The sequence below is a fragment of the Microtus oregoni genome, unplaced genomic scaffold (genome assembly GCF_018167655.1).
Source record: "Microtus oregoni isolate MIOR12 unplaced genomic scaffold, Mior012 000016F_ref0000370, whole genome shotgun sequence".
Classification (NCBI taxonomy): domain Eukaryota; kingdom Metazoa; phylum Chordata; class Mammalia; order Rodentia; family Cricetidae; genus Microtus; species Microtus oregoni.
The window spans coordinates 15,524,354-15,812,711 of NW_024543075.1; the positions used below are offsets into that span (position 1 = coordinate 15,524,354).

Sequence of the window (288,358 nt, forward strand, 5' to 3'; positions counted from 1 at the left end):
CAGCAGCAAAGGCAATTATAGAACACCAAAGCTGATGCAAAGATAAACTGATTGCAGGGTGCCCAGCCTACATCCATGAAACCTCAACAATGCGACTGTCTAAGCAAGCTTGCAAATGAAAGAATAAACAGACAAGCTAACAGGGAAGGGAGAAATTTCCTGGGTTCCCACCCCTAGACAAAGGATCATAGGTAACTAATGACTGCCGAGAGAGGGAGAATTAGTCTTCCCTTGGGATGAGCCCCTAATTGGTTAGCTAATACAAAGTGGTCAGCTCTGAAATCATATACATATAAGCAACACTATAGACTCAGCAAGTTCTGTTTGTGTGTGTGTGTGTGTGTGTGTAAAACAATAATAAAGAAAAAGAAGCTGTCAATGTGAGCAGGAGTGAGCATAGAAGGGTTCGAAAAGAGAAAAGAGGGGGGAAAGTGCTTTCTTTCAAATTTTTAAAAACTGAAAAAAAGAACTAGAGATTGAACAACAGGACTTAATTAAAAGTTCTAATGACCTAAACTTAAAGCATCACTGAAAGTAGAATAAATCTTTTTTTTTTTTTTAGGTTAACCTTGCTTACTGAAATAAAACAAAGCTAAAGTCAACCCCGAAGTGTTAATGAAAATAGTAATTGTAAAATACGGAGGAGCTGTCTCTCAAAGGCAACTGAAATTCACCAACAAAGAAAGTGTACCATTCATCAATTGGGAATGCCCTCACAGGGCCTCCAGCACAATGAAGGAGGAGGGGGAGCTTTCTTGGTAATACTGTGTTTTCTGTCAAATTTGTGTTTATGCAGCTTGAGAGATCTTAGCCACCTGACAAGTAAGACATCTGAAGACAGAAGTATGTTTGTCTAAATTTGTGTTGATATTTCCTGATGGAAATACTAACTTTAAAATATACAACATCAGAGCTGAATAAATTCGTGCACCAGCATTTCCAACAGGTACATTGCTGGTAGCTTTCCCTTTCAAAACATCTGTACTCCAACCATAGAAGGTACTCTGCCTTCCAAGGTGAAACAATCTAATCAAGAAAGTTCCTCACAGACATGCCAGAGATGTATCTCCTAGGTGACTCTAGATCCTGCCTGCATTTTTCTGTGTCCTGACAATATTAACCGTCGTGTTACATATTTTTGCTGACCTATATGTAGCAATCTTAAAAGAAACAGAGATGAATCCAATTCAGTTTTTCTTTTGGAAAGTCCATAGTTCCCATTACAAAGATGGGACCACATCTAATACAAATCCTTTCATGGTAGGGGACCAAGATACCAGCCCTCAATTTAGGAACATTTAGGATTTCCTCCTTCAGGTCTCTACCTGCTCACACCTGACTATCACAGATAATCATTCCTCTTTATAAAAGCTCTCTGCTCTCCTGACCCCAGAAAGCCCTTCACTTCAAGGTCTGTTCCTCTTTCAGTATCCTATAGGAATTTCTACCAGTAGTTTTTGTAGCGAGGACTAAGGGAAGGGTTTTGTCTCTGAGAGAGAGAGAGAGAGAGAGAGAGAGAGAGAGAGAGAGAGACAAAGAAATTCTCTTCAAGAAAAACTTGGCCCATGCTCATTGATCAGATTAATCGAGGATCTCTCACTGGGGCAGTTTCTGACCGACAGCATCCAGCCCATGCCCCAGGAACTAAGCAGAAACCGGTGACACCATCAGCAGTCAAAGGGCAATGGGTTATAGCAGCCTCATTCCACCTACTGTGAGAACAACATGAACACCCACTTCCCAAGCACACCCATGGCTGAACATCAATGGTCAGCAATTGCTGAACAGGAATTTTGCTGCCTGGTGACACACTTTTAAAATGAATTCCAGCTTTTAGAGCTGGTAGTTCTCGGGGTCTTTATTATTTTAAGCTATCAAAATCTAAGCGCTCATTGAACTGGAAATGTACAAAGGGGCAGATGCAGAGGGAGGAGGATATGAGTATAGGGGGAAAGAAAGTAAGTAGTTGACACCGTTTCCTCACTGAGAGTCTAACACACTTGGAGCTGGGACAGCACATGCCCAGATCTGCTGTTTTTACCTAAGTTGTACTATTTATCAATAGACTCGGGAGTCAGATGTTGGGGTGTAAACCTGCTAGATTAGAGAAGCTGAGAAGCAACCAGCTGACCCTCTTTTTGGCCAGAGACCCAGCAAGAGAGTGTCTTTCCACCTGTCCTGAATGGCCCTTAAATCTCTAAGTTCCTCCCTACTCCTTCCTGTGTGTCTCTCTGTCCATCTTCCTGGATCCTTCATACTCTCTATGGCTAATTCTTGTCAACTAGTTGCTGGCTCTATCCCGTGAACCCAAGGTTAATTTTAGTAACACAGTCTTGGAGTATCATAGTATGATCAAATATCCCACAACACAAATTCCTCCTCTGGACAGAGAGAAGGTGTACACATCAGACAGGTCCCTTTAGTTATTTCGGAGTGCTTGGGGGAGAGGGGGACAATACAATGGCTTTCAGTTCAGATCTTTCTCAACGACTCCACCAAGAGCTATGCCATCAGAAGACATCATCGAGGGCTCTTACGGTGCTGTCCCTGTCCCGCATGCTGAGACTTGCCTGATTACAATTTTCTTTAAAAGAAAAAAATAAAAAAGGAAGAAGCCAAAGATTCACAGCACATTGGTATCCCAGAGAGAAAATGAGCATATTAGGGACTGTTAAAAAGACCAGTAACAAAAAAAAATCTTTCAACTTTATTAGACTGCTTTTCTAACTTATTTGAACACAAGATATGTGTATAAAGAAGCATCCATTAACACCCCACTTCCAGAAGACATATGGGGAGAGCAAGCAGGATCTGCAGTCTGCAGGGCTCACTGGTTATGCTACCCAGGCAGAGGCCTGACTCCCTGGGAGCTGTCTGTGGTCCTGAAAGGCAAGACTTTTGCTATTTATTGGTGGCCGAGGTGCTCACATATCTAGCCCCGAGTCACACTAAGCATCTAAGCATGCCCTACCTGACATGGCAGTCAATGTTGAACTCTAGTACCTAAGCCCTTCTTAATCAAATGCACATATGTTGTGCACCCTGGCATTTCTCCTCCAAAGTCAGCTCTACTTCCCATCACCTTCCTCCATCCAGATTCTCAACCAACAGAACTACCTTTATTCCCATCCCTCACATTTGGGACCTAGGAGCTCTCTGAGAGAGCTCACATTTATCCCTATGTCCCTGCACTAAAAATAAGACTGTTGTTCATTGTGTGATGCTCACTGACCGGGTCTTCACAATCATGCAGCTTTTAGACGGACTGAGGGCACAGGCTGCTCCCACCCATTGGCTCTGCATCATCAACCCACTACTGTGTCCTGCTGCTTCCCCCTTGCAGGACACTCATCACTACACAGGGTCACACACACTCCTCAAAGGTAGAGGGAATTCTAACTGGTAATTCTGGTCTCAGTTTCTCATGTTTCTAGGCTATCCCGCACACTTTTACAAGAAAAGAAAAAACAAAACAAAACAATTCCTGAATCTCTTGCATTGCATTTTTACCTACTTCTCCCTAACTAGATTCTCCTCCGTAGCCTAGAGAGTCTTCTCTTCACCCCTTGGCCCTCTGGCTCCGTCTCACATTTTGCTAACTGTGGCTCTTGCTTATGCCTTCCCTTCTTATCTGCATGGTAAAAATACGACAAGCCTCAGCTCTAACCTGCTTCTGAGAGGCAGGCCTCCTCAGAACTTGTGGATCTCCTATTTCAAAGGACTTCCCTCCACATGGGTCCATAAGCTTATAGAATGTGGTTTTGCATTGCTTTTTGCTGGCTTCTTATCAGCATCCCCTATGAAGATGTATCTTTCTCATTAACCTTGGACTTCACACTAGGCATATTTAACTAGATTACCCATGGCACACTCTTGGCATTGTGTGGTTTAAATATAGCTTCCCAGATGATTCTGGGCCATTGCCAGGACTAAGAAACACTATCATTGTGGCCATGAATGCACTTCAAGAAGAATTTGAATCCTGCCCCTGAGATACATGTTAAATTTTTTACTATATTTTTGGTGTAGATAACTGTAAATTCTTTATAGGATTTGAAGATGGGTGATCACTGAGCATTATTCACTCCAACTAGTAGCTTGTCTGACTACACAGTGAATTTACAGATATCCTTACTAAGCTAAGCAAATGGAATTCTATTGTAATCTCTCTCAGAAAACGTTTGATTAATCCCAATGAACTACATGCTACAACCAATTTTTTTCTTTGTTCCAACACTTTGACACCAGAAGAATCCCATAAACCTTTGGGGGTCTTCTGAAGAATCTGAAAGTGGAAAAAGGAAATTTCTCACCAGTAGCAAAAGTCAGTTCTGAGTTCTAACCCCTTAATCTCCCTGAGCTCTGGTCTCAGAAAGAATTAGTTAGGATCGTCATGTGTTGAATGATGGACCTACCAAAGATGGTGTGTAAAGGAGGGGGGGCTGTGTTTTAAGTGTTCTCTATATTTCTTTTCTTAACATATGAACACTGTCTACATTGTTTAATTTCATGCTATAGTATGCATTACAGAGGTGGATTAACAGATTAATTCATGCAAATAGAGCCAGGACCCAGTTCAAGCTTTGCCACTTAAATGATATCAATCTTAGAATTTTCCCACTTACTTCATAGGCTGCCATCTTCCTTCTTGGATATTGGATAAATCAGATGAAATTATATCTTGAAATCCCTAGCACAGTGCCATGGGCATACTAGTGTTCAATAATGGTATTTTTAGAAATCTCTGGTGAAGGAATGATGCTGTCTTCTAACCTGTCCAGTATTTGTTGGTAAAGCTATCCCAGTGCCTTCCATATCCTCCCCAGCAGCAAACACGATGGTGCACTCCTGTAATCCTAGCACTTGGGAGGCGAGGGCAGGCAGATCTCTGTGAGTTCAAGACCAGCGTGGTCCATGTAGAAAGTTCAGACAAGCCCCGGCTACACAGTGAAACCTTGAAATTCAAGTGGAAGTCACAGTGCTTACAAAAGTCTTACAGAGAAGAAGGGACGTCGCTGTTATAAGAAATAGGATTCCGACCCCAGTTTGGTGTGCTGCCTTGCTCCCACACAATGGTGATTAACTGCAATTTGTTCCTCACTGTTCATGTTCTATTTAAGTTGTAGAGAGAATTCACTGGGCAACCACAGGTTATATGAGTTTGGCCTCCTGACAATTTCGATGTTTTTGCTACAGGGCAGGGTAGAACTATTTCTGGTGCCCCTGTCTCACCTTGCAAGGAAGAAGCAGCTGAGACAAAAGAGGGAATGTAAATGTTCCCTTATTCCTTGAGTATCTGGTCCAAAGGGTGGGAAGGAGATTTCCAGCCGTGGCTTTACAGCTTCTTGTAAGCTATGTGACCTTCAGCAAGGCCCCTTCTCTGCTGGCTATCCTGAGAGTAGCTTTAATGCCTTCTTTGACATTTTGTGGAGCCATGTTTGATACATTTGTGTGTTCATTCACATAACCATTTAGTCTATACGTATTTTAAGCACACACCAGGCTTTGAACCAAGTAATAGAGGTATAAAGATGAGTAAAAGTAGGTGGGTCTGTCACATTCTGTCATCTATCAGGAAGATGGCCGTGCTATCAAGGACGTACGCTGGAGAAGCATCCAGCCTATGCCCATCTCGGAAGCATGAGCGAGAGCCCTGAGTCTGAGACATGGGGATAACCAAGGAGAGAGGGCGTTGATCAGTGAAACAATGTGGCGTGGGAAAATAAAAGGGGGAAGGAGAGAGCATAGTGCAAAACCCAAGCAGTGCAAGTTCAGCCAGGCTGGAGAGGGAGGGGGAGTCTTGCAGGGACTCACGATGCAGCGGGACCAGGACAGGAAGGGCACAAGAGCTAAGTGTCAGATGACCACCTAGTAGCGAGAAGAAAGCAAATGGACGGGGAGGAGACAGCAAGACTGAAGCCCTTAATTGAAGAGGCATGCTTGACTCCGGGAAGAGAGGAGTAGCTACGGGGTAGAGATGGAAATGAGGAAGTGGGCAGCATGCTTCGGAGAGCAGATCAGAGCATGTGCGGGCTAGCATTTGGGTAGCCAGAGCAATCATACAGCTGGGTTGTTGTCTCAGCGTGAGAAAGATTCCAACATACGCCTGTCCCTACATGAGAATGTTCATAGATTACAGGAGCATAATGAATGACCTGGTAGGTGTTTAAGAGACAAAAATCAGCAAATGTAATTATATCTAGCTTTAATTCATTTTAACTTTAGGTGCAGCTTGCTGCTACGTCAAGAGCGAAGGTTTGCACTGAGGGGTGAAATGTTACCTTAAGTGCGGACTCTGTTATGTGTGAAATCTGAGTGGATGGAATTTAATTTCCTGTGCTCAGTCTTCCCCAAAGTCCCAGAGGAGAAAAGGCAGCTAGATATGCCCACATCGGAGCCTAGTTGGGGAATCCCAGACTGTGGGCAGAGGGTAGCCTGTCCTTGGCATGGAAGAGCTAGAGTTTGTGTCGTGATCACAGGCCAGAGGTAAATCTATCTCTGCGATTACAGGCCCTCCTACAAACCTTTGCTTATACTGAGCGTTCCACATAGAAGCCTCCAGGCATGCATCAAGTATACTTCGGGATCTTCTGCTGGCTTTTGTCCTTCTCACAGACAGCAGATTGACTGGCCCCAGCTGCCTCTGGGGGTGACAGTCCTTTTATAACCTGCCTCAGTGCTGAGTTAAGCAGCTTGTTTGTGCAGAATGCAAAGGTGTCAAACTGAAGCCGAAGCCTGTGTGGAGGACAGCCTGCCTGAGGCCATCTTTGATAAGCAGAACAATAAATAGCCCAGGAGACAGAGCAGGATAGACACCTGGCTTGGACTTCTGTGAGCTGTGGCAAGGGGCAGTTGCCAGCAGTGAGAAGTAGAGGAAGAGATGAAAGAAGGGCTTCCACTGCCTCCACTCTTGGAGTGGTCACAGACAAGCTTGCCTCCAATGTGCACAGCATGCAAAGAACCTCTCCTTGTTCTTTTTAAAATTTAAGTCATTGATGGATTTACAGGCATGCATTCAAAATGAAGACCTGCTGAACTGACTTTCACAGGCCCTCATTCCTTCAGCAGAGAATTATCACATGTGGACTACAGTGTGCCGGGCAGGGTTCTGTGTGCTGGATGTCAAACGGATGGACAAGACAGATTTCTCCCTTCTCGATGGAGATTTAAAATGAAGTCCACACTGGCTAATCTTCATCATTAGCATCGCTGGATTTAGGATTGCTTGGAAGATGCACCACTGGGTGTATCTGTGAAGGCATTCCCAGAGAGGTGGAAGATCTGCTTTGCATGTAGGTAGCATGGGGCTCTGGACTGAATAAGAAGGAAGAGATGAGAAAGGGAGTCAATTGTAAATTACACCAGCAGTCGTCTCTCTTTCTCTCCCCCTCTCTCTCAACAGGATTTCTCTGTAGCTTAGGAGCCTGTTCTGGAACTAGCTCTTGTAGACCAGGCTGACCTCGAACTCACAGAGATCCACCTGCCTCTGCCTCCCGAGTGCTGGGATTAAAGGCGTGGGCCACTACTGCCCAGCTCTTTCTGCTTCTTGACTCAGATACGGTGCACCCAGCTGCCTCATGCTCCTTCCCCACTAGGATGCATTCTACCCTCACCCAGTGAACTCAAATACACCCTGCCTTCAGTGAATGCTTTCAGGTATTTTCTCACGACAGTGAGGAAATTAATGAGTATGAAGGCTTAACTTTTCTCAAAATTCAGCCAGTGTGAGTCAGAACTAGAAATACAGTTGTCATGACAGGATGAGCGGATCACAGCGCAATAGTCACGTAAAAGCAGCTCTGTTTCTGACTGCGGCCGTCTAAGGTGCGGCAACAGCCTAGTGACTGAAAAAGGAAGAGGATGTTTGGAATGGGAAACAGTAGTTGTCATCAAGTCCGTTTTCCTCCTGTGATTGTCAAATCACTCACAAACCAACCTCCACTGATTGATGTCATATCCCTTAAGATGAAATTCACAGCAGCATGGTTTGAACCCCCAACACTAGCCTTGTGCTGTGATTTGAATCTGAATGCCTCCCACCCACCAAGTCCCTGTGTTGAAGGCCAATCCCCTCCCATGCCACCACCGAAGGCCCCAGAAGCTTGAAGCAGTGGAAGCAGGTCTTCAGGTGATTAAGGCCATGCTCTTGGAGCAAATCATGGTTGCTCTTGACTATGCAGTAACCAGTTTTGCTCCACTACAATGGGCAGGTCCAAAACAATGGGGTTAAATGACCACAGGCTGAAGCTTGAAGAAACAGGAGCCCAAACGGACCTTCTCTCATTATAAGCTGGATTAGCTCAGGAGTTTGTCACAGTGATGGAAGGCTTGCTGGCACAGCCCTACGGCAGCGTCAGTCTCTGCGATGGCCTTCTTGCCCTTGGGCGCCCCTGCACTGTTCTTGACATGACAGCCAGACTGAGTGGTGCTGTCCCAGAGTGCAGCAGTGCCATTAATTACATGGTGGGACTCCGGCAGTGGTTCAAACGGGAGAAGCCAGGCTTCTCCATGCAAGTAGGTAGAGGAGGACACAAAGAAATGCATGTGATAGGAAGTGGTACTAAGTGCTTTGTAAAAAAAAAAAAAAATACGCTCAGGAGCTCACGGAGAAGTACAACTTGATGTAAGATAATATCATTTTATGTGGGGTAATAAAACTTGATGGATCCCCATGTTCTCCAGAAGAGAAACCAAAGTCTTTGGATGTTGCTTGTAAGACCCTCTGTGATTAGACCCTAATGGCGTCTCTGATCTCATACCCACCCCCATCCCTGCTGAGATCCAGTCACCTCCTTCCACATAAACCCACCTTAGGCCTGGCCAGGTTGCTCTCTCTCCTAGGAAGCCACTCCTCTCTGTTATGGTTTGAATGTGAGATGACTCTCACAGGCTCCTCTGCTGAATGTTTGGTTCTCAACCCGTGACAATTTTGAGAGGTTTTAGAGACACAGAAAGTGACTCCTAGTTGTACAATGTAGGTCATCTCAGGGCACAACTTGAAGATGGTACCCAGTCTACACTATCTTGTTCACCTTTTTCTTCCTGTCCACTCTGAGATGAAAAGTTTCCTATGCCTCATACAACCATCACCAGGATGGGGTCCAGCTCATGGGGTCAAACAACCAAGAACCGAACTCGCCAAAACTGAGTTAAGACTGAAGTTGTTTGTGTTGGGTATAGTGTAACAGCTGTGCAGAAGTAACTAATTCAGGACACTAAGAAAAACACCTTGAGGGCATCTCAGGATCCGAGGTGCAGAGGTTTAACTCATTTGAAACCTCTGAAAAGAGTCTTCTAGAGTTGTGTGTGCACAGGGTGTCCAAGAAAGCATTCTCCCGGGTTCAGTTGCGCAGAAAGACCACTGCAGCAATGGTCCAGGAGAGCTCAAGCTGGTAGCAGACCACGGCATCATCCATGCGATGCTGGTTTTTGTTTTTGTTTTGATTTGATTTTGCTTTTCAGGCATGTGGAGTAAATTTATAGGGCTTCCACTCAGATTTCAAAGGAAGGAGAGAGTGGGAGACCAAACTGCGCAGCAGGGATGCTGTTGCTGTTGGCGGCCTCTGAGAAGATGATGGGTTAACCTGTGAGGATAAGTTACAATGGAGCTTGGGGATGCCAGGAGCTTGGAATGTACGCTACAAAAGAGACACAGTGAATTGCCAGTCATGTGGGATTCAAATGGCAAGGCCACAGAGAGAGATACCCAAGCCCTTTGGAAGTCCTGTCACGGCATCATGGGCTTAGATTCTGGTGTGTGACCACAGGTTTGAGTTTTTACTGTGCTACCCTTTTGTCTTGCTTTGGTCTCAGCCAACCATTACATTCCTTCCTCTTTGAAATTCTCGCTCTGTGCCGTTCCATTTGGGGGCATGGAGCATGCTTTGACTTCACAGCAAAGCACAGCTAGCGTGTTCCCCGAGTCTTAGAAGACCTCTAATTTGGACTTAGGGGACACATTGAACTATGAAGATTTGGGGGAACTCTCAGAAATTCAGTTTGCATTATGAGATGTTCGTGAGCCTTTGAAGAAGGAACAGGGACAGGATGTTATACCTTGAATATGAAATGTCTCCTACATGCTCATGTGCTGAAGGCTTGGCCTAGAGCCGGGAAGGGTCTGCAAACTTTAGAAGACAGAGTCAAGTAACTGGTGTTGTTCCTTGAGGGTTATGTCTGGATATGACCCCTTCCTCATGGCCAAGAGGTCCACAGCCTCTTCTGTCACATGTTCCCAACTACCATGGTGCTTTACTTAAGCACTTGGGCTCAAGAAGTCATAGCCTGAACCCTCAAAACTACCAGACAAGATAAGTCTGCCCTCCTTCAAGTAGTGTACATGGGAGTTGTTAATCACAGCTACAGAAGAGTAAGGTATACACCTGGATGTCAGTGTCCTGTGTGGACTTTATTGGTGAGACGCTAACTGCCTCCTTTATGTAAAACACCAGCCTTTTTCACTCCTCTTTCTTGGTTTAATTTTTCTGCAGGCCATTTTAACCCCTCCAATCCTAGCTACTATTTATTTATTTATTTATTTATTTATTTATCTTTTCTCTTTTGGACCTTATGAATAATGGCTTTGCCTGGTTCATCCATTGCTATATTCCTAATGCCTTAATCACAGTAGATGCTCATTAAGTTTGTATCGAACACACTTATGTGTAGCTCCTGCATGTGTGCAGACTGTAAATGAACGGCGGAGACAGAGTCTGTGAAATTTTAACTTCAATAGCCACTCATAGGGGAACACCCCTGCAATCCCTGCACTTGGAAGACTGAGCAAGGAGGATTGTGATTTTGAGGGCAGCCTGGGCTATATGTTGTAGGTCAGCCTTGGTTAAACAGTAAAGCCCTGTATCCCATAATAGAAGAAAAATTTAAACTTTATTTGTGATTTTCAAATTGTTTGTATTAATTTTAAAATTACCAGCCCTGTGCTGAATCCCATATTTTTTATTAGACTTTCCTTATTTCCACCATTTATAGTAACTTTGTTTTTACTTATGTAGGAAAGATGAAACATATACATATATATATATATGTATATATATATATATTAACATCAAGAAATACTGGGAGAAAATGCAGCCACAGTACTTAAACTCAGTGTGTAACATTCACATGAAAGTAAGGAGTTTCTTGGAAAGAAAGGAATTCATCAGAAGAAGGGGAGGGAGAAGACAGGGTAACGGGGTGAAAAGGACTAAACGTCAAGATTTATGTGTATGAATTGTTTGCTCCAGCCCAGACTCTAGTCAGCAGCATCGTTACCTCTCTGTGGCCGCCTTGCACAATCAGCCCTTGGAAATATGAACTCATGTCCAGAATGCTAGGATCCCGGTGGCCTCTTACAGGTATATGCATCTAATAAATAGCAATACCCCACTGAGAGAGAGAACAGGAGTTTGAAGTCTTTGGGGCCTGGCTCTGTCACTCCGTGCTTATTTGCTGTGAAAACCATGCAGGGATCAAAATGACCAGCAACTGAAAAATGACTAACAACGATGCCTTCTACAATGGATTCTGCTCAGTGAGCAAATTGGGACTTCGGGTGGATGCGCTTGCATGCACGCAACTGTTCTCGCTGCACCTCACTTCCCTCGTTTGAAATTGCCATTGCCCAAATAACAGAGTCCTCATATTCTCTATTGGCTCAGGCCACAGTAAGATCCTGCAATGCATTACAAACCTTACTTCTCAGAAGTGATGGATGAGGAGAAGAATGTTCATGACACAGTGACAACCGAGAAAAATACCAGCCTAGAAAACAGAAAATGCAGTGCGTCCAGCTTGGCTTTAAAACCATGGCCTGCACACTTTAAAGGTGGGATAGCGAACAGAACGGCACACTGAAGGTTTAACACACATTTAATACAAATGTTCCGTTTCCTTATCTGTAGTGTCCAAATATCTTCTATAAGAACAACTTGTCAACCCTCGTGTTCAAATATTGCGGGGAAAAGAGGTCCAAGAATTAATTTTGAGATATATGTCATCTGGGCCATCCCTAAGAGAGACATAGACAGATCTCAGTTTGCCTGCTGTGGCCCTTGATAGCCTCACTCTGCATTGTCCCCAGAGAGATGCCATCCATGAGGACTGAAGGCTCGTGATGGTTGGATCTGTTGATGCCGTTGCTTGTCAGGGTCAGCCCCACTCTGTGTCACCCCTGGTGCTACCTTAGCCCAGCATGGTACAGGATGTGCTGTGTGTGAATGTCCCAATGAGCTGTTTTTTATTTATTTGTTTGTTTGTTTGTTTATTTGTTTATTTATTTATTTATTTATTTATTTAAGATTTCTGCCTCTTCCCCGCCACCGCCTCCCATTTCCCTCCGCCTCCTTCGAACAAGTCCCCCTCCCTCATCAGCTCAAAGAGCTGACCTGACCTGTGGGAAGTCCAAGGACCACCCACCTCCATCCAGGCCTAGTAAGGTGAACATCCAAACTGCCTAGGCTCCCCCAAAGCCAGTACGTGCAGTAAGATCAAAAACCCATTGCCATTGTTCTTGAGTTCTCAGTAGTCCTCATTGTCCGCTATGTTCAGAGAGTCCGGTTTTATCCCATGCTTTTCCAGACCCAGGCCAGCTGGCCTTAGTGGGTTCCCGATAAAACATCCCCCTTGTCTCAGTGTGTGGGTGCACCCCTCGTGGTCCTGAGTTCCTTGCTCTTGCTCTCTCTCCTTCTGCTCCTGATTTGGACCTTGAGATTTCAGTCCGGTGCTCCAATGTGGGTCTCTGTCTCTGTTTCCTTTCATTGCCTGATGAAGGTTAATATTCAGGAGGATGCCTATGTGTTTGTTTTTGGATTCACCTTCCTATTTAGCTTCTCTAGGATCACGAATTATAGGCTCAATGTCCTTTATTTATGGCTAGAAACCAAATATGAGTGAGTACATCCCATGCTCCTCTTTTTGGGTCTGGCTTACCTCACTCAGGATAGTGTTTCCTATTTCCATCCATTTGTATGCAAAATTCAAGAAGTCCTTGTTTTTTACTGCTGAGTAATACTCTAATATGTATATATTTCATACTTTCTTCATCCATTCTTCCATTGAAGGGCATCTAGGTTGTTTCCAGGTTCTGGCTATTACAAACAATGCCGCTATGAACATAGTTGAGCATATCCTTTTGTTGTATGATAGGTCCTCTCTTGGGTATATTCCCAAGAATGGTATTGCTGGGTCCAGGGGTAGGTTGATCCCGAATTTCCTGAGAAACCGCCACACTGCTTTCCAGAGTGGTTGCACAAGTTTGCATTCCCACCAGCAATGGGTGAGTGTACCCCTTTCTCCACAACCTCTCCAGCAAAGGTTATCATTGGCGTTTTTTTATTTTAGCCATTCTGACAGGTGTAAGATGGTATCTTAAAGTTGTCTTGATTTGCATTTCCCTGATCGCTAAGGAAGTTGAGCATGACCTTAAGTGTCTTTTGGCCATTTGAACTTCTGTTGAGAATTCTCTGTTCAGTTCAGTGCCCCATTTTATAATTGGGTTGATTAGCCTTTTACGGTCTAGTTTCTTGAGTTCTTTATATATTTTGGAGATCAGACCTTTGTCAGATGCGGGGTTGGTGAAGATCTTCTCCCAGTAAGTGGGTTGCCTTTCTGTCTTAGTGACAGTGTCCTTTGCTTTACAGAAGCCTCTCAATCTCACGAAGTCCCATTTATTCAATGAGGCCCTTAATGTCTGTGCTGCTGGGGTTATACGTAGGAAGTGGTCTCCTGTGCCCATGTGTTGTAGAGTACTTCCCACTTTCTCTTCTATCAGGTTCAGTGTGTTCGGACTGATAGATATTGAGGTCTTTAATCCATTTGGACTTGAGTTTTGTTCATGGTGATAGATATGGATCTATTTTCATTCTTCTACAGATTGACATCCAGTTTTGCCAGCACAATTTGTTGAAGATGCTCTCTTTTTTCCATTGTATACTTTTAGCTCCTTTATCGAAAATCAGGTGTTCATAGGTTTGTGGGTTACCCAATGAGCTGTTTTAGAGGAATGTTTCCTTGATTTCCCACCTCACTGTTGCTCCTTCCATCTCACTGTTGCTCCTCCCACTGGCCATCCCACCTCACAGTTGCTCCTCCCACTGGACCACCCACCTCACTGTTGCTTCTCCCACTGGATCTTCCACCTCACTGTTGCTCCTCCCAGTGTCATAAAAGCTTGGCTGCAGAGACTTGATTATGCGTTCTCTAGCATACAGCCTCTTAGATGCTCAAATCCCACCATATCCACATTTGGGAGAAAGATGGAGGAGGAGGAGGAGGAGGAGGAGGAGGAGGAGGAGGAGGAGGAGATAGGTCTTGTGGTATTTTCTGGTTGTTCGCTGTGATCTGGGAAAATTATGAGGTAAATAACCTCAAATTGATGCCATTTTCTTTCCTGATTATTGTTCACATTATTTTCCCTTCCCAGGATGATATTTGGGTTTTGTTTGCTGGACATTGGGTCTGACAGCTCGCCCCTCTTTTCAGAAGCCATCAATCTGCATCTATGATAGAGACATCACACGACTTGTTCTGGGAACAAATGGGGTCTAGCCACTTGGGAGTCTCCCCATCTGAAAAGGGGGCAAAGCAAGGCGATGGTCGTTTATAAGAACTGACCGGTCAGTTGTAACCGGCGCATGGCACCCAGTCTGGCCATCCTTGATAGCCCTGCACACTCACCTGCCTACCTTGGAGCCCCTTGGGTTTTTCCTATTGACTGCTGTCCTTGGCTGCAGAACTCCTGGGCCTGATTTACAGAGATGGATTCATCTGACCCACACAGGGATCCCTGCAGGGTCATCATTATCTTCACAACAAAACCAAGGAAGCAGAAGAGCTCAATGGGTTTTGAAACTTGGTCACAGCTACAAGAAAGTGGGTGACAAAATTTACCCCCAAAGTCTTCCATACCCCATTCATCATCATCTCAGCAGGGTGCAAACACCTACAGTTTGAATGTACTTATGAGCAGCCACCAAGACCCTAGAATGAATACTCTCTCCAGAGACTGATCCATATTTTCAAGGCCCCAAAGTGCAAGGTGGCTCTGGGGATATGGCAAACAGTACTTGTTGGAACCTGGGCTAAAAGAAAGGGGATTCTAGCTTGGGAATATCTGAATCTAAATTTAGAGTGCTTTCAAGGGGGCCATTTGTCAAAATCAAACATAACTTGAGACATAATGGGTAGGCGTTATCTACAAAATTATGTAAGTCATAAGCATAGGACGCCACTATGAATCAAAACTCAAACCGAATAAGAAACCAAAATGCATATGATTTTTCTTTTTCCTAAAATGAGACTTTGAAATTCAGAAAACAAATTAGGTGGGCAGCATACCCCATGGGCAGCTGACAGTGAAGGGATGGATGGTGGTAGGATTTCTCTTTGAGGTGTTTCTTAAGTAATGTTACTATGCTTGTATACTTTCCACCAATCCTGACTGACGCATGAACAGAGAAATAGTACATCTGCAGTCTCTGTGAGTTAGCATTCGGCTACACATTAGCAGTAAATACACAGAGGAACTCAGCAGAACTTAATTTTATGCGGCGTCATGTTTGTTCAAGCTTATTAAACATCAAACAAATCAGAGCTAACGGCTATGGCTACGTTAACATCCAGGCACATGAGCGTACTTACACAGAACGCCACCTCCTGTGGAACACTACCTGCTTGATTAGGGATGCCTGCAGGATAATGTCCTCACACCTCACCTGGCTGCCCTGACGAGAGCATCCTGGGAAGCAGACACAGAGCACTACCAAGTTGCCAATCCCAGACACACCCTTCGTCCCTTCTATCTTCCTCAGCAGGATGAGGGAAACCATGGCTGTCCTGCAGACATCATGTTTGTGCGGGGCAGGCTCTCGGGCATCAGAGACTGCAGCTGTGTGCTCACCAAGCGCATGCTCAGGGTAGCATAGTATTCCATAAACGTTTGTCAATCATCACAGGTGAGGATGTTTACAAAGCACTTACTCAACGACAAAGTGTGATTTGGATCTTTAGCCTGACAATGATCGCTACCACTTGTAGGAATATGACTGGGATCACTCGACAAGATCCTTCTGGGCTGGGAAGGTGGCTGACACTGTGCAAGGATCATGGATGGCCAAGTGACAGAGCTGACATCTGAGGATAGAAGTTTGCGACCCCTTTGTACCATCCCTTCAGCTGCTCTTGGCTTATTAGAGGATTTTCTACAGGTTTATCTACCAGGTGTGCCAGAAGAACTGATGGTGATTCATCCACTGGCTTTTATTAATTCAACCATCTGATTGTGAGAGAAGGTGCTAGATACTATGAGAAATCAAAGACTCATAGCCACAGTTCTTATCCCCAAGGTATACATTCAAGGTGGAGAAGAACAAAGCCACACAGAGACTAAGAGTTAACTGACAATTCAGTGGTTAATAAGATTTTACCAAGGCAGGTGCTTTGACCCCATCATAATGGCCTCTTCTAGTACATTCAGGGCTCTGTTGTAACATTCGGAGACAATGTAGTCATGCAGTCTGGGTCATCCAGAGGTTCCAGGAAGGGATGTGCACCCAAACTCATTTTTGCTCTTTAACCAAGGTATAACCTATAACCTTGATTTTGAAGATTTGCGTCTAAAGGGCACACTTTTACTAGAAATGTGAGTAGCGCTTCCCCTTCTTCCTTTGTAGATTGGGGACAATATGGCTGCTTCTCTGCCAACTGGCTATGGAGAGTCAGGGAGGCACTTAACAGGCCAGCAGATGAGGCTGGCCAGCTGCACTCACAAATCAGTGAATTCTGGGATGCCACTTCCTGGTGCCTCTGCTGGCCTGGTGACAGAGAAAGGGCACCTTTGTGCTGGGGTAAGTTCTCAACTGGAAGAACTTAAAAGATTTTGAGGAAAAAAAAAAAGGTGTGGGGAAGGGGTGGTAATCCCCCAAGGCTTCCCACTTTCTTGCTAAGAAAGAAGTAGCATTCATTAAGCCTTGAGAGGAAACAGGCAAGTTCAGCTCTCAAGTGCTGACTTCACTTCTTTTCAAGGCTAACAGGAAACTTTAAGTAGCCTTTTATATATATTATTTAAATATCATTTGTTAGAGAAAACACACGGGTCATATTTTAAAACCAAAGCCTTGCACTTGGCACGGTGTTTTCTATTAGCATTTTGACTTAGCAACTGAAAGGGCTTACTAAAATAAAATAGAAAAAAGAGACTTTCGTGAGCAAGAAAGTGGTAGGTTTTAAGGAGACAAGTTGGTGACAAATTAGGGTATATTCAGCCCTGGGATGTATGAATATATGAGAAATAGCTTACGAATCCAAGCATCTGGAGTTAAGAACAGAACATTGACTGCAAGCCCCATAATTCTCCGGCTGCACTCCTGCCAAACTGGCAGGAGGGAGAGAAAGGAGGTTGGTTCTGCACAGTCCCAAAGAGAAATTAGACCAATTTCAGTTTTAAGAAAGGAACTTGGATTTTAATGGTTGGAAAAAAACCAACAACAACAAGAAAAGGAAGAACAGCAGATGCGGGGGGGATTTCTCTTAAGATCATAAAAGTTCTAGACTAACTACCCATCCCAGGGTGGAGAAAGAGATGCCCCAGCAGGGCCTGAATAAGGAGCCTACTGACAAGAGTACTGCCTCAGCCTGGCGGTGGTGGTGCACACCTTAAGCCTAGCACTCAGGAGGCGGATCTCTGTGAGGTCCAGGTCAGTCTGGTCTACAGAGTGAGTTTCAGGACAGGCTCCAAAGCTACAGAGAAACCCTGTCTCGAAAAACCAAACCAAACCAAAACGAGTACAGCTTCTCTCTGTTCCTGGATCCCTCCCTGTGCTACCAAACTCTTTCCTAGCTTTGCTACTGGACCCCTCCCCTCTGCTCTACATGTCTAGTCTCGGTACAACAGCCAGACAGGTTACCAGACATGGAAAACAGGCAACAGCCATGCCTCAAAACAGTTTCATCCTGGGCTCTCAGATTTTCCCATAGGAGAGTCACCCCATCATTGACTTTTTAAAATCTGAACAACCAGACTACAGCCCAGAGCAGTTATAGTCAGCCGAGAACTGAGACTTCACATTTTAAAGCTGGCCAGGTAGCAGCAATGTGTACATAAGTTGAGACTGAAGACAGATCTTGTCATGGTGGTAATAGTTCCCATCCATCTCCCCATCATCAGGTCCCTCCTTTGCTTTACCTGCCTTCTGTTCACATTCGACTGCATTGTCTCAGCTGTAATTGCTTCCATCACAGCATGCACACATGTGCCATTCCATCACAGCACACACACACGTGCCATTCCATCACAGCACGCACACACGTGACATTCCATCACAGCACGCACACACGTGACATTCCATCACAGTACACACACACGTGCCATTCCATCACAGCAGGCACACACGTGACATTCCATCACAGCACGCACACGTGACATTCCATCACGGCATGCACACACACGTGCCATTCCATCACAGCACACACATGTGCCATTCCATCACAGCACGCACACACGTGCCATTCCATCACAGCACACACGTGCCATTCCATCACGGCACACACGTGCCATTCCATCACGGCATGCACACATGTGCCATTCCATCACAGCACACACGTGACATTCCATCACAGCATGCACACACGTGACATTCCATCACAGCACACACGACATTCCATCACAGCATGCACACACGTGCCATTCCATCACAGCACACACTTGACATTCCATCACAGCACACACGTGACATTCCATCACAGCATGCACACACGTGACATTCCATCACAGCACACACGTGCCATTCCATCACAGCACACACGTGACATTCCATCACAGCACACACGTGACATTCCATCACAGCACACACACACGTGACATTCCATCACAGCACACACACACGTGACATTCCATCACAGCACACACACACGTGCCATTCCATCACAGCACACACATGTGCCATTCCATCACAGCACACACATGTGCCATTCCATCACAGCACACACGTGACATTCCATCACAGCATGCACACACGTGCCATTCCATCACAGCACACACACGTGCCATTCCATCACAGCACGCACACACGTGACATTCCATCACGGCATGCGCACACGTGACATTCCATCACGGCACACACACACGTGACATTCCAACACAGCACACACACACGTGACATTCCAACACAGCACACACACACGTGACATTCCATCACAGCACGCACACACGTGACATTCCATCACAGCACGCACACACGTGACATTCCATCACAGCACGCACACACGTGACATTCCAACACAGCACGCACACACGTGCCATTCCATCACAGCACACACATGTGCCATTCCATCACAGCATACACACGTGCCATTCCATCACAGCACACACACATGTGCCATTCCATCACAGCACGCACACACGTGACATTCCATCACAGCACGCACACACGTGACATTCCATCACAGCACGCACACACGTGACATTCCATCACAGCACACACACACGTGACATTCCATCACAGCACGCACACATGTGCCATTCCATCACAGCACACACATGTGCCATTCCATCACAGCACGCACACACGTGACATTCCATCACGGCATGCGCACACGTGACATTCCATCACAGCACGCACACACATGTGCCATTCCATCACAGCATGCACACACATGTGCCATTCCATCACAGCACACACACACGTGACATTCCATCACAGCACGCACACACGTGACATTCCATCACGGCATGCACACACATGTGCCATTCCATCACAGCACACACATGTGCCATTCCATCACAGCACACACATGTGCCATTCCATCACAGCACGCACACATGTGACATTCCATCACAGCACGCACACATGTGCCATTCCATCACAGCACGCACACACATGTGCCATTCCATCACAGCATGCACACACATGTGCCATTCCATCACAGCACGCACACACGTGCCATTCCATCCCAGCACACACATGCCATTCCATCACAGCACGCACACACGTGACATTCCATCACAGCACGCACACACGTGCCATTTATTCATAGAACACACACATGTGCCATTCCATCACAGCACACACGTGTCATTTCACCTCCAGGGAACACTCTTTCACCTCCTCTCCAACCCCTCAGATCAAAGCCAAGTTCCCTGAGGAATCCTTGGTTCCACTGCAGGGGACTTGCATGTTTCTTCTGAGCATGTACATGTAATTGCTTTCTCTGTTGTCCTTGTCTGGCATCTGTCTACCTTTGACTGCCCAGTGCCAGCATTTGGGGACCATCTCATCTGCCTTTGCAGCCATCTGTGAATTCTACTCTCATCACAGGTGTCTCCTCACACTGGGGTCTCTGAGGCAAATACCTTAAAAAAAAATACTAGTGTAGGAGATTTTCAAGAAGGTAGTTTTCCTCCTGACAAGTGATCCTGACCAGAATGGATATCCTAGGACCAACCATTTAGAACCACAAAGTCACAGGCACCCAGTGGAGTGTAAAACCTTCGGCATAGGTTTGCCCTGAATCTTCCTCGGGTTGGGGCAGAACTGCAACCCAGGAGAATTCCTGCTATGTGGTGGAGGAAAGCAAACCTCCCTGCAGCCTGGAGAAGCAGCGCAAAGTATGTGCCATCCTGGTGTGCGGTCAGCAGACTGTATCTAATTCGTGATACTGAATTGCTACAGACGGTCAAGGCCAACCCAGAGGGAACAATTATATTCTTCTATTGACATCACATTTAATATGCGTGCCCCACTCCTACCCTGCAAATAGCGAAATAAAATAAAACTTCCCAGTTTTAGAGCTGAGTCTTCCAACAGGAAAGCCGTTTCCTGACTTTTCCACTTAACACACTGCCTAGAAAACCCATCTCAGCATTTGCAAACAAAATAATGGCTTTCTTGGCTGAGCTACTAAACTTGAAGGGGTGTACCTCCACCATTTTCATCTTGACTGTGCTCCCAGAACTCAAATGAGCACAAATTCATGTTTTCTCTTGTTGCTGTAACTGAGTGTTTGGAACAGCTGATTTTCACACATTAAATCTACACGCACATCTCTGCGATGTGGCCGTTAAGATTCATTAAGGTTCGTTATGGAACTGGCTTCAAGTCGAAGCCGTGACTGCTCTGAAGTAATCATCATCATCATCTCCACGCAGCATCTATGGAGGGACCCAAACACAGTGCCATGGTATGCAAAAGAGAACAAATGCATTTTCACATCACAGTGGTACTTTCCATTCCAGGACGTTTGGTCAGGGCTCCTCTATGCAGCTGAATGCAATCTAAGATGACGGCCAGCCCCTCCTAACTCTTCTGAGGCCTTCATTCTGAGACCCCTGGTTGGGGCTGGGGCCTGGGACAAGAGAAAGAAGCCTCTATTAGACACAGGCCAGTAGTCTTCGGCCACAGGTGAAGCTTATTAAAATGCTGATGACTGTTGAGTTTCTGAGTCAGCTAGGGAAGGGGGCAGGTTTTGGATTTTGCACTTTTAGTATATTCTCAAGTGCAAGGCGTCTTGTGTCATTGTCTCAGGTTAATCCTGAAGCTGGTAGCCTGACCCTGGAGAACAACTCCATAACCATGGTTGTGTGTTAGACTCTCCTGTGAATCTTGGGGACACAGTAACCCTGGGGTTTTCCCTCAAGCTGTGGTCTAAGTGAAAATAGGCAAGCAGGAAGTTCTGGCTGACATCAGCTAATCTTGCCTCTTGGGACTATGCTCTGCCAACAGTTTTCTAAAGCATTAAGCATACAAAACAATGTATAGCTCAACGAATTGCTACAAGAATCCTATAATTGCTGCAGAGATCACACCTCCCAGAAGCCGGAGAACCCACCTTTGATATGCTGGCAGGCCCATCAAACCGATCCAGCACCTACTGCTTTGGAGAGGTACTGAGCCCACGTCTGCAGTTACAGGCTGCATTTACAGACTGGAGAGCACCATTTTGATCTTTTCTGTTACTGGAGGGTGAGGGATTAGAACCAAGACCCACCTGCAACCATTTACAGATGCCGGGGGTTAAAATAGTTACTTTGTAAGAATCTCTTTCTTAAGTACTGAGGGAAGGTCAGGCAGTGAAAAGGCAAATTTACAGAAGCAAAGCAACCATATTACTCAGGGCTACAAGTTCAGCCAGGCATGTCACCTCGTTTAATCCCTGTCATCAGAACAGAAGCCAGGCTTTTGGAAACAGAGAGTCTGGCCCCTTCCTCATTAGGGCTGCTTCCTTCCTGAGTTTTATGGTCTCTGGGTCCCTATAAATACCAGCTTCATCTTGCCAAGTTTAAAATACTTGATACATTTTAAAAGCTTCTTTTAACACCCAGAACTCCTCCTCCTCCTCCTCCTCCTCCTCCTCCTTCTTCTTCTTCTTCTTCTTCTTCTTCTCTCTCTCTCTCTCTCTCTCTCTTTCTCTCCCCCCCCCCAAATGTTTCCTGTAAAATGCAGCTGGATCTAGTCTTGGCCACTGTCACATTTGAGCCAATGGGCCAGACTAGAGAGTGTGTTTTCTTTTATCAGAAGGCCTGCTAAGCCTAATTGTCTCTTTTTGTGTTTCAACTGCTGTTGATCCATGATGCCGGATGAGCTGAAACTTCAGAATGGTGATTCAGTAATCAGTAATTCTCTCTCTCTCTCTCTCTCTCTCTCAACTCAAATGTTTTATAGAGAGATGCCTCCTGTTTTATTTACTCAATAATACAGTTCTCTCTATTATCAGTTTACAAGACACCCAAAGCTTAACAAATTGACCATTTTTAAAACTATCACCTTAACTACTATCCTTATGAAGCAAAAAGTGTGCTCTCTCCGTGAAGGGAGAGGCTAGGAAAGTAGGCTGATGGCTGATGACTCTGCCCAACACAGCCCAGAGCTCCCTGATCATCTTGGTGCCCTCTGGGGTGACATGGGACTCCAGACTTATTGTTCTCCTTTCTGCTCCTGAGCTGGGATCAGTTCTAATTTCTTTTGGAGAAAACTATGTTTTAAGGACAAAAGTGGGGAAATCATTGTCTTCTACTCCTTTCTTTCTTTTCTTAATTTCTTTTTTTTTCTTTTTAAAATCACCTAGGATTGTATTTCTGATAGCTCCACCTCCATTTTAAAATAGTTTATTTTTACTAAGTCTGGTGTTTTTCTAATTCTAACTGATGTATACTTTTATGTCTTGGATCATTTCCCAAATAGGTTTTGTCTCATCTTGAAATAGTGAACAACAGTTTTCTGAGCTTGCTTCTGATATGCTGTCATTGTCTCTATGGAAATTCTTTTTTCTCATCAATATTTTCATATTTTTCCCTCCTAATTCTGAATGAACACCTGGAATCCTCGCTCACTTTTCTATGGACTAATTTTATATGGTTCCTTAACTCGGAGGTGACTTTTGATTGGTTTAATAAAAACCTAAATGGCCATTAGCTAGGCAGGAGGGATAGGCAGGAGAGCCGGCAGAGAGAACTCAGGGAAGAAGAAAGGGGAGTCACCAGCCAGATAGAGAGGAAGCAGCATGGTCAGTGCAGAATAAAGGTAATAAAGCCATGAGATAAAACATAGATTAACAGAAATGGGTTAATTGAAGTTATAAGAGTCAGATAAAAATAAGCCTAAGCTATTGGCCAAAGTTTTATAATTCATAAGAAGTCTCCATTATCATGACCTAGGGAACTGGTGGGAGGGACAGAAAAATCTGCCTTCCCTGTTCTCCCAGATGCACACTCTGTCTGTGCAAAGTGCATCTCGCTCCCAGCCGCTGTTCTGAGTTTCTGGAAAAACAGCCTGGCTGTCGTCTCTCCCACACAGGGACTGTTCCATTCCTTTCCCAGACCTGCTGATAGTCTCTGCCCCTCCTGCTCTCCCAGAGTTGTCCACTGTTCATAAATCTACACAATCTGTTTCCAAGCCGCCGTCTTCTGGGTAGGTGGGAGTTTCCTCACCCGTGGTTTTCAAGGGGTCTTCCTGTTTCTCCTACTTCTTTTCACATAGATGGGTGTTGTGGCTGTTGCAGGTTGCCCACTCTCCCGTGCCCCTTTTAGGATGGACTTTGTGGATAGCACTTCATCACACAGTGGTTTTTATGACCAGTGACTGTCCTATGATGTTACTGGCCCCAATGCAATCCCAGCACCTTCTTTTTCATGCATCAAGTTTCTGATTCTGAGGGATGGTGAGATTGTGGATGTCACATCGTCCGGGTGAATTCGGTTCCATCCAAGGAAACATTGAGTTCATAAAAACCTGCCTCTTTGCTGTCCATTGAGTATTTGAGTGTGGCTAAAGCAGAAGAAAGGAAAAGGGGGTTTTTAGATTGCCTATAATTAACTTAAATCTAAATGTAAGTAGGCACCGACTGATGGCTACCATACTGAAAGGTGCAGTCCAAAGGAAATCGTTCACTCATGAGTCTTACTCCATTGGGTTGATCTGTGTAGAGGAATACAGACCAAATATGATGTTCTGCTTTCAGGTAGCGTGCACTGTTTTATAGGAATGAACTGTAAAATCCGTGGATTTCACAGACTAAGAAATAGCTACCGTTTCTGCTGCCTGGAGCCTCCAATACTTCAAGCCACCTACCTCCGAGTTGCTGGTGACACCAGAGAAGACTGTGGAACACTGCTTACGCTCCAACTCCTCGGGAGGATTGCCTGAGACATCGATAAATACAGGAGATCTTTGCACATACACTTGAATATCTCATTTTCAGTTTTTCCCAAGTGATTTCCATTAGGTCCAAAGAAAATTCCAGTTCCTAAAGCTCCAAAAGAGCAAAAAGTCCAAAAATCCAGAAGTGGCTCACCCTGGACCGATAGAGGGTTTCTGACAGTTAGATAAAAGCCATCATTCCTCAGGGAACTTATGAAACTGGTCCCCCTCTACCAAAGGAGTCATTTCCCCAACCTCGGGAAGAAGGGACAAATCTGTGGTACCTATACAGGTACCAAAGCCCATGCTCGCCTCCAGGGTCCCTCCGTATCACAAGTACCTTTTGAAGCCCCAGGGTAGCATCCTAGCCCTTCTCACCTCCTCCCCTACCCTAAACTCCCTCCAGCTCACTGGCTTCCATTCCAGCTACTTGTTTTCCTTATAATCTGCTATTTTTTATATGCTCTCCCCCCTCTCTCTCTGTCTCCCTGTCTCTCCCAAACCCTCTCTATCTCTCCACTCTGCTCTGTTCCAGCTTCTCCGGGGCCCAGGTCCAATCTGCTGCCCGTGTTCATTCTACTTCTTTCTCTCTCTGCTCTGGACTCCAGTTACCTTGACTGGTCTCTCGAATCTACAATAAAAACCTCCCTCTTACCTATACCGTGGAGCACTCACACCATCGGTTTGTACACTTTCTCTTCTACAAGCAAAACAAGTGTGGGAGTGTAACTGTTTTCTCACCGTACCAAATAGTTTGCTCAAAATATTTCTTGATTCACTGAATTAGAACATGAGTCAACAAACTCTGACGTGTGGATTGAATCTGGCCTGTTAGCTGATTTTTCATAAGAACCATAAGAAAAGAATAGTGGTTACATTTTTAAGCAGTTGGAGAGAAGAAAAGCAAAACAGTAATATAATTCTTGAATAGAAAGATTCAAGACTCAATGCATATAAACCAAGTGATATTGGAACATAGCTATCCTTACTCCGTGCTGTCTGTGACTATTTTTGTACTACACAGATGCCACGTAGTTTGAAAGGTCTTAAAAAGTTACCATCTGACCCTTTGTTGGAAAGTCTGCAGAGGCTGGAGCCCATCAATAAATGCCCATTATTTTCACAGGAGAGACTTGATTGAATTTCATATTTCAGAAGAAAATGAATACTTTGAGAAACTTCTTCCTAGTCATAGCCAGAGAAAAGTACATTCCACACCCAAATGTACACAGCTGGGGACCAGGAAGGGAAGCAAGCAAGAGTCTAAATGAAGTTATTAAAGTTGCAGCCTAAGAAATAAAATTCTCCATAGAAATTCTCTTAAGCTCATGCAACTCAAGGGAAACAAAGAATTTAAGACCCTGTTTATTATCCAGTTTCACAGAAACGCCTGGCATGAAAGCAATTACCCATCCGAAAGTGCCCCTGCAGAGAAAATATTCACTTACTCCTCCTACATTTGGGATGGAGGAAGGAGGACATTAGTTGGTAGTATCATAAATCTCTGAAAAGTCCTTCAGGACAAACATGCCCTGAATGTTTTAGGACTTGAGAAGAGCTGAACATCAGCCCCGAAGAAATGAATTGGGAGCAGCTAATTTTTGTGAATCTTTCTTGCTGGGGGAGATGAACATCATCTTAACATGATCTGAATTGCACGCTTGACCCTACACAGTTTTCCCTAGAAGCAAAATTAAATGTATCCCATTTGAATATTGATATCCTACTCATGATTATTCCTCATAATCTGAAAGAAGGAGGATAGCCGCACACATTCCAGATAATTGCCGTAGCTCTTCTGAAGGGGAACAAACCATATCAGATCAAATACCAAGATGGGCTCCTAAAATGGCACTAACGTTTTGAAGGCTCTAAAGATGATGGTAAGTAATTGAGTCATTTATGGCATGAACTAACATAATAGTGGGAGCTTGGCGACTGATTTTTCTTGCAAAGATGATAGCACAAAAGCTATACTTTAATACTCCAGGCTGGCTCTGTACCACAAGTGACCAGAAACAACTGGAGATGGGTTTGAGTTATCTCGAGATAGGGAATTTAGAACGTTCCACGGCATTTCCTTTCTGTTTCCCTGGGCCCTTAGAAAAGAACTAGCCTGTGATGTACAACATCTTTCAAGAAGCAAATATTGCTCAAGGCAAAGGAGCAAGATCAGAGAGGGAGGCCACTGTGTCCAAAGCTCCCCTGTGTGAGGACTGTTGGGGGAGTAAGGGTTAGACGGACCCTCTGCTGGACAGCCAGGCGGAGAGAGGGGCCATGGCTGCCTAATACAGGGACTGAGCTTCCAAATTGGCCAGCTTCTTTCTCTTCTGCTTGATCTGAGACAAAGGCCTGGAAGCTTAAAACAAAGGCCTTGTAGGCTTTTACTTCATCCATTAGGTCCTCTGCGGGTAGACTGGCTCAACAAATTCCAGGCCTGATCAGGACACAGCTGTAGGCCAATCAACCAGCCCCTTGTCTCTCTTCAAACTGATCAATCCAAAATTAGTGAGGAAAATTCTTCAGAGACTTTTAAAAATAGAGCCCTCAAGAACAAAATGGTTTTTTCGGCTTCCCACATCTTCCCTCTGCTTTGGGGGAGGGTCTTTTTCTCTGTGTGTCTGCTGCAGGAGTGTGTCACCAGCCCTAATAAATGCCTTCCTTCAACTGCAGGCTCTGTTGGCTCCTGTTGGCAGCATGCAGGATTTTTCTACTGTTAACCTTTTAATTCTTTAACTGGCAGGAAAAATGAACCCGTTCAAGACCCCTATGCTGTATCACTGTCACAGCGGGATAAAGAGAGATGATTGCTTATAAGGATGTGCCAGGAAGGAGAGAGAGCACGAGCAAGGAACTCAGGACCACGAGGAGTGCACCCACATACTGAGACAATGGGGATGTTCTTTCAGGAACTCACCAAGGCCAGCTGGACTGGGTCTGAAAAAGCATGGGATAAAACCGGACTCACTGAACATAGCAGACAATGAGGACTGCTGAGAAGTTAAGAACAATGGCACTGGGTTTTGATCCTACTGCTTGTACTGGCTTTGTGGGAGCCTAGGCAGTTTGGATGCTCACCTTACTAGACCTGGAAGGAGGTGGGAGGTCCTTGGACTTCCCACAGGTTAGGGAACCCTGACTGCTCTTCAGGCTGATGAGAGAGGGGGAGTTGATTGAGGGAGGGGGAGGGATATGGGAGGCAGTGGCGGGGAAGAGACAGAAATCTTTAATAAATAAATAAATAATAATAATAATAAAAAGAATGTGCCAGATATTTAAAGGGATTATCGGAAAACTATGAGCCATGTCACAGTGCAACATATGGGCTTGGGTTTGACTTTTCTTCTGCCTCTTCTCAGTTGTGAGACCTTGGGTAAGCAACTTGCAGTCATTTGAAAGAAAATGGCCCCCAAAGGGAATGGTACTATTAGGAGATGTGGCTTTGCCAGGGTGGGTGTGGCCTTGTTGGAGGAAGTATGCCCCTGTGGTAGTGGACTTTGAGGTCTCATTTATGCTCAAGTTGCAACCAGTGTCTTGCCTGCCTGCCTGCCTGCCACCATGATGTTAATAGACTGAACCTCTGAACTGTAAGCTGCCACCTCAATTAAATGTTTTCCTTTATATGCTGTGGTCATGATATCTCTTCACAGCAATAGAAACCCTAACTAAGACACAACACAACTTTGTATCCAGTGTTTAGAGTTGCTCCCAAACTGGAGAAAATAAAACCATGCTCAGAATCCCTAGCATGGGGCCTGCCACTCAGCAAGCATTCACAGCCAGGATGGTGCCACTAGGACCAACTGCCACCTTGGACTAATGTTGGATGCCATTCTGTGGTTGAACTTGTGTTGTTGAGAAAGTATCCAAAATACTGAGAACAAAGCCTGGGGGAACATTTGGGGTAGAGATTGTCTTGTGTATAAAAGGCTGATTTTCCTATATGGGCAAGGAAAGGAAGGAGGCCTGATTCATCAGCCTCCTGGGAGTTTCTCTATGTATGCATAAACCATCTTCCCCTTCCTTTCTTTAAGGACATACAAAAGGGACCTGTGCTGTCACGTGTGTGTCACTCCCCCAGTTCTTCCCACCCTAGGCAATGAAACTAGAGGTAGACCTGTAGTAATATGGGCGGCGGGGCTGCATCCCCAACACCCCGGCCGCCTGCACAGCTAGCTTTACCCAAAATAACAACACACAAACTGTATTCATTTAAATACTGCTTGGCCCTTTAGCTCTAGCCCTTACAGGCTAATTCTCACATCCCGATGAACCCATCTCTAATAATCTGTGAGCACCGGTCTTACCGGGAAAGGTTCAGCATGTCTAACCTGGCGGCTTGCTTCATCGCTTGCGAGTCTGCCCGGGAGAGCGGAGCATGGCATCTCTCTGAGGAGTCTGCTCCCAAGAGGAGAGCTGTGGAGTCTGAGCTCACTTCCTCTTCCTCCCAGCGTTCTCTTCTGTTTACTCCTCCCACCTATCTTCTAACCAATGAGGGCCAAGCAGTTTCTTTTTATTTAACCAATGACCTTCCTCCATCAAGCCTAAACTATGGCAACATGACCCTTTTTGCAGGAGAACATGGCTTTTGTTATCTCAAGCAATTTTGCAAGCTTCCTCACAACTGAGGAGCAAAATTAGTTGAGATGTATAGATTTAACAGGGAGTACTTGTGGTGGAGTCTTCTTAGACATAAAAAATGGGACATGACTTTAAATTGTTAATTACGGATACTTAGCTAGATATATTCTATCTCATCTTTGGCATTCCAGAGGGCAAGAGAGAAGATAACTTAGCTGGAGGAACAGAAAACATCATGAAATGTCATGGCAAGCCTGGAACCCAGGGAAGGTGATGGATGGATACTTTATGGAGATTGCCTCAACTTGTGGTACTGTTGATCCTTCCTCCTTTTCACAAGTTATCTGGAAAAGGCTCCTAGAAATAGGCAATGCCCTCACTTTTGCTGCAGACATCTCCAAAGGGCATTCAGGTACGTTGTTCTTATTTTCTTTCTTTCAAAAACACTTCATTGAACTATAAATATATTATTATTTTGGATAGTTGCAGAAATGAGAAATAAACATTTCATTTTGGCCAAGAAATAACAAACTGGTGAAAATAAACAGAAGGTATAAAAATAAATGGAAATTAGAAGGATGAGGAGGAAAAGGTGAAAAGGGATGGCATAAAGTTGGGAGATAAATGGGGAATGGGCTTACAGGAGTTCAGGGAAAGAATGGGGCTTGATATGACCTAAATACATTGTATTTGTATATGAGCTTACCAAAGAAAAACAGTGAAGGAACACAGCTCTGCTACCGCCTTTGCCTCACCAGCCTTTCTTTCTTCTAGGAAGCTACAGAAGCTACAGAAGGGAGACAGGGAAGACTTGGGAAGGAAGTATGATGGTTCCTGTCTCCCAGAGCCGGCCCTAGGTGCCTTAGCCCTCTTCTAAGGAAGGAAAGCCACGTCCTTCCCACTGTGGGACCAGATCATCTTATAAACAGGTCAGGGCCTGAAGGCAGCTGACAGGATAAGCAAACTCTTGTCCCTCCTTTTTCCTCAAGTGACTCTGCTTGTGTAACACTACACACACACACACACACACACACACACACACACAGAGAGAGAGTCAGTGGACCAATGAGCATGCTGTACAATCAACAGCGGCACGCAAAGGCTTGGCTTTGTTCCGGTTCTGTGTCAGCAGAAGTTCCAGGATGACTCGCTGAGGAAGTGCAATCTTTAACAAAGACCAGCACAGACAGAATGTGAGGGGGGAACTGGCGGGCGAGAGCTTAGCCAATGATTCCACTCCCACACGTTCAGTGGGCTGAAAACAGCCTTGTTCCAAGCAATATTGAGACATATCCATCTCCAAATGAAGAGTGCTAGGCCATATTTTTAAAAATGGAAGCATGAAACATCAAATTATTCCCAGCTGACTGGCAAATGTATCCGAAGACCAAATCCTCTCTGCAAGATAAGTGTGGGCTTTGGAAACTGTGTGGTCAAGGCAGCAAAATAGCTGAGAGTCAATCCTCGAGTGTAGGAAGTTATATCAGTCTCCATCAAGACTTTTACAATCACTGTTGAATAATTATTCTGTTCACATAGTCATCAGGGCAATGCAGATTTAAATCATGTTACAAATGGCTGAAGTAAACCGAATGGTTATACCAAGTGTTGGCAAGGATACAGAAGGAACAGACGCCTCATGCATCACTCTTGAGGTGTAAAACAGTATGCCTACTTTGTACTTTAAAAGTTAAATTTAATAATATCATGTAAATAGAGCCATTCTTTTCTCAAACTTCTACAGCTATACAAAGACTTCCGCATGAATAATCACAGCAGCTGTACACTGGAAAACAACCCAAGCATTCATCAAAGTGAAAGAATAAACAAATACCACTGTATGCATATAATGTAATCCTAAGTAATAGGAAGAAATGAATTATTGATATATTCATCCACATGAGCAGAGCTCAAAATAACTATCCTGAATGAAAGAAGCCAAGAGATACACAGTGTCTGGCTCTACTTATAAAAGAAGCTAAGACCTGTAAACTGATTTGTGATGAAAGAATCCAGTAATATGATTATTTATGGATGGGGACATGGATAGGAGTGGCCAGAAAGAATTATAAAGGGACCAAATGAATTCTTTGGAGGTGGCAGGTATGTTTCTACTTCACCGTGGTGACAGTGACACCGTGGCAGGCATATGTCAAACCTTATCAAATTGAACAATTGATGCATGTCAATATCTCAGCAGAGCAATTTAAGTCTACTGATGACTTCTGTCCAGTGTATGTTTTTTTGCAAGACGTAAGTTCTTTGTGGGAGTCACTAATACGTAATTGTGGTCACACATTCTCCTAGATTGGCAGCATCTCATACATTGGATACACAATAACTATTAGCTGATTAAATGAATACAGAAATTGGCCCCTGCTCAGCCAAAAACTTCTGCTGTCAAGTCAAAGTTGACAGTCATAGTGATTTCCCAAGAACTTTGTTTCTTATGCAGGGCATGGTGGTACACACCTTTTAACCCAGGACTTAGGAGGAGGCAGAGGCAGATATATTTCTAAGCATTCCAGACCAGCTGGGACAACATAGTGTGACTCTGTCTCAAAAACCCCAAAATAGTTTCTTGCTTTCATTAAAAGACAGGCAAATTTAATCACCCAAAATCAACATCCTGTGGGTTTGAAGTAAGGCTTCTCAATATGAAATTATATTTCTTTTTCTGGTTGTAGCATGCTTCACACAGAGAATGAGAATACGGCACAGTAGAGTGTCAGGTTTTGAGATGATAGATCTTTGCTTATTTTCCTGAAGATATCTTCTCTATAACAAACAGGAAAATCTGACTTTACTAGTCTAAAAAGTTGTCTTTGGCCAGGCAGTGGTGGAGCTTGCTTTTAATTCCAGCACTCAGGAGGCAGAAGCAGGCAGATCTCTGTGGGTTCAAGGCCAGCCTGGTCTACAGAGTGAGTTCCAGGACAGCTAGAGCTACACATAGAGAAACCCTGTCTCTAAAAACCAAACAAAAACAAAACAAACAAAAAAGCTCACAAAGCAACAACAACAAATTTAGCTTTGCCTCCACATATGTCTGGTTCTTGGCATCCCTTTCTCAGCAGGGACCATGCTCACCAGACACCCTTGTCATGGGGTAGTCAACCCTGTCTTGTGTAGACTAGGAAGAGCCGATGTCAGAAGACTCCAAAAAGGAGAGAAACCACCTTGGTTCTTCTTCTTTTACCGGTTCTAACCTTTCACAGAACTAATGATTCCTTCATGGAAGGTCACCATCTCAGGAGGTCTGTAATGATTCTGTCTAGGACTCCATGAGTATCCACTCCCCAATGATGTATTTCATGCTGTAAAGCCAGGAAGAGCTGGCCAGAGAACACAACCAGCTAGTGTATTCCAGGAAACCAAAGCCGGGCTTCCCAGAGCTTGGCAACCACCGTCTTTGGCAAGTCAATGGGTCACCCCACCATGTGCAGAATATGCATAATTTCAGTTTTCCTGCCATCTCAGTTCAACAGTTCTTTATAGAATGCTTCCATCTTCCAGACCCTCGGGTAGAAACTGTGGAGAATGTGCAGGGTAAGCAGAACATTCATTTGCACACAAGGAGCTCTTAAACGAAAGAAACACAAAATGAGCAGAAGGTACAATTTGCTACAATATAATAGCAGAGCATCTAACTTTTGGCGCCTTGACTTATTCTAATCTAATAGACTCCATAGAGGTTCTTGACTAGAAGATTTCAGAACTACTTGACTCTCTTAAAAATATTCGGATGCCCAGGCCCTGTCTAAATTTACCAGATCCAAAAACTTCAGTAAAAGTCACTAATGGACTCAGAGGAAAAATAAAGAAAGAAGTGTCTTGCTTCCTTGTTATGTTGCTACAAACCCTTGACAAATCAACTTAAGTGGGGGAAGGGTTCATTTTGTCTCAGTGTTCCAAGGGACAGCCCACGAGGGTGGGGGAAGTTTGCAACATCAGGAGCTTGAGGCAGCTGGTCACATTACACTCCCAGTCAGGAAGCAGAGATGAATGCTGGGGCTCTGGTCCTTTTCTTCCTTATATGCAGTGTGGGACCCCAGGCCATGTGTCTTAGTTAGGGTTTCTGTTGTGAAGAGATGCCATGGACACAGCAACTCTTACAAAGGAAGACATTTAACTGAGGTGGCAACTCACAATTCAGAGGTTTAGTCCATTATCTTCACGGTAGGGAGCATGGTGGCATTAGGCAGACATGGTGCTGGCTACATCTTGATCAAAAGGCAACAGAAAACGGACTGTGGCACTGGGTGGTAACTTAAGCATAGAAACCACAAAGCCTAACCCCACAGTGACACACTTCCTCCAACAAGGCCATTCCTACTCCAACAAAGCCACACCTCCTAATAGTCCCACTCCCTGTGAGCTTATGAGGCCAATTACATTCAAATTACCACACCATTCCATGGTGCCACCCACACTCAAGGTAGCTCTTCCCACTTCCAGGAATCAAATACAGAAACTCCCTTGCAAGCACACCCAGGGTTTGCTTCAGTGCTGGTTCCAAATTCCATGAAGCTGACAATTAAGATTAACCATTGCAAGAGGTAAATCAGACATGGTGGGGTACCATAGCCCTCAGAAGGCTAAGGCAGGAGAATCATAAATTTGAAACAGCTTTAACTACACAGAGAGACTCAGTGAAAGTTGTAAGATTAAATAAACCAAAGACAAATCCAATAAATAGTCCTAGAAACTTTGTCCTGTAGTGGCATTTCATTTGTATTTTAATAAATAAAGCTTGTCTGAAGATCAGAGAGCAAAACAGCACCATTGGTCAGCCTTACAGACCAGGCAGTGGTAACATACCTTTAATCCCAGTAGACTCACTTGTTGCCATAGAAACTGGGCAGTGCATGCCTTTAATCCCTGTGGTGCATGCCTTTAATCCTAGCCCTAGAGAAGAATATAAAACAGGAGGAGACAGCTCACAGGCACAGCCTCAATTCTGAGATTCTTGGAGGCAGGAATGCCATTTCGGACTGAGATCGATGTAAGATTCAGTGACTGACTGTTTTGCTTTTTTGACCTTAAGGTTGAACCCCAGTTTCTCTCTCTGACGTTTTATTAATTGTGCTTCATTGTCCCATAATTGAAAATATTTTAGCTGTGCTAAACTACATGTAACAAAAAATCTACCATCCTAAACCATTGAAGATGCCTACATCAGTGGTATTAAGCCAATGTGTATCAGTGGCTATGGATACAAAGTCATGTTGTTGTGCATCCATAGCCTTCATCCAGTCTCAGAACTCTTCACTGTACTCATTAATCAAGATCCTTCCCCTTGGCAACTCCATTTACTTTCTGTCCCTGGGAATTTGGCTGCTTTACAGACCTTGTATAAGTTGGAATATTTCATTTTCAATGCAACATTGATTATGAGCACACTGAAGGTTTGATTACAAAGCAGGGTAATGCACGACTCCTTTAAAGAGACCACAGGCACACAGCTATGGAATAGCTGAAGATATCAAGTGTTTAAATGGTAAGTCACAGAGATCCTGGGGCTAAGGAACGTTCAGTGTGGGCTTTAGTTCAGGGAACAAGACAGGTGCAAAGGTAATGGAGTCTAGAAATTACAGCCAAGAGCTCAAGGGGTTTTGGAGACAACCTTTCTTAGACAATGAATGTGATGAATTTGAATACAGATATATAGCTTTTAAAATGAGTTCTGATCTCTAGGTAATAATATTCTCTGAACTGGAATAGAGTAACTAAAAGCATATTTAATGTTTCAATTTACATTTAACTGTAAATTGTCTGAAGTTGATATGGAATTCCCCTCTGTATGCTGTGGCTATGTTTTATTACCATTGGTTAATAAAGAAGCTGCTTTGGCCTATGACCATGCAGAATATAACAAGTTGGGGAAGCTAAACTGAATGCAGGGAGAAAGAAGGCAGGTCAGGGAGATGCCATGTAGCTGCCGAAGGAAAAAGACACCAGAACCTTATCAGTAAGCCACAGCCTCATGGTAATACATGGATGAATAAAAATGGGTTAATTTAAGATATAGGAGCTAGCTAGAAATATGCCTGAGTTGTTGGCCAAACAGTGTTGTAATTAATATAGTGTCTATATGATTATTGGGGGTCTGGGTGGCCAGGAAACAAAAGCCCAGTCTCCACAGAAGATGAGAACCTATAGATTCCTGCAAGGCTTCTGTGATTTGATGGAACAAAACCCTCCAAAAGGTCTCCATGAATCTTAAAAATACTTTGCCCAACAAACAGAAGGAAGTAGTTTAGAGAAAACTATGCCAAAACTCCCAAAAATGGTTGCTTACAAATGTTTATTTTCATTTTAAAAGGGTTGGTTATAAATGATTAATGGTCAAAGTCAATTTCTAAAAAAAAAAATAATGGGGATATAATATAGAAATGAATACTTTACATTGGTATGGACTTTAGTTTATTGATATAAATTTAAGGTTGATTTTGTTACAATATTCAGACTTTTAGTCACATAGTTAAGTTTTCTAGATATACACAGATATATTTCAGATGGATAGGTATTCTTCAAAACTTTCAATGACCTACAGAATATGGAATTTAAAAGATTTTTAAGAACTTAGATTTTTTTCAATAGTAAGATACATCCGCTCCTGGCAGCACCAACTACTTCAAGAAGATCAGGCTCCCTATGGAGTTTGCTAACCATTTAGGCAAGAAACTACTCTTGTCTGGACTGCTTGATGGTATGTTGTATGAACTGAACATGCAGGACCCAAAAAAATGACTGCTGAACTTGCATAAAAAAGGTCAGATAGTCCTTCAGGGTTCCTGCTTCATGAAAGAATCTGTTAGGCATTCTGAAGGACACAGAAGAAAGTGGCTGACAAACTGCCAATATAGGTGAAACAGTCTTTCAAATTTTCTGCTTCATGGAAAAGTCTGTCAGATACTATGAGCCTGTAGGCTGAAGATACATGCCCAAATGTTACAGAAGAACTTTGGGTGACTTTCCAGGCAGCCAGATATTTCTGTCAATTCTAGATCTTTGAAAGCTGCTTATAATGCACTTCTTGTTTACTTAGGTAATATTGTATCCTTCTGGGATCTTTGATGGAGCTGAAGACAGATAGTTATAGTTACAGTTTCCCTTAGTTATGAAAAAGATAAATTAGATATGAAGCTTTAGACTCACAAAGAAATATTATAACTATAATTCTTGCTTGATACCTGTTTTGTTATATGTAATTTTACTATGTTAAAGTTAAAACTTTCCTTGTTTAGACAGAAAAAGAGAGATGATGTGGGATTCCTCTCTGTATGCTATGAATATGTTTTATTATCATTGGTTAATAAAAAAGCTGCTTTGGCATATGGCAGGCCAGAATACAAATAAGGCAGGAAATCCAAGCAGAGATAGAGGAAGAAAGAAGGCTAAGTCAGAGAGACGTCATGTAGTTGCCAAAGGAGAAAGATGCTGGAACCTTACCAGTAAGTCACAGCCCCAAGACAATACACAAATTAATAGAAATGGGTTAATTAAGATGTAAGGACTAGTTAGAAATACATTTGAGCCATTGTCCAAACAGTGTTGTAATTAATATAGTTTCTGTGTGATTATTTGGGTCTGGGAGGCTGGGAGGAAGGGGAAGCTCATTCTCTGCTAACAAGAGGGTAGAGGTGCACTTTTACCTTTTTTAATTATAGGAATTATTTGACTATTCTCTCAGACTTACTAACAAAGTTAGTGGTTTTCCTAATGCTAGGACATCAAGGTAAGCAAACAAGGATGATATTTATGCTGAAGAAAAATAAATCAAGGCAACAATAAGGAATGAAACCTAGCAAACCTCTTTTTATCTGTGGTGGGTTGGATGAAAATGACCCCCATGGGCTCATAGGAAGTGGCACTATTAGAAGGTGTGACCTTGTTGGAGGAAGTTTGTTACTGAGGGGGGTGCTTTGAGGTTCAGATGCTGAAGACAGGTGTAGAAGTCTCAGCTACCTCTCCAGCACCACGTCTGCCTGTGTGGTTACTGCCATGCTTCCTGCCATGATGATAATGGATTAAAGCTCTGAAATGTGTGTCAGTGCCAACTAAATGTTTTCTTTTATAAGGGTTGTTGTGGTCGTGGTGTCTCTTCACAGCAAGAACAACCCTAAGACATCATCCAAGAACAATTCTAAACCAGAAAATAAGAAAGAATAGTAAATACAAATTAAGAGAGGGAAAAAAGAATGAAAAAGGGGAATTACGGGACTGCGAACTTGGCATATATGCCTGACTTGTCTGCCTGGCCCTGCTTCCTAGATAAAATTACTGAGATCAGTAAACCTTAGAGGACTCAGAGTGAGCTTGGAACCTGGGGAAATGAAGAAGGCAGGAATTTCCCAGGCTCCTTTTTACATAAGAAGCACTGAGGTCCCCCAGAGATACCATGTGGGGCTGTATCTTCTAGGAAGACCAAATTCCCTTTTAGCATGCCACAATTTCTGGAGACAGTAAATTAAGTTAAAATAAGTAAAGAAATGATCTTCTAATGGGGTTTTAAAAAAACACCAGAAAAATGGGGCCCATACACACAGCGACCTCAGCAGGACATTTTCAAAGAAGCTGGTCTGTGACCTAACCTCAGACGGAGAGCTGCTGGCCATGTGAGTGTGTTGAACTGTTGGTGTGAATGAGTGTGTCAGACAGAGAGCTGCTGGTGGTGTGAGTGTGTTGAACTGTTGGCGATGTGAATGAGTGTGTCAGACAAAGTGCTGCTGGTAGTGTGAATGGGTGTGTTTTCTCCAGAGGCTTCCACAGCTCTGACCAGTTCTGGCATAGTATAGCCTCGATGTCAGGGAAATGCATTTCATAGATTCTAGACAGGTAAGAATTTTGTAAGGAAAAAGACTGTAATATTTTTTAAACTTTCTGGAAAAAAAAGTATAATTACAAAGTTTAATTCAAATACGAAAGAGGAAACATATCAAGTTTCAATTCTTACAAAATGTGACACATTCTATAATCTAAATATCTGAAAAATAGCACAATTTTAACTGCCTGATTTGTACAAGGTTTTCCTAACTTTTTGTCTCCTCATGTAACAATGATTATATAAGCTTTTGATTACAGTTATTTGTCCTATGTGTGTGTATGCATGTCCCTGGACACATGTGGCAATCAGAAGACAACTGATAGGAGTCTCTTCTTCCACCATGGGGGTCTTGGTGAGAGACTTTATCAAGCTTGGCAGCAAGTGCCTTTACCTGCTGAGACATATCAGTGACCCCAGTTCTGAAACATTTTTGAGGAAGTAAAATAGAAAGTCAATTGAGCTCCCTTTCTCACTCACCCAGAGGGGACTCCCACATCACTGCTTACATTTGTGCCTTCAAATGCACAGTCAGCCATTTCCTGGGAGTGTGTGGGCAGAGTTTGAGCTCTCTTAGCATAGTCTGCCCTTGAGTCCCACAGAAACCATCTCCAATCTTGGGAGGGCCCAAGGAGAGCAGTACAAAGGCCTCTCTAGGGGATGTGGGATGTTTGGATCTTTGTTTGTCTGAATCGATGTGTTTGGGGCCCCATCTGAGTTGAGGCGATTGACTGACATCTGACAGATAATGTCCAGGGCTCTAAGGTAAAGCTGAACCTCCCAGCTGGCCCTTGTCGATCAGAACTTTCTTCCAGAGACTGAGTTATCTTTCTATGCTGTGTAGCCATGCAGAAGACAGGGAAAGGGGAGGAGTCACACGAGAAATAAAGGAAACCAGAGCTGCTAGACAGGTAAGGGACAAGTCCTTGTCTGACTAGGGAGATTGCTTCCAGAACGAAGACACTGGCTGGCGCTCCAATCAGGACCCTTCTGGTGTGCCCCACAGTTCTTAGGCACATGGACTGTATTTCCTTTCTCCCTCTGCACCCACACGAACTCATGTTGAACCTCAGTTCCTGGGCATGCCTGATACATTCTAACCCGGTCTTTCCTTTGTCCGTTGCTTGAAGACCCAGACACTGCAGGCACCTGTCCTTCAGGCTGTGTGATGCGCCAGGTGTCACAGGGGCCCCAAGGAGCCCGCACACATCTCTGTGAAATGCTCAAGGAGATGCTGACCCGGGTGGCTCTCTGCCTAGTGCCTTGCTGGCCAGTTTAAAACACCACACATGTGTACAAATGTCTTGCAGCGCTCCAAAAATAGAAAATACATTTCTGAATTTTCAGAAAGACGTGGCTGACGAGCACTTCATTCCACACTGTGGCGGGGGAAGGAATTTGCGAAACCAGCCCCCGGAACAGGGTTTTTGGCTGCCCTGCTCTAACGAGTAACCCAGGCCTAAGTTGACAGTGCCCTCCTACTCCAGTCCCTCTCTTCTCGAGCCAGCTCCTGGGGACCTCTGGCTCCTTAGCACTATTTGTTCACAAAATGTCACCCGAGGTAATAAAAGATCACAGGGTCCTACAGCTTTTCCTTGCAGGTAGACTGCTCAAGTGTGAATTCAGAATTCGGGATTCTGAATTCTTTGCCCCGTGGCCTAGAACAAATCACTTAACCTTTCAGGAATTCAATTTCCTTGTGGTAATAAGGGAGTGGATTATCTCCCAAATCCCTTACCTTCTGCCCAAACTGTGACCTTAAGTAGGAGACTTGAGAAATGTTTTCAAATAATACTAAAGGAATCACTGAAAAATCTATTAAGGTATCGAGTGAGCTATTCAGGATGGAGGGTCACGAAGGAGGAAGCATTTCCTCACGAAGGCACCCCTCAAGCTGTGTGGAGAAGAGAAAAAGATGGGTGAACCTAGAGGGTAAATCTCTGCTGCTCTTCTCCCCCAGGACAGCTAAGTCCACTTTGGACCTTCCAAAGTTGTCTTAGCTATGGTTAATATTACTGTGAAGAGACACCATGACCATGACAACTCTTATAAAGGAAACATTTAATTGTGGTGGCTCATGATACATTTCAGAGGTTCAGTCCATCACGGCTGGGAGCATGGCGGCATGCAGACAAGCATGGTGCTGGAGAAATAGCCGAGTGTCTTGGGTCTTGCAGGCAACAGAAGTTGACTGGCTGTCACACTGAGGGAAGCTTGAGAAAGAAACTTCAAAGCCCACCCCTACAGTGCCACATTTCCTCCGACAAAGCCACACCTACTCTAACAAGGCCATACCTTCTAATAGTGACACTTCCTTTGGGGGGGGGGGCATTTTCTTTCAAATCACCACAAAAGGTAAGTTGGATTCTGATAAGGAAAAAGGAGGTAGGTACAATATCCCTTTCTCCTGAAAGGGGGTTCGCAACTGTCATCATTTATGGAGGTAGGATAAAAGTTCTGCTCCTAAGATACTACACCATTGCCTCGTTTCCTGATGTAGGTATGCTAGCAAAGCTCATTAGTTCAGACCCATTTCTCTAGGGCTGTGTCATGCTCGGTTGTCCCCTTTCCTCTCCTTAGTTGCTTTTCAAAGAGATTGAGACGAGGCTGTGGTACCTGCAGGCTCATGAAGAAGGATGACTCTAACCCACCTGCCCATGGACCGTGAGAGCATCAAGACACCAGCTGTTCTCATTGATAAATGGAGGTGGCAAGAATTTCAATCAAGTTTATATGATGGTTGGGGGATATATTTGACAAAAAAGTATCAGGATAGATGGTAAAGAACTTCACATTCAGAAAAGTGGCATTGGAGTGTTTATCATTGTTTATATAAAGTAGGCTTTTTATAGAGAAAGAAAATGAAGTTCCTGTCAGGGGGCCAATATGCCTGAAGTCACCAGTGGGGAGCAAGACTGAGGTCAGGAGGTGGTCAATCCCCATCACCTTGCCAGGTTGTGTGCAAATTGCACAGAACCTGGGGCAGGGGACAAATTATCTTTCCAGCAGCTTCTACATTTTCACCAAGAAGAAGCTTATTCTGACCCCAACCATAGATTAGAAGCTACAATGAAACTCTCAGAATTAAAGTTTAAAAAGTGAAGTCTGGGTTGGCCAGAACTCATCTGGAATTGGTCCAAATGAAATTATTAGAGATTTTAATCTTAAGATTGAATTACCATTTTGAAGTATCTCTTTCATCCTAGGAACTAATCAAACATTTTCCATGCACTTCCTAAACATAATATCCATACAGCCTATCTGGGTGACCAGAATGCCTGTCTTACATGGAGGCAGAACTCAGTATCCACGGTCCCCGGGGAATCGATGAATACATAGGTTTCACACCAGATTTCCTGGACTGTCACCTCTTCTCTGCATCATTTCATTATTCCTTCTCATCTCCATTGAGAAACAGCTCTTGTTGGGGAAGGAATTCTGCCAACCTCATATTCTCTTCTCAGGCTCAAAGGAAGGACATGTGATATGATCCAAGCCATCATCTCTCAGCTCAACCCTGGAAAAAAATCTGACAAGGATGAAGCCAACTCTGCCAAGTCATTCTGAAGACCCCCAGGACATATGCCCTGAATCCCTGACTCCAGACTCCTGGAACTGTGCTGAGTTCCATCCCTCCAAGGCTAACCCACTGTCCTTCAATATCTCCTTTCCACTGACCATATGAACTCCTCTACTCCTGTTAGTGCTAAATTATCTCATAGCACTCTTTCCTGCTAATGTTCATTTCATGTCCTAACTCAGAGACTCATTCTCTAATACTTACCTGTCAGAAGAGTCTCCCAACTGGCTGTTGTCCTTGGTTTCCTAGCTCATGGGAGATCCTTCCCCCAGATGAACATACCCAGAGCTCTGTGTCCACCTGTCACTTCTCTAACCCAATCAAATCTCATCCCCATTCCCTACTGCCACTCTTTCCATCTTAGTATCCAGGGTCCTTCATGGTCTCTCTCTCTCTCTCAACATCTGTCCAGTCTCACCTTCTGTGATTGTGAAGGAAGGACATGGTTCAGTCTGTACATTCTCCTGCATGGGTGTGGTCTCAAATCCTCTGTTGTCCCCTGAATCAGGAGTCTCTCTGCTTACATATGTCCAGTGAAATTTTCCCAGCCTCTGAGACCATTATAGCTCTTATCTCCTCCAGAAAGTCCCACTAAGTCTGCAGTTTATGCCTTACATCTGGATTCCTGGAACTACATAAGACATACCACTTGCTGGATCTTAGCACCCAGTACTTTGAAACCTTTGTCATTTTCTATGCACTTCAGTCTTATCTCCACAGCCAGGTTTTGAGAGGAGTGCTTAGCTTGTACTTTCATAAATCCCCCCAGAAAGTTGGTTCCCTACTCCCCAAATCCAGGCTCCCCATAGAGCAGGATTGTAGTGATATTTTGTTTGTGTTTTAATAAATAAAACTGGTCTGAAGATCAGAGTGCAGAGCTAAGCCACTAGAGGCCAGGTGGTGGTGGTTCACACCTTTAATCCTAGTACTTGAGATCCCATACTTTTAATCCCAGCACTAGGAAGGTGGAGCCAGGAAGGGATATGGCTTGGCAGAGGGAGGAATATAAGGAGAGAGGAGACAAGAACTCACTGCAGTCTGAGGTTTGGTGAAGACAGATGCAGTCTGGAGATGCATTCTGAGGACAGGATCGCCCCTTTGGTCTGAGCGTTGGTAGAGGTAAAAGAACTCTCTAGTGACTGGTTTCTCTGCTTCTCTGATCTCAGCATTAACTCCTACATCTGACTTTGGGTTTTTATTATTAATACCAATTAGGATTTGTGCTATATCTAACACCCAACTTTTGGGGTATGAAGACATGAAAAAGCCATTTGCTTGTGACTTTACAGACACTGGAATAAGGCTGGGTATACACGTGGCTGGAGTCACTGTCCTGCCAGCTAGATTTCCCTTTCTTCTCTCCTGGTGGCCTGTCCCTGGACCCCCTTCTCAGGCTGCTGCCAAACTAGGTAGCTGCCTTGAAATCTGGTCAGGCTTAAACTGTTCTATGCAGCAGCAGTAAGTCTCACATCTTCAGCAGCAGCAGTCGATTTGGTAAGACAAGTTAAAAGAGAGAGATTTTTTCCCCACATGAAAAAATGGGAAACACAATTACGATAGAGAAAATTAGGTCTCTGTATGATTATGTAATGCATGATTTAAAAAATGGGACAATTAAATGAAGGGATAATCAACTTAACCAGGATTGATATACTATTAATTATTATTTTGACAATTATTGTTACCATTTTGATAATTATAGATTTATCTCTTAAAAAGTTGTTTGGTATGAGTGCCAAGATATAGGCTTTAGAAAAACTTAATAAAACTAATAAGACAAATCACAGAGATATACAAATCCAGACAGGAATTTAAAGGAGAACCAATTTCAGCATTGCACCAAAAGGTTAGAGAAGAACAGTCCAAGGATTTTAAACAACCAACCATAATATATCCAGGAACCTTACAGGGACTGAGAGATGATAGAGGCTCTGTAAGAAGAGCTGATTGGACTCCTGTGGCAATGTCGGAGTTATGGAGAGTAAAGGAAGTGATAGTTTCATACGGCATGCATTCACCTTTTGTGAAGCAAATGTTGAATTCAAGGTCAACTTGCAATAGAATTATTCCTAGAGACAGAATAGACTTAGTTACAGCAGTCTTAGACACTGGTCCACAATTACAATGAGGACCTGGTTCAAAGAAGAGGCTAAGACCATTGAACAATGGGGTAAAACTAGAAGTATGGAAATCTCCCAAGAATAACGTCTTGGAGAAGGAGATTTTGATAATTAAAAAAAGGCAAGCCTTATATGATGATCACATCCTGGCTTTATGATGTGCAGCAGCTTTGAAGGCTTGGGACAGAATAGAAGAAATAGGAAAGAAGATTGAGTCATTTATTGAAGTCATACAGGGCCCAAATGAAATCTTCACTGATTTCCTGACAACATCAGCAATAAATAGAATGATATCAAATTCAGAAGCTAGACAAATAATAACTGAATCTTTGGCTTTTGAAAATGCTAATTCTCAATGCAGGAGGATATAGATATAATAAGATAAGATGGTAGATTATTGAATATACTTTTAAAAAGTAACTACTACTTTTAAATATTTACACTGGATTGGACTTTTATATATTGTATACAAATTTTGCATATTGATACAAATTTGTGATTAATTTGTTAAAACATACGGTGCATACATTTCTTTCTTGTTCAAAGTATTATACCTATACAGTTCATTTAACAATGTTATGCAAATTTTAGCCATTGAAAGTTATTATTACCAACTATTTAGGATAATAAGGAAATTCAGATTAGTAGTTAGTCACCTATTACAGTTAAACTTGTAATCATATTAGGTATGTTTTCAAGGTCAAATATAGATATGTTTTAAATAGACAGGTCATCTTCAAACTCTTCAGAGATCTACAGAATATGGCATTTAAGATGTTTTAATAACATAGGTTCTTTTTTTTTTTTTTGACAATGAGACAGGTCTGCTCCTGGCAGCATCAATCTACTTCAGAGAAGATAATGGACATCAAAGAAACTTTACATGGAGTTTACTTTTCTTGTGGCAAAAGTAAATCACTGGGTAAGAGAGTGTTCTTGCCTCGATTGCTGATGGTATGTAGTCCAAATTGGACAGGCAGGACACAACAGAGAGTGACTACCAAACATTGTCAAGACAAGGTAGGACAGGCAGACGCACAGAGGCGGCGCGGAGGCCAGACGCGGTGGCGCAACACCGCATTCAGGAAGAGGCTTTGGGGGACCGGCGCGGCGGCAGACCCAAGCAGCGGGGACAGGCGTGCAATAAGGAGAGCAGATCGCCCTACTACAATTGAATCAAAGAGGTAGGCCTTTGGTTGGCCAGGTCACTGGCACAAGGGGAGCCTGGTCCTGTCCTGAAGACCCTTCGGAGGGGTGAGAGGGTTCTTGGCCTGCAGCAGGAACCAGGAAACAGAGCGAGGGCATTTTGTAAGCGGAGCCCTGGGCCAGCAGGGAAACCTGATCCGGTTTTTAAAAGACCCATTAGATAGGATCAATAGGAGGAGATGGGCAGGCGCCAAGGCAAGAATTCACCCAATAATCTGAAAAACAACATGAAAACACCAGAACCCAATGATCTTACAACAGAAGTATTGGACAAGGTAGGACAGTCCTTCAAAAATCTTGTTTCATAGAAAAGTCTGTAGAATATTCTAGACCTGTACGTTGAATATGGATGCCTCAACATTGCAAAGGAACTTTGGATGCCTCCCCAAGGAGCCAGCTGTTTTTGTTATTTTTCACATTTTTTTGGAAGTCACTTGCTTGCCCTTTCTTCTTACTCAGCTAATATAAAATCCTTCTCAGTTCTCTGAGATAGTTGAAGACTTGATAGCTACAGTTAGATTTCCTTGTTTACCAAATACAGAAAAGAAATTTACTAAAGAAGTGTAAAGTATATAAAGTTGAGAGATATCAAAATATTTTTGGATGGTAATGCAAATTATGATAGAAAGAAAATTAGGTATAAGACTTTGGACTCACCAAGGTAGTAGAGATAATGAAGTATTTTTTTTCTGAATTTGTCAAATGCAAATGAACTAGACATTATTGATGTACTTATTGCCTGTATATATTATATACAGTTATTGTACTTATTGTATATAGTTTTTTATATTAGTTATAGCCTTCTTTTTATTTTAAACAAAAAAAGAAATGTAGTGATATTTTGGTTGTGTTTTAACAAATAAAACTTGCCTGAAGATCAGAGTGCATAACTAAACCACTAGAACTCAGGTGGTGGTGGCACACACTTTTAATCCCAGTACTTGGGATCCTGTGCCTTTAATCCCAGCATTAGGGAGGTGGAGACAAAAGTGATACGGCTGGGTGGAGAGAAGAATATAAGGAAGGAGGAGACAAGAACTCAATGCAGCCTGAGGTTTGCTTGAGACTGATGTAGTGTGGAGATGCAGACTGAGCATTGGTAGAAGTAAAAGACTGGCTTTGGGGGAGCCTAGGCAGTTTGGATGCTCACCTTACTAGACCTGGATGGAGGTGGGTGGTCCTTGGACTTCCCACAGGTCAGGGAACCCTGATTGGTCTTTGAGCTGATGAGGGAGTGGGACTTGATCGGGGGAGAGGGAGGGAAATGGGAGGCAGTGGCAGGGAGGAGGCAGAAATCCTTAATAAATAAATAATTTTTTTAAAAAAAAAAGAAGTAAAAGAACTCTCTAGTGGCTGTCCTCTCTGCTTCTCTGATCTTCAGCATTAACTTCTACATCTGACTCTAGGATTTTATTATTAATACCAATTAGAATTCGTGCTACACAGGATCCCAGTGGATATGGGTTGATTTGAAATGAGATAAGATTAAATTATATATCAGGGTAGGAATCAAACTGCATATTTCAGGAAAGGTGCTCTCTTCAGTTATTTCACATGTTCAGCAAGCACAAAGGAACACTGGGTGCCCCAGAGCCTGATACTGTGTGCTTGGGGTACAGAGCTCAGTTAGCTCCTGGATCTCTAGGATAAAGGAGCTTGGGGTTTACCTAGGCAGACTAACCAGGCTGATACATTCAGTAGCCCTGACACAGAAATCACAGCAGAGCAACAGGCATGACTACTGTTGTCCCTGCATTAGGAAGTTTTAGAGTCCCCAAGTGTCCAGTCTTTGGTCCATGGGTTGTAAGACCATACATACACTTATTTTATATGACATTGTAACCCAACACTGTCATTTACAAAGTTCATGTTCAAGAATAATGTAATCAATGTACAAAAATATTAGTAACTGCAAGAAATTTCATAGTGTTCAAGGAAGGTTTAAGTGTTTTTTGTTTGTTTGTTTTGGGTCAGGCCATATTCAGAGACATCCTGTATGTGGCCTGTGGGCTGTGAGTTGGACATCCCAACTTAGACAATTATTCCTATCTACCATTTCTGGGTTAACTACATCTACCCAACCCCCAACACACACATGTTGAATATTTCCATTTTCAACTTTATGTCTTTTACATATTATGTTTGAATTTCTGCCTTCATTTTTCAGTGATAGGCAGTTTCTACTACTTTTACACTAGAAAAAAAAGGCTTTATTTCCCAAGCCCATGAGGATTTTTTCTACCTCTCCCTCCAGAGAATTTGCTGGGGTTTCATTAACACTTGCTGTTTCTAGTATTATTATTTTACAACATAGCTATCTTGACTTTCTCTGGAGTTGTTAATTATCATTTTCTCTGTTTACACAATATACTATGTTCTTATTACTAATTTAAAATCAAGTACATAAACAACTGTCTGAGTATCCTCTCAAGAGGTCCAATGTAATCAATACTTTGAAGTCTATCTTCCTGAGGAAGCTCTCAGGGTCTTCAGAGATGTTACAGCCTGAATTGGTGCCCCTGGGGACCCAAAAACCAGCTGCTTCCCAGAATCTTGCTGTCTTCTCTTGCATATCAGATGATGCTTCCTCTATCCACGTCTGCCTCTTCAATTTGTGGTCCCATCTTATAGAGCATATTCTCTGGTACGTTCCTCTAAAAATAAATAAATAAATAACCAGAAGGAATTTGATTGTGAGACATTGTATGTCAGAAGATGTCTTTGATCTAACGTGACACTTGATTGCTTAACTGTCATTTTCATTGGAGTTTCTCCAAAAAGTGGGTCCTGAGACAAGGAAGTGAGGATGATGAGTTTAACTGGGAGGGGATCCAGGAAGCATCAATAGCGGGGTAAGACAGGTGCAAGCAGACAAGCTGCAGAACAGTGTTAATGGACAAGTTTCCTCACACTGGGCAAGGGACTCAGTCTCTTCTGGGAACCCACAGAAGCCACAAGAGGACACTCCAGAGAGCCACACCCAAAGGACAAGGAAGTTAAAGACTTCCCTTGGGAGTAACTACATTCAAGTGCCCCTAGACTCTTCAGCTAGAGGCATGGGTACTCGTTCTGGAAGTCATCACGTCACTGTGCACAGATCCAGACACTGGGACAGTAAGAAAGGCTGGAGACAGAGTCATACTTACACCTACTGATGAATCTGCAACTGAGACATCCTGATTTCTAAAGATGCTGAATCTTTTAGATTGTCTGGGCTTTGTTAGAGCAAAGATATGTTTATTTTGCATGGCACTGGAATATAACAAGCCATCCTTGGCTACATGATGCCCACAGGCCATGAGAGAATGAAGCTAGAGAAAGCTGCTAGAGAGAACGGAGCCACCCTAGTCCTGAACCTTCATATTGAGTAGGCATTAGTCTTTGAAGATTATAAGCTCTTTGGGTTCCTCTAGATCCAAAACATCTATATGAGGGTTGATTTTCATCCCTGCTAATCAGCACTCTGTGGGCCCTTTGCAATGCCCAAAATTTTCTTGACTGATTTCACAAAATGATAATCGTTTCTGCTTCCTTCTTCAGCACTTACTAGATATCTGTTATTCAGATACTGTAAGTGTAGCCCAATGATCTGAGCTCCTAGCTTCTCTTTGATGGAGGAAGGTCATTGGCTAATAAAAAAACTGCCTTGGCCCATTTTATTGGTTAGAACATAGGTGGGTGGAGTAAACAGAACAGAATGCTGGGAGGAAGAGGAAGTGAGCTCAGACTCGACAGCTCTGCTCTCTGGAGCAGAGGCCATGCTCCCCTCTCCCGGGCAGACACACGCGATGAAGCAAGCCGCCAGGTCAGACATGCTGAATCTTTCCCAGTAAGACTGGTGCTACACAGTTTATTAGAGATGGGTGATCGGGATATCAGAATTAGCCAGTAAGGGCTAGAGCTAATGGGCCAAGCAGTGTTTAAAAGAATACAGTTTGTGTGTTGTTATTTCTGGTGTAAAGCTAGCTGTGCAGGAGCCGAGCGGGATGAAAAGCAGGCCCGCAGCTCTGTACAACATCTCTTTCCTGTTTGCACTGGGTGTTTTATACTCTGCATTCTGAATTATTTATCTTCCAAATAGTATGGCATATTTTCATCTTGTCTTATATTTTAATCTCTGTAATGTTTTTTTTGTTGTTGTTGTCGACAGAATGTTCCTCCTAATGACATCATTATCTTGTTACATTTTTAAGAGACTTTCTTTTACAATTCTAAGGATATTGAATGTGGAACTTATGACCTTTTCCTTTCTCCAAGTACAGTTTCTTCTTTCAAGTCGCTTTTGTTTGTGACCTTGTCTGCCATGACGAAGACTCTCCTCATGCCTGGGATGCCTTCTTAACTCTAAAGTTTGAGAAGTAGGCTCTTAGAAGCTATGCCCACATGCTAGCGCAGGTTGGTTACAAACTTCACTAAAGTCACGAGCTAACAGGACTCTTGGAGAGTCTGATGAAGAGCTGCTTAGGTCTGTCTTCCTCTTCTGCTGTGTGGACGTAGCAGGCAGAGTTCCTAACCATCAGAAGTGTCAAACATGGCCAGAGGCCTCTGACATTCAGTATTCAGTACTTACTTTTTTTTACTTTTACTTTTTATGTGTTTGTTTATCAGTATATGCCATGTATGGAAAGAAGAGGATGCCAGAATCCCTGGAGCTGAAGTTGCAGATGGTTGTGAGCAATCCCAGGTTGCTGAGACCTGAATTCTTGTCCACTGCAAGAACTCTTACCACTTTTAATCACTGAGACATCTCTCCAGTTCCTATTTTTCTGTACTTTTAGTATGATAGTCTTGAGTTTACCAAAGTGTGAATCCTTTATTTTATCCTCTCTAAGGGGAAGGAAAATCATCTTCTCACAGATGGAGGAGGAGGCACTTGGGGATCAACTGCTACTTAGACCACTTGTCTCTCATCCTTGTTTCAGTATGTTTCCCTTCAGCTTCACAGGCCAAGACATCTGGTGTGGCAATTCCAGAGCATCAGTGGGATTCTTTGATGGAATCTGGTTTGATCCTTCCCATTGCAGTTTCAGAATTCAAACTAGGTTTTTATCTTGTGTCTATGTTTTCAAGTTTCTACATTCTAGGATTACTTCTGTTCTCTCTGGTCATGGGTTTATACTCTTAAAACAAATCCTTTTTCCTGTTGTCTTAGTGTGGTTTCATGAGGGGATGCAGGTAAATGAATATTAAAACCCCATCTAATTTGCTAAGAAGCACACTGGAGGGTTACCCCATATTCACTTTGTACCAATGTCCTCTGTTAGCTGCTCAATGATGCCTCTTAAATAATGCAAATGAGTGAGCAATCAGTCAATGTGTCCAAGCCCTGAGTGATTGCTAAAGAATAAGGGTTTACTCAGCTCACAGTTATAGGAGCCAGGAAGTCCAAGGTCTAAAGGCCACATCCAGCCAAAGTCCTCTTGCTAGGAATCTCTGCAGAGTTCCCAGAAAGCAGATGTCAAGATGGAGACAGTCTTGCTAATTTGAATCCATCTCATCTCCGAATAAAGCCACTAATGCAACAAGGGAGCCGCAACCTTGGGATCTTACCTAATCCAAATTCTCTCTCAAACGTCCCACCTACAAACACCATGGAACGACAGCACCAGGATTGAGGTTCTGTGTGAGATTTGGAGGCGTGAAAACCCAGGCCATAGCAGGTGGCTCATTGTTGCAGGGTTATCTCATGCTGTCTCGTGTGGCTGACCTTGGGCTCCCCTAAAGGCCCTTCTACCATGCTCAGGAGAGCTCTGGATAGCAGAGTCTGTGCTAGTACCATTTTGCATTTGTTCCCATTACCCTGCTAGGCAGCAGGTTGCTTCGTCATTACTTTTTGAAGGATCTTTCACTGGTTCCAGTGTTCTAGAGCACTCAGGTAAGTGGGTTGTTCTATAACATGAAGAGCAAGTGTTTTTTAACACAAACAACTCTCTCTTTCCTGCCATCTGGGCAAGGACCAGGCAAGTTCACAGGGATGGCCAATAAATGATTGTCAGGACTGTCAAAGTGGCTTTCCCTCCCCACGTTTACTCCCTGGTTTGTCACAGTATCTCAGTGTCACTCATGAAAATGACTTGTGGATCATTCCACCTCCAAAAGCTCCCTGTGATCCATATTCAGAGAGGCTTTCTTCTCTTGGATGACCCTTTAAGAACCTAGCTTCTCCCAACACAGTAATTCGATCTATGCTGTACTAGGGGCCTCCACACCCATGGATGCATCAGACAAGTTTTCTCAAAAGTGGTTTCTGGACCAGCAACATCAGCATCAACTTGACACTTATTCAAAAAGCAAATTACCAGCCCCTACTCTGTCTCCGTTGAGTCAGAACCCCCAGCATTGTGTGTTCAAACTCATTCAGCGATGGGTTCTGATGCTGGCGTAGGCATGAGAACCCTGACCGGAGCACTTGTCCTTGCTAAGTTGTCACATTTTAAGTTTTGTGTCTGTCTTAGCTAGGGTTTCTATTGCTATGATGAAACACTATGACTGAAAGTAAGTTGGGAAGGAAAGGGTTTGTTCGACTTACAGTTCCACATCACAGTCCATCACTGAAGGACATCAGGACAGGAATTTAAGCAGGGCAAGAACCTGGAGGCAAGAGCTAATGCAGAGTCTTAGAGGGGTTCTGCTTACTGCCTCTCTCAAATGGCTTGCTTAGGCTGCTTTCTTATAGAACCCAGAAACTCCAGTCCTGGATAGATCCACCCACGATGGGCTGGGCCCTCCTCCATCAACTGCTAATTAAGAAAATGCCTTACAGGTTTGCTTGTAGTCCACTCTCACGGAGGCATTTTCTCAACGGAGGCTCCCTCCTCTCAGATGACCCTAGTTTATGCCAAAATGACATAAAACTAGCCAACACAGTGTCCTTCTGCGTGACAGCACTGTAGGTATGCACGTGTCCACATGATTACACTGTATGGGTGAGTTTAACATTCAGTACTCATCAGACAGAATCTTAAGAGAGTATACAGAAGACGAACGGAAGTGTTGACAGACGAAAGCTGAGAACGCCTCTCAGTTGCAGGATACAGAGACACACAAAGGTGACTCGGAGAGATTTCACCTAAGATGCGCCGGAGCACCTGTGTGCTCTCACCTGCCCTTGTTAATAAAGCATGACGCAGATGGAAAAAGATTAACTAACTACTCGGCACATTGCCCGTGGTCCCCCTGCTATTAGGAACAGAGGAAGCGTGCTCATTTGTGCTGTAATGACTATCTAAAGGCAAGGTAGCTGGCATTGATCTGGACTCCCCCAACAACTGTTGCCTGTGAATTCGCCCATTTCTCACTAGGTTCTAGGTGGATTATGGTGGCCTCTGGACCCAACCTTTTATATAGTCTACAACCGTATGAAGCATTTTGATCCATCACCACCTGCCTTCAATGCCCTTCAGCTGTCTACAAGGCCACTTGCCATTGAGGGGCAGTAAATACATTGAGTCAGAGAGAAGCCAGTGAATAACATTCGTGAAAGGGACAAGAGCTGCAGAGGGAAGACCAGGAGTGATTATTGCATACTCCATTGCAGCTACAGCAATCAGTGGGAATAACTCAGCTCCTTCAAGGAGCGCATCAGTTCCCACTCAGCAGACCCATTTGAAAACTAGCAACGTACCTATGGCTCTGCCACTGTCTGTAAAGAGAACTCTTGGTGCTGCAAGATAGGACTTGCAGGTCAAAGCTTGTAACAAGGATAATTGTAATAATAGCTAAAATCTAATAGGTACTGTAATAATCTGAATGTAATTGGAACCCATAATCTCACAGGAAGTGGCACTATTAGGAGGTGTGACTCTGTTGCAGTAGGCATGGCCTTATTGGAGGATGTACGTCACTGCTGGGGCAGGCTTTGAGGTTTCCTACGCTCAGGATACTACCCAGAGTCTTGGCTTTCTTCCTGTTGCCTAGGAGATGTAGGACTCCCAGCTGTTCCTCCAGCACCACATTTACCTGCATGCCACCATGCTCCCTGCCATGATGATAATGGACTGAACCTCTGAAACTGTAAACCAGCCCCAATTAAATTTTTTTCTTTATAAGAGTCACCGTAGTTGCGGTGTCTTCATGGCAATAAATATCCTGACTAAGACAGATGCCTAGTAAGTGCTAGCTCACAGGCCCTTCAGCATTCTGCTTTGGCTATATCACAAGATTGTTCTCTGCTTCAAACCTTTGTCAAGGTCACTGTGTAAAAAGCAGAAAACTTCCATGGAATTTGGTAGAATCACAGCAATTATATCCTGGGAAAAAGATAGGGGTATGAAGACCCTGGGCTCTAGAGTTTGGACACTCGACCATGGGCTCAAATTCTGGTTCTGCCTTTCCAGGACTTAGTTTTTTGTGGATAAACTAGGAACCTTAGTGTGGTGGTATTTCGTTTATGCTGTCACAGATAAAGCTTGCCTGAATATCAGAATGCAGAGATGGCCACACGAGTTAGCCATAGAGGCCAGGCTTTAATCCCAACAGCAGCAGACAGACCTCTGTGAGTTCAAGGCCTCCCTGAGAGCTACACTAGACTGATCCAGTCACAAAGAGAAACAGGGCAGGCAGTGGTGACTCACACCTTTAATCTCAGTCCTTGGGATCCACACACCCTTAATCCCAACACTAGGGAGGTGGAGACAGGAAGGGATATGGTTGGGAGGAGAGGAGAATATAAAGCGGGAGGAGACAGGAGCACAAGTCTGAGGATTCATGGAGACAGGATCTTGCCCTTTTCAGTCAGAGATTGCATAGAGGGAAGAACTAGTGATTGACTGCTCTGCTTCTCTGATCTTTCATTTTTTACCCCCCGATAGCTTATTATTTTTTTTATTATTAAGACCAATTAAAATTTGTGCTACACCGTAGCCTGGTGTGGAAAATGTTAACTGAGTGATAAACACCAAGCATTGAGAGAGCCCTCCACATGTAGCAGCTATTGTGGGGCATCCTGAGACCTTCCACCTATTTGCTTTTTCTCCTGTGTGAGTAGGTAAAATATACCTATTTTCCTTACGGTTTTGCTAGTGAGCAAGGCTAAATACCTCACCAAGACCACACAGGTTGGAGGAGTTAAGTGCCTTCTGTGCATGCTAACCTTTGGTTCCCCCTAACCCATGTTCCTAATAATGTCCTGCCTCCGCATTGCCTTGCTCACTTCCCATGGAAAGAACCTCACACACAATCAACCAAATGTAAACAAAACTACCTCCAGAAACCACTGCCGTGATTTCTCTGATCTTCTGGGAAGATGGGATTCCAGGAATGTCAGATTTGATGGGGAAACTGGGAGGGCGTTAGCGGAGGGTCGACAAGGCCACCAATAACTGCATCAGTCTGTGTCCCTGTGGAGGAATAAAAGAAAGAAAGCAGGTTGGCTGAGTCTGAGACCACGGAGAATCTCTGAGATTTTGGCAAACCTGAGGAGTTGACCTTGAACCCAAAGTCTCCTTTGAGAGCTCCACATCCTGCTGTAAAAGGGTTTCCCTTAAAATTCCTAGCAGGTCTGAGGTGGTGGCGCACATGCCTTTAATCCTAGCGCTCAGGAGGTAGAGGCAGGCAGATCTCTAAGTTCAAGTCCAGCCTGGTCTACAGAGCCAAGTTCCAGGCAGCCAGGGCTACACAGAGAAACCCTGTCTTAAAACAAAACAAAACAAAAAAAAAAACATTATTCCTAGCAAGGCCCAAGCAGTGAGCATGCTGCATGAGAAACATGATGCAGGAGAGTGACCTTCAGCTAGGACCATCCCCTGTGCTGTGACTTATAGCTAGACATCTGAGAGCAACATTATCCATGACTGACATGAATGCTTTCTGAAACACACGATAGGAAGGCCCTCAGCTCTTCTGTGTAGCTGAAGAGGGTTGGGGAGCCCTATGATTTATAAATTGAGATGTCAGTGCCCTCATTAAGGGAAATGTCTAATTAGCCCCACTTCCTCCAGGCTGCCTTCCCAGGAAGCCCAGACCAAGGACGGTGCCCCTAAAGATGTCCCACACCTGCCCTGCCTCTGGCTCTGCCCTGCCAAGGTCCACTCCTGGCTGAGCCAACCTCATCTTCAATTTTAATAAGTCCTGTGTTCTCTCTTCTCTGAATTCCTTTGAACTTTATAGCTATTCCAGATTTGGTTTATACACCTAAAAAAAAAATATGCCCAGTTTTCTAAGGTAGCCTGAAAAACCACAGGAGTCAGCTGGATTCCTCGAGGGAATTCACCAGGGAAATGAAACAGCAGGCGCTTTGTGAAGTTACTGAATACTTCATTTTCCAGTGTGCATGAGCTATGGTGCTGCTAAATCTGTTTCTTCTGTGAGTTCTCCTGCCAAAGCACACCTTCCCCTTCGCCCTCCAGCAGCGCAGTTGTTCCAAGGTGCAAACGAGGAGGGAAGAGAAAGCACCCAAGGATTCCTGCGGGGAGAGACGCTCCCTGTTTGTCCTTTCCTAAGTGGTTCAAGGAAAATATAAAGCAGAGGCATAGATGATGCTACAGCACAACAAAGAGCGCTTACTTTTTACTTAGAAATTGCGAATCTGTAGCCCTTAACCCAGGTCATGACTAAAACAGTATAAATCCCACTTACTGCCACTTCTAATTCAAACTTTTCTTTTGGATTCAATTCTTTATATCTTTGTCCTGTAGGTTTTGATGATTTCATAGAAGATACAAGTCCTGTGCCCAGTCACTTATTGGACCCATATACCGACCTTCTCGTTTGCTGTCCTCTAGACATGGCAATGAGCTTCCTCGTCTACCCCAGAGACCACTCAGGATCACATTTGTCATATGGTGTGGTTTTTGTTTTGTTTTATGTTTTTACATGTATGGGTGTTTTGCCTACATGTGTGTCTATGCATGGCTTGCATGCCCGGCAGCCCACAGAAGTCAGTAGAGGACACTGGATCTATAGACCTAGCATTACAGATAATTGTGAGCTATCATGTGGTTGCTAGGAACTAAATCCAGGTCCCCTGGAAGAGTAGCCAGTACTCTTAACCACTGAGCCATCTCTCCAGCCTAAGTAGGTGTTTTGATGACTATTGGTTGTTGAAGTAAAATGGTATACCCCTTCCAGGTACCGAAACCCACAGTGTCCAGTGAGTCACAGGCTCTGCCACCTAGAGGTTGTAGTTGTCAACTTGTAGTCAACTGTCAACTTGACTGGACTTAGAATCACCATGGAAACAGAACTCTGGGTGTGCCTCTGGGTGTTTCCAGAAAGGTCTAAGGAAGCAAAGAATACTCAGTGTGAATGTAGGCAGCACCAACCCATGGTCAGGATCCTAGACTGAATTTAGAAGTGGCATTCTCTCTCTCTCTGCCTCCTGACAGCAGATACCATGTGACCAGCTGCCTCCTGCTCCTGGTGCCATGGCGTCCCTGCTATGATGCACTGAACTGACCAATGAGGAGCCAAAATATCCCCGTCCTCCCTTACATTGTTTCTTGCCGGGTATTCTGTCACAGTATGAGAGAAACATCTAATACAGAGGCCAACCAGTCATGGGACCGAAAGAGGCCTGTCATCCCACAGATCAGTTAGGACAGTGAGTACAATTAGAGAAGTACCTGGAAAGTGCTAAGGGCTTGCAGAGGCGCTGGGGGACTTCCAAGGGACTTCTCAGGAGGTGACAACAGGTATTGAGCACCAGCAACAGGCCAAAGGGTTGTCTTCCTCCTGTCTGGCCTATGGCAATGCGTCTTCTTTGTTGCTCACCATGCCCAGCAATGAAATTAAGGAGCGGACAGAGCAATGATCGGCAGGCTTGGGCTCTCAAGGGAAATACATCTAAAAAGTGGTTCATCCCAGTTTCACAGTTACAAAGTCTTAAGACAACCCAGGTGTCCTTTAATAAGGAACTCTTTTTAAAGATTGGAAGGTCTATTCATTAATTGTTACAGTTAACTTGTTATTTCTCCAGTACACACTTATTGAGTATCTGTTTTGGGTCAGGCAGTGTCCTAAGTAATAAGAGTATAACACTGAAAAGAACAGAAGTTCCTACCTGTAGGATCTTACGTATTAGCACGTGAGGAAGATACAATGAAATAAGTTTCTAATAGGACACCAGTGAACTGGAGAAAATATGCCAAGGTCAAACAGTCATGGGGCTGTTATCTTTCACAGAATGGTCAGAAAAGGCCTTTCTATGACAGCAAACTATGAAGAGAGTCTTGAAGAAAGACGGAAGAAGCCATTGCGCCCTCCCTAAATGCCTATTCCAGGAGAGCAGAGGGTGCAAAGACCCTGGAGTAGGACGCTGTTCGGAGAGGGGAACAGAAAAAGGCCTTCCCCAGTGGATGTCAGGGGGCAAAACAGAGGAGATGTGATCCCTTTCTACCGACAGACAACAGACTACGGAACGACTTCTCTGTCAACACAGAACAGTGGCCATGCTTACAAAGCCAAGTGTTTTGACATTATATAGTCTCCTTCCTTGGGGGATCAAAATAGCTGCTGAGCTGTTTTCGGTTTTATGTGCTTGAAAGTTATGGCTGTCCTTTGAAGATCATAAGCCCAAGTGAAGATTATAAATGAAGGCTTGCAGAAAGCAAAACAACAAACAAAAATAGCAAGAGAAGGAAAAGTAAAGGCCAGAGGACACTTGCATCCTAACAAACATACAAAACACAGCAAAGAAACACAAAACTACGAGAGAGCCCTCTGACACTGCCAAACATAGCACCTTCAGTAACAGAAGCCAAGTTCACGAGATAGCTGAAATTCCAGAGAAAGATGACAGAGTCCTACTTGTTAAAATGTTCTCCAATGGCCTAGAGAGATGATTCAACCATTAGGAGCACTTGCTGTTCCCAAGACCCACACAGCCTCACAAGCATCTGTAACTCCAGTTCCAGGGGTTTGCTCGCCCTCTTCTGGCCTCTATAGGCACTGCATGTACACGGTAAGAAGAAATACATGCAGGTAAAACACCCATCCATAGTAAGTAAAAATAAATCTTAAATGAAAAGTTCAATGACTACAAGCACAAGGAGGACTCAAACGGACAGGTGATGATGTAATGAAGTCAATTCATGACCCAGATAAGAAACAAAGTGGATGAAGTCAGACTTAATAAACAAATAAACGAAAACAATAAATCAAAAACATGGAGAAGAAAATCAGCCTGGAAACTGAGCTATGACTTCTGTCCGATTCTTTTCTATTGTTATGATAAAATACCTGACTGGACAAACTAAGGGAGAAATAAAAGCTGTGTTTCAGTTCATAGTTCAAAGCACATTAGTCAAGAGGGGAAGCCTAAGAAGCAGGAGATGGAGGCAGCTGGCCTCATTCCTTCCACTACACAAAGCAGAGGCATGAATTAATTTTCCCTTTTGCTTCCCAGGACACCAAGACAAAAGGAGGTGGAGACAGGAAATGATATGGCTGGGCAGAGAGAGGACTATAAGCTAGGAGGAGACAGGAGCTCAGATGCCATCTGCCTGTAGCCAGGCAGGAAGTATAGATGGGACAATAAGACAGGAAGTAGAGGCAGGTCAATGAGAACAGGAGAATTCTGAAAAGAGGAAAGCTTTGTCAGCTGTCCTGTCCCAGCCACAGAAGAAGCAAGATGTGACTGCCTCGCTGAATAAGGAACTGAGCCACGTAGCTAGCATAGACAAGAATAATGGACTAATATAAGTTATAAGAGTTAATAAGAAGCCTGAGCTAATGGGCCAATTAGTTTACAACTAAATAGATCTCTGTGTGATTTCTTTGGGACATAACATTTGTGAGAACTGGGCAGGACAGAAAACTCAGTCAACACCCTCCCTCCCCTTTTGATTGGGGTGTATAAGGACTATGAGCAATAAAGTTGAGGTTGTTGCAGTATTCATTGGAAGCCCTGCTGAATCTTTCTTCTGTCTTGTGTCTATTTCTTTCCTCAATCCCCACTTTCCTTTTCAGGAATGTATGAACAAGTCATCTGGTCTCAACAAATGGTACTCATATACGGAGCCTGAAAACAGGGTAAATGTGAAGGACACTGTGGATGACAGTGAGCATTCTGTAACAATGAAGCAAAAGTGTGGCGAGTATCTCAGAAGCAAAACTGTAAATAAAAATTTTAAATATGGGACAGGGTAATAGCAGTCAGCTGTTTGTACATTTGCTTAAAGATATTTTAAAAGCCAGAGGAGCTGAAGTAGAGCAGAAGGAAGTATAGACATTTTTAGAGTGTGTAGCTCTTTTAAACCTCTCTCCCCTACCCAACACTGGTGGCATTGCAGCCACAGCCAGGCTGTGCTGGAACTCAAAGCGAAGGCAGTGTGGCCCCACCTATGCTCCCCGCTGACCTGGCCTGTGAGCGCCATGGTCTTGGAGCCGCTGCCCCAAGCAAAGATGGCCAGCCATGCACCCACGCTGCATCTGGGCACCCCCTAAGTTTACGAGCCACCACTGCCTTCATCAGTTCCCAGCAGGACCACCAAACCCAGTGGGCAACTGCAGGCCACAGCCTCTAGGAGCTGCCACCCTGCCCCACTTAGCCCTGGTCACGTACCTACGGGGGAAAAACGGTTAAGGGAGTTCTCCTCCAACAAAGAACTTTTGACCAGAAGGGATCAAGGAATATTTGTCATAAAAAAGAGTGAGAAACTTGTATGGGTGGATCAGTGGCCTCTAATTTCTAAGAGACAAGCTGCCCAACAGTTAGTATCAGAACATCTGGATGGTGATTGTGCCCTCCAATTATCCCTGGAATTCTTTTTTCCTGATTAAAAAGAAATCTGGGAAATGGAGATAGATACAGGATTTAAGAAAAGTTAATGAGACCCTGCAGCTAATGGGAGCTTTGCAGCCTGGATTGCCTTCTCCTGTAGCCATACCAAAGAATACCTGTGAAATTATTTTAGATTTAAAGGATTGTTTTATACCATCCTTTTGGCTCCCCAAGATTGTCAAAGATTTGTATTTACTGTTTCATCAGTTAATGTCAAAGAGCTCATAAGGAGATATCCTTGGAACACCTTGTCTGAGGGTATGGTAAACAGTGCTATGTTATGTCAGAGCTTTGTGACTCAAGCTATACAAAATTTTAGAGATCAATTTCCACAAGTTTGTATTATCCATTATATGGATGATATCTTGCTTGCCCATAAAAATGAAGGCCCTTTTCTTGCAACATATAGAAAGCTTCAGCCAGAGCCTTGCCATGCAGGGTTAATAACTACCCCAGAAAAAGTGCAGAGATGGAAAGATATTTGGGATAAATGTTATATCCTAAAGAAATTAAACCTCAGAAATCGAAAACTAGGAACGAGAGCTTATAAACTTTGACTCATTTTTCAGAAATTATTGGGGGATAGTCAACAGTTGTGGCCTTATTTGAAATTGTCTACAGGAGATCTTGAGCCCCCCAGTAAGGTTCTTGAGGGGAGTCGTAATCCTTGTTCCTCTAAGCATCTTACAGATGCTTTTAAACAAGTGTTGGCTCAGGTGGAGCATGCCATTCAATATCAGCAAGTGTGCTATGCTGACTATGGGAAACCTATATGCTTCCTATACCACATACTACAACAGCTGTGTTATGGCAGGAGGGGCCATTAGAATGATTGCATCTACTTGTTTCCCCAGACAAAGTGTTAGACCCTTATTATGAAGCAGTAGCCTCTCTAGTACAGAAAAGCCAGACAGAATCTAGGTGATATTTTGGTGGAGAACCAAGTGTGATCAATGTTTCTTATACTAAATAACAAGTTGATTGGTTATTTCAAAATAATAATTCTTGAGTGATTACTTTTGCTCAGTTTTTGGGCCAAATTGATAAGCATTTTTTTCCAGCTGATCAACTGTTACAATTTGCCCAAATGTATTCCTTTATATTTCCTAAAGTAGTGATTAAAGATCCTATGAAAAGTGCTATGCTGTTTTTACTGAGGGTTCCTCCAATGGAAGAGCTGCCTATGTTATGAATGGTAGAGTTTGTGTAGTGTAAACAGCTCTAGCTTCAGTTCAGATAGTAGAATTACAAGCTGCAGCAATGGTTTTCCAGCTTTTTGTAAACAGTTCATTTAACTTATATACTGATAGTTGTTATATTTTTGGAGTTCTTCAAGTTATAGAGACTGTTCCCTGTATTGGAACTAATAATGGTCAGGTTAGGATGCTATTTCAGCAAATTCAAGATGCCATTCAACGAAGAAAGTTGCCATGCTTTTTTGTGGATCGTATTGTAGCTCAATCTAGTCTTCCTGGCCCTCTAATGGATAGTAATGCATCAGCCGATAAATAAACAAGTCCAAGATAGAACTGGCTCAACAGTCATCTGCCCATCATCATCAGAATAGCAGAATTTAAGAAAACAATTTGATCTTACCAGGGAAATTGCTCATCAGATTGTTCAGCAATGTGATGTATACCCATAGTATTTGCCTGTGCCTCTCTTAGAGGTAAATTCTCAAGGCTGCCTTCCTCATCGTTTATGGCAAATGGTTGTGACTCATGTTGCAGAATTTGGCAAATTAAGATATGTGCATGTGACGGTTGATGCCTATTCAGGGCTCTTGATGGCCACTGCATAAACGAGGAAGCCACCAAGCATGTGCTTAAATTGTTTCTTCATATATGGGAATTCCTAAAATTATAAAAATGGGTAATGGATCCAGATATATTAGTAAAACATTTTAGCAATTTTGTTTCCAATGTAAAGTTGAGCATAAAACAGGCGTTCCTTATAAACCTCAAGGACAAGGAATTATGGAGTATGCCTATGGTGCCTTAACAACTTCAAAGAATAAAAAAGGGGAAGTTATACCATCAGTCACCACACAATGTATTAAATCGTGCCCTCTTTATTTTAAATTTTTTTAATGTAAATGCCTGTGAGAATCTCTTCAGAGATTCATGCAATCTCTTTACTGTAATCCTCTATAAAATCAAAATTAAAAAAAAAGATCACATACTTCCAACATATAATAGCAAAGGATATAGATTACCATTCCAAAATATAGGGAAGGGAACATAGTGAGGAAATACTGGACCAATGTAAGGCCAAAAAGCAGCCAGGCAACTCCAAACTCTGCACCTTCATGTTTGATGTCAAAACACTCTTCAGATCTCCAACTCTATTAAGCTGTCTCGGGCTGGTACCACTCCCTGTTAGCAGCTCTCCTCAGCAGGTAACCAATGATCCTAGCATCTCTAACATTTTGAGTTTTCCAAGACAATCCAGTTTTATTGCCCGGGGGGGCCAGCCTCTAGCAGTGCAGGACTCAAAGGGAATCCGAGGAGTTAGTGTACTAAGGCTTTTTTTTTTTTAATCTGAGGGGTAAGGGGAAAGATGCTCACATACTCTCTTGATGATTTCCTTCAAACTTTTTCTTTATTCTTATTTTTTATTGTGATTCTGTAGCCTATATTCTTTTTTATCTCTATAGAAATGTCCCTTCTATCTCTCTTGATATTTCCCTTCTAACTCTATCTTTATTCTTGACGTTTTTCATCTAATTCTATCTCTATTCTTCCTTATTCACTCATTCTCGATGTTTTCTTTCTCCTTTCTTTATTCTTTCTCCTACAGCTTACATACACCAGCAAAATCTCTCAAGAAGTATAAAAATTGCACTATGGTTGCAGTCTATTTTTCAAGTGAATGATTACAGTAAATACAAGTAAAAAACAGCATATTTTCCATATCTCTTACATGATTAAACATTTTACATATTACAAGTGAAAAACAAATTATCCCAAAAACCTACATACTTTGACAACCGAGAAACCTGTTATAGATTAACAGTATACACAAACGAGCTATTCTTTTACTGGTAAACTGTCTTTTGTGGTTATAATGAAAGAACCAATCACTTTATTACTTATCTTGAAAGGCAGTCTTATAAGGAATCGTAAAGGAATTACAAACTTGAACTTTTATACATGAAAAACATCAGTCAGGTCTACTTTAAATCTTTAGGGTGCACACCCACTTACCAATAGTATTTTAAATAAAAAGATTTAGGGCAAAAATGTGTACAAGGAATTAATCACTGCCTCTGAGTGTCAACCAATCCTAGCAAGAAAGGTACGTCAGTAATGCAGATTGGGCTGTATTGTTCTTGTTCCCTGACCTTAAAGAGTTCCTCACTCAACCATGTGCCTTTCTAAAACTTTATAGATTGTCTTCTTGGGATTTTCACCTCAAAACTACTTAACAGAAACATCTTAGTCTAACTTCAAGTTATTTTCAAAGCTTTGTTTCTGCTATGACGTGCTCTGAAACCTGTGAACACATCTCCCAACATTAAGCTAGCTGGGCTACTGGGACTCAGTTGTTTAATCATTGACATAAGTCTTACCATTAACTTAAGCCACAGTCTATGTGGCTCCTCAAAATAATCTCATAAGTTCTAGCTATGTGACACTTCCTTCTTTTACTTTTATCATCAAATCTCCATTTAAAGTAATATTATTAGTATCAATTAGACAGTACAGCTTAAGAAGAAATCATCTTCATAATAATTCACAATCAAAATTGCCCAATAAAACAGGATGCTTCCATGATATAAACACACTATAATACAGGCAGTGGGGATCTCCTTACATCCATTCACACCATGTCAGATACCAGAGAAAGATGGCAGCAGCAAACACGTAAAGACTCAGCAGAAGCAAAAGACACTCTGGAGTTAGTGGTCAGAACTTAGCTTCAATCTACTTTCTAGTGCTTATCTTTCTCCTCAAATATTTTTCTTTGCTCAGTTTGCTTCTTTCCATTATATATCTTCATTAGAGTTAACACTAGTAACCACAAAATAGAGTCTATACTAGGCTGTTTTGATATTTCTTCTGCCAATAGATTTAATACAAAACTCTTTACTTTAGCCTTAGGCAGTCTCTTTGGACAAGGGCAAAAGGCAGTTACTTTCTTCACCAAAATATCACAAATATGATCTTTAGCAAACATACTCAAATTCTTCTCCTCTGGAAGCTGTCGGTCCCCATAGTTCAGCAGATCACATTCAACACCACTGTCCTCCACGTTTCTACTAGTATGGACCACTAAGCAGTGCTTAAAGCATTCCACTGCTTTCCTAACCCAAAGTACCAAAGTTCTCTAAATAAAAATGTGGTCTGGCCTATCACAGCAATACCCCAGTCCCTGGTACCAACTTCTGTCCTAGGATTTCTATTTTTGTGAAGAGACACCATGATCACAGAAACTCTTAGAAAGACAATATTTAATAGCGGTAGCTCACTTACAGTTTCAGAGGTTTAGTACATTATCCTTATGTTGGGGAGCACAGTGATGATGTGCATGCAGACACTGTGCTGGAGTAGTAGTTGAGAGTTGCCTTGCAGGCAACAGGAAGACAACTGAGACACTGGGCAGTATCCTGAGCATGAGAAACTTCAAAGCCCACCTCCACAATGACACATGTCTTTCAACAAGGCCATACCTGTAATGGTCTACTTTGTCCCTTTAAAAGACAAACCATACCCACTCCCTCCCTGTCTTCCAAGGCAAGCTGATCTTCAGCTTCCAGCTTGAGTCCTTTCCCTTTCCATCTTCCTTTCAAAGGGGCAACTTCTGTCTCTCCCTTCTCGCCACTTCTCCCCTTCCCCTTTCTATTTCTTCTCCCTCCCTCTCTCCGTCCCTCCCTCCCTCCCTCCCTCCCTCCCTCCCTCCCCCTCTCTCTGCTCTTCCTCCTTCTTCCCTTCACTTTCATAACCCACTAAATAAATATCCAACCTCACTCTGTATGGCGTGCCTATCCATGTCTCTGTCTCTCCCCCGCAATGTGGCTCCCTGCCCAGGACCAGCTGCATTCAGAGACCTGTGTTGTGGTCTCATGGCATGCCCATCTGTCTGTCTCTTCTCATGGGACTGGCTGCCCCATTGAGGTCTCTCACCCACCATGCAGCTTCCTGCCTGGGACTTGTTGACCTGCCTGCTGCAGCCACTCGGAGAACTGCACCATCCCAGCCTGGGACTGGCTGGTCTCAGGATCACTACCCATTGACTGCCACCACTTTGGAGACCTGCTGAGTAGTCTCATGGCCTGCTGTCCACTGCAGCCACTTGGGGAGCCACAGCATTTTATTTTTACCATTATAATACACACTCCAACAAACCACAGCTCCTCATAGTACTACTCCCTATGAGATTATGGGGGCCAACATTCAAACTGCCACAACCATGGAGCCATTTCTCCAGCCCTAGACCTTATTTCTTATATCAAGTCTATTCTTTGTGGTCTTTGTCTGTTTGCCTCATCTACCTTGGAAACTTGACATTGCAGAACAGATCTAAAGGCCTGTCAGGTCACAGTCCTTGTAGTGTTTGAAAATACCATACCTAGTCCCATGCGCTACTGACACTGTCCCCCACAGAGAGCTCTTCCACCCTCCACCCAGGCAATCTCACCCACTTTCGAAAGCCCAGGGACTGCCCTGCCTCATGATTTACCACACTAGTAAGTTAATAATAACTTGCCTTGTGTGAGTTCTGTACCAAATGTCCTCCATTCATAATGCCATTTAACTCTTAACAATGGCATCATTATCTTCTTCACTTTTCATATGATAAAATGGAAACTCATGAACTGGGAGATGGCTCATTCAGTAAAATGCTTCCTGCACCAACATGAGCATCTGAGTTCAGAGCCTCAGCACACACATAAAAAAGCCAAGGGCAGTAGTGCACCCCAGGAGAGGTAGCCAGAAGGCTCCCTGGGGCTTGCTTCCCAGCCAGGCTAACTCAGAGATGTTGTCTGCTATGGAATATCCCTTTGCACTGTGTGAAGATATGTCACTGTGATTGGTTTAAGAAAAAACTAAATGACCAATAGTTATACAGGATATGGGGCAGAAAAAACACTAGGAAGAGTGATGGAGAGATGGCTCAGTGGATAAGAGCACTGGCTGCTCTTCCAGAGGTCATGAGTTCAATTCCCAGCAACCACATGGTGGCTCACAACCATCTGTAATGAGATCTGGCGCCCTCTTCTGGAATGTGGGCACACATGGAGGCAGAATGTTGTATACATAATAAATAAATCTTTTTTAAAAAAAGATTTAAAAAAAAAAACAAAAACACTGGGAAGAAGGAAGAATCGCCAGCCAGCCAGGCATGGATGAAGCAGAAAGCAGAATGGACAGTGTAGATGAGATAAACAAGCCTTGGGACAGCACATAGATGAACAGATGAGTTGATTTAAATTAAAAGAGCTAGTTAGAAACAAGCCTAAGCTATTGGCCAAGCTTTCATAATTAATAAGAAGTCTCTGTGTAATGGACTTGGGAGTTGATTGGTAGGACAGAAAAATCTGCCTATACTTGTCTCAAAAAATGTGGAGAAGCAGTTAAGAAGTGATACTTCCTGACACTGATCACACACACACACATATGTACTCTCTCACACACACGTACTCACACACATGCCATTCACATACATACACACTAACACATACGCACACATACACATATTCACACACGTACTCACGCATGCACATACACGTACTCATGCACACACACACACACACACACACACGCATGCACAAATATACTCACACACATGATCACCTGATTGGAACTCAGGTTGCTTCAGTAACTTTCCCAAAGACATGCAGCTGATCCCTTGTATAATATGGACTTGAGCCAAAGGCCTTACCTGCTATGGCCCTCAGCCCACACACCACCCTCTCCACCCTCACTAATGTCTCTCCCCTCTCAACAGTCAAGTCTTCACAGTCAGAGAGCAGCATCAAGCCCTTCACATTTGATTACACTATTTGCTGTTGTTGCTTAAAATTTCATCTCCCTGCAGAGTGGCAAACTTGTAGCTGCGGGGACGTAAATAGGTACAACCAGTTTCATGAACAATTTGGCAGCATTTACATATCTTCAGCAATTGAGCTCAAAGGTATTTGCCTAAAAGAAAACTAATTGCTTGCCCACAAAATGCCTAGTATGAGATGGTTCATAGTTTATTCATGATAGCCCCAAACTGGAACAGCCCAAATAGCAGTCAACAGAATGGGATATAGTACCAAGGAGAATAACTATGATATGAATGAATCTCACACGTTTATGTTAAGCAAGAAAAAACCCAGAAGAAAACAGATATCAGTGTATGGTTTCATTTGCATAAGAACCAAACAGGCAGATGTGTCCTAGGGCGAGGTTAGACAAGGGCACATAAGCAAACATTAGGAAGAGCCAGGAGGGTGATGCTTCTTGATCTTGAGACTGATTGCAAGGACATTTTTAGTTGGAAGGTTACACAATCTAAACACCTGCGACCTGAGAGTTTCCCCGTGTGTGTTAGAAGTCAAAGCTAAAACATCGTAGCTGAGGCCATCACTTGTATACACCCTCCTCTCCTCCTTTCCCAGAACTGTATAGTGATGGTACCCAAATCCACCCATGATCAAACGCTTCCATATTTGACACTGTCTGTCTTTCACAAAATTAGAAGGAGCTATTTTTGTGGGAAAAGATGTTCATAGTTTTATCAACACTGTATTCTGTCCTTCCTGTGAAATCTCAGGGATGGTTAAATTCTGTCCAGGGTGCTCACAGATTCTGAGTGCCCTGAGCTTTCATCTCAATTCTTTCTCAACCTCTGTTTGTATCTGTTCACATAAGGGATGTCTCTTCTGATCTGTCAGCCTAAAGAGCAGCACAGAGTTCTACCAAGGTAATGAGTTCATTCAAAACCTAAGTCAGTACTGCAATTAAGACTATGTGGCCATACCTAAACATAATAAAGGCAATATACAGCAAGTCAACAGTCAACATCAAATTAAATGGAGAGAAATTCAAAGTGATCCTACTGAAATCAGGAACAAGAAAAGGCTGTCCTCTCTATATATATCTATACAAGATAGTACTCAAAGTTCTAGCTAGAGCAATAAGACCAAAAAAAAAAAAAAAAGAGATCATGGGGATACAAGTGGGAAAGAAAGAAATCAAACTTTAGCTATTTGCAAATCATACAATAATATATATAAGTGATCCCAAAAATTCTACCAGGGAACTCCTACAGCTGATAAACACCTTCAGTAATGTGGTGGGATATAAGATTAACTCAAAAAATCAGTAACCCTCATATATACAAATGATAAATGGGCAGAGAAACATCACCATTTGCTATAGCCACAAATAATATAAAATATCTTGGGGTAAATCTAACCAAACAAGTGAAAAAACCTGTATGATAAGAACTTTAAGCTTTTGAAGAAAGAAATGGAAGAAGATATCAGAAAATGGAAAGACCACTCATGCTCTTGGGTAGGTAAGATCAACATAGTAAAAATGCAATAGTACCAAAAGCAATCTATAGATTCAATGCAATTCCCATCAAAATCCCAACACAATTCTTCACAGACTTTGAAAGAACAATACTCAACTTCATAAAAAAAAACCCACAAAAACCTAGAACAGTTAAAACACCTACACAATAAAGGAACTTCCAAAGTCATCACCATCCTGACTTCAAGCTCTACCATAAAACTATAGTAATAAAAACAGCTTGGTATTAGCACAAAAACAGACACGTGGATCAATGGAACCTAATGGAAGACCTTGACATTAATTCACATACCTGTGAACACCTGGTTTTTTTGACAAAGAAGCCAAAATTATACAATGGAAAAAAGAAAGCATCTTCAACAAATGGTGTTGCATAACTGGATATCAACATGTAGAAGAATGCAAATAGATCCATATCTATCACCATGAACAAAACTCAAGTCCGAGTGGATCAAAGACCTCAACATAAAGCCAGTTACACTGAACCTGACTGAAGAGAAAGTGGGAAGTAGCCTTGAACGCATTGGTACAGGAGACCACTTCCTAAATATAACCCCAGTAGCACAGACACTGAGAGCAACAATTAATAAATGGGACTCCCTGAAACTGAGAAGCTTCTGTAAGGCAAAGGACACAGTAAATAAGACACAAAGGCAGCCCACAGAATGGGAAAAGATCTTCACCAACCTCACATCTGACAGAGGGCTGATCTCCAAAACACATAAAGAACTCAAGTAACTAGACCTCAAAATACCAAATAATCCAATTAAAAAGTGAGGTACAGATCTAAATAGAGAATTCTCAGCAGAAGAATCTCAGGGGCCTCTGGCAATGGGACCAGGATCTATATCTGGTTCATGAACTAGCTATTTGGAGCCCATTCTTTATGGTGGGATGTCTTTCACAGCCTTGATGCAGGTGGGAGGAGCTTGGTCCTACCTTAACTTGATATGCCAGGCTGTATTGACTCCCCATGGAAGGCCTTACCCTTTCGAAGGATTGTACTGGAAGTGGGGTGGGGGAAGGTGAGAGGGAGTGGGAGAAGGGGACAGAGGGGGGACTGTGGTTGGTGTATAAAATGAACAAAAGAAGTTTAAAAAAGAGACTCTGGCCTATAGCCAACGGTGACCAAGAGCATGTGAGAGGAGGCTGGAGCAAGGGGAACAATTAAATGTGAAAGCAGGTATGCCAATTACTTGGGGGTTATTGTTGGGAGTCATTGGTTCATTCGTGTTTGGGGTACGTGCTTTTGGCTTGTTTGTTTGTCTGTTTATGATGAACTGCTGTACTCGTGATTCATGGGGCAAACTTCAGATTTTAGGAAAATTGCTGATATTTTTTTTCCAGGGACTCTTTTTAATCACCTTTTCACAGATACATTTGCATGAGACTCTTCGGTAATTAACCTCATGAATGTCCTCACCTGCAGCTAGGGTTTGTCACAAGTGACTCCATTTTGGTTCTGACAGCTGCCACATAATTTGCTAATGAATCTTAGCTTAGATTAGGAGTCTCATGGAGAACAGTAATTACCTTGATGTTTTAGTCTTTTAGGTATACAGTATCCTTTCTGAGCATCCTCTCTGCACTCACACTTCATAAAGTGGTGGTTACATCCCAACTCCCTCAGCAGCAGGACACGCAGCTGTCACCCTGGATGAAGAGCCAACTGTCTTCATCCTTCACCTGAGGCTTTTCTCTACACACTTCTACTTGGCTTAATTGTCTTAGTCCCCCTGCTGGGAGTGTCCATCTGTATGCAATGTGTAGAAATACCATTTCTATAGAGCCTTCAACATGAGCATCACAGTGTCTAAACACCTGTCTGAAAGTCTCAGCATTCTGATAATGCCTGCATCTGTCGTCAATTGCCTTATATTGCAACAGTGCTGTGCATACATCCATAATATAACTGTGTATAGAGCAGAGGAAAAGGTAGTTATGTATGCCTAAACACAGGCATTTCATCCTTGTCGGCAATAGTGTCTATGTGGTCAGTAGCTGAGCTCGGCTCGGGTCTATTGTGCCGCTTTTAATTTCAGAGGGTTCCAGGTTTTAAATTTCTCTAAAGGGCAGAATTGTAGGAGCATATACCAGAGAGGGGTGGTCTCTGTCAAAGTTTTTCATTCCCATAGCCCTGTAGCAGGTTTTCCTGGCTTGCTATTCAGGCTCATTTTGGGGGTGTTATTCTAGGGGTGCTGTGTGACTTTTTCTGGGGAGATGTAAATGACAGTTGATCTCACCAGGTGAGAATAAGATCACTACCACATTTTTTGAGCCCAGGATGTAAATGTCTGTCCTGTCCCTTTAAGAGACAAGCCCCACCCACTCCCTTCCTTGTAGGACAAGGGAAGCAGATCTTCCTTCTGTTTCCTGCCTGAATGCTCTATCTTTTCCCCCCTCTCTCCTGAGGAGGTAGCTTCTCCTCTCCTCTCCCCCCTCTCTATTTCTCTTTTTCTCTCTCTGCCTCTCTCTCCTCATTTCCCTTCTCCCACCCTTTACCCTTTCCCCTTTCCTTCCATAACCCACTAAGTAAATATCTAACCTCACTCTGCATGGCCTGCCTATCTGTCTCTGTCTCTCGCCCACATTGGCTCCTCGTGGGACCTGCTGACCTGCTGAGGTCTCTTACCCACCACGTGGCTCCCTGCCTGGGATCCATTGCCCCTCATGGCCTGCTGCCTGCTTTCATGCCTCCAGGAATGGCATCATTTTATTTTTACCATTACACAGGATGGACACCAGCCAGGTCCATACTAGGTATTCTCAGAGAATGGCCAAGAATTATTTTAATCAGGTCCTTCTATAATCCACAAGGATACATACACCCCCCCTTTCATGCAATCCAGGGCAAGCATATATACTGATTTACTTCCTGCCTGCATACCTCCTATGTGTGAGCAAGCACTTCCTGTGCAGCTGGGGCAACCAAGCTTGTTTACAGGAGTAAACTTGTTATCTTATATGAACAACAGCCTCCAGCATTTCCAGAAGGTTTTCTGTCCTTAGCCAAGTGGGGTTGGTGTCTGTCCTGGAACTAGCTCTTGTAGATCAGGCTGGCCTCAAACTCACAGAGATCCACCTGCCTCTGCCTCCCAAGTGCTGGAATTAAAAGTGTGTACCACCACCACCCTGCATTTTAAAGAATATAGGCATTTTGTTTCATAGATCTCTTTGTAGGACCCAGCCAAGACAAGCTCAAAAGACACCTGAGTCTCAGTAGTTTTCCCTAAGGCAATACCTAGTTGCAAGAAAGACCACAAACTGAGACTACCCAGGCACCACCCAGGAACAGACCATCCAAAGGAAATGTCTAACTTTCCAACCATTCCAACCATTGTAGATAGGATCACCTGCCAGCACACTTTTCACCTAGACACCCCTAGACAAATATCAGCCAATCAGGATTGAACCCATCACCCCATACCCTGCTAATGTAACTTTCTGGGCTTTGCCTTTAAATAATGCCCTCCAGAAGGGCAGGTGCCTCCTCTCACTGCTGCACTGATGAGGTCCCTCCTGGTTTGTAACATGCACCCATAAACCTTGCTTTTGCATTTCAGTGAGTCCATCTCCCTGGTAGTCTTTTGGGGTCCCCACAGACTGGACATAACACTCCTAAGCACAGTAATTTAAACTTAAGATATAACTCTAGCCCTCACATAGTCTATTCACCCCAAGCAGGACAGCACTGATAGATTAAAGCAATGATTCTGCCCAAGTCTAGCTGGGTGAATCAATGAGTTTATTGGGATTACCTACAGGAGCATGGATGAGGGGTTACTTCGGGCAACTCAAAGCCAAGGGGCATCACTGAAGGCCTACCCCAATCATGAGGATAGGAGAGATAAAATATTCATTCAAGGGGCCCCAGAGTAGCAGTTCTGAGATTGTCCTCAATGGAGATCAGGAGAGAACTCTGTTTCCTGTCTTGGTTGTCTCCTAAAGTAGCTCCTCTGCCTAAAGCCTGAGTATTGATGTGGCTGAAGCTACTCATAGATAGAGGAGAACCTTGAGGACCAACCCATGCCTCACCCTGAAGAGCCCAGGAATATGAAAAATGATATGTCTATTTATAATCTATACACATATTCTAAGAGTGTTGGGGTTAATAGCTACTACATGGCCTTTTGGCCTACATTCTTCCCAGATACAGCAAAAGCAGTTAAAACAGACCCACAGCTGTTTACCCAAGTAAACATCTTGAACTTGTTATGGTAAAATGCTGCAGGTCCCCGAGTGGCCCATAGGCCACGAGGGTCAGCAGGTTCCAGGCAGGGAGCCGCACATCTGGTGAGAAACAGAGCTGGATAGGCAGGCCATGCAGAGTGAGGTTTGCTATTTATTTAGTGGGTTATGGAGGGGAAAGGGGAAGAGAGAAGGGAAAAGGGGGAAGAGCAGAGAGAGGCAGAGAGAGGGGGAGGGGAGAAGGGGAGAAAAGAGAGAGGCAAAAGCTGCCTCTTCAGGAGAGCAGAAAGGAAGGGGAGAGCTCAGACTGGAAGTGGAAGAAAGATCTGCTTGCCTGGGTGGGGAGGGATGGAGTGGGTTGGGCTTGTCTGTTAAAGGGACAGGGCAGAGCATTACAGAAGATCCTGTAATCAGAGGTTGGAAATCCTGGTCCCAGGATGCCCTCCCCAGTGGCCATAAAGTCTGAAATGTATTCCCCACCCTGCATATGGTCTTCAACTATAAAAGACTCTCGTGGCTCTTTCTTGGAGTCACTGTGCAGATCCTGATCTATCTGTGGCCCCAACTAGGAATTCTAGTACCCCACAGTGATGGAATGAAGTTGTTTCTGGTTAATAGACTTTGGAGGTCTGTTTCCCATTATTTGTGCAACCCCAGGACCCAACAACCCCAGTTTCTGAATAAATCCTTTAAAAAGCCCTCAGACTAACAGCTCAATGATACCCCATTTCCCAGGACCCCCTTGACACCCTAGCCTTCGACAGTTTATCCATTCATCAAGTTCTTAGACTTCTGCTCTCTCGACTCTGTAAGGGGCAAGCTTGGGTGCCCCATCTCTAGAGATACTGTTCTGGGGTCAATTTGACTGCCTTCAAGCCCCCTGCTGAGCTCCAGGAACTCAGAATTGTGGCCTGCCTGCTTGTCCCCCTTGTCATTTGGTATAGCTTTCTACCTCTGAAATGAAAGTTGATTGCTGAATCTCATTTAAGTCAAGATCAACTGGGACAAAGAAAGGAAGAGTCAGCCCCTAATTTCCATTTTACAAATGAATTACAAATGCTGTAAACTCACATTTGCATTTGTGTAAACATATCATTTCAAGAAAACACCAGATTCGCCTCTTCACCTAGCACCTTCGGAAGGCTGATAACCTTCATGACAGCTTAAATAGGAATGCTCAGTAAGGCTGTAAGGTCCCATTTCACCTCACTTCACATCTTTCTGAAGAGTGGATGTTCAAATTGTGCTTTCAGTGGGAGGTTAACCTGTAGTTAGGCTCACGGTATGACATCTAAGAATTAATTTAATATCTTCTCTGTCGTTTTAACTGTAATCTACCAACAGGTTTTCCTAAGCTTGGAAAGGGAAGGAAGAAGGGAAGTAGCCACCCTTGGAAAGCTCAGGGCTTTGTTTTTGGTTTCCCAAATGAGAAGTTACTCTCCTCTCAGGTGTGAAGACAGACACAGCAGGAAGTAAGTAGGGTTTCAGAGCTACTCAAAAAGAGGCACCTGTAAGAGATAGTTACATTTTAAGTTTTAATCACTGTGTCTTAGAGATCATGAAACAAAACTGCCTCTGATCTGCAAGCCCCTTGCCCAAGGACAGACAGTTTCTGGAATGCTGCCGGCTGTTGCTTATGGGAGATGACAAGCCATGTGTTTTCACTCCCCTGGACAAGTTTGTTTGACCCATCTTGCACTGGGTATGCTGGATCGCGTATGGGCAGGAGGTTCATAGGCAGGAAATACGTCAGGATGCATGTTTGTCCCTGACTGGATGTAGGCTGGTGTAGGCTGGAGGTATGTCAGGATGCATGTTTGTCCCTGACTGGATGTGGGCTGGTGTAGGCTGGAGGTATGTCAGGATGCATGCTTGTCCCTGACTGGATGTGGGCTGGAGGTATGGCAGGATGCATTCTTGCCCCTGATTGGACCTGGTGAGAAATACTTAAAGTGCTGTAAACTGTGACTTGGGGCCATTTTTTTTTTCTGGGGAACCTGGCCAGAGCCCATCTATCTGGCTAGTATTTAATTAAAGTTTGCTTCAAATTTGACTTTAAACTGTGGTAGTGGTCTTAGTTTCTATCAGTGGGATTAACAGCAAGTTCCAAACCCTTGTTCAGAAGTGTTTCTAACTGGCTCCAAAATGAAATTTTTTTCCTACCATTTGTTGAATAAGTTCTGTTAAATTTAGTCCAAAACTGCATCTGCACATATTTTAAAGTTGGCACAAGGGTTTATCTACACACAATAAGCTGTACCTGCCTTCCATCCATCTTTTCTTCCTTCCTTCCTCTCTTCCTTCCTTCCTTCATTCCTCCCTTCCTTCCTTCCTGTCTTCATTTTGTCCCTTCTTTCTTACACACACACACACACACACACACACACACACACACACACACACTCAGGCAACAACAATGAAAGGAAATGGGCCCTGACATAGCATAAGGGGATGCATGGGAGAGGTTTTAGGGAGGAAAGGGAAAGGAAGAAATGATGTAATAATTTCAAAAAATCTAAAAAGATCATAAAAAAGATCTAGGACATATTAGAAGACGGCTCTACGGGATGAGTGGCGGAAGGTAACAAGCTTAATGTACTGACACATTCAGAGCTGAGAAGACAGATGTCCTCTGAGACAAACTGTTGGGTCCAAAGCTCCATTAGCCCAAAGGGGTAATGCTGGTGACACTGCCCTAAAGGACCCTAGCTGGGGAAAGAGAAGGGTTGTTTTGAGGTAAACAAGCCCAACAGTTTCTGTTCAGTAGAAAAGCAGATCTCCCAGATGGTTTCTGTTCTCAGGAACCTCCCTTTACCTTCCCCCAGAGGTCAGCTACCTCTGGCAAGGATGGTTCAAATCCCCACCCTGCCGCCTGTCAGATAAAACCTGTTTGCTTTTCTGCCATTTGCTCTTCTCTCTGCCCTACTCCCTTCCCCACACCCCTACTGAGAGATAGTCCTGGCAGTTTGATCCCCAATAAATCTTTCTTTCTGCCCACAGTGTGGTCTAGTTCAGCAGGTTTCTCTGCACCATCACTTATAAGGAGCACCTGCATACAAGAGGAATAGAGGCTCTGGACCACACCAGGAGCATGCCTAGAAAGAGTGTATCATTGCTACAACCAGACAGGATGGGTTGAAAGCCAAGGCCACTATCTAATCACGTTTGTAGCCTCTGAACAAATACCTAGCCTTTATCGTCAAAGAGCAAAGCCCAAGCCTTTGCAGAATGTTATTGACTGTGGCAAAGGTAGGAAGCTTATAACGATGACTGGCTGGTGTGTTGTGGAGTATGGGAGTATCAATAAAGAAACCACTGCCTCCAGCCCTACCACCACAGTTCTCATCTTTGTAAGAAAAAATTACTAAATATGAGTCCTACCCTCCTTGAGATGGTAACGTGATAAACATAAATTGTATATTGAAAAAGTTACCAGCTGTACCCATTTCCCCCACTGCATGTATCAGCCCTTCCCTCTTGTCCCAGGGCAAACAAAGCTGTGGATCTGGGCCCATCAACACTGAGTACCCAAGCACATACGCACTGGCCCCACGTCTGTGCTGTTCTCCTTCTCCTGCAGCAGACTGACTTTGCCTTGACCAAGGGCTCAGTGCTGATCCCACCAGCTGAGAATAAGACCACTACCACAGCTTAAAGCCAAATTTGAAGCAAGTTTTAATTAAATAATGACCAGGTCCATACCCAGGTTCCCAAGAAATGGCACAGAATCAAGTATGGCAAGAGCTTAAGAAGGAAAACCCATAATTCATTGTGTTTCCCATTAGGTCCAATCAGGGGTAAGTGTACATCCTGATGTACTTCCTGCCTGTGAACCTCCCACCTACATGTGATCAAGCACATCCAGTGACAAACAAACTTGTACATGGCTTGTTATCTCCCATAAATAACAGTCTCCACCATTCCAGGAACTCTCTGTCCTTGGGTAAGGGACTTGCAGATCAGAGGCATTTTTGTTTCATGGATCTCTGAGGCACAGTAATTAAAACTTAAAATGTAACTTTGGCTCTCATATCAGCTCTCTTCATATGCCTCAGAAAAACCCTGGTTGGGCTGGATAGGTTTAATCGGTGCAATAGCAACTGGTAAACAAGCCCTTATACCACAGGCTACTAACACATTGTTCCTACCTACTGGAGTTCTAGCTGCAATTGTGATAACTCTTTTCTCCTTCCCAGAAATCTCAGTGTCATTGGTTCCTTATTTTATAAAACTACAGAACTATAGTTATGCCATCTTGTGAACGTATTCCTAAGAATACTTTAATTGCTAAAAACTATCTTAGGTAAACTGGTCTCTGGTCGTTTAGACAAGTTATAAATTCCCAGAGTAAACTGGTTTCTGGACCAGCCACAAATACAAAATTACAGTAAGTCCCTGACCTAAAGGTTAACTGCTATCTCTCAGCCTCTGTAAACAAGCTTGTTTGCTGCAGATGTCCACAGTTGCCTTTCCTGTGTACATCACAATTGAGGTTTTTGCCTTTAAAAACTTGAACAAACTGGAGGTCAGGCAGCTTCCCACACTCTGCCTGGACCTGACTACGTATGACTTACTCAGGCATCTCAGGACTTTTTCTCTTCAGGTACCCTGGAATAATTGCTCTTCCAGGGTGAAATGAAAATGTTCGAAAGGAGCTACAAAGCACAGGTGCTGGTCCAGGTGTTGACTGCTGGCGACTAGGTGGCAGTTCAGGTGCTAGGTGGCAGGGCTCCAGGATGGTTTTAACCCTGGAGGGGCTGATGGAGGAAGAACAGTCTCAATGCTCCCCCACCCCTTTTCTGACTTTTTTGACTCTACTTGTTATGGTTTAAGTAAAAAGCTGCAGGTCCCCCAGGGGTGCAGTGGCAGAAATGCTGCAGGTCCCCAAGTGGCAGCAGGCAGCAGGCAGAGGGCCCTGAGACCACGGTGGGACACAAAAGCAGCTGGGTCCCAGGCAGGGAGCCTCTGAGTGGCCCACAGGCCATGAGGGCCAGTTGGTCCTAGACACAGAGCTGCATGGTGTGTGTGAGACACCGAGACACATGCCGTACAGAAGTAGGTATTTATTTAGTGGGTTATGGAGGGGTAAGGGAAAAGGGGAAGAGCGTGGGGAGGGGGGGAGAGTCAAGGCAGCAGCTGCCTCTTTGGGAGAAAGACAGAAAAGAAGGGGGTCAGACTAGAAGCCGAAGGAAGATCCTCCTGCCTTGGGAGAGTGGGAATGGGGTGAGGGGGCAGGGCTTGTCTCTTAAAGGGACAGAATAGATCATTACACTATTTGCTCCCACACACCTAGAGACTCCTGTCACCTTCAGCAAGTGCATTAAAGACCCCTCGGGGTACTGGGGTGATGACTTGATCAGTAAAGTACATGCCACACAAACATGAGAACTTGAATTTGGATGCCCAGTGCCCCCATGAAAGGCAGGCACAGGCACAGTGGTGTGTCTGTAGTCCCCATACTGAACAGACTGGCCTCTGGAGCTCACTGATTAGCCAGAGTTGAGCTCCAGGTTCAGTGAGAACCACTCACCCCCTCCACACACACACAAAGGTGATTGGGCTGGGGATAACTGGTAGAGCACTTGTCTAGCAGTACAACGTCTTTGGTCCAATCCCATGGTCCTTGATTCAGTCCTCAGAACTGTGCCTCCCCCCCCATAAAAAAGGTGTACAGCAGTTGAGGAAGAGTGCTGATGTTAATGTCTGATCTCCACAAACACATGTGTAAATGTGCACATACGCACACACATATACACACCAGGAAGGAAGGAAGGAAGGAAGGAAGGAAGGAAGGAAAGAAGGAAAGAGAAGTGGAAAGGAAGAGGGGGAGGGGAAGAAAAGGCCCCTTCAAGCACCTGAAAGCCATCCTCCATGCGAGGGAGGGTCTGGAGATAACAGTATTCTCTTGCTGGTTTCCATCCCACAGAGCGCAGGCTGTGACATCCATTCAGGAAGAGCATCATGACAATGTCCAGTTCCCAACCTGCTGCTACTCAGCGGTTTCTGGGATTCTGACTGCTGTTCCTTTTGGAGACAAGGCTGTACATGCACAGAAAGTTCATTGGAATACAATTCCCAGCATCCCACCGAACTACAAATCCCAGCTCAATGGAAAGCCACGCATGCGCAGGACATTCTCCCAGACACACCTGAATCCCCCTTTAAAAACGGGGGGGGGGGGACGCCATAACTCGCCCCCTTTTCTCCTTTCGTCTCTTCACCCCCGTCCCTCACCTGTTGTTACCCCCCCATTAAAGTTCACCCACGTGGGAGCATCGTGTGTCTCGTGTTTTCTCTCCAACCTCGCAGAAAGAACAACACTGACTCCTTAGCAACTGTAAGTGAGACTCTAGCCACAAATTCTCTCTGAGAATGAACAGAGGTGGCAGCTCTCCCAGGGCAGCTTGGCACACACCTGCCAAGACAAGCTCAATAGAGACCAATAGGAAAGTGGGCCAGAGTCTCCGTTTACCCTAAAGCAATACCTGACTCCAGGAAAGACCACAAACTGGGACCACCCAGGGACCACCCAGGAATGGACCAATCAGTATCCAAGGGGAAGTACCTATGGTTCCAAAGGAAATTCCTAGTTCTAATTATTGTAGATAGGATCACCTGGTGTCCCTTAGCCCAGCACATACCCGTCCCATTTCACCAAGACACCCCTAGACAAATGTCAGTCAATCAGGGTCCTGAACTTTAAAATTCCTCACCCCAACCCCTGCTATTATAAAAACCCCACCCCAGCTGAGCTCAAGGCTCTCTGATTGTGCCAATGTGCATTGTACACACGAAGAGTCCAAGTTCGAACTTGAATAAAGGCTATTTACTTTTACATATAGGATTCAGTCTCTGTGTTGGTCTTTTGAGGGTACCTGTGATCTGGGCATAACAATTTCTAGTGAGCCATAACCCTCCTCTGACTGCCATGGTTTGTAGCAGAGGCATGCTGTCACTACAGGGTCACCCAGAGCACATGGCTAGCCATTACTCCCACAATGGGCTAACGACAATGGCATGGAAAACGAGTCCCAAGGTTGGGGGTTGTTAGGAAGAAAGACTTGGCTGGAATGCTAAAGACTCTGTGGTAAGGGTGTCAGACTGGGTGGCAGGAAGAGATCAAAGTTGGGTGTATCATTGATCAAAGATGGTAGAAGGCCTGGCGAGAGGTTAGCAGAGGAGACGGATCCAGGACAAACAGGAAACTGAGGCCCCAACACTTCTGACAAAGATTTCATCTGTTCTTGTGAAGAAAGAATGGTAGAGATTGCTATCAAGGTTTATTTTAGGGTTAAGCCCATTAAACCTCTCAGGGTCCAGAAAGATTCACTATGGCAGTGAAAACCTGGTTAATTGAATCGGAGGGTAAAATGAAATAAATCAACTCAAGTACAATACCACTACATGTTCTTTATTCTTTGGAAGGAAGAAGCAGCGAGAAGGAGAAGAAGGAAGATGATGATGAGGAGGAGGGATGATCTCCACAAAACTTTCAGTTTATATAGGCACAGACAAGTTAGCAATCCCACAGGTGGTAACAATTGTATCAAGCATGCATGTTCACAGATTCACAAAAACAGGTGGATCTGGAAAGGAGGCACCTTATGTCTCAGAGGGGGCATGGCTGTGAAGCCACATTTCTGGTGGCTGGAAAATACAGCATTGGTAACTATACTAACCTGCACACCTGATTTGTGTTAGCATCTAGCTGGTTGCATTAAATGGAATCTCTTCTGGGGACCTTGATTTTGACTCCAGCAGGGTGCTCAGGTAAGAATTGTTCTCTCTGAAGCTAGTTTTAGTGACTCAAGCCTTTTTCCTGTATAAACAGTTAATTTCCTGGGCTATGATTTTATGGTAGTTGAAACTAAGGTGAAGAGTAAATACAGAATATTAGTAGCCTATCAAATCAGAACAGATTACAGCTTCCTGAGTCTTCTGTTAGAGCAGACATATTGCCTCCTGTATGGGGCTCCTTTATTATTAGTCAGCTGTCAATAAAGCTGTGAGGAGTAGGCTTTGACTCTGAGAACAAAGGTTTGACTGAGTGAATGTCTTTACCCCAGGGCTTCACTGTGTGGGGAGGTATCTGGTTGTCCTGTAGGAAAAGTCAGGTTTATACACTGCTGGGAGACTATAGAAGGGAGAAATGCCATGATCTCACAAGATTTCTACAGAACTGACAGTGTCAAGTCCAAGGATCCAAAGAACGGGTCCTGCAGAATTGGGTCACTTCATGTGGATATGTACATATACACTTCCCGTGGATTAGTCCAATAGATCTGTCAGCTGTACATTCACCGTACAATACTTGTGGGCTCACCACAGATTGCTACTCAAACTAATGAAACCTGAGTGGCATTTAAAGAGAGAGAGAGAGAGAGAGAGAGAGAGAGAGAGAGAGAGAGAGCGTGTGCGTGTGTATGTGAGGTATATGTGTGGAGTGTATGTGTATGTGGTGTATGTGTGTGTGTATGGTATATGTGTGGAGTGTGTGGTGTATATGAATGTGTGTGTTGTATATATGTGCTGTATGTGAGTAAGTGTGTGTGTGCTGTGTATATGTGGTGTGTGTGAGTATGTGTGCTGTGTATAGGTGGTATATATGGTGTGTCTGTGCATGTGGTATATATGTGTGTGGAATGTGTGTATGTGTGGAGTGTGTGGTGTGTGTGTGGTGTATGTGTGGAGTGTGTGGTGTGTGTGTGTGGTGTATGTGTGGAGTGTGTGTGTGTGGAATGTGTATGTGTAGAGTATGGTGTGTGGTGTGGTGTATGTGTGGAGTGTGTGTCATGTGTGTGTGATGTTTGTGTGTGTGTGCAAGGTATTTTGTATTGTGGGTTTTTTTCAGTGACACCTTTTATCCTAACATAATTCCAAAGTTGAAAAGACTCTCCATTGGGGATGGTGGTACACTCCTGGAATCAGAGATACTCAGGAGACTGTTGGCAGGGGCATCACAAGTAAAGGACCATCTGTGCTACAGAGAGAGACCTTATCTCACAATAAACTGAAGGCTTGAGGGTGTAGCTCAGTAGTAGATCCCTTGCTTTCTGCATTGGGAAGAGATGGAAGTGAGAAAAGCAGCATTTGGTGGGGAGAAGAGAGGGTTCTTCAGAGGGCAGAGGACACACCCCTCCTCTGGTTACTTGGATGAATATGCTTTGAGCAGGCATGGGGAAGAAAGGCCCAGAGAAGGGTGAGTCCCCTAACCAGGCTGCTTCTAGACAAGAGAATGAGCTTCTGCCCAGGGCCAGTGCCACAGTGAGAATAGGTTGCAGAGAATTTCCTGAGTGATGTCCCAGCATGGGCTCACCTATGAGGCAAATCCAATGGATGAACAGTACAAAAGGTGTCCACAGGATCTTCTCATGATTGAGCTGGTACTTGAGGTGTGAACTGGACCTTGAGAGGATAGATAATGTGCTAGACGGAAGAGTAGCTTGGGCATAGCTAATGGGTACACTATTACTGTGGCATGGGAGGAGGAGAAGGGTGAAGGTCCATGCAGGGTCAGGTAGAGTCAGGGAAGGAAGATATCTTAGTTACTTTTCTTCCTGTGATAAGACACCATGACCAAGGCACTTCATGGAAGAGACAGCATGTTGGGGGCTTCCATTTTCAAAGAGTGAGTTCATGACCATCTTGGCAGGAGGCTTGGCAGTAGACAGGCAGGGAAATTTCTGGTGCAGTAGCCGAGAGCTTTCATCTTGAGACACACCAGGAGGCAGAGAGAGACAAGGAATGGCATGGGCCATTCCTTGCCCCAGTGACACACCTCCTCCAACAAGGGCACACCTCCTAATCTTCCCCAAACAGTTCCATTTACTCCAGACCAAGCATTCAAGTACAGAAGCTTATTGGTGCCATTATCATTCAAACCACTACAGAAGGCTCCTGAGCAAATTGATCTTCTAAGGGAGTCGTAGGAGGATGTGCTAGGAACTCTGTGTGGTCTGAACAGGGTTAAGAGGAGACAGGAGATTAAGAGATCATGTAGGAAACAGAAAGCTCGGATGAGTGGAGGGGGTGGGGGGGAGACAGGACAGGCACAGGTGTAGACAATGAGAACATATTTTATAGACATGGAGCCAAAAACATGGGTTGCTGTCTTAGTTAGGGTTACTATTGCTATGATGAAACATCATGACCAAAAGAAACTTGGGGAAGAAAGGGTCTGTTTGGTTCATCTCCTGAAACACAGTCCACTGAAGGTGGCCAAGGCAGAAACTCAAACTGGGAGGGAGGGAACCTGGAGGCAGGAGCTGATCCAGAAGCCCTAGAGGATTCCTGCTTGCTGACTTGATTCCATGGCTCACCAGCTTGCTTTTCTGTACAAACAGGACTACCTGTCCCACAGTGGCCAGGGCCCTCCCACATCAATCTTTAACCAAAAAAAAAAAAAAAAAAGACTCCAGTCTCTGGCATGTTCGGTTGGAAGTGTCACCCTAGCCCCTGGCATTCCTATATCCAAAGAGTCTGGAATATTCAGATGGAAGCTTCATCCCAAGCCCTCTCCCCTGGAGCTGCCTTAATCCAGACTCCGCCCCTAGAAAGTCCACCAAATGATGACTACTCCCACAGGGTATTTAAACTGCCCCCCACTCCCCCAGAGAAAAACCACATGATTTTCTGGGCTTCCTTTCCTGTTTCCTCTCTAGGGAGCTGGAAAGCCATCCGGGAGTGGGAACATTGGTATCCGTTAAAACTGGGCGCTTTCTAATTTGGTCTGATTTGGATTATTGCATCGGTGGAGAGGCTTACCAGGGTGCAGAAACCGTTCACACAGGCCAATCCGATGGAGCCATTTCCTCAGTCGAAGTTTCGCCTTCCCCCAGATGACTCTACCTTGTGTTAAGTTGACAAACAACAACAACAAACTAGCCAGCACAGCAGCCATGTTGGGGGGTGAGGCCTGGGGGTGAGTTATAAGCTAGAGCCTAAGCAGTTCCCAGGATTAGCCCAAGAAGTGTGATGTCTGAGCTACCAACAACACAGGGAAGCAGAGAAGGAAGGAATGGGAGGTGTTTGATTTCTGACATCCCTTTTAACATCCAAGAGGCCTCAGTGAGGGACTGGGGAGATGGCTCAGTGGATAAGAGGCCTGCACACCATACATTTGTTCATCTATTTAACATGACCGTTTCAGCTTTGATATGACTAGGTCATATCAAACGTATAGTTGTTTTTCAGCCTGAGATTCTTCTCTAGCTTCTGCATGTGAATGCATGTGTGTGCACACTCAAGCACTCGTGAATGCACATGACACACACCACACATATATAAGAATTAAAAACCCATGTCAACAAAAATCCTAAAAAAAAATGTTCATAGCAGCTTCATTTACAATAACCCAAACTCAGTGTTCGCAGATATATAAAGAACTGTGCTATAGTCATACAACAGAATACAATCCACTAGGGAAACGCAATGCCAGTCAGAGGACTGAAAAATATGTAAGATCATGGAGACTTCGCCATGAACGAAGTAAAAGAAGTCTGACATTAAGAATGCATGCCATTAACTGTATTTATATGTGATTTTCAAACCAGCAAAACTTATCAGTGTTGATGGAAATAAGATTGTCCGCTGCCTGTAGGAGAGAGATGAATTCGGAAGGGGTATAAATGACATTGAGGCGGGGCGGGGGTGGGGGGAGCACTGAAATGCTTTGGATTAAAGTAGCAGACAGATGTATATAGTTGTCAAAACTTATCAGCTGTGCACTGAAAATCTGTGAATTTTATCAGTGTAAATTACACTTCAATAAAGTTGATTTAATAAATCCTCCTCCACTGAACAGCCTACAGCAAGATTATAGCTTCCAAAGATAAGACAGATGCAAATGTGACGAGCTGTAGACGCAGACAGCAGCAGCAGCTCTCTCTGCCAGCGCCTGCCTTCCAGCAGGCCAGCAGCACCCGGGCGGGGGGGGGGGGGGCGTATTTGAAGAGGGCCACACTTTAAAGAACTGACTGGCAGGTGCCTAGAGGGAGGGGACAGGTTTTGAAAGAAAACATCTTTGCCCAGGAGATGTTCTGCCCTCAGTCACAAGAAAGGAAGGAGAAAGTGAATATTTCCACAGGAGCACCTGGGTGCTTACGGCAGTCTGGGGTGCACAGGGTTCTCCACTGTTCTGGGACAGAAGAGTCCAAGTGTCTGCAGCAGCAAGTGTGGACCAGAGACACAACTCCACCCTGCAATAGCCTGAGGTGTTCCTGGCGGATCCTGCCGTTCAAGCAAAACTGGATCCTTGAGTTCACTACAGAAAATAATTTCTGAGTCCACCAGTATGAAGCAGAGTTGTGGGTTAAAATAAAAAGATTCTATTTTTTAGCACAAAATCAAGTAAAATAATTAGCAAAAGAGCTCAGGGCAGTGGTTCTCAACCTTCCTAGTGCTGCGACCCTTTAATCCAGCTCCCCATGTTTCTGTGACTCCCCCACAATAAAATTATTTTTGTTATGAATCGTAATGTAAATATCTGTATTTTTCATGGTCTCAGGGGACCCCTATGAAAGGGTCATTCGACCCCTAAAGGGTTGAGACCCAAAAGTTGAGAACCATTGGCTTAGGGCAAGACGACACGCCCAAGGTCATGGATATGGGCTTCTCAAGGCAGTCACACTTCCCTGTCTATAAGGGATATTGGTGGGTTCAGAAGTTGTTTTTAAAATTGCTAAGGAATATAAGGGAAATCACAGAGTGGCTCCTGAGGTGAAGAGGATAGGATTAAAGTTGATAAGATAAACCTAGCTCATCAGAGAGCTGTTAAGGGTGTTAATAGTTTCCACTATAAACCAAGTTAAAGAGTCTTGCTTGTGAGCTTTAGGAAGTAACAGGGAAAGGGTTAGGTTACAATGGTTCAGGCTACAGGCAGGGTTCGCTCTTATTTTAACCTTCTCATTTGAAAAAAAAAAATCTTTATATAAAAGTAATGTTGATTCCTAGCTGGCTGGTGAGAGGCTGCAACCAGACTCTGAGGTGAAGTAGTCTTTTTCTTCTTGTGCCTCAGCCCACCTCACTATCGAAAGGAACAATTTCTTAGGTGAACAGTGGCTGGTTTACAATTGCATTGCTGTTAGCAGTGATCTGTGGCAAGAGGGAGGTAGGGAATCCTATATCCTAACTAGCTTCTTGGAGAGAAAAGGCTGGGCTGGGAGTCAGAGCTGGCATGGGTTTTTCATAGGCAGTTAATATTAGTCTACTTCTCCTTCACAACGGCAGGTCCAGACATTTTGCTAGCTGCATTCAATCCATCTTCAGCTAAAGAGCCAAGTGTGTCAACACAGCACCTGGGGGTCCCCATGGGACTTATTAAATCTGGGTTTGGAAAGTCAGAGTTACTAAACCCAAATTAATTGCTTGCAAATTCCATCACAGCCAGCCTTCTTTCTGACGGAATGCAAAACATAAAACCGAGCTCTCAGCTCTTTTCTCTTCCTTCTGTGGTCTCAGGCTTGGGGAAGGTGACTCTATAAACCATACCAGCTGGGCCTCAGACCACCCCATGGCGGAGAGGAGAGATTTATGGGGAATAGGAAACTGCTGTGTGGTTCACACTTGGGTGGAGAGAGAATAGTCAGGAGCATTTGGGGGGGAGTCCAGAGCTGCCTTGGCTGCCTCCTGGGAGGCAGAGAGATTAGCAAGAAGGTGGGAAAGCCTTGCTAGTTATAAAGAAGGGGGCAGGGTGGCTTCAGGGAGGAAGATGTGGCAGCCAGAACAGCCTGGAAGTTTAGAGTATCTGTGGGGGACTTGGATATGTGTTATAGGTATATGCTAATAGAGAACTAGATGTATTACAGGTATGTGCTAATAGGGAAGCAGATGTGTTACAGGTATGTGCTAATAATTAACTAGATGTGTTACAGATATGTGCTAATAGGGAACTAGATGCCCATTTGCCGGAGGTAGAGGGTTTCCTGGTAGAGAGAAACCAGGCTCACAAGTTTTACAAGTTTCTGAGGAGTGCTGAGTGTTCCTCAGTTTTTCTGTTTATCCTGTTAGGGTCCAGCCTGAGCTGAGCCCAGCTGTCATTCTAGACACAGTCAGTGGCGCCTCCATTTGGGGGGTTTGGGGGCGGGGTTGGAATCTAACATTGCCCATCCACCTAGAAATGCCCAATGAAAGCTTCAGCAGGCCTCACATGCTGATGTTATATGCAGCTTCTGCTAGATTTGAGGACTGCAAAACCAGTCCAGAAATGGAGCCGGAACTTTTTTGAGTTATTTTTATACATATACACAAGTGTTTTGCCTGCATGTATGTATGAATGTGCCTGTCAGAAGAAGGGATTGGATCCCTGGATCTTGAGTTATTGACAGCTGTGAGCCACCATATAGGTACTAGGAAACAGAACCTAGGTCTTCTGCAAGAGCAACAAGTACTCTTAACTGCTGAACCATTTTGACTGAATTAAAGCAAGCTTTTACTAAAACTTTCTATAACAACCAAGATGAAATTTGGTTGGGACTGCTCTCTGAAAACTTTCAAGCTCAGTGGCCCCAAGACATGGATGTTGGGGCTTTTATGGACAAAACTCATTGACTACCTCACTTTCCCAAGAGGCTTTGGTGTTATTCTCAAGAACTACAACTCCCAGAATTCCATGAAGTTGCCTGTCTTTGGGCAGGTGGGGCTTACAGGTTAATTTAGGGTCTAACACAGCTAAGGAACCAGAATTTTATCTTCTTTAAAAAAGAGCAAATTCGAGCATATACAGATCTAAATGAATTATTACTACTCATCACTTGTTCCGTTTGACTGCAGCTAGTATGCATTGCTCTGGTCCCTCTGTGGCATTCCCCCAGGCTTGTTTTTGTCCTTTGAGCAAACTTTTTGTCCAACACTGGAGAGCTTTCAGATTCCTCCTGTAGCTTGGGCAAAACACACATTGACACTCCAGTGACCCACATGCTTGATTAAGAAGCAGCTTGAGGAGCAAAACGCATGCTGGTCAGAGGCCATGCATCCAAAAAGAAGCCTGTCACAGTGACCAATAAACCTACAGAAGCCAGAGCAGAATCCTTCCTCCTGGGTGGATGGACAGGGAGGACAGAAGGGATTTTATGGCCAGAAAGTTGGGGATTGAGGGCAGTCACTGGCTAGAGACTATTACCTACCATACAATTTGGCTCACATTTCCCAACCTCTACCAATCACTACAACTGGCCTTTCTTGTTGTATGGAAGCACCATTATTCAAGTGCTCAGGCTAAGAGCCCAGGGGAAAATATAGTCAGGCCAGCTGGTTTGTTAAATGAAAGTTGATAGCTGGGGCCAAGGATAGCTCAGCCAGTTAAGGGCTTGCCGTGGAAGCTTGCAGAGTTATAGAGACAGAAGTTTCTGCTCTGCCTGGTTCCACAGTCATTCGGTTCTAAAGAAACACACAGAGACCTACATTAATTATAAACTGGCTGTACTGTTAGTTCAGGCTTATTATGAACTAGCTCTTACTACTTAAATTAACCTATAATTCTTGTCTATGTTTAGCCACATGGCTTGATACCTTACTCAGTGCAGCATTTTCATCTTGTTTCCTCTGTGTCTGGGTGGTGACTGTAGGCTGAGCCTTTCCTTTTCCCAGAATTCTCTCAGTCTGATCACCCTGCCTATACTTCCTGCTTGGCTACTGACCAATCAGCATTTTATTAAACCACTACAGGTAACAAATCTTTACAGGGTACAAGAGCATTATCCCACAGCACTTTTCCTTTTTTTCTTTTCAAAACAAGAACTCTGAATCTAATCTCCGTTTTCAAGGTTTTTTCCTGACCATTATTTGTAACAACTTGTAACCAACACTCTAAACAAAGACAAACATCCATAATCCATTTTTGGGCAATGTGGGGGTAGCTTTCTAGGCTACTTCCTGCTTATTGGGGGGTGCTGATAATCTTATGGGGACCTAAAGAAAGTTTCAGATTATGGTCAGTCATGACTGGTGTATTCTTTGAGGTTGGATCATCTCAGCCAGCAGTCTTGAGGCTGTTCTGGCTGTGGAACTCAGAGGAAACAGAAACAGAGGTCTGAAAGATTGGAGCATCAGGGTCATCCACTCCTATCGGAAATTTTTCAGGGGGTTTTCCTCAATCAAATCTGATTTTTCTTAAGCCAGAATGAATCAACAGCCTCTCATTTCCTGTGGGGGGAAAAAAGCAAAATCTCTTCTCCAAAGTAATGTATCTTTTGACTTAATTTTTTTTTTTTTTGGTTTTTCGAGACAGGGTTTCTCTGTGGCTTTGGAGCCTGTCCTGGAACTAGCTCTTGTAGACCAGGCATGCCCACCGCCCGGTTTCTACGGCAGCTAGTGTGGCTACTGGGATTAAAGGTGTGTGTCACCACTGCCTGGTCTGTAAAGCTGACCAGTGGGGCTGTTTTACTCTTCTGATCTCCAGGCAAGCTTTATTAATTAAAATACAATTGTAATGCTACTGCAGAGCTAGCCAGATTAACACATTCCAGTTCAAAGTAAGAGGACCTGTTGAAAAACCAAAGGTGGCCAGTGTCCTGAGGAACAAGGTTTATCTCTGGCCTTCACACATATGTACACTCTCATACATACACTCCAGAATACACATGGACACGCACACACACGCACAAGCACACAGAACACACACTCATACAAATCAATGTGACCCCTTCTCCTCTCAGCTTTGATGAAATAGATCATCTTGAACCGTGAGACCAAATAAAATCTTCTTTCATTAAAAAACAAAATAAAAGCATAGCATTTATGTCACCCATAAGTACCGAGGACTAAGATGGATCTGCCTTGATGTTTGGTAGGGTTCCAGATGGGGAAGAGGAGGACATATCCAGCCTTTGGGTCTCTGCTGTTCTTCATAGTGGTTTGTTTCTTAGTCTCCCCTTCCAGCTGTATTCTCTGCTCCACTCTGATCTCCAGGTCCTGTTTTCCATTTAACTACTTTTCTTGGTAACATGCTGGCAGCAACAACAATGTGACTCTCTCTCTCTCTCTCTCTCTCTCTCTCTCTCTCTCTCTCTCTCCTTCCCTCCCTCCCTCCCTCCGTCCCTCCCTCCTTCTCTCTCTCTCTCTCTCTCTCTCTCTCTCTCTCATACACACACACACACACACACACACACACACACACACACACACCAATAAATGAAAGCACTAAGAACTTCCATTTCTATCCACAACCAAGTAGCCAGTATCAGATATATTTGCCCATGACAAACTGCAGTTTTACACTGAAAACAGGTGATACATGACCATCACTCCCGAAAGAAGAAATAACAAGGCCTGTCACATGACAAGAGCACTGTTTGAATTACTTAGAGACAAGGTCTGACAGAAGTCATTTAAAGGAAGAGAAGCTTGCTGTGGTTCACAGTTCAGAGGATACAAGAATCTATCAGGGTGAGAAAGGCATGCTGGGCAGGGAACCAGGTCTGGTCTGTGATGGCAGGAAGTTGCTAGCTCATATCTCCCGTGGATCAGAGAGAAAACAAATAGAACACCCATGTGCTTTGATGGCTTTTCCTTTCCCCCTTGCTATTCCCATCCCAAAGGTATACCTCACCAATGCTCAAACTATTTATTAATCTAAGGAACTTGGAACTCAAAGTTAACAATCTATTTTTCTTGCTAGAAGCACCCCCTCACTCTTGCGTCCCTAGCAAACAGTGGTCTTGACAAGGGGAGGAGACAAGCTGTGGTTTGCTGTGGGATGGATATTCCTTCTGTACTTCTGTATGCTGTGAATATATGTTGCTCTCATTGGTTGATAACTAAAGTTGGCCTATAGCAAGTCAGAATATAGCTAGGTGGGAAAGCCAAACTGCACAAGGAGAAAGAAGGGCAGAGTTGAGAGAGATGTGAGCCAGCCACCCAAGAAACAAGATGCTAGGACTGGAGAGATGGCTCAGCAGTTAAGAGCACCTCCTGCTCTTCCAGAGGTTCTGAGTTCAATTCCTAGCAGCCACATGGTGGCTCACAGCCATCTGTAAGGAGATCTGGTGGCCTTTCCTAGCCTGAAGGCATACATGCAGGCATAACACTGTATACACAATAAATAAATAATTTTTTTATTTAAAAAAAAAGAAGAAAGAGCTGGAGAGATAGCTCAGAGGTTAAGAGCACTGGCTATTCTTCCAGAGGTCCTGAGTTCAATTCCCAGCAACCACATGGTGGCTCACAACCATCTGATCTGGTGCCCTCTTCTGGTCTGCAGGGATACATGCAGGCAGAACACTGAATACATAATAAACTAATAAATAATAAATAAAAATAAATAAATAAAAAAATTTAAAAAAAGAAACAAGGTGCCAGCAGACTGGTAAAAGCCATGACAATAGATGAAGAAAAATTGAATAAAAATAAATTTAAATGTAAGAGCTAGTCAGTAATAAGCCTTAACTATAGGCCAAACATTCTGTAATTAATATTAAGCATGCTAGAGAGGAAAGAGCTATGCAACGAAAGTGCTCCAGGATGCCACCTTGATGTCTCTTTGAGTTTCAGACTCAATACTAAGCTGTGTATTTTTAGAATGGAACCCTAGGACTGGGCAAGAACTGCTACCTAAGAGCTGTGAGGTGTGCAGTCCTCAGAACTCACCCATGGCTGGTGGATGTTCGCTTAGAACCAGTCAGAGGGGAGAGACTGTGTTGATCACCTGGGGCATGTAAAAAAGCCTTCCTGAAGATCATAATATTCTAAAGCCTAAAATAAAGGCTACTTTAGGACCCCTAAACAGAGTTTAAAAACATGCCTACAAGAATGAGTTTGATTTTCCCATGACTTAACTACCAGCCCAAGTCCAATTCTCTTTAAAGACGGTGTCAACATATAGATGCTCAGTTTTACAGGGTCTAGGATATAATCTGAAATAAGTATTAAGCCGAGATGTAAAAACCAATGCCTTATAACCAGAGGGAAAGGAGATGGAAATAGAGGCAGAGGTTCTGCATCCGGGGTTTATTTTTGTTCCATATTCAATCCTCGTTTTAATTAGCAATTGATGTTAGCTCTGTCAGCCTATCTCACTATGAAGTTACTCTGTTTATTTCCAGCTGATGTTCTTGACATCTAATTAACTAACATTTACCAGAGCTCCTTGGATGTCTGTTGACAGTCGCTGCCTTGAAAGAGCTAAGAACCTGGGCTTGCCTGGATGAGATGAGGTATAGCCCATCATGGCACACGAAAATAAGACATACCAGATGGGTTCCTTCCAGAGAGTTCATTCGACCATCTCTGTGGTGATATTTTGTTTGTGCTCTAACAGATAAAGCTGGAGATCAGAGCAAGGAACTAGCTACTAGTTAGCCATAGAGGCCTTTAATCCCAGGCATCTGGGAGGAGGCAACAGGAAATGATATGGTTGGGTGGAGGAAGGAAGGGGTAAGACAGGGCAGAGACGGGAGCTGAGCAGTTGGTGAAGTAAGAGGTGGCTGTGCTTTGCTCCTTTGTTTCTCTGATCTTTCAGCATTTACCCCGACAGCTGACTTTGGGTTTTTATTTTTAAGACCAAGTAGAATTTGAGCTCCATACTTCCTCTTTAGCCCCTGTAGATTTTGTCTGTGTCCCAAAGCTTCACTCCCCCATTTGGCTACAGTGATTACAAAGGACAAGAAAAAGCTACGTGGTAAACACTGACAGACTCCCAGAAGGCAAGCGGGGACACCGTGAGCTTCATTTCAGTGGTGCTTTGGCTCGCTAAGATCCGCAGGGGATTGTGACAAACTGTGTCCCTTTCTTTAGTGAGCACATAAAAGTGTCCCAACATCCATTCAATAGCTAGGACTTTTATTCACAACAAACAGCCCAGCAGAGCCTGCAGAAGGCAGTGGTCATGTGGCTGGAGAGTGGACTGGTCTAGGGTGACCAGAAGGGCAACCAGGAGGGTGTCCAGGAGGGCAACAAGGAAGGCGGAGGGTTTGGGTCTCAAATAGAACCCCTAAGTGGTAAACTGAGGATATAGGCAGTGTAACTTTTATTTTAAAATGTCCAATTCAAATGTGAGTTTTCATTTTAAACGTGAGTGTTCGCACATGCGCTCACGCACACACACACACATGCACATACACCACACAAATACATACACACATGACACAAATACATACACACAAAGTCCCCCAACACACGACACAAATACATACACACAAAGTCCCCCAACACACACACACACACACACACACGTGTAACCCTCTCCACAAACACAAAACCCCTACAAACACATGCAAATCCACATACAAACATACATACAAAGACACAACCCACACGCATGCAGGCACACACACATATACAATCTACCCCCAACACACAGGTACACATTGCTCATGATGTGTAACACTGTCTGCCAAAGTGGCAAGGAGTCTGGACCACTCTCTGACTTTGCTGGCACCAAGCTGAAGGATCAAACAACAGCCACACACTGTGCCCAGAGTTTAGTTGTCCGCTTCAGACCTCTTTCTCATGTCACCATGTGAGTAGCAGTGCTCTGGCCCCACAGTGACCCTGTAGGATCTGAGAGCTGTAACTTTGCTGCCATCTTGGAGTGTTATCCAGAGCCAGCAGCACCGGGCTGCATGCAGGCGCTAATTAGAAGGGTGTTGTTTGCTCTATGATGCGGGGGAAGCCAGCGGTTAAATTCTGTTCACTCTTGTTCCCTGTGGCGTTTGTGAAGGGAAACGAGGGCCTCCTCCTGAGAGCAAGGGCATTATCCTGGCACATGCTTGGCTGTGGCTGCCACTGTTTCTGTCTCCCCTGAACTCTGCCTAAGTCTGAGAAGCATTTGTTTTGGAGTGGCTTAAGCCACTAAGGCTGCCGTTCTGCCTCCTGGAGTCAATGTGAAGCACAGAATCCAGTTCTTCAGCAAGCTTACCGTTCCCTGACTTCCTCTGTCAACATGGCATCTGCGTGTTTGGGCTCTGCCAGTGTGGATCCAGGCAGGAACTCTCCACCTCACCGGGAAGCCCAGTTTTCTAAGAAGAAAGCTGTAAAAGGAACTGAGGGCTCTCTTTACTACTTTGTGGGTCTTTCTTTCTTTCACAGTGTAAGAAACAAATCAGCTGGGGTTTCTACACAGGGGCATTACACATACCCCACCCTGATCCACTGCAAGCATGCTCCAAGCTGGGCCATTCCCCACTAGACTGAAGCATTGACACAAAATTCTGATCATCTAGTTTTTTTTGCCCCACCCCCTTTTTTTTTGCTTTTTCTTTCTTTCTTCCCTCCTTCACTTCCTTCCCCTCCATCCCATTTGCTTTGTTTTCTTCTCCCCCTCCTTCCTTTGTTTCCTTTTACTTCCATTGTAACATTAGATTGGGCACCATTCTGTAACAAGAAGGGCCTGCTTTGGGGGTTTCTGTCCCCCCACCAGGTCCCACAGCCAGCAGGCCCCCAAAAGAATCACACAGAGACTCTACATTAGGTTATAAACTGATTGACTCATTAGCTCAGGCTTCTTATTAGCTCTTATCGCTTATATTAACCCATTATTCTGATCTATGTTAGTCACATGGCTCTGTACCTTTCTCAGTGGGACAGGTCACATCTTGCTTCTTTGGTGATCTGGGCAGGAGTCTGGGAAGAATGGGCTTCCTCCTTCCCAGCATTCTCCTGGTCTCATTGCCCCATCTCTACTTCTTGTCTGGTTGACCCGCCTATACTTCCTGACTGGCCAATCAGCGTTTATTTAAAATATGATTGACAGAATACAGACAATTTTCCTGCACCATTCCAAAACTTCCATTTCCTTCCTTCTGCACCACCTTCCTTCCACTCAAAACATAAGCAGTGTGGAAATATTGTTTGGGAACACTAGTGTGTGCCTCTATGAGCCCCTGAGGCTCTTTGGAAGATCTTGAAAGCAATCTGCTCTTAGCAAGGGTTTATTTTTGCTCCATGAAATAGAATTTCAGGTCCTACTCATCTAACGAGCTGGGCGAAGAGTGTGCTGTGGCATCTTTGTGTGTGTTCCAGATGTCAGCATCGACTGTGGCCACACCTCAGCTTTCCATTACACAGCACAGCTGTTTTTCTGTGCACAAAATGAAGTCAAGACTCATTGATTGCATGCAGATGACAAACATGTCCATTTAAAGTAACAGCTGATAAGAGAAGCACTCCCTTGTCATGACACTTTCTGGCCAATGTTTCAGGCCCCCACAACATTGTGTAATGGGCAGATGCCACCTCTGAAGGTACACAAAGTCCAGAGACTTCTGCCTGATAAGTTGGATTTATTCGCTCTTCATCATCAGATGTTGGCATTCAAGAACAAGTGTCTTCCCGTCTGCCCAAAGGTGGACATGTCACTCAAGAGAGGTCTACTTTTGTTGCCGCAATAAGTACTACGACCAAAAGCAACCTTGGGAGGGAGTGTTCATTTTAGTTTGTTATACGTCCATCACTGAGGGAAACCAAGGCACAAGTTTGAAGCACAAACCATGGAGAGATGCTGCTTTCTGGTATTCCTTGGTTTGCTCACCTACCTGTCTTATATAGATAGCCCAGACCCACCTGCCTAAGGATGGCACCACCAGCCGTGGGCTTGGCCTTTGCACATCAACTAGCAATTAAGAAAATGCCTTCATAGACTTGGCCACAGAACCATCTGACCTGGGCATTTCTTCAGCTGAGGTCCCCTCCTCCCAGGTGACTCTAGTATGTGTCCAGTTGACAAAAGGTACCCAGCACAGGAGACAGCTGCTAAAAGTCTTCCTGACTTGTGCGAAAATAGTTTACAAATGGGATTTAAAGGATGTCACCATTGCTCATGCTGTTGACGGTGTATGAACTGGCCTCCTTATTTCTTCACGTTTCCCCCCTCAGATTCCATCAGAGAAAGAGTGGGTTTAAACGGAAGGTTATTTATTTATCTATTCAGTTATATAACAGATACTTGGAGAGATTGGACTCCCATGTCCCTATACTTTCCATAATGGCATAATGGCCGTCAATGAGAGGGTGCCATCACAGCTCTCAGCCGTCAGAAGAAATCGCTGGTGTAGCCCAGCTGTGTGAGCACAGACTCTCTCGCTGATGAGGGCAAGCTCCAGAATGCAAACCAGACGCAGCCGCATTTAGCATTCTTCGGCCTGCGTCACCCAGACTGAAAAGCAGTGTGTTAACGAGGGAGAGAGCTGAACAACATGAAGTCTCACTTTACAGGTTCTAAAACGAGCTGGATACACTGAGTGCCACTGTTAGCTTCAGGGCTGAAGGTGGTCACGAAGGGCAAAAAAAAACTGGGAGGCGTGCAGCTGGTGGAGCGAACAGTTGGGACAGGTTCTGAGAGCCTCCCCATCCCACCCTCCATCCCGATCCCTGCCCCACAAAGAGGAAAGCAGTGAGCAGAGAGGATATAAATGCACTTCTGCCTCGAGGACCCAAAGCTAAAAGAAGTGCCTGCTCTGCTCAGCCCTATGGGATGAAAGATCTAACTAAATTTGACCAAAGAAAACAGAATTGCATCAGTTCAAACAGCTGAGAAGCCAAGGTCATAGCCGGTCTTTGGCACAGCTGGGGCCAGAAACCAAACGAGGCCATCTGTTTCTTCCCCCAGTATTTGAGCTCTGACTGCTCTTGCAGGTTTCACCCACAATTTATAGATCTTTTTTTTCCTGGTAAAAAAGGGCTGCAGCTTTTCCAGGTTCCCATTCTGGCCTCTGGAGCTGAGTCATAGCAGCTCAGATTGGTTACCTGCAGGCCTCATGGTCATTTCTATCCCATCCCTGAGGTCAAAGGGATGTGTTCTCCCTAATGATGGCCTGGCTCTGAGGTTAAGGTGAGCTCAGGTCTACAGTAGGAAAAATGATTAATTTCCCCCAAGAAAAGTTGAATTTTATCAAGGTAAAAAAAGCTCCAGATAGCAAACAGGACCGTATTCACTTGAGAGTAACCAGCTGAGGGAACAGAGAGAGTCTATGGATGGCTGAGGACTTGGAAAGATAGCCCTAAGTGGTGGCTTTGTCTGGTTTCTGAATGAATCCTCATAGTCCAAGGGCTCCCGGAGACATCAGGGCTCTGTTCTTGGCAGTTGTCATCGTCACGATGGCCGTTGTTGAGAAAGCACAGGGATTATCAAGGACAAACAGAAATGAGTTTGTTCTCATGGTCAGTCATGTGTCTTGAGGGCCCATAATACCTAATCACACACAGTGATTAGTTACAATTTTTACTTATTTTAAAATTATGTGTGTACAGACAAATTTCAAATTCTGTGAGCACAACTGTGTCTGTATATGTGCACATATGCCTTGCATACATGTGAGTACAGGTCCTCACACGCTCCAGAAGAGGTCATGTGATGCCCTGGATCTGGAATCACAGGAAGGTGTGGGCCACTGGATATGGGGGTTGGGACGTGAACTCTGTGAGAGCAGTGGCTACTCTTACCACTGACCCACCTCTCAGCCCTGTCTTCCGTAGTTTTGACCGCTCCTAAGTTTTTGTGTTTTCTTCACAGACTATTAACAGTGAAGCCACTGTTCTGGTGTCTAGTATGAACTTAAAGAGTTGAAGACATTTCAAGTTGGAGGTTTTATTTGAAGGGTCATCATTTCCAAATTCATTGATTCTGGGGATGCTTCTCTCAGGGTCCTTAGTGCTGAGCAACTAGGAGAGGCCATTCTGAAAGTCACCAGCAGTAAACGGAAGCTTCCTAAATAGCGAATTCACTGAAGAGACCGTAGCAAGGCTGTGTCCTCCTCCTGGAGCCTGAGTTAGTCTGACAGGCTTAGGTAGTTCTCCTGAGCAGTTCTCGCAGGGGGGAAGACCTCACGATATGGTAATCTCAAGGGAACCAATAGGAACAGTGTTCACAGATCAAAGGGATCTGGTGATTGATTTGAAGTGGAAAAGACCAGGCCTGGCTGTTACTTCTTTCATGCCTGGCTATGCTGTGCAAACTCTTTGGAGTAAGTACTCTGACACTAACAAAGGTGGAAGAGATGCCACCAAAGGCTCTTGTTCCCCAGTGACATCTCCTCTCTTCCACTCTCAGTTCTGCAGGAGTGCTTATTCCAGAGAGAATCCGGAAACATTTCTGGAGGCCCCAGTGAGATCTTTTTCACCATGACCCCATGGTCAAGAGGGGCTTCTCATTCCACCAAAGGTCTCTGGAACTGGGGTGCATGCACCCCGAATAGGACATCAGGGTCCCCTTCCAGTGAACAAGGGGCCTGTGAGACCTGGGTCTAGCGCCGCTGAGGAGAGGAGTCACTTTCTACTAGACTGGATGCCCAGACGAGGTAAGGACCCTGAGGGGATACAAGCAGGGAAAGGCAGCAAAGGCTTGATCACTGCAGGAGACTGACTCACCTAAGGAAGATAGGAAGAGGATCTCAATGAGAAATTGTTTAGATGTCTTAGAAATTTTCGGCCTGTGTAAGGAATTATCGTGACTTTGTTAACTGAGGTGGGAAGACACACCCACTGTGGGTGGCACCCTTACCTAGCTGAGAATCCTAACTGTAAGAGGGGATACAGGGAGCTGCGCCCCGGTGAACATGCGTTAATTCAGCCATCTCTGCTCTTGACTATGGATGTGATGTGTCTAGTTGCTTCACATCTCGGCTGCCTTGAGTTCCCCTCGCAATGATGGAATCTGGAATTGGGAGCCAAATAAACCCGTTATTTTATCACAGCCACAGGAAAGGGAACAAAGACACTCAGCATCATCCCTTCTGTAATCTCAGCATACCTGCTGGCCATACACCCACCCAACTAGGGCTAAGCAACTGTGGACCTGGGGTGGGAGAGGTCTAGAAAAGGAGACAGCAAACCTTCCCCCTGTAACAGAACTTTGATCCCCCTTCAGCAGCAAAGGAAACCAATCCTAAATTCCAGCAAATTCTGCTCTCCGTGGACGCACTAACGAGTGCTCAGGATTATCATCCTGTCTTTGAGCAACCAGAGGAATAAAAGCCCTGAGTGTAAAAACAGTTGCAGAGGCCTTTTTTACTGTAACAACAACATTGGGAGGTTCCTTCCTTCCATCCCTGGACAATAAGATTGCATCCACCTACTTCAAGGGATGTTTCTCTCTCCCAAAAGCTCTTTGTTCCACAAAAGATCTGGGTGTTCAGTGTCAGGAAGGCTGATGGAATTCCAGAGCAGCCTGTCAAATTCAACCACCTAGCAGCATGACAGAGCAGGAAGACAGAGACACACCCACAGAGACACTGAGGGAGGGAATGGCACACGCAGAAAGAGATAAATGAACACTAAAGTCAACAGACAAACAAGTAATATACAGGGTATCAGAAACAAAGACCAAGCGAAGGAGCGAAGGTGGAAATGGGAAGAAAGCAGCAGTGTCGAATCTTGAATTTCATGTTCTGTCTGTCAGGCTAATTTTGAGTTAAAGCAGTTGCCACACCATTTTAGACCCCTCAGAACTGAGGTTCTCAACCTGTGAGTCGCGACTCTTTGTGGTCGAAGGACCCTTTCACATTACAGTCCACAACAGAAGCAAAATTATAGTTATGGGAATTCGTTCAGATGATCATTGTATGGGATAGCTTGGCTCAATGGGCATGGTCTTCTCTGGAGATAAGTAACCCAATAAAACCCAGGGGCAGGGGCAGGGTAGGGGGTGTCATGCACTCACTTGGACTGAGGAGGGCTTGCTGAGGCCACAGCTTGGTGACCTTCCTTGTACCTTCCTGGTAGAGGAGCAGCAACTCAGTGGTGGGGTTGCCACCCTGTTGTGTATTGTAAGTGTACTCTATCAATGTGTACCTGTTAATAAATCTGACCCAATCACAGAGCTCCCTCCCTCGGTACCCTCCAGTGTTGCTCAAGTCCTAGATGGCCTCTCTCTCCTTTACTTAAGTCTTCTGGAAAATGTCCCTGGGTTTGTAGGCCAGTTTGCTGCTACTCTGTGTGTGTGTGTGTGTGTGTGTGTGTGTGTGTAAAACAATGATAATTATAAAAGAGAAAGTCAAGAATTTGAGAAAGCAAATGGGAGGATAGAAAGGGGGAAGCAGAAGGAAGAGACGAAAATGATTAAATACAGTACTCACACATGAAATTCTCAAAAAATTAGTAATTAAAAGTCACACATCAACTTCGAGGACAGGAAAACTAAAGAGAAGATGTGGCAGAGCAGAGACTGAGGTCATGACTATGGACTGTAAATCTTCCACTTTCTGTCTCCATTCTGACAGATGCCAGGCACAGGGGTCCTGCGAAGTCTGTGCTGTCAGCTTTAGAATCACCGTGGAAATGAATAACCCCTGGTAGGGAGCTGTGTTGGTTTGAACAAGTATGGCCTCAATAGGTTCCTCTGTGGGAATGCTTAGTCCCTAGTCGGTGGAACTATTTGGGAAGGATTAGGAGGTGTGGCCTTGTTGGAGGGGGTGTGCCACTGGAGGAAGGGTTGGGCTTTGAAGCTTCAAAAGCTCACACCATTCCTGTTAGTCTGATGGGTCACAGCTTCCAGGGTGAGCCCTGACTCACAACCTGAACCTTCCTGCCTATGAGAGACTGAGCTAGCTAGTCACCCCCCAGATTCAGAACAGACCAGAGCCCAAGGCACAAGTGTCCCTCTCCACAGCCACCTTATTTGTGCATCAGACACTTCACATTAATAGACTGTGAAATTAAACATATGGATCTACAAAAAACGGCTGCCTTTTGTGAGCTGGCTTAGGCTGTTAATTACCGCTCCTAAGGATCTGGCTGCATGCTTCATGCTATTACGTCCTTTGCAATCTTAATTACATTCTAATCAAAGCTTTTACATGGCCTATTTTAAGGCTTTCAGTTTAATTATCAGCATTAACAATATTCTGTTGTTGCTTTACAGAGCCTTCTGGCCATTTATCTTTAAATGTTAAGTATTATATAAATGGACACCTCGTGGTCCAGAATTTTAAGTAGCCATCCACTAAAGTACAACTGTGTCTCTTCTTGCAGACTGATACTGCAGAACCAGATTAAAGCCAGAGTCAAAAAAAAAAATCAAAGCTCCATTTTTAAAAAAAAATGCACTTTTTCTTGCATTTTTACTCTCATGTTTGGATTTTAAAATGCTAAAATTTTTCATTTCAATCCAGATATTACTTTTTAAGTTTCATGTGAATTTTACCTCTGGTTTTAAAATTGTGTTTTATGAACTAACATGACTTCATTGTCAAGTGTCCTACATTCATTTTCCTTTTAAAATGTATTATTCATTTATGCATGCGTGTGTGTGTGTGTGTGTGTGTGTGTGTGTGTGTGAGAATTCCATGGAGCACGAATGGAAAGCAGAGGGCAGCTTGTGGGAGTTGGCTTTCTCCTTCAACTGAACAGGCCCTGGGGATTGGACTCAGATTGCCAGCTAGACAGCAAGCACCGTAAGACACTTTACCCGCCGTGCTATTTCCCTGATCCTCACGTCCTCTTTCCAGGGTGTTTGTGAATGTAGCTGCTGTAATTGCTTTTGCAACCTAAGCTTTGAACTGGGTTGGACATTCATTCATTCAGGCCTTTCCCTGTCTCAACCCACCATTGGGCAATCATATGGCTCTGTGCCAAAACCATACCTGGAGAGGACCATAGCTGGTGAGGGCCACAGCTGGAGAGAACCACAGCTGGTGAGGACCACAGCTGGAGAGGACCACAGCTGGAGAGGACCACAGCTGGAGAGGACCACACTGGGGGTTGGGGAACAGGTAGTGCTTGAGCTCCACATGAAGCTTGTAACAGCAATGCTATGGTGATGGCTCCACGCAGACCGCTCATGCCAGAGCCCCTCAGCTCGTGCTTTAGACAGCCATAAGAGCCTCTGAATGTGCAAGCCGTTACATTAACTGCCACAGTATGACATTCTTCAGACATCAAAGATGCATCACCTTGCATAGCATCCAGTCCCAGCCGTCTGGAAACCCAGAGGGAAGTGAGGGAACGCTCTCAGCTTTGAAAAGAACAAGCTGGCCAGGAGCTGTATTCAGCCGGAGAAAGATGAACCATTTGCCAGCCTGACAAGCCTCACAGAGGCAGCAGCTCCCTGCTCTTTTCCTGCTCCTCCTCCCAGGTCCTGCCCTGCTGATGCTTCCTCCTGGCCTGCAACCAGACTATGCTGCCACCAAAGACCCCTCAGCACAGAGCTGTGCAGTATGCAACTCTCAGAGGGGTCAGACAACTCCACGACAGTTCTTCCCCCAAGGGAAGCCACAGGACCAATGTCTGCACCAGTATGCCTGCTCACTCAATCCTCCGTGAACTCTGCGAGGGTGGAATTACGTTCAGAACTGGCCCCCTAACCTAGACTGCAAGGTGGTAAGAATCTTGCGCCCAGGACCCATGAGGCAACCTTCCCACACAGGGAGCCCCTAGCTGACAAACTTAGAATGATCTAGAGACAGTGCCTGCTTTGGGCCTCACTGTGAAACCCATCTCGGTGTCTAATAATTTTTGACGTACTGATGGCGAGTACCACGTCTTCTGGGTGGGAGACTTTATTATATTTTACAACATGAACACAGAGGAGGGTGGGTGCTATGGCAAACACCTCAGGTAAAGGAATCACTGGATGAGCAAGCATGCCCACCCCACCATTGCATCTGCCTTCCTGGTGCGTGGGTCTCTCAGAGACTGGCCCCGGTGTCCCGACTTTACAGACTGAAAATGTTGAAGGGAGACATGGGAAGTGGCAGGAACACCATCCACAGAACAGAAGCTGAGGGGACTTTAGAGTAACTAATGAGAATCACATTACAGAAAAGCCTTTCCACTGTGTTATGACATCAGGGTAGAAGAATGAGCCAGGGGCTCAGCGTCCATCTTTCCTAGACACCCATCATACGGGGCCCTCGGTGATCCCCTCCAGAGGCAAGCTGGGCGCACTGTCGTCTGTAGGCATCTCCTCCTTCTTCAGTGAAGTGGGCACTCGGAGGCTGACATACGGTTTGTGGCACGCCGTGTTGGCCAGGGGAGGGTAATGTTGTCTATAGCAAATATAGGCAAAAATGAGGCCAATCACTCCTCCAACAAAGGAATCTAGTGGGAGAGAGGAGGTGGGAAAGACGGTTATTCTTCCTTCATATGAGCAGCCCAGATATCCAGAAAGTTCTTTTCCCACTTGCCCTAGATGATGGGTTGCTTTCAGTCTCTCCACCCCAACCTCCACTCCCCACCCCTGGAAGACCAAAAAAAAAATGCACACTCAAAGTGTAAACTGTGGTAGTATCTCCCAAACTGCCATCATTTCTAGCACTTACATGCTAAAAACCAAGGGCTCAAGACTACTGCAATGGCTCAGCATGGAAAACATTGTTGAAGAGCCTGACGACATAAATTCCAGTCTAACTTTCAAAAAGGTGGGTGAAGAGAAGAGAGTCCACAAAGTCATTCTCTGACTTAGATATGCATCGCCCCACCCCCATGCACACACTTTTTTAAAAATCAAGGACTAGACTCTGTGTCCCTTGCCTGCCCTTTAACTCACGCCTTAGAACTGCAAGAGCTCGGACTGGCATTCAAGACTTTTCAGAGTAGAAGAAGAGGTCCTAGACATCTCTCTCACATCTGAACACCCACAGGGGCTGACATTTAGTTTTCCTAGGCAAGTCTTGCTAGAGTCTTTCAACCTTGCTGGTGAGCTATAAGAGCCCAGCAGGTGTTCTGGTCCGTGCCTTACAGGAAGGGGTTTCTCAGGGATGAAATAACCCCTCAGAGGCATATGGGAATAAATCCTTTAGCAGTCCTTGAGACTTGGCACACTCTTTAGAGCTCTGAACAAAGGAGCTGGATCCCAACAGTGAGCTGCAGGGATCACTGAGAGGAAGGGGTGATGCTGGAGGGAAGATGAAGCAGAATGACTCACCCGTAGGCAAAGACAAACTCCTTTACCAAACAGAGCCTCCAGGAGCTCAGGAGAGACTCCATGAACATGGCCCGCCCATCAGCCCTCAGTGTGTGTGATGCATGCCCAAACGGTCTCTACAGACTATTTCTGCCAAAATATCCTAACACAGTGGGAACCTCCCACAATAAGAGACTTCTGAAACTCATGCCATCGTCACTGCCAGGCTCAGCTGTCATTGTCCACATGCCAGCTATCTTGCTAGGTTACACTAACTTCCTACAGATAGTTGGAAGCACCTCTGTCCCTCCCACCCCCAGCATTCCCATTGAATTCCATTGCTGTGGCAAATCCCACTGCCAAGAGCAATGTAGGGGAGGAAAAGGTTGATCCAGCTTCCAGTTTCAGTCTATCCTCAAGGGAAGCCATGGGAGGAACTTGAGGCAGAAACCATGGAGGAGCATGGGTGGCGCAATCAAAGACCTACGCTTGATAAGCTTTCTTATACAGTCCAGGCTTACGTGCCTCGGGAATTAAGTCACCTAAGGTGGGCTGGGGCCTTCTACATCAATTGACGATCAAGATAGTCTCTGAATATACATGAATACAGGTCAATCTGATCTGGTGAATCCTTTAATTTTAGATGCCCTTTTCAGGTGACTCTAGGCTGTATCAAGTGGACAGATAAAACTGACCAAGGACACGGAAGGCTGGAACACTGTTACCTGACTCTGTAGTCTGTGCTGGTCCAGGGGCCATGTAAACCTTTACAGGTCTATTCATGGATAACCTCGTGACTTTTTGAGGTCTCAGCCTTCACAATGTAACAGGCCTGTGGGATAAAGGCTATGTCCACTCTGGGTCAAACAAGGAATAACTGTTTCCACACTTCTTAGGACATCAGGCACCCTGTAGCCTCCTCAACTAAAGTCAAGCTACTTGCCTGTTGCTTCCTGTCAGGCCATACTGAGTTGTTGTCAAAGCCTTGGGCCTTTCCAGACAATGAACTGCTCAGTGAGTAGCTGCGTGTGCAATACCAGTCATTGCTGGTCTTGTTAGATGTATTAGGCTCTACCTGAGCTATCAGAATAATTTGAAAGATTTCTCCTCTTAAGTGTATTCAGTGCATGAATGTACATGTGTGCATGGGTACACATGCACACCATGGCTACTGTGTATCTGAAGACAACTTTTAGGAGTTCTGTTCTTGCCTTCCACCCCGTGGGATCTGAGGATCAAAGCCACCATGCTTGTCAGCAAATCCCTTACCTACTGAGCAAATGCCATGGCCCTAACAGAATTTTTAGTGGGCACAAAGTTTTGTATGTCACTATCCTCCATAGAACCAACAACTACGACTGTCAAAATTGACAGTAGGCTAATAGGCAAGCACAATCTCCTTGAACAAATAAATTTAGCGATTTTGTACACATAATTTTATTGATCTACAATAGTAAAATAGAAAAAAAGAAGTATAGGTAAGAGTGCTTTCCATGTTAGGGCATGGATGTCAGGGGCATGCAGCCCATTGTCCAGCTGCTGCTCTAATGGCCAGAATCTAGAGTCCGGACACAGCGGCTGCTGATCCTCCTTCATGTGCGAATAGATGGAGCTGTGCTTCTGCTCAGTGGACCTGCCACTGCTCTCACAAACCAAGAAGGCCCGGCGTCAACCAGAGTTGCTCACATAGCTGTCAAGTACTCCAGTCATGTTCCCTTCACTCACAGTCTTTCTGCCTGTACCTGCTTATTTCTTGGTTACATACATGTAGTTTCCATCCCGGGCTCAAAAGGATCCTTCTTGCTCCCTCTCCTGCTTCAACACCTACCTCGTTATCCTTCCACAACGAAGCCCGGGTATACACGCTGGCAACCCCTCCTCACTCCTGTGTGACTAATTCCAGTGGTAAATGATGGTGAACTTTGCAACTGTGGATGGCTAACACTAGATTTAGAACTCTATGGGGACAAGGGTTGAGTGTCTTGTTGGTACTGACTCCCTCAACACTTGGCCAACATCTTGCTGCTCACAGCAGAATTAAGATTGTTGAGGGAGGTGAATGCACAGGAGGTCAAAGGTGAGATTTGATGTCTGCCCTGTGTATCCTTAAGTGAGTCCCCCGTCCTTGTCCTCTGTCATCCTGATGGTTATATCTGAGTATGGGGAAAGCACATGGTCATGAAGAGGTTTTCCTGTTTAAGAGTGATCCGACATAAAGGCCAGGAACACATAGAGTATCTGCTTGGCCCTGAGGAACAGCCATCAAGATGGGAGGTGATGATCTGACAGACACTGGTAGAATTAGGAGACCATGGGCTTCAGGAAGTAGCCCATCCTCATCGATCCTCAGGGCCCAGTAGGTTCACCTGGGACATGGCAACACAGCCACCATCTACTCATACCCCAAACAAAGAATGCCCTTGTGGTGAGCTCTCTGTTTAAGACACTACAAGCCCATGCCAGGGTGAATCACTTCACCTCCCTGAGTCTTGGCTTCTGTCTCTCTCAGATGGAGATGAGGTCTCAAAATTCTCCTCATTGACCATGACAACAATTTCTCGCTACTATTATTAAAGTCGATAATACAGGGCATGTCACAAAAGGACCTAAAGGCAGCTGTTCTCATCCTGTTCCTCTCACATCTTACTCCAGGAACTTACGGAAATTTTTTGATTCTCCTTCATCTTTCTTCCCACACAGGAAGCCAAGAGTCGAGAATGGTAACCTCAGGAACATGGCCATGTTTTTGTATCATTTCATTTTACTTTTAAATGCAGTATCCTTTTAACAAAAGATTAATTAATTGTGTGTGTGTGTGTGTGTGTGTGTGTATAAAACTTAGAGGAAAACTTGAAGGAGTTGTTTCTTTCCTCCCACCATGGGTGTCCTAGAGAAATAAACTTAAGTAGCAACCCTGACTTCAGGTGCCTTTACCCACTGAGCCATCTCACCAGCCCTTTAGAGAATTTTAAATGAATCACCCAAGAACCTATAAAGCAGTGTATTTACTATGAATTCTTGAATGGGTCTTCAAGGCACAGTTAGCTTCATAGATTGAAACATCAGCTCAAACGAAGAGCTTCTTCATGTAATCTATGGATACCAGTCCATAAAACACATTACAGCCTTTTTCTAGTTCAAGGTTTTTTGAGCTGCACTCTTATATCATTTTATTTTCTTGTCCGAGCTCAGGGTGTTACTTTTATAACCATCTAAAATAAACCACAAAACCTGACCTGCATTTGAGCCACTGACTATCAAACGGACCAAAGAGCTAAATCTGCAAATGATACCACCTGGCTTCTCCGTGGCTCAGTATTTCAAGAGGAGGGTCATTGACTGAAGACACCTAAAATTTCCAAGTATATGCTTCCTGGGCTCATTGATGTAGCAACGGGCAAGGAAATGGTGATGCCAGACCAACCTATTTCCCGTTTGGTAGAACCAATGAAATGCTAAGAGGCGTGGGAAGTAAAAGGGACAAGACAGAGTCTTATCCAAGCCACTTTCAAGCAGTTATCACGGTGGTGTGTATTACCAAGATGTAAACAAGAAATAACTTGCTTTATGAGGGAGCTTGACATCAAGGGTTCAAGCAGGCTACTGCTGTTTTAATCAATCCACACACATCCCATTGACAGATATCAGGCAAGGGGCATGTGGGTCCTCATTGAGAGAAAACCCATTCGGGATTGACTTCACCCCAAGAATGGTAGCAATGTTCCTGAAAGACTCAAATTAAGAAATAATGGATCTCTGTGTCCCTGACATCCAAATGCTGCTGTCTCCTTATTTAGCCCTGCTGTCAGTCTTTCAACACACGTGTTTATTGTGTGTGTGTGTGTGTCAGGTGTTAGGCATTGGAGTTAGACTTCACACCTCAGGCTAAAAGAAGCATAGGCAACCCTGCTACCCAGAGTTTACAGCTCCAAGGGACAAGAGAGACACTATGTAATGACGGCTAACAGTGAGTTGCAGCAGTGATTAAGTACCATGAATGACAAGTGTGGGGGACTGAGAGCTGGCCTGGGGTAACCTAGAGCACACGGTTGGGCTGAGGGTATGACTGAGACATTAGGAAGGGAAAACAGAGGATAAAAAGGTGCCTGCAGGTTTTTAGGAAGGAAAGAAATGCATAAAGATGCCAAGAAAGGAAGAAAAGGGCTTGTCAGACTGAGATATTGATGGTAGGATCACCTAATATAAAGGATATAGGACATAAGGCTACCAATCAGGTTGGGTGAAGAATATTTCTTACATTCTTATACAGCTCTGATGAGCCCTCAGCATGGATCACAGCTCCACTTTCCTCTGGGGCAAAATTTGTGCAGCTCGCAGCCTTTTCTCTTCCATCCTGTTTAGTACCCCACTTCCAAGTCTGTTTGCCTACTACTAGATGGCGTCTAGGATCCTAAACAGTTTGCTCATGTGCACTGCCTCAGAGTTCAGTTTCTATTCTGCAAGTGTTTGGTAAAACAGATACACTGAACATCACCTACAGGATACACCAAACTGTCAACACCACTAGCCACAAAAGGCCATGCATTCCATGCCTCCTAAAACAGTCAAACCCAGGGACAGATAGTTGATCAGTGTTGCTAGGAGCAGGGGATGCTGACTGCTATAGTAGAATTATGGTGGCTGCACTATTCTGAATATGCAGATAAAACCCACTGCACTGTGCACTTCCAAGGGGAGAGCTTTACCATGCCAAATTAGAGCTCAATGAAGCCTTTCTTTACAGAAACAGAGGGAGGAAACCAACACTAGATGGTTTTCAATGGGACCAGAAACTGTGACTTAGAATCCAGCAACCAGAGAATAAATATTTGCCTTTAAGATGGGCAAAAGCTCATCCTCATCTTCTGAGGTCAAAGGACAGGAAATGACTTCACTAGGTCTTCCACAACCAACATGCCAAGCTATGTTCACCTGCTCCAATTAAACAGCAACATGAACAAGGGCTTCCTATTTGTGTTGGCAGGTCTCCAGGAAGAGCACATTCATTCCTGTCACCATGGCAACATTCAACATCATTGAGTTCACTTGACTTAGGACTTTGTATGTCTTGGGCTTTATGACCCAAGACACTCAAGCAGAATTTAACTCCGGAAAACTCAACAATTAAGTGAGATATATTTGTTTGTTTGTTCTTTTTATCTTTCCAGTGATTCTCTTTCTAGTGAGATTTCTGCTTTTGTGATGTAGTTTCTAGAAAGGAATTTATATAACACCAACATACCTAGTACACTGGAGGCTAGAGGCATGGAGGCCATACTGCCTTACTGAGCCCAAAAGCACAAGGAGGCATGACTGAATGAATATTTAAAATGCAAATTTAATTTTTTTACTTTTAAAAGGAAAAGGAAAGAACTGACAGAAAATGTGGCTTATTACATTAAAATTAGTTGGATGTGCTCAGAAAAACTCAGAGCATCTGTGTCACCTGTCACATCCCAGAAATACCAGTTTCTGATGCAAAGCCTCTTAGATAAGCCAAGGGAGTGATGGAAGCCAGCCAAGCAGGCCAACATGAAGTCCCACAAGGATACTTGGAGTCTAGCATTCTAGCATCCTCTGTAGAGGGAACTGTTTCTTGCACAGACGGTGTCAGCTACTCAGCTACTGCTTGGAATATTGTTCTACAAGGTAAAGCAAGCTAAGTTCATGATGCTCCAGCTACGTAGACAAACATAAAACCCTCTCCTTGTGGTGGGAAGGGCAGTGAAGGGGGAGAACTGTGGAGTGGTCTCATTCTTTTGAAGTCCACAATTACTGGACCCAACAGCAACTGCCCGGTGTCATCTGGGCTCCTACATACGTCCTGCTTGTCTTTCTTTCTCTGTTAGGATATTACAGAGAGCCAATGCTCACACACTGTGTCCCATGATATCTGTGCTCCTGCATATGTCTTGCTTGTCTTTCTTTCTCTGTTGGAATGTTACAGAGAGTCAGTCAATGCTTCACACACTGCTGAGCATTTTCTTCAGGCTCTAGGTAGCTTTCCCCATTGCTGTAATGCAGATTGGCTGAGGATGTTACCAGTGCAAAGAATGTGACCAGTAAGAGAGGAACACGTTTTAAGCCATGTGCATGTTTGTAATGTCAGTACTCAGGAGGTTGAGGCAGAAGGATCGTGAGTTTGAGGCTATCCTGGGCTATAAGACGAGTGAGTTCTAGGGTAACCTGAGCTCATCATGAGGCTGACTCAAAAAGGCAAAACGCAAAACAAAGGAACCAAAGAGTCAAAAATCATCCACTTATTTAGCATGTATTTATTGAGTTGACCTATGTCCTTTTAAAATTTCTGTCAAATTCCCAATCCCTTATAACACAGTGAGACATTACTAGAAAACTTGTTCTTAAGGTTTTGAATTCACTGTGAAACCAAAGATGACCTCGAACTTCTGATCTTCTTCCCATTGCTTCTTGAATGTTGGGATGACAGGGGTGTGCCACCACCATGGGGCCCTGGAGACAGAACCCTGACCCCATGTCTGGTAGATTATCACTCTATAAGTAGCTATATCTACAGCAGAAGAAAAACCATTTGGGTTCTTTCTAGCTGATGAGACCATTGGGCTGGACCCTAGCCCCATATGACTGGTATCCTTATAAAGATGGCGGTTAGGGCAGATAAAGACAGAGGAAGTGACGTGAAGAGATGCAGGGAGCATGCCATGGGGGACAGCAGCAGAGCCTGAAACTCTGTTTCCACAAGCCAAGGCACGTCTTAGGTTGAGAAAATGGAGTGTCAAGAAAGAGTCCTTCTTCAGGTTTCCAGGAGCATTGTCCTGGCGGTCTCTTGTCCAGCCTTCAGAATTGGAGCACATTATACAGTAAGACAACGTACTGCTAACCTTCTAAACCCCTGCTGTTTAGACGTTTGTTCTCGAAAGTCTAGGGAGCTCCATCAGAAGATAGCATGAGCCACGCAAACATCCCGCCTATGCTGGGGGAGCCAGTCAGTGACACAATTCTGCTCAGCTACGTATAATTTGTAGTTGCCTTCACATAACTGTCACAGAAATGGTTTATCTACATAAGGCCTATATAGAATCTACAAAAGCCTTCCTCCCCTGCCTTGTTCTAGCGAATAGAAAGAGACAATTGTCACCATGCACTAAATTAGTTGTTAGAAGGTAGCAAATGAGTCAGGGTAGCCGGGCGGTGGTGGCGCACGCCATTAATCCCAGCACTCAGGAGGCAGAGGCAGGCGGATCTCTGTGAGTTCAAGGCCAGCCTGGTCTAGAAGAGCTAGTTCCAGGACAAAAAAGCAATGGAGAAACCCTGTCTCGAAAATAATAATAATAAAAAAGAGTCAGGGTAGAGGGCAGGATATGAAGGCTGTGATAAAAGTGAAATGATACTGTCAAGTCCATCCCAGTGTGATGTGTGGACCATGGCTAGGAGGGCAAAAGATTACTGTATGCCCACATTAAGGGGGAAAGGATTGCAGGCACATGAAGAAGCCAGTGCAAGGGCCAGGTGGTGAGATAAGCCTGGAGTGTTTGTGAAACAGTAAGAAGCCACAGGCCTGAAGGATGGGATTCTGTAGGTTACTGCAGGGTATAGGCTCTGATGTTGAAGGAACAGAGAGCATCTAGACAAAGCCATGGTCCTAAAGGCTCACTGGCCGCAGCGAAGGGACATGGATGAAGACTAGCCAGGAGCAATGGACCAGCATGGGGAGAGGGATCAAACTCTAGTAATAGCTTGAACACTGAAGTTCCCAGGAAACCACAGGAAGCTGAGGAGAGAAAAATTCCTTGAGTAAAGGGAAGCAAGGTGTCCATGGAACTCGGGAGTAAGCAACATCTTTCCTCGGGGAAACTGGGCAATGGGCCAGCCAAGTACGGAAAGATGCAAAAGGCCCGGCGGAGGAAGACTCCCATGGGCCACGTTCTGCCTGTCTGGTGGGCTCTATATGGATGGAGGGGTGCCATGGTGCTTCAGACTGCTACTAACTCTCCTGAGCACCATGGGCATCTGGACCCTGAGGTTCCTAAACAGCATGGAACCTTGGGAATTCAGCCATGTCACACAGGTAGCTAATGGAGAGAAGATGCATTCACTTGGAACGGAGCACAGTAAAGGGAGAGCCGCAGGGCCTTATTCCGTTTAGCCCAGAGCTGGAAGGTTTCTGGTGGGAACAACCATATGGTCCTAAGAATCCCCTTTCAAGTCCCTTCATTTAGCAAATCAAAGGATTGCTTCTTCTCTCCCTCCCAATCTCTCTGTGTGTGCCCATGCACGTGCCTGTGTGTGTGTGTGTATATACGTGTGTATGTATGTGTCTATGCCCATCATGTGCCTGCGTGTGCCTGTGCCTGAGCTTGCATGAGTGCTAATACACCCCAGGATGAAACAAAGTACATGTTCATACCCGTCCTAGCTATGGTTCTTCCTTGGCCAGGAACCACAGAATACACGAGAGAGAAGAGGCAGAAGCTTAGGGCATGCTGTGTCCTTCTCTGCATGGGTCTTCCCCAGCATAGGGATTCTACAAACTTTGGAGTTCAAATGCTTTGTGTTCATGGTTAAGCACAAAGGTGAGCCTTGCTGCCAGGCATGGGGCTCTGCACTGGCACCACCTGCAAGTCTCTCTGGCTTCCCAATGACCTGGACGCCAACCTAGCACAAAGTCAAATGGAGCACCTGCCACAGAGAGTTTTAGTATCAATCCAACCAGCTCTTTTTCTGGGGAAGTTTCACTAAATATTTTACATGTAGTCCCATCTATGCCTAGGCCCCTATAGTCCCCTCATTCAGTAAAAAAAGCAGACTTGTATCTTTAGAGTGGACTAAGGAGGTTGAAATAACAGAAAACAATCATCATAACTAACAGAGCAAGCCATGTGAGATTATGGGATATTGATTAGCTATGAATATGTAATGAAGTAGTCAGTTGTATTTCTGTATCTGATATTGCTTAAATCACACTGAAATGGAGTCATAAAATCTCATAATAGTGATGCTGTTAACTCACATTAATAATGATAAGGGTTTGGGCTTTGCTGATGTCTATGGGATTCTGCATGGATTCCACCTTGATTGACGGTTCCCACCTACGGTCACTGGGCAGCTCAGTTCACCACAGAGAAACAAGCAATCTGTCTCAATCAAGCCTCCCACCTCCAACATCCACCCACACTGCAATCAAAGGCCTCGCTGCTATGTGTTTGCCAAGCCCAAAACCTCAGAGGCCACCTCCATTTCTCCCCACACAAGTGAGCACTGAATAAATACAATCTCTCATTCTTTCCTCATGATTATATTACTGAGCCACAGAGAGAAAGGCAGCAAGCCAGGCCAGGGTCAGAGAGGGTTGAAGAGGTGCATACCTCACATCTTATGCCATCAGTATAAGATCATGCAAAGATGAAGGGGGGGGCATCAATTTTCCTCAATTCTGAGACTCTTTAAATTTTGGGGCAGGGACTCATATATCTCAGGATGAGCATGAACTCATTGTGTAGTCCAGGATGACCTTGAACCTCAAGTCATCCTGCCTCCTCCTCGCTAGTGCTGGAATCAGAAGTGTACAATCTATGTAGTGCTGGGAATGGAGCCCAGTACTTCATGCAGTAGGCAAGTGTTCTAGCAATGAGTGACATCTCTAGCCCCTTGACGTTCTTCACTGCTTCCCCAATCCAAAATGGTCAGGTCAGGGTGGCAACTCTGTATCAGTGGCTTTTGATCCGATCATATTGGGAAAATACACCTGACACCAGGGCAGTTGTTTAGGAAACCCTACACATCCTCAGTAACAGTGAGCAAGGCAACAGAGAAACTGGTTGGCACAATTGGGTTCATTATTACGTTCAGTCTATGACATGACTCTGTGAAATATTCAGATATTCTCATTCTATGGTCAAAGAAGAAATTGGAGTTCCTTGAGAAACAGGAGACACAATTCACACAAGGCTGTTTGGTCCATACTGTTCTTGCAGGGGGATGTCCTAAGCCCATTGGCAACAAACATGGTAGGAAAACATGGCTAGAGCCAGCGTCGCGTGAAGACGTGCCTCTGTTGCTGTTGGTGCAGGACTCTCTTCCTCCCTCCTTCTTGTAATATGGCTTTCAGGACACCAAGCACTTCACTCAACTCAGTGAGAAGCAGGGAGAGCTGCAGTTACAGCTCTGTGGTCCTTTCCTTACCTCCTCCATCCAGGGGCATGGGGTGATGATGCATCCCCTCTGTAAACTGCTCCAGCATCTCTTCCCCACACCCTGCACCTTCTAACTCCAAAATGCCATTTCAGGTACATGACTTCCAAGACATGAGCTCCAGGAGGGCTGAGAGTAGACCAGAAGCTGGGAGGGAGCAGGAGAAACTGTCTCCTTACTGTAGGTGACTTTCAGAAGCGACCAGAAAGGTCATGCCCCTTTGTCAGACTCCTGGACACCACATCACACTGCATCCTACTCCCAGATGCCCATTCAGGACTGATGGGATAGGGGGAGACTGGTCAAGGTGGTCTGAGGATGCCATTTGGGGAAGCCACACCATAGACGCTTCTGTCCCTGGAAGCCACAACAACTATGGCTGTCGGGATGTCACCTCTGTGTCTGTTTCCTGTCTATTATGGCAGGTGGCGATTCTCTTTCAGGACACTGTGAGTTGCAGTTTACTGACAGAGACATGGTTGGGTCAGTCACATTCCCAAAACAAACCCCTCACTTGCTTACAATTTAAGTTTTAATGAATATCCTAGGGCTGACAAATAAAAGCAAGCTTCACCCATGCCTTGAGACAGAGGCAAGCCTCACCCCTGCTTTGTGATTGAAGTCTTGCCTTGATACAGAGTAAGGCTCAGGTCAGTCTTGCAATAGAGGCAAGCCTTGCCCTGGCCTTGTGATAGAGACAAGCCTCACTACAACTGTGTCAAATGCTAAGTCTCACCCCAACCTGGAGACAGAGGGAAATCTCACCCCAGCCTTGCAATAGAGGTAAGCCTTATGCCAGCCTTGTGGCGGCTACTAAAATTATTGGTGAAGTTGGAACCCTGGACTGGACATACCCTTTGGCACTGCCTCTGTGGTGAGAAATACGCCCTTGGGGACTGGATTTACAATGGAGAAGGAGCCAAAAACAACTTGGCAGTGAGTCTAGAGACCAATCAAGCAGAGAAATCACATTTGGGCTGGAGGCCAGGGTGACCACACTGAAGACCTGATATCCTGGCAGGACTTGAGCTAAGTCTTCTTGAGAACAAACAAGAAGAAAAAGCTCAGCAGGGCCAAGATGAATGCCAGGACACACTTAAAGAGGCCAGGGTCTTTTATGACCACAACTAGTCCAGCTTCTGACAGTAGGGACTCAGCTCTTCCCAGCTCAGTGACTGTCCAACACCCATCCCTGGAGGAAGAAGGGGGCCGCTCTGAGGACTTATCAGGGACTCACCTTGCCAGTGATGCTTGTAGTCACACATGCGCGATAGGGCAATCATCATGGCACAGTACAAGGGCAAGATGGCAGCACAAAGCCGCCAGCTCTTCCCCCGCCCACTCTCCGTGAAGCAGTGCAGCTTGCCAGCCAGGTAGAATGTTGTGAAACCGAGGCCCGAGAAGGCAACTGCCGGAGAGAAAAAGCAGATGTCACCCTAGCAGGTGTGAGTAGCAAGAACTTGGCAGCCTTCCTGTCTGCCATCTTCATGCCCCAGGGTCAAGGTCAAAGCCAAGAGGAACCAGGCACCATGTAGCCAAATCTGTTCTGCCACAATCACTCTAGAATAAACTTTCAACCATGAGAATGGCCCTTCAGGCCTGCATGTGGCCAGAGTTAACTTTGTGTCATCATTCTCTCTCTCTCTCTCTCTCTCTCTCTCTCTCTCTCTCTCTTTCTCTCTCTCTGGCTCATCCATTCAACAAAGGTTTAATGACTACGGTGATTCAATGGGTCTTTGTTGTCAACGAGACACATCTGGAAAACGAAACCTCAGTTAAGAAACTGCCTTCACAATTGCAGTGGGTTTTTGATCCTACTGCACGTACTGGCTTTGTGGGAGCCTAGGCAGTTTGAATGCTCACCTTACGAGACCTGGATAGAGGTGGGCAGTCCTTGGGCTTCCCACAGGTCAGGGAACCCTGATTGCTCTTCGAGCAGATGAGGGGGGGGGACTTGATCGGGGGAGGGGGAGGGAAATGGGAAGCAGTTGTGGGGACGAGGCAGAAATCCTTAATAAATAAATAAATTTAAAAAAAAAAAAGAAACTGCCTTCAGCAGATGTCTATAGGGCAGCTTCTTGATTGCTAACTGAGGTGGGAGGACTCAGCCCACTGTGGGCAGAATCATCCCTAGACATGAGAGCCTGGGCTATTTAAGCAAGCTAGCTGAACATGGGCAAGCAGAAAATCAGGGTCTTGCTTTAAGTTCCTCCCTTGGCTTTCCTCAGTAATGGCCTGTAAGCTGTAAGGTGAGATAAACCTTTTATTTTCCAAGTGGCTTTTAGTTTTCAGTGATTTATCACAGCACAGAAAAGCTGGCTAGAACAGCTGCCTGATATATGCTAGGCAGACACATGCTAAATGAGGGAAGGGAAAGATGCCCAGGACATATCTCTGCTCTCACAGGGTATGTGCTTTGAAAGAACATGGTCCCCAAAGGGAGAGGCACTATTAGGAGGTGTGGCTTTGCTGGAGACGGTGTGGCTTTGTTGGAGGAAGTGTGTCACTGTGGGCATGGGATCTAAAGGCTCTTTTGCTCAAGCTTCCCTCAGTGTGACACTGAGAGAGGCCATTTTCTGCTGCCTTCTGATCAAGAAGTAGCCAGCACCATGTCTGCCCACATACTGCCATGCTCCCCGCCACCCCAATTAAATGTTTTCCTTGTAAGAGTTGCTGTGGTCATGGTGTCTCTGAACCAAGCAATAGAAATCCAAACCAAGACACAGGGCTTTGGGGCTGTTGGAAGGGCATGGGCATTCTGAGAGATTATTTAAAAATGTATTACATTCAATAAGAAAGAGTGTACCCAAAATATTCAATAAAAACTGCTTAGATTAGAAGGGTTGGGACAAGAGGAACCTGAAATGATCCCTGGCTTTTGACAGAGACAGAACATGCATTGGCAGCATTTGCTAGGGTGACATCAGCAAATGCCCGGAGGAGTCAGCTTGATGGAGAGGACAGTCGTGCCAAGCACCTTGAATTCTTCTTAAAATATAAATTATTGTATTTTAGACATGCAAAGACTTAAAACCATAGAGTTTGGATCTAGTACAGACAACCCCCCAAGCTTTCATTCATTCGTTTATGCCAATCTGGATCTGGAAGACACTTTATTCAGTGAAATAAGTGTGCCCAACAAAGACGGCTCTCGCTTTGTTTCCGCTGCTACAACGAATACCCCGAAAGAGGAAACCTAAGGAAGAAAGGGTTTATTTACTTATAATTCCAGGCTACAAGTCCATTACTGTGGGGAAGTCAAGGCAGGAAAGCAAAGCATCAGATGTATAGCCCAAAGTGGAGAGAATTAAATGCATGGAACCTTCCTTGTTTGTTCTCAGCTAGCTTTCTCCTCTCTTATAGTGTTAGAATGCCCCCTGCGTAGGGAATGGTGCTGCCCACAATGAGTTGGATCTTCCTCCATAAGTTACCAGTTAAGATAACCTCCCACATACCAACCCTTTCTGTATAATTCCTCATTAAGAATCTCTTTTCTAGTGATTTCAGATGGCATCAAATCAGCAGTGAAAAATAGTAAACACCAGGAAAAACACCATGCTCTTTTACTCATGCGGGAGCTAAAATTTTGACTTCATAGCGGAGAGTAAGACAGTGGTCTGGGATGAGCAGTTGGAACAGAGAGCATTTGGGTGGAAGGCACCAAGCTTAGTAGGAAGACTTAGTGCCAATGCTCTATAGCACAGCAGGGTGACTACAGCCTGACATCTGTTGTGCATTTGAAGATTAAGCAGAAGTATCCAAAGGCCCCTACACAAAATGGTCAGTGTTTGAGGAGGTGAAAATGCTAATTACCCTGACTGGATCATCCGGCATGGTTTACAAGTATTAAACTCGCATACTCCACCCTATAAACAGGTACAAGTATTGTGAATATTAAAATTTTTAAAAAAGACTTCATGTTGGAAAAAAAATGTTGCAGTTGTAACTCAGTGAGATTTAAGGTTGGTCTCTGAGGGCTTAGAGCAATGGTGTTCAACCCTGGCTACATAGTTTCCATCAGTAGACAGGAAACTTAAAAACTGCTGGTATCTCTGTCTGTAGGGGTCAATGGACTGGGTGCATCTGTTCCTGGATGCAGTGCTGTAATGATGCGTCTGTACTATCCTCTGGCTATAATGGTTTCCATGACCGAGCTCAGGGGCTTTCCTTGAGACCAGGTACTGCAGCTACTCATCTCTGGATGGCAGACTTAACCAAATCTTCATCTCGGCTGGAAGATAAAGACAAGAGTTCCCACAAACCCAGCCCAAACAGTGACTCCAGGAGCACAGGCCTGAGAAATGCATCCTCAGTACACCAAGTCCAAGGGATGGGGCAAAGCCTTAGCTACAGCATGGGCATCACGAAGGAGTTTATTACAGATATAGGCCCTCGAGGCTGGCTGCAGACCCATGAGTGAGGACTGGCTTTCCACAGTACTACCAAAAGGATCATATGCACACCGCAGTGTGAGAAGCCCTGGGCCTAAAATGTATCCATTATCCTTTTAGGGCATCTTTAGAATGGTCTCAAGGTGGTAGCATAAACTCTGAGGGGAAACTAAAAGACATTCTCTTCTAAGCTGTTTACAAAAGTGGAAAATTGGAAGCCCAGATGTGTGACACCTTCTACAGCCAGGGAGGCAACACAAAAACCCAGATTCTGTGGCAGTGTTGAGTGACAAGAGGACTCAGCAGCAGGTTCCAGGTCAGCATAGCTACAGTGTATGACATTAAATGACCTTCAGTTTTTCCAAACCATCTCTGAAAATTATGTACCTACTTAAATGGGATCTTGGTTATGAGCATGAAGTTGTGCCAAAGTAGGTTTTCCTCAGCCACAAAGAGACGATCCATTATAAGCAGTTTTATTTGTTTGTTTTGTTTTCTTGAGATAGGAATTTTCTGTGTAGCCCAGGCTGTCCTGGAACTAGCTCTGTAGACAAGGCTGGCCTCGAACTCACAGAGATCCACCTGCCTCTGTCTTCCAAGTGCTGGGATTAAAGGTGTGCACCACCACTGCCCAGCTCCCCCCGCCTGTTAAACAGATGTTAAACCTGGTTTGTCTTGGATACACAGATGAAGCAAACATCAAGAAACCCAAATGGAAGCTGTGTGTGAGCACTGAAACTTTTCTTGTTATTACCAGCGTTCCAACAGTAGAAAGCTTAACCTAAGATGTGAGCTAGGGCACAGCCCAGCATGGCACGCTAGGACGATAGAAATGTATTAAGTGATTTCCATAGTGTTCTAACGTGGAGTCATTTGGATACCGTCCTAGCTGGTTCAAAAGCTTCTTAATCCCCACCCACATGCACTGGACTCCATCCTTCCCATCCATTTACATCCCCACATGAGGTACAGGAGTGGGAGGGCTGGACGGCTTATTCCTATTGTCTCTGACCGCATCCTGAGCTCTTACAGGAGGAATAAAATGGACTTTATTCAAGCGAGATAGCTTAGCAAATCTCCCCCACCTAATTACCCAAAGTGTGAGGAGCCCAGAGGCTCTATTGGGCTATGGATGGAAGTCTCCAGAATCAGAAGGGAGACAGCCTAGAGAAATGCCAAACTGTCATTTCTCAGGGAAATGGAGTACTTCAAAAGCCAATAAACCCTGAGTGGATGAGGAGGAGGAGGAAGAACTGGTATACAGCCCATATAAGAATGTCTTGAAGACTTCAACACTGATAAGCAAACAGCTCAAGCTACCAGTTCTGTCTGCACTCTGGCACCTTCAGGAGATGGAGAAGGAAGGAGTTGCCTGGCTTAGAACCTCCACCCAACTCCTGACTTCCACCACCTAGGACCTCTCACCTGGCAGTGCAGACACCAGCTCTGGCATCAAGGGCTTTGCATCATTCTCTGGAGTGCAGGTGAAGCCTTCTCTCCTGCCCAGTGGAAGGCAGCACCAGGACACAGCCTCTCCCAAGCACTGAGGCCTCTCCCTCTCTGCAGGAGGGGGGTGGGGAGTTCGTTTTAGTTGTAAGTGGGGAGTGCCATGGCTGCAGCAGCGGGTTTCCTTTTGACTTGGGCTACTGGGCCTCTGGACAGTATTGTGAAACTGTTGTATGCTGTTACTTTTCTAGATGACAATATAAAGTTCCAATTTCATGCTAAACCTTAAGCTTGTCACTTTGTTGCTGACATTTATACAGTTATTGAGCTGATGTAATGTTTTCTGACAAAGGACTTTGGAGGGAATTCCTTCTGGCCTGGCAGACACAACTGTGCATCAGGCTGTTCTGGTCCTTTGCACCTTTGCCTTTTCATTAAAAACTGAGTCTGAATTACACCCTTTAAGCTGTGGTTGAATAAACGTTATTCCTTATGAGACAAGGGGTTTGGGACCAGGATGTAATGTTCCATAAGCCAATCGCCTCTCAGATCATGAATCCTAGATTCAAATTCGATGAGGAGAGCAAGTAAACAAGAAAGCCATCAGAGACAAAATTTCCAACTCTAGCCATATGCTTCCCCCTATTCTCTTCTCACGGAGTCACACTTAGCTGCTGGGGTACTTCGTGCCACTTTGGAACTGGTGAGACGATGTCCATTTGAAGTGGGAGTCTGCTCTGCGTCTTCCTTTAAACGCACTCCCACTTTCGAACCTGACTGAGTAACAAAACTGGGACTAGAATGTAGCAAGACTGGCAGAATGCTTGTCTGAGGCCCCGGGCTGACGTCTAGTACCACATAAGTCAGGCACGGTAGTACAGACCTATAAACTCAGAGCTTAGGAGACAGAAAGGTCGTAAGTTCAGGGTCAACTTCAGGTGCGTGGATAGAATTTAAAGCCATCCTGGAAACCTGGAGACACTTTCTCGAAGGAGGAAAGGGAGCAAGGCAGGGAGAACCCATCCCAAACTGAGAAAATGGACTTTCAAATGCACAGCCAGGGCGCTGTCCACTTTGGAAGATGGGTTTCTGAGATAAATGTGTGTTTGTGTGTGTGTGTGGTGTGTAGGTGTGTGTGCACATTGCCAAGATTAGAAATATGAGCAGATCCCCTCCAGAAACAAAACAAAACAAACAGAAACCAGTGAAGTGAAGGGATTCCAAGAACCTGTTTTTCCTGGGTAACAAACTCGCAGGTGTTCCAGAATTTGGAAACACAGGCTTTTACCACAGATGGGAGGGACGTGGGCATGGTGCTCTGTGAGAAAAGCATTGTGCCTTTTGCTTTCGGAGTCTGCAGGCTTTCTTGACTGGAAGCAGCTGACCGTAAATACTGACAAGAGGATCTGCCAGGAAGATGCTCTTGGCTAGGGAGAAGGCAAATGTTTGATTCCCTTACCTTGTTACATGAATACGGGTGCTCACTCATTGTTTTCAATGACACCAGCAAGAGAAATGAGACAGGAGGGGTGCCAGGTCCACCCAGTGACCGGGCTGGCTGCCTCCCCAGTGATACTGGGTAGCCATCACTCTTTGCTCTCCCTGCAACCCAAATGAAGGAGCAGAGGCTTGCGGTTCTTCTCTGGGGAAGGAAAGTCCATTTGCTGAACCTGCTTAGGTACTCAGGTGGCTTTCCTTTCCTCCTCAGCTGACTCTTAAACCAATTCTCACTTCAAAGACTTCAGACATGAGGAAACTGGCGCTGAAGAAGATGCTTCAAAAACCGATTCATTCTTCTTATAAATGGGAAGGACAATCCCTAACGTCAGGCGGAAGCTTGAAGACCCCAGATAGCCAAAGCCACCCCGAGTAAAAGAACGATACTGGAGGTATCACAATATCTGATTTCAAAGCTATGTTACAGAGCAATAACAGCAAAACCAGCATGGTACTGGAACGAAAATGGATACATTGTTGGTCAATGGAATAGAACAGCGGATCCAGAAGTAAACGCGCACAGCTACCTACAGCCACCAGATCTTTGACAAATGTGTCAAAAACTTAGCCTGAAGAAGAAACAATCCCAGTAAGAAATGGGGAGGGAAAACTGGTGTCTTTCAGAAGAAGAAAACTAGATCTCCATCTTTCATCCTGTCCAAACATCAGTTAAAAATGCTTCAAGGATTTCAATATAAGATCTGAAACTATTAGGGGAAAACCCTTCACAGTATTGGTACATGTAAGGATGAAAAAGCACCAGGAACTTAGAAAACAGCAGCAAGCAGTGGCAAATGGAATCACATGAAATCAAGAAGCTGCAGCACATCTAAGAAAACAGCTGGGTCCTGCCAAGCCTACAGAATGGAGGCAACTCCTTGTTAGCTACACATTTGAAGAGGATCCATGACCTAGTAATCTCAAAGTCTAACCCCCAAGCCATAGACAGCCCAATCAATAAATGAGATAATGAAATGGACAGATAGTCCCCCAAAGTACACATTGCTAAGAAGTATATGAAAAAAATGTTCAAAATCCTGAACTATCAGTGACATGCTAATTAAAACTCCCTTGAGATGCCATCTCACTCCAGTAAGAATGGCGATCGGCAAGAAAACAAGCAATACGAGCACTGGTGAGCTTGTGGGGTAAACAGAGCCCTTTCTATTGCTAGAGGAAAATGAAATGAATCCAACCACTGTGTAGATCAGTGTGGAGGTTCCCTACAGGCTAAATACAGGTCTATCATACGCCCCAGCCTTATTGCTCTTGGTAAGTGTCTAAGGACCCTTAAAGTCAGCCTGCCATAAAGATCCCTTCACAGTTATGTTTGATGCAGCTTGGCTCACAATGGCCAAGTTATGGGATCTACCTAACAGATTCCTTTCATAAACAGATTTTGTCCATAAGCAAATGAATGGATAAAGAAAATGTGGTCTCAATACACAACGGGGCTTTATTCAGTCCTAAAGAAGAGTGAAATTATGTCATTTTCTGGAAAATGGATGTAACTGGAGATCATCATAGTGAACAAAACGAGCTAGACTCATCAGATAAACACCACATTTTATCTCCTTTGTGGATGGTAGATCTTCTCCGGCCACATCAAATTATTGAGATATGGCAACAAAGCAGATGAGACACTGGGAGAAGGGAGGAGGGAAAGGGAGGGAGAAGGCAAGGAGAATGTGGAGGTGAGTGTGGTCCATATTCATGACACCCTTGAAAAGACAGATATGCCTTTATGAAACCACAGATAAGGAAAATATGAAACAAATATAAAGATGCTGACCAATGGAAATCTGATGTCAGTGAAGATGGGGAAATGAAGAAGATTAAGAAGCGATTAAATCATCATATGTCCCCATACCCAAGATGCCACTGATTTTAGGATTTATCATTGTTTTTGTACCACATAAAGAAAAAAATACTGACATTGGCCCTCCTATCACACTGCCTGTAGGATGTGCTCAAACATTAGCTAATTAAAACTGCCCTGTAGCTGAAAGAACAAATAAGACAAGACTTGAGGATCATCCTGCCTGGCCCGTTGCAGTTTTAACTTTTGCTAGTAATAAAAAATTTCCCAGGCAAGCATCATTCCTGGCATTGCAGACAGACCGGTGCTTTAACGGAGCAATCTGCGTACATCTTCCATCTGATTCGAAGAGCTGGGGTCTCCTTTCCTAAGAGGAAGAAGGGCACCCCTGGCATCTCAACAACCTGATGGAGGATGTTCTGTAGAGGCTTCAAAACAGCTGATCAGGCCATCCAAAGCCAAGGGTACGGGCGGCAAGCATGCCACGACTGCCTCATAAGGAGCGGTGTGGGAGCTAGAGTCAAAGACTTGGTTTCCTCCCTTTGGCACCTTCTTAGGAAAATGCAAGTTGCTGTTCCTCTCTGGGTTTCAGTAATGAAAGGCTAAATACTAAACAAGCAAATAAAGTCATTAAAAACAAAAAAAGTTTAAAGCATGCTGTCCTGACATTTCTGAGAAATGTCTCTAGATTTTAAACCCAAACAACTAACTGAGAAGTCAATACAGTGCAGACTGAAGAGAACTCAACCGCGAGCAAGCAGGGCTAGGTCTCAGGATGTCACTCTAAGACCTCACCGTGGTCCTGCTACCAAGGTCGACAGTGTTTGAAGAGACCTCTGAGCCTAAGCTTCCACTGCCCCCAATCTCCCTACTGGAGGAAGAATCACCTGATGGAACTCGGGTCATTTTCCTGAAGGTGAGAACAGCACCATGTGAAGCTGAGCAGGTGATGCTGGGGCCTGCGTAACTTCATTTATTCTGGGAGCACAATGAGTAAAGGAGAAACGAGGGCTTTTTAGGAGCATCAAGTCTGCAGGACCCAGTGCTGCCATGGAGTCCTGCATGAATTTGCATCATGAGACCTTCATGTCCACATTTCCACCTTAGGGTTAGTGATGCCTGATTCTCACTACCGTGAGGACGAGAGAACAGAAACTTCCGGACCCTCAGCCCAGGTCTCGGCAGCCACCCCTGCTCACTCGCTCACTTCTGCCTCCATTCTGTGAAGAAGCTCTTTTATAATAGCTTCCTCTGCAGCCTCCAGCTCTTTGCTTATGTAACTACAAATCCACTTAGAGAGAATTCCAGGGTCAGCGTCCAGGGCTCGTCAGAGTCCCCGAGGCTCTCAGGAGATGTTAGCAGAATTAAAAATCTTGAAGACAGGAAGAGACAGGAAGTGGAGGGGTTTGTCTTCCTCTCTGCAGGAAGCTTGGCGCTCTCAGATGAGAGGGCCCAGACGTGCTTGTGCCGAGTGATTCATTCCAGAAGGTATCTCCTAGACTCCTTGGAAATGAATTCTATGTACGGCCTCTCTCTCCCTGTCTTCCTCTCTCCTTTCTCTTTCTCCTTCTCTTTGTCTCTTTCCCTCCCCATCCTCATATGATGCTTCTAAAAACAACTTCAAACTCCCGATTCTCTGATTCTTTTGCCTCTATCTCCCTATCGCACCATGACGCCTGGCTTTATATGACCAGTTTCTCAATTCGCAGTTTCCCTAGTTTGTTTCGTTTTGTTTTGTTTTTTTAAACTCATGGACGTGGCCTAGCTAAAATACCAAAAACATGGCTTCTGCCCTGGGGAAGTTATACTGAAGAAAGAGAAAATGAAATAACATGAGACATTGCATGGAAAAACACTGGAAGGTGGGAAAAGGCTGAGGGTGACCTTGGCTGACTGCAGTCCAGGATTAAAAGCAACAGCCTTGCAGAGAACTGCTTGTGAGTTCAGGCATGGCTATAATAGCCAACAGTTTCCAGCAGAATTGCTTAATACAGCATCATGAGCCTTAAAAGGCAACAAAAAAATGGTCTACTGAGCACTTGTGTGAGCCATTTGCTTGTGCAAAGGTGGTGAGCTGGGCCCTAAACACCGCGGGGAAGACAAACTGAGTCTGGGACTGCTGAAGTTACCCTCTCTTCTCCTGTCCTGTCAAGAACCGTCCAGAGTCAAGAAGCCCTGGTGGGTACAACCTGGCTGTCTTCCTTTTGATTGAAAGTGCTTGGTGCTTGTTTAAACTCCTGCAATTTCCACTGTATTTTAAGTTCATTGACAAGCTGCTTCACCTTCCTATGCTCTGGACCTGAGAATCCCACGTTTCTTTGCTTCCTAGAGCTTCCTCTGACCTGTGACCTAAGATCTTGAGTCTGGCCCAGCTTCTCGGCCAGCTGTCCCTGAAGAACCGAGAGGGCCCTGCTCTTTCTGAAGCTCGGGGGATTCTGAGATCACTGTAGCAGACAGACTCCCTCCTGTCCCCCACACATAGTGGGTGAGATGTGGTCTCACACCCTCTCAGAGTTGCCTGGAACCAATGCATGTGCAAGCCTGACTCTGAACTTCTTCCCGTCTACTGGGCACACAGTTACCTGCAAATCTTCTCTCATCGTGTCTGCATCCTTTCTGTCAAAGTGTTCATTTGCTGAGCATCAAGTGCAGACACAGGAGTCAGAGGGACTACTCAGTGGATAGGAGCAGTGGAAGAGAACTTGCTAACAAAAAGGGGTAAATGAGGGCAGATGGTAACCATGCCTTTGCCTGTGTTCTAGAGGCACCAACCCCGGAAACAGGTATTGGCCCAGGGGAGGAAGCACAAGCAGAGGAAAATTAAGGGTTTCTTTTTTAAAACAAGAGAATCCACGGTGGCTTCTCTCACCCCCCCCCCCACCCAGGGATTGCTGAAAAACATTTATCAGAATCCAGAAATGTTCTTCCCAGGATTGAGAGAGCTGTGGGTGACTAGACGGGAAGATGGGAAGTAGCCCTGCTCATCAGAACATCTCAATCTACAGCAGGTCTAAAGCCTCAGGACAACTTCTCCTTTTTTTCAGCATGAATGATATGTCACAATGATTTGAAACATAGTACATGACTAAGCCTTCAAAAGGGAGAAATTACCTTTCCCATTATGCCTTGAGGGGAACCGATAAGAGCCCGGGCAGGATCCCCACAAAGATAATATTTTAATGGAAAATGTTTTCATCCCACTTCCAAAGGCCTTGACATAACATAAATTTGACGATGGGGCTTGAATAGTAATGTGAATGCTTAGAAAAGGCCAAAAAGGGTAGATTTGGCCTGCTCCCTGCGCTTGTCCAGGGGATGGTGAAGGGCTTTGGCTACGAACTTCATAGAGTTGCAGTGGCTGCTATTGCCTGGTACCCTCTAAAGAGTGAGAGCTTCCACCTGCCTGTCTTTTATGTGATGTAATAGCAAGACAGGAGATAGCATCCCGGAGGCAGTGAGGGTAGGGCTCATAACAGATGATGAACCAATCACAAAGCACAGCCCTCGTCATGTTAACACTCCCCGAAATTGACAAGTAACTCTCTAGTTGGTCAAAGGAGCATGGATATATACAATGAGTTTCAGGTCAACTTAAATTCTAGGCTCTATCTAAAAAAAAGAAGAAAAACAACGTATTATAATAAGGGGAAAGGAAGTAGACTGGAAGTTACACCCTGAGCTATGCTCTGTTGTTCTTGCTGAGGAAGACAGCAGGCTCAGACATTGCCCAGTAATGGTCCAGTCGACAGAGTAGCATTCAGAGATTCCCAGGCTTCCCTGGTATTTTTCTCTCTGAAAATAATGTTTGTATAACCAAAGAGCAGTCATGATCACCTCTCAGATTCTCAGAGGAAGTGACCATAAATATGTCAGAGAGCTTCCCGTCCTTGGTCTTGAAAAGGATGCCTCCCCTGTTACATTTAAACCTAAGTGGATGAGAACTTTGTTTATATGAAAACTGTGGGATTATTTGTTTAAGTCTGGAGGGCCATGTTAAGTTTGGGACAGAAAATGTATTGTGCCATCATCTCCATGACCTTCACAGACAATGGCTTTTTTAAAAGCCCAGATCATGGGCTTTTATCCAGAAAGCCAGCTTCAGGCTTCAAAGCTCTCAAGAGAGCGTGTGAGTGAGGTCAGTGAGCGGAAATCCTCTGCGGACTTCTCTTGAACTATCTACTCCAAGTCAGCCTCATCTCCCGAGTGGTTGGAAAACGTGGGTTCTGCATCAGCCTACACGGTGTCTTCTACAGAGATCTTCTCTATTGGCTAAATGTGGATAGCCACACCTGCGGGAAAGTGCTCTGGAAGCAGAACCCAGCGTGCGGCTCTAAGGTGCTGTTGTGATTCATAGAGCTCAGGCAAACAGAGATCTGGGAGTACGACTGTAGAAGCTGGGCTTGAACTCAGATCTGTCTTCCCCTAACTTAAAACACAGATGCTGCTTCTCCGCTCTCTCTCTGTCAGCTCCTTGTCACTTCAGAGCGCCAGCTAGACAGCTGCTAGACCGCACATCCTATTATCTCTGACTTTAATCAGCTCTCTTTTCTTTTTCCCAGCATAGATACACCCAGCAAGTGCCAAACTCAGGACTTCAGATCTTCTAATTGAAGATGTATGCTTATTATGATTATTATGTTATTTAATATGAGTATTATGTTTAAAAAACCAGAATGTTGATAAAATTAAAAACAGCCCCCCTCCCCCCCTTAAAGACATCATTGCATTGAAAAAAGAATAAGAGCAAGGTTTCCCTAAATGAAGAGATGGAAGGAAACAGTCAGGCCAGGGTGGGCCGCCTGAGTATCATCCATGAAAGGCTCCTGATCTGTACCCATGGACACGGAGGTTGCGGGGGATGACAAATACTGAAGGCTGAGACTGTGTTGGAGGAGAACTGAATAAACCCCAGAACCCCAAGACTACACAACCTTCCCAGGAAAAAGGACAGCGTAGACCTGTTCCCACCTCCATCTCTGTACCATATGGAGGGATGTGAGACTCACCAGCCAACTCCCGGGCTTGCTGCTTAGTTTATGCTCCTCGTGTGGGCTCCACAAATCTTTATGTGAAGAATTAACTGTCTGAGTGGTTCTAACGAGACTATGCTACGGTGCAGTTGGCAAATCTCCTCTCTCCAGGAATTCAACATTCACCCAGACTTTCCCAAAGAGCATGAATGAGAACCCACAGGGCAAGCTGACTCGCTACCAAGCTACCAACTGAGATACCCCGATGACAAAGCAGAGAATATAAAATCACTATATTCAGTCTGTGTCAAGATTTATTGAGAAGCTTGAAAGTGAGGACAGGATAGTCATGATCAAGGAATTAGAAGACAGATGTTTTAAAGATTTTCTTTTATAAATTTATGTGTATCCGTGTGTGCCCGCATGAGCTGATATGCACCGCATGCATACATGGGCTTTGGTAGGCAGGGCTACCTGAGTCCTTCGCAAGAACTCTTAACTACTAAAACATCTCTCCAGCTCCAAATTGTATGTTTTAAAGACCAAAGAGAATTTTCATAAATGAAAAACACTAACCATAAAATGTATAAACTCAACAGAGGTTAAACAGTGTGTGAGGCAAACTGAATAAAGAATAAACAAAATAGAAGAATCATTTGTTTTCATAGAATTCAACTAAAAGACAACAAAGGAAGAAGGATGGAAAAGCAGAAAGGACGAGTTAAGACAGACGGGGCTGGGAAGATGACTCAGCTGTTAAGAATATTTACTGATCTTGTGGAGAAGCGAATTGCACTTCCCAGCATCAGGAGGCAGGGCTCATAGCTGCCTGGAACTCCAGTTTCAGGGAATGTCATGATCTCTGCTGGCCTCCTTGGGCACCTGTTCTTTTATGCAAACAGCCACAGACATATAATTTAAAGGTGCAGACAGGAACAGGCAATCAGATGAGGAAGTCTAACAAGTGCCTAACTGAAGCATTGAGCGAAGACATGATTCAATGGAGGAGAAACAAGATTCATATCTGTAACAGGTAAGGGTATCTCTAAATGCTGAAAGATAGGACATGTTCATAAAGCCAAAAGAATCCCAAATAAGACATGGGAAAGAAAACATATGCCTAGAAATGTAATAGTAAATATTCAGGAAATAAAAAGAAAGGCAAAATGTTACCAAAAAAAAAAAAATCTAGCCAAGTAGAAAAGAAAAACTTTGCATGAAGTAGTAACAAGACTTACAGATAACTACAAATGAACCCAAACCAAACACTAAATATAATAAAATAATATTCATAAGGTTCTGGGAGAAAAACTGTCAAACTGGAATCCTATACTAAATAAAGATGTCTTCCAGAAATGACAGCACATAAAATATACAAAGTGAAGACAAAATTTTCCAGAAAACAGTAAGGAACTATAAAGCTTGTCCTTTGGGTTATGGGTGGGAGGCCTGAGGAGAAGGAGGGGAGAAAAGAAAAGACGCTGCCAGTGGCTGAACTTTGCCTGGGCTGGGGGCTCTGCTGGAGAGAAGGGACGAAAATCAGGCTTAGAAGGAAACCGCGAGGCAGCACTGTGACTTACACTGTGCTCACCAGACCACAAGCATTTTCTGTTTTTACACTGTTCAGAGAAAAAGGTACTCACTCAAGACTCTGCTACCTGTGTGCATCAAAACTGAAGTTTATAAAACTTTCAAAGGCAAAGAAAAATATAGACACAGACGAGAAAATAGTACAAAATGAGAAAGTATATAAAGTTACTATAAATAGTCTCATGCTTTAATAAAGACTAGAAATGCAAGTGAAATTATTTTCTTAAATTTTTAAGTACATGAACAGGGTGTATACAATAGACAAATTCTAGACAAATATTCAACACTGGAAAGCTGAATCAATGTTAACATAATATTATTTTTTACTAACATCACTATATTGTAGTAATAATTATATCCTTGAAACCACAGGTCATATTTACATAAGATTTTGTGTCTATGTTTGACTCTTAGTTAATCATCCCCTGTTACATCATGCAGAGTGCCATGAAAATGGCACATTTCGAGAGCAAAGGCAGAGCTATAAATGTCATTCAAGTGGTCACAACAGGGATTGTACAGCTACCCACTGGGCCACGAGGCCAAGCCAGACCACGTCACGTGGACACCCACACTCAAGTTCTCAACCTGCACCTCCTTCCATTGCGACAGCTCCATCTTTGCAGGGGATACCCCATGTGCCCGAGCTCTGCGAGCCAGTGTGAATAAGATGCTAATGATCAGAAAGTGCTGGATTTGGTTTTTCAGAGACAAATACATACTCTAATTACAGAGCCTTTAAATCGCATTTTTATGATGATAGTGATTTGGTTAACCAGAAAACAGAAACCGTGTTCCTCAAGAGAAAGCAGAGGAGGAAGCCTGACGGAACAGCGGCTCATTATTCAAGTGCAATGAACTCCAACTAATGCTTAATTACGAGAGGTGCGGGGAAGATCAGAGGAGAATGAGACATGGCATCTCGCGAGGCACTTGATTGATTTCTCAGATTACAGAATTCAAGCTACTGCAAATTCTGAACACACAGACGCAGGCAGAAAAGGCCCAGGGAGCACACATGGCTGGTGGAGGGAATGAAGGCAAAATGAAAGAAACTAGCTGGGCTGTCTGACCCCGCTCTTAGGCTGGAACGTATTTCAGATTTCATCACTATTTTACTTTTCGAGTGCAGCCATTTTTTAACGTTGATTTATTTCTTTGACTTTGTGAAATTCTGCATCTGTCTCAAAGGATTCTAGATCTCATGTTGACAAATGTCATTAACCACCATACCACCCAACCATAGGCAGTAAAACATTGAATTTAGAGGAAATTCTTTAGCTTTAATCTCTAAGGAGATGCAAGCTTGTTTCAATGTCTAGGAATACATCTTGCTAAGATTTTTCTGGACTTCATAAAACACAGAAACAATACAACCATCTTATTAGCACAGTCATGGAACAACTACCTGGAACTATAGTGTGAGAGTTTTGTTACGAGGTCACTAAGCCAACAAATATTTGCTTAGATCTGGTACATTTTTGGCTAGTATGTTGATTCTAGGGAACAACTATCAGATTTGGCTATAATCTCAATGGATTTAGAGACAGAAATCCAACAGTATCAGTAAAGAAGTAAGATAGGCTCTAGGGAAAGAGGATGCTGGGTGGGAGCAGGAGAGATCCAGCATCATCTATATAGACGATTGGCAGGGAAAGGCTATGTAGAGTACTGAGGAGAGTGGCCAAACGGGGATCAGCATGGATCTGTGAAGAGGAAATACTGAATACACTCAAGGTACCACCAGACGCCAGTGTAGAGCTCGGATACAGAGCTCAGAGGTACAGTGATGCATGACGTATGTGAAGCCCTGAGTTCAAGCCCCAGCATACGAAAGAAAAGGCTGTGAATGTAGCTGGAAGGGAGAACAGTATGAGAAGAAACCTCAGGAATCATTAGGGATACAGTTTTACAGGGCTTTTAATAAGCTGTTCAAATTTTATTCTAAATCAGTTTTACCCTAAGACATTCAATGGATGGTAGGAAGTGAGTTAGATATGTATGAATGGCTGGGAGATGAACAAACGCAGAATGAAGAAGACTAGCCAGGAGCCACTGAACTTCAGTTCTCACTGGATCTTTTGGATGCCAGGAAAGCCAGCCCACAGGGAGGAGGCATTCAGGTCAGCCCCAGCTTTAAGGTCTCTAGGCCCTGCATCTGAACTGCATGGTGTCTTCAGGAGTGGAACTTTACCTTCCACCTCTGGGGAGTAAATAAGGGCAGCCGCTGTAGGCGACAAGTTCTGGAAGTTCCTTGGACAGCTCTGGCTAACAACTTAAGAGAGGGCTTCTCGTGACTGATAGCAGATTTTGCTAGGTGGTCTTTGGCTTTGGAGGAAAGACTATCAGCCCAGATGAGAAAACGTTGTTAAAATTATATATGTATATTTTTACATAGATTATATGCATTATAGATTTTTTTTAGTTTGGTAAATAGTTAATAGTATGATACCTTGTGACTTTTTCAGATATCCTATTAGTTATTTTATCAAATTCCTCCTTCCTCTTTATTTACTTCCTCTCTATAAAGAGTCCTCTCTTTTCTCAATTCCCCATCGGATCATTTTATACGTTCTGTTTTGATGATTTTTATCCCCCTCCCCCAGCTTCTCCCAGATGCACACCTTTTCCCCTACCCACCTGACTTTGTGTCCTCATTTCTTTTTAAGCCCATGCAGTCCTCAGTGCCGATCTATATATACTCTTGGGTGTACGGCCACGTATTAGAGCTTATTCAACCCATCTTATTTATTTTTACTTTTTAAAAATTTATGCCTATGTTCCTATGTGTCTGTTTGTGCACCACACGCAGGCATTTGTGCAAAAGGGCTGGAAGAAGGCATCAGAGTCTCTGGAACTGGAGTTATAGGCAGTTGTGAGTCACCCACTGTGGATGCTGAGACTTGAACCCAGGTTCAAGGCAAGAGGAGGAAGCGCTCTGAACTGATAGGACATCTCTCTAGTCCTAGTGATTTCCTTTTTGTTGCTATCTCTTCTCCTGCTGACAAACATTGGTATTGTTTCTGGTTTGGGGTTATTAGAACAAAAATTACTATTTTAATCCTTTGTAGAAATTCCTTTGTGTGCGCAAGCTTTTCTCTTGGGAATGGATCTGCTGGGTAAGAGGACAAGCATGGGACTGAATTTTATAAGAAAGCGGAGACCAATTTTCAAGGTGGTCGTTTGAATAGATGCTTCTATTAACAATAGTTGAGAGTGCCACTCAACTGCACAGTCAACGTGTGACAGAGTCCATTTCCTTTATTGTGTTGTGAAGAAGCACTGTCTTGTGTAGGGTTAATCTGCATTTTCCTGTGAGTCAGTAACAGAGCGCTCGGTCACATCCTGACAGCGACCTTCCTTTGCAGACAGTCTTCTGCCTACCGTCTGATCACATTGCCTTTTTTTTTTTTTCTGTCTTGAGCATTCGTCTCAGCCCTCTCCCACCTGTCAGTCATACACCACAACCCCAGCCCTGGCTTCTCTTTTTAAACCACTGATCTGCAAGAAGGCCTCTGTGAAACACAGGACTGGGGGATATTTCCCTCCAGTCTGTGACTTGACTTCTAATTTCCCTATTGTCTTTGGAGGGATAGAAAAAAGGGGGAGTGGGAATTTGGGTGGAATTCTAGTTATCATTTTATTCTATTGCTTGCATTGTATAGCCCTTCTAAGACATCTTTGTTTATCCCAAAGTACTGACGATGCTCTTGATAGTGCCTTCTAGAGGATTTTTTTTTCTTTTACATTTATTACCCGATCCAGTTTGGATTAGTTATGCATATGGTGTGTTATGGCTTTTCTTTTTTTTTCTTTCAGATTTTTATTCGGGAATTTTATTACCACTAACTGAAACTTTCCCTTATAAGTTACCTTGGTATTCACGCCAAATTTAGACCAACCAAACGTGTGGGTCTGCTTATTAGCATGGTGCTGTCCCATTAACAGCCCCCTGCATTCTTAAAAAGTTTTATTACTTTATTACTTGTTTAATTTTTGTATGTGAATGCATAACTGGAGAATGGTGCCCAAGTGGAGGTCAGAGAAGAACTTGCAAAAGCCAGTTCTCTTCTACCACGTGGATCTGAGGGATGGAACTTGGGTCATCAGATTTATTAGTAAACACCTTTACCTGCTCATCATCTCACCTTTTCACCCACCTAGTCTTAAAGCACATAGGATCACTACATATTTTGTAAGAACTCTTAGAATTAGGTACTTTAAACATTTCAAATTTGTTTGATTATCCTGGGTTCTCTGACTTGGCAGATAAATTTTATAATCAATGTTTAAATTTCTACCTCTATTTTAAAAATAGAACTATGCAGAACACAGTATATATTCTTACTTAAATCTTCCTTAAATAATACTTCTTAGTTTGAAAAACACAGGCCTTTAATTTTCTGTTTATTACTTACAGCTCTCTATATAGAATCATGTGGAAGTGGCACTTTTTAAAGTTTCTAACTGCCGGTTTCTATTATAAATATACAATTGATTTATCATGTTGTCCTTGTTTCAGAATGCCCATGGAATATCATTTTAATTAAGCACTCAAATAATAATATCTACATGAGATTCAATCACATGGGACTAAAATAAAGATACCAGCACTTTTAAAAGGTCAATGACATTGTTTTTATGATAAGACTCTAAAATATTTCTACACTTGCCTTAGAGATGAGAAAATAAAGGCCCAGGTAAGTCAGATTATCAAAGTCTTTGAAGTTGCCTTGGCCTCACACTCTTGCCTTCCACATTTCAGTGCCTGTAAACGTTCCACTCAGTCTCATGGTTTCTGTGAACTAACATCCAAAGCAGTGCCCCAGGGCCTGACAGTTGGAAGGGATTCCACCTCATGAATCTGAGCAGCCTGCACCAGGAAAGAGGAGTGCACAAGAAGAAAAATGCTGTGTTGGCTAGGTTTGTGTCAGTTTGACACAAGCTAAAGTCATCTGGGAGGAGGAAACCTCAGTTAGAAAATGCCTCCGCACAGGAGTCAGAGACAGGTGGAATTCTGGGTTCCAGGCCAGCCTGGTCTACAGAGTGAGTTTCAGGATAGCCAGGGCAACATAAAGAAACCCTGTTTCAAAAAACCAAACTAAACAAACAAAAGACAAAAAATAAAAAGAAAGGAAGGAGGGAGGGAAGGAGAGAGAGAGCGAAGAAAGAATGAAGAGAGGGAGGAAAGGAGGGAGAGAGAGACAGAGAAAGAGGGAGAGAGAGGGAGAGAGGGAGAGGGAGAGGGAGAGAGAGAGAGAGAGAGAGAGAGAGAGAGAGAGAGAGAGAATGCCTCCATGAGATCTGGATGTTCTTAACTAGTGACTGATGGGAGGAGGCCTAGTCCATTGTGGTGGTGCCATCCCTGGGCTGGTGGTCATGGGTTCTATATAAAAGCAGGGTGAGCAAGCCATCCAGTAACCAGCACTCCATATCTTCTGCATCAGTTCCTGCCTCCAGGTTCTAGCTCTGTTTGAATTCCTGTCCAGACTTCCTTCAGTAATGGGCTATAATGTGGAAGTGGAAGTCAAATGAACCCTTTCCTCTCCAGCTTGCTCTTAAGCATGGCGTTTTGTTATAGCAATAGTGACTCTGACTACAAAAGATGCCCCTTGGTCTTTCCATGTGGGTCAAGAAGGGTTCCCATGTGTTCAACAAAATACAGCTGTGGGCAGAAAGCAGCTCCTTAGTCAACCATAGAGAGATGACACTGATCCACATTGAGTGACTGGGAACCCCTCACTTGCCCATTGGGACTTCCCTGCAAACGGTCAACTGTTTTTTCAAAAGCTTACAATGCCACCTTCCATTCTAAAGGCGAGACTGAGGAGGGAGTTGAATCCCACTTGCAAGGGGTGTGTCTAGACGGAGCCACCGCGCTCCTAATCTCCAGCCCCTTCTCTGAAAGGCACCTAGTTCTTCCTAGTTAGACCACACATTTGTTCTGGGACCTCTCCTTATAGAGTGAGTGCCTTACTCTAGGAAATGGTTCAGGCATTATTTGGAAATATCCCCAGTTGGAATTCCCCATGTATTATGAAAGAAATTGGTGAATAATTGTGAATGAGGCAAATTCTTGGGGTTGAGGCCACAAGGAGCTTAGGGCTTCCTGGGTTATGATGGGAACTGAAGAAGACTGCAGAGCAGGGAGAGAGGGCTGGTGAGATATAGAATCCAGGAAAATGTCTTATCGTCAAGAGGATTGAAAAGAAAAGCTGGAGGCCAGCCAAGACCTCATCCTGCCCTCCTTTCTGCTGCACTGTCACTTTAGGCCAGAGCAAGGGACAAAAGCAGCATCTTGAACCCAGTTCTGCTCAAAATGACAACAATATGAGAGATTCGAATTAGCCCTCAGGGAGTGCATCACCACAGGTCGGGAACGTTGGGTTGATGTAAAAGTTTCTTTTTGTTTCGGTTTGGTCTTAGCAAAGCTTGTAATTTATCCCATCCTTCCTGAGCATGGTGCTTCTTCCACTGCTAATCACCACCCTGCACAGATAACTCTGATCAAGGCTGATGCACGGTTAATAAAAACCCAGAAACTGGTATTGGGGTTCAACCTAAAGACCAGAAAAGCAAAGTAGTCAGTCACTGGCTCTTACCTCTACTTCAGTCCGAAATGGCGATCCAGCCTCCAGGAATCTCAGAATGAGACTGTGTCTGAGAGCTGTCTCCTCCCGTTTTATAATCCTCTCGAGGGCTGGAATGCACCACTGAGATTAAAGGCACACACCGCTCGATTTCTATGGCAACTAGTGTAGCTTCTGAAACTAAAGGTGTGTCACCACTGCCCGGTCTGTAAGGCTGGCCAGTGTGGCTGCTTTGCTCTCTGATCACCACACATGCTTTATTTATTAAAATACAAATGAGATGCCAATACACAAGGTGCTCATCAAAGCTCAATGTCTTGATCCTCCCCTCCATGAGAAGCACCATCTGAGGTACCGAAGGCTGAAGGAGAACAGGAAGAAGAACACAGGCACAGCCTTCTTCTGAGTTTGGGACCATGGGGATAAAATGATCAGAAGTTAGAAGCATCTGAGCTTCTCCATACCTAAGAAGGAAGACAGAACACCTGATTCCACTCGAGACCTTGACTTTGTGTTGGCAGTCCCCAGCTTTCCAAAGTCTGATGAAGACTGGTCACCATCAGACATCATCCTCGTCAGGCTAAACTGCTGTTCCAATGGAGATAAAGCCTGGGGCCACCACCCAGGACTTGGATTTAAGCCACTGGAAGACCAGGTAAAGTTATGAGCAGATGGATGGGAGCTGGCCAACTGGCAGGCGTTGGCTTAAAAGGTAGCTTCTAAGGATGTGCCACCGTAGCTAACTAATGTCTTTAAATGGTTTACATGCTGTGGCCCCTTCTCCATCACCAGGGACATCTGTGTCCCGGGCCACCATGTGTACCGGGTAGGGGGGTGCATGGAGAGTATTCTGCTCATAAGCTCTCTTGACCTGGTCTCACCCCACACTTCAGAAGTTACAGTTCTAGATCCCTCTGACTGTGTACATGCATAATTACACGATACGTTTTCCAACTAGTGTGCTTTGGTATTATAATTAAATGGCCATTTGTGTAATTATTTATCTAATATCCACCGTTCTGCATCACAGCGACCAAAGAAGATTGTTTCGGAGATCCACTGTCCAAGGGTGCCCAGTGCAGGAAGGAGACCTGCTCCCATTCACTTGGCTCTGTGCCTAGCCTTGTGCATCTTCTGGGAGGAAGGGACACCTTTGCTTAAGTGACATAGTGCACCCTCTGTGCTCACAGTGTTTCTACCCCGTGAATTCCATGAAACCCATGTCTGTGGCGGTTTTATATCACTGTCTCCTCCTGCATTAACCCAAAGCCAAGTGCATAGAAAGTACACAGTAAGCATGTGTGTGGAATGAATGCTCTTCCTGCGTGCATGCATGAACGTGTGTGTGTCCCATGAAAGCCTGTGTGAGCGCCAGATGTTGATGTTCAGATGTCTTGCTCAACTGTTTCTCCATTTATTTGTTTGTGTTGGAGGCAAGGTCTCTCACTGAACCTGGAGCTTGTTGTCTGGACTAGAGAGGATAGCAAGCAAGTTCCCAGGATCCACCTGTCTCCACCCCCGGTAATGGGATTGCAGATACACACTGCCACACCTGGTTCTTTCATGGGTGCTAGGGATCTGTATTCAGACCCTCATGTCGATGCAGCAAGCACTTTACCCAATGAGCCACCTCCCCAGCCCAAATGAATGCTTTTACAATGGTTTTCAGGGTACTGAGAGTTTTTTACCAAAGATAGGAACTAAGCCACAGGCTCAGGACAAAGCCACGGGAGAAGCAGGGAGTGGGCATCAGATTTCTCATCAGACCACAGTGGGCAATTTTCTTACTTTTCTTTTTTAAATGATTAAAATCTTGCCTAATCTGTAAGATGAATAACACCCAGGCCAAAATATCAAACATTTACCCCAAATACCACATTAATAAAGAACAATAAAATAATATGAGCCAAGTTCTTCACAAGGTCACTAGCCACCTGAGTATGTGGGAAGGCTTCTCCACTAGAAGGCTCTCCTGGGTGACAATCATAGGTTCCACTTAGTAAATAAGACCAAGGAAAGCCAGGATCAATCTCCTCCTCTCCCCCTTCCAGCAAGGAGAAGGTCTTAGTTCATTCCTCGTGACCCAGAAAGCTGATGTAGATCATCCTATGAGAAAGAACGACTCGGGTCCTGGAACTGGATCCACAGATCAATGGCAATAAACACAAAGAGGCTTCTATAGAAGCTTTAAAGTTCTAGAAATGTCCATGTACTAAAGTACAGAGTGCCAGATCTGCAGAGTGAAGATACTAACTTGCCTCTACTCCTACAAGGCCCTGGTTCTCAGTTCCACCCCAAGCTTCTGGGTGATTGACACCTAGTGTAAGGGCATTCCTCTAGCTCTTTCCAACCCTGAGCCAAGCCCACAGCATGACAGAAGGAGGCAGAAGGGTTCCAGCACACCCCAGGCTTCTTCTCTATGCTTGGCACAGGGCTGGGTACTCAGCACTCTTTATCCCAGCAAGACCCAAGTCTTCTGTAGACATGAAGCCCTCTTGGGAGGTTGATGGAATGCAAGGGCAACAGAGACCATTGCTCTTACAGCACAAAGGAACTGGTAGCCATGCCCCAACCTGTCATCTTTCGAGGGAAGAGGAAAGTCCTGAGTAGTGAGAAGGCCACAGAACGAGTTCTCTCTTACTAGGAACGGAGAAAGGTATTCACTTGTCACAGATGGAAGAGCTCAGTTCATGAAACAAGACTTGGAGTTTTGGATGTGAGGCTTCATCAGGGAAGCTGATGGTCCATCGAGCCTATGGGAGCTTGGAGGACCTCGAGTGCTGAGTTTTTATTAGCGATAACTGTATGCAAAAATACCATATAATCTTTAAACCTGTGTTCCTAAGGGATAGACGATTTTGTTTAATAGATCACCAGGCAGAACAAAAACAAGGACTTGTGGACTGAAAATATATGGGAACAAGACAAGCTTTTGTGTCTCAAGAAACACACATCCCATCCCTTGAGAGGGAATGATCATTTCATGCTGTCCCTAGTGTGCCATGGGTCAGGGTGCTCTTAGATGCAGAATGTATTTCTTTCTCAAATAGGGCTACTGGGAATGTAGAATGTCCTGAAAACATGACCTTGATGATGACACCGGGCCCCTACACATACATACACAGCATAAATACAACTTTAGTTTAGGCTTTATCCAGTTAAGCCAACAAATCAATCTGCTCAGTAAATATCTGGAGTAGCTATTTTGGACTGTTCATTGTTCCAGACAGTAGGGACACTCCAGAGATAGAGTCATTCACAGCCCATGCCCTGATGGAGCTAAAGGTAAACCCTGAAAAATATTAATAATCAATGATGACGAAGGCAGACTCAGTTAAACATTCTGTCAAGGAATAGTGAAGGGGAAAGTCAGGGTCTGGGATCCAGAGTCTTTGATGAGGCCCATGGAGCTAGAAACACTGAGAACGCACAGGAGGTAGCCATGGGATATCCTAGTTTTGGGCTCCTTCATGATGAGACCTTGGGATGGATTCAAGCGCCAACAGTATATTAGCAAAATGAACCAGAAAGCCGCTGGTGAGGCCAGCGTGAGAAGGAAGCTGTCAGAAAGTATGAAGGAGCAAGTGATGACTCTAGGCAGGTACAGCACAGTCCATTTGGTGGCTCTGGGCACTCTTGAGATTCGCACAGGGCATGGAGCTTGGGTGTGTATATACCCCCAGTCAGAATTGCCTGGAGGCTGCTCTGAGGATAGTTGCACACCAATTCCCAAGCAGCCCTTCTGCTGTGGGCATGGGTTGAATGGCTGGAATCCCAGAGAACCTCTTGGCAAAGAAGGTGGCTGCTGATGGCTGGGCATAAGATCAGTGTGCAGGGACAGAGGAAGGGTAGAGTGGGTGAATATGGGCAGTCCAAGGCAGCACATGGAAGAAAGGGGAAGTCAGGGAGGGCAAAGATCAAGAAAGGAAAGGAGCTATCTAGAATTCTGCTGTGAAGTTGAGCCTGGAATCTGGTGTCAGACAATCTGGGTGTAAATGTCAGCTCTGTCATAGGCTGGCCGTGTGTCACTGGGGGAAATTACTATCTTATCTGAGCCTGGGGAACAAGACAAATCATAAGTAGCGAATCCAGAAATACTTAATGAGTATAAAATGGAGTAAGGCTCTCCTTTAACACAATGCCTGAGACATGTCACTGTCTTGTGTTTTATAAAGAGAAAGAGAGTGAGGGGATGAAACTGGGAAGAAGAGGACCTGAGGCCATTAGGGCAGCAATGACCATGTCATATAAAGCATGAATACCCATGCTAGAGTCTAGGTATCAGCTGTGGGTGGATTGGAAGTCACTAAAGACTTTGAGCTAAGGGGTTGGCTGAAATAGCTATTCTAGGATGTAGTGACCTCCAAAAATATGGATCACTTCTACATCTTCCATGCTTAGGTTGCTGATGGCGGAGGATGAAGGTGCTGCTTTGCATTAAATAACTGGAATCCAGAAGCTGATGGAAGGAAAGATACATTGGTCTAAATTATCCTAAGCTGCCCTGACTAGGCGGGGGAAGGATCTGTCTCATTTGCCTTTGGCAGAGGTAACTCTCTGACCATGCTGACTCGGGCTGCCTTCCAAAAGAGTCTGCATTTTCCAAGCAACTGCCAAAGGTAGGTAGAGTGTCCCCTAAAACTACTGGGGGGCATAGACTGGGACAGAAGTGGTCGATACAGAGGCCATGGAAATATCTGTATGCTAATGAGTTCTTCTCAAAAGAGGAAATAAAATACTCTTCTAGGAAAATGCATTTGAAAGTGGAAAACACACACACACACACACACACACACACACACACACACACAGAGAGAGAGAGAGAGAGAGAGAGAGAGAGAGAGAGAGAGAGAAACTGGTTATTCTGAATCTAAAAGATAATACTTCTATGGCAAGACCTAGGCTGAGGGTGGTCATGGTCATTCAGCTCAGAAATAATTCTATTTCCAAAGAAGAGGATTATGGAACATTTGTTGGCTCCTGATATTTATCTTTTAAATTATTTCCATCTCACTGGGGTACAACTGATAACAAAATTCTATATATTCTTGATGCATATTATGGGATAGATCTTAAATGCTCCCTCCCCCTAATCTCGTGTGTTGATGTCTTGCTGTCTCAGTTAATCACATCAACAATGGTCAATCTTGACTGTCAACAAGACTGGATTGAAAGACACCTAGTACATTAGAACACTGCACTTTTGGGTGTGTCTGTGGTGATGTTTTCAGAAATGGCTAATATGGGACAGCAAATTGAAGCCAGAAGATCTTCTGTGCAGTGGGTAGCACAGTTCAATAGGATGGGGATCTAGAGAGGTAAAAAGAAAGAGGAAGTCCACCAGTATAGAGAACCTGAACTAAGAAAGCAATGGTGGAAACTTCAGGAGGTAATAGAGGTTCTTGGGGGGCTGTCCTTTGTTGTGTTAGGAGCGGCGGGCTACTTTCCCGGCATCTCGCCGCCCACACGGCTAGCTTTATCTGAAATAATTACACGGAAACTGTATTCTTTTAAACATTGCCTGGCCCATTAGTTTTAGCCTCTTAACTCATTTCTAATAATCTATGTAGCACCATGAGGTGCGCTTACCAGGAAAGATCTTAACCTGTGTCTGTCTGGAGTGGGAGAACCATGGCGACTCCCTGACTCAGCTTCTTTTTCCCAGGTATCATTAAAAAAAAGGGGGGGGGGATTAACTGGTTTGATGGGATGATTGGTATTTGTGATTTACTGTTTTTAGAAAATTGTATTGGTACTGTTTTTTGTATATTGATATATTGAATATTAAATATGAGTGTTCCTACCTCTATTTTTGTATGAGTATGCTTATATTGTATTGATACATCTACCACATCACAATGTACATTTCTACCTCTGATACTATTTATATAGTAACATTGTTTACATTTGATATGTAATGACATTGTTTACAGTTGAAGATCATTATCTTCATATATTGCACAGTTGTTTATTCTTTTAGTCTTCAAGTTAGATAAGTATTGAGAATTATATGTTTGTCATACTTATTTTTAGGTTAATCAGGTCTTTTAGATACATAGAGATTATATTTAGTATAGATAATATAATCTTCAGCCTCTTCGAAGAGCTGTAGAAAATGGCCTTTAATCTAACCTAGAATTCTGTGCCAACGAGACACAATTACTCCTGGCAACGCCACTCTACTCCCGAGAGAACGTTGAGCACCAAAGACACTCCACTGGGAGCTTGTCTTCTTGGCAGAACCGGCCTTTGGGTTAAGAAAAGGCCATACCTCAACTTCTGACAAAGATACAAAATATCCCTAAGTGGACGAAACAGGATTGTCTTATCCTGCCAAGACAGGGTAGGATAGTTCTAAAAAAAGTTCCTTGCCTTTAATAATGGTATATCAGTTATGTTAGGCCTTAGCCAAAGTTGGTTGACTCAACCTTGCAAACGAGACTTTGGGTGATTGCCCAGGTAGTCAGTTGTCTCTGTCAATTGTTGCACATTTTGGATATCTCTCGTTTGTTAAGTAATATTTATTTCCCTTCTCAGATCTTTGACAGAGTTGAAGATTATATAATTGTAGTTACTTTCTATATTATTAAGACTCCTTGAGATAGAATGTTTAGCAAAACTTTTGTTTTCAATATTGTTTGTTATATTCATTATTTGTTATTATTGTATATAGTTGTATTTGATTTAGTTCTGTCTTATTTAGACAAAAAGGGGAGATGTAGGGATAAGTCCAAGTCCAGCCCATTGGAGACGTGTTCGCCCCGGGCTAATGTTTACCTATAAATCTGCCGGGCTTGTGCCCAGCCGCCCCTTGTGGTACTGTAAGTCTAATTTCCCCATTAAAGCTGTGTATATTTTTTACAATCTGTCTGCATTCATTTACGCCGCTACAGTCCTTGGATAACTCCATTCTGCCACCACCCCCAAATCAGTTAAGCAGCTTGTCTCTAGCATGTGCCCCCAGTCATGATGTTGTGCCACATCATGAGCCAAAAATAAACAAGACAAATGAAAATGCCACAACAAACTAAAAATGTCAACAAAGAAATAGAAACACAAAAGAGAATCCATAGGAACCATTAGAGTTGAAAAGTACAGTAACTGAAATGAAGAGTTCATCAGAGAGGTTCATGGGTAGATCAGAAGTGTCAAGAGACAGAATTAGTGCATTCATCGATATCCAGTAGAGAGTATATAACCCAAAGAAGAAAGTGGGGAAAATGAACAATATTAGCAGAGTCTCAGAGAAATGTGAGACATCCAAGTGTATCATTACAAATGCAACGTGAGCCCCTGAAGAAGAGGCAGGTGCTGTGGAATAATCCTCTTGCATACTATAAAGATTTGTACTTGATTTGGTTTAATAAAGTACTGATTGGCCAGTAGCTGGGTAGGAAGTATAGGCAGGGTGACCAAACTAAGGATGATGGGAAGGAAAAGAGTGGAGTTAGGAGTCATCATCTACATGTAGAGGGAGCAGGAGAGGAATGTGCCATGCTAATAAAGGTACCACCATGTGGCAGAGCATAAATAAGGAATGTAAAATGTAAGAGTTAGCTAGTAATAAGCCTGAGCTATCAGTCAAACATTTATAATTCATACTCAACCTCTAAGTCCATTATCTGGGAACTGGCAGGTGGTAGGGAAACATCTGTTTACAGGTGGAAGAGAAAAAGGGAACAGAAAGTTATTTAAATAAATAATGGCTAAAACATCCCTGAATCAATGAAGCACACTAGTGTACACACCTAAGAAACTCAACAAAGTAAACATCGATAGAAGTAAAGAACTGTCATAGAAACAAACCATAGCACAAGACAAGGAAAGACAAGGATAAGAATATACTAAAAACTGCAAGGGAAAAGAGACGTGTTGCATACCAGGGAACCTAATAAGGTTAATAGCTGGTTTCTGGTTACAAACAATCCCAGGAAGAAACAGTATCACAGATTCAAATTGCTCACAGGAAACAACTGTCAGTCAAGTCAGGACAATTACCTTTCAAATAAGAAGGCAAACTTTTAAGATGTCCTCAGAGAAATTAAGTTGCTAGCTAACTTACCTCATTAAAAACAGCAAAGGAAGTCTTCAAGCTGAATTGTGTGATCTTAGGTGGTAATTTAAATACCCACAGAAACCAGAGAACACCACTGACACTCCTAAAGACAAAGTAAATGTGGAGCTCTTCACTATGTTCTTTAGAGAAACAAACAATTGTAGGGAACAGTAGGCAACTGTACTGCTGGGTCCTCTGCTGGACCAACCGTGGATGCTTTTGCTAATAATAGCACAGAAGAGGCTGATGGGAGCAGAGTTAAGAAAATGACACTGGAGGGCAACTCACCTTTAAGACCCCACAATAGAGACAGCCCAACTTAAAAACTATTAAAGGGTCTGCAGAGAAAACTGTCCAAAGATGGTACAAAGCTGACCAATAAGCACCAATAGCTGTATGAGTTGAACACACAGTATCTCCCACAGGTTCAAGTCTTCAAGCACTTGGTTCGCTGCTGGTGGTACTGTATTGCGAGGTTATGATATTTTTTTTTTTTTGGATGTAGGTGGGAGCTGGCTGGCAGACTTAGGGCCAGAGGAGTGGGGCCCCCACTTGGGATGGAGCCTCTTTGATTCCTAGTTACCCACACAAATTAACCAGTGCCTTATGTACCTGCTGCCAGCCATCCCCATCATCTTGGAGTGCAGTTCCTGAATCATGAGCCAAAACAAACCCTTCCTGCCTTAAGGAATGTTTGTCAGGTATTACACAGCATTAAGAAAAATAACAGCTACAAGCATAAAAGAAATGTAAAGGAAAATTACAAGCAGACAATGGTTTATACCCACTAATACACTATACACCCCCAAAAGATGGGATGTAGCTAGGGATAAAGATAAAGTGTGCCAGAGACCTCATTTACTTCTGGTGGGGAATAGAAAATGGTGCCATGTGGTCCATCATTCCACAACCAGTAATAACCACCCCAAAAGTATCCACCCACACAAATTTATACAGGTATTGATGTAGTATTATGTCTCACAGTCCAAAGCTAAAACCATCTCATGTGTCCATCAACAAATAAGTAGAGAAATAAGTTGTGTCATACATCCATACAATAGGACATTTTAGGACTGTGGAATGCTCTGCCTCAGATGGAATATCGATGAAGCCCCCATCCCCACAAGGCTCAGAGACCTCCACAGGAGAGGGTGTGGAAAAGACCGGCACAGCCAGAGGCAGTAGATGCTTATAATAGAGCAGCATCGTCCAGACACAGCAGGACAGCTGCACAGATAATCTCGCAGCAGCTGCGAGAGCAGGCGCAAGACCCGTGCAAGCTCAAAGCAGACAGAATGCAGAACTGAGGTAGGGAGGTAGACATAACCCACGCTGCTGAGGAGCTATTGGGAATAGACTGGGAAAGGGAGAGTCGGTTCCCTGTAAGATCGACCAAGTCTGGGGGGTGGCCACACACCCGAGAATATATGGGTAGCACTGATGATGGGTTTAAAGAAAACAGTGAGAACACAAAGTTGTGTCGGTAGAGAAGGGGTGGAACTGAAGGAATTGGGGGGATGATCGAAATTCTCAACATTTAGCAAAATATTTAAAAATAAATGATTTATTAATGCTGCAACATCAATGAAGTCTGAAAACACTACACTAAATGAAACACACCACTTAAAACAAAACCGCATATTATATGACTTAATGTATTTGACTATGTGGAATAGACAGCCAGTAGGTTGACGTCTCTGGGTTGGTGAAAACTGAACAAGAGTTAATGTTTTCAGGCTTTCTCTGTGGATGACAGAAATGTCCTAGTCTGAGGACTTATAAAAGCCCCATGAACGAACAATAAACTATAAGCATATACCACAAAATATTTTAATGGTTGAACTGTATCATAAGTAAATTTTATTTCCATAAAAATTCCCAAGACCAGTTTTTGAAAATGCACGAGTTATTTACAACAAAAGCTATAAAAAGTATTCCACAGAAGAACTTTATAAATAAATGTGGAGAGAGGCTATTGATGGAGCAGAACACTTGTTAGTGAAGAGACGTCTACTCTCCCTGACGCTGCACAAGCTCCGTCCCCTTCCTGGGAGGCCTCAGAGAAAGAAAGGGCTTGTAATTGCCAAAGGCAATCTTGATAAAAAAGAACACAGAGGAAGGGCTCAAACTGCCTGACTTCAACCTGCTTTGTGCTGCTATGGTAACCAATAGGGTGAGCTCAGCTCAGGGGACCAGCACAGAGTTTCAGACAGCAGGCATAGTGCAGATGCAGACCCATACTTTAACACTCGACTAACTTTTGCAGAGGCACTAAAGCAATCTCATGGAGAAATGGAAGTCTTTTCAAGAAAGGAAGTTATCTCAATACGGAAATACATCAGCTTCCAACTCGACCTCACACTATGTTACAAAAATTGATTTGAGAAAGCTTCTGAGTCAAAACAATAATTATAAAGTTTTCTTTAAAAAATTGACTTTTAGCCGGGCGGTGGTGGCGCACGCCTTTAATCCCAGCACTCGGGAGGCAGAGGCAGGCGGATCTCTGTGAGTTCGAGACCAGCCTGGTCTACAAGAGCTAGTTCCAGGACAGGCTCCAAAACCACAGAGAAACCCTGTCTCGAAAATCAAAAAAAAAAAAAAATTGACTTTTATATGTGCGTGTGCATGCCATGTGTTAAGCACAGGTGCGGGTGCCCACAGAGGTCCAGAGAGGGCATCAGATGCCTCGAAGCTGGAGTTACAGGAGAGCTGCCTGACATGGGTACTAGGAACCAGCACCCTTAACCACTAAGCCACCTCTCTGGCTCCAACAATAAAGTTTTATTTTTAAAAAATAAAACAATGAAGGTATCTTTGCAATTTCAGGGTAGCAAAGGGAATTTTGTCCAGTACACAGTAATAATCACGAAAGAAAGATTTAGTCAAAGTCTAAACCGGCTTTTCATCAAAAGGTACCATCAAGAAAACTGATGAGCAAACAAACAATCTCCATCACAATGAGAACAAACATCACAAAGCATTTAGCTGGTACAAAAAAAATCTTAGAATATGGAAAACACTACCAACTAACCCTAAAGAAGGGAGGAAATGAATGCAAGCAGATGATATGCAAATAGGGAGACATATGAACAGTCACTATGCAAAAGGCCAGACGAAACAGTGTCGTTAATCATCAGGGAAATGCAAAGCAAATCTGCCAAGAGCTACCACTAAATACACAGCAAGATGGTAAAATCAGAAAGACTAAGACCACCAAACTTTAATGTGATCTGGAAAGTCTGGAGTTACGTGCACTGCCAGTGGGAGGGTAAACTGAGGCAAGCATTTTGGAACAGGGGTCAGCAGCTTCTTCTAATGTTAAAATTAGGTAGCTTTTGACTCACAAGGGCTACTCATAGATATTTTAAAAAAAACAAAACAACAACATGCATCAATGGAAAGAACTATGTAAAAACATTTATGGAGGATTTATTTATAATTGGAGAAATCCCCATGCTACCAAGAATAGACTGCACTCAATGGGGTGACATACAGCTCAGCAATAAAAAGGAATAAAATAGAGATATTTACAACAACATGAATGAATTAGAAGACACTCTACTGATCAAAAGCTCCCATGCACCGAAGAGAGCACATTGCATGATTTCCGAATATAAAGTTTAAATAGACAAAGCTAATCTGAAGTTAAAAAAAAAAAAAGAAAAAGAGAAAGGAAAGAAAGAAGATATAGGAGAGGTAAAGAGAGGATGCCTGACACCAGGGGGTGAGGATTGGCTGAGCTGGAGTGGGTGCCTGACACCAGGGGGTGAGGATTGGCTGAGCTGGAGTGGGTGCCTGACACTGGGAGATGACAGTTGGCTGGAAGAGGACAGAAGGGACATCAGTGAGCAGTGTTCTTCTGTCAGGACTGATTGGCTCCGACACACATTTCAAAGCATGAATCATTAACATGGCTAAAATTTCAAAATAAAAAATGTTACCTTTTATCAGTGGGGGTGGGGAAGTAGCAGGAAAAACAAAAACAGCCAAGTGAAAAACAGGAAAAAAGAATAGTAGTGTGGGTCAGATTTCTGTCACCATGACCAATGCCAGAGAGAAAGGATTTAAACGGCAGAAAGCTTGTTTCTGCTCATGGTCTCAGAAGGTCCCTGTTCACAGGCCCTTGCCTCCATTGTTCCTTGGTTACTGAGAGGAGGAGCAGCTCATGCCATGGTGGTCAAGAAGCAGAAAGAAATGCCTGTAACAGGGCTTCTGGCTTCCCTCTTGCCCCATCCATGGCACCCACATTTGGGGTAGGTTTTTCCCCTCTAGTCAGTGGTCTCTGGCGACCCTCACAGACACCACGGTGTGTTTTACTGGTCTTCTAGGTGGTTTTCATGCCAGACAAGTTGATGGGCCAAACTGGGAAGCTGGGGGCATGGGGATTTCTCAGGCACTCACATCTCACTTATGTGTGCAAAAATTTTATGATAAATTGCTAGAACTAAATAAAGTGGAATAGAGAAGAGAGGGAGGGTAGGCAGGAGGAAAAAGATAGGAGGAAGGGAAGGAGGGAGGGAGAGAGAGAGGCAGGGAGATGGACAGGTAGACAAGGAATGAATTGGAACCATTAATCTGGTTTTGCTCTCTTTTTTCCCCCACAGAAATCCAACAGCAAACCAATCCTTTGAAACAGATTATTTTGAGTCAATTAAATAACAACCATTTAAAAGATCATACCAATTCAGAGCAGGGATTTGGGAAATGGGTGAATTTAACACATGACCAGCATCTTCCCTTTCCTGCATAAGTGCCTCCAGGCCAGGTTTTGCAGCCTGGACTGGACTAGACTGGACTGGAAGAACTCAGATTTTGGACTCTAAAATTCTTTGTTGTTAAGTTTTCTTTCTATTGTGACAGACTCAGTAGCATCACCCCCTATACACAAACACACATGAATTCATTCTGACACACACACACACATTTATACTGAGACAGAGACACACAGAGATACACACATTCACACTGACACATAGACATGTATAAACAAACACACTGACACAGGCACATACATATAGACATGCACAAAGACACTCATACACACAGACATGCCAATGTGCACACACACATGCTCACAGACACACTGACATAGACACACATAGACACATAGACATACAGACACAGCCAAAGAAACATTGACACAGATATAGATACACAGACACACATACACATGGACATATATATGTGCACATAGACACAGACCACACAAATACACACAGACACATAAACACACACAAATTAACACAGAGAAATAAATGCACACAGATACACATAGACATATACATGCACAAACAGACTCATAGATACACAGACACACATATACACAAAATCATAGACACACAGACACACAGAAATACAGTCGTTTAGAAACACAGAAATACAGTTGCACAGACACATGTGCATAAATACATTAAACACACACCAGACAACCAAAAATGTCTCTAGACATTGTTAAATGTCACTGTGGAGGGACAAATGGTCCAGCAAAGAATGACTAGCCTAGAATATACTTCCTTGACAAAGATGCCATCCCTCTGGGAATGAAAATTGGCTCTTGTGGCCAGGCAGTGGTGGCACACACCTTTAATCCCAGTACTTCAGAGGCAGAGGCAGGCAGATCTCTGTGAGTTCAAGACCAGCCTACTACAAGAGGTAATTCCAGGACAGGCTCCAAAGTTACACAGAGAACCCCGTCTCGAAAAAAACCAAAAAAATAAAGGAAGGAAGGAAAAAAGGAAGGAAGGAAGGAAGAAAGGAAGGAAGAAAATTGGCTCTTGGAAAGATGAAGAGTCTTATGTATATATTACAGTCATTTGGGAAAAATATCACCGGAGGGAAACAATGAGGAACTCTTGGCAAGTTTGCGGGTGTCTCTTGACATGATGATGATGCTGGGAGCCTTTATTCTTAAGTACATTAAAAGAATTATAATCTGCGACATTAAAATTTCATAGTGGGACTTAGGGGTAAGTCTAACCAGTTCCACAGGAAGAGGTGGGGACTATGATAAACAATGGAGACATGCTACTCCAGGGGGCGATGCTTGCCATGCTGGGAGACATATGTTTGCCTAGCATGTGTGAGCATGCACAGAGCCCTCAGTTTAACTCCTAGTACCAAACTGAGCTTTCTTTCCCTCTAGACATTTGTCTCCTCAAGGCAAGCCATTCAACATGGACGCAGATCTTCCCGCGAGTAGAAAGACAGGACTAAATAAATTCAGTAGCTTCTCAGAATCTTCCCAGTTGTTCTGGAAGCTTGGGATGGAAGATAATGATTTAGATGGGGAGAAGAGAACTATGAAGGGCTTGTGTCTCACATGCCTGCTGATATTCTTTGTCATCACAATAAGATTAGAAGCTTTACTGTTTATACTACAAGACAATTCGCACAAGGTGTGACCTCAAATCACCAGCAGTATGTCCTGGTTGAACCAATGACCTATGTAGCTGATGCCCTTTTTATTAAATACTTAAAAGAAGCATAAATAAGCAAACGCCAAGCATTCTGCCCGCCAACAAAAACCCATGAGAGCGATGGTGTTCCATCAAAGGAGGCACAACCAATGAATCTTGCCACCCCTTCCCACTCCCCTGGTTCCTTCTTCTCCATGCAAAAGACAGCCTAGCCACTTAAGCAGCAGCTGCTTTATGACACTGAATATTCATGCTTGACAGAGTTCAACCTGGTATAGATGAGATCTTGCGATAATTTCCCAAGTTGTAGCTAAAACCTATTTAGATGCCACTGCCAGGAGCAAATACCCAGACGCAGGGCTTGAGAAGTCAGACACACTGGTGCACACTCTGCTTTCAAGGACTTTGCTGTCAGAAACACCACCGAGGCTGAACAGGAACCTAACAACAAACGGATCATCTACGCTGAAGGCATTGGAGTATCCTAGTGGTGTTTCTGACTTCAAAACGGTGGCGACATGGAGCAGCAGAATGGTGGCTAACTTTATGTCAGCGTGGCTCATGATGGTTCCTGTGGCTTGATCCAAGCCACGCTAAACATTGCTGCTTCCTGGGAAGTGCCAGTTTTACAGTCAGGTGACTTTAAATATTCTGATTTCACGCTGCACTGCTAGTGGGGCTCATCCCATCAGCTATAAACCTTAATAGGGAAGACTGGGGTTTCCTCAATAGGAAAGAATTTGTCTTTAGAAGCGCCACACAGAAGGCTGAGAACACAGTTCTGCGGTAGGTAATTTGCCTACTGTGTGTAAGCACCTGGCTTCAGTTTCCGGCACGGAGCATGGAGCTCAGCGGTAAAGCTTGTGTCTGGCATACACAAAGCTTTGGGTTTGATGTTTAGCACTTCACAAACCGGATAAGATGGGGCCTGCCTGTCATACCAGCACTTCTGAGACAGAGGCAGGAGGATCAGCAAAATTGCCTTTGGCTATACATGCACACACAGGTAATATCCAGACAATCACCCAGATACTCAGCTTGGGTTCAAGGTCAGTCTGAGCTACAAGAGATTCTACAATTAAAAAACAACAACAACAACAACAACAACAAAAAACAGTGTCATCTTGGGTATCCCACCTTGATGATCCATCGGATATATTTTGACTTCAAGATGGTAACATCAACTTTTCCTTGAAATTCTAACCTGCCAGCCTGCCTTACTTAAGACTAGCCGCCCCAGTCTCAGGAGACAATTCCTGCAAATACATGTCTTGAGAAAGAAGACAGAAAGACAGTCTATTGGTTCTATGGTTCTGGAGAACCCTGAAAAGTTCAAGCAAAATGTGGATTCCACCTGGCCGTGCCTGCACTCCACCCCACTGGAGCGAGAAGAGAAGGAGGTAGCGATAAAGCTGCTAATTTCCCGAGCTGAGGACAGCTCACTCGTCCTGGCTATAGGGGATAGCAATGGTAAGACGCAGCCTTTTCAACCCATGGGACCCTGCTAATTATGGAGCCAGAGGCACCAGGGACAATGAAAGGCAGATGAGTCGGGACTGCAGGAATAGGCAAGCAGAGAGGTCCTGTAAGGAGAGGTCAAGCCTCGCACTCCTAATCCTCTAAAGGCCAGAAGTCACCCACAACCTGAGTCTCGACATTTTGGGTTTGGGCTTTGGAGTAACCATGGAATAATCAGACTGAAAATACGGTGACTGACGAAAGTCTAGTGGGTAACGCAAGAAGCACCAAGGTCTCCTGCATAGCACCTGGAGCTCTGGTTCATGCCTCTGGAAAAAACCAGGGAGCCCTCCCTGAGGATGCAACAGACTCAGGGCAAAGGCCAGATGCTAACAAACAGGGCCCGTGACTGAGTGCTGCTCCCTCCCGGTCACCTGTGGCAGTGCTAATGGGCCTTGTCTAAGTAGCTTTGCTCATCCATCCTTAAGTTAGAACACACGGCTGAGAACGCCAGGTCTCTGAACAGAGCAGCAGGTGGGGAGATAGAGAAGGCAAGGCGAAACTCCAGACACACAGAGATAAGAGTTATCCTGTCTGTGAGAAAAAGAACAAGGTATTAAATTTGTTAAAAATATCAAGTTTGAGAAAGCTCTTAGAAATTAGAAATAGAAAAAAAATTAATGCCAATTCTATAGAACTTTATATGGTTCTGTAGGTTTTAAATCTCCAAGAAGGTGAATAGAAAGCCGACAAAGACGACCGACAACAGGAAAGGAGAGATAACGAAAGAGTGACTCGGTATCTGCCTATACAGACCTAGAAAAGAAACAGGGGGCGCAGTAATAGGAGCGACAAAATTCCCAATTAAAAAGACACATCCAGTGACCAGGACAATAAATACAGAAATAGAAGCCGAGTGGGATGTGCCATTCCAGATGACCAGTGGTAGAGAATGGGTCCTTAAGAAGTCACAAACGGGCAGGGGAGCAAAAGTTAAGTGTCCTTATTTTAAGACAGGATCTCATGTGACTCAGGCTAGCCCTAAAAAGCACCTCCCCCACACGTGCCTCAGGCATACTGCGACCTGGGGACCCTCGTGGAAATGACTGATAACCTGAATTTCCACGCTAAGAGCATAAAAACCTCAAGATACATAACTCATGTTACTCTCTGGTGAGAAATCATGAAGATTTCCCTCTTGGAAGTTGTCCCTACTCCAGATTCCCTTTGTAGGTCCCCCCTGTTGAAGGAGCTGTGGGCTACGTTCCTGCCACCCGGCTTCCGGCTACGTGGCTAGCTTATGCCCCGAAATAACAACACACAAACTCTATTCATATAAACACTGCTTGGCCCATTTCTATTAATGTGTGTAGCACCACGAGGTGGTGACTTACCAGGGAGATTCTGGTCTATGTCCATCTTGGGTCAGAGCTTCATCGCATCTGCCCCAGAGAGGAGAGCTATCGAGTCTGAGCTCACTTCCTCTTCCTCCCAGCATTCTGTTCTGTTTACTCTACCCACCTAAAGGCTGGCCTATCAAATGGGCCAAGGCAGTTTTTTTATTAGCCAATGACCTTCCTCCATCACCCCCCACTTGCATCACACAGCATCCCAACTCTAGAGTTTGCCTTCACATTCAGGAAGGACACAGTCAACTTTGTCCTTGCCTTTTCCACCCAGTGTGCAGCCCAGTATCCACTAAAGACCAAGGGCTCACAAAGTCAGCTATAATTGATATGCTTTTATACCTTCTCTGTCATAAAAATGCATCCTGTAAGCCAGAACTGCCCTATTTTATGCAGAGTTGTTTAAAAATGAGACTTCCTGGGCTGGAAATGCAAATCAGTGGGACAGCACTTTCTCGACAATACTGAGGCCCTGGATTCCATCCCCAGCACCATTTAAAAAGCAAACAAATGAACAAGACCATGTGTTTGTGTGTGTGTGTGTGTGTGTGTGTGTGTGTCTGTGTGTGTGTGTTTGGAGTGCACTGGTCTTGTTCTAGCTGCTTGTTTGCTTAGTGGGTAGGATGATGTGCTAGTTTGCTTTCTATTGCTGCGATAAACACAAGGATTAAAAGCAGCTTGGAAGAATCTGTTTAGTTGGCTTATACTTCCACATCCCAGCCCATCACTGAGGGAAGGCAGGAAAGAAACTCAAGGCAGGATCTTGGAGACAGGAACTGAATCAGAAGCCATGGAGGAGTGCTGCTTACTGATTTGTTCCACGTGGCTTGCTCAGTTTGTTTTCTTACAGCACCCAGGACCACCAGCCCAGAGATGGTACTGCCTACATCTATCACTAGTCAAGAAAATGTCCCTACACACTTGTCTATGGGCCAATCTTGTAGTGGCATTTTCTCAAATAAGGTTCCTTTTTTCCAGATGACTGTAGCTTGTGTCAAGTTGACAAAAAAAGCAAAAAAAAAAAAAACAAAAAAACAAAAACAAAAAAAAAAAAACTAACCAGCCCAGCTGATTTAAGACAAGAGTTTTGCTATGCAGTCTAGACTGCTCTCAGCCCCACAATTCCTCTGTCCACTACTTCCCTCTTTCTGCAATTATAGGTATCCTGCCTTAGCGATGTTTTGTGATACCCTTGCTTTGGTACCAGCAAGGCTGCTAATCTTTCTCCACAAAGGGCAGATCGTCACTATAATTCCATGGGCTCTATGTCCCTTTCACAACTATTTAGCCCCGCCATTGTAGAGTGAAAACCACTGTGGACAACAAGTAGATGAAAGGGCTTCTTGATGCTCCAGTACAGAGTGACTAGAGACAGGAGCAGTGGCTGGAAGTGGCTCACATGCTAACACCTGGACGCTATTGCTCTCACCAGAGGGGGAAAGGAGTTCTTGACAACCACTATTTTTTTTTCAGGACAGAGGTTTCTTGACAGCTTGACAGGACTATGATTTTCTCTCTCTGACTTCTCCCTCCTCCCAGAAGCTGAGCTGATAGCCAATCAAAACTTGAGACCATTCCCTGTTCTGAACACCCTCATATTCAGCCCCTGGAGAAGGTGCAATGCTAACGCTTCTTTAAATTCTAAATTTCAAACCACTTGCTCTGTGCAGTTGTGGTCTCTGCTCTTCCAGTCAAGGAAACCCAGGCCGTCTCCCGGAGCAAATCCCCTGAGGATGCTGCTATGGGCTTTGCTGCTTGCTGCATGAACACACCACACTAGAGCCATTCAGCTACATAAGGGAAATTCAGACCAAGCTCTTTTCTTTCCAAAACAAACTGATATCTGTTCTTAAGACTGAAGAAAAACCAAGCGTTCACCGGGATGATATGAGAATGTGGATGACATCCAGCTACCAGCAATCTGTGACTAGAGGAGCCCCACCCACGTCTCTTTAGCCTGGGATCCGCCTCATCCAGTCACTCAAGTCTAGACTAGAAAACTGATCTTATAAGGAACATAGAGTATTTGTAACAAAATGGGGTCCGCTGAGGTCATCCCTTCTGAGGAGTAAAAAGTCACACCAATCGTGAGGCGTCCTAAGAGTGACAATGAGAACCCCAGGGCACAGCACTAATGGCTTTCTCTTTGGATAAGGCAGCTCACTTCATGATAACACTGCCTGGTCACAAGTAGGGGAAAGAGCACAGACGCAAACAAAGTTATCAAAACCCAGAGACTGTGACGGACATCTTGTCTGCCAGCAAGACTGAACGAGCATCTTAAGGAGCATCTATAACAGTCTCTGCCCAAAAGCCTGTTGAGCACGTAGACCTGCCAGCCACATCTGCAAGGCAGGCAGCCAGAAGAAGCCTGTGAGAAAGCCAGGCAGCTTTTGTCAGAGGAGGAAAAACACACATCTAAAATAAACATTTCCTTAAGACTTGTCTACTAATCTCTAAGGTCCAGAGTCTGCCCGCTTGAGGTATGCACATGAGAGCTACTTCCTCCCCAAGTTCAAATGCACCAGCAGACACTAAGCTATGCTACAGTCCTCAAATGTTTGAAAAGCCAGGATTCAGATTTTCTATTTTAGGAAAGGTTTTATGTCCTTGTGATCTTAAAATTTAAAAACCCTTTAGAATATAACATTAGCAGTAAGTCTTTGTGGGGGGTAGGATGTAATCAAGAAGTATAATGATAAGAAGATGGTTCAGTTAGTAAGGTGTTTGCCAGGCAAGTATAAGAAGCTGAATTAGGATCTCCAGGTCCGTATTTTAGAAAAAAGAAAGCTGGGCATAGAGATGCATATCTGGAATGCCAGACCAGTAAGGCAGAGATGGGTGGATCTCAGTAGCTTTTTATTCAACCAGCCTAGCCCAATCACTGAGCTCCAGGTAAAAGCATAAGGCGGAGAGTAACCAAGGAGGATACTGCATGTCAGCCTTTAGCTTCCACATATGCAACACACACACACACACACACGTGCACATGTGCACATGATTATATACACCCATGTGTATGTACACACACAATACATACATTTACAAGAAACAACACAACGTCAACAAGAGAGGACTTGAGTAAACCTACCTACAATGAAGTGGATGGAGAACCTATAGGAGCTAACCCCTACCTTAAATACTATTCCAGATCCCTTAAAACATTAAAGCTTTGGAACCCTTGACAGTAAGGGCATAATAATCGAATATAGCAGGAACCCTTCCAACTGGCACCTGACCACAAAACATACACTCACATGAACTGTGACCTGAGAATAGCAAGGTTGGAAAGAAGCACTTTCTCGTTCTGACCCAAGCCCAGAGTAACCTTTGGCTACACGTTTTTCTTTTCTTTTTTTTTCTTTTTTTTTTTTAAAAATATTTATTTATTTATTTTGTATGCAATATTCTGTCTCTGTGTGTTTGTAGACCAGAAGAGGGCAGCAGAGCAGACCTCATTACAGATGGTTGTGAGCCACCATGTGGTTGCTGGGAATTGAACTCATGACCTTTGGAAGAGCAGGCAATGCTCTTAACCACTGAGCCATCTCTCCAGCCCCCGGCTACACATTTTTCTATCCCCATGTCCTGGCATTGGCACTTCAGTGGCATCGCAAAGCAGTGTATGGTGGCTCTGAAGCCCACTCTTTGGGGCTTATGGCATTGGATCTGGCTGTTTATAAACGTCCTAAGCCACTGAAACAGCTGTCACAAATATGGTAACAGAACATACACTCATTCCCGAATAGCTCTGGAGAGCAGAATTCCTAAACTGAAAATGCAGACGTCAGCAGGGCCACACTTCTAGGCTCTACAGAAGAACCAGTCCTTCAGCATCTCCCAGCTCTGGCGGATCCAGGTGTTCCCTGTCTGCGGCTGCATCGCTCCATCCCGGGGTGTCTTCACTTAGTCTTCTCCCCACCTCTATCTCCAATATCCTCTGCCTGTCTCCCATAAGAACATCTACTGGGGTGGGTGAGATGGCTCAGGGGTTAGGAGCACCAGCTCCTCTTCCAGAGGACTCAGGTCCAATTCCCAGCACCCACATGGCAGCTCACAACTGTCTGCAACTCAGTTCCAGGAGATGTGATACCTTCAAACCAATGCATATAAAAAAAAAAACTAAATAAGTTCTTAGAAAAAGAATATCTACCATTGGTTTGGGGAATATCCTAAATCTAAGAGTTTACCTAAATATCATTAACTAGTGGGGTTTTAGTCCCTTTGGTAATTAAACACTAAGGTTTCTTTAAAACAAAAAGCATGCATGGAGAATGGTCAGAGTAGTCCAGTTATTTAACACATACATTTTCTTATGTAGTCAGGGTGTGTGCGTGTGCGCGCGCGCGAGTGTGTGTGTGTGTGTGTGTGTGTGTGTGTGTGTGTGTGTTGAGAACTCCTGAAATAAGTCCCTTGGCAAATTTCTAATATTTATTACAGTACTATTAACTACAACCCTAAAAAAATAAAGTCAATAAAGTCATGTTTATAAGTTCTAGGACTAAGGACTGGGTTTACTTAGAGGAAGAGGGACAGTATTCAACTTGCCATAATCTTCTTAGCTATGGAGAAGGAAACGAGGCATTAACTAACACGGCATATGAACACTGAATTGCAGTAAATCTTCCAAAGGCCGAAAACACCACCATGCCCGAGGCCGCCTTCCTCAGATCAGCAGCTGACCCTGTTTGAGCCTCACTGTTTTGTATATAAGAAGAGATCAGCCCCAACCTGGAAGGTTGCGGTGCTGCAACAGGGCTGGCAATGATCCCTTAGAGTGTCTGTCACTCCCATAGCTCATCAACAGACCCTACTTTCCGGTATCTCTGGGGAAAAGGTCCGATGTTTCTCAATTCAGCCACTAACTGGTACAGTGCACCTTTAGCACAGGATTTGGGGGAAAATCCCATTAAGATAAGAGGCTTGCCAAAAGTAAACAATGGTTAGACCTGCGGCAAAGCAAGGACTTCACAGTCTGACAGGAGCCTTTCTCATTCCAGGCAGTCAGTCACCTGCAGCCTTAGTCTGTCTCCAATCCCCCAACATCCACAACATCACAGACAGCATGCTACACCTGTGGACTTCCAGGGCTGAATTTGGTCTTATCTGGCTTTGGATTCCCAGCACCAATACCTGGTGCCTGAGCATTCGCTAAACACCACTCAATGACTGGAAACACCAGCCCCGGTCATAAACGACAATAGGGAGAGCGACGGTGACAAGCCCAGCCCCCAAGTGCCTTATACTCGGGGGACTAAATAAAACAATGGACCTCCAGAAATGTTCGTAAGCATCATCTCTGACTTTACCCCTCACTCCTACTGAGAACAAAGGCATTCCTATCTCCATTAAACACAGTGGAACCCGAGGCTCAGAAAGGTGACTTGAAAGTGCTAAGACCTGGCAGAGCCAGGATGTGTCACAATTCAGAGACCCGTGGCTTTCCTGCTCTACCATGCTGCTGCTGGTTCAGACGAGTCTGTGTGTCAGGCTGATCGAGGCTTCAGTGCCTACAGTGAAACTATATATTGAGGTGCATGGGAGCACACACATTTTCATAGGCATCGTGTGTATGTGTTTGCATACATGTTATATATACGTTCACCTTCACTTGATAAAAATACTAGACACAATGTCGAATTGAACAGAAGTGTCCAGGAGCTTGGCAAGTTCCCTTTGCACTGTCAAATTCTTGAGTCATACCATCCAGGGGAGAAATGTCACCTGCCACATTCTTCCAAGCTCACAGCAGCAACACATGCAACACTAGGTAAAGCCCAATGCCTTGACCGCCAACTCCCATGACCGCCCCTGGAATGTTATATTTCTCAGTCATCCACCCCACAGTGAAGAAAAATTACACCGTGCTGACATTCAGGTACCCAAACCATTCTCTTTATTTAAACCTTCCCCAAAAATAACTGGGCAGGAGAACAAAATCACCCTCGCCTTGGACTTACAGGAGGAGTGGATGCTGGGGAAGCTTTTGCGGCCCTCGGACACCAGGTCAGGGTCCCCCGTGCAGTGCATCTCCGAGTTCATCACCCCATCTGGAAAGCAGCGGTAAAAGAAATCGGGGCGAGGTCTACAAAAGACACCATGGACATTTTCAATATACAATGCTGCCATCACAACAAACCCCAAGCTGATCCCTGCCCCCCCAAAAACCCCCACGCCTCGGCAAGGCCCCTCTGTCATCAACAATGGGAGTCTCCCCCAGAATCCTCTGCATACAGTTGCTGGGGCATTCTCAGGCTTTGGGGTCAGAAAGATTGCAATTGGGGCTAGTTTTGTAGCCAGAGGGAGGTCTCAGCCTTCCCTACTCTCATTTCCACGTCTGTAAAGGAAAACCAGTACCCCATCAAAGCTGAGGTCTTGAGCATTAAGTAGTGGGACTTCCTGAGGTACCTAAGCATGGTGTCAGCAAAGTAGAAAGAACGTCCTATGTTGATCTACTGTTCCACCAATCTAGACCCTGCCCCACCCCCCCAGTTTCTGAGAGTCCGGGACATGACACCCCTACATGCCAAGTTTTGGTGGTCAGTTGCCTCAATCTGTGGCCCTCAGCCTGGCTGGGAAACTTGACGACTCAGCCACACAGGTTGAGGAGTTCAGTAATCTAGGCTGGTGTCTCTGGCCTAAAGCGGAAGTGGCACAGAGATCTCTGGAGGAAAGAAGGGTGACTCTGGCCCTGAAGCCAAACCATTCAAGGGCAACCCCGGGTAATATTAACTTATCCTTGAGTGTGGGTGCAGGGCCAGGCACTGCACATTCACCAGATCATATAATGACTGTGCCAATCCTTGAGGCAGGGTCAGGGGTCTGAAGGAGCTGACACTCCTGCCAAGGTCACTCGTGGCAAACACAAGCTGCAGAATTGAATCCTGTGCCTAACATTTGACCACGTGTTTGAATGCCCTACTCAAGTGAGGATTCCAGTGTGGAGGTGTGCCAGCCCACCACTCTGTACCAAGTCAGCCAAGATTGCTGTGTGGATAACACGGGCGAGGCCTGCTAAAGCTGTCAGCACACCTCCCTTTCACAATGCACACTGGGTCACTCCTGTCACGGACAGATTCATGCACTGAACCTCCTAGCTCTGGGATCTATCAGACCTGCTCTTGTGCTGTGTTTCTCGGACCCAGCCAGTGTTTCTCCAAGGCAACGGTTGTCCACCTACTCAACCAGAACCCCAGGGGGTAAGCCCTTAGAATCAGCACTTTTTCTGGACCCCAACTACATGCTAAGCATGGAGGGATCCAGAAGGGCATTGCAGTATAAAGTCTTTTATTAACCCAGGTTTGTCCATCTTCCACTCCTTGATGCCTAGCCTAGCACCCTGTTGCTGAGGTTGTAATGGAATCTCGTTAGTTCAAGGCCAGGAGCTAGAAGCTGGAGCTCATGTCCGCTGTAGTATTGAGAGGCCTTCGGGCTTCTCATTCTCCCCAGAGACTGACTCTCTACCGGAGCAGCCGGAGAGAAGGGAGAGGAAATGGAAACCAGACATCATTTCTCAGGAGCAGTAAGAGGAGTGTGGCGGAAAGGCAGATCTGAAATGCCAGCCCATACATCTCGCCCCAAAGGAAACTGCAATATAGAAGTGATCTTATTAATTTGCTAAAGGCCAAAACTGACAAGTGCAGAAGCCTGGCCTGGTGCTGGGAAAGCAATGGATGGCTCTGGAAAGGCCAATAACAGGCTTCAGCCAGAAGAAAGTATGGTCAGTCAGCCAGTGGACATGCTCGTGCCAGTGAACTCCTCCCTAAAATAGTGAGCTCATAATTCAAAGGAAAGAAAAGCTGTACTGAAGGTCAGAAGTCCCAGAAGGGCAACAATTTAAGGGAAAATCGGACACCCTGGAATCTGTCCTACCCAGTGTCATGGTCCCCATGCAGGCTAACTTGGTAGTATAAGCCATCATTTGTCTCTTCTTGGAACTTACCTTCCCACTATTAATTTAATAGTGTTTGTGCAGACTCCATTCAAAGCAAGAGCCAAGGACACCGCTACAAAACAAAACCAACAGACAGAAAAAAAATAGTTGGATCGCGCATTTAAAAAAAAATCATTACTGTAACCACCACCACCATCATCACCATTATTAGCACCATTATCATTAACATAGCATCATCATTACTACTGTCACCATCACCATCATCATCATCATCATCACTACTGTCACCACCATCATCATCATCATCATCATCACTACCATCACCATCATCATCATCATCATCACTACCGTCACCATCATCATCATCATCATCATCATTATCACTACCATCATCATCATCATCATCATCATCATCATCACTACCATCACCATCATCATCATCATCATCATCATCACTACCGTCACCATCATCATCATCATCATTATCACTACCATCATCATCATCATCATCATCACTACCATCACCATCATCATCATCATCATTATCACTACCGTCACCATCATCATCATCATCATTATCACTACCATCATCATCATCATCATCATCATCATTATCACTACCATCATCATCATCATCATCACTACCATCACCATCATCATCATCATTATCACTACCGTCACCATCATCATCATCATCATCATCACTACCGTCACCACCATCATCATCATCATCATCATCATCATCACTACCGTCACCATCATCATCATCATCATCATCACTACGTCACCATCATCATCATCATCACTACTGTCACCATCATCATCATCATCATCATCACTACCGCCACCATCATCATCATCATCATCATCACTACCGCCACCATCATCATCATCATCACTACGTCACCATCATCATCATCATCACTACTGTCACCATCATCATCATCATCACTACGTCACCATCATCATCATCATCACTACTGTCACCATCATCATCATCATCATCACTACTGTCACCATCATCATCATCACTACTGTCACCATCATCATCATCACCATCATCATCATCATCATCATCACTACCGTCACCACCATCATCATCATCACCACTATTGTCACCCATCACCATGGTGACCACCACCATTATTATGGCCATCAGCCATCACTCTCGTTATTATTATTGTTGTCATCACCTATAATTACACTTAATTTATGACCACAGAGTTGTTAAATAATACTTTAGAAACATAGTGAAGCTTTGTTGCTAGAGCAAAATATAATTGGGGAAGGACTATGGAGGTTGTCCCATAAAATGCCACATTCCTATGATATGAAATCTTTCCTTCATGACCAGAATTTTCAGCCTCCCAAACAAACCCATCTATCTCTTGCTAGCCTGATATAAACAGATTTAATACAAGGGCATGTAGAATTTCTTTTACTAGTAGCAAGACACATAACTTTTTTTTATTTCCTCCTGGCAATTTCCTCAGACATAATTCGAATCAGAGCTGCTGCCAGAATCCTTCTGAAGAGCAGGACAGCCTCACCAGGCCTCTGTCATCCCTGACCCATCACCTACCAACAGCTGTCCATCACTGTTCCCAAGAGGGCGGAGAGTCCAGAAAGGATCTTTTGTCATCTAAACCAGCAAGAACTTCTAGAATACATTATTTTAAAATATATACCCGAGGGACCTTCTCCAAGCAGCCTGGAAACCTGCTAAGATAAGGGGCAAACTAAACACAAGGGGCAGCAACATGAGTCAATATCCTTTCCTATAAAAACCTTGACTTTCCCCCTTATAGTTTGTTATGAAGACTTAAGAGGCAGAGTCAGTCAGTGTGATGAAGGCCAGATGTCTTTCATAAGCGACAGAAACTCAGGGAGGCCCTCTTCTGCTTTGTTGAGTAATAAAAACGCGTGAGCTACCATTTCTTTTTGGAAAATATCAGCTCCTCGATACCAGCAGAGACTGGTGTAAGATGGATGTAGCAGAGGGACATTTTCAGGAAGGCCCTGCCTCGAGTGATCCATTCTCATCAAGGGAGACAGAGGAGTCCTTCTACAGCAGAAGATGGCCTAGCCATCACAGCCACCAGTGCGCATGCTTTTAGCTGGATGTGTTTAGATGAAAATGAAAAACTAAACACCTGAGTGGAGATGGAGCATTCCTGGCTGTTTATGAACGGAGTGGGGAAAGGGACAGGCCCCTGTGGGAGGGCCGAGCATGAGTCAGTACCACAGTACCGCCATCAGAATGCCAAATGTGCGAGCCTGACAAGCCTGGCTCTAAGTCTGGAAGATCCAGTGACTACAGTCTCTACAAACTGATCTTTCCTATTAGAAAGGCCAGCTCCCCTCTCCTCCACAAGTGCAGGGCAGAGGTGAGAGGCCTCTTTTGCAGAAGAGAGAAAATCCCCTACACTGTCTTGACTGAGTTCTCCCAGAGAGTCCTGACCACAAACAAACTGTGAGACAGCACGGGAATGACAGTGGTGGGCTTTCCCGTTAGGGCTGGCCCTGCTGTGATTTCGTGGGGAGTTCTGCTCTTTCTCATCCTGGGAGCACAGCCTCAGTGAAGGTCAGCCATCTGCGAGCAAGCATTACTGGCTGATCTTTCACTGTCCTGCATAAATCTCAGTGAATTCATACACAACTCCACGGCTCCAGAGCCCAGTACACCCCATACACACTTGGGGCTGAGTGGGCTTGCAGACAGTACAGTCTCTGCAAAGGTTTGAAGTAAGTGAGCTGGAAAATACCAGCAGACGCGCTGTATGATCCACATGCCTGAAAGAGACGGAGAAGGATGGGAAGCTGGGGTGACCACATTCAGGAGAGCGCGAGTTGCTTCAGCATCCTGGAAGTACATGGGACTGATTAATTTTTATCTGAATGATACGGTTTGACAGGGTACTGAGGAGAGGGCATCCAAATGACAGGATATTGACGCAGGGATCTTTGTGAGGTATCTATCGCAGTATTCCTCATTCTCTAGATTGAAGGCAGGGCTCTGATCAGATGCTTGGTGGCTGGGAAGGCAGGAGAATGCATGGCCCCAGGCAAGAGTTCTTGCTGACTAAGGAGGGCCCTACAGGTCTAACTCATGCGGTGTTTTTACAGCATCTGGCAGCACCATTTTGACTGGTGGATCAGAAACACAAACAAGACTAGCTGATGAAGAAATTCAAAGTGGCATTTCCTATGGGTTGGCTTGCTAGGGGCTGGTTTTGAGGGCATTGAGGGTTATGGGCCTGCAGAGGATTTGAGAGCTTCTGCTGGTATTATTTGTGTAGTTTTAGGCAGTCCAGTACTTTCCATACCAGGGTTCCTGGCTAGTCTATAGCCTGAATACCTATAAGCTAGATGCTGTACAGGGAAAACGCTGCCATTCTTGTCTGTATGTAGCAGAGAGGAACTCTTGGGGCTCGGGTGTAAGCGCCTGGGTTAAAATCTTCTAAATACCCTCAGTACAGAACGACATGACACTGGTCCTCCCCTCCCCGAGAGAGTTCTGAATTCCAGGCTTGATTAGAAACCGCCTTATCTTCTGATGTCAATGTTTAAGGTCGCCCTCCTGCCTCCAAATTTTCCTTCAAGTGTGGGTTGTTTGCAACCTCTGTGCACACTGTTGGCTTTCCGTCACTTTCTGGACAGAAACTCATTGATTTCGGCAAACAGAACAGCCAATAATTCCTTTTTACTTACCGCAGAGGAGGCAGAGTATGGTGCTCAATTTTGAAGTGCCACCCTAAGGGAGATTTAGCCAGGACTGAAAATGTCTAGAGGAGGTAGCCAGGGCTGCTTAGAGATGTCACAGGAACACAGTTCCATAGCCAGCAGTAAATTATAGCCACAACTATGACAGCCATTCTTGGGTCGTCCGACCAAACTCTCAGTCTACAGGTTAGTAGCCCAGAGCACACGCCTGACCTGACGGAATTAGCCTGTAACGGCAAGCTGGCAAGCTGGCCAGAGTCAAGATCACTTTCAGCCTGGAGAAACAACTGGGTCGAAGTCTCCATCTGGGAGACTGGAACCAAGAGGCCGTGGACGTAGTGGTGGCCACTAGGGTAGAACAGTCAGATGTGCAGGGAGAAAGCAGCACCACTGGGAGCCCAAGCTTCACAGGAAGCAAAGGTCTGGGGCAGAAGAAACGGAGTCCCGGCAGGAGAAGAGACCGGAAATGGAAGGAAGTGAGGAAGGGCATTTTTCAGGCAGAGCTGGTCATGAGCGCTTGACATCCCAGCTCTCTTCCTGCTGCATTCCCAGGGGACACTGCTGTGCTATTCCCTCCTTTTCTTGGAGTTGATAAAATTGCTTATTTTAGCTCTGTCTTTAAACCCATTATTTACTTGAGCTAATTTGAAAGGGAAACTTTATTCTTTTCAACCAGAAAGACTTAACTAAAGCTTGGTTCCGTAAAAATGGCCTCTATTCTTCGTCCTTGAGACACACACTCTGCCTCATTCATGCTCCCTCTCTGAGAAAGAGAGGAGTGTCATGTGACACTTTCATCTCCATAAGCCCAGTGATTAACAAACACATCCCTTAGAGAGGAACCTCAGGCTCCAGACCAAACACCCCAGAGGATGGTTAAGTGCGCAGAATATAATAAACCCAAGCTTGGGCATAAAAGTCTAGATAACTTAAAGTATATACATATCCAATTTAGTTTTCCAGAAGATTAAAAAGCTAGAGATTTAGACACAGGTTATATTACCTTGGTTGCTAAAACATCCCAGTAGGAGGATTTACTGACATTCTCTCTCCCTCTCTCTCTCTCTCTCTCTCTCTCTGTATGCATGTGTGTGCATGTACATGCGTGTGTGGTCCATGCACACACAGGCACACTGGGCACCTTCTGAGAATCTCTCCTTGTGAGTGCCCTGTACTTTACACGGACTCAACACCTTCTAAGCTTATGTTGTCTTATTTTTCCGAAGTTTAATTTTGACCAAAGGAAAAAAAAAATCAGTTGGGTGTAAATGAGATTTTTTTTTCAGATTTGATTATCTAATTAAGATCATTCCCAGCCCCTAAAGCAAGAACTGTGAATACTCTACCTAAGAAGGCTTCCTTAATTTCAGTCTTGTCTGTCCGCCGGATAATTTTCACCACACAAATAACAGCCAAGGGTGTGAGGAAAGAAATTGCCTGGAAGAAACAACAAAAAAGCCCTCGTGAGGACTCTGATTTGCTTCGGATGTGGCAGTTCATAATTAGTCTCCGTTAACTTCAACTCGCTAGTCAAATGACCTTACCGAACTGACCTCAAACAAAGAAGGGCAATTTGTCTCTACTGAGCGAAAACACAGGCTTGGAAGGCTGGAGGTCTGATTGCAGGTTCTAATTGATTTGTAATTGCTGGGAGCCACATTGAAAGTGGGAGCTTTTTAAAGAATAAAAAATAGTGTATAATTATGATAGTTCATTGGCAGTAGTAAACCCTGGAAACACCAGACGTGTGTGTGTGTGTGTGTGTGTGTGTGTGTGTGTGTGTGTAGGGTGTATGATTGCAGGCTCTGGTTTCACCTCCTTAGAAACGTGAGAGGGTAAACCTTTTTAATGAGAGTCAATCAACTCATTCCCCTTTGAACCTCTTCTGTTGAATATCCATTTTTTTTCTTTTAGGTTAGAAGGGAATTTTTTCATACAAATTCTTCCTCCCAACTTCACAAGATAGAGAATCATCTGGAAATCAAACCTCCAGATATGTTGGTAAGGGAGTTTCCAGATTGGGTTAGTTCATGTAGCAAGGTGCAACCTAACTGTGAGCAGTATATTCCGTGGGTAGGGTCCCAGATAGAATGACAAAGATAAAGAGACTGCATCCCAGCACTCCTCTCTCTCTCTCTCTCTCTCTCTCTCTCTCTCTCTCTCTCTCTCTGTCTTCCTTCCTGACTCAGATGCAACATGACCAGCCACCTCCTGCTTCTACTGACGTGACTTCCCCACCATCATGGACTGTATCCTCTCAAACTGTAAGCCAAAATAAATTGATTCTTCCTTAAGTTGTTTTTCACCAGGTCTTTGACTATAGCAACAAGGAGCGTAACTAAGGTACATCTACCCAAATACACATTGGAATGAAGGTGGTGGGGTTCACATGCAGCCAGGCTCATCATAAAGCACCCTATGAGACCGTTCCTGTATTAGAAGTATTTAAGGCTCATGATAGCTCTGAGATAATTTCTTGGGTTCAGAGATCAGCCTGGAGACACACAGCTTCTAAGTTAGAAGGCTGATCTTCTAAACCAAGTTTTCTGCCTCCAATATGGAGTTTCTTTAGTTGCTGGTGCCACCAGGAGGGAAAGTTTTTACTTAATTCTTCATGTGTAACATCTCAGGACAACAGTGTCTGGATGGACCGAACACTGCATCAATCAGGAAGTGATAGGAAGGGGTAGTAACTATAGACCCCTCATGTTCCCACTTAGGAATTAGTTAACATGCTCAGAAGAGGCATTACCTTTCACAGAAGAGCTTCCTCATAAGACAAAGTCATGGACAGAATTCATGCACATGACCATGACCTTTCAAAACAGCTTCTTCCCATTTCACTCAACTATTTTGAGCACTCCTCTTTGGTTTCCACCTTCAGAGATGACTTGTGAGACACCAAAAAGCCTTCCTTCTTATTTGCCGACATGTTTTTGTGACCACGAGAGGTAGTAACTGATTTGGGGTTGTACCCTTAGTAGTTAATGATTCTGGCTGACATGGGCTATTTGAAAATCACTGATAGAACATGGAAGTCAACTGCTTATAGCTGAATAGCCCCAGGGCTTGCTGGTGATACACTTATGCGACTGGTCTGGGGACTGAGGATCTCAAACAGTCCTGATGCTGTTGATTGAGAAATACATCTTCACATTCAGACCCTGAAAACCAACATCTGGAGTATCACCTTCTCACAGCCAAGACCACAACCAAGGCTCAAGTATCCTTTTTGACTCCAAATGCAAACATCAACCTCTAAGTATAGTTCACGCCACATGCTACCAAAGAGGAGAGAGAAACTCAACAAATAGTGGCCTGTAAGGAAAACCACACCAAGTCAAGCCTTAATAGAATAACACAGAACAGAAAAAAGTGTTGAGAGACAACCCTAGCCGGCATGCTCTCATGTGTGTAAGCAGAAATAAAACTCCAAATGATATACGAACAGAAAAGGCTTTCCCATGAGGCCCCGAAGGCTGGCAAAAGGGATTTTAGAGTAGGATGTTTTGGTCCCAATAGGGAATAGAGTATCAGGTAAGAAACATGCAGGCTCACCGCCAGGAATGAGAGCTAGGGAGTCACGGGGACCCATGGTAAGGACCTTTCTTTAAACATCATTCCCTGCCACAGATCTGCTTTTAATTAGGTCTCCCTCCCTCTGCTGCTGCCCAAACCAGCCTTCACTGTACCCACTCTGCAGCTTCCTAAGTCAGAGCTGTTGGGATCATTTTTATGACCACCAATCACCTGCTTACTGAGCCAGTACTAAGCACAGGGTGGGCCCGGGGACAGTTCAGTTCCCCCACTTTAAGAGCTCCAGGAAAGCGCTGCAACCTGCCAGAGCACCCAGCTCCATCTCCAAACAGAAGTATTTGTGGCCAGCTACAGGGTATGATCTCTCCCGTGTCCTAGCAACAGGAGGGGCATCAGTCTCATGCCTTTGTCCTGGCCATGCACGGCCCTTCAGAACGATGTGATTTCCAATGGCCGTGACCCACAGGTTGAAGACCAGTGCCCCACATCGTCTAGTGCATTTGAATACTTGTCCCCAGTATGCTGGAAAAGTATGTCACTGGGGGCTTTGTGTTTGGAAAGCCATAAATCACTCGTTTCCTGCTTGTAGTTTAAGATGTAAGCTCTGAGGGAACAGAGAGCCCACGCAGAACAGAGATATGTCTAGATTTACCATCCCCTCCCCGTTTGTTACCGGGTGTCTCATCATACCCCCAAATGAATGTAGCATGTATTCAGAGTACACCCCAGGGTACCAGGACCTCACAAGGGATGAAAGTGGTCTCCACACTAACTCCCTCACCTCAGTAGAGGAACTGGGCAAAGGGAAAGTGTTGGAAACAATAAAGAACCGAGGACCTCAGGCATCTTGCCCAAGTAGTATATGACCACCGTCTCCAAGTGGGTTCCCCCTTGTACACCCACCAGTGAATCCCACACAGGAAATGCCCCCAGTGTCCAGATACTACTCCATCTAGAAATAGGGTCTGCCTCAGCACCGCTGGAAAGCGTGATGCTCTCCCAGATGTGTCCAGGAAAGGCAAGGCTGGAGCAGCCCATCTGCTGTGGGAGGCTGTGACCAGGGCAGGAAGGATTAACACCAAGGGAGTTAAGTCCACAGCATTCCAATGTCAGGATTCTAGTTGGGAAGGAGGCTGTCAAGGCTCATTCATGTCACAACACAGGGTCAAAGCGCCTATAGCTCTGGCACCTTACATAAAAGTGGGCAGCGAAGTGATCTTAAAGACAACTCCAACGTACACAGACACCCAGCCAAGGCCCCACTTTGGGTAAACAATGGCAACCTGTCACCAAGGGAAGGGCCATCAAAGACTTAAAAAGAGACTACAAATTAAACTGTCTGTCACCAGCATAGTGTGTCTCTCCCCTTCCGTCCTCTCTCCGCACTGAGTAGCTCCCATCTTCCTTAAAAGCTTCCCAGAATAGGAAATCCTCCTAGCAAGTCATCACAGTGACAGGAAGATTCTGGGAGAGGAAATCAAGTGAGCGCTAGCTGCAACCAGAAGAGACAAAGAAAATGAGTTGCGTGATTCCTTGAAAGACAAGGGGAAAGTCTCAGAATCCTCTTCTCCGTCTCCCATTTAAGTCTAAATTGCTCTTCAGAGGTTTTCCAGCAGCGTTGAACAGCCCAGCTCACGTTTGTGTCTGTGCCCCCACTAGAATAGGAGCCACGTCATATCCAGGCCTGCATCGCTACCACCCAGCCCTGGGCGTGGCTCACGGCAGCTCCTTCATCACTGGGTAGTGAGGAACAACGGTGATCAGCATTGAAACGAAGGTGCTCATCATCTGGCTCCATCCCTGCCTCCTCTGCCCCCTCACCCTACAGATACTTCCCCATAAACTCTGACTCAGTTCACCCGATCATTATTCCCCAATAAACCCTGACTCAGTGGGCCCCCACGGCCCTTTACTCCCACTTTGGAGCCTTAATGTCTGCATTTCCTGTGTGTCACATGCTGGCACCATCTCGCCACCTCACCCCAGTCCAAAGGTAGCATCACGGCATAAGGGCTTCTCAGTGTTCTGAGAGGGTCTGGTCTAGCTTCTAACAGTTGTAGGACCTCGGTAAAGATTTTTTGGCTTTTCATCCTGAAATTACTGAGCTGATGACAAAATGGCGCCATCGGAAATCCTGAGAAGCGTTACTGAGACGTTACTGAGACGTTACGATGAGCTCAAGTGCTGTTCTCAAGAAACTGTGGCCACCGTGGTAGCTCGTGATGGTGGGAGTGATGTGGATGGGGATAGATGATAGTGATGAGGACGGTGGTGAGGAAGATGGTGGTGAAGATGATGATGATGATGCTCCCAAAAAATTTACTGAATCTCCCCTTTGACCTTTTCAAAAGTGAGAACCCTCGCCGGGCGATGGTGGTGCACGCCTTTAATCCCAGCACTCGGGAGGCAGAGGCAGGCGGATCTCTGGGAGTTCGAGACCAGCCTGGTCTACAGAGCTAGTTCCAGGACAGGCTCCAAAGCCACAGAGAAACCCTGTCTCAAAAAACCAAAAAAAAAAAAGTGAGAACCCTCAAAGTCTGGTCAACAATTTATTAAGGAGTGTAATGAAAAAAGAAACTCATGAAAACAGAACAAGGTAGACTGTGCTGCTGATCCAGCTGCCATTATCTTGGCAACCACAAGGCTTGCTCCAACCTCCCAAGAGAAAGAGCATGCAACCTCCTCCTCAGTTTTATCCAGTCATGTATCCAGAGAAAATCATGCCCATAGGGCTTGTCATCCTAAATGTCATTGGCCAAATAGATCAAATTTCCACAATACTTTCCAGATCCTATTTTATATCAGAGTATATATGCAAGGTCCCTGAGGGTATGGTTTATACCTGACCTGCCTTCCTGTTAAAATGCAAGCTAGGGATTTTCTGAGGATGTCAATACCACTTACATTTGACCAAGGAATTTTGAAACACACAAACACACATGCATCCATGCATGCACACGCATGCACACTGCTGACCTGGAGCCACTAATTACTTGAAAAACATTTTAGTTAGGAAGTTAGAAAATTCACATTCAGAAGAAAACATTCCAACCTACATAAAAGATCCAAGACTTTATGAATGAAAGAATGAAATTTAGGCCAGTGAGGTGGACAAGGTCAGTAAAGGTACTGCCTGCCAAACCTCCACTACCTGCGTCCCACCACTGGAACCCATACAGAATGAGGAGAGGACCAACTCTCACAAGCTATTCTCTGACTGTGACAGGCACACCATGCCACGTGTGCATGCATGCACTTACACACACACACACACACACACACACACACACACACAGCAGACAGATGAGCCTCCAAGAGAAACTGACCTAGATTAGACTAGTACAGGAGACTGTACGCTCCACTGAACAGTCTTCTGTAGACACTGGGAAAGTTTTCCAGAATCCAAAGTTGACAGACAACAGCTCACAGTAAGTTCTTAATGAAATCTAGATGAACGAATCTAATCAGAGGACAGTACTTTCCACCTGTGGCTGCAGGTACTTTACACGTCCCTTCTGCTCTCCTGCTGCCTTCGCGGACTGCGCTGACTCTTGTAGCCACATGCATGAGTGTCGTCAACCACTCTTAACAAAGCAAAAGGCTGAAGCTGCTTAATTATAAGGTTAGAGAGTGAGCCAGTGCATGGAGCCAAATCCATGCTGATTCCTCAAGAATCACGGTACCGAATAACGTTTTGGCTTTTCATCCAAACCTAAATAACCTTTTGGCATCTCATCCAAACCATTGGCGATACACAAACTGTCTCATCCCACTTGTGTCTATAGCCAGGACGTTTGTAGCATCTGCAGCCGGTCTTCAAAACAGTCCATTGTTTAGAAATCTAGGCCAGAGCTACAAATTTCTCTCACTGTCCCGTGTGAACATTCATCTCCAAATTGCATTTTACGGCACATGAAATGCAAAACCCTGGGAAGAATGGATCTGAGTGATAAACAGATGTTTCCCCCTAATTGTGCTGTGAAGTCATTAGCCACACACTGGTTCCTTCATATCTAGGATTTATTGAGTTAGGAGAGAATTGGAAAAGGATCTTATTGTAATATGTGAGTATTTGTTATGCTCTACTGCCAACCGACCTTAATAGTTCACTTTGCCTAAGATTTACAGAAATCTATTTTATTTTCCAAGCTGAAAAGTAATTATTAAAAGCAGCTGTAATAACACCTGAAGGTTCGTGCAGTATAGAAGGCATTTCAATCGCAGATATGAATATATTTCCAGCCATAGTTACTCAAGAAGCTTTCCTCTGAAATAAAGGGATTTCTTTCCAATAGCCCCGTGTGTACTGTCACTGTTCTGGAATAGTCACCGCAGTCTCCAGAAGCATGGGCGTAATGATGGGGCAACAGGAATCACCTTCAAGCCACTAGGCAGCCCATCTGGAAGCTTTGTTATTGTTTCCGGTGGAGGGAGTGTGTGACAGCTTCTTTTGCTAAAGAATGGCTCACTGGCGATGCCCCAAGAGTAACTGGGTATCAGTAAGGAGTTCCAGAAGCTCTGGAACATTCAGGGCAGTCTCCCGGTGGACAGCGGACCTACAGAGTTGGTTACTTGGATCTGACACTGTCATCCACCAGCTGTATGGCTTCAGGAAAGGTCCCTCCTCTGTCTGGAAGGTATTTCTGATCTATAAGCAGTGGGTAGTAAAGACTCCTTCCTCTGTGACATAGGCTGGGACTGTATGAGGCAGACTTTCCATAGGCACTGACACACAGGGAGGAAGAAGTAAAAGGCTGTAGTTGCCACGTGGGAAGTGAAGGAGGCAAAATAATCCCATTATATTCACCAGCTGCTTGGGTGTTTGCTCAGTTCTTCTAGGAGAGGGGCACAGACAACATCTAGTGGTGAGGCAATGAGGGAGGCTTTTTTCTTTGTGTTTGGGCATGTAATGTACACACGTGTATTTCTGCTGGCATGTCTGTGGGCGCACATATGTGTGTGTAGCGTGTATAGAGGTCTCTAGATGAAATTGGATGTCTTCCGCAATGGCGCTCCACCTTAGATATTGAGGTAGGATCTCATATTTGATCCTAGCGTGTACTGATTTGCCTAGTCTGGCTTTTATGCTTGCTGAGGGTAGTTTGCTTCTGCCTTCCATGTGCTGGGATTATGGGCTGGGCACCACACCCGCTCCGCGTTTACTTGAGTTCAGGGGATCCAATCTCCAGTCCTCCCATGGGGCAAGAACTTTGCCTAAGAAGCCACTCCCCAGCCCACCACAGGGTCATCTTGTCAGTGGTCAACAACTGCCTAATCCAAACCAGACGCATGGTTAGCAAAGCTCCCTACATGGACTTTCCTTAAAGGAAAAGGGGCAGGGATTCTTGTCACTAGCTTCTAGCCTGTTTTCACTACACTGACAATACGTGGAAACACTCACCATAAGTCAGGTAAGGAAATCTGTTCTCTCCCAAAGTGTTAGACAATCACAGTGTCTCAAGTAAGCCATCAGGGCTGCTCTTGAACTGGAAGTGAGTTTTAACTGGGTGGATCGTTTTTTTTCTTTATTTAAAGTTGACTAATGTCTTCAACAGGGGTTGACCAGTGAGGATCAAAGCCCATTTGGTTCAGAGTTGGAACAGTGGACATATCGGTCACCAAATCACGGGTACTTACAAACATGAGGCGCGTAGGTATGTTGTCTGACTGCACCAAAGGATTTTTATAGAGCCAGATCTCTTCCGGCTGGATGACTCTCTGGAACGGATCCAAAAACTCTGTAAAACTGAAACAAAATGAAGAAAGGGACATGAAAGCCTAGCATTCAGCTGCTGGGGACAGACCCTGGGAAGCCACTTCTGCATGCCCTAGGAGAGTCTTCCAGACTTCTGGGAAGGGGAGAATCAGCCCCGAGTGGTGGTCCTCAGCCAGGTCCAACTGGACAAAGACAAAGAGACACTGAGACTGTATAGTCTTCTGTTCTCCTGGCAGCAGGGACTCATTCTTGGTAAGGAAACAGCTCTGACACTGTTTTACAAAGACTCTAAGAATTCAGGCTCCTTACGTGAGCTGAAAGTTCACTTGCCACACAATGGCTCATGTGGGGTCAAGGCTAGGCCAGCTCACAGTGTCTGAGAACAAAATGGGTCTGAGACAGAAACGGGGACTCAGGTGTCTCCCTTGACCTACCCAGGGGACAAGAAGTGCCCTGCCCTCCCCGCTGTTGCCCAGATTAGGTCATGCTGCTACTACTCCCTCCACTAGGGGACAGAGGAAGGATGAGGAGACAGGACGTCCTTGGCCTGCTAATGGACTAGCTCTAGGCATCTTTCACCTTCATCTTTTCACCCGTGGAGAGCCCACCTCTGCCGTGAGAAGCCACCACACTCCCGAGCCTGGGCTACATCTCCATTAGTTGGACCACGGAAGCAATTATTAAAAAGGGAAGTGGTGGGAGTGTGGGAGACAGGCAATAGGAATTCACTTTTTTTAGATTTCAGCTATTAACCTCTGCCCAGCCTCTCCAACCCCATCTCCACCTAAACCTCATTCAGAAAGATTTCAGGCACGAATGGCTGGGGGCCAGAGCATCAGGAGGTTCCAGTCTTCCACTGCCAGGCTGAGAAATGTTGATCCTGATCTAATAGGCTGGGACTCGCCAAAGTGGTCCCTGGCAATGCGATGCCCGGGACCTGGAGAAGAGCAGAGGAATGGAGGCAACAGGATAGTCAGGGGCATACAACTACCCCAGTCAGAGATGCCTGCAGCATGGCCAGGAGGACGCATGGAAGGGCGTGTGGTTGAAGTCCGGTCCAAGCTTCTAGTTCGGTATACTAATGACCAAGATGAGGAACATGGGGTGGCAGCTAGAAGAAGAGGAGGACAGGATGATCCTCCAGGGACTTTTAGAGTACCTAGAGCCTTAGTCTTCCCACAGCCATCCCTGTTTCAGTCCTGGATCCAGGAATTCCCTCTGCCACAGGCGGAAGGAAGGAAGGAAGGAAGGAAGGAAGGAAGGAAGGAAGGGGAGGAAAAAAGAACAGTCACCCAAGAGCCAGGTTCTAGCCAAATTGGGGACCTTAGAACCTCAATTTGAATCCCAAACTTGGGTGTTATATGATCATGGTCTGTCGGTATCTTTCATGCCAATTTTCAACAATGACCCCACAAGTCAGTGACTGTAAGCTGAGAGCCACCTAGGATGTCTGACCCACTGGGAGGCTCCAATACTGTCAAACTTAATGTCACATCCATTCCGAGCAGCTTCACGGTATATTGTAATCCAGCGGACAGGCCTTGCAGTCAACTCGATCATGAATCTAAAAGAAGCAATTCCTGTCTGTTTCTACATGCCTCCCTGCCCTTCCTTCTCTTCTCCCTTCTCTGGGCCTTTACCTCTAACTGTGGGTGGGGTCCAATGCATTGGTGTACTTGGGAATTCCAAGAAGAGGCACCTTCGACAGCTCTGCTCAGCCCTGTGTCCACACCACTCCACCTGGAGTTGCTGAGAGTCACCTGACAAACACTTGCCAGTATAGCAGTCACTGCCATAGAAACCAGCCAAGCCCTCACCAACCTGAGCCCAGACTGTGTCTACTGCAAGCATGGGGCCCCACGTGTGCCAAGAACCAGGTCTGCAAAGCCGCCATGGGCCCTGGGTACTTTCTCTGAGGTAAGATGTGCCAAGCACCTACCTGAACATCAGGAAACTGCCCCCTGGCACAGAACCCCCACCATGAAGCTGCTCTCCATGCTACCGAGCAAAGCACTGCCCCTTTGTGGGCTGCAGTGTACACGCCTGCAAGGGGGAAGCCACAGCTGGAGGTGGGTGAGAACCTTCTAGAGGCTTCCTAGTCAGGTGGACAAGCAGTAGGGACAGGTCCTGGGGATGTGGATTTTAAATTATTCTCCTGGTGCTCTGCTCCAGCGCTGACCCAGGGATCCCTGAAGGATCTGTACTCGTGACTCCAAGAAACTTGAAGATGCAACCTTCATCGTTTACAATCCCGGTGTTTCAATCCAGCCCTGGCTCTGCAGAGCAGGGGAAGTCCTTTCCTTAACACCCCAATCATCAGTTTCCTCATCTGTGAACTGACCCTGTCTTACAGACCTGGCATGGAACTTACATTGAAAGAACACACATGGAGACTGGGCTGAAACCCAGTTGGTAGATGCTGGCCGAGCACGCACAAGGCCCCAGGCTTCTGTTCCTATCAACTAGGTGATGGTGTGCAACTATAATCCCAGCTCTCGGAGAGTGGAGGCAGGAGGATGGGTTGAAGCAGACTGGAGGCTAGCCTGGACTATATGAGAAAGGAAAGGAAAAACGACGGGAAAGGGGGAAATAGAGGGAGGGCAGAGAAAAATTAAAAAGCTGGGAAGAGGAAATGGGGGATTTTGAAACATACAGAATCCCCAACAAAATATAGGCAGAAAAGCTAGGATATATATTTTTTTTTCATTTACTGCCATACTCCAGTCTCTGGTGTGTGTTTCCTCTGGTTTTTAGTACTTTTTTTGACGGTGTCACAGATTACTCCCTGCTCCTGGGTGTTTTAAATGCATTTTAAACAAAACGAAAGGCAACAAAGCTTACTTAAAAGATGTTTTTAGGGGCTGGAGAGATGGCTCAGTGGTTAAGAGCATTGCCTGCTCTTCCAAAGGTCCTGAGTTCAATTCCCGGCAACCACATGGTGGCTCACAACCATCTGTAAAGAGGTCTGGTGCCCTCTTCTGGCCTGCAGACATACACACAGACAGAATATTGTATACTTAATAAATAAATAAAAAAAAAAGATGTTTTTAGGACATATAGGCTGTTTGTGAAAACTAAAATTTTTAGAGCGTTTCTGATTACTGTGACTTCACAATAAATCATCCAAAAATAATTGATTTCACTCGTGAGCTTCTGGCTTGGGAAATTCTTGGCATCCGGCTGAGGAGTTCTTACTTCACTGCTCTCTTACAATATCTTAGGACATCAGCTGGCACTGTAGCTGTCTGAGGGCCACGTTAGGTTATTCACCAACGACAGCCTGGCTGTAGCCGAACGGGAGTACCAACACATTCCCAGCCATCTGCATGTACTGAAAATTCCAGCATCCAGAGAGAAGTAGGCAAAAGCTAGCTGACTTTTCCTACCCAGCCCTGAGGATCACATAACCCCATTTTCAGGGTTTGGATGTTGATGACCCCCAAGGGCTCAGGTGTCTGAACACTTAGTCCCTAGGAGGTGCCATCGTTTGGGGAGGGTGTGGAACCTTTAGGAGATAGAGGAGGAAATGGGTCACCGAGGACAAGGTGATATTTGTTTATTTATTTTTACTTTGCGTGCACTAGTGTGTTGCCTGCATGTATGTTTGTGTGAGGGTGTTAGATCCCCTGGAACTGGAATTATAGACAGTTATGAGCTGCCATGTGGATACTGGGAATTGAACCCAGGCCCTCTAGGAGAGCAGCCAGTATTCATAACTGCTGAGTCATCTCTCCAGTCTCAAGACTTAACATTTATAGGCCCACCCTGTTTCCTGTCCCTGGTTTCCTAGTCTGTCCATATGTAAGTGAGCAGCCGTAGGCACCTGCCACCACATTGTAGAGCTGCTTCTGTGTGTTCTGCCATGATAGACTGTACCCCTAAACCATAGACTGTACCCCTAAACCATAGACTGTATCCCTAAACCATAGACTGTACCCCTAAACCATAGACTGTACCCCTAAACCGTGAGCCAGAAAAGACCCTTCATCCCTTAAGGGTTTTTATTGCTGCTGCTGTTTGCCAAGTGTTTGTTCATAGCAATGAGAAAACTAATGGATGCTGTCCGTGTGACCACACCTATGGGCAAGCCTTAAAGTGAGCCTCAAGGAAGGGAAACAGATGCCTCCTCCTGACAGGCATTGTAAGTCCTGACTACAGAAAAGCAAGTGGATGCAGAATATGGCTTCAGCCACCATAGGATGTTACTGTGATGCTTCCACAGGCCGCTGTCAGACACTTCAGAAGCCTGACTCCCCTCTTCTCCACAAAGCAGGCCACATGGCCAGGAGACCTAAACACAACACTGTGCAGTTTCCTTCCCGCTGTTGGTGTCCTGGGTACCTCTCTCTGTTCCTCTGTCTGTCTCTGTATCTGCCCCCTCTGGCGGTGTTCATGTAAACATGTGTGCATGTAAGAGAGAGGCCCGAGATCAACTCACCTCAGATCCTGTTCCTCACATGCATCCCCCTTGTGTTTGGACACAGGGCCTCTCAATGGGACTTGGAACTTGCCCATTAGTCTAGGCAGTCTTGACAGCAAGCTCTGGGGACCCCCCCTGATCCACCTCTCCAGCACTGGGGTCACAAGGATGTGTCACTGGACCCTTCATTGTAAGAAGCTAGCACAGGGATTGAACTCAGGTCCTTATGCTTTCCCGTCAGACACTTTACTCCAGTTATATCCCCAGCCCACGGGATTTACTTTCTAAAGGTCAGGTGCGATTTTTCTAAACGGTTGCCAAACACTGAGACTTTGAACAATCTCTCACTGTACCCTGACTAGCTGCAGCCAAAACACATCTATCAGGCAAATCGTATCTCCTGGGAACAGCAGTGCTAAGAAAGATAGATGTCCCTTCTCCAGCCACTGGCGTCGGCTTCAGAGAATCCAGACAGGAAGGCAGCTGCTCAGAGGACCCAGGGTTTATCAAAGCAAATGGGGTCAGAGAGGCACACGGAGGGTGGAGAAGCCTGGAGACTCAACAGTGCTTCCACGGGAAGGCACTGCTAGCCCTGGGGTATCCTTCCACAAAGCACTTCGGAAGTAGGCTATAGAGCGAGAAGTAGAAACTTTGGTTCTGGGGCTGGGGAGCGAGGTCCTTGCTGTACACATGGAGACCTGAGCTCCATCCCCAAAACCTCCATCAAAAAGCAAGGCCTGGGAGTGTGCACCTGTAATCCCACCACAGAGGAAGGCAGAGACAGGAAGATCCCTGGAGCTCACGGACCAGTCCCTTAGCCTACATGGTGTGTTCCAGGACAGTGATAGACTCTATCTCAAGGAATAATAATAAATAACCAAGGTTGGCGGCCATCTAAGAACAGCTGCAATCTCAGGAAAGACAAAGTGGTCCCCCAGCCTCCACATGCAACTGTACACACAAAGGGTACCTGCACATATGAGAACATGTGCGCGTGCGCACACACACACACACACACACACACACACACACACACACAGAAGCCTTGCTTCTTCATGAGCTGTGGAGGTACTGTCTCTAGTTACCTCATCACCAGGGCTCTGAGGACATCTAGCAGTTTGATGGGTCATAGGATCCCACACTTTAATGTGCTCAGGAAATACACGGGTGTCTTGTGACTACAGATCCAGGTACAAGAACACCTGTGAGCTGGCATTTCTAGAAAGCTTCCTTCCTGATGATGGCATGATGTTTATCTGTAGGTTATGACCCAGGGAGTCTGTCTCAACCTCAGACCTGCAATCTGGACCTTAACTTAGCAAACCCCAGGGGGGTTGGGGTACTCGCTATGAGTTGAGACTCAGTGTTCTCAGTAACAGCCAGGGTCTCCTAACCCTGGCCATTCAAGAGCCAGGTTCTCTTGTACTATTACTTTTCTGTAGACGGAATCCCCTTGGGAGCTACTCCAATTGTTTCAGAAGAAATTTCATGTCATTTTAATTATAAAACCAGCATGGTCTTCCATACGCCTGCTAAGCCTCAAAATAAATGCAGTATCATAGGATGACTGACTAGTCCTACAGAGTGACCACGGTCTCTGAACACAAGTCTGTTCTCTCTGAGAGGGGACAAAAACGTGGCCAAGGAGGCCCTCCCATTCTGCGAGTAAGGTCACACACACATATCACACTCATCCCATAAAGCCTTGAGTAGCATCTCAAACCCCACTGTGTCATACAAGGGGTGGGGGAGAAGGATGCTCCCTGATTGCTCATGACACAGCTTGAAGAATGGAGAAAACACAGAGTACGTTTTCACAGACATGATCCTAACTGTATGCTCCGAGATGCTCTCCTTGATTCATGCAGCATTCACACACAGAGCATTTGTTTAAACCTCCCTTATGCGCATCGCTCACACCCATAACAAACACACACAGACAGCACGCACAACCCAAATGCAGGCACATGCATCAAAACAGATTCAACTGAGTGGGGAGCGTGGAGAAGAGGAAACGCACTAAAGTTTACTGAACGAGAAAAGAGGCAGAGGAGTCAATGACAGGCAAAACACTAAAAGATGAAGGAGCGAGGCCAAAGCCGAAAGACAGAAAACCGAACCTTTTCCTCTGGGGGGGAACGTCACTCCCTTCCTCCTGCCTTCCTCTTTCAGTTGCTTGACTCTTCCAAGCAGCAGGTGCAGTTGTGGAGGGACGCACTACCACTGTGGCTGTCCTAGTCCGTTCACAGGCTGGTCACCCCTAGGTGATCTCAGATGAGGGCCGGAGTCTAGACCGGCACAAGACGTGTCACTGAGTTCACACCTACTCACGAACTCACACATGCTCACACACATACACATGCTCCTGTTCCCTGCGGTCAGTCCCATTTCCATAGCTTAACTTGGCTTCAGCACCTTAGCCAATGCACAGCTGATTCTATAGAAAGGGCACAGCAGGAGACGGTTTTTCTAACCCTTGCCAGGTTTTAGTCAATCCACGCACCATCTACAACATGCCTGGGGATATCTTCTAGCACAGATGACACTGTTCTGGTCCCTGTACTGTAAGTCACAAGATCCTGAGCTACAATCAACTGGAGCGGTGACAGAGGTCAAGGTCTTCAGTTCTGAGGCTAAGAACACTGTCTAGGCATTAGAGTGCTACCCCACTCTGCTTTGAGGAAATGTCTAGTTTGGGATACCTGGCTAGGTGGATTATTGAAGTCACACACACACACACACACACACACACACACACACACCCCAGCGCACAGACCCAGAGCCACTCCCTGTTTCTCCAGGGTCATTTCATTGAGTATGATAACAGATTCATTCTAAAGTTGGAAAACAGAAGAACAATCCATTTCAACAAATCCCTAGTGGAATTTAGAAATAGCGAGTTCCAGGCCAAGGGACACTAATGTCTTCTCTAATACAAATTCTCAAAGCTCTAGTTTTCTTACCTGCCAATACATACACAACTCTTCTAACCTGTTGGTCCATGGGCCTCTCCCCAAATAAGCAAATACCCTAGGGATAGCAAGTCAGGCACTTAGAAGCCATCCATTCCCCACCCCCAACTACTCCAATTACGCAGAAATAGGCACTTGTCAGTTCATTGACTTGGTCCAAATCTCCAACTCAGCACTAGCACTTGCCTCTTGGGTGGCTCGAGAAAGATCATTTAACTTCTTCTGAAATTTCACATCCCCCCCCCCCACCGCCAGTTCCTTGGGATGACCACACCTTCCAGGGCTGCTGAGAAAATTTTATTCACAGCATGAAATATTAGGAGCCCTAAAATTCCCACCATGAGAGGTGGTTGCTTTTCTTGACAATGTTTTTTTTTTATATAATTTTTATTTATTTATTTATTTTTAAATTTATTTATTTATTAAGGATTTCAGCCTCGTCCCCACAACCGCTTCCCATTTCCCTCCCCCTCCCCCGATCAAGTCCCCCCCCCTCATCTGCTCGAAGAGCAATCAGGGTTCCCTGACCTGTGGGAAGCCCAAGGACTGCCCACCTCTATCGAGGTCTCGTAAGGTGAGCATTCAAACTGCCTAGGCTCCCACAAAGCCAGTACGTGCAGTAGGATCAAAAACCCACTGCAATTGTTCTTGAATTCTCAGTATTCCTCATTGTCCGCTATGTTCAGCTAGTCCGGATTTATCCCATGCTTTTTCAGATCTAGGCCAGCTGGCCTTGGTGAGATCCCAATAGAACATCCCCATTGTCTTAGTGTGTGGGTGCACCCCTCGTGGTCCTGAGTTCCTTGCTCGTGCTCCGTCTCCTTCTGCTCCTGATTTGGACCTTGAGATTTCTGTCCGGTGCTCCCGTGTGGGTCTCTGTCTCTGTCTCCTTTCATCGCCTGATGAAGGTTAATATTCCTGAGGATGCCTATGTGTTTGTCTTTGGATTCACCTTATTTAGCTTCTCTAGGAACATGAATTATAGGCTCAATGTCCTTTATTTATGGCTAGAAACCAAATATGAGTGAGTACATCCCATGTTCCTCTTTTTGTGTCTGGCTTACCTCACTCAGGATAGTGTTTTCTATTTCCATCCATTTGTATGCAAAATTCAAGAAGTCCTTGTTTTTTACTGCTGAGTAATACTCTAATATGTATATATTCCATACTTCCTTCATCCATTCTTCCGTTGAAGGGCATCTAGGTTGTTTCCAGGTTCTGGCTATTACAAACAATGCTGCCATGAACATAGTTTAGCATATACTTTTGTTGTATGATAGGGCCTCTCTTGGGTATATTCCCAAGAGTGGTATTGCTGGATCCAGGGGTAGGTTGATCCCGAATTTCCTGAGAAACCGAAACACTGCTTTCCAGAGTGGTTGCACAAGTTTGCATTCCCACCAGCAATGGGTGAGTGTACCCCTTTCTCCACAACCTCTCCAGCAAAGGCTATCATTGGTGTTTTTTATTTTAGCCATTCTGACAGGTGTAAGGTGGTATCTTAAAGTTGTCTTGATTTGCATTTCCCTGATCGCTAAGGAAGTTGAGCATGACCTTAAGTGTCTTTTGGCCATTTGAAGTTCTTCTGTTGAGAATTCTCTGTTCAGATCAGTGCCCCATTTTATAATTGGGTTGATTAGCCTTTTACGGTCTAGTTTCTTGAGATCTTTATATATTTTGGAGATCAAACCTTTGTCAGTTGCAGGGTTGGTGAAGATCTTCTCCCAGTCAGTGGGTTGTCTTTTTGTCTTAGTGACAGTGTCCTTTGCTTTACAGAAGCTTCTCAGCCTCAGGAAGTCCCATTTATTCAATGATGCCCTTAGTGTCTGTGCTGCTGGGGTTATACATAGGAAGTGGTCTCCTGTGCCCATGTGCTGTAGAGTACTTCCCACTTTCTCTTCTATCAGGTTCAGTGTGTTCGGACTGATATTGAGGTCTTTAATCCATTTGGATTTGAGTTTTGTGCATGGTGATAGATATGGATCTATTTTCATTCTTCTACAGATTGACATCCAGTTTTGCCAACACCATTTGTTGAAGATGCTCTCTTTTTTCCATTGTATACTTTTAGCTCCTTTATCGAAGATCAGGTGTTCATAGGCTTATGGGTTAATGTCAGGGTCTTCTATTCGATTCCATTGGTCGACTTCTCTGTTTTTATGCCAATACCAAGCTGTTTTCAATACTGTAGCTCTGTAATAGAGTTTGAAGTCAGGGATGGTAATGCCTCCAGACAAACCTTTATTGTATAAGATTGTTTTGGCTATCCTGGGTTTTTTGTTTTTCCATATAAAGTTGATTATTGTCTTCTCCAGATCTGTGAAGAATTTTGATGGGATTTTGATGGGGATTGCATTGAATCTATAGATTGCTTTTGGTAGAATTGCCATTTTTACTATGTTGGTCCTCCCAATCCAAGAGCAAGGGAGGTCTTTCCATTTTCTGGTGTCTTCTTCAATTTCTTTCTTCAAAGACTTATAGTTCTTGTCAAGTAGATCTTTCACTTCCTTGGTCAGGGTTACCCCAAGGTATTTTATGCTATTTGTGGCTATCGTGAAAGGTGATGCTTCTCTGATTTCCCTCTCTGCTTCCTTATCCTTGGTGTATAGGAAGGCAACTGATTTTTTGGAGTTGATCTTGTATCCTGCCACGTTACTAAAGTTGTTTATCAGCTGTAGGAGTTCTTTGGTAGAATTTTTGGGGTGGCTTATGTACACTATCATATCATCTGCAATTAACGAAAGCTTAACTTCTTCCTTTCCAATACGAATCCCCTTGATCTCCTTATGTTGTCTTATTGCTATTGCTAGAATTTCAAGCACTATATTGAAGAGGTATGGCGAGAGTGGACATCCTTGTCGTGTTCCTGATTTTAGTGGGATGGCTTTGAGTTTTTCTCCGTTTAATTTAATGTTAGCTGTTGGCTTGCTGTAAATAGCTTTTATTATATTTAGGTAGGACCCTTGTATCCCTATTCTCTCCAAGACCTTTATCATAAAGGGGTGTTGAATTTTGTTGAATGCTTTTTCCGCATCTAGTGAAATGATCATATGGTTTTTTTCTTTCAGTTTATTTATATGGTGGATTACATTGATAGATTTGCGTATGTTGAACCAGCCCTGTATCTCTGGGATGAAGCCTACTTGATCATAATGGATAATTTTTCTTATGTGTTCTTGGATTCGGTTTGCCAGTATTTTATTGAAAATTTTTGCGTCGATGTTCATGAGTGAGATCGGTCTGTAATTCTCTTTCTTGGTTGGGTCTTTTTGTGGTTTTGGTATCAGGGTAACTGTAGCTTCATAAAAGGAATTTGGCAATGACTCTTCTGATTCTATATTGTGAAATACATTAAGGAGTATAGGTATTAGTTCTTCTTGGAAGTTCTGGTAGAATTCTGCATTGAAACCATCTGGTCCTGGGCTTTTTTTCGAAGGGAGATTTTTGATAACCATTTCTAATTCTTCGCGAGAAACCGGTCTATTTAGATCATTCACCTGGTCTTGGTTTAGCTTTGGTATATGATACTTATTTAAAAAAATGTCCATTTCTTTTGTATTTTCCAGTTTTGTGGCATACAGGCTTTTGTAGTAAGATCTAATGATTCTCTGAATTTCCTCTGTGTCTGTGGTTATGTCCCCCTTTTCATTTCTGATCTTATTTATTTGCGTGTTCTCTCTCTGTCGTTTAATTAGTTTGGATAGGGGTTTGTCGATCTTGTTGATTTTCTCCAAGAACAAGCTTTTTGTTTCATTGATTCTTTGGACTGTTTTCTGGGTTTCTATTTTGTTGATTTCAGCCCTCAGTTTTATTATTTCCAGTCTTCTACTTCTCCTGGGCGCGTCTGCTTCTTTTTTTTTCTAGAGCTTTCAGGTGTGTTTTTAAGTCCCCAATGTATGCATTCTCCGTTTTCTTTAAGTGGGCACTTTGTGCTATGAACTTTCCTCTTAGCACTGCTTTCATTGTGTCCCATAGGTTTGAGTATGTTGTCCCTTTATTTTCATTAAATTCAAGGAAGATTTTAATTTCTTTCTTGATTTCTTCCTTGACCCAGGTGTGGTTCAGTAGTTGACTGTTCAGTTTCCATGAGTTTATCGGTTTTTTTGGGGGCAGCGTGGTTGTTGCCTTCTAACTTTAATCCGTGATGATCTGATAAGACACAGGTGGACACTGATATTTTTTTGTATCTGTGGAGGTTTCCTTTGTTTCCGAGTATGTGGTCAATTTTTGAGAAGGTTCCATGAGCTGCCGAGAAGAAGGTATATTCTTTCCTATTTGGGTGGAATGTTCTATAGATGTCTGTTAAGTCCATTTGCTTCATTACCTCCAATAATTCTCTTAATTCTCTATTAGGTTTCTGTCTGATTGACCTGTCCCTTGGAGAGAGAGGTGTGTTGAAGTCTCCTACTACTAGTGTGTGTGGTTTGATGTCCGCCTTGAGTTCTAGTAATATTTCTTTTACATAAGTAGGTGCTTTTATATTGGGGGCGTATATATTCAGGATTGAGACGTCCTCCTGATGAATTGTTCCTGTTATGAGTATAAAGTGACCGTCTCGGTCTCTTCTGATTGATTTTAGTTTGAAGTCAGTTTTGTTAGAAATTAGTATGGCCACACCTGCTTTTTTCTTAGGACCATTTGCTTGAAACACCTTTTCCCAACCCTTTACTCTGAGTAGGTGCCTGTCTTTGTGGTTCAGATGTGTTTCTTGCAAACAGCAGAATGTTGGATCCTGTTTTCGTATCCAATCTTTTAGCCTGTGCCTTTTTATAGGTGAATTGAGCCCATTAATATTAAGTGATATTAATGACCAGTGGTTGTTTACTCCGGTTATTCTTATTGCTTTTGGTAGTAGAGATTGTGTGTCTCCTTTCTTTGAGATGTGCTCGTGAAGGGTCATTAGATGCCTGGGTTATTGTTGGCAGTGTTGGATTCCTTGGGTTGCGATTTTCCTTCTATTACTTTCTGTAGGGCTGGATTTGTGGCTACGTATTGTTTAAATTTGTTCTTATCCTGAAATGTCTTGTTTTCTCCGTTGATAGTGAACGATAGCTTGGCTGGGTAAAGTAGTTTGGGTTTGCATCCATGGTCTCTTAGCTTCTGCAGAACCTCTATCCAGGACCTTCTGGCTTTCATAGTTTCCATCGAGAAGTCAGGTGTAAGTCTGATCGGTTTACCTTTATAAGTTACTTGCCCTTTCTCTTTTGCAGCTCTTAATATTCTTTCTTTAACCTGTATATTTTGTGTTTTGATTATTATATGGCGAGGAGATGTTTTTCTTTGATCCAGTCTGTTTGGTGTTCTGTATGCTTCTTGAATATTTAAATGAATATCTTTCTTTAAGTTGGGAAAGTTTTCTTCCATAATTTTGTTGAAAATATTTTCTGGGCCTTTGAGCTGTGACTCTTCTCCTTCTTCTATTCCTATTATTCTTAGGTTTGGTTTTTTTATTGTGTCCCATAGTTCCTGAATGTTTTGTGTTGAGAATTTGTTGGCTTTGCTGTTTTCTTTGATCTGTTCGTTTATTTTCTCTATGGTGTCCTCAGCATCTGAGAGTCTTTCTTCTAGCTCTTGTATTCTATTGATTATGCTTATTTCTGTAGACTCTGCTCGTTGGCCTAGATTTTCCATATCCAGCTGGTCTTCAGTTTGTATTTTCTTCTTTGCCTTCATTTCAGTTTTCAATTCTTGAACTGTTTCCATTACCTGTTTGATGGTTTTTTCTTGGTTTCCCAGGGTATCATGTACGTATTTACTCATTTCTTCAAACTTTTTGTTATACTTCTCATCCATTTCTATAAGGGCATTTTTTACATGTTGTTTAAGGGACTCTATTATCTTCATAAAGTCGATTTTTTCCACTTCTTCTGTGTTAGGTTGTTCAAATACTTCTGTTGTAAGATCATTGGGTTCTGATGTTTTCATGTTGTTTTTCGGATTATTGGGTGAGTTCTTGCCTTGGCGCCTGCCCATCTCCTCCTATTGATCCTATCCAATGGGTCCTTTAGAAACCGGATCAGGTTTCCCTGCTGGCCAAGGGCTCCGCTTACAAAATGCCCTCACTCTCTTTCGTGGTTCCTGCTGCAGGCCAAGAACCCTCTCACCCCTCCGAGGGCTCTTCAGGACAGGACAAGGCTCCCCTTGTGCCAGTGACCTGGCCAACCAAAGGCCTACCTCTTTGATTCAATTGTAGTAGGGCGATCTGCTCTCCTTATTGCACGCCTGTCCCCGCCGCTTGGGTCTGGCCGCCGCTCCGCCGCGTCTGGCGCCGCCGCCGCTCAGCCGCCTTTTCTTGACAATGTTAACAAGCCGTGACTCCCATGGGAGGATGACTGGGTCTAAGCTGTCCTCCTCCTTCAAGTGGCCCTGAGGACAGTGGGATTATGTGTTGGGGAGGGGCTCAGACAGAAGAGTGGTTACAACTGCCGCTTGACTTTGGCCATTCCATGAGCCAGCTGTGGCCCAGAAAGCTGTGTCTAAACCCTGAGATCTATAGGGGAAAGACCTGATGTGTGCTGAAAGGGCTTTGCAGGTGAGAGCCAACACTAATTGCACTTTGACTTTTCCTCTCCAGTGGGCCCCTGCAGATAGATATCAAACATGGCCAGTAGAAGAAGCTGGCTCTTCCACACTTGCTGGGGGGAGGTCTATCAGATGTTTTCACTAGTCCCGGGAGTAGGGGGTGGAAAGTGGTTGTGGAGAGAATATATTGATGGATTATCTCTGAGCCAGGAAACCAGTAGCCAGACTCCAGATGGGTCTTCTTCTGAGTCTGAGTCCTTAGAGACCCCAGATACAAAGGTGACTATTAGAAACATGAGCAGAACTGACCATCACACCGGGCTCTGCCCTGTGCCAGGCACTTCACAGAGCGCTTTCCAAAGAGCTTCAGTAATCCTCAGAGGCAGCCGTGCAGGGAACTGGCAGGGCTCAGCTCAGGACCAAGTGCACCGAAGCTACGAGATATGGGATGGCTGTCTAGGTCCACGCTGAGTTCTAAAACTGTTCTTATTGTCATGAGCACATGAATGGCAAGCTGTTTTGCTGCTGCTGCTGTTGTTATTGTGAGTGTATGATTGCCACTGTGTGAGTGCAGAGGTCAGAGGACAGCAGGACAATTCGTGTCATCGGGCTAACTTGGCAAGTGATTTTATCACTAAGCCACCTCACTGACAATCCACACAGCTCAGCCTGCCAGTGTCCATTACTCCTCAGGGTACATACCACAAGCTTAAGGCAGCCTGGGGGCTCAACCCTCCCTCATGTCTCCCACACACTGGTCTCCAGTCTTACTCAGTGTGAGTGGCAGGTCAGAATTTCCGAGAGGGCGGTTCCTAGGTTTACTGGAAGAAAAGATCTAGAAATAAAGGGAAGGATCTAGAAGGAGGAAACAAGGTTCTAGAAATCATTCTAGAAAGCAATGCCCTCCTGCCTGTCACTCCTGGCAGCAGGTGATTCAATCAAACAGCCTGCCCTCCCCCAGGTGCCATCTGCCCAAACCAGATAAGAACCAGCCTCCAGGTGTCACCTTTTCTCTCATTCCCAACAGGAGTACCGGAAGTGACCTCACAGATGTCAGTGACATTGGAGGCAAACCCTGGACACCCCCTTCACCCTTCACTCTAAACACTTGCCCCTTTTAGCTGAGGCTACAGATTCTGGAAGTAACCGATTAGCTTGGACATCCATCCATTCTTCTCTTTTCTGCTATGTGATCTTGGGCTCTTCATCTCTCAAGCCTTGTTTCCCTCATTTGTAAAGTGATTCTGAGAACAGCACCTACCTCAGGATGCATATGAAGTGGGTCAGCTCATGGGTGTTACATTTGGACAGTGGAAAGCCAAATCAAGACTTAATGTAATGTCCGAGTGCAGCATCTGACACTAGACAGGTTTCAGAAATCTTGATCACGTGTCTGTCCCCTACACTGCTTCCAGGGATAATGGCTCCTGAGCAAAATATTTGTCTTAGTGAGGAGCCAGACAGGTCCTGCTTATTCTTGAACAGTAAGTCCTAGTGTCCTGCCAGCCTGTATTCAACTCTCCTCGGGGAACATGCCCCAGCCCTTACCCATTGACTTTGGGGCTATGTGGCTTTGCATGGCATCCATATCCTTTCCTGGATGTGAGTGTCTATGACACACAAACTCTGTCTGGGCTACACATTGCCTATGGTCACTCCCAAAATCTGAGGTCAGAATGCCCTCCCCGGACTCTCTAAATCCCCAGATCAGGAATCCCTCCCTCCAGACTGGGTGAACAATGTACAAGAAACACATGTCCCCTCCTACTATGCTCTCCTAAGCATAGGATGGAGTAAGGGGTAAGACAGGGGCTAAGCTGGAGACCTTGTTCATCTGTCTAGCTCCTGGGTGTGGGGAGGGAGGGACCAGAAGAGATGGACCAGAAACAAGCTGCGTCAGTGAAGCCACCCTGCTGGTGCAACACTTCTTCAGTTCTTGGAAGCTTACTACTGTCCACTCCCTCTCTGTGGTCACTACTCTGGGGCCCATGGTCTGTTCCTTCTGGACCTCCAACTCAATGGGATATGAAGCATGTTCATGGCATCTTTGCTGTCCTCCCGACTGGTCCTGTGTCTCTAAAGGAGTTTTCAGAGAGGTTTCTAACCACAGAGAGAAGACGCACCCTGAATGTAGGTGGCACCATCCCATGCACTGGAGTCCAGGGCTGAACAGAAAGAAAGAAGATGAACTGAGCCCAGCGATCACTCCTGTCTGCTTCCTGCCGGCAGACACACTGTGACTTGCTGCTTACACTCCACTCCTGCCTCCATGTCTCCCCCCAACAATGGGCTGCATCCCCTAAAACCAGGAGCCAGAACAGACCCCATCTTCCTTAAGCTGGTCTGTCCCTCATTTGGTCATAACAACTGTGCTACTATTACAGCATTCCCATCAAATGTTTTTCCCAAACGCATACACCCCAAACCTCACCAAGACTTTGAATTCAGCAGGGACAAAAGAACCAAACCAGAAGACACCTTCGAGGAACAATGAGATGAGAACAATGAGAACACAGGAAGAAAGCCAGAAGTGATAGCCAAGCGACCAAAGACCAACAAAACAAAACAAAACACCTCCACAAATGCATTACGCATACTTTGATTGGGTGGTCCTAGGTATAAAAAGGGTTAGGATGCAGCCTCGAGGATGCCTGGCTATCGGGTGACATAGGAAGGACTGGTGTCCTTCACTGCAGTGACAACAGGGGCACGTGGAAGGACACTTCCTTTGCAGAAGCAGTTGAGGATTTCAGGGGGCTCAGGAGCGTGACATGCCAGCTCCTCATTCACAGGTGTTCGGGAAAACACCAAGGCATGAGGCAAAGGCGAAAGATAGTGACAACTCCCCGCTCTCCGTGGAGCACATGGGGATTATCCCGCTCTTCAGTTGCCCTGTATGCCTGCAATATTTCAGATTAAAACACCGGCACAAGCCTAGAAACTACCTCCGAGGTGGAGGGAAAGTCGTGGGCATGATGGCACACACCTGTAACCCCAGTCTTCAAGAAGCTGAGGCAGGAAGATTTTGAGTTTGAGGCCAGCCTGGGCTAGAGTCTCTGACTCAAAAGAAAAAAAATAAGTGGAAAGGAGAGACTGCGCAGAAGATGAGAGCTGCTAAGAGATGGTGGGAGCTAGACCTCTGAAACGGAAAACCCGCACACCTACGTGACTCTGGGCAAGTGGTTTATCCTCCATGAGTCCTGTAAACAGAAGCAATGGTTCTATTCATTACAAGAACCAGGACAGAAAAGGCAGAATGGGCAGCGCTCTGCTCAGCCCACCTTCCCTTTCCCCAGGATTTTGCCTCCAGCAGCAACAGAATATTGCAGTTTTTCATCTGTCTCACCAAAGCAGCAACCCACACTCAAATGTGCTTGCAGGGGACCGAGTCTGAGAGTAAGCTGAGCTTGTACAGACACCGTGTGTGGATCACCATAAAAATTGCCCCCAGAAGTCCAAGCGCTCAGAGAAAAGCTGTTTGTAAATGTCTCCATACAGGGTGCTTCCCTTTGGGAGTGCACAACAGAAGATGGGCAATTCATCCTGAACCCAAACAAACTCCCTGGTCTGCCTGAGTCCAGACTGCAAAGGCTGATGCAAGAGGGTCCTCCTGACTTCTCATTTGATAAACCCCTCTCGTCTGTAAAGACGATCAGAAAACCCACCGCAGGGGTGACAGACATTTAGCACAGATGACAGGACCCAGGAGGGGAACTCAGCCACTGTACTAACAAGACTAATTGTTGGAAAATTCCAAATTACAAACACTCCATTACTGTTGATATTAGCCCGTGCAAGGAGTGCTGGGGGGTATTTTGTTTTGCTAATTGACTTTGTTTTTGAAGTTTGTACTCGTTAGAGCACGCATGTAGTGAAGTATTTACCTATGAAATGATATCATGTCTGGAGCTTGACAGAGGGTGTTTGGAAATTTCCAGAATGAGTTTTTTGTTGCTGTTTGGTTGGTTTTGTGTTTGTTTTGTTTTGTTTGTTTGTTTGTTTAGACAGGGCTCGGGTGTCCAAGGATGACCTCCAACATGGTATGTATGAAGGTTGACTTTGAACCCTGGATCCTCCTGTCCCTATCTCCAAGTGCTGGAGTCACAGGTATGTGCCACCAGACCTGTTCAACAGTGTTTCCTAGATTGGTATTGCTCAGGCCAACTGAGATACTACGAAAGTATTTATGTCTGTCAAAACAACAGCTTACTCTTGGGAAGTATTTAGTTCCAATTGCATTTCGGAATAATGTGATAATTATAAGAGAAATGAGAAAAACCAAAAAGAAGAAAGCTGGCAGAGAGAGAAATCAGAAGCAAAGAGGGAGCCAGGAAGATGCAGCGCCACGTGTAAAACACACCACCTTCAACAATTCAAGTTCTGCCTAGGAAGGCGTCTCTGTAGGCAGAATGCTTGCTATGTAAGCATAGGGACCAGAACCCATGTAGAAAAGATGAACATGGTTAACCATGTGTGTTATCCCAGAACCAGAGAGGCAGAGACAGGAGGATCCCTATGGCTTTCTGCTCAGCCAGTCTAGCCAAAACCAGTGAGCTTCAGGTTTAATGAGAGACCCCGTTTCCAAAAACAATGTGGCAAACCACTGAGGAAGAGACCTGACATGGGCCTCTGACCTCTCCATGGGCACACTTACATCTGGACTCTGGAGTCTGGAAGGAGCTGAGGAGTCTTCTCCAGGGCTTGGAGGCTTCCTGGAAGGCACTGAAGGAGTTGCCTAACAACCCAAAGAGAGGAGGGGCTGGAAAAGTGAGCCACCTGGTGGCAGATGACGGTGGTACAACCAGGCCAGTGGGTTTACACGACTCCACCCTGAAGAATCAGCTTCCCAAAGCCTAAATCTCAGGACAGCAGAAGCAGGCTGGGTATCTTTTTCCCCCTCCTCTGGGCAAGACCAGACAGAGTGACCTCCAAGGTGGAATTCCTCTATGAGGCAGACAAGTTTTCAAGCAGAGAGGATGTTTGGAATAGGAGCCCCCCTAGCTGTGTGTGAAACCCAGGAGAGCAGATGTTCACCAAAGAAAGAACAGGAGACAGACAAGAGAAAAGTGTCTGAGAGACCTCAGACTTCAGTAACTCTCCGACTACAATGTCCACGGACATCTTCAATCTTGTATCAGGTGGGGGTCTTTCAGATTTTAGATCTTAAAACACATTGGGACATTCTACAAATATACCATGAACCAGGCCACAGCATGACCCCAGAAAAGGCCACTGATCAAGACAGAGCGCTGAGCAAAAGAGAACCTGAGTCAGTGGTCAGGAAAACGCAGTGAAGAAGAAACTTAGCTTGACCGGGGCTTCCCAAACAGTTTTAATCAAACACCAGCCAGGGGCACCATCTCTGGACCAGGGCACTGGGCAACATTTCTGAGAGTTTCTTCCACTGTAACCTCTGAATTCTCCCGAGACCATGGGTAAACACTGCAGGTGGCATTAGGTCTTCATATTGCTACTCAATATCTCTCCCAAGGGTCTTGAAATCAATACCACCGCATCCTCAGCCCAAGCATCTTTCTATAACCTATTGCCCCCCTCGCCCACGGAGGGGGTGGTCAAGGCTGTGCTCTCCTAACATGGTTGTAGGATGGGCTGCTAAACGCAGGAAATGAAACAGCCACAAAGCAGAGGGTGCAGGCCTGGGGCAGCCCAGAATCCTACAGGAGGGTGGGGCAGGGCCACAGGATTGGTACCAAGCAAGTGGGAGATGAAATCTGTGAACCAACCCCCTCCACTTGTGGGTGTTAAGTGTCAAAGGGAACCTCACACTTGCCCCCCACTAAAATAATAAATTTTACTCATATTAAGTATCACTGGGCGTTTTTACAGCCACCCTCACGCGAATCTGAACTCTTCAATGCAAAGTGAGATGGAGACACTACGCAGCATGGTGTCGGTGACTCAGAGCCTGAGCCTTGCTCACTGGCTGCCTGCTGACGACACTGGGCTCTGTGGGTGAGGTGGAGCTGTTCACTTGAGATCTTCGAAAGAAGATAGGAAATCATAATGCCACTGCTGCAAAGATCCACAGCCATGGAAGAATAGCAGCTCCAAATGGGCAGTGTGGGCTCTTTTGTTTGTTTCTTGTTTGTTTTTTTCAAGACAGGATTTCTCTATGTAGCCCTGGCCATCCTGAAACTCACTCTGTAGACCAGGCTGGCCTGGAACTCAGAGATCCACCTGCCTCTGCCTCCAAGTACTGGGATTAAAGGTGTGCGCCACCACCAGGCTGCAACATGGATTTTACTTTTTGTTCTGTTTTGTTTCATTTTGTGTGTTGTTTTGTTTTTGTTTTTCGAGACAGGGTTTTTCTGTAGTTTTGGAACCTGTCCTAGAACTAGCTCTTGTAGACCAGGCTGGCCTCGAACTCACAGAGATCGGTCTGCCTCTGCCTCCCCAGTGCTGAGATTAAAGGCATGTGCACCACTGCCTGGCTCAACATGGATTTTTAAACCTGTTTTTGAAGATAAATTTGTCTTTATGTGAATAAGTGTTTGCTTGTATGCATGTGTGTATGTATTATGCATATAAGTACCGCAAGCATGTCCCATGCCCATGAAGGTCAGAGGAAGGCCTCCATATGGGAGCTAAGAACTATGGAGTCATCTCTGCAGCCCCGTGACCTATTTTTGATTATAGCTGTACCACTAGCATTTAGAACAATGCCCAGCACATAGTAGGTGGTTGGCAAACATTTGTTGAACCAGTGCCTTAAGACATAAATCCATGACAGCTCTCACAGTCAAGATGCAGTCATCCGCTCCACAAGCTTCAGTTGGAGGCTGCTGGCTGGCAGCCGGAGCGCAGCCTGCTGCCAGATTGGGCTTAGATTGCTCACTGTTACCAAAGTGTAATTCATAGACACTATTTAAAAACCAGGATTTTTTTTTTTACATTAAAACCTAAATTTCTGGATCCTCTTAAAGAACCTGCTATGGTTACCTTGGGTCTGTACCCAACAGTTGGTCAAACACAGAAGCAGCTGCCAACTGTATACACAAGATGTCTACTCCATTTTTGTTGGGAACTCGCTCTCATATCGACTGTGCTGAGGGGCAGGCAGAGGGGCTTCTGTGATAGTTAATCTTGTGTTTTAACTTGACAGGGAAAGAGCACCATGGAATCTCTGGGCCAGCCTCTCAGGGTGTTTCCAGAAAAGTTGAGTTGAAAAAGAAAGAGGCACAGTGAATGTGGGTGGTGTCACTCCCAACCTGGAGTCCCCGAATGAAGGGAGAGCTTGAAGCTAGTTGAGCACCACTTCTTGATTGCGAGTACACGGTGGGGGGGGGGGAGCACCCTCCCCTGTCCCAGGAGCACTCGCTCTTCTCCACTTCCTGATTGTGAGTGTAGGGTGGGGAGCACCCTCCCGTCCCAGGAGCACTCGCTCTTCTCCACTTCCTGATTGTGAGTGGTGTGGGAGCACCTTCCCCTGTCTCAGGAGTACCAGCCCACTGAGCTCCAGGAGCCAGGTTTGGTAAATCAGAGTCACACAACTCTTCTTTACTCAGGCAGTAAAAGAGACCTCAGCACAGACATCTAGAAGAGGGGGAGAGGGGACAATAGCGGCCGTGTCAGGTAACCATTTGCTGACTCTGCCAGACACCTCTGACACCTTATCCCAATTTCTCCTCACAAGTGAAAAGAGGGCAGTTATCTCCATTTTCCAGAGAGAGAAACTGAGGCTCAAAGAGGCTTCTTGACCTGCGTGGGGCATTCTGCTGACAGGAGCAAACTGGGTCTCTGGGAACAGAGTTGACAAGTGGTAGGGGCAATGGGTGGGCTGACGGTAACAGCTTGAAAACACGGGTACACAACAGGATAATGCAAAGCCCTTGGCAATAACCCAAGGATGCAGACCAGTACTGGATCACTTGCCCTGACTCACCCTGCGCTACCCTGTTGCGGCTGGAAAGCCACCCGCCCCTCGGTGCTGCTTTCCCTCAAGGAGTGAAACGGCCACTCTACTTCTTACAAACCCATGCATTCACTTGAAGTATAACAACATATTCAAGGAAAAGCCTGGGTTCTCAAATACACCTCATTTGGTCGGACCTTGGCCCAAACCATAACACTTCTTTGTGTCTTGGTTTATTGTCTGTAAAAAGAGCTCCAACAAGTACAGCAACCAGCATACAGGAGGCGAGGTCTGTGAGAGCAGCAACCAGCACACAGGAGGCAAGTTCCTTGAGAGCATGTTGTTTGCCCTTTATTTATTCTCTCGTTGGTTTGGTACACGACAGTCACCCGTGCACCAATACATAATAAACACGGAGTCACTTCACAAGCTAGGGCCTCACTTAAAGAGGACTAGCACTGGCCCCAGGCTCCACGGGCACTGTCCTCCTGTTCCTTGTGCCTCTCCCTGCTCATTTTCTCTTCTCCAGCTCTACTTCCCACCATCCAGTCTCTCCATGAATAATGTCACTCCCATGAGGCCATCTGGAGACTTGAGTTTTTTGTCACACAAGGCCACCTCTGCTCCAGGGAGACCCTGATTTTTAGGGCCTTTTCTCATCAGTCTCGAGGTTCCCTATTCACAGGGGCATCCTTGAGAAATCCCTTCATTCCCACTGCCCTCTTGGATTGAATCCCCACTTGTCTTGGGGCCTCTAAAGATTTTCTATGAAACTTGCAAGATAAGCCCCAAGTAGGGACATGGTCTTCCTACCAGAACTGGGAGCAGGGCACTGGAGTTCCCTCCCTTTATTGGCTGCTAATACACATAATTATTGCCAGTCAGAAAGCCCAGTGTGGGGAGTGTCTAGTCCACGACATGCCAAGTCCATGGATAAGTTGCCGTCCCACCTTGCTGAAAAGAACTACTACTTCTGTCTTAGTTAGGGTTTCTGTTGCTGTGAAGAGACACCATGACCATGGCAGCTGCTATAAAGGAAAACATTTAATTGGTATGGCTCGCTTACAGTTCAGAAGTCGAGTCCATTATCATCATGGCAGGAAGCAAGGCAGCATGCAGGTAGACATAGTGTTGGAGAGGAGAGCCCTTACATCTTAATTTAAAGACAACAGGAAGTGAACTCATACACTTGGTGTGGCTTGAGCATATATGAAACCTCAACCTCCAACAAGACCACACCTACTCTAACAAGGCCACACCTCCTAATAGCGCCACTCCCTTTGGGGGCCATTTTCTTTTAAGCAACCACAGCATCACTCACCCTGAAACACAAAGCCTGGAAGCAACAGCCTTGTTCTCACCATTCCCCACCTGTTGCCAGACCTGCCGGACTCAGGAGAGATTTCCCCAGAATCCGCATTCATTATTGGAAGGTCTGAGTGGGCTTTAAAGATTTTTGTACAGCTTCGCAAATTTAGGTAATCAAGTTTGGGAAAGAGTGTAATCAAGCTGATTTATCCACAATTACCTTCCCCTATTATCCTCCTTGTTACTCCGTTCTGCAATTACTTGCATGGAAAATTTTTATGTAATGGAGACAGTGAAGGGGAAGGCTTCAGATACTTGGTGACTCCTGTCGTGAGCCAGGCCTGAGCTCTGTCTCTGAGCCTGGACACCTTGCAGGAAGCAGATGGGGTAGGCTGCCTTCCAGGTAAGTAAGGGAAGTAATGCATAATATGTCATGAACCTGTCCAAAGGCAGCAAGCTCCTTGGACCTGCCCCATGTGGGAACTTACTGTAACCTGGCCCCAAGTGAGGACTTGCTCTGTCTAGTCAGGGCAGATATCCTAACCTCCCCAGGGCATTCCCCAAGGAAGCTGAAAAGCCGCTGTGAAATTCATGCCCTTCCATGTTTGCTAACAGCTCTGAGACCTTAGGAATCATTCTCCTCCCTGTATCAACAGGGTGCTGAGACAGTATTATTTGCAACAACTTCATTCTAAATATTGCACAGTAGTCTGGATACTTTCAATGCATGCATTTTCTTTCAGTCTCTCAACTGCTATGAACTATGAATTAGTATTAAGCCCATTTTACAGATTATCAAATGGAGGTTCTCAGACTCCAGACCCCACGACCATAGCAGTGAGTTGTCTCCACTACTGAGAGGAAGGTGGAAACAGATTGAGAGGTAAAGTCAATTTAAGTTTTATGCCTCTTAAAGGAGCATTTTGGAAGAAGTAAGAAATATGGACAGAAATGGAAATAAAGCTACTTCTTGATGAGCCGGGCATGAAACAGAGCCACTGACAGCAGCTGTCAGTTCTGTGGTGGATACGTGAGACTTGTGTCTCATCCTGGCCAACAACTGTGGCATGACCTGGAGGGTGACACCAGCCTCTCTAGATCCTGCATAGGAGAGGGCTGTTTGGGTACTCAGTGCACGGCATTTAGTGCATTCCGGAGAAGAGCAGGGCAAGACACCTGGGGCAGCTGGCTGCTTCTCAGACGCACCCTCTCCTTGCCTCATCCTGGACCAGTTAATCTAGGGCTCCCAATCCAGGACATCCAGGGTGGTACACCCTGCCAAGGAGCCTCCTTACAGAGCCTCTCATAACTGATGATGCCAATGGGGCATGTCTGTTTATTCTAGAGACCTCTTTATTCTTTTTACTTGTTCTTTTAGTGGATTTTCTTTGACTTGGTCTTTGCCTCATTTATTTCCTTCCTCAATGCACCAGTAACAATGGACCTCTACATTTTTTAAATAGGAAATGTACAATATCCAGTATCAGAAATCAATCTCTCTCTCTCTCTCTCCCTCTCTCTCTCTCTCTGTAACATGAGGGCCTACTTGTTAGGGTTTCTGTCCTTCCCAGTTCCTACAGCCCATAAATCCCAAAGAAAATCTCACAGAGGTCTACATAAATTATAAACTAATTGGCCCATTAGCTCAGGCTTCTTATTAACTCTTATAACTTAACCCATTATTCTTATCTATGTTAGCCATATAGCTCAGTACTTTTTTCAGTGGGGCAGGTCATATCTTGCTTCTTCAGTGGATGGGCCAGGACTGCGGGAAAGAGTTTCCTTCTTCCCAGAGTACTGCTGTTCTCACTGCCCTGCCTCTACTTCTTGTCTGGTTGTCCCGCCTATGCTTCCTGTCTAGTAACTAGCCAATCAACGTTTATTTAAAGCATAATTGACAGAATACAGAATTGTCCTACACCACTTCTCTGTCTCTGTCTCTGTCTCTGTCTCTGTCTCTCTGTCTCTCTCTCTCTCTCTGTGTGTGTGTGTGTGTGTGTGTGTGTGTGTGTGTGTGTGTTGAGTCCTACCTATGAATCTTACTGCCCAATGGCAGCTCCCCTTTTGAGGGTGGTCCCATTTGTTGTGAGCCATGCCAGGATGCAGCATTCCAGCCTGATCTAGAAGTCGGTCCCCCCACCTTAGAGGCCATTTCAAGCAGTGCATAAAAAGACTAGGAAGGGAGACCAAGACCCCTCTCCATCCAAACACCAGAGGCCCAAGTAAGCAGATGACTAGGTTGGCAAACATTTGCTGGACATGAAGGTCATGCCAGCCCCTGAGATCTAGAGTAGACAATGCGTAGTTCCCACCCCCAGGAAACTTCCCATCTGAGGAGAAGGCACAGACTTTGTCAAATGCCAGTCTGAGTTTGCTGCTGCTGCCGTAAGAGTCACCACTGACCTTGATTTCCATCTCAAGAACTCAAAGTGGAAAATATAATTCAGGTCTCGCTGAGCAAATGTCAAAACAATAACAAACCCAGGTTCCTTTCTAGAAGATCTAGGGGAGAGTCTGTCTCTGCTCTTTACCAGCTTCTGGAGGTCATCTGCATCTCAGATGGGACTGTGGTCCTTGATTCCAAGGACTTAGTAGAGAGCAAGAGAGGGCATAGGAGATGGGTGTGTCAAGATGTGGGTTATCTTGTTCAGTGGCTGGACAAGTTCGCTGTCTTCCGACTCCAGCCCCACAGCTCCTTGAGAGGAGCATCTCCCTTGCCCAGCTGGTCCCTGTCAGGATTCTTGCCCTAGTGTTCCCCCCCACCTGGACCACATCTGGAATGCTTTCCCCACCGCCATACGCCTGCATGGCTTGCACTTTAGTTCCTCGGGCTTCCAATCCAACAGCATGTATCTGCCAGGTTTGCTGGGACATTCCTGTTACTTAACAGCCACACTCCTTGGCCACAGCAGCCCTTCTTTTCCACCTGACTTCTAATGTCTCCTACGGTGTGCTTACATTTAATTCACTGGGGTTCACTGTGTACCGCTGCATAAATGTCTTCCTTACCAGATCAGAACAGAAACTCGGGGAAGGCAAGGGCTTCATCTCCTGTGTAACCTGATGATCGTTCAGGTCTTTGTGAATGGATGATCTCACTCTGTCATTTAACAAAGAAAACTCACACACACTTACAGGAGGGTACCTCAATAAATGCTCTATTATCATTCCTCGTTACAGAAGAAAGCTACAGAACATGAACTATACCTCAATGCACTCTCATGTGCATATACAAGTATACAAGTGTGCACATGTCTATTACACACACACACACACACCAGAACCTCCATAACAGCTGGAAAAGATGGCACTGCACAAATCCTCCCACGGAGGCATGGGACCAGGACAACCTGTCGATTTAATTCCCTCCTTTCTCTCTGACCCAGAATCTTATTATCAGGGAAAGTTTGATAGGCAACACACTCTACAGAGAAGGTGAGTCGGTCAAACTCCCCGTGTAGCCGAGGATGACCCGGAAAGCCTGATCTCCCTCCACCTCCCAGGTACTAGGATTAGAGGTACATGCTGCCATGCCTGGTTTATGTGGTGTTGGGGATTAAACCTAGGGCTCTGTGCATGAAGCAAGCACTCTACCAACTGAGCTATACTCCCACCCTGGACAATAGAGTTCTAGCAACCCTGACAATGAGTAAACCAGCTGATTCCCCAAATGGCTGCAGAAGAAGATGTCTGTGCAAAGCACCTTACAAACCCAGAGAGTAACCAGATTTTACAATCTAGGTCAGAGGGATTTAGTGTTTGGACTATGACCACACAGCCAGTCAATGTGGACCCAGCCAAGCAGGGACTCAAACCAGCCTGTCCAACTTCTGACTGGGGAAGCCCATCCATCATCACGCTTTTTCAAGAGATACACTTGATACGATACCCTTGATTAACTGGCGCCATGCTAGGGTGAGTCATGCCTGAGACGGGGAAGGGTCAGCTGTTGACCCGAAACCATGGTTAGAGAGGGCAGACAAGGACTCCACTAAAAGACACAAAGTCTACCCAGGCCGTGAACTAAAGTTTCTCCTCTTGGGTGCTAGAGATAGAGCTGCTACAGCAGATGGCAGAACTGAGCCTTAGAGAGCCTTCCTGAGGACAGTCCTCCCCACCACCACCACCACCACAGGCTTTCCAGGAAGGCCTCAGTGTCCTCTGCCTTGCTGAGGTAGTTATAGCACCAAGCCTGGCAGACGTTACATAAGTGCTTCGTGCTTCGGGAAGCTCAGGAGAGTAAGCAAGGGACATGTATTTCTTTCCACACTGTCTTTCGAGTCCTCCACTTCCGCTTTCAAAACCCTCTCGGGAGCTCAGTGCTGGAGGTTAGCAGGTGGCAATTTGCAGATGTTCTAAAGCTCTTTCATTTGAGAAACAAGCTGTCCCTTCTCCCTGGTGTCCACTGAACCATGCTGTTCCTTCTTCCCGATGTCCACCAGGCCAAGCAGTTCCTTTTCCCCAGTGTCCACTGCAGCTACCTAGAAGCCCTTCAGAAATGTCCCCAGGACCTCTTTAGCAGCCTGAGCACAGCACAGCCCTTACCTATGTCTGTTACCACTCTGAATACCCAGCTGCAATCCCATTGCTTCTCCCCAGTTCTAAGAAAAGGCCTGGTCCCACCAGCTTGTCCCCTGTGCCAGTCACAATGCCCCTACTTGGAGCAGAACATCTGATATGGCAGATCTTGTCGCTGCCCCCCAGGGACCTCGTACTCAAAGGGTGAGATGGACCCTGAAATCCTGGCCACAACATGTGAAGAGAGAACTGCCTAAACACTTGGAAGGACCACAAAGTGAGTCTGCTGAGTGGGTTCGGGAAACGCTGGAAAGGAAAAGGCTTCTTCCAGCTTCCAGCTCTGCCGGGGAGCCCTTACAAACTGAGGAGGGATGAAAGAAAGGGACAGAATGACAGAAGGGGCGAGTCCCTCCAGTAAGAGGAGTCACAGAGCCGCTCCAGGGCAGTTTGGTAGCTGATGACTGTGTATGCGGTTTAATTAACTTACAATTAACATCTGGAAAACACCCAGGCTTTCCTAGGTCCCCAAACTGCCCATGTTCCTCCATGGCAGGCAGGCACTGTGGGCTCTGCCCAAGCTTGCCGCAGGCTCCAACTGTAATCCTGTTAGGATTCATCTTGTTAGTTACAGACCCATCATTCCCGTCAGGATTTTTATGAATCTTGATTTTATTATCTGACATATTAGTCTTCCACCCTGGTTTTGTGTCATTCATAAATTTGATAAGCCTGCCTTCAAGTTGCTGACAAATCCTTACACGGAAGACAGAAATTCAAGTCCCAAGGCTCAGCTCTGGGCAGTGACCCCCAGCTGTGCCCCAGATGCTGATGCACAGCCGGCACTTCCTGTCCCAGCTATAAAGAGTGGAGCCTTTGTACTCCTGGAACTAACCCACAAAAGAACAGTGATCGGGACTGTTCTGCCTATACTGTCTCACCTGGAACTCACTTACCCAGACCATCAGGCTATTACATAAAGATGCAGTCCAACAAGTCTCCAGGCATGCACAAGACTCAAGCACTGAGCACTGTACAGCGACTCACACACACAGGCTAGATCCGGGCTCCTTAACATTTCCCACAAGCTGTCCCTTTCACTGGTGAAATCTTCATGGAACTCGAGGCATAGAGGTATATGAAGTAAGTATGCAACCCAAACATTCACCGGTGGTAAATCTCATAAAGAAGTTTCTTTGAAACAATTTTTTTGTTAGATGTGATTTTATCCGATTAAAGAGTAAAACAATCTTTTCACATTAATAAGATGGAAGTTCTTATCTCTCTAATGCAATACACTAATTTGATTATTATATGCTGAGGAATAATGGAAGGCAAATATTAAAAGCCTTTGTTTTCCATAATTAAACTATTATGCTTCTATAGAGCTGAAAACTTGGTATGTATAGTAAAAACACTGCAATTCATAACCAACAATTTGTCCCAAATGAAAGTCGAGGTGTTTGAGGCAGTACTCATCGGCACGGTATGGTGAGATGTCCTGCCCAGAGCAGAGTTGTGAGGCACGCGTTCAGAGCCAAAGCTGTAATAAAGCTGTAATAAAAAATAAATGCAACATGGGAAAACAAGGTCCACACCGCCTCAACTTCTTAGGCATTTGATTTTGAATCCATGTTTGGTTATTGAGCATTTGCAAATCTCTTACTTTGCTAAGTTTTTCATCACCCTCACATTCAAATCTTCAGCCCCACGTGGGGTTGTGACCCAGAGTCTAAGAGGCTTTGGGACTGCCTAGCTGCTCTTCTTTAGCGCATGGTTTTAACTAGGTGGCTATCTTCTCTCTAGACCTTGTCAGCTGCCAGTCAGAAGCGGAGGCGGGGCCTGCTTTAGGCACCTGCCATCTTAGCCTTTCCAGAAAGGGAAGTGGTTTTCAGCTATAAGAAACTATAGTAATGATAGCCCCTGGGAGAGGGGCCTCACACTTCAGTGATATAACTAGCTGAGGGCCGATCGTGGCCATTCTGTGGCCGGTCACAGGATAGCACTGAACTCACAAACATCCTGCTTCCACCTTTAGCGTGCCAAGTTACAGGTGTGTGCCACCAAGCCTCACTGCTAATGGCTTTTTAGGGCATGATAATCACTAATGTCTCTGATGATGCCAGCAGATATTCCGACCTTGCACACAAGATAAGCAAGGTATTCGGGAACAGTAAAGGTGGGGAGTACTGCCGGAAAGCAGTGACCCCAACAAGAAAGATCCCCACACCCGCAGTGTACAACCTGCTGAGCAAAGACATGATAAACGGGATGCCAACAAGAGATAGAGATAGCGTCACCTCAGATTATAATGCCATGAAATTAATGTTCGGAAGATGCTTTACTGGGTACAGAAGATTAAGGATGCAAGTTTAAAGCCTCAGAATCCACGTAAAAGTCTAGAGGGGCTCCCAGGTGCCCAGGACGATGTCCCCAGTTAGTTCCTGGGGCAGCTGAGGATAGGGAACCTGAAATGACCCTATCCTATAGCCATACTGATGAATATCTTGCATATCACCATAGAACCTTCATCTGGTGATGGATGGAGATAGAGACAGAGACCCACACTGGAGCACTGGACTGAGCTCCCAATGTCCCAATGAGGAACAGAAGGAGGGAGAACATGAGCAAAGAAGTCAGGACCACAAGGGGTGCACCCACCCACGGAGACAGTGGGGCTGATCTATTGGGAGCTCACCAAGGCCAGCTGGACTGTGACTGAAAAAGCATGGGATAAAACCAGACTCTCTAAATATGGCGGACAATGAGGGCTGCTGAGAAGCCAAGGACAATGGCACTGGGTTTTGATCCTACTTCATGTTCTGGCTTTGTGGGAGCCTAGCCAGTTTGGATGTTCACCTTCCTAGACCAGGATGGAGGGGGGAGGACTTTGGACTTTCCACAGGGCAGGGAACCCTGACTGCTCTTCAGACTGCAGAGGGAGGGGAAGAGGAGTGGGGGGAGGGGAGGGAAATGGGAGGCTGGGAGGAGGCAGAAATTTTTTTTCAATAAAAAAAAAAGGAAAAAAAAAGTCAGGCACAGTAGCCTGGTTCTATAACCCTAGTGTTCCTCGGGTGAAGTGAGAGGTGGAGACAGAAGTTTTAGAATCCTGTGGGCTGGCAGACACCCAAGAGACCCTGTCTCCAGCAAGGTGGAAGGCGAGGGCCAATATTCAAGGCTATCCTCTGACCTTCTCAAGCAGGCTGTGGCCTATAGATCAATGCCATGGGGAGACACACAGGCATGGAACATTGCGTAGAGTGCTCTATGAAAGGGTGGCCACGTGAGGCATTTGAGCAGGGCTAAAAGGGAGAACCAGTCAGATCAGGTGCCAATAAAGAGGCTTGGATTGACCTTTGGCAGGAGTGGCAGGGAAAGCCTTTGCCATAGAAGTTCCTCTTCAGGGAATTAAGTGGAGGAGCCCAAGAAGTTCACAGCAATGGTGGACCAGGATGTCCATCGCGGTGTTCTCTACAACCTGGGGAAACCAGAGAAAGTCTTGCCATCCCCGGCACCAGTGGGCTGGCTGTGTCCAGTTATTTGCCTTTGTCAGAGTCTTTCAAAAAGCCAGTGGAAGGAGAATGCGCACAAGAGGCAGGCAAATAGGGAGGAGCCAATGTCAAGCGAGAAGGCGGTCTTTTAGGGGCTTTGTTTCGAAGCACATCTTCTGTGCAGGAGTATTTTGTATTATGAAAGAGGGAGAGGAGAAAGCTAAGAAGATACTTGTTTCCTCTTGGTGGTAGGATCATAAATAATTTCATTTTCTTTCCAGTTTTCCTTCTGTATTATATAACTTTCCTATATTTGTTTCATAAGAAATCTTTTTATTTAAGATAAAAAAGAAAGGATCCTCGCAAGGAGAACTCATTTCAGAGCTTGCAGCTCTGCAAGGGAGGGCTTCAGCCCTGAGGAGGAGAAGGCTCCTCCCGGGGAGAGGTGTCGGATACCGAGGCTCCAGTGTGCACCTGGAGAAAGGGCTGAGGTCCACCAAAGTGCCCTGCAAGTCCACACCTCCATCCTGCTTTGTCCTCCCTGCATAGCCTCCAAAGAGCTAAATGCTGTGGAGAAAGACCAAGAGCCACCTCTTCAGGAATGAGGTGGTAGAGTTGAAAAATCCAGGGGGCATCTTGAAGCCTCCCTTTTCTTCAGGGTGTAACCTCCTAGATTAAAAGTGATGATCCTGAGACTCCAGCCTTGGCCGTCGTCATCTCTCACTCAGGCACAGGAGATTCAAACAGAGACAGTGCCTTTCTCCAGTCAGTAAAAACATGACCGGAAGCCACTTTATTTCCGTCATTTATTTGCTCAGCTACCATTCCCTGGGCATCTCCCTGCCTCAGGGAGATCGGGGAGCTGCACCCAGCAGATCTCGGCTCCTAAAGGTACATGGCTCAACAGGATGACTGTTGTCTTGATCCTAGGCCACACAGATAGATGACACACAGACTGGCCATATCTACCATTGGTCTGTACTAGGTCATGACTGTCCAGTGTGGAATCTCACCCAGTCCTGTCCAGGCTAAGCCCTGCTCCTGAGTCCCCACTTACGGGAGGTGGAAGAGGAATCCAGGTCTACAGGGGGAACATTAACCACAGCCCTCACCAAGTCCTCCTTGTATTTAAACTTGGAATAACTAAATTTAATCCAAAAGCTATTTGACATACCTTCCGATTCACAGAGAAGGAAGGAGAAGCCCTCGAACATGAATCATAAGTGCTGACACAGCAGTCGGGAGGCTTTGGTTTTGTTGGGGAAGGGTTCTTTTTGTACTGTTCTTCTGGGCTAATTCAAAACAGGCGCTTACATTACTCACACTCTTGAGAAGAAAATGAGAGCCATGACTCACTCTTGAGACGCAGAAGACTCTGGCTGAGGCCCCTAACACACTTTGGCTTGCCTTTTCAAAGGAAGACAGTTTTCTAACAAGGTCTTCTGACATCTAAGAAGACACTGTACTTGTTAAAGAAGAACCCAAGACTGTGGTAAACAAAGACACAATCGTTAGAACAGAATGGCTTTCACAAGCAGGACGGTGTCCAAGTAACAAGAGGGCTCCTGGGAAATGGACACAGAAGACATCTGTGAGCAAGGATGTTTGTTGAGCAAGCACAAAGATCTAAGTTCAAATCCACAGAACCCATGTAAAAAGCTAGGTATGGTCATGGACTCGTGTAACCTCAGTGCTGGGAAGATGGAGACTGGAAGCTCATTGGGGGTCTTAGTTAGGGTTTCTATTGCTGTGAAGAGACACCATGACCACGGCAACTCTTATAAAATATTTAATTGGAGCTGGCTTAAAGTTTCAGAGGTTTAGTCCATTGTCATCATGATGGGATATGGAGGTGCTCAGGCAGACATGGTGCTGGAGAAGGAGCTGAGAGTTATACATCTTGATCTAGAGGCAGCAGAAGGAGTCTGTCCCACAATGGGTATAGTTTGAGCATAGGAGATCTCAAAGCCTGCCCCCACCGTGACACACTTCCTCCAATGAGGCCACACCTCTTAATAGAGCCACTCCCCATGGGGGCCATTTTCTTTCAAACCACTACACTGCGCCTTGTGCACCAGACTAGCTCTGGGTCCAGCAGAGACCTTGTCTCAGGGGAATAAAGCAAAGAGGGATAGCACATGATACCTGACATCCTCCTCTGGCCTCTGTACCTGCACATGGGCACAGCATCCCCACCCGCTACACACATACTTATACATATGCACATACACTGAACAAAGAATACATCTGGTGGGAAAGACGAGGGCTTGGAGACCAGCTCTCAAGAATACAGATAGTGGTGACATGTGTGATATGCTCCCTACGTGCCAGGCAAAACTGCAAGCATGTATGCCCGGATGACTCCATCCTGTAGGTATATTTGTACCTCTTCTCTGCAGATCAGTGAACTGAAGAAAGAGAGGATGGAGGAACCCAAAAAGAGATAAAGAACTTGACCCTAGACCCTCTGGCTCAGATCCTTGAATCTTTGCCCTATGAGTCAAGTATATCTGGATCCTGCCTTGTTAGATGTACAGACTGCAGTGTGGGAGAGTTGGGAGATAGTACTCCAGCCACCTGCAGCAACAGAGCTATGGCTATAGAGACTTTAGAATGGGAAGTCTACGAGCAAATGCCCATGGGAAAGTGACCCCTCCCTAAGCTCCAGTTCCTCGTGTGTGAGATCATCAATAGTATCTATGTCACGGTGGCTTAGATAGTTTATGCACATAAAGCAAATGAGCCTCAGATGAGGAATATGAAGGGAAGGGGGATTAGAAAGAGGAGGAAGAGGAGACAGAGGAAGAGGAGGAGGGAGAGAGAAAAAGAGGAGTATAGAAGAGGAGGAAGAGGGGAAGGGGAGGAAGAGGAAATGAGAAAGAGGAGAAAGAGGGGAGAAAGAAGAAAAGGGGGAGGGGAAGGAGAGGAAGAAGATGAGACTGTGGAGGAGGAGCAGCAGCTACTGCTATGACATCCCTGGAGAGCAATCCTATGGGCCAACCAGGTAGCTGTAGCCACAGGCAGGGCTATGCAGAAAAGAACACACTAGCCACAGATGAAGCCTTTCTCTGATGCCCTCACTCTTCTTGCTCCAGCTCTGCCCATTTTCCCTTTTCAAATCTCCAGCTCTACTTTACTCCATCATTGCCCCTGGCAAGTCCCCCATGCAATGACAAATTTCCCAGGCAAGTAAGGATGACTTCACTACATCTAAGATCCCAGGACCCCACTGTTCACCAGTGACACAAACTGGAGTAGTGGAATCGGCTCATGCTGTTATTCACCATGGTTCCAGGGCCTCACACAGTGCCTGACACAAGTGGATTCAGTCATGTCTATCTGAGACAACAGAGGTGAAACCATAGACATTATCTTAAATGAGGAAACGCCACTCTTGGAGTCCATGGGCTTTTCGAGCTGGTCTTTGCATTCTTTACAAAAAGTGCCCTCCCAGTGAGCCTCAGGTTTCATCCCTTTCCCAAGCAGAGACCCATGGGAAAGCTCACACTGGGAAGAACACAAAGTGGAAAGACACCAGCTTAGGGTATGGCTCGCTCGAGCCCCCATCTTGTTCTCTGGGCCTGTGGCACAGCTCCTAGGCACCCTGTGACAGTGTGACGACTGTCTGAGAGGGTCACCAGGCCCACTTTTAGAGAGAGATCTGCCATCCCTGAAAAGAAGCTCTCCCAGGGCTCTCCCCAAAACCTGCCTAGAAACAGCTTCATTCAAATGACCCCCCAGGAAGAGAGGAAACAAGCTAGGCAGATGGCCCATCAGGCAGAGTGCTTGACACCCAAGTGTGGGGACCGGAGTTTGGATTTCCAGAACCTACGAAGGAGCAGGGTGGGTGTGGTGGCATGGCACAGGAGACAGAGACAGGAATTCCCAGAGCCTGGCCAAAGGGCAGCCTGGCTCTGGGCTGTGCAAGAAGTGACCAGTAATGGACAAAGGCACTTTGTAACCTTGGGCCTCCACACACATGTGCGCCACACACACATGAACCCCACTACATGCAAATTCAATACATGTATGTGTATATGTACATATATATACATATTTATTGTGTATATATGTATATGACACACATACATACATATAAAACATTTTTAAATACAGACAAATGGGAGGAGAGGACAGCCCACACCTGCAGAACTTCATTTCTGGAACAAAGAGGAGGAAAGGCCCTACCACTAAACAATGCTCTGACAAGTCTCCCTGTTTAAATAATGATGATGATAATGATGATGGTGGTGATGATAGTGGTGATGATGATATAAAGGTGTTGGAAAAAGATGCAGGATGCTTCCCAAGGGCTCTCCTGACTCAGACATTGGGCATAAGACAATTCATTCTAGCATTATCTGGGAATGTCAATGCTCCATTTTCTCAGAACACGTCTATGTACTTCATGTTCATGGTCCTACTGAAGTCGTCAGGGTCATTTGATTATTGAAAGTCTCATAGCTGGTTCCACCTCTTCTTACTGAATCTCATGCAAATTTTCCCAACATAATAAACACTTGGTTTCAAATTTCTTTGCAAAGCACTGACCATCTCACTTACTGGGAGTGTGTGCTGGGTGAGTTCATTGGCCTCTTTAAGCCATGAATTCATTAGCAAAGGAAAAAAAAAGAAAGTATAAACTTCCTGAGAGCATTTAAAGGAAGGAAAGGGAATGGAAAAACAAATTATAATCCTGAAAATAAAAAAGTAGGGAAACCCTCTTCCTAACCCATAGAGTTAGTTAAAGATTTAAACAATAATCATCTTTTTAGGAATAAACTTTATTATAAAAACTTATCTTTGAGAATTTAATAATGTATATAATAAAGTATTATCATAATCACTCCTAATTTCTCCCCTCCAACTTCTACAACCAACTTGTCCCCATCCTTCCTAGCTTAGTCCTCTCTCTCTCTCTCTCTCTCTCTCTCTCTCTCTCTCTCTCTGTGAGTGTGTGTGTGTGTGTGTTTAGTAAGTCACCAAGACCAGTTAGTATTGCCCATTTGTACCTGGGTATAAGACCATTCACTGGAGCACAGGAACCTTCCAACAGCCTCACCTCCACAGAGACAGAGACCCACACTGGAGCACTGGACTGAAATCTCAAGGTCCAAATCAGGAGCAGAAGGGGAGAGAGCATGAGCAAGGAACTCAGGACCACAAGGGGTGCACCCACACACTGAGACAATGGGGATGTTCTATCAGGAACTCACCAAGACCAGCTGGCCCGGGTCTGAAAAAGCATGGGATAAAACCTGACTCGCTGAACATAGCGGACAATGAGGACTACTGAGAACTCAAGAACAATGGCACTGGGTTTTGATCCTACTGCACTGCACGTACTGGCTTTGTGGGAGCCTAGGCACTTTGGATGCTCACCTAACTAGACCTGGAAGGAGGTGGGTGGTCCTTGGACTTCTCACAGGGCAGGGAACCCTGATTGCTCTTCGGGCTGATGAGGGAGGGGGATTTGATTGGGGGAGGGGGAGGGAAATGGAGGCGGTGGTGGGGAGGAGGCAGAAATTTTTAATTAATTAATTAATTAATTAAAAAAAACAGCCTCACCTCCAAAGAACAATCCTTTCTCCCTGACTAGTTTGCTTCTCCATGACCATGATCAAACATTGACCAAAAGCACCAACCAAAAGGGGATGAGAGGGTTCACTTGCCTACAGCTTATGCTCCATCATCAAGGGAAACCAGGGCAGGAGCCCAGGCAGGAGCTAAAGCAGAGGAGTGCTGCTTACTGGCTTGCTTTCTCCAGCTTGCTCAGCTCTCTTTCTTATATAGCCCAGACCTACCTGACTAGAGACTGTGCTGCCCACAGTGCGATGGGCCCTCCTATATCAATTAACAGTTAAGAAATGCCTCACACATGCCCACAGGCCACTCTGATACAGGAAATTCCTCAGTTAAGGTTTCCTCTTCCCAGGAATGTCTGGGTTTGTGTCAAGTTAATAGAAATCAACTATGATGCTCCCCTCACCAACAGTTGTCAATGATCAACAAGTGCCCGGTTAGAGTTCGGGCAAGGTGAACTCCTCCCTGCCCTTTCTGGAATTTTGGCTAGCTTGTTCTTGTACGGGTCTTAAGCATCCATAAGAGCAGCAGCCAATTGCCTTATCACACAGTAAGAAGAAATGAAGTGATCTAATGCTATCATTCTCTTCTCCCACTCCATTCCCCACTACCGTTTGTGGCTTTTAGCAAACAGGGAAAGGATTCTCTTGCCAGGAAAAGGCAACATATTTCTCTTTCATATGGGCTTTCATAAAGAAGGTGTTAGTATTTAAAAGTCTAACTCTGTATGCTCTCATTGATTCCTGAAGAGTTGTCATTTGTCTACCAGACAGAATCAGAGGCAAACACATCCATAAATCAAGCACTTACATGACTTACACAAAAGCATAAGTGAGAACTTCAGGGATTCTTGTCAGCAATTTTATATTCATTAATTTGGGGCTGATATGGAGTAACACAACACCATAGATAAGGAAAGTCTATACTGAATTTTAGAAAATACGTAGAATTTTAGATGGCAAAGCAAGGTGGTTTGAACTATGACTCTAAAATCCGTAAATATATTCATGATAAAAATGAGAATTAATGGCATTTTTGTTGTTATTATTTTGTTTCATTTTTGAGGCAGTGTCTCATGTAGTCCAGAATGACCTTAAACTAGTCATGTGGCTAAGATGATCCTGAATTCCTGACCTTACTGCCTCTACTTCCCAAGTTTTGGGGTCACAGGTCTGTGGCATTATGCCTGATTTGTGTAGTCATGGGGATGGAACCTTGTGTTGTCATGGGGATGGAACCTTGTGTAGTCATGGAGATGGAACCTTGTGCAGTAATGAGGACAGAACCTTGTGTAGTCATGGGGATGGAACCTTGTGTAGTCATGGGGATAGAACCTTAGGTAGTCATGATTATGGAACCTTGGGTAACAATGGGGATGGAACCTTGTGTAGTCATGGAGATGGAACTTGTGTAGCAATGTCTGGAACCTTGTACATTCTAGGCAAGTACTCTGCCAACTGAGCTACAATCCAAGATTCTGATGGTCTTTTGTTAAATACAATTTTGCATATGAAATACATGAAATGTTTCCAAAGTGTTCATTTTTTTCTGAGGATCAAACCCTAGCCCTTACAACTATCAGATAAGTACTCTAACTCTGAGCCCTACCCTCAACCCTTGGAAACCATTTTAGAACCTTTAAATTTTTTAGATTTATTTTATTTCACGTGTATGAGTGTTTTGCCTGAATGTGTAAATGTATGTATGTATATGTACCATATGGGAGCCTGGTGGCCACAGAGAACAAAAGAAGGCATTGGATTCCCTGGAACTGGAGTTATAAATGGTTGTAAGCCACCGTGTAGGTGCTAGGAACTGCAGATCATTTCTCTGAAAGAGCAGTAAGTGCTCTTAACTGTTGAGCATCTCCAGCCCCCTTGAAAATCTTCTCAAAGAGGCATCCAGTTCAAGACTAATGCAACCTTATTTTTTTCTTTCTTTCATTGAAAACCACTACTAATAAGAATGAAAACACAAATACAAATCCATACCCAGGCTGAAGAGCCTCAAAGGAGAACAATCAGTGAAACAATCTCGGGAGAAAAATATGGAAAAGATCAAATCCACAAGAATGAAGTAATGACTAACGGGATAAAGAAACTTAGCCACAGGAGGGATCCAAAATTATGCATAAAAGTTTCTCACCAATCGCTGGTAGCTTAGAAATTGCAATGTCCAGGCCACTCCAGGGACCCCACAGGGAGGGAACAGCTGCAGCCTGCAGAGTCCAGCAGAGATTTCAGCAGCTAACCAGTGCTGCCGGATAAGTCTGCAGTTGAAATTTCTCCAAATGTAACTTTCCACTGAAATCCCAGAGGCCAACGAGAGGACAAAGCACATCCCAGGATTAAAGTGTACAACACATGATCAAAGGCCAAGCAGGCTGCTCAAGCAGCCTAGAAGCCTGGCTCCGAGGGTGGAGGTGAGCCAATGGTGAATCAGGTGCAAGCAAGAATAAACAACAGTCCTAGGAGAAGATAATGATCCTGAGTCTCCACAAAGCGCTAGGGCCTGTGCAGCTAAAACAGAATATGAAGGTCTACAAAGAGAGGAAAGAGGTGTTACCCATAGCCGAGAGAAAAAAAAAAAAGTCAAAATTATAAAGTGTCTTGATGTTAGAATTAGCAGTAAAGGATTATCTAGTCTAAATGCTAAAAGAGGATAAAGAGAAATGAACACGAGTGAACAGATGGAAAACATCAACAGAGAAACGACAGCTCTGACACAAACAACCGGATGTAAAAGGCAAGAACTGAAAGGAGCTTCTGCAATAGCGTACTCATCACCCAGGCTCGGAGTCAGAATAGACACAGTCGAACAAGGATATGGGAAAATGAAGACCAGTCTAAAGACAATCACTCAAACTGAACCCAGGAGGCAGAAAAGCTATGAGAAACCCAAAGCTTATGATACAACAGCGAACTATCTAATACAGAACCAAAGGGAAGAAACAGAAGGAATATGGGTGGAGCAGGCATCTTAAGACTGTTCAGTTGATGAAGGAAAAGCAAGCCATAGCTTGGTAATCTCACTGAACCCAGCAAGAAAGACGCAATTGAGATGACCTCCAGCACATCGCAGTCAAACTGCTTGAAAACAAAACGCAAAGAGAAATCTGCCTTAACACCATCAGATAAAACCACACAATATTTAGGGCAGTGTCAATGACAGCAGGCATGATGCGGCCCACAGCATAATAGAAAGACAGCCTCACAATGCTAAAAGAAACTGACAACCTTGAGTTCTGTATCTGCCAAAATAGTCCTAAAAGTAAAATCAAAACAAAGACAACGGCAAGGAAAGAAAAGCCGGCAGAATGCATTTCCAGAACACTACACAAGAAGTGTTCAAGGAAACTCTTCAAGCATAAAAGTTGCAATCCCAGACAGAAAATCAAATCTGAAAGAATAATACAAAGCATTGGAAACACAAATATTTACAAAGACTATCAACTGGATTAATTTATAAAATTCGAGGCAAAGATTTTTGGAATATTTTATGGGACTTAAAAGTTAAAACAAAACCTAGGATAATTTACCAAAGGCTGAAAAGAAAGAAGAATGCATGCTGTCCTGGGTTCTTACATAGTGTGTAAGATGTGCTACTGGCCTGAGGATAATGATGATTTTTGCTAAAATCACACCTTGATCTCTAGAGAAACGAGGAAAATAAATTAGAGAGGTACAGGTTAAAATTTAAAAAAGGAGACGACGGAGAATATCAACAAGTATTTGACAAACTTAAAAGACTCTAGAAAAAGAAGGTGGAAGAATAGACGGGCTAGATAAGAAGCAAAAGGTAAATAATCAATTTAAACTTACAACAGACACTATTGCATTAACTGCAAGTGTATTAACACTTATAATTAATGACGGAGACTGGCCAGATGGGTAAAATCAAAAGAAAGAACTGAACGCTGTTTATAATAAAAAAATCTTTAAAAATGAAAAGGGAGTAGCAAAGGTGTGTTAAATTAAAAGGATAGAAAAATATATTTTGTATAAATATTAGTCACAAGGAAAGTAATATAGAAGTATATTAATGTTAGATAAACTTCAAAATAAGGAATTTTACCAAAAAAGTGGGATGTTTCATTAGTTTTATCACCTGGCCCTCTGAATATGCATTCCAGTTGTATAGCCTCCTCTTCTTGTGGGACTCCTAACAGTGGGAGCAGAGGCTGTCTCTGACTCTTTGCCTACTTTTGAAATCCTTTTCCTCATACCGGGTAGCCTCATTCAGCCTCAACATGAAGGGAGGTGTCTAGTTTTATTGCAACTTGGTATGCAGTGTTTGGTTGATATCAATGGGAAGCCTGTCATTTTTTGGAGAGAAACTGAGGAGGAGTAGATGTGGCGGGGGGTGTAAAGGTGAGGTGGAAGAGGGACTGGGAGGAGAGGAATGGTCAGGATGTAAAATAATAATAAAAGTAAAATAAAACAAAAAACCCAACAGGAGGTAAAAGTGATGCATTACCTAGATAAACATTGATAAAAATTATAACATAGAAATGACTAATGGAGAAAAAGAATGCTAACGAAAATATTGTAAGTTAGCCGGGCGGTGGTGGCGCACACCTTTAATCCTAGCACTCGGGAGGCAGAGGCAGGTGGATCTCTGTGAGTTCGAGGCCAGCCTGGTCTACAAGAGCTAATGCTAGGACAGGCTCCAAAGCTACAGAGAAACCCTGTCTCGAAAAAAAAAATATTGTAAGTTACTCAGTTAAGGGTAAGATACATGAGGCTGGGAGTGTCTTCACCCATTTCGTGTTTCTATAATGTCATACCAGAGACAAGGTAATTTATAAAAAGTGAAACTTGTTTTGGTGAGATCCAATACAGAAATGTTCCTGCCCATCCCAATATGGATTGTGCTCCTTTATTCCATGGAAAAGGGAAGACAGGAGGAGAGATGAGAGCAAGAAGAAGAACTAACAACAAGCTCTGTAATAAGCACCATGAGGGTGACGCCTTATGACCTACCCCCCTCCCACCAGGCCCCACCTCCTAAGACTGTTACACTGGGGATTAAGTTTCCAACGTGGACTTGTTGGGGACACTGGGAATGTATTCAAACTGCAGCAGGGAGAAGCATAAAAATATAAAACAGCACAAAAAGAAACACAGAGAAAGTTGGCAGCAATAAGACAAAACAGTAATTACCGCAACAGCAACAATAAAGCAACCCAAAGACTTTAATTATCCCCTCTGATGGAGAGAGCCCACCTTCACAATTAAAGCGGTCCGTGGAAGAACAAGTTGGTAAGGGCTTAAGCAGCATAGGCAACTTGCACAGGTATATTAAGAACTCTGTGCCCACCAAAAAGAAACTGCTTATTATATTTAAGCTGTGCATATTTCTTAAATTTTACTACATACGGCCACGCAGAAAATGGTTATCATAACTATATAAATGAATAAGCCATAGCCTTTGCTCTCAAGACAATGAAGCTATTTTCACACCATTGTTAATCTATATTAATGATTATGTAACCAATACACAGAAAGAGAAAGTAACTCGCCTAAGCTTTCACTGCTAGTCAATAGCACATTAGCACCGTGATCCAGGACATTCTGAACAGAAAGCTTACATCACTAACTACTGTGTTGCTCTACTTCCCACGCAGGTGGGGCATTCCCTCAAGATATTCATTCTCCCTCTCTCTCTCTCTCTCTCTCTCTCTCTCTCTCTCTCTCTCTCTCCATGTGTGATGTGTGTGTGATATACACATATATACATGTATATCAGAATAGTAAAAAAAATAGCTACTGTAATTAAAATATCAGTCGAATCACAGCAGGTAAATAGAAAATCTGAATAGGTTCCAGCTTCAAGCTCACAGACAAATGATATTCGCCTCTCATAAAACTGTCAGTGAGAAAAACTAGAGTCTCTTCATAACAGAACAGCCATCTGACAGGGAAGGAAGGGATCAGGAGGATGGCTCAGTTGATAAAGCTTTGCTGTGCAAGCATGAGGACCTGATCCACTCCGGCACCCACGTAAAATGCCAGGTGCAACAGTGCACACTCGTAAACCCAGTGCCAGAGAGGTAGAGACACACGCACCTCTGGGGCTTCTTGGCCCAGAAGCTCTAAGAGAGGGCTGAACCCCAGATTCAGCAAGAGATCTAATCTTCAAAGCTAGAGTGGAGAAAAACTGGGGAAGACACGACCATTGTCCTCCCATGCATGTATGTCCTCAACATACATATGTAGCTATGTACACAAACACACAGTAAAAAGAAATAATCAATACACCAGGGGATTAATATTAAACAACTGAAGCATAAAATACTAGACACTACAAAGTATATTTCTGTTTTAGATGAAAAATGACTTAAAAGAAAAAAATCATACAAGAGAAAAAACACAGTTTTAACCATATGAAAATCAAAACTATTTCTAGTGTGAGCAATTGAAATCGCAAAGGAACTTCAAAGCCAACCACGTATGGATAGACGACATCTACAGCATGAGAAAATCTAACATCTGCCACACTGGATACCACTCTCATTGCTTTGGCAAAGTATCTGACAAGAAACAATTTAAGAGAAGCAATTTAAGAGAGGTGGGGTTTTTGTTGATTCACGGCTTGGGGGTTCAACTCACAAGGGTGGGAAATCGTGGTGACAGACAGCTTCATGGTGGCAAGAGTGTGCAGAAGTTGCTTGCTCACCTCTCCATGATCAAGAAGCAGAGAAAAGCCAGGCTCTAAGCTTCAACACCTCTTCCTACCCCATGCCAAGACGAGATTCACCTCCTCTAGCCGGGACCCCATTCCTAAGTTTCCATATCCTCCCACCACAGCACCACCAGCTGGGGACCGAGTGACATAAGCCACGGGATGGGGGCAGACATTTCACACTCAAATCACAGCATCCACAAAGCACAGAGCACCCCTGCATACGAAGGAGTGCAATCTGGAGACCCAGTAAGGAGCATGAGCAAGAGCAAAGATGGACTTTTACTGAAGACAAAATGTGTGTGGGTGAGAAGATGCTCAACACTGAATACCGAGAACTGAAAGCCAAATGCTACAGTCCCTCTCAGACAGAACAGACATTTATATCCTGTACAGGGGCTGTGATGGCTCAAAAGTCAAGAGTGTTTGTGCCTCCTGCAGAAGACCCAGGTTCAGTTCTCAGCACAAGTTGGGTGGCTCGCAGCTGCCCTTTCTTCAGATCCACGGGACCAACTACTTTCTTCTGCCTCAGCAGGCACCCACACTCATGTAGCATCCATTCACGCAAAAATAATATACACATAGGATAAATAACAAAGAGACCAATTTAACATCAAACGTTAGACAAAAACAAACAAACCAGTCACTTTCATGTGTCTGGCGACATAAATATATATAGTAGGGCATTTTGAAGGGACCGTTTGACAATGTGCAGATAAATATAATTTACACAAGGGATGTGATCCAGAAAGGTCCATTGTAAAAGTTTCTTAGGCAACAATGTTGTCACATAAATAATAAAATGTTCTAAAATTCCATCCCTAGATTAACAGATTGGGAATCCATACAGCTAGTAAAAATAATCAAGCAAAATTTATACAGGCCAACCCCCTTTTTATTCCATTTAACATCAAGTTTTTCTTTAAACGTTTTATCTCCTTAAGCCCTGCGCTTAGCTCCATTATACTTCCTGGTGCTCCTTTTCTCCTCAGACTGAACATTTTGTGTTTTCTTCTTGTTCAGCTTGCTCCTTTTCATTATAGCTCTGCCTAAGAGTTGCCACTAATAACCACACGACACAGTCAATACTAGGCTGTATTGAAATCTCCTCTGCCAACACTGTTTATCCAAAACTCTTCATTTTAACTTCAGGGAGATTTTTTTTTTGACAGGGCAGAAAACAGTCACCTTCCTTACCACAAGAACAACCTCTAGGCCACTTTTATGCCTCTTACTGTGGTGCCTCTGCATTATCCCTCAGAAGTCAAAGGACAGGCCTAATTCTGTGGTCAATGTATCACAGTGCTGCTTCTCAAAGAGGGTCATAGCCATCTCTGGCTCTACCTACAGCTTGTTAATGACTTTTGCAGTGGTCTGAATGAAAATGGCCCTCATAGGTCGTAGGTAGTGGCACTATTTGAAAGGATTGGGAGGTGTGGCCTTGTCAGAGAAACTGCGTCCCTGGGAGTGGGCTTTGAGGTTGCAAAAGCCCAAGCCAGGCCCTGTGTCTCTTTTCCAGTTGCCTATGGATCTGGATGTAGAACTCTCAGCTACTTCTCCAACACCACATCTGCCTGGTGGCTGCCATGCTTTCTACCATGCTGACAATGGACTAAACCTCTGAAACTATAAGGAGGCCCAATTAAATGCTTTTTTAAAAAAATAAAAGCTGCCCAAGTCATGATGTTTCTTCACAGCAGGAAAACACTGACCAAGCCTGAAGTTGGTATCGGGGAGCAGGGTACTGATGTGGCAAGCCTGACCATGCTGCTTATTGGCAGAATGTGGACTTTGGGACTTTGGATTAAGAAAACAGTTTAACATTTTAAGTAGGGCTTCAAGGACCGTACTAATAGACGTCTAGAAGGCAGTGGTGCTGAGAGTCATGTAGATTAATTATGACAGCAAAGCTCAAGAGGTTTGTATTAGCGAGTGGCCTAGAGGTTGTTCTTGGGGTGAAGAAGGTGGCTGAAAAACAAAAAGCAAAAACCAAAAAGCTCCCTGAGGTTAAATTGAAGAATTTGGGATAAACAGTGCTGGCAGAGGAGATTTCAATACAGCCCAGTATTGACTGGGTCGTGTGGTTATTAGTGGCAACTCTTAGGCATAGCTATAATGAAAAGGAGCAAGCTGCGCAAGAAAAAATACAAAATGTTCAGTCTGAGGAGAAAAGGAGCACCAGGAAGTATAATGGAGCTAAGTGCAGGGCTTAAGGAGATAAAACGTTTAAAGAAATACTTGATGTTAAATGGAATAAAAGGAGAGTTGACCTCAAAGTAAGACCCCACCCAAGCTAGCCTCCACCTTCTGGAAAGGAATTTTTAAAAAGCTTAAGCAATTTATGAAATCACTGGCAATAGAAGGCTGGTGCAAATATAATGGAGAGAGGGTACCATGTCACAGCCCCAGCAAGCAGCAGAACTTGGCAGCTTCGGCCACGTGGTTCTGGCTTTAGAGTTAAGGACATAAAAAGGGGGTTATGAATCTCCCTCCATGGCTAGGGAAAGCCACTGAAGCCATGCATGTGTTAAGGGTGTCTCTGACTCAGGGCGGGGGGCATAGTGTGAAACTGTGAAGGGTAGAGCCTGCATGTCATTGGAAACCCTAAGATGTTGGAGATTTCAGAGTCATGGGGCACACCTGCCAAGGAGAACCACTAACAGAAAATGGAATCAACCCAAGAAAGAGGAGTGTGTCGCAGTCAATGAAGCTGAAAGCTGGAGAGTTGAAGGGCGCTTTGATGTCAAATATGGTGATACAGGGTTGGGAGTTTGCTCTGCTGGCCTTCGGCCTTGTTTCTGTCCAGTATTTCCTCACTATTCTCCCTTTCCTCCCTTTTAGAATGGTAATGTATATCCTGTGTCACTGTATGTTGGACGTATGTGATCTGCTTTTTGATTTTGATTTTACAGTTGATTAGAGTTAAGAGATTGCCATGAGTCTCAGAAGAGACTTTGAACTTTGGACTACGAAGCAGTGTTGAGACTGTGATAGACTATGAAGACTTTTGAAGTTGGTCTAAATGCATTTTGCATTATGATATGGCTGCAAGTCTATGGGGGCTGGGAGTGAAAATGCCCCCACAGGCTCATAGGAAGTGGCATTATTTGAAAGGATTAGGAGGTGTGGCCTTGTGGAGTGGGTGTGGCTTTGCTGGAGGAAGTATGTCACTGGGAGTGGGCTTTGAGTTTACAAAAACCCAAGTCAGCCCCAGTGGCTCTTTTTCTTCCAGCCTCCTGTGGATCCAGATGTAGAAATCTCACCTACTTCTCTATCACCATGTCTGCCTTCATGCTGCCATGCTTCCCACCATAAAGATAAAAGATTAAACTTACTCTGAACGTAATCAAGCCCAAATTAAATGTCTTCCATTATACGACTTACCTTAGTCGTGTTATCTCTTAATAGCAATGGAACGCTGACCAAACACCACTTACAATATAAATTGCAATTAGGATGTTAGTCTTTCACTTTTCTTAAATGTTCTGCATGATGCAAAATGCAGAAAGGTTGATTCGATGCACATTCCTGCTTCAAATATCCTGTAGCAATCACCGAAGAAACACAAGTGTCCCATTCAGAACTCATGTGAGTGTGTGTGCATGAGGGTGTGTATGTGTGTGTGTGTGTGTTTGGTAACAGGAAACATCCATGCTTATTATTATTAGCTATGCATAAACATCATAAACCTTAACCATAAAATTATTTAAATTATAAGTAGCTTGAAGCTCGGTCAAGAGAGCTAGTTCCAAGACAGCCAGGGCTACAAAACAAAACAAAATAAAAACCTCTATCTTGAAAAACAAAAACAAACAAATAAAATAACATGAAGAAAAGAACACCAAATCTATATTATCTAATTCTATTAGTGCATACCCCATGAACAAACAAACAAACTAAAGCATCAAGGTTTCTTACTGTGGGCCTTTAAAGGGGTTTTATCATCGCTAGAAGAACAAATTGAATGTCTCTCATCACCACATGAGAGCACCCATGCACACTGCTGCCGTCTTCCTTATCACTTAATGACAGTTGTTAGGTGTTTTCCAAGTCAAGAGCTAGTTAATTGGAATAACTAATTTTAATGGCTGCTTCTGTTTCCCACTGCTCCTAAATGGTCGCGCCCATCTGCATGCACTGCCCTCTTGTTGTTTTCAGAGGTATTTCCACATGCACGCATAGAAGTCACATGCTGAAAGGTAAACTTGTTCTTTGTATTCTCATTGGATCTCTGTTCAAAGCCCTGGCCCATTTTTCTATTGAGGGGTTCTTCTCTTTTCTTATTGATTGATAGGGCCTATGAAAGGTGTTAGCTTTTCACTCTGCAAAATGAGAATATCACTTCCTGTCTGAGCGGTTACAAAGACTCAGTCATCTAACATGACAAGTAGTGGCACAGTAGGTACCAAAGTTCTTCCCTATTACCTCCCCCCATTCCTATAGCCATCATATATACATTGAAGTTACCTACATGTAAACACATACGAGCATGTTCAAGGACTTCCTTCATCCAAAGAGTTCTAAATCCCAGGACAAGGCTCAGATATCCTGTGGTCCTGAGAGCTGCATACTTCTTATTACTAGGCATCTTTTCACTGGTTTCTACCACACCTCAGTCACAGGAAGGATGAGAAGTAGGGGTGTTGTCCAATAGTATTCTCTGAGATTGAAACATTCCATCCTGTGGAAAGCTCCTCAAACAGGAAGATAACAAAACTCAAAATAGCTTCAGGAAGTTCCTGAAACTGAGAAAATTCATTAGGCCCCTCTCTGCCAGAGAAGGACTCAAAGTTGAGAGTCCTCCTCACATGCAAGGAAGCTGGGTTTTAAAGAAGACTCTGAGACAAGTAAAGCTGCAAAGAAGATTTGAGATCACATCAGCTGCCTGGAAGAAGCAGAATCCAGCCAAGCTGCCTGGAAGAGGTTTAGACCAACTGGGGCACTTGGAAAGGATGCTTTGCAACCTGTGAGCTAGCTATAGGCTGTGTTATGTGTTGCAGATTCCCAGCTCTTGGGAGTTGTCACCATTGCTGAGGAGGGCTGGATGTAGGTGTCCTTGAATCATTTCTGGTCCTGTAAGAAACCCCAATAAAACTCATTGGCTCATCATGTTGGACTTCGGTTGTATCCATACTTGGGTCTGTCGCCAGATCACTATCTGGGGTGAGTGAACAAGTGTGTTGTATCTCCCCAGGAAAAGTTTTGTCACACAAGAGGAATGAAGAGATGAACTTGAGCACTCATCGTACACTGTCCTAGGCACCCATCACATAGTACATCAACTTGAATGTACAGCACTTCTCCTAGGTAAGATCACATCTTTATTCTTCACAGAGTCAGGACATAACTATGTGACCATGTGTCATGATGTCCACCCTTCTACAGGGTGGGATGCTGCTGGAGGTCTCTCAAAGACACTCTCCAAGGAGAAGTAATGTGCTATATAAATTGGTTTGCAATTTCAGAGTTCCTGTTGGACAAAGAGAAGCCAAACACTTTGTTAAAAAAACAAACAAACACCAGGTGGTGGTGGCACATGCCTTTAATCCCAGCACTCGGGCGGCAGAGGCAGGAGGATCTCTGTGAGTTTCAGGTCAGCCTGGTCTATAAGAGCTAGTTCCAGGACAGGCTCCAAAGCTACAGAGAAACCCTGTCTAGAAAAACCAAAACAAACAAACAAACGAAAACCACTGTATTCACCCAAACTATAGCTCTCCCTAACTACAAATAGATTCATCAAAAACCATACCAGCATTATGCTTAGTTGTTAAAACCATTAATAACAAACATTATGAGTAACTAAGCAGGGTTTCAGTGATACATAGGTATCTCTATGGTGGTAAAAACAACCAAGTTCTCACGGCAATGTGGAATGAATTGTCACGCTGAGGCAAAAGTCACATGGAAGCACACACACTGTGAATCCATTCATGTTGACTCAAAAACGTGTGTTAGGGCGGCCACAGAAGTAAGAATGGCATCTGGCGGCTGCTCTGGGTTGCTGCACGGTTACGAATAGGGTACTTTTCTTTGTGTCTGTTATTTTTGGATTGAACTAGATGAAATTTCCAGTTTTTTAGGTCAAAACAGTCGAACACTTACAATTTTATATGGCTCTAACTCCCATTTCAATGGTAATATACCTTTAACCCCCTCTGATAAGGCAGAAAGAAGCATCCAGCACTGACCAGCTGATTCCAGCTTTCTGGAAACTGACCTAAATGCCCCTACTGAGTATGAGCCTGCTCTCTGTGCCTCTGTTTTCAGTGGAAACAGTGTAACATCAGCCTCCAGCTTCCAGGCAGCCGCTTGGGATGAACCTGTCCCCAGGCTTTCTTGTGGCATGTACCTGCAGCATCCTCTCACTTGTCCCCAGAACAAAGTGTCTCTAAGTGGGGTTTGTAGCTCTTCTACACATGGCACCAAGATGATCATGTTTTAAAGATGCAACATTACGAAAATGATTTTTATATTTGCAAACACTATCCCTGAAAAATACAAGTGCCACGCTTTTATAAGTCTTGTGTGGCTCATAAAGGGCATCGTCATTATAACTGAGCTAACTGTATCCACCAGTTCTGAAACTGATGATCCCTTTTTGTCATCTCCCTGTGGGAAAGGACCATCAATCCTGAAATTTCTGGGCAGAGCCATCTCACTTTACGATGGCCAATATTATTTTTAAACAACAGTCAATCGGGAAGCTGCATTTCCAGGGCAAGAAGACACTTACTCCTACAGGCAGAGATGAAGGTAAGAGGGTGTTTGATGGAGAAGGCTCCCGGGTGTGGGTCTAACTGAACTCAGTGACTCCGAAGGCAACAGAAACAGATTGCTTCCATTAACACATTATCTGATACAGGCGAACTGGTGACACTTTGGGTCCCTAAGAAGCCAGGGGGCTGAGCTCTCCACCCCATCTGATAACAAGATCCATCAGCTATGGGGGTTGGGAGGTCATTGAGCTTATAGTAAGCTGAAACCCTAGGTAGGCTAAAAGGAATCCCTCAAAATATACTTAAAGGACTGTATTCTTTACTAGAAACCCCATAGTGAATAGTTTATGATAAGAATACTATGAGCTATTGGCGGCATTTCTCTTCACATATTGGATTCGTTTTAATAAAGGACAACAATGCCATTTTAGCTTTTCTGAGCACCTACAATGAGCTAAATACTGTCTCACTTAATAAACACAAGCCTGTTGTTCATGAATATTGTTCCATATTCTTATTAAACAGATGGGGACACACCGTTTTAAGCTGGATAAATAATTTTCCCAAAGACTCACTTATAAGCTTATAAGAGGCAACACCAGGATAGAAACTCAGGCCATCTAAGGCTAAAGGCCACAGTCATAACAAGTCTACTGTAATGCCATTCACAGACACTACATATATGTAATAAGGATTAATGAGAGCCAGGAGAGAAGACGGTTGCTTCTACTTAGGTGCTAAAAGCCCCTATTCTAATCAAATCCAGTGAGCCATTATCTACACTTCTCATACTAAGTAACTAAGGTTCAGAGATCCAAAGCAATTTGCTAATTAGTGACCGCAAAAATTCAAACATGAATCCACATAAATCCAGAGCCCACAGCCTTCCATTATACCACTTTGCTCTAATACATCATTTGAAACTTGCTGTAAATGGCAACAAAACTCCTACAGGTGTGCTATGGCAGAACAGATCAGTGCTGCAGTAACTAGCCAATCGCCCCCCACTCAGTTAACAGAGAACTACCTTCTGTCCTAGAATCCATCTACAATGTCATGAGCCTTCATGGCAGCTATCCTGGTGGTCCTCTCTCAAAAGTATGTATGTCGGTATACTATGCGTTCCCCTAAGGAAACTCATGCTGCCTCTACCCAGGGCTCCCTGGACTAGGCTTCTTGCCTGGCTTCATTGAATTTCTTAGCAGGGCCAGGGAGGACAGCTTTTTCACACAGCCAAGAAGGTGAGAAGAAGCAGAGCAGACTTTGGAAGAGCAATACTCGTTTACGAAAACTTCCTAAAGCCTCGTCGATGGGAAGACTGTCTGCTCAAAATGCAGACCCCAGCATTTCTTTCACGTCAATCATAGGTTATGAAGTGCTGACCTGGACTATATAACTCTGACACAGGGAGCCAGCAGACCACCCTTGGAAGTAGCTTAGTCCTGTGTTGATAGAGCACCCACAGATTTCTAGGGAAATGGCCATCAGAAGCTAGGTCAGAAGGTATCATCCAAGCCCATGGACGGGTCACATGGGGAACAAAGAGGAAAGGAAAGAGGGAGGAGATGTCACTTAAACCCTAGTGCTCTGTTGGCAAGGCAACACCAGGCAAGCACAGAGATGTCCGAGCCCAGGACAAGACCACCTAAGAGAGGTACTCACATACTTCCCTGCTCTGGGTGACGCAGGGCAACCACAATAGAGCCACACACTGCTACCCACAGAAGTGAACAAGACCCGTGTGACCAACGGAGTGGTCCCTTAACACTACTTGACAAACATCTGGGCAGATGGCTCTTTGCTTCAAATCTTCAGAGCTAGGCTATGGAGACGGCACAGTCTATAGAGTGTTTGCCTTGCAATCTTGAAGTCCTGAGTTTGAGCTCTAAAACTCAGATTAAAAAATAACAACAACAAAAAGCTGGGCATATTGGCATATGACTGTACGCTTACCAATGAGAAGATGGAGGCAGGTAGATATCTGGGATTCACTGGCTAGCTAGCCTACACTGCTTGGAAAGTTTCAGGCTAGTAAGACAAACAGTCAAAAAAAAAAAAAGTGAACAGTGCATGAGGAACAAATAAGGTTGACTGCTGGCCTACACACACACACACACACACACACACACACACACACACACACCTGCCTGCCTACCGCACCTCCTTACATTCTAGGTTCATTTCCTATCAGGAAACGTCTCATCTTGTCGGTGAAGCTACAGTCTGTAGCCACACCTGGCGAGTTGTTCCCAGTCGGAACTGTGCCTGCAGGCTGCCAGGCCTTTACTCTGCAGGAATGTCCTTGAGCCCAGGCCTGCCTCGTACACCTGGCACTGGAGGCTGAGGTGAGCAGTCAACTCTGGGCAACATTCCCTGGCACCTATCCCCACCTCCTCCTCACTCCCTGGGCTAATTATCCCTCCTTTGCCGTAAACTGAGCATTTTGCACAAGCTACCATGACGGAGTCACGCTGGTGTCCTACAAATGTCATATGTGACGTGAATGCCTGTGTATGGATGTATTTGTGGGCATGCGGGAGCCAGCAGAGACATGAAGAAGATATTACATCCCCTGGAGTTAGACTAGAAGGTATTTGTGAGATGCCAGTAAGGGTCTTGGGCACTGAATTTTGGTCCTCTATAAAAGCAATAAGTGCTCATAACCCCCGAGCCATCTCTCCAGCCCCCATATGTGGTAGCCTTCCCCACTACCTCACAAATTGCCTTTCCCCCAATGGATGGGAACCCCCATATCGGCAACAACAGTAAAAGTTACCAGAATACTGGTACTAGCAAATCTAGAGCTCAGGGCTGGTGACCAGGAGCTCGGAGCTAATAGGCGAGGTCCAGCTCTTGCTGGCATTTGTAGAAACACTTGCTGATTCTCTCCTGGAGTCTTGGGTGACAGCTTATTCCTATCTCTGGATGGGACAAATAGGGACCCTGAGGCACACAAGTATCAGAGCGCTGACTGTACCCTCGAAACTAGACGTGCCCCTCTTAAGTTCCCCAAACATGGAGTTCCCGTGAACATTATCCTGTTAAGCTAAGGGTGACGAGCTACCCCAGTAGCATCGCTGTTTACAGCTGTTCTTCTTTTGTGGCTGTTTGCTTCTTACGTTTGGAAGCAGGGCTGCCCCAAAGGCACTGAGTCTGACTGTCAACAGACCTTCATCTCTGTGACTTGAGTGTACAAATCCTACACCATCCCTGACTTTCTCCCAAAGGGCTTTCCTTCAAGAGTCACCAAGGCACGGTTCACAGGTTCACGGGTTCAGAACATATTTCATTAGCCCTCGGAGGAGATCTGTGGATCAGCTGAGATGACATGCCTGCTTCCAAACAGGGAAACACAATCAGAGGGCAGGCACATCTCCGGGGGGGGGGGGGGGGTGTCTCTGGAGCAGTGGTTCTCAACCTGTGGGTTGCGACCCTCTTACAGGGATTGCACCTCAGATATCCTGCATATCAGGCATTTACATTACAATTCACAATAGTAGCAAAATTACAGTTATGAAGTAGCAATGGAATACTTTCATGGTTGGGGGTCACCACAACATGAAGAACTGTATTAAAGGGTCACAGCGTTAGGAAGGTTGGGAGCAGCTCCTCTAGCACTCTCTCTGGTTTAAAACTCGCCTCTCATCCTGGGAGACAGGGCAGACATGACAAGGTCAAGTGGGCGATGAACTACACCGTCCACGCTTGTCAGTGTGGCGGGGAGACCAGATTCGGCTTGCCTGGAGGGGCTTCCCAAGTCTTCCAGGGCTGTGGAGACACCCATCTCCTCCTCACCACAGTGCTGCAGAAAGGAAGACTTCCTTCCCAAAGCTGGCTTCTGTCAAGGCGCCAGGAGCTTATCTGAGCAAACAAGGGGTCATCTGTGTCCCTGCTCCTCCTAGGCTCTCCCGGAAGCCGTTATCTGTCTGAACCGCCACCCCCAGCTTGTCCTCAGGGCCAGTCTCTGTGTGTAATATTTGTAATTTCATAGGAAACTCAAGACTCATGCCAAAACACGACCGACGTCTGTTCGCGACCTGCAGTGGGAGGTGATTGCAGATCCCCCACTGAGGACACAGGAGGGGGCTTTGAAGAAAGACTGAAAAGTGATTTTTTTTTTTTACATAACAATCTTAGAAGAAGCCAGACACATATAAACAACCTCTACCGAGTTTTCTAATTCACTACACGAGCCATTATGTATTTGTAAACATTTCATAAGTGTTTGGAAGAATGTTTGAAGGAAAAAGTGAGAACATACAAATATGTACATGTGTGTAGACCCTTTTAAGACAAATATTCCCAGAAGAAATTCAAGCAGACAGCCTGCGAGCCCACTTCACTTTACTCCTGCATTTTCTTTTTGTACAGACAGTCCCCCCAACAAATGTTAGCGTCTACCGTGCACTAAACACTAGTCTATCATTTTTAGCATGTAATAGTTGGATAGGGTTTTAGCTTATCTGCCACCTGGAAACTGCCCAGAAACCACTCCTTAGAATGTTTACTCCAAAGGTAGAGAGACAGAGTGAGAGAAGAGGTAAGGGCATTTTTTTTTTCATTTGCATCAAGATCCAACTGAAGTTCCCGCTCCTTGTTCCCAGTGAGTGACACCAGTGTTCAGTAGGAAGGCTGCACGGGGAGGGGGAGTAGGGGTGGCCCGCATCTGGGAAGCTCTCAGCCTTTTCTGATGGTTTGAATGGATCCTCAGGATGAATTTAATCCCTAGTTTAAACACATATGTGGGCGCGCGCACACACACACACACACACACACACACTACTTTCCATGCATGTACCTTGAGGTTCACAAGTAGTCACTGATATTACACATCTGCCGTGGTTGGGGGCAGAAATCCTGGGTGGGGGTCCTGTTTGTCTTGATGGGACACCGCCCCCCCCCACCAAGATACCAGCAAATCCAAAGAGTCCGTGCAACTTTAATATTTAAAATGTGCCAGCCAGCGAGGGGTAGGAGAGAGAAAACCTGGCCTGCTACTAGAGGGACAAGTGCAGATGTGTCAGCCTTGATGACAGGTGCTTAAGGCTGGCTCCTAAGTGGCTTTAAACAAGACAGACTAGAGAGAGGAGAAGGCTCCCTATGGGAGGCCTTAGGATCAGTGAGAGGCAGTCCGGGGGGGTCCCCGAGGAAGCACAGGCATCGCTGAAGGCATTGCACTAGGCTCCCTCCTTTTTCGGAAATGACTATTCCCAGGTGCAACCTGGGCATTTCAGTGCTGTCCCTGAAGGGCTTCTGCCTCTCAGGAGAACACCCACACGTAAAAAGAGCTCCTGGTGTTCCCAGCCCCGCAGGCAGCTGCAGTTCCTGACCTGCCCAACCCTCCATGGCAACAGTTTTCCAGTCAGAGAAGTAAAGCAGACACCTCTTGGGAGGATGCTCCGTAGGGCTGTCAGCTCAGGAGCCAGGGACATCCAAGGAGACCTAGGCTGACCCTGGCTGCCCGGGCACAGCACGGGGTGGCGGGAGATGGGGCCAAGAGCAAAAACAACCAGCCATTATCAGCTTCAAAAGATCACGGAGAGAGAAACTTCCCTATGGCACCAGCCAGGCTGCACGTCCTGGTTTAAGGGGCAGCCTAAATCCCAGGGACAGGTGTGCAGAGCTGGTGAAGGCTCCGACTTGGGATACCCGAGTTAGGGGGTCGCCTGACACGCTTCCAGACTAGGGGCTACTATGAAAGCAGATCCCAGTCCCAGTCAGGCATGCTAGGATCACTGTGCACCAAGGGTCCCAACAAAAGGAGAGGGTTGCCTTTGATCCCACAGGGAACAGCCCAGGCACCAACCAAGGAGAGAACCTCGAACCCAGGCCCCTGCGGGACGCAGCAGCTCAAACAAAGTTGGGGATCCCAGAGGCTGGGTCTTTAGGTCCCCCCGGCGGTGCACCACTACTTACACGAAGACCCCAAAGAGCAGGGCTCGCACCCCGATCTCGATGGCCAGCTCCCGCATGGTGCAGCTGGAGTAGCTCCCGCAGCGGCAGCTGGCGCTGTCCGTGGCTCCCACGGCTCGGTCGGAGCGGCTCGCCAGAGCCTCGGCTGTGAGGGAGGCGCTCTGCAGGCCGCGGGAGGGGGCAGGAGGCGGGCGCGGGGTGGGGGCGGCGGGGAGGGCTCAGCCCCAATCTCACGCTCTGGGCTCCCGGACACCCAAACAACACACCGGCCGCTTCGGATCCCACTCGCGATCGCGCTGATTGGGGGCGCTTCGGGGACTCCCTGCTCCCTTGAGCCGGGTGCAGTTTCCGTGCCTTGGACTCGCGCCCCACACCCGCGACCCGGGAAGGGAAGCCTGGGGAAGCCCCCGCTGTCGTTGCCGCGGCCTCCCCGAGCGTGCTGCGTGGCTTCCCAGATACTGGGCGGCCCCTGGGCTCTGCGCCCGACTGCACGCTCTGCCGGCAGCCGGCGGCCGCTGTGCGCCTCCTCTCCACCCCGCGACTCCTGCTCTTGCTCTCTGCTTCTTCCACACACACCCGCACGTGGGCTTGAAGTGGATGGGCGCCTTGGGGATTCTCTCACTCAGGGCAGCCCTGGCATCCTCTGGCCCTGCCTGGGAGCACTTATTCCTTCCCGGTTTCTGCCTCCCTAAGCCTTGCCAAGCTCAAATTCTTTCCTTTCCCACCCCTGACTCTAGGAAGTTCCCACGAGATTGCTCCCAAGCTTCGCTTTCTCTCAGAAGGTGCCAGAGAGGCGTACAAAAACCTTGGCACAGACTGAGAGCAAAAAGTGAACCCTGGCCCCTTCCACCTCGTGCCGCCAGTGCTAGGTAGTATCTGGGACTCCATCTCTCCCCAACCCTCAGTGGCTTTGGATCACAGCAGCGGCCCCGATGCATCCCTAGCTGCACATGGCAGGCCATCATTAGGCTGTTGGGCAGCAGGTAGAAGCAGGAACCTTGGCCCCATGGCTCAGTCAAAAATTCAAGTGTAAATATCGGTGGCCTGGGGGTGGCGACCACAAGCCTGAACCCAGCTAGATCTTGGCTTTGCTTTCCCATTGCCTGTTGGAATTATTATTCATGATTACTGGGTTGTCTCTGGGGAGCTCGGACTTTTCCTGGATTTTAGGAAGGACCACTCCAGGATTCTGTGAGCAGGGATGAATTAGAAGTTGGCTTCTGGTCCTGGGGATCTGACGTGGATCAAAATAGGAGTGGGTAGAAAGCAGGTCTTGGGCAGGAAGCTTGGGCATCAGCAAAGGGCAAGCAGACCGTGCCCAAGGGCACTTGTCAGACCTTAGACGGCTGATTCGAGGCACCTCAGGGAGGAGCCCGGGCTGTGTGGAAGGAACACCAAACCATCCCAGCAACTGAAGACAGGGGAGCAGTGTTTGCTTTCTCCATGGTGTGTGCTTGGTGAGCATTGCTGAGTGAAGAAATCCATGAGTGGCTGTATACATAGCCAGGCACATGGGACATCACAGGCAGGGAGATGAGGACGGCTATGGAAGGGAAGGATGTCGCTGTCTCCCCCTTGACTTGGGCCTAGCAGTTATGAAAAGAGCCGTCTTCCCACAGCTTGATGAAATAGTCTAAGAGGTCCATGGTGAGCTCTGGCGGCCTACAGCTGACGCTACCAGGTAGTCATGTTCTGGGTGGGTGCTAACAAGGATGCTAACGTTGAGGCATCAGTTAACTGTAAGCACCAACGAAGCTGCTGTGCAAAGTAGGGTGCTGGATACTAGGATTAATAGCTCACCTCTTCCCTGGAGTAGAGGGTGTCTGCCAGTCACACGGAGAAGTGAGACAGGGGTAGGTGGGTGGTGGAGATCACAAACGTGAACCCGTAGGTTTATGGTTTTATTTGTGGTCTGTTTGAGGTAGGGCCTCGTGTACTCAAGCTGTCCTCAAATCCTCTATGCAGCCCGCAAGATTGGCCTTGGATTTCTGATCCTCTGGGTTATAGGCACATGCCATCTTTATGGCATAATAAGTATTATGCTTTCCCCTTCTTATTTGTAGTAGAGTTACCTGGAGGGAGACTTTGAAAGAGGATGCGACTTCAAGCCAGTAGTGGCCCTTTGAGCTGCTATGGTGTCCTACCTCGAGATGTGCTAGGGCACTGGTGGCACAAAGCTTGTGGGGGCAGCCAGCCAGCGTCTGATTTGACTTAAGGCTAGCTCCAGGAGAGGGAACCCACACCTGACACGACTTGGGGCCCCGAGAACCTGAGAGTAGATAGCCCAGGGTCACAGGTAAAACCAAATACTACTGTTTTGAAAAAGTAGCAATAAAATGACTCCTAATGACATTCTGCTATACTCTTAGAACAGCGTCTTGCTCGGCGATCATCAGAGAAGCATCCTCCTGCAGCAGGCAGAAACAAATATAGAGACCCACGGCCTGACGTAATGCTGAGAGTGAGAGACATAGAAGCAATCGGCCCTAAAGGAGCTCAGAGAACCCTGGGGAAGAGGAAGCAGGAAGAGTGTAAGAGCCAGAGGGGATAGAGAATACCAAGGAAACAAGGCCCTTGAAATCAGCACTGCCAAAGCTCGTAAGATCACACAGAGACTGAGGCAGCATGCACAGGGCCTATATGGGTCTACAACAGTCCTGACGTATATATCGTGGCTTCCAGTTTAGAGAATTGATGGGGATCCTAAGTGTGTTAACAAGTGGGCTTTCATTTCTCTTGTCCTCTCTTGAGCTATTTCCCTGCTGTTCGTTTGCTTTGTCCAGTTCTGACGTGTTAGTCTTTGTTTTATCATATTATATTTCATTTCATTACTACGTTTGTTTTCTAATGAAAGACAGAAAGAGAGGGAACCCAAATGGGAGGAGAGGTGGGGAGGACCTGGGAGGAAAAGCCGTAATCATGATATATTATGTGAGGAAAACATCTATTTTCAATAAAAGGAGAAAAAGAGAAGAAATTTAAAGAACAGCCCAATCCAAGCCCCACCCCTCTTTTGATGCTTGAACAAATGCTGTACTGTGTCATCTGAGACATTCAGGGCAGGCTGTCCATCCTGGCGCTGGAAAGGCCATCACCTTTGAGAGAGCTTGTCTAGCCTTCAGACAGTTCCACTGAAAGCCCACCTTGAAGGGAACTCATTACTCGGCAGCTTCTATCAGACATCCTATTGGCTCTGGTTCTGTCTACTGGCTGCAGACAGCCACTGTGGTCAGAGCAGCCTCAGAGCAAGCAACAGGGGTTCCCACCTCAATTTATTTATAGAAAAAAATTATTGCAAGGTCCATGGTCCTGTCAGCTTCAAGTTCCATTCATTCAGAGTACAAGTAACATCATCAGGGCTTGATTTTTTTTTCCAGCTTTCAGTCGTGTCTGTCCTGTAGGGACCTACTTGGAGTCCTAAGAGTTTAAAGATGACTGAAAGAATTCTATTACTCGGAATCAGTTTGAGAGTAAGACCCTTGCCTTGACCCCATGACTCCCAACAAAAGTATCATTCTGAATGACATTCTCACTTCAAATCCTGAACCAATCACCATGACCAGAAAATCATGATGGATTGCTTGTCTCAGGCCTAGGTCACTGCTTCATCCCAAAGCCCCCGATTGTAAATGGGGCCAAGGCAGGGCTGATACTTTGGAGTACAGTGCAATTTGATGAGGTAGTGAACAACTGTCTGTACCATGACACTGCAGAATGAAGACATCTAGGTGTTGTGTGCCTCCCACCCCCATGTTCTAGCCAACCAGCGATACCTTGTGATCTGAGCACTCCGTGATAGGCTGCCTATCTGCTGCCTCTGTCAATATAGACTGTAGGGCAGACGGAAGTGAAGCTAGGATGGATTTCCAAATGCTTGTCTTCAACTGCTGTAAATGGAGACTGCATTTGGTTTTCCAGCCACCCAGATCTAAATAATCACACAAAACTATATTAATTACAGCACTGTTTGGTCAACAGCTCAGGCATATTCCTAGCCAGCTCTTACATTTTAAATTAACCCATTTCTTTTATTTTATATTTTACCATGAGGTTTGTGGTGTGTTACCTCACATCTGACTTCTTGGGCAACTACATGACAGCTTCCTGACTCTGCCTTCTTACTCCCTACATTCAGTTTAGATTTCCCACCTAGCTATATTCTGTTCTGCCATAGGCCAAAACAGCTTCTTTATTAACCAATGGTAATAAAACATGCACTGCATGCAGAGGGAAACCCACATCATCGCCTCTTGTCTGTCTAAATAAAAAGGAAGCTTTCAACTTTAACATAGTAAAATTACATATAACAAAACAGGTATCAAGCAAAAATTATAGTTATAATATTTAATCTATTTGTATCTGACAAAACTGAAAAAAATATTTTATCATCTATTTTATCTTTGTGAATCTAAAGCTTTAAATCTAATTTATCTTTTATCATAACTAAGGAAAACTATAACTGTCTGTCTTCTACTCCATCAAAAACCCCAGAAGAATATAATATTACCTAAGTGAACAGGAAGTACATTGTAAGCAACTTTCAAAACTCTAGAATTGACAGAGACATCTTGCTGTCTGTACAGTCACCCAAAGTTCTTCTATAATGTTGGGGCATCCATCTTCAGCCTACAGGCCCATCTATATCTGGAAGACTTTTCTATTAAGCAGAAAATTTGAAAGACTGTTTTGCCTATATTAGCAGTTTGTCAATCAATTTCTTCTGTGTGCTGCAGAACGTCTAGCAGACTCTTTCATGAAGCAGGAACCCTGAAGGACTATCTCACCTTCTTTTGGCAAGTTCAGCAGTCATTTTTCTCTGGGTCCTGCATGTCCAGTTTACACAGTAGACCATCAAGAAGTCCAGGCAAGAACAGTTTCTTGCTCAAATGGCTAACAACATAAGGATCCTCTTTGATGCCCATCATTCTCTTGAAGTAGATTTGTGCTATGAGAAGAAGACATGTCTCACTATTGAGAAAAGTGTAAATTCTTAAAACATTTTAAATGCCTTATTCTGTAGGTCTTTGAAGTGCTGAAGATTATCTATCTAACTAAAATATATCTCTGTATATCTAGAAAAATTAACATGACCCCAAGTTTGACTATTATAAATGACTATCTATTAATCTATAATTTTTAATTATTTATTAAATTTTTAAATGAGCTGTATAAACATAATACCTTAAAAAGGAATAGAAATACACATATAACAAAATTGATTGTAAATTTGTATTAATAAAGCAAAGTCCACCCCAATGCAAAGTATTCATTTTTATATAATATCCCCCTCTTTTTTAGAAAGAGATTGACTGTGATCATTAACCATTTATAATCAAGCCCTTTTAACTAAAACAAATATTTATAAACAATCATTTGGAGAATTTGGATGCTGTTTTATTCAAACTGCTTCTTGCTGTTTGTTGGGCAAAGTATTTTTAGGGTTCATGGAGAACTTTTGGAGTTTCTTCTTCTGTTAAACCACATTAGCCTGGAAGGGATCCACAGGTTCTCATCTTCTGTGGAAATAAAAGCAGAACCTCTTTTCCAAAGTAACATATCCTTAGACTCAAATTTTGAAGTCAAGATACCTTTAAAATATATATGCCGGGCAGTGGTGGCGCACGCCTTTAATCCCAGCACTCGGGAGGCAGAGGCAGGCAGATCTCTATGAGTTCGAGACCAGCCTGGTCTACAGAGCTAGTTCCAGGACAGGCTCCAAAGCCACAGAGAAACCCTGTCTCGAAAAACCAAAAAATAAAAAAAAATAAAATATATATGTTGGTTTAGCCCCAGAATCAAATGTCTTTCAGCAGTTAATTCATTAACAGTTTAAAAATTCCAAAGAAAACATAATAATGCACATAACCAGACTCTCTGTATATTTTATTTTATTTTACATATCTTTTTTAACTCTATTACTTTTCAATATTTATTTTATTATCTTTACTCCTTTAATCTATGACTGTTTGTATTCTTTTCTCTCTCTCTCCTAAGCCCATGTACATTCATTCAACACTGTAACCCATTCAGAGGGTTTTTTTTTTTATCTAAATCTGTTTTATTGTGAATCTGTAATCATTTTCTGATCAGGAGAAGTTTTTTTGTTTTTGTTTTTGCTTTTTTAATGCTAAGCAGGCATGACTGGAACTCATGCTGTTGTTTTGCCTGGCTCCACTCCATCCAACATGGCTGAGATACGTTCACTGGCTCTGTGAGCTATGCTCACCAACCCTACTCCAGGGATATAGTGTGTCTATGTTACCATTAGGCAACGTGTAACACTCTGCTCACAAACCCCATCAGGACCTCCAGAATGAGCCAGAGCTGTTCCTGCCACCAGCACCAACCAGTAAGCCATCTCTTTAAGAAGCATCACCTCTGCTGGTGGCTAGCAAACAGAACCTATTTGAAAAATGCAGCTACCAAGAAGCTCTAGTTGACTCCCATTTTTGTAGGTCTAGAGGCCCTTTTTTAAAGCTTTCTTAGGCTTTATGTGGATGTATGCTGTGGACTGTTCATCATGTAAATGGGGACTGTGCTTTCCCTTCCTGGCCACCAGATCTGAATAATGGCACAAAAAGTATATTAATTACAACACTGTTTGGTCAATGGCTCGGGCATATTCCTAGCTAGCTCTTACATCTTATATCAATTCATTTCTATTATTTTATATTTACCACAAGAATCGTGGTCTGTAATCTTACAACTTGTTTCATGGGCGGCTTCATGATATCTGCCTGACTCTGTCTTCTTTCTCCCTGCATTCATTTTAGTTTTCCAACCTACCTATATTCTGCCCTGCCATAATCCAAAGCAGCTTATTAACCAATGGTAATAAAACATATTCACAGCATGCAGAGGGGAATCCTACACCAAGCTACCCAATCTCTTCCCTTGTCACTTTGATCCTCAGTACCCTGCCATTCTTATTCCATGTTCCCAAGTCTTGTGTCAAAAGAAGTCTGTAGTCCTGCTTATTACTTAAACATGGATCATGGTTTCTCAACATTCTCTCTCTTCAACAGTCCCTCTTTCACACACACATGCACACTTACACACACACACTTACATACTTACATGCACATGAGAATGCGCATGTGCACGTGCGCACACACACCCATACACCCATACACACACACACACACACACACACACACACACACACACACACACACCGTTTGATCCAGGTCTTTCTTGAAGGGATGACAACCTCAGTGCTTCAAGGCCCACAAGGCAGGCAGCCGCCCCCTTTGTATACAGCTGGCACCAACAACTACCCAGCTGGAAACATCTGCCAAACAAGTAGAGAATCCAGGAGAGCCATGCTGCCATCAGAAGAGCCATCAGAGAAATGAGCCCACAGAAATATGGAGAAAAGAAGGCAGGGTAGAGAAAGTCACTCACTAGTATCCCTCAGGCCAGTACTGGCAGACCCACAAGGCCTTTCTAAGCCTACTATAGACTGTAGGGCATCCTAGAGAAGGAAGCCTGGATCTGGGCTGTGAGCAGACCCTGAGGTCTGAAGAAATGAAACGAGCAATCCCTGAGTATACCTGGACACTGGGCCTGTAAAGTGTGAGGCTGATCTTTACAAAAGTCCCTCCAGAACTGGGCCCTTGTGAAACACGGCTTCCCTCAGAGCTTTCCCAACTGTAGACATCATCTGAGTGACACTGAGTGAGGACATGCAGGGTTTCATGTTGACCTTACAAGCATGCCAGAAAAATCAGCCTGTCCACTCCACAGTCACGCTTCTGTTATGCTCATCTTTTGCAGCGTTCGGCAGAATCGTCTAACATGATGATCCCAACAAAGCCCTCAGAGCTCGTTGCCAAGCCCAAATCCACCTTCAAAGACCAAAATTTACAATGCTCGATCTCACTTCCAAAAGTTACCCTTTGTGTACAAGTGGCACCTGCCTCCCTGCTCTCGGAGTGTATCCCAGCAACCGGCAGCCAACACAGACAGTCTTACCTATAAGGTCCCACAAATCCTACCTTTCTACTGGGGTTGCCTGGCATGTCTAAAACATCAAGGATCCAAGAGGAATTTCTAACGGGCCAATTTTTAAGTCAGTCCATGAATCATCTCCCAGCAAGTGCCTGTCCACTTGACACCTCTAGAGATGTAGAATTCATTTGAGGTTTGTTCTGTTTCAAGAGAGATCTGTTGTTTGAGTAAAAACAGATTTGCCTGAAGCTGAGCTCCATGAGTCTGAATTATGCTTTGGGGACAACACAGAATAAACAAATGCAATGTCTATTCTTTTACACAGCAGATCTTTAATTATAGCTAAGGGGGTTAGGGGAAGAGAGGGGAGAGGATCTTCTCTTTTTCAAGCTAAGTGCTCTCTGTTCTTCACCAGCCTCCTACAGTAATATTTAGAAGACCACTGGAAACATAGCACCCGGTTTGCCACCACTCTGCATAGAGCAAAATTCCATGTGATAAAAAACAATTAGCACACTTCCAGGAATAGAGTTGAAACACACCAAAAGTGAATGAACTTCTTCATAGCTCCAGAGGGGATGTTAGGCCACCAAACAATGCATGAACAAATAATTTGATAAATGTCATTTCTGAGGGCCTTTCCCTGCCAGTAGAACTTGGTCTATTACTTTCAAATCGGTCATGTGAACTGTGAGGATACCACTTCTCCAAGCTCATGCACAGAGAAACCTCTGCATGGGAGCTGCCAAATGCTCCTCTTTGCCATGCTGTAGCAGACTCAGAATCCTGCAGCGTCCATGCAAGACAAAAGGGGTTATGCTGGGTGTACAGCTAATTCTGGTCCCAGGGAATCTAGGCAGGATCAGAACCCAGGCTCTGTCACTCACTCCTGCCAGCAGCTACATCTGGAGCAACATTTCCCTGCAGTTTGCATTCCCATCTCTTTAGTGGCTGATGGCGTTGAGCGTCTTTTCATGTGGATTTTCACCATTCTTCACCCTCCTTATTGTCATGGCCATGAGGTGTCTATTCATATCTTTCAGCTACTTTTAAAATGCATTTTTGCTTTTTATTATTGGTTTGAAGGGATATATGACTTATTCTGAATATATTCTTTGTTAGTTTTATAAATTGCATGTCTTCTTAGGCCCAACTTTTCATTTTCTAAACAAAGGGTACATTTTAAATGATGAGGAAGGCAAAATTTTTCAATTTCCACTCGTGAGACTGTTGCTGGGTGTCCCGAGACATCTTTGCCTACTCCATACTCTCAAAGATTTTCTCTTAACATTTTCTTGTAGAAATGCTATCATGATGGATCTTCTATTTGGGTCTATGTCACACCTAAATTGAATTTTGTATGAAGTGGTGACTAAGGTTCTATTTTTCATAAGGATATCCAATTATTCTAGTACTGTTGATCGAAAAGACTGTATTTTCACATTGGGATTGTCTTGACACCACGGTGAAGACTAACAATTTGTCTTTGACTAACAATTGGATTTGTGTGTGTGTGTGTGTGCTTTCTACCCATCTATTTTAGGTTTTGCTAAATAGCCAATACCAAGGGACTTTTTAAAATATTTGTAATGTCTTTTTCTAGTTGTTAAATTTTATTTACTGCAGCAATGGATGGATCTATATACATCCTAGACTTCTAAACTACAGCCCTGTAGACATGTAGTCTGCAGACAGGATACATAGCACTGTCCACCGCCAAGCCCCCGTGGATAAACCTTGCCTTGTGTGGCCTGGTACTCACTGATTCTTCCAAGTGGACCTCCAATGTTACAGATTTCTGCAAGCACGGTGTGTGTTTAATGCTAAGATTTTGTTTCAATTTCATTTCTATGCTATAACACATAGTCTGACGAGAGGCAGCATATAGGAGGAAAACATTTATGGCTTTTAATTCCAGGTTGTCATCTATGAGAGAAGTCAAGGCAGGAACTCAAGCAGCTAGTCTTGTCATATGAAGAGCAGAGAGAATAATGCTTGCTTGCTTGCTTGTTGCTAATTTTAAGCTAACTTTTTCCTTTCTCACAAAGTTCCAATATGCAGCCCATATTCAGGGTGGGTCTCCCTATCTCAATTAGCAATCAAGACAAATCCCCACAGACATGCCCAATCTAGGTACTAGTTAAGACTGTCTTCTCAAGTGATTCTAGGTTGTGTCAAGTTGACAGTCAAAACTAACCACACAGGGGGCTATACGGAATTCCAAGAAATTGGGAAATATCTGAGCTATGTGTTCATTTGGTTGCTAAGTTTTCAATCTGGTACCCAGAGAGCTCTGCTTTAGTAATTCATCACCAAATCGAATTACCTCTGACCCCAGTACATTTGAACAGTAGCGGTTCTAGCACGGAACCCCACGCCCATGGACTGGCACTTTTCTAGTGTCTGGAATTGGTATGCGCAATACTGTCTTATTGGAAACAGGCGTGGGGACATTTAATGCAGACTTTCATCATCAGAGCTGGAACTGGGACAAGCTGGGGTCTGACTCGCTCTACCAGTAAGACTACTGAATCAGACACCTACACATTTTGACAGAGGAACAAGTGGCCTAGAACAGGGCAGCACATCCAACCAGGGCAACTCTGAGGTGTCTGAAAATGTTTCCTGTAATTATGACTCTCTTATGCAAGGAAGCATCCCTCCTCCCAGGACAGGTCCACAGGGCTCTGACCTATGCCATTAATACTTTCTTGCTTTATCTCCTCCTTTCCCATCTTAGTGATACATATACGAGAGCACAAAACTATGTCCCCACGGAGATGACCACTCCAGACAAACAAACAAGTTGGCCTTTGATGGACAGCCATTAGTGACAAATTTCTTGAAGCCACCTGAGCGAAGGAAAGTCGGTATCTATTGCTTTTCAATCTAGTCAATTTGCCCTGCCTGTTTTCTTCCAGGAACCACTCTGGGAAATGGAAGACAACTAAAGCCCAAGATCACGTGCTGCAAGGGAAGCAAGGAGGACCTAGCATGACCTCAACACACGGTTTCTTTATACGGCTAGTGAGCAGCAAGGGAACCATATCTTAGCAGCAAAAATAAATGTATTTCTGTGGGTTTCGTATGGATCCCCGTACAAGTAGTCTTAACTGTTTACTTAATGTAGAGTCACTTGGAAAGAGTCTTAACGAGAATCTAGACTGGCCTGCGGGCGTGTCTGTGGGTGTTTGTCTTGGTTGTTATTAAGACAGGGAGACCACCCTGAATATTCATGGACAAGAAACCAGGCATAGTATATGCTCATTGCTGTTAGCTCTCCAAACTCTGCCTGCTGGAATAATTATTCAATCAGGTCAAACACATCTATCTCCATGCTATGGAGTCTGCCTCCCACCACCCCTCACAGGTAAACCACATTGATCTTATCTTTAATGTCAGAAGTCCTGTAGGATCAATGTGGTTTACTTGTCACGTCTACTAACAGCCTGGGGAAGATGCCACCACCTGTGAGGGGTGGGGGAGGGGAGGGAAATGGGAAGTGGTGGCAGGGAGGAGGCAGAAATCCTTAATAAATAAATAAATTTAAAAAAAAAAGAAGTCCTGTATCATTCTTCCCTACACCCGGGGTCAGGAATCCCTCCCTCACCATTGGTTACTCAAGATAACCGTGCCTTCCCTTCCCTTTCGTGCCCCATGATTCCAGCAGAACTGGCCTCCTTATAGGCTCAGAAGTATATATATTAGTTCAGACATGACCAGTTAAGGCCCAGGTAACTCAGAGCAAGCTGATGATAGACAACAGAACTTGCCTCTGAGAAAAGCTTTTGTCTTATTTAGACTTAGATCTCGGATGATGGAAGGCTGAAGCAGGCATTTTTGAACCTTAGAGTCTGAGAATTAAAATGGATACGAGGAGCCATGTGGAAATACTGGGCCCTGTTGATGTCACGTAAGGCCCAGAACCCACCTGTGCCTAAAGCCAATAGCATCAGATTATACGAGAAACCACATTCCTGGGTTATCTGAAAAACTATGTGATTTACATGAGAAAAACTATGATCCTGGTTTTGCTTAAGACAACTTGACGTTTTCTATTTCTGAAACCTGCTTGAATCATTAGGTTTGATCCATCACAGGCAGCCAAATATCTCGCACAAGCCAAACATGGTGCCACACCAAAGGATTCTTAAGGGATACTGGCAATAAAGGGGCTACAAAGGATTTTCAAGGAAAGCAAGATCAACATCTACAAAACAAGGTGGTAGTGATCAAGCAAAAACAAAGACGTTGGTGTAGCGAGGGTGGTCAGAGAGCCTCTTCCCAAGAAACTCCCTCCCTCCTTACCCTCTCGTACTTCATCCGTGTGCCCAGAATTTGTCCAAGGAGGACAATATGAGATACGGATACCACGAGGACAGAACTGGTCCCATCCCCGTCTTACCCAGGGCTCATGTCCCTTATCTAATTCACAGGTCTGTTTTGTAACGTTCCAGGACACAAGATGTTCTGACACTTGAGTAATAAGTGATATTCACAAGATGTTTTGCCCTTCTCCATGCAAAGGGCGCTAATGAGAACAGGTGCCGCACCTCTCCTCCTCCACCCGTTGTCTAAGTAATCAGAAAACAGCCCTCCCGTTTCATGTCATCATCGGGTCCAAAGTACAATGATGTCTGTACTCTGTGGTCAACTTGGACCATGCCGACAACAGCCGAGATTTTTTCTGGTAGGTGCTCTGCCGAGTTAAAGCAGAAAATCAACAGCTAGAGCCACCATCTCTAACGCAAGGCCTTCTGGGACAACAAAGAAATGGCTGGATCAGCTCCTGCTTAGTCCCGGAACAGAGGAGGAGCCCACCCTACAGGGTCTTTTACTAGCACAGGTGTGGAACAAATCATCTGGGTCATTTTGTTTCCTGGCTTTGTATTGATATTTAAATTTTGCAGAATAGCACAATGAACTCGCACAGAGCCTCACCTACATCTCCTGAGTGCTAACATTTGCCGCTTGCGCTTTACCCCCACCCCCGCCTTTACAGAGATAGGTAGCTAAGGAGAGCAAGAGGAAAAGGGAGAGATCAATATGTATTTGTGTTTATGCCTATATGCAGTTCTTTCCTGAATCATTTCAAAATATTTAAAAATATTCGAACCCCTCACCTCTGACATTTTCAGAATGGCTGACCTCAGGACATTTTCCTACATAATAGCTGCAACAGCATCATAAACTTTACAAAACTTAACAGTAGCTGCAAAGCAGTATCCAACATCCCTCCAGTCATCAAGCTTCTCCACACGCATCTTAGAGTGCACACCAAATCTGATCAATTACGAGTCATTTGGTGGCCAAAGGCTCTTCGGCCCTTTGTACGCATGCTCCCTTCTCATGACACTGAGCCACCGAGGAACCCAGGCAGCTTGGCTTGTAGACTGCCCCAGGTCAGATCAACATGCTTTGCATGTCTGGCTGTTTCCCCCTGGTGTTTTGAACTCGTTTCTCTCCCCCTACCTCCAAGTAATGCCTGTGTGTGAGACTTCTTCAAATGCTGGGTCTGCTGTAGGCTAAGCTTGCTGGGCTCTACGACATGGCAGGGGAGTCTCCACACTTCACATTGCTTCTCATCAGGAGCCCGGGGTTCCAGGGCCGTCCTTTTATTGATGGTACTAAACCTGACTGCACAGTTTAAGTGGCAACCAGCAGACTCCTCGGCAGTCTTCCCTTTGTAATTAGTAAATCCATACTGCTTCTTTGACTGACACCCAGGTCCTACCCAGCCTCGGGTGCAAAAGATCTTTATCTTAAAATTTTTGAACTTGGCCACGAGTTGGTATTAATGTAGCCTGGCAGCGACCCAACACAAAGGCTCTAATCCCAGCTGCCATGATGAGGAAGACAAGTTTGGATGGAACAGTGATGGAGGAAGGTCATTGGCCAATAAAGAAACTGCTTGGCCCTGTGGGTGGAGTCAACAGAACAAAATGCTGGGAGGAAGAGAAAGTGAGGTCAGAGACTTGACAGCTCTCCTCTAGGGAGCAGACGCCTGAGAGAGACGCCATGCCCCGCTCCCGGCATGAAGCTCCGACCCAGGATGGACTAGGCTAGAATCTTCCCGGTAAGACCGGTTCTCACAGATTATTAGAGATGGGTTGATAGGGATGTGAGAATTAGCCTGTAAGTGCTAGAGCTAAAGGGCCAAGCAGTGATTAAAAGAATACAGTGTCCGTGTAATTATTTCGGGGCATAAGCTAGCCGGGCAGGCGGCCGCGGTGCTGGGGACGCAGCCCCGCCACCCCCATATTACTACAGAACAGAATTAATTTTACAGACATAAGACTGATGGACTATAAACAGGTGTGAACCTTCTTACCGACCCTGTATTGATCTTGGGCTCCACCTTTATCATGTGTGCTCAGTTCACCAGCCCAGTTCCAGAATTGTGTCGCAACACCCCTGCTATGACTGAGTCCCTCCCCATGACCCCAGAATAATGGAGTAATAGCCTGAAATCCCGCCCGTTTCATAGAACACAGAAGTAGGGGTCTGAGACTAGTCGAATAGAATGTTTAATGTACTTATTAGGTGAAGCACGAATAACAAAGATGCAGAGAGAGGAACCGCGGTTCAACCTGAACATCCGAAAAGCAAAGCAGTCAGCCACTGCCCCTTAGCCTTTGACCTCAGTTCAAAATGACAATCCTGCCTCCAGGAATCTCAGGATGAGACTCTGTCTGAGAGTTGTCTCCTCCCCTTTTATAATCCTCTCTAGGACTGGGATTAAAGGCGTGCACCACTGGGATTAAAGTCATGAATTGCCCGGTTTCTATAGCAAACTAGTATGGCTACTGGGATTAAAGGTGTGTGTTACCATTGCCTGGCTGTAAGGCTGACCAGTGTGGCTGTTTTACTCTCCCAGTCCCCAAGCAAGCTTTACTTATTAAAATACAATTGAAATGCCACCACAATTAGGAGAAATTAACTGTCTTCCTGGGTGAGGTCCCATTTATGTCCACCTTCCGACACCAGATGGGAACACCCCTAAATCTACACCCAGGTTTCCTCCCCTCGGGGGCTGGCCAGCATAAGCACTGCCTAGACATTGCTGCTCCACCTGGAGGCCAGCCCAGGTGCCTTAACCTTCAAACCTCCCACTGACACATGAGAGCCACATGAAACACCCAGGGATCATATAGGAGTCAGGCCACCCGGGTTCAAAACCTTACTCTGCCACCATGGAAGATCAGGCACATGGCTTACCTTTCCCTGGTCTCATAGTTGATGCTGTACTTTGGGTCTTAATTTCAGTTGTGGAAAATGGCGCGTCTTTGTTGGAGGGAAGCCACCAGAAGCACGAGGTAGCAATCTATCCCTTCATCACACAAATCTTAAACAAGAAAGGAAACCAATCCCTGGACTAGTTTGCAAAGTTCTCCGTACATGCCTGCCCTTCTCACAAGCTTATCTTTGGGATTGATACCACAGAGTTTCAAAGAACTGCAATAACAGAAAATTGGGGGGAAGCTGGCCCTCTGCGGATGATAGATGCTGAATATTCCAGGCATGGAATAGCTGGTTACAAAGAAAGGGTGGGAGGCTACACACACTCACCGTTATCAGAGTCCCGTGAGCTGCATGTGGAGAGAAAGACGCCACAGTCCCAGGGGGCATCTTTGCTTTCACCCTTTCTCTCTGTGCCCTTAGGATCAGGGGATGAATGAGAGGGGCGCAGCAGGCAGAGCTACTGCTGTTTGGTTCATCATTGTTCCCACTAAGGCTGTGGTTTGGATGTGTTCTTCAGAGTCAATAGACATTGGTTCAAACTACGTTCTGCCCCTTCTCTAGCATGTGGGCAAGTGACCTAACCCCTATGCTCTGGTTTCTATGGACCAGTGATAATCTTTACACCTGCCCTCCAGAGCATTCAGGGCAGCCCGTAAGGTGAGCTATGTAAGTGGTGGGCACACAGCGTGTGGCAACCGGCCAGGGCTTGGGTGACAGAGCAGCGGGTTTTACTTTTGGAAATAATTGTACCGCCAGGGTGGGATCGATTGACTGTAAGGCTCTGTTCTAGTTTGATTTTTGTTGCTGTGCTAAAACACTCTGACCAAGAGCAACTTGGGGGCAGGGAATTTATTTGGCTTATACTTCCAGGTCACAGCCCATCACTGAGGGAAGAAGTCAGATAAGAACTCAAGCAAGAACTTGAAGCAGAAACCGCTAAAGGATGGGGCTCGCTGGCTCTCTCTTGGGCTTATGCTTAGCTGGGTTTCTTCTGCAGTCTAAGCCCACCTGCCCAGAGAATGGTACCACCCACGGTGGGATTGGTACTTCTGCATCAATTAATAATCAAATAATACCCAAAGACATGCCCACGGGCCAATCTGATATAAGCAAACCCTCAATCAATTGAGACTCCTTTCTCAGGTGACAAGCTGACTAGGACAAGTTTCTCTACAGAGTTGCCTTAGTGACTGTCTTCTGTGATTTGGTTTTGCTGTGTCCATCTATCTCCCCTGGAGCAATAAGACTGAAGGAAGAAGTGGCTGGCCATCCTGCAGGCTGCATGCTGGCAACTATGGTTTCAAATTAGCGTCTCAAGTCTCAATTCCAAGCATGACTGTGAACAATTCTAAAAGAAGGAGCAAGCTCTTCCCAAGCCAGCACACTAACCCTTAGTGCCTCGGGGCTCCCCAGTAAGCAAGCCTGTGTTGCCACATGGGCTGGGTTTTGTAGAAACGTTAGAGGAGATTGCCACCTTCTGCGCCTGCATGGGTCTGGCATTTGCAGGAAGGTGACGATGAGCAGAAACACTGCACTCCGTGCGGGTCATTTTAATACTCTTCCCTATGCATGCGTCTTCACTTCAAATGCACGCAGGAGGACCGCGCTGTGAGTCCAGTGCTTGTCCTTGTCGCTTTGAACCTGTCAGCTGTGTTGTGACAAGTCTGGATACTTGTGCCAAGTAAAATGTGCAGCTGGCCCATCAGAATAATACCCCATGCTGGAGGCACGATTCAGTCCTCTCAAAGGGCCCTGCTGCTTCCTGCCTGCCCGAGATGTGTGGACGGGAAGTAGTTATTAGATTTCTAAGTGACTTCATCCCACAAGCAATTACTATTTCCCTCGTGTTTCTGGAGTAGTTTGGTTGGAATATACTGTGTTTGCAAAGCAAGACATTTAAAAATCCATTGTTAGTATTCCGTGAAGACTTGTTTGTTTTTTTTTTTTGTTCCAGGTTGTGTTAATCAGGTCTGTGTTACTATAGCAAAACACCTGAAGCTAGTACCTTTAAAAAGTTGGACGTGGTTTGTGGTTTTTGAGGCTTGAATTCTAAGATCGGGTGATCTCCGGTGAGAATGGCGGGCGTCAGCATATTGTGGTGGAAATGTAGCTACGGTCACAGGCATGAGTGAGAAGGAGCAAGTCCTACAATCTTCTAGAGAGACATGTCTCAGAGAACCCCCACTAGGTCCTCCCCTCTAAAGTCATGCTGATGACCAAGACTTCTGCCAGAGGGGGCCTTTGGGTCCACCTCTAAATTATATATAGCACATTTGATCGAGAGAGAATGCAGAAATAAAGCAAGGAAAGGAAGACCGTGTCAGTGTCTTAGTTTGGGATTCTACAGAGGCCCATCCTAAGACATGGGTGGGTACAAGTGATTGTAGCCAACTTGGAAGTGGTATCAGGAAGCCCTGCAGGAGAAAGAAAACCAAGACAGAAGAAGGGACAGTCAGGCAGTCCCGGTCAGCAGGGGAGACTCAGTGTCCTAGGGTCTCTGAGTCACCTTCACCCTCTATGCAGATCCACTTGAAGTCAGTGTTTTCACCCAACAACATCTGGTTCTAGAGGCACTCCAGGGGAGGGGAGCAAGAAAACTGACTACATCTGGTTCTAGAGGCACTCCAGGGGAGGGGAGCAAGAAAACTGACTACATCTGGTTCTAGAGGCACTCCAGGGGAGGGGAGCAAGAATACTGACTACATCTGGCTTTCCTGGAGCTCTTTCCAAGCATGTGATGAGGCCAGAAAAGGCCCTGGCAGGGAGGCAAAGGTACTCACAGGCCACTAAGAGTTTTCCAGAAAGAAATGAGGGATACTGGGGAGTGGGGTGGAGGGGGCAGAACAACAAGGCCCAGGTAGACATGGGCAGGTGTGAAGAGTGTCAGGCACACTCCCCCTCTCTCCATTGCTGGCAATTTAGTGCTTATATCTTCCTTGATTGTCTCGTGGGATTCTCACAACTCATGAAGAAAGAATTATTTCTGTCCTTCTCACCACTGGGGCGGGGGGGGGGGGTATGCTTGTATACACATGCATGGAGGTCCAGGCATCTTCCTCTGTTTCCCTCTAATTATTGGTTTTGGAGACCATGTATCCTACAGAGCCTGAAGCTCACTGATGTAAAAAGAGAAGCTGTCCTGCAAGCCCCAGAATCCCTTGTCTCTGCCTTCCCAGAGGAGGGGTTCTAGGTATGTACTACCGTCCCCTGCTTTTTATGTGGGTGCTGAAGAGGAAAACTCATTTCTTCAAGTTTATGTGGCAAGCACTTGGGCAATTGAGTCTCCTTAGCTCCTCCCTTCCCTCCCTTTCCTTTCCCTCCCCTCCCCTCCCTTCCCCTCCCCTCTCCTCCCCTTCCCTTCTCTCCTCTCCCCTTCCCTTCCCTCTCCTTCCCTTCCCTTTACAGATCAGGAAACTGAGGTTTGACAAGGTTAAATAACTAACTCACGATGTTCCCCAATAAACTCTAGATTCACCGCTAGACTCTGGGGTTATGTGATTTCCAAGTCTCAGTGCCAGGCTTTCCCCATTCCGCCAAGGCCTGGTGTGTTCTCTCTCAGGAGTAAAGTTTCTGCTACTTCACTCTTCTACCCCACAGCGGGTTAGAAATAAAAATCACTTTAAAGCACAGCTGCCTCTGAGTGTGCAGAGTCCAGTTCCTCACCCCACCACTGTGCCACCTGGTGAGAGACTCAGAACAAGGGATGCCCCCTCTTTGAGAAAGTCCCTGGGAAGCTGAGTGCTCTCTGAAAGACACCGGCAGGAACTGCACCAATACTGCGGTTTGCCCTTCAGAAGGGAGCATTTCAGGCTTCGGGTTGCCTCCATTCCCCAACTGAGCAAAGTCAATGAGGCTTTCTGCTTCTCATTACAGATGCTCAAACTTGCTAGATTAGCCTCAGAACCAGAGAAGAGAAATGGCTGGAGGGGCATAGCTGGGAAGGAGTTGTCTTAGAGGAAGGATGCATGCCTGCCCAGCTGCAGGAGGCCACCGAGGAGGTGGTACCCCGCAACATTTCATCCGTCTCATCTCCCAGAATCACCAGGAGAGGGGATGTTGGCTCTAGGGAAAGACAGAAAGACCAGGCTGACTTAAGACTCAACATGAAGAAAAGATGGTTCCTTTTCACTTCAAAGCCCTTATTAAACACTGAATTCAAAAGCAGCCCTGGGATGCCCTGCAAGGGTGGGCATCGCCCTGCTACCTTTAAAGATGAGAGAGAGGCCCAGGCATAACTACACCTGCTGAGGCCAGAACCACAAACAAACAAACATCGTCTAAAGCTGGTGTGCTCTGGTATGGCCATGACCCCTCTTGCAGAGAGGTCTACATCTTCATAAAGCCATCCTTGAAACAGAATGGATGGATGATAGTTTCCATTCCAAGAGTTGTGCAAAAGGAGGTGCTGATTTCACCATGCTTGCTCATCTGCTTTTTTACTTCTAGACAGTTGGCATTGGTAGCCGGAGGGGAGTTCCTGCCAGCTGCACTGAGCAGGCCCTGCCTCTGTGGCTCGGGCATCTTTACCCAGCAACTCCCTCTACAGAATAATTAGTCCGTCAGGCGATTAATAAGCAGAGTAGGTCTTTCTCTTGGATATCAAACAAAACTCGCCAGGAGCTCGCCTCCATTCTGCTTGGCTTCGTGAACCCTCTGATCACAAACTGTAAACAAAACCCAAGCCACATGCAGAGTCTGATAGTTATAATAACGCCCTCTATCCATGGCTGCAGCAGGAGCCAAAATTTCCTTGGCTCCAGACTGTCCAAGGCTTAGGTCTTATTCAATTAAACAATAATAGCAAAGCATTTCTAAAATATATAAAATGAGATCTCAGTGGGGTGGAGGAAATGTGAGTCCTCTTTCCAAACTGTTGAACACGAGAAAATCCAGTCTCAAGAGAGGCCAGGAATACCTCAGCCAGGGATGCCGGGAGGGTAGCCATATGCTCAGTGCATCTCCCATCGAGTGTCATTCAAGCCATCTCAAAGCCACTGAGAGTTCTGGAACTTCAGCCAGAGTTGGCAGTGGACAGTGGGAAAGGAGTCATTGCTTGGTGTTATCAAACATACACATGCACAATATTCATAGCAGCCAAAAGATAGAACTAAGCCAAGGTCATATCGGATGAATGGATGAACAAAATGGTAAGCATGTATAAGTATAAATGTGTGTGCATACATGTAATATGTATATGCAGATATATAATGGAGAATTAGCCATCCTTTAAAAGGGAAGGGGTTGTGATACAAGCTACAGCAGAGGTTAGCCCTGAGGACATTATGCTAAGGGAAATTAGGCCGTCACAGAAGATGAATACTTGGGAATCCCCTCAGAAGAAGCATTTGGAAGAGTCAAGCACAAGACAAAGAGCACAGCAGAGATTGGCAGGGACCTGCAGGATGGGCCATGAGGCACCAGTGTTTACTTGGTGATGGCAATCTGTTTGGGAAGGGAAAGTGTCCTGGAAAGGCATGGAGACAGTGGGCAGGCAGCAGTGTGGGCTGCACACGGAACGATGGGTGGCATGGTAAGGGCTGTACTGTGTATGTTTGGGCACAATAAGAAAAATCCCCTGATGCAGGGATTTCCCTTTGGCTGTCTTCATAGCACTAGCCTGAGGGCTGCAGCATCTTGCAGAGCTCACACCATGGGCCATGAAACGCCAGCTGGCATCTGGGCACTTTCTTCTTCCTTGCTGCTGTGACTTACACAGTGTTATTGATTGGCAGCTGACTTAGGTTCAGTGGAATGTCGCATGGAGTCGCCGTCCCACAGGAGATAGGAAGTTGGGGGCAGGGGCTACTAGACAGAGATTGGACTGTAAACATACTTCCTATTTTTAATAACAGAAAGCTTTCTATTTTTAAAATGTGGCAACCGGACATTGGGACTTTACAAAAAGATTTGCTTTGTTTTCGCTTGTGTGTATGTATATCTATGCACGTGTATGCCATGCATGAATGGGTGCTTTAGAAGGCCAAGAGAGGGTGGCAGATCCCGTGAGCCACACAGCACGGGTGCTAGGAACTGAACTCGGATTTTCTGGAAGAGCACTGGGAGCTCCTAGTTGCTGAGCCACAGCTCCAAATTCTTGGAATGAAATTTTTACACAGAAAAAGAAAATACTTACACACACACACACACACACACACATACACACACACACACACACACAGCTTCAGACTTTAGGCACACAAAAGGATCAGCTAAGAGTAATTTAGACACTCATTCATGATACTCAGAGAATAGAAGTTCAGATGGCAAGAGCAGCTCTCTGTTCATGAGCTCACTCTTTTCCCATGGTGTGAGCTCTGCAAGATGCTGCATCCCTCAGGCTAGTGCTATGAAGACAGCCAAAGGGAAATCCAGCTGATGGCATTTTCCACACTTGCTTCCAAATGGGTCTTTCGTGGCAATGAAAACAGGATCCTGAGTGGTGAGGGAGGTCACCTCCATCCTGGGAGGAGAAAAGCAACGGTTCTGAAAGGGTGTTCCAAGGGCTCCCTGCCGCAGGGTCGCTAATGCAATTATTAAAAATACAGATGCCATCCTGACTCATCGTCTCTGGGAACACAGGCTCTAGGTCTGCTCTGTACTAAATAATGTCCCGGTCACAGAAGAGAGGCCTGTTGGAACAAGACGGTGAGGGATCAAGATGAAGTTCATTTCAGGTCAGCAGAATTTGTGTCAAAGGGCTGGCTCATTGGGAACAGAGACAGGGGCACATTTCCAACTGGATCTACAACTCCCCTCTCCCCAGCCTTCCTGGTAAGCCATAGCATCTGCCCTATTACACCAGCATCCATATTTCTCATACCCTTAGACAGTCTCTGCCCACTCAAGGCTTCAGGATGACAGAAGACCACTGTTCTCCTGTAGATGCCCAATGGATGAAGAGAGGAAGGCAGTGACCAATCTGATGCTGGAACCTTGATTGTCACCCTCAGTTTCTACATATTCCTCTTCCCTGCCTGCCTGACCTGAACTGTCCATCCACAGCTTTTCCATGACTGCATCAAAGTAGCTGAACCAGGCTGGGAAAACAGATCTCCATCCTGAATGCTAACTCTTAACCACATTTTCTGGGGATGTAGTTTCATTGGCAGAATGCTTGCTTGGAATGCCCAAAGCCTGAAGCTTGGCCCCCAGCTTCTGCACAAGTAAAAAAAAATATGGGGGGGTGTAAGCCTATAATTGCAGAACTTGGGAGGTAGAGGCAAGAGGAGACAAATTTAGGGTCATCAGTAGCTACACAGCAAGTAGCTAAGACCAGCATGATTTGTATCATATCTTGTTTTAAAATGAAAAATTACTACCAGTGGCTAAGTCAGGGACTCTGGGGTGTGCCTTCATGGATTGCAATACCTGCCATGGACCAGAATGGCAAAGGCATACCTAGGGCACCAGAACATTCTCTCTACCCATAGCTGCTTTTAGACAACATGATTCACACTTCAACGGACCATGTATTTACTCACAAGTGCCTATATAGCATTTCCTATGTTTCAGATAATCTTCTAATGGATTCATAAATATGAACTCATTTAACCTTATAACACCATTTGTGAAGAGACACTGTTCTAATATACTTTCATTATTTGAGCATTTTATTCAATGTATTTTGATCATATTCACCCCATCCCCCATCTCTTCCTCCTCCCAGATCCACCCACCCTCCTCATCTTCTTGTGTTAATGGTGTGTGTTAAGGGCACATACACACATCAGTGAAGCGGCCATCTCTTACACTTTGACTACAGTGCCCTGTCCCGAGGATCTGGGGAGATGAAGCAGTGGCTTTAGTGGGGATGAGAGAAAATGAGCACAAAACAGGAGCTCCCCCTTCAACATCATTGGAACCGAAAGAGTCATGCAGAGTGAGTAACTTTCTGGCCCAGTGTCACAGCTGGGGACCTCCGTGGCCTCTGTGCGGCAGAGAGCCCTGTGTGGAGTTTCTGCTTTGCATCTCTAAGCGCCTAAGGTTGGTTTGCTTCTCTCACTTGAACTTCATCCGGATAGCCTGGTATGCTGTAGGTCTGCAGAAAAGACAGTATCGCTTTGTGCAAGCTGACGTCTTAGTTCTAGTCATGTGATCAGACTTAAGTCAGGCCTATGTGAGACAAACCCTTGCTGTCGAATGTCTCCAGCCAACCCAATCAGCAGTTACTGTTTGTCTAGGACACTGTTTCTCGCCCCAGGGCCTCTAGAACAGCAGGAATGTCACACCTGAGAGCCTGTAAGGAATGAAAATTTTAAGCCACCAAACACCTACAGAGCAGAGGCTTTTAGGAGGCCCAGCACACCGTCCTGTGAGGTCCAGCACACCGTCCCGTGAGGCCCAGCACACTGTCCCGTGAGGCCCAGCACTCTGTCCCGTGAGGCCCAGCACGCTGCCCTGTGAGGTCCAATACACTGCCCTGTGAGGTCCAGCACACTGTGCTTTGCAAACCTCTGACTTTGAGGAATCTGGTGCTGAACCCACTATGCATCACAGTGAAACAAATTCTACCTATTCCCAGTCCTGAGCAAGATTTGTGAGAGTTTATCTAGACTCAGCTGTGGCTCTATGGTTTATCATCTGTGTGACCCTTGGCAGGCCACCGATCCTCAGGACACCTGTTTTCTTGTCTGTACTATGAGAGCAGTGAGACCTGAGATCTATGGTGTTGATAAGTTAAATGAAACCATGCATCCAGAATGCCAACAGCACGCGGAATGTGACCAGTGCTCGAGATAACACTTGTGGCTGGTGTTATAACTGCTGTCATTATCCACAGCATTTGATAAATAGTTTTAAACATTTAATAAATATTGAACCATTTTTTTTCAATTGTTAGTCGGAGGTTGGCAAAGTAAGAGAGAAAAGGGGACTCACTGACTTGTTAAGTAGCCAAGGTAGGCTGTAACAGAATCAGTCTTCTTCAAAGTGAGTGGCTGCCTGCCCCAACATTTCCTCCCAGTAGTCAGCCTGCTGTTAAAACCTATGATTCCTGCATTTCTTGCCCTACGCCCTATGTTAGCAAGCCACTCTGATTAAATCAGTGAGCCACAGTTCCAGTGAGAGACTTCACAAAATCAGGTGGATGGCTCCAGAGGAACACACTCAGTATGGAACCCCGGCCTTCACACACATGTGTGCATAAATCCAATCACATGTGTGAACACACACACACACACACACACACACACACACACACACACAAATAAACAGATAATAAATATTCTAGCTCTAAAGATGCCTACTCCCAAAGCCTACTTCAGTGTTGCCAATGTTATAAAAAAGCCTCTTCTCTCAAGAGAACCTTGAAGACCCCATGCCATTCTTGTGACAAGGTCCTTGTTACAAGTGAGGGCTGAGTTGTTCCCGGTGAGGATAAGCAACCACCGCCAGAGCGAGCAGGCTGGGGCCATCTCCCTCTAAGGTGGCCATGAGTGCACCGTTCTTTGAATGACAGACCTCAGAGGAAGGGCCATGGAAAAGTGTGTTTTGTAGGAGTAAGGTTGATGATCTCCTTCTGACCCTCCATCAGCAGGAGTCACTGTGTCTGTGGAGCTGCTTTCCATTTGAGGAAGGCTGGTCTTGACTCCACATTGCTTTGCCTACACTCAGCCTGGAGACAGCTGTGTGAACATTCCTGCTCAGTGGCCCATTTTGCCAAGCTCGCCTCCCATTGTGGGTCCATCTTTTTTCTTACTTATGGTTGGTTGGGCCTTGAAGAGTCAGACAGTGTCTCATTGAGCAGGATGCTATGGACACTTTGGGTGTGTCACGAATCTGGCAACAGAAGTCAAGGAAGAAGTAAACATATTGTGGGGCCAGAACCTGGACCCAGCATCTGGTGGAGGCAGAAAACAAAGGAAAACTTTTAATGGGAAAATTCAATTTCAAAGGTAAAACCTCCATCCAACATTATGAAGTCAATAATTTGATTTAATCATCTGCATTTGAATAGTTCTGCATGAACAACACACTTAAACATTTATAAAATTAATGTTTAGCTATTACAGAAGGGTTTATAACTGTCTGATGGTGGTGTATAATTAAATAGCAACTTTAGACAATACAGGACCAGACTCCATCCAACGCAACAGTGTCAACAGTGATTATGGGAGCTGTATTAGTAAGACTTGAAGTGTGTGGGCCATGAGCCCTCTAGTGGCTATGACACACAGTGTTATGGAAGCATCGCCTCCCCCCCATTCCCCATCCCCCACCCCTCTGTCCCCCTCATCCCCACCCACCCATCAGTCACCCAGTGGCCTGAGGAACCGCTAGGGAGTCCACAGTGTGTGAGTGAAGCCCCTTTCCTCCAGGCCAGGATTACAGATTTTAAGAGAATTCCTGGGGAGTAAGAAAATGTCTTCCTCTTGGAAGAACTGAGGTATCCCAGGTCAGAGCAGGTGTTGGCCCACAGCAATGCCCCTATGCGGCTCTATGCTTTCCCTGGGACCAATCGTTCAGTCTGTAAGAAAGGCAGTATCCATAGGTGCTAAACTCAGTGCTCCAGGACCCTGTGACTTGCCCAAGGTCCCTCACCCTTCTGATTGTATTTGGGATGGTGCCTCTTCAGGAAGGCCTTCCCCAATCACCCTGCGTAAAGTCACACCACTTACTACTCATGAGCCCCACAAAACACGGCCATTGTGTGTATGGGTGGGGTGCGTGCATGTGTGCACACGTATGTATGTACTGTACCTAAGGCCTCACGCGTGCTAGGTAAATGCTGTGCCACAGAGTTATATCAGCATTCCTATTTATTTATTATTTATTTATTTATAGACTTGCTTATTTTGAAGACAGGGTCTCACTGTCTTGCAAGCTGATCTTTTAATCTGGAGCTCAGGCAGGCTTTGGATTTGTGATCTTTCTGCATCTGTGTCCTGAGTAGCTGGGGACTACAGAACTGCTCCACCAGGGAGCCCCAGGTTCACTTCTGTCCTGCCCACCGTGTGTGGGCTATACACTCCCACACCACAGCAGGTCCAGATCTGTCCAGTCTCTGTAAACACTTCTGAGTGGAACCAACCAGCTAAGGTCTGGAAAGTCGTGAATGACAAGAACAGTTACAGCGACTACACCTCAAGCTAGGATCCCGTAGCAGAGAATTACTTGGTCCTCGAGCCTTCACTGCCGGAGCCCCTGGACATCCACTCAGGCAGCCACAGATCCCTTATCTCCATAGCTAAAGTGCATCCTGACTACAGATTCCTTCCCTTTTGTGCTATTCAAGACATCAGGTGAGGACCTCTTTCTCCAGCCAGGCACATGGGCCACAAATCAGGGTGTCTCTGGACACCCCTGCATCTCTCGCTGTAGCTAATTAACATGAAGCCTGCTAATTGCACCCCCTGAGAAGCCTGGGGTGTATCTGCTGTCCTTCTTCTCAGCCTCTTTCCCCACACAGAGCGCAGTCTGCCTAACAGAGGATGGGTTTTTCCAAACAAAGCTCAGCTTGTCCCTTTACCTTCCCTAACTGGGTTCCCTATTGTTTTAAGGGAAAGCTCAAAGGAGCAGCGTATCCCCAGTGTTTGCATGATCTGGTCCTGATGCAGCTCTATCCTCCTTCCTATGACCTGCTCCAGGCTATAGGTCTCCTTCTAGAGGGCCCCTTTGCGTTAGCCACTCCCTGGCCCTTTCCCCACTACTCCGCCAGCATGATTCCCATTCTTTAAATGAAGAAGGCTCCCAGAGGGAAATGTCACTCACCTGTGGCCTTGGAATCTACTCTTCCTTCCACCCATTGCTGCTGCTCCTACCTTCATTGTTTAGTTGACAAAGTGTATTAAGCTGTGTGCTCAGTACAACAAGCAATTAGATGATACCCTCCTCCGTTAAGAACACACTGGGCAAGTTATGAGAACACCCTGCTTACAAGCACACAGCAAGGTACTTGCTGAAAGATCGGTGTCCCCAGGACCTGAACCCCTGAATCTAGAACAGGATGTGGCATGTAGTGTGAGGCTTAATAAACATTTTTTTAAATGAATGATATCATTGGGGTTAAAGAGATAGCTCAGCACTTAACAGCACCAGGTGTTCCCCCTGAGGTTTCAGGTTCAATTCCCAGCACCCCCAAGGCAAATCATAAATATTTATAATTCTAGTACCTGGACAGCCAATGCCCACTTCTGGCCTCCACAGGCACTAGGCATGCGCATGGTACTCACACACATGCAGGCAAAACACACAGAGACATAAAAATAAATGACTAAAAAGCCTTCAAAAGAATGCCATCACATCCCTTCACCTCTGTTCTCTGCTGTGTTTTAAGGAGCATAGCAGTCTACAGTATCACTAGAGCTGTGATCCCCACTCACATCTGTCTCTTTGATCACTGTGGTTCTAAAAACTTTTCAGCCTTCTTCCCACGTGGGGAGCCACTTCTACCATCACGCAAGTCTCTTGCCCCACTGGCAAAGTCTATGATATTGCTGATAAGGAGCCTTTGTAAGGATGCTAAGGATGTAAGCATCCTATGGATGGACTGTATTCCAAGGTAACAGGGCCTGGATTAGGGTTGGAATGCAGACCTTAGTTCCTACAAAATCCCAGTAAGACAAGGCTTGCCAGATGCACAACAGCCCTGGAGAGAGCAGTGTTCCAGGCAGCTGCTCATCCTGTGAGTCCAGTTGTCTGTTTACATCAGTTGCTATGGCAACCTCATCCTTTAGGTTTGGAAAATCCTATGAACAAGATCATTCTGTTGCTACCAATTTCATGAGAAAAACAGACAGATGCATCGCCCTTGCGGGGAGAACAACTTCTTCGGAGGCCTTTTGAAATCTGGTAACTATGATGGGAAAAACAGTGAAGCCATTAAGTTCTACCCCACTAATGCAGGCTTTGTAAAAATCCAAATGGTGTGTTTCCCCAGCCTTTGTCCTGGTGTGCCATTAATTCAACAATATCATTTTGATTAGATAAATGAAAGAAATTTTTCTTTGAATCGGCTTCCCTTACAGATGGATACTGGAAAATCCATTGACTTGTTCCACACAACTGTCTAGGAAACCAGCGTAGTTCTGGAGTGGATTCTCCTAATCCAAGTGAACGGGGGATGACAACACCAGGTCTCTTGCTGATTTCTCTACCTACAATATTCTTCCCCTTGGCTTTTCTCAGTGCTTGGGCCTGCCCTGCTGCCTGGCTTTGGCTTCCAAGACTCTTGATCAAGGAAGCACATTTGCCTACAGAGACCAAAGACCAGGCCCTGACACCCGGCCTTTCCTTCCTTTATGGCTGATGTGAAGCTGTGATTATTCATTGACCTTTTGCAACTCTTTGTTCACTTTCTTCCCTCCTGGATTCTCCATCCTTTCTGCAATGCCTGCTCAGGAAGACGCAAGAGATAGCGTTTATTTAGTATTGGCTGCATGCTAACCACTCTTTGCTGGTGGTATATCGCCACAGACCTATGAAGAAGATGCTAACAGGGACAGAGACACTGCATGACATGGTCACACTGTTAATAAGATATGAAACTAGATACTGAGCGAAGAATGCTTACCAGTATTTTGCTTAACCCAGCACAGAATCCGGTAATCTAGCACTGAATCTGAAAGTCTTGAATAAATGAATGAATGCATACAAAAGTGAATGAATGAAACTTCAGAGTCTAAAGGCAAACATTAAACACATCATTACTCAATACTTACAAAACTACAGAGAACTGTGGGCCACCATGCCGTTACCTGATAGGTAGCTCACACCTAGTTCCCAAGAAGAGTGACAGACAAGACTTCTTTAGTTTGCTTGCATTTTTTGAGCCATTGTCTTACTCTGCAGTCCAGGTTAGCCTGGAACTCACTATGTAACCCAGGCTGGCCTTAAACTAATTAGTAGCACAAGCTAGACTAGAATTTGCAGAGATTCTGCTACCTTAGCCTCTCAAGGGCTGGGATCACAGCTGTGAGTAGCCATGCCCTGCTGGAAGTGGCATTTACTTATATGACACTTATGTGCAGTGTGTACCCATGTTCGGGTTCTCTCCCTGGAGGCCACTGAACAGTCAGAACTTAGATTCAGAAAAAGTCTCCTGCTGGTGATATGGAGGGCAGGTCATTTTCTGCTCTATAGACTTTCCACCCTCTGGAGACGGAGTGGATGAGCTCCTGGTCTCAGAGCTCAAGAAAGCTTAACCAGCTTACCCATGGTGGTATAGAGGCACATTTCATGGCAGTACCCAGTGATTAGGTTGCGAAGGAATCTGCATCACAATGTTCCCCGCCCTTTTCCTCCAGAGGATGCTGCATGGCTCATGGTTTTGAGACTCTGGAATGGGTGAGCCCCTTGTACATGCAGAGGGGTCATCATTAGCTGGTTGAGTTTTATAGTCACGTTCATACGACAGTGTCTTGACTAACTAAAAGGTCACTTCTCCCTGGGTGGCCTGGGCCCTGGTGTGTTCCTGGTTGCTTTATGTGCTCACGGATATGATGACCAGCCCAGCAGATCACACAAATGAAGCCAAGCAGAGCCAAGGTGGAGCAGAGACTTCCAACTTCAATTCAGGAAGCATCTGGGTGCCACAGAAAAGCGAATAAGCATTGTAGGTATCATTCATTTGAGGATTTCTTTTTAATATGAAAAAGAAACATTGCACCATTATACTGCCCATAAAATATCGATTATTTGGTCATTTGTTTGCTTGTTTGTTTTGTTGTTATTGCTGTTTTTAAGATTCGGGGTTTGAGTATGCAGTTCAATGATTTTTGCTTAGAATGCTATCTTCATGAACCACATGGTGTAGCCTCTACCGTCTGCTGCCTCTTGATGGGGATCAGGATACGCCGTGTTGGCCAAAGGATTATTTCATCCTGAATTCGCTTGAGAGCCAACAGAAAGAGGGCTCTTCTCTCTCTGTTCTCCCTCAAAGCAAGCCACCAACTGCCTTCAGCGAAAGGCACACCTCTACCACACTAGGATAAAGAAAGTGACTCTTCTGGCCAGAGACAGAGCGGTGATCAACATGACCGAGTCTTCCTAAAATGTTCCTTTTTATGCTAACTTCGCACACAGCTTTCTTAGCCAGTTCCCTACAGTCTTCATCCCCTGGAGCCCAAATGTCATTCCTTTGTTAACACGGTATTTTAGTGTCCAACTCTGCTTCTCTATAAACTCTAACCACATGGAATATTAATGAAATATATTCTCCTTTAATTCCGTCCATCTGTCTTTTTTCCATTAAGTCCAGAGTCCCCAAGCCACAGAGCCTAAGATGGAAAGTTTTTCCTTCGCAATATACTGTCCTCCTTGCCAACTGTGATCGCTCAAGCCAACTTCCTCCCTAGTTCCTGGAAGGAACAGAACTCTTCCCTCTTCTGGAAATGCCCTTGTCTCAGGTCTTCACATTCAGGTTTTGGATTAGACACAACAGGAAGTCCCCTTGGGCAACTTCCATGGCAGTTTGTTTCCTGGGTACATGCAATGTGCTGATGTTATCTGATTTGAAATGGGGATCTCTCAGGTCTAGTGAAGTCATGGGTTTGGGAGCAGAACCTACAACCACCACTTTACTAAACTAACATAACCCATAATTACATTATAAATGTTGTCCTTCTGCCCACAGGCAAGTGTAGTCCTCATCCCTTAGCAGGAAAACTCCTCTTTGCCATACATGGAGAGCCTTACAGAAAACCACAACCAACCAAAATGCAGAGTTATGGAGCCCAGTCCCAACGGATGAATCTACAGCATAACTCTTGCAGCTCAGGCTCAGGGAACATTGCAGAGGTCAGGGCAGAAAGATTCTAAGAGCCAGAGAAACCAAAGCTTGCAGTGAGATTGTGTCTCCTAGAAATGTCAGAAGCTACATCTGTAAAATATCACTAACATGGCTTCCTAAATGTGACCTGAACAAGGAGCACACCAATAAACATGCTAACATGGATCAGCGACAGCCCATGAGGCCTCAACCCTAGGCAAAAGCTAAGGCCAGCCAAGGAGTGCCGAGAGTAGGAAGAATAGTCTTTCCCAGGGAAGAGCACACCAATTGGTTATCCAAAACAAAATTGCCAGCTCTGAAAACATACACATACAAGTAACATATATACTGAGAAGTTTGCATTTATAAGGAACACACACAGAGAACATACATGGACATGTTTGAAGGGAGCAAAGGTAAAGGGGATATTATGTAATTACATTGTAATATCAAAGTATTAAAAATATTATAATAAAAAATTTGATTTCCTCGGTGTAATGAATTAAGTAAAATGCTGCAGGTTCCCGAGTAGCTGCAATGGGCAGCAGGCCATGACACTATGCTGCAGGTCCCTGAGCTGGGGCAGACAGCCAGAAGGGGATCCCTAGAGCAGCCAGTCCCAGGCAGGGAGAGCACACAAGACTACAAGGAGAGACAGACAGATGGGCACACCACGAGACCACGCTGCAGGTCTCCGAAGGGGGCTGGTCCTGGGGAGGGAGCCATGTGGTGGACGAGAGACAGAGACATAGATAGGCACGCCATGCAGACTGAGGTTAGATATTTATTTAGTGGGTTATGAAGGAGAAAGGGAGAAGAGCAGAGAGGCAGAGAGAGAGAGAGAGAGAGAGAGAGAGGAGAGGAGAGACAGAAGGGGAAAGGGGAGATGTAGGGAGAGGTGGAAGCTGCCTCTTTGAGAGGGAGACAGAAAAGAGGAAGAGACTTAGGCTGTAATCAGGAAGGAAAATCTGCCTGACTGGGGGGGGGGCAGGGCTTGTCTCTTAAAGGGACAGGACAGATCATTACACTAGGGACTGGGAGAGAGTCTGGGACATGCAGCCTACTACATTACCCCAGTTCCGAGCCCAGCAGTGGGGACACAGAGGGTTCTCAGACACTGTCGTGGTTAAAAACATGACTGCCCCAAATCAATGGGTTCAGCTTTTGCATGCATGCCTTTGATGATTCTTCCCACCACCCACTGAAGGTTCCAGGCTTCTAGTACCAAGTTTTCAGGTTCATGGACTCAAAACATCTCTTCCAGTCCATAAAGTGCAAGTGTTCCTGTAATGGACTAAATAAAAATGCTGCAGGTCCCCAAGCAGCAGAAGTGGGTAGCAGGTCCTGAGAGCAGCCAGTCCCAGGCAGGGATGGTGCAGTTCCCCAAGTGACTGGGGTGGGCTATGAGGGATAGTGAGTCCCGTGAGGAGAAGCAGACAAATGGGCACGCCATGAGACCACACTGCAGGTCTCTGGAGGCTGGTCCTGGGCAGGGAGCCACGGGGCAGGTGAGAGACAGATGGATAGGCATGCCATGCAAAGTGAGGTTGGATATTTATTTAGTGGGTTATGGAAGGGAAGGGGAGAAGGGAGAAGAGGAGAGAGTGAGAGTGAGTGAGTGAGTGAGAGAGAGAGAGGAGAGAGAGAGAGGGGGGGGGAGAGAGAGAGAGAGAGAGAGAGAAACAGAATGGGGGAAGGGGAGAGACAGAAGCTGCCTCTTTGAGAGGGAGATGGAAAAGAGGAAGAGACTCAAAGACTCAGGCTGGAAGCTGAAGATCAGCTTACCTCAATGGACTGAGAGGGAATGGATGTGGCTTGTCTCTTAAAGGGACAAAGCAGGCTATTATAGTTTCTCCCAAGAAAGGGAGTCAGGCAAGCAAACATCAACCCCTTCCTCTGTCCACCAAGATCATCCACACATTCTACCACTTTCACCCCAAAATAATGGACCAGAATGTTTTTAAGAGTCTGAGCCTTGCTACCTAGGAGTCTCTTCTTTTTATAACTTTGCCAAGAAACTCACAAACACATGCTATACATTTTAAAGAGATTCGGAATTCGCTGCCTCACGAGGATATATAAAGTGAATTAATTATTTAGCTATTTTCTGTAAAGCTGCGCAGAAATACCTCAGAGGCATCTGTGTTTAATTCTACTAAAAGATTATCAGTCAGCCTAATTTCTCTTTTTCATATTTTACTAACTTTTTCCCTCCTCTGTTTACTCCATTAAAGTCTGTAACCGCAGAACAGATGAAAGAACCCAAGCAATTGTTTTAAAATGCTAATTTCGCCAAACCTGTGGTGGCTGCTCAAGGTGATTTCTCCTTTGTCAAGGAAATGACTCTCTGTGCTTCTGACTCCTCAGGTGAATGTTTAGTCCTGAGCCTGGTGATATATGTGTTGATGGGATCCAGGAGCTGTTTGTTTACATTGCAAATCTGCAAAAGCAGCACATAGAGCAGCTTAGAAAGCAACATTGATGGATGTGAGGTCAGTGCTCACCGCTCTCTGGGAGGCGGGGGATGGTCAAGAGAGGGTGGCAGAACCCCAGCGTTGGTAGCCATTCTGTGTTCACAGGTGCCTGCTGTGAGGATGTGAGAATGATAGGCTGGGGGGAGACTCACACAGGTGGCAAACACAGGAAGAATCCCTGAGTGCCCTGGTGGGTGAAGGCCAGAATGAGGGTGAGGAGTGAGGATGGCTCTCACAAGGGAAGGATGTAACAGCATAGTCTTGAGAATGGTGATGGACCCCAAATGGCTTCCAGGATCCCTCTGAAGTCTGGGTCCACTATAATTTCTGCCTTCCTACTTCTGAGGGTACACATGTAATCTCTCATTAGTGAAGATATCTGACTGGGGTCCTTGTAGACAAAAGATGCAAGCCAGTAGTGCAGGCCCAGTGAGTAGACTAGGTGGGGACTGTAGGAGTCAGCCATGATAAGCTAAAGAGAAACAGACCACCCAAAGGACGTTCTTTACTTCCAACCATTCTCACCTGCCAGAGTAGGACTCAGCCTTCCATAAGTTTAATGGAGGCCTGAGTCTCAGTAGTTTACCCTGAAGTAGTTTACACTTGGTCGCAGGAAGAACCACAAACTTAGATTACCCGAGTACCACCCAAGAAAAGACCGTCCAAAGGAAATGCCTAATGTTCCAATCGTTGTAAATAGGATCACCTGCCAGTACACACTCACTAGGACACCCCTAGACAAATGTCAGCCAATCAGGGGTCTTGAACCTCAGAAACCCCTCACCCCCACCTTTGCCACTACAAAAACCCAACTCTAACTGAGCTCGGGACTCTCCACTTATTCCAATACGTTGGACATGTGGAGAAACCGAGTTTACAAACTTGCATAAAATAAAAGTTCTTTGCTTTTACATATGGGACTCATTCTCCTTGTTAATTTTTGGGAGACTTCGCGGATCAGGGCATAATAGGAGTATTAGTCACTTACTTGTCATTTTGATAAAAAAAAAACACTCAGAAAAATAATACATGGAAGGAAAGGTGTATTTTCAGCTCACCATTCAAGGATACAGTCTGCCATGAAGGGGTCAAAGCGACAAGAGCTTGAGTCAAGGAAAAGGGGAGAAGGCTTGTTCTCAGCTCACTTTCTGCTTTCCATACCATCCAGCATCCTAGCCAGCAAATGGTGCCGCCCACTGTGTGTAGCACTTCCCGTGCCAGCTTTAACCTAACCAAGAAGCCCCACAGGCATGCCCAGAAGAAGCCCCACAGGCATGCCCAGAAGAAGCCCCACAGGCATGCCCAGAAGAAGCCCCACAGGCATGCCCAGAAGAAGCCCCAATTTCCCTGGTGGCTCTAGATCTTCTTAGGTCCTTACCCACTGAGCCACCTGCCAGCCGGCCTTTTCTAATTTCTACAGGTTCTCTGCACCCCTTGGCTCATCCCCCTGCTCTCTGATTTCAACAATATGACACTTTCCACTACCTATTTCCCTCTCTATGGAGACAAGCTGCTCTTTCTTGCTTTGACCCTCTTACTTCGCTCTTAGCCCTACAAAGACACCTTAGACCATCCAAAAGGCACTGCAATCTCCACTCCTTGAGAGCCTTAATTTGACTATCCATCAATCACAGGAAGTTCATCTTTGCTACCTGCAGGGGCTTAGTCAGCACAGAGGGCTCTGATGAATCAGACTGGGCGATGGGTGTTTGTGAAAAGCAGAAAAGGGCACTAGAGTTCTAAGATTTATACTATGACCTCAGAGGAACCTGGGCTTTACAAGTCTTGAAACCTTAACACTTTTGGGTACCCTCATTAGGAAAAGGTTTATAAACATAAAATTACTATAAAAGCAGCTAGACAAGCCTGTAGTCCCAACAACTCAAGAAGAGGTTGAGGCAAGAGGATTGCCAGGGATTTGAGGCCAGCCTGGGTTCCAAAGGGAGCTCCAGGTCAGCCTGGACTACAGTGAAACCCTATCTCATAGAAGCATTTCTCCCCCCCACCCCACCACAATGTGAATAGTTGTTCACAGTGAGGGTGTACAATACAGCACATCACAGAGGTCCAAATTGCACGTGTGCCACAAATGTCAGCAAATCAGAAAAGTAGTGTATTATTTCGTTAGCTAGCACATCTTGTATTAGTTTTTTCCTTTGATGACTCTGTGTGCCAAAAATTTTGTGATCTTCAGTTAGAATGACCCTTTAACAGGTTGACCCTTTAACAGGTTTGATTGATGTTTGGGGTGTTTTGAACTAATAAATGTGACCTCACACAGGTATACCTACAATGTGAAATACTGCTACAGGTTATATTCTACAAATATGGAAATTTTGACAAACACTCATGCATACGAGGTCCACAACATAGACAGACAGACAGACAGACAGACAGACAGACAGAAAAGAGAATATTTATTATACAAACTGGCTCATGCAGTGTTTGTTAGAGGCTGACGGGTCCCACACTCACCGTCTTGAAAACTGAAAAACCAAGAAAGCCAGTGGTACAATTCAGTCGAAGATCACAGCCTTAAGAACCAGGGCAGCCACAGGATCCAAACACTCAATAACTACGTGCTCTGGTATCCAAAGACAGGACAGGAATACATGAGTGCTCCAGCTCTAAAACAACAAAACAGAGACGAGGAAATGGTACAGCCATAATCCCATCACTCAACATTGAGGCGAGAGATTTGTGTGTCTAAGTTCTGCCTGGACTGCACAATGTTATTTTGGAGAGAGAGTAATTGATCCATTTGAGCTAGCCAGATTGGTAAGACTTATTCATACAGAGTCTGCTGATTCAAATGCCAATCTCTTTCTAAAACACTTCCATGGATACATCCAGAAATGCTTAGCCCAGTAAAGCTGACATAAAATCAATTGTCCCAGGCAGCTGCACAGCCAGAAGATGGGAGCACCCAGGGGTTTACTGGCGAAAATCAGGAGATCCTTTTGTTCCACCTGCCCACCTATCTGCTCCTGCTATTCATCCACCCCTCCATAAATTCCCACCTCTCCATCTATCCTAGGCACCTGACCGTCCACACCTCTACCCGTTGCCCGGTCTGTTCGCTTCCCACCCACCCATTGAATCCATCCATAAGAATCCTCGTTTACTTAAAGACAAATCTTTGCGTTTCTAATTCTATGGTCTCAATTTCTCTCTATAAAGATGAATTTTATATAACAAGACGAATGTAAATCCTTTGTCTCATTTATCATTTTTTCTTCCAGACTGCAACTGAAGTCCTTGTTCTCCCTGTAGAGGCTCCTTCTCCCCCCGCCCCCCGTCCTATTTGAATGGCTATGCATGACTAATTAATGTCTCTAATCAGAATAATCCTCATTTCAACACAGACAGGAGCACACCCTAAGCATTGCAGTGTCATTTCCTAAGACATAGGAAGGAAACAATAGTCAGAACTATCATTTTACCAACAGTAGAGACATTAGTTCAGGGAGAGACAGATAGAGAAAATCCAGTTCAACAGCTGGTATGGGGGGAAAGTTCTGATATGAATGCAAAAATACAGGAACGAACTGCTTTTATAACGTCCCCTCTGTTGCTGTGATGAAATACGGACCAAAAGCAAGTTGGGGGAGCAACGGTTTATTTCAGTTTACAGGCTGGGGTTGATCATTTGGGGAAACCAAGGCAGGAACTGAAGCAGAGGCGATGAAGGAATGCTGTCTACTGGCTTGCCCAGACTGATTTCTTGCACAACCCAGGATCATTTGCCTAGGGATGGCAGTGCCCACAATGGGCTGGGTCCTCCCATATCAATCATTAATCATGAAAATTCCCCAGAGACTTGTGTGCAAGCCAAACTGATGGAGGGGTTTTCTCCCTTGAGGTTTCCTGTTTCTAGATGACTCTAGCTTGTGGTAAGTGGACAAAACAAGGAAACAAACAGTCACCAGCACACTGAGAAGCCCTGCCTCGGAAAATAAGGTTGAGAGTGGCAAACAAAGCTATGAAGGGTTCAAAAGCTTACAGGGACAGTCACTCCACAGCCATTGCACAGTGATGATGACCATGTTCCTTGTATTGCCAGGAAAATGTGTGGGCTTTTTTTTTTTTCATTTTGTGTTGGAATACATTTTAATAACTCCCTGAACCAAACCGCTGTGACCCAAGGAAGTTCTTTTTCTCTGCCTAGAAGGCAGCTATGGTGATATCAGGACCCAGCATCATTGTCACATCTGTCACTGGTGAGCCAGAGCGATGACTGCACCTCCTGGTGGTGCGAATATGGGCTGCTCCGCAGAGCTTTCCGAAATCACAACACGTGGGATAGAGTCTCTCCTGCTGGAAACCACTGTCATCGTCTGCAGCTGTGAAATGTGTGACGGATAATTGTGTAGACCTACCGACCCTCCCTAGCCCACCTGACTCTACCAATATCTGAGCAAATACAGGCTGCATTTATCTACTGTGAAAATGACTGAGTAAATAAAATGAGGGTGAAGAGTTCTGTCATTTACCCGATTGAAATGAAAAAGACTGGGTATTCCTGAAGCTGGAGCCTCAGTCCTCCGGCTTTACGTGGTTTGGGCTACAGCTACCTTGCAACCCCAAGTCGTGTGTTACTGCAGCACTTCGTGTGAATCCTGTCGCCATCCCTCCTGGATCCAGAGGACTCTGCGGAGCCTGACTGCAGTGCAAAGGGGCTCCCACCAGCTTCCCTCCTCCCACTTACTGTATTATTATTTTAATAGGACAATGATTATTATTTTAATAGGATAATGAACACGCAAGAAGCAGGGAGTGAAAGATGACTTCAGACTAGACAGAGAGAGGTTTGAAATGAAAAGGGCCATTCCTCTTCTACCTACTTCCTGCCCCTTTTAAAAAGAACCATTATCCTGATAAACCACACACAGCCTTCCAGTAAGATATGAAATGTACTATATTTATATATGATTTCAAAATATTTGATTAGGGCACCTTTACCCACCTATCTTCTATCACCTATTATCTATCCTTGCATGCTTGCAGATCTCATTTCATATAAAATATTTTTTATTTTACTTTTTATCCTGTTAAAATAAACATAATATTTTCCATAATTTGGCACTCAGATTTAGCTCAGTGGTAAAACATTTATCTACTATAGATGATAACTTTAGTTTTATCCACAATGCCATAAAAATACGTAATATATATATATATATATCCTTTTATACTTTTTCTGAAGTTATAACCCTGTGACTTTTAGAACATTGTTATATTTTTATATATGCATTCTATTTATGTATATACATGTTTTCTATGTACACATGTGCATACTTGTTGCCTGCTGAGGTCAGAAGAGGTGAGTCAGAGCCCCTGGAATTGGAGTTATAGATGGTGTGAGCCATGACATGGGTGCTGGATAAACAACCTGGGCTCAGCTTTTTTGCAAGGACCACAAAACTGAGATTCTATCATTGTCTATCACAGAGATGGGGAGGATTGAGATTCCATCATTGTCTATCACAGAGATGAGGAGGATTGAGATTCTACCATTGTCTATCACAGAGATGGGGAGGACTGAGATTCCATTATTGTCTATCACAGAGATGGGGAGGACTGAGATTCCATCATTGTCTATCACAGAGATGGGGAGGATTGAGATTCTACCATTGTCTATCACAGAGATGAGGAGGACTGAGATTCCATTATTGTCTATCACAGAGATGGGGAGGACTGAGATTCCATCATTGTCTATCACAGAGATGGGGAGGACTGAGATTCCATCATTGTCTCTCACAGAGATGGGGAGGACTGAGATTCCATCATTGTCTATCACAGAGATGGGGAGGACTGAGATTCCATCATTGTCTATCACAATGATGGGGAGGATTGAGATTCTGTCATTGTCTATCACAGAGACAAAGAAGAATGGTTCACTTGTCTCCAAGTTTCCAATGAACTGGACTTGTTTCAGACCCAGCTCTCATTCTGAGGCATCTTGAAGAGACATAGAGATATTTCAAGCGTCCACAATAATTGACAAAGGCTCACCTGTGACAAATCCCCTCCTAGCACTTAGGGACTAAGGCCAGACAAATTTCTAATCAGATACCATCTCTCCATGCTTGCTTCTGATTCTTTGTTTGTTTTCCTAAGACACCAAGTCAAACCATCCCATCTCAGGTCCAGAGCTAAACCTTGGATTCACAAACTATTGACCTAAGAGACATGAACAGAGCTCCCTGGGCAAGCCATCATAAGAACAAACATCCCTGGGTAATCTTATGGATAAGAAAGGAGCTCCCTAAGTAACCCATTGCAAGAACAGAATTCCATCATAAGAACAGAACTCCCTGGGCAAGCCATCCAAAGGGATTGTTTCAGAAAGAAGAGGCAGTAAAACCCCCTCTTCCCTGAAGATATATATGAAGCCCTGATTAGTACCATCAAATAAAAACTTTAATGGCTGGAGTATAGGAGGCCAGGGCTTTCATTCCTCTTATCTACAGTTTTTTTTAAAAGGATAACTTACATAACGGTAATGGAAAATAAATATATCCATGGAACACTGTCAAAGTTGAACAAACACACTTGTCAGGATGTGGCAGAGAGTGAGTGCAGTGGGAACTTTGTAAGAAAGAACACATTTCGTTAAAATGTCGTCATCTTTTTCAAGTAATTGAACCTTTTTCAGTCTTACCATAACATTGGCAGGAAGATACTGATTAGGTGAAATTCAGGGACACAACTTCCTAAAATAAATTAGGTAAATTTATATTAAGAAAACTCACATTGCTCTATGAATTCTAAGTAGTTGAGGATACAAAAAAAAGGTGGGTATGCTTGAAATATTGATATGAAGTTTTACTAAGAAAAAAAGATAGGCAGATACAGGAGATGGAATTGTCCTCCTTGAATATACAGAGGCAAATGCACATTGTTGAAGGACAGAAGGCCTGCTTTTGGTCCCGGCCACCCAGCTAGCTTACACCCGAAATAATCACACAGAAGCTGTATTAATTAAATCACTGCCTGGCCCATTATCTCTAGCCTCTTATTGGCTAATTCTTATATCTTGATTTAACCCATTTCTAATAAATCTGTGTATCACCACGAGGTCATGGCTTACGGGGAAAGATTCTAACCAACCAGCATCCATCTCAGGCAGGAGAACCATGGCATCTACATGGTGGCTCTCTGTCTCTTTTCTTCCCAGCATTCAGTTCTGTCTACTCTTCCTACCTAAGTGCTGCCCTATCAAAAGGCCAAGGCAGTTTCTTTATTAACCAATGAAAGCAACACATAGATATAAGGACCTCCTACACCAGTACATCACACAAAGACCTACAGAAATCCTACTAAATTGCTGATACCTAAAGATAAGTGCTTTTGACTCATCCTAGTCACTCTGAAAATTGTATATGCATGTTTAATTCATAAAGGGAGTGAATAAGGAATTTTTAGAAACAGTTGGGAAAACAAAGTATGTCTTAGTTTTGTTTACAATATACTTTTCTTTTCCTCCAACTTGTCAATTCCAACTAAAAGGAATGACACAGTCCTCCAGGGATGCTTTTGGTGTCCAAACTGGCCCCAGGGATGCTCTCAGCCTCCACACTGGCCCCAGAGGTGCTCTTGGCTTCCACACTGGCTCCAGGGGTACTCTCAGTCTTCACACTGGCTCCAGGGGTGCTCTGGGCCTCCACACTGGCTCCTTCAGCCTTGACTCAGATTGCTCATTAGGCCTGAGGAGCTTGGCATCACTGTTACACTTGCCTAAGACCACAGGCATTTTCCCCACCCTGAGAACTGTGAAGAACAATGATGTTCTAATCACTCCAATGATGGAACAGGTAGGAAAGCCTACAAGCAAGGATAGCAGCAGAGCAAGAAGTAGACTCTGAGTTGACATATGGGAAGCAAGGCCCCTGTTCTAAATTTGGCTCTAGCGAATATTTTACAGGAGATCAGATGAGTCCACAAACACTGCAGTCACACACACATACACACATGAAAAGTAAAATGAAGGGATGAAAAGTAAAATGAAGACAGAAAGTCAAGAGATTGGTGGTCAGTCTTGCTAAAGGTCAGCTCTTCAAGTCCATAAGCCATTGAGTCCAGCGGGTAGTTCACCTCAACAACGAGCACCCCACAGGCCGTGGACCTGAGAGGACAAAGAAATGATTTAGTTTTGTAATTGGGAAGGGGGATGGTCCATGTGTGTGTGTGCAGATGTAGGTGTACATGGAGCCATCAGACAATGCTGTTACCATTTCTCAGGTGCCATCCACCTTATTTTTATGACTCCAGGTATACCAAATTGGGGTGGAACTTGTCACTTATACTAGATTGGTTGTGTAGGGTGTTCCAGAGATCCCCCTGTTTCTGCTTCCCCAGTGCTGAGATTGCCAGGGCCTATCTCCTTTCTGGTCTCTTTCTGTATGGGTTCTGGGGATTGAATTCAGGTCCTTGTGCTTTTAACGTGAGAAATTTATTCACTGAGCCAGCTCCCCAGCCCAAAAGGAGTGATTTCAGTGTGTCCACGAACACATGAGACAAGCATAGGCATTTCTATCTTGACTTGGTTCCCGGAGAAACTAAAATCACACAGGTGTATATCTAAAACTGCTGATCTGATCTAATTTAACCATTTGTCTGGAAGCTGCTTTAAAAGCATCTCTCAAATTGTCCCTAGCATTCTGGCACTGTACTTGCTCTCAATGAACAGTTGCTAAAAGCACAAGTACCACGGAGTAGAGTTGCATTGATGTTTTTGTCTGCCATTGACTTGCTCACATGGCAACCACATGAAAACAGCTGAAGAGTCTGGGCCATATTTTCTGGCCCAGAGAAACAATAAATCAACTTGGGGAACATCTCTGCAGGCTCTCATACCAAACCACTTGAAATAGTTTTTTTTAAAAAATTATTTCTATGTGTGTATGTGTTCACCCAAGTGCCTGTAGAGGTCAGAAAGAGATCAGGATGGACATCCTGGATCTAGAGTTACAGAAAGTAGTAAACCACCTTACATAGGCACTGGGAATTGGACCTGGGTCCTCTGTGAGAGCTGCAAGGAGGGCATCTCTCCAACTCAGGAATGGTTATTAAAGCCCTGATCGATAAGAACACCGTAAAGTCTATGATGTGACAAAATATAAAGCTAATTACAAGAAGGATCCAGGGTTTGCAAATTATCTTCTCAGGAAGCATGTACGCTGCCTTCCCGGAGGGCACTGCGCCATAGAAACAAGACAGTTAAAAGCATGGCTGTGTCCTCAAAGGTTTCTGTTTGGTGAGAAAGTAAATCACAGATGATGAGAAGCCCATGTGTATCCCATCCCTAATGTAACCTGCAGTGATACAAGTGAGTGAGCAGCAGACCCCAATATGGGAAGTACAGATGATGTGGGTATGTCCTGGAAAACCAGGAGCTGAAGACCAGGGAGGAGTGGAAGGGAGCAACACTTAGCCCGGCTGCTAAAGACCATGTAAGTAGGAGATGGTAGGACGGAGCTGTAATCCCAGAAGCCCTCTATGAGAGGAAACATGTGAGCTCCAGCCTGGGTTACATAAAGATGCTTCTTAAACACACACAGACCCACAGGCAGTACATACATTGACTCACAACACTTCTTACTTTTACTGTGGTGCTATGACCACAGGCCAGTGCCATAGTTCCGACAATAACAGCCGGCCTTCTGTTTCCCACAACAGCAGCTTCTATGGCCCAAGGATGGTTCCTCAAGTAGTGTCATGGCTCTGATCCAAGTCGTGCCATAGATGTCCCTCATTGCTTCACTCTCTGCCCGAAGCTTCTTCCAGGACTATTGCTGTCTAGAACTCACCACGGCCATCATCCCCACTTAGCTGAACCCACCTAGAGACGGAACCTCCAGGAAGCCAGTTGCTGGCAGGTGAATTACAGAGGTGTAAACCAAGAATGCTCGAGGCTTGAGAGACAAGACTGGGGTTATTCCCATCCTTATCATTCCCGGTCAGCTATGACTTGGCTCTTAGTGACTCTTACTCATGGGGTTAGAGGAGGTAGCTGAGTGCTGTCTTTATCAATAAGTCCTTAGAGGATGCTAACGTACAAGCGAGGGGCTGGAGAGATGGCTCAGCCAACAAAGCACTTGCCACAGAAGCAAATGAAACTGAGCTCCAATACCTAAAACCCATGTAGTAAAACCACTGTAATCAGAGCCCTAGAGCTTATTGGCCAGCCAGTTGAACTGAAGTGAGCTATGGGTCCAGCGAGAGAGGCTGCTCCAGAGAATAAGGTGGAAAGCAACAAAGGAGGACATCTAATGATGACCTCTGGCCTTCACATGTACACACGCACCGCTATAGACACACATACACATGTACATACTACACACACCTATATACACACATACACATGTACACACCTATATACACACATACACATGCACACACACAATGCTATAGACACACATACACATGTATACACTACACACACCTATATACACACATACACATGTACACACCTATATACACACATACACATGCACACACACCTATATGTACACATACACATGTACACACATACTACACACACCTATATACACACATACACATGTACACACCTATATACACACATACACATGCACACACACCTATATGTACACATACACATGTACACACATACTACACACACCTATATACACACATACACATGTACACACCTATATACACACATACACATGCGCACACACAATGCTATAGACACACATACACATGTATACACTACACACACCTCTATACACACATACACATGTACACACCTATATACACACATACACATGCACACACACCTATATGTACACATACACATGTACACACACCTATATACACACATGCATATGTACACACATCTTATACACACATACATACATATATACACACATACACACACCTATATACACACATACACATGTACACACACCTATATTCACACATGCATATGTACACACATCTTATACACACATACATACATATATACACACCTATATACACACATGCATATGTACACACATCTTATACACACATACATACATATATACACACCTATATACACACATGCATATGTACACACATCTTATACACACATACATACATATATACACACACCTATATACACACATACACACACCAATATACACACATACGCATGTACACACATCTTATACATACATACATACATATGTACACACACCTATATACACATACATGTACACACATACACACAGTTTAGTTACCCCTTGTTGCCAGAGGACATCAACACATCTTACCATCCCAAGCCTTTTGGAAGGAGAAAAATATGACAAACGCCAAGTCTTTTTTCTTTTTAAAAAAGCAAACAACAATTTGAAAAAGCAACTACCCATTGGGTGAAATAAAACTCAAGCCCTGACAGAGTCTGAGGCTCAGCAACTCCAATCTGGAGATGTTTGGAACCAAACCGAGGAAGCGAGGAATCTGCAATTATCCCAGGCTGCCCGCCTCAGTTTCTGCAACTGCTTTACCCACATTAAATTCATGAGAAATAAATCGGAAGCACAGATTCCTTGCGGCAGATATCAGCTGGGGGAGCAGGGCGGACATGCCTGACGTGATAAAGACTGAACCAAGATGAGAAGCGGCAGGCATTGACACCTCAGCGTGCCCTCAGGGTGCAATGCTCTCCCTGCACTGGTCCTGTGACAGTGAGCCACATCTGTATGGGACGTCCGTATTGTCATTCCCAGCCAGCTTCCAGGGGATGCGCTGATGTCCTTGAAGCATCCATCCATCTCAAAAATGGCAAAATAGAACTGTCCCCACATATCCTCTCAGGGCCCCTCACCATTTACAGTTCACCCACTCCTGCTCATTTTTCAGAATGGAAGCAGAAAATAAAGAGCCATGTCTGACTACTTTTTTAATACTTACAGTTTTAAACAATATTTTTATGAGATGCAGCATTTTAAAATACCATCTAGAACTCAAATATTTTAAACTGCTCTGCTCTCAGTATTTAATTTTTTATGTCCACAAAGCATTACCCAGCTCCCAGTGACTCTGAGACCCATTAGAAACAGATCTTTTTCTCCTACCCTTCCTGTGAGCAAATTCCTATTACCACTGAAATATCTGCTAATATCATAATGGGCTCTCGACTGCCAACTAAAGTGATGTATTACAAAGCCAAAGAACTGAGCAATTTTCAGGTTATGGGACTCAAATCTATTTTTAATAGGCACCTAAACTTGTATTTATATAATATCATCATGCAATGAATCATAGAAATGCCCCCAGAAGTTTTAAAGTACATACTTGAAAACTAATACCTTCAGAAACCCCTATATGTCTGGCTGTAGAAATTAATATGCAATGAATCATTTGATTTATTCAATAAAAATGTGTAATAAATGTTGATGGACAAGAACAGCAATAGCAAAACTTCTTTATGTGGCATTTGTAAGTTCATTTGTCAAGGGAAAAACTAGGGCCTGGGGAGACTGCCCAGCCCTTAGAGCATGTCTTGCCTCTGCTGAGGACCCAGGATTAGGTCTCAACTCCCATGTGGTCACTCACAACCATCCAGAAACTCCATATCTGGGAGACCTGATGCCCCTCTCTATTGACCTCCACAGGCACCAAGTGCACACGTGTTATACGTACATACATGCAAGCAAAACACTTAAATACATATATTTGCTTAATTAAACAAATAAATCTTTAAAAAGAAGTTTTGAAAAGGAAAAAATCAGAAAACGATGACATACCTAATATTATTGAAAAGTCAGCCGGTATAATCCCATTTCTCAAAAATAACCTATTTTAGACAAAAAAGGAAAATATGGCTTGAGGAGAAAAATGTCTGAGTATTTTAAACTGGCCATGTATTATTTTTGAAATGCTGAGATTATCATCACTGTGTGGTGGGATGTTCAACATGAGCTGTCTTGCCTATGTCCCTGTTACTGTGCAAGGATTGATTCTTTTAAGTGTGGTTATAGATTTGGGTATTTTTTAAAATCTGGATGATTTTTTCCCCCTAAAAAAGGAAGAACTCAATCCTGCTGATTGCAAACTAGAACTTGCCCTGTAAGAATTGTCCTGTCATCGATCGCGACTCCTTAGCTGCTTGCAGGACCTTCCCAGGACCTGGAATCAGCATCCAAATCTCCAAGTTGACCCAGAGCTGTTCTCCCAGGATGCTGACAAGGTGATCTCTATTCAGAGAATGCGCCGGATTGACCCCTTCTCAAATCCGTGTCATCCCACGGCCTCAGGATGTGACCTCGTTTAGAAATGAGGTCTTTGCAGATCTGATTAGTCATCATACAAAGTTATACTAAATTATGGTGGACCCTGACAACTGTAATGACCAATATCTTTCTATGAAGAGAAAACGGAGACAGTCACAGAAGGAATGTGGCCTCTGGAGACAGAGACAGTGATGGAGTGAGGGATCTGTGAGCCAGGAAGTATTTAGGGTTGGGTCAGTCCCCAGAAACCAGGAGAGGGAAGAAGTGTCCCTAAGACCTCCACAGGGAACATAGCCCTCTGGACAGTACCTTAAGTTTTAGATTCTAGACAGCAAAACTGTAAGAGAATACCTTCCTGCTGCCTTGAGCCCCCCCCCCCCCCAGTTTTGTTCTGAAAGCCACAGAAAACTAATCTAGGGGTGGGGTATTATCCAGGGCATGAGCTTTCTTTTTTTTTCTCTTTTCTTTCTTCTTTTTATTTATCTTCTCTCATAGAACACATCCCAACTGCAGCCTCTCCTCCCTCCATTCCTCCTAGCCCCACCCCTAAGCAACCTCCCCTGTTCTTCAGATCAACTACTCCCCCTTTTCCCGTCAGAAAAGAGCCGGTCTCCCAATGATATCAACTAAACGTGGCATAACAAGATATAATAAGACTAGGCAAAACTCTCATATCCAGGCTGTGTGAGAGCTTTCTTAACACAGAAAGTTCTTGTTTCCCATCCCCCCGTCAACAACAGCCATTTTAGCCTATGTTCCCATTGGAAATTGTCCTATTTTGATTGCTGTATCTTCTTTCTGAGATCTCTCAGTGCCTGCCTTCCAACCGGCCCTGTTCATCTTTCTTCACTCTGCCTCTCATACCTCCCTCCTCCTTATCCAAGACTCCACTCTCTTGGGAAAGAACAAACAAAGGTCTCAAGAACCTAATTGAAGAGAGAGTACTATGAAAACAGGGTGGGTGTCACACTGGATTACTGTGGCCATACTCAATGACCGGTATCTTTGAGCCTTGGGAGATATACATTTGGCCCTTTGAGCCATGGATAGCAGCCTACATCAAGTGCCATCTCCATCACACGTGCCTCAGAACCTTCCCTTGCCAACATGACCATGAAGCAGAAGCATGGGCAATTTTCAGATGGCAAGTATTTTAAGACAGTCGGTGATGTGTTATTCCTCTCTGTATGCTGTGAATACGTTTTGTTACCATTATTTAGTGAATAAAGCTGCTTTGGCCCACTAGCAGGTCAAAATACAGCAAGGCAGGAATTCCAAGCAGAGACAGAGGAAAAAAGAAGACAAAGTCAAGGAAATGCCATGTAGCTGCCAAAGGAGACAGACTCCCGGAACCTTACCAGTAAACCACAAGCCTCATGATAAAATATAAAATAATAGGAATGAGTTAATTTAAAATGCAGGAGTTAGTTAATAAGAAGCCTGAGCTAATAGGCCAAGCAGTGTTTTAATTAATATAGTTTCTGTGTGGTTATTTTGGGTTTAGGAGGCTGAGAACGAACAAGCAGCTTCCTCCTACAAGTAGGGGATGATAGATTTTATTAACTTAGCACAGAAATATGGTTGGGCAGAAGATGATCAGTCTGCAGGATTGCTTGATGTTTATTTTCTCAGATCCTGAGTTCAGAGGCAGGAGGAGGCCTTGGGAGTCTTCTAAATGGAAGAAGAGCACTCTGAGCCATGAACAAAAGCTTTGGGTTCTAGCTCTTCCTAGAGAGATACTGGGAAGGACCCAGAAAAGTAGAGCAAAGGCCCAGAAGTAAGGTCCCAGCCTCCCCAAACTGTTTATGTCCCAAGAATAACACAGAAAACCCTCTGAGGCTTAAACTTATCAGAGCAGGAACTAACAAACTCAAGGACCCTTCACCCATGTCTTCATCAGATGATGAGCCTGGACATGAGCTCTGACAAGAACTAAATGAATTTCTCTCCACCTGGGGCTAAAATCAGGTTTGAACTGGGCAATAAAATGACATTCCTTTGCATACTCTAGCTAAGAAGCTAGGCACCATCCACCTTCCCTTTCATCCTGATGGGGTCTCAGCTGGCTGAAGATGGATAAGATTCATAATTAAGACCACAGAAAGCCAACATTTCTAAGTATGTAGCCAACAGAAAGGTGAGCATAGTTTCAACAGATGACAAGATCTGGAAGATCTCTGTGTGTTCGCCACAAGGAGATTACACTGAAAACTTCCCAGGGGCCACTGACAGGGAATTGTGGAAGAGGCTTCTGATGTCACAGTATCTAACAAGGACGAGAAATTTATAACCATCCACAAGATTAAGTCCACAAGCAGTATCTTGAGTGAAAAAAGTCACATGATCCCATTCAGACAAAACATTCTGTGTTGACAAACAAACCCTTGCTGTGAGAAGCCAGGGGAGTGGCCATGCAAAGAGGCAGAGATGAGAAGGTATCATACAAGAGAGGAGAAGGTTCGCAAGAGTCTGTGGAAGGATGGGTAGTGTTTATGATATTTCTTCTAAATTTGTGCTCTCTTTTCTGCAGTGTCTTTCTGAAAAAAAAATACAGTAGAAACTATAGAGATGGCTCAGTTGGAAAAATGTTTGCCATATAGCTTTGAGGACACTCATATAAAAAAAGTAAGACATGACAGTACAAGCTCACAGTCCTAGTGCTGGGGAGGTAGGGGGAGGAAGATGCCGGGAGCTCCATGATCATTGAGACTGTCTCAAAAAAAAAAAAAAAACCTAGAGCAGAGAGGGGTTGCAGAGATGGCTTAGTGGTTAAGAGCACTGGCGGCTCTTCTAGAGGACCTAGGTTTGGTTCTCACCATCCACTTGGCAGCTCAGAGCTTTAACTCCAGATCCAGAGGATCTGACACCCTCTTCTGGCCTCTGCAGGCACTGCATATACGTGATAGGCAGACATGCACATAGGCAAGAGATCTATATACATTAAACAAAATAAATAAAAATCTCTCTCACTTTCCCTCCCTCTATCTCTCTATCTCTCTCCTCCTCTCTCCTTTCTCCATCCCTCCCTGTCTCTCTCTGTCTCTCTCTCTCTCACACACACACACACTTTACAGGAAGAAAAGGTTGAGAGTGAACAAACAGAAAGGGGACAGAGATAGAGACTCCTGGGGACAGTTGGAAGCAGGCAGGGACAGGCAGAACTCAGATTGTTTCCCCCCTTGTGCTGTAGATCAAACCCAGGCCCCGACACACCCTAAGCAAGCACTCCACCACTAAGCTGCACCCCTGCGCCTAAGGGCCTATCTCTGATAGACAATTCCACTTTCCTAAAACCATTTGATATCACATCCATCTTTAGGTGGTTAATATGGTACACCGGCTTGGCCGGGAGGCTGCTAGCGAGATGATGTTTGAAACTAGCTGTGTGGAAAGCATGGCAGACAGCAGGCTCCCCACAAGCACATCTCTCAACCTGTCCTTCCTCTGTTGTCTGCTGATCATAAACAATGCTACCAGAAGTTCTGAATTTTATAATGAGCAGTGCTGTGGAACTCCCATAAATACTCAGCACCAGGGAGAAAACCATCCATTGCCAGGGATCAACATTTGCATCAGCTGTTCCTGCAAGTGGCGAAATATATAGCACGCTGTGTTTCATGTGAGGAATGCCGCCCACTCGCGAGTCACCCAAAACGTAACGACTGTTATAAATTGCTATACAGTCGTCCCCACCCCCACCGGAACCATAAGATTGCTGGAATTGTGTCGGGGCGTATAAAACCATGCACATGGTAATCTCATTTTGGAAAACTGGGTTAGTATGCACCCTCCCTCCCACTCCTGATGAGCTAATCAGCATCCAGCCCAACCAAGTTCGTGGCAGTCTTTACATTCCTAATTTAAATGCCCACCATACTTGCTTCTCCAACAGCCCACAAATACAGTTTTTGCGAGGAAAGTGTGAGTCCCCAGAGGTCAAGGCCATAAATTATTAATTGCTGGTATTAATTTACACTAAAAGGTTATATATTTGGACATGACCCTTATTATTTCTCGAGTATTTTCCACTTGATTTATTATTCTCCTGTACATGAGTGCGGGTACATAATCTGCATTACTGATCCTCTAATGGCGCCATGGCAGATCCAAATGTCACCTCATTATTTCCGACACTCGCAGAACCCACAACAGTGAAAGCCAATTACAGACTGGAGAAATCCCGGGAGACCTTGCCTATTACAACAGCTAATAAGCTCCGGTATTGTTATGCTGGGAGACATTGGCCAAACACAGGGGATGCTTCCTGTGTCTGTGAGGGGCAGAGGGGCCTCTGTTTATAGGTGGAGCCATCTAGCTTAGAAGAGTTGGCTCCCGAAGCCCATCCCGAATGTCTTGGCAAAAGGCCACAGGATGCATTATCATCTCCTTGACTGAAGGACCCTGATGGCTTGATTCCAACAGACATAAGGAGTCAGTTTCAGAGAGTGGTTCATGGGCAGAGTCATCTGGGCTGGGCTGGGAACCCATGATGTCCTAGGACACTTTTTCATAGTCGGATCCTTCTGGTGTCAGGCTGGCCAGAAGGGAACTGCTTAGCATTCTTCTTATTCTGCTTAGAGGGCAGAAGAGAAAGTAGGAGTAAAAGCCACTACTTCAGGAGGGCACCGTGGTCAGACAAGGTGAAGACGGACCCACTGGTCCTGGCAGATGGCCTTCTTCTCTCCAAGACAGGGGTCTAGTTCCTCTGCCTGAGTGCCCACCTGACGGTCAACAGCACATTCCAGCTCTCCTCAGACAGAAGGGCAGCCTCCCATGGATCTTCTCCACATCACAATGTCGCTCTCTCTAGTGATGGAGCCTCTTCTCAGTGGTCAATTCTTGTCTTTACCTGAAAGCTTGGCTTTTTCTTCTAGGGTTGTACATAAGAAGGCTGGAAAATGACTTATCTCTCCTCTCCTCTCCCCAGATGTTCTTTCCAGTTTGGAGTACTGCCAGGGTCTCGATGGACACTGGTCGGTAAGCTCAGTGTTGGGAGTGAGTAGAAACCCACCCCCTCGCCAAGTATTTGCTGCAGCTCTAGTAAGCCCTGCTCTGACTTTGGCGTATAATAGCAAGTAGACAGCCAGCATCCTGGCCCCCTAAGTCTGCATGACTGGTAAGGAAATCCCAACTCTAGTTGACTGGTATTTACAGCATGGCAGGTGCCAAGCTAGGTCCTTGACAATTGGCTAATCCTCACAAGAACCACTTTATGACGTAGTAGGATCTATTAGCACCTCCATTTATAGGCATCAAACTGATTGATTCCACGGGTCTGCTTCCATGCGTGGGTGATATAATTTGACCCAGACCGGTTCTGTACATCACTAACTAAAACCTAACTCCGAATGTAATCAGGTCACAACCATTCTTCTAGAATATTTCTGACTCTCAGCCTAGTATAACCAAAGCACTTCAGCCAGGAATGACTGCAGACTAACCATACCAGAAGCAGGTAAGGCCACTGCTGCCTGGAGTTAGGCTGTGTTTCTAGATCACCCTTTTTTCTCTAGCTATAAGTATAACCTGCACATGGGGTAGAGGAGGGCATTCTGAGCCAACTTTGGTATGGAATGCTGCCTGGTTCTAGAGCCTTTTCTTGCTCAAGCAAATAGTGCTAGATTTAATTATAAGCTCAGATTTTTCTTAACATCAAGAAAGAAACAAACTTGCTGACTGAGGTCAAGGAACTTGGACTCTGCTCCAACTCCAAATGACAATTTGTGTCTCATCCATTGTTGGGTTTGCCTGGGCATGAAAACAAATCCCAGCATACCAGACACAACAGAACAAGTTGGCTCTTGATTGAGCTTTCTATCTGGAGCCCGGAATTTTTAAATGACTCTAGTTGAGAGGTACACTAACCTGACAAAAAGCTCTTGCACCATTCTCAAAAGGCCCTAACGAGAGGACAGCAGTCATGAGGGAAGTTCTGTGCTTTCCAGGACATAGCTGGACAGTGAGGCAGGCCAAGCCCCTGTGGGTTGGCCTTGTTTTGTCTTAATGTACAGAGCAAGGAAGTTACCAGTCAAGCTCACCCTAGAGCACTTCATTTTTCTCTGCTGGTAGTATGAACCCAGAGAACAACACTAAGAGCATTCTACTTGATGGTGCTTTCCCTTGAGAGGGGTAGGGGTAAGGGTTCTAGAAAATTCTCAACATTCCTTGCATGAATTTTGTGTGTGTGTGTGTGTGTGTGTGTGTGTGTGTGTGTGTGTGTGACAGGGTTTCCCTGTATAACATTCCTTGCTGTCCTGGAACTCACTTTGTAAACCAGGCTGGCCTTGAACTCACTAAGATCCTCCTGCCTCTGCCTCCCAAGTTCTGGGATTAAAAACATGCTCCACCAACACTCAGGGGCATGAAAATTTTTTAAGGACTGATCTGCACTTAGTCACCCTTTTTGAAAAGTGTGTACATGTGATATGCATGAATTTGTTTATGTGTGTTCGTCTCTATGTGAGTACAATGTGTATGCAGGTGTACATGCATATGTATGTATGCACGTAGAGACCAGAAACTGATATTGGGTGTCTTCTTCTGTTTCTCCCCGCCTTGTATAGCGAGGCTGGCTTCACTTGAACCCAGAGCTCGCTTGTCCAGCTGATGTAGATAGACAGCTTGCTCCAGGGATCCATCTCTTCTCTTGGGCACTGTGCTCACAGGCAGGCTGTTCTACTCGCCTGACACTTACATGGGGGCTACAGACCCTAACTCCAGTCCCCAAGCTGCTGAGCCATCTCCCCAGCTCTGAACACTCTATCAGTGTGGGTATATGGTTTTGTCACCAGAAAAACAAATGAAGATTCTTAGGTTAAAGTTTTATTCCAACTGGACACCAAGGCCACAGCAAGCTCCTTTATGTTCAGGTAGACATTCCTTCCCGACACTCCCCCCTCCTATTGCTTCGTATGCATTCCGAGAACAGCAGTGAATTTACTGATCGCTCGTGGTGATGAAGTCTAAGCTCACTCTTAATAGATCCTGCCTTATTCCTCTTTCCCAATTCAAATCAAGACCGAACCATTAATCATTCGAGCACAGCCCCCTCCAAAACTGCACACACCAATTTTTGAATGTTATCGCCTGCTGCTCAGGAAAGATTGAACCAGAAACTTGACAGTGGTTTTATTATAATTTGGAAATATCATTTCTGAGTCTTTTGTGGTCCTGTCAGAAAACAATCAGTAAATACATATTCTTCAAACTGTGTTGCTAAATTAGAGAAGAACAGATTTGAGTTTGCCAATATTCTTCTCAAATTGATTTTGCCTATTTATGTCAAGTAAATAGTGCAAGACTGAACTGAAACTCGACCAAGAGGCCCTTTTCCTCGCTGACAGCATGGCTCACGGAGGAGCAAGAGTCTGGGACACACAGCTTGGTTCCAGGAGAATCAGCATTCTTTGTTTCTTTTTTAAATTGAGCTCTACGTTTCTCTCTGCTCCCCTCCCTGCCTCTCCCCTTACCTTCAGCCCTCCCCCAAGGTCCCCATGGTTCCAATTTACTCAGGAGATCTTGTCTTTCTCTACTTCCCATGTAGATTAGATCCATGTAAGTCTCTCTCAGTGTCCTCATTGTTGTCTAAGTTCTCTGGGATTGTGGTTTGTAGGCTGGTTTTCTTTGCTTTATGTATAGTAAGGGAACTAATTCTTCAGGGTTCCCAGGTCCACTTTGTAGCTTGAGACGGTGACAAAATAAAAAGAGATTTCAGCCTCTAAGTCATCTTACGGTGAAGAAAGTGACCAAGAGGCACACAAGCGTGGCTTAAAAGCCACACTGGGAATGTCATCTGGTGAAACCATTATGGAAAACAGTATGGTGGTTCCTTGAGAATGACAAGCTAGAACTCTATATGCGATGGTTAATGCTGACTGGCCCCTTGGCAGAATCTAGAACCATGAAGGGGATGAACCTCTGGCGACATTGATGAAGTTACCAGACAGAGTTAACAAAGCTGGTAAGAAGGCATACTTTAAACACGAGTAGCACTATTTCATAGGCCGTCACCCAGGGCTGAAGGAGAAGGAGAAAGTGAGTTGAGCCCTCCCATTCATCTCATTGCTTCCTGACTGGATGTGGTGTGCCCAGCTGCCTCCCTGTCCTGTTTCCGTGACTCCTGTCCCATGATGCCCGGCACCTTTATATAAGAGCAACTCAGCCCTTTTACTCAAGTTGCTTTTTATTTTGTCACAAAACAAAAGGAGTCACCCAAAGGCCATGTAATCAAAGAATCCCACCACAGGGGGTGCCCAGAGGAAGAAAATCAGTAGTTGTTGGTATTTTTTTTCTCCCCGTGTGGTGTGTGTGTGTGTGTGTGTGTGTGTGTGTGTTTTCATTTGTGTGGGCCCACGTGTATACATATGGAGGCCTGAGGTTGACGACAGGATGTCACCCTCAATTGCCCTTCCACTGAATTCACTGAGGCAGAGTCCCGGAGTAAAACCCAAAGCTCACCACTATGGCTGGTCTCAGGAGCCAGCTCTCCCCAGGGATCCCCATTTCTGCATGCTAAGTCTGGAATCACAGGCAGGCCCCCATGCCTACCCAGCATGCCCAGGGACTCTGCATAGTCACTGGAGTCTCACTCACACTAGCCAACAAAGGGAAGCAACTGAGTCCAGCAAGCGTGGGACACATAAGGGGATACCATTCAGTCACAAAAGAAGTGACATGCATGGAACTTGCATCATGTTAAGTAACATAAACTGGACCCAGAAAGGCAAGTATCTCCTGACCTCACTCCTATGTGGAATCTAAAAATGCTGATTTCATAAAAGTGGGGAGTAGGGTAGCAGTTACTAGACTGGGAAGGAGTGGGGAAAGTTATATCCTTAAATTCTTTTAGTATCAGTCAAAAACTTGGACGCTAAAGTTTTGAAATATAAAAAAGGGCCCCACTAGATTACTGATATCTCCCAACACAGTAGTCGTCTGGACTCGCCCTTCTTGCCCCCTGCCTTCTGAGCCTCCGTTTCCTCCAGTCCCTGTCTCATTAGCTCCGTTCATCTTCACACCCCCGGGTCTAGAGATCACTGTCACTCTGAGAAGCAGTGTGCAGCATTTGGAGGCCAGCCCCATAGTTTCACATAGCCGAAGTGCTATTTCACACAGTCTAAGCACCCCGAGCTTCTCCTGCTGTAGACAGCTCCAGGTGGCTAGGGATGGCCCCTAATGCCTCTGGTCATGGGAGACCCCCCACTCCTCATTACTGACAGGCAAATGGAGCAGTGATTTAAATTCGGTGTGCAGCCTTACTACCGCTGCTGCATGCTGAACAGGCCACTGAATTCTATGGACCACTGTTTCCTCATCTGTAACACAGAGAAGGGTAGCAGTCAGGGTTTTTATGACTCAGAACTGAGGAGAGACTCAAGACCAAGACAGGTTGATGTGGTGCTCACTTCAGAGAAAGGCTGAATTTAATCTCAGAGGAAGAAACAAAAACATAGCTCCACAATCTTAACTCTAAATTCTTTCTAATTTATTAAAACCTAAATAAAGACTCTGCTTATAGTTATCGATCCTTCTTTCCAATATGTAAATTTAAAATCTTAATTATGTAGAGTGTTGTCTTATTGTGAAAATTTTCTTATTGTTCTCTCAGTATGCTTTTATAAAATTATATGTGTAAAATGTACTATATAGCAATTATATATTGCATTAAAACCGCATTTTATTGAAAAACTAAGAATAAATGAAAAAAGTAAAAATCATATTTTCTTATAAAAGAAAACTTTTTAAAATCTCACACTTCTATTATCTTATTCCAAAGTTCTATTGGGAAAAAACCAATATCCCTGTTCTTTTTAATATCTATACATTAATATCTATACATGCATGTGTAATATCTATACATGCATGCACATACATACTCACATGCCTTGGTGAGTTTATATGTAGCACATGTGTGCTGGTGCCTGTGAAGGTCATAAGAGGTTATCATCTTCTCTGGATCTAGAGTTACAGGTGGTTGGGAGCTGCCATGTGGGTGCTGGGAACTGAACTGAGCCTTCTGCAAAAGCAGTCAGCGTTCTTAACCACTAAGCCATCTCTCTCTACCACTCACCTCCCACAAGGTTTCTAACCGATCCACTCTGAGATAATTTTCTAGAACAGCCCTACCACATTTTTCCAGTTTTTCTTCTTCTTACTACTTTCATCCAAAAAGCAACAAATGTGTTTTATGTACTCATTAATTCTGAAGTTTAAATTAATCTAAACACTTTTCCAAAGTAAAGGATGAAATGCCAAAAGCAAGAATAATCACAGACTGCTTCTGGGCAAACACTATGGAGAGCTAGCAGATTCCCACCTTGTCCGGACTGTGACTTCAGGTTCTATAACACATTATTAAAGCCATAAATTAATCCAGCTTAAGGGGTTGGCAAAGAACAACTATGGGAAGGGAAGGAAAATGGGACAAGAGATTAGATATCATACTGGGAATAGAAGAGGAAGATCAGGCTATGGCAGGATCTCAACTTTAACATCCTCCTCCTTCCAGATGATGTAAACCCCATCGCTTTCCTCCTCAAATCTCTCTCCTGCTGTCTGTCTAGAAGTACCCAGGAATATACACAGTGGCATTTCACATGACAACAAGAACCCAGGGACCACAAAAGAATGAAAATTCCCCCACAGGCCTCTGATTTCCTTTATTGGATGCAGCCATTAGACGATTTTGGAAAGAACATCACATGCTTTTTGGTTAATAGTGGGAAGAAGTGCATTTCCTAATGTGAGGACCATCGCTTCAGTGGTGGAAGCAACAGCATCCACTGGGGCTTGTTAGTACATCAGGATGGTGTCGGGGATGATGGCTCACACGGTGTCAGGCTATTTTTATTATTTGCAAATGAAGCTATTCTGAATCCCCTCTTTTCAGTGAAGCAGTATCAGAAATCTCAGTTACAAAGATTCTGACAATCTATGCATAATTTTTAGAAGTTAAAAGATGGCTAGTTCTTAGATTCACTGTCTAACAATGGCTGCATTGGTCTATATTTTATTGTGATGACAAAACACCCAAGAGTGGGTACTTGATAGAAAAAACAGGGTCACAGGTGTATAGACTGCCAGTCCAAGGTTAGGCAGACCCATCCATCGGGTCTCTGGTAAGAGAGTTGTTGGCTATGACATCATTACAAGGAAATCACGGTGGGAGCACACAGGAAAGAGCATCAACAAAACAGACAGGGAGGGAGGAGCTAGAATGTTCTTTTATGACAACCTTTTCTTGTGATACTCACTCCGAGAGACATGTGTCAATCCCTTTAAGGGTAACACCCCCAGGGACCTAACAACCTTAACTAAGACACACTGTCTCAGGGTCCCACAACCCCTGACATCAGCACACAGAGGGTCAAGCCTCTGACAAGGAAACCCTAAAAGCATCTCCAGATCACAGCGATGGCTGTCCACGTGGCTCTTCATTTTCCTTATGGTTTGCTTAGTCCTTAAGGAATCTCTGGGTTTACAGGAGGAAAGATTATATTTCATCAAAATTTTTTGACACTAAATTATGGCCCAGTTCCAAGCTTTCTACACAATATCAAAACAACAACAACAGTCAAACAAGCAAACAACAACAATCCCTGACCATTTACTAGAGCGAGAACAAAGACAACCCTGGACTTTCAACCACAATGCCCAGATTTCCAGATTTTGTTCAGTGCCTTCAGAAAGTCCCCTCTCCTCCCTGAATACCTGGGACTCCCTAAGTGAAGAGTGCTTTATCGGACCCAGTTTATAAAGAATCTTAGCTCAAAGTAACATCAAAATCAAAATTTGGCTTCTTTGGTGTTGTGTTGAAAGGGTTATGATGCTGCATCCAAAAGCTTGTTTAAAAGTAGAGGAGTTAGCAATGTCTTAAACAACACGCGCGCGCGCGCGCACACACACACACACACACACACACACACA

The 288,358-nt window shown here is 44.9% G+C and overlaps 1 protein-coding gene across 1 annotated transcript; it reads right to left on the reverse strand.

The window, feature by feature from the left end:
• Positions 1-101,796: 101,796 nt before the first annotated feature.
• Plpp4 (phospholipid phosphatase 4) lies at positions 101,797-230,380 on the reverse strand. The gene is made up of 7 exons (XM_041666746.1): positions 229,824-230,380; positions 173,745-173,853; positions 165,917-166,007; positions 160,896-160,959; positions 158,914-159,038; positions 114,552-114,722; positions 101,797-102,339 (listed from the first exon to the last, which is right to left on the reverse strand). The coding sequence occupies exons 1-7, from the start codon at positions 229,877-229,879 to the stop codon at positions 102,140-102,142; spliced, it is 816 nt and encodes a 271-aa protein (XP_041522680.1). The 5' UTR covers positions 229,880-230,380; the 3' UTR covers positions 101,797-102,139.
• Positions 230,381-288,358: the final 57,978 nt, after the last annotated feature.

Excerpts from the sequence above, each read along its gene's own strand:
- Plpp4 (XM_041666746.1), bottom strand. The coding sequence starts at position 229,879 with ATGCGGGAGCTGGCCATCGAGATCGGGGTGCGAGCCCTGCTCTTTGGG. Across the intron at positions 173,854-229,823 it reads CTGCTCTTTGGGGTCTTCGT|TTTTACAGAGTTTTTGGATC; the intron begins GTAAGTAGTGGT and ends ATTTTGTTTCAG. Across the intron at positions 166,008-173,744 it reads TACCTACGCGCCTCATGTTT|GCAATTTCTTTCCTCACACC; the intron begins GTAAGTACCCGT and ends TGTTTCTTCCAG.